The sequence below is a fragment of the Manacus candei genome, unplaced genomic scaffold (genome assembly GCF_025592945.1).
Source record: "Manacus candei isolate 608988 ecotype Guabito, Panama unplaced genomic scaffold, ASM2559294v1 h1tg000057l, whole genome shotgun sequence".
Taxonomy (NCBI): domain Eukaryota; kingdom Metazoa; phylum Chordata; class Aves; order Passeriformes; family Pipridae; genus Manacus; species Manacus candei.
The window spans coordinates 14624165-14908453 of NW_026138105.1; the positions used below are offsets into that span (position 1 = coordinate 14624165).

The window sequence follows — 284289 nt, forward strand, 5'->3', positions numbered from 1 at the left end:
AAGGTTCAACTCTGACCCATTGCCTGGGAGGACTGGTTTTTCTCCCAAAATAGCACTGCTGGCCCACAGGAATACTGGTCCAAAGTCCACTGAAGCCAGAGGAAAAACTGTCCCAGCCTCCTGCATCATGCATGACCCGAGGGGACTGTCGAGCTCCTGGGGAAAATCTAAGCATTAAGGGGTGATAAAGCCCCTCCAGACTGTGCTGATTGAGTGGGGAGGTCAGGACAAGTCTCCTCTGGGAGGTTTTGCTGTTTTTCAACTATCCCTCATCAACAGGAGAAAAGTTCTGGCCAAATCCTCATTCGGAGTCAATCTAAGCATTTCCTGACTCGGTGTTGATTTCACAGATTAAAGCTGGTTAAAAACAACCTGGTCGCAATCCAGACAGCATTAATTTTTGGAAAAAGACCTTGAGGAATTTCATTTGAGTATGTTCCGAGGGTAGGGGCTGCGTTTTTCCCACCCAGAACCTTGTTTGCTTTGGGAATACGTGCAATAAACACGTGAACGCTGAGCCCTGGCTACAAGCAAAGAGGCTGCTTTCTGCTGCAAAGGCACTGTTTTGGTGTAAAGATATGGGATATCTGCCAGTTTGAGGTTATCCTTTAATTCCAGGTCTGCCAATGTGCAGACCCAAAGTACTACAACTTCTCAAACCCAAAGCATTATAACTGCACCCAAGTTTCCATGTTCGCAAGGGCTGGGGTTTGGCACGGGGAAGCAAGGCAGGAGTTTAGGATCAAAACTCCCATTGATCCCAAAATAAAGGGGTGGAAGATGTTAATAAATCCCTCCATATTCCTGCAGCCTGTTGGGGGAGGCTTTCCTTTCTGGTGTTGCTGACCCATTCAGGCAGGGTGCCCTCGCAAAGGCAGGCGTGGAAACCCAAACCACAACACTGCAGCGTGTGCTCTGGAAATATGCACAGTCCGACCAACGCAGATCCCAAGTTTTGGCAGATTCCTAAGATCAGGAAATTCCTTGAGAGTTCGGGAAATTCTCCAAGACTGAACCCAAGCCATTTCACTTGCAGAAGATATCAAGTTCTCCTCCCCCTCCTCTCTTTTTATTTTTTTTTGCATTGGTGATGGGTCAGTGGGACCTTGGCAAGTGCACGTTGCTGTACAGTGAGAAAGAGGATTAGCAAACACTGCTGAAGGCCAAACACAGATGCAGGGCCTGCAGGAACAGCTGCTTGCAAAGGGAAGTGGGTGAAGCCAAATAGCAGCCATGAGGTCCCAGATCCAAGCAGGTCTGGAAGGAGCCCAAGTTGGTATTAGTTACACTTTCTTCTCTGTGCATAAATAACCACCCATTATTTATGGCTGTTCTCATCGTGCCTGCGGGGTCACCTCAGAGGATGGGGCAGAGCTGGCTGCTGGAGGGCATGAAGGGCACCTCTTTGAACCCAAAAATAACTGCCCCTCATCCCCTTGCCTCAAGAGACGTGGGTGATGGCAGGGTTTCAGCCCAGCTGTTCCCACATTTGGTATATCCAGAGTCACCCAGTGCTTGGGGACATGTGGGAGCTGGGCTGCCCATGGCTTGGAACAAGCAGGTCTTGACCACAACCAGAGAAAAACAGGCCTGAGGTGTGGGAAAACTTCCTGCTGTCCCAGCACCCCATCTCCTGGCAAAATGTCCTTGGCTAGGCAAAAATAGGCACAACATAAGTGTGCAGGATAACTTGTCCCAGTTGGGCCTGTAGGGCTGCTTTCCATCATCCACCCCACAAACACACATTTGCCACTGAGACAACCCTCACCCAAGCAGGTGATTGAAGCAGTCAAGAAAGTTCCACGTGACTCTTGCCCCTAAAGTGCAGAGCCCTGCAGCAGCCTCTGCACTGGGCCATCACCCCCTGGGCTCACCACAGGGAAACCTGTACCCACAGCTGCCTCTCATGTCCCTCCAGACCTGGAGTGTCCACCCCTTGCCTGCAGGAACCATGTACCCATGGTCACCCAGCCCTCCTGAGCATCCCAGCACTTCAACCCAGGAAAACTTCTTTGACAGGAGGGTTGAAGACAGGGCACAAAGAAAAGCTCAAAGGTTACAACTAGCTCACTTGTGCTGGGTGACTTCAAAAGAAAAAAAATCACCTAAGAAGTCTGTTTGTATTAATGCCCTTCAATATTCCCCATATTCCAAAGGAAAAGTATTTTCTTTCCACTCCTGTGGTGTTTTTCTTCCGCTGTGTGCAGCAGTGAGGTCACTGAGCAGAGGTTTTGTGGCTAAATCGCTGGGTTGCTGCCATACCCCTGTTCCCAGGAAAGGCAGAAGGTGACTCAGCTGGATATACAGCCAGGGAACGTGGATCTTCCTAATATCCAAAGACACAGCTCTGCAAAGGACCTGGCTGAGCCCTGGAGAAGTGGTCAAACATACCAGTTGTCTTGGGTTGGAAGGGACCAGTACCTTCCCTCACAGGACATGGCTTCAGCCCTGCCCCTGGCACAGCCTCAAGCCCTCACTTAGAAGGCATTTTCCTCTCCTACCGGCTTCCTTTGGCTTCAGGGATACCCTCACAGGTAAGTAGAAGCTGTTGAATTTTTTCCTTGCCACAGAGATCCCTCTGTTCCCTCCAGATCTCTCACACAGATCTGCTCTCTACCCACAGAGTAGTCTTTTCTCTCCCACCCCAACTACAGAATTCCCCCAAACACTACTTACTCCAACCTCTCTAGCCCCAGGCTCCTGCTCAGCTGAGCCATCTGATGGGAACCAGCTGAGGTCAGGGCTGCTCCTCCCTGGGGCTTACAGGGCCAGCCCACCTCCCCACATGTGCCCAGTGCCTCACCATCATTATGCTGGAGTTTACTGGGAGGGTGGCACCTCCTCCTTTCCTCAGTCTGCATCCTCTTCACCCGGACTTGTGCGCTGCTGAATCCAGCTGGGACTGCTCCTGCTCCATCTCCATGGCTGTTGCCTGTTAATGCTCTCATCCCAGGGGTCCTGGCATGGTTGGAAAAGGTTTTTTTAAGCACATCACCTCCTGCCTGCACCTTGCCCTTGCTAAATCTCCCCTGCCAGCCTCCCTGCACCCTTTCCTGGAGGAAAGACACTAATGGATATATAAATAAAGCAACCTGTGTATTCTTCCCCCCGCTCAGAGCTTGTATAACCTGTGGGTGACCCCTCCTAGTCGTCCCCAGACCGCAGCCCCAGTGTGTGCTGCCGCTGCCGCTCTGGCATTTTTATGAATGGCCGTGAGCCCAGGGCAGGGGTGGGAGCGTGGATTTGGAACAGCTCCATCCCTTCCACCGCACGCGCTAATCTTGACAAATGATCAGCGTGTGGCTCTCGGAGCCAGAGATAAGGCTGTCTGACCACTGCAAGGCACTGCACTTTCCCACGAAGAAAGGGACCCTGTTCTCAGCCCCCCCTGCAGCTCCCTCCTCAGCCTGGGCAGACCCAGCTGCCCCCCACCCCACAGCTCGGGGGGACACACACTGCAATCACAGCCCTTGGGAGCGGGCCAGGGACTGGCTCAGAACAAAACCTCAGCAACCTCCACACAAGGCAGATGTTGTGACCTTCCCTGGGTTTCTGATGGACCAGGGATGCCTCCTGCCTGCACACCTGCATCCCCATGGAGGCCAATGATCCACGCCCAGCAAGGAGCTGTGATGGGGTAGAAGCATTGGCTGGGAGCCAAAAAGAGCTTCCAGTTCTGCAGCCAAGCCATGACCATGGTGGACTTCCTTGAGCTCAGTTTTATCTGGGAATCGAAACACCTGGAGAGCTCCTGGCCCCACTGGGATCACTGCTGTCCTTGGACTGGTGTCCCCCCACACTGCTATGGCATTTGGGACACGCATCTTTCCTGCCAGTTTGGGCAAGGCAATGTCCCCGTTCCTCCCCGGGGCTGGGGAAGCAGCGTGGGATTGCTGTGGGATCTTCCCATGGATTCTGACATGGGAGAACAAGCCCTGGGTGGGTCCTGTTGGACATGCACCTGGGAAAGCTGGGCTTTCCAGAAGGCTCCCTCTCTCACACAGACACAGACACAGACACAGACCCGCTGCCAAGGGAAGAGGCCTCTGGGAGTGCCAGTTCAAGGAATGCCTTTGATCCAGTGGGAATCATTAGGGAGAAACTCTGGCTCTAAATTGAGCTGCTCTCTTGCCTTGCCACTTTGGGAAATGAATTTGTATTCGGAAAAACTCAGGCTGGGAGAGCTCTTGGGAAGTCATCCAATGCATTTCCCTACCCCAAATTGGTCCTGACAGGTTTTTTTTTTAATCTAACCTTTCCTTTAAAATCTCCAGATGGCTCAATACAGTCTCCTCCAGGGCTATATTCATTTTACTAGCAGATATTGTTTTATTATTAATATTCAACTTAAATTTCCCTTGCTGCAATCTGCTCCTACCCCATGCCAATAGAGAGGGGAAACTGCCCTCTTATTGCCCAGCATGGCAGGGGCCTTTCCCCAGGGATACCTGTTTAAAGCTTCGGATTAGGATGGACAAGGCTGGTCCTGGCCAAGACCAAGCTGAGTTGCAGAGTTCCTAGAGTGTCCTATCACTTTTGCTGTCCCTGTGCTGCCCGAGGGAGGGTTTGGTGGTACAGGAGTGTACACCCCCTGCACCCTGTGCAGGCACCAAACATCGTACCCAGGTGGGAAGGGGAGGTCAGAGGCTGCTGACCCATGAAGGGAGGCAATTATCCAGCTGATGAGGCCATGCAAGTGTTAATTAAAAAGCATGGGAAGCAGAACAGGTCACTGTTTGGTGTCATCCACTTGTGAAATTAGCCTTGTGGTGGCTCACCCAGCCCTCCCCGGGAGACAGAGCAGGGGAATAGCTGCTCACAGCGCCTCTGCTCTTGCTCTCATCTCCTCTGGCTGACCTCCTATTTCTGGGTACCTCCTGCATCCTGCACAACGTCTTCTGTTGGATCCTTAGTTTGGAAAAACTTACTGTTCATTCCTGAACTGGTCTGGAGCATAGCTGTGCAGGGGTGAGAGCTGTAACCAAAATAATCAGCTCCTGGCAGTCCAGGTGGAGAAAGAAGCTCCCTAGGCACATGCAGGGGGTGCTCACACAGGGGCACTGATGCACTGAGCCCTCCAGGCCAGGCACCCCTGTGAGCAGGGTCTCGGGTTTGCCCAGCGTCCAGATCTGATCATCAGCAGCAGCTCTGATCTGATCCCCCTCGCTCTCCAGCCAAGGCCAGAAGGGAAAACAGACCTTCCCTCTGGGAAACACCAAGGTTTGGTGCTTCCTGACCAGTGAGCAGGTCTGCAGAGCCTTTTGGCAGCAGGTCAGTGTGGCAAAGCCCTGCCATTCTGCTGGGGAGCTCAGTGCTCAGCATGTGCTTTGTAGCTCTGGGAGATGGGGCTTGGCATCTTCTCTGTCAACACAAGGATATGCCCATGTTGGACCTTTCCCTGCTAGGAAAGGTCTCCTGTTTCCTGTCCCCATGAACACCTCTCCAAAGCCAGGATGCTGTGCCAGGATCCTCACGGGCACCCTCCTGTGCCCAGCCAGGGCTCACACTGTGGTTGGGATGGGCAGCAGCACAGCTGAGCATCAAAGAGTCCAACCTGAGCTGCTCCCTGAGAAGTGCAACTTTACCAGTCCCACTTCCCTGCATCTCTGTGTCTCATGGTTGGATTAGCTCATGGCTAATAAGGCACATGAGAGTTTTTCCCGTGGTTTGGAGCACTCATAATGGTTCTCTCCTGAGTGGATCCTTTGATGTCTTATAAAAGAGTCGATGATGAATCCATTTCCTCAGTTGGGACCTAAGTTTGGCACTCTCTTGTCTACTCAGATGTCTTTTTTCATAAACAATTAGACAATAGAACAACAAAATGGGATTTAGTCTCTCTGAGGATCCTGCCTCGCTCTGAAATCTGGCAGAAAGTGATCTGGTGCTTCAAACATGGGGTTGGACAGCAGAGACAGACAGACAGACACACACACACCCCCAAGTGCAGCAGCTCCCACTGCCTTCCCTTTCACAGCCAGGCTAGTGAGAGTACCCTTAGCTCTGCCCTGTCCTGCCCGTCCAGCACAGCACAGGCCCAAAGACCAGGGCCAAGGGCTCTTTCTGAAACTGTGCAACACCAGATGTTTTTTTGCAGAGGCCTCAGACACACACGTGCAGCTTGCTGTTATTAGAACTGGCTCTCACTCCCTGCGCACAGGGGAAAAAAATTAAGGCTGTGCTCCGGGTTCATTCTCCACTTTGGCATCCAGTGCTAAACCAGGCAGGTTCGGTCAGCTTTTGTTTGTTTTTGGGGAGTTGCTTATGGACCGTCCCTCCTGCAGCATCCCAGTGGAGTGGAACAATTCAATGCACCAGCTGGATGAGAGTTGCTTCATGTGCTGCCAAATGTACCACGTACAAACCACCCCTCAGCACCTCTGAGGTGCAGCCTGACAGGCACACGGCGGCTCAGCAACACCCTGCAGCAGCTTGAACCAAGAGGATGCACTGCTTCATTGCTCAGGCTTCCTCTTGGTTTTCCACTTGGTCTGTCCAGCCTTCCTCCCCCAGCACGGCTCTCTGGTGGATTTTTCTTCTCCTGATAATATTTCTGTACTCACCTCAGACTGAGCCAAAGGCTCCTTTTAACTGAAAAAGGCCATTTGTCTCACTATCTTATCATCTCTGTCTCAGTGTCAGCCCAAGCCTTGATGCCTCCTTCCCCCAACAGCAGGTTTCATTCCTTCATTTCGGATTCCACCCAGCCACCCTTTCTCAGCCATTTCTTGTTTTCCTCCAAGAGTTTCAGAGAAGCATGGCACTGCTTGTTGTGATGCTTCCCTAGCTTGGGGCTGATCCCTGCCAGCCAGGACAAGAGTTCATCAAACCCCTGGTGAGGTCTTGGTGAGATGCCGAGGGTGTCCCTGGGACAGCGGGATGCTCAGCTCAGTCTCTGCCTATACGACAAAATCTCCTGCTCCCTGGCATGGCCTCAGCGCTGCAGGGCTTCAAGACAACCTCCACTGGGTAGCACTAGGGATGTTACCCCCTCCCAAAATGCCCAGTGCCCCAGGTGGGGCCCTTTTCCCCCTTGCCCAACAGCAAAGGCTCCCGTTGTGGTCAGCGGTGCAGAGCCCAGGGAATGCTGTCGTGGTGCTCAGCACCCTCTGTGGTAGGTCACCTGTGGGTGGGGGCATCGGGGGGTGGGTTAGCAGGGATGTCTGCAGTGCAGGAGGAGAAGGAGACACAAAACTGCCTCCCAGAGCTACATAGGAGGAAATGAGCTTGGCTGTGGGAGATCCAAGGATCTGTAAGGAAAGACAAGGGAATCCCCCTTCTCTCCTGCAACCTGGATCCAAAGCCAGAATCTACTGGGGAGGGCTCCAAAACAGCACCGCCTGCCTCTTCTCCCTCCTGCAGAACCGCGGTGCTGGGTTCGCTGTGTGATGCTGGATGCACCAGGCTGGTGCCACAAATAATTGACAACTGCCAGTCTCCAGCACCACAGATCGCCTCGACGGGCGGCGTTGAGGTCCCTCCATCCTTTCTCTCGCCCGCGCTCTGGGATGAAGCCGAACAGGGCTGCGGACTAGGGGAGGACCAGGATCCAGGGGGCTCCGGACCCCGCTGCACCTGCTACCCCGAGGGGACAAACGCCCGGTGCGCTTGGGGGGGTGGGCAGCGGGAGAAGGGGCGGGGAGGGGGCCGGGAGGGGATGCGAGCCCCTTCCAGCCCCCGCGGGGGTCGGCAGCGCTCCGCCCGCTCTGCTCCGGGGGCTGCAGCACCGCTGGTGGGGGCTGGACGGGGGGAAAGGGGGGTCGGGGGGCTTCGCTTTGTCTCCCCGCCCGCGGGGCCGGGGTCGGCGGCTGTGAGAGGGCGGGAGGAGGAGCGCGGACCGCCCCCACCGCCGCCGTACAAAAGGGGACGGGCGGGCGGCGGAGCGGCGTGTGCCGCCGGGCAGGGACAGGGACAGGGACAGGGACAGGGACAGGGACAGGGACAGGGACAGGGACAGGGACAGGTAGGGCGCAGCGAGAGGCCCTCCAGTCCCCTCCTCAGCGCCGTTCCGACGGGGATCGCGACCGTCCCGTCCCACCTCATCCCGTCCCGTCCCATCCCATCCCGCTCCGCCGCCGGGCCGGGACCATGCGGCGGGCGCGGGCGCTGCGCCGCCGCGGAGCGCTGCTCGCCTGCCTCTCCCTGGGGACGCTGCTGGCCCTCGCCGACGCCAAGGGCTCCTTCTACCCCCCCGCCGCCCCCCTGCCCTACGGCGGCAGGTACAGCCTCTACACGGCCGGCTCCAGCCCGCAGCTCGGCCCCGGCAAGCCCGTGGGCAAGCACAAGTAAGCGACTCCCTGCGCGACCCCCCAGCCGCGGTAGCGCAACCATCCGGCGGGCACCGGGAGCCGCCGGCCCGGGTCTCCCTCGGGCATCCCTTACCGGGCACAGACCGCGGCCACCGGGGACCGGCCACGCGTCTGGGCTCTGCGGGCACAGCATCCCCGGGGACGGGCTGCCGCGGGCACCCCATGGTGGGCACCCAACCCCCGGGTACCATCTCCCAGGGCTCGCCAGCGGGCAGCCCTGGCTGGGCGGGGGTCCCTGGGTACCAGCCGCGGGCATCCCTTGCCGCACACCATGTGCCGGGTGCTGAGCAGGGGCTGGCGGCAGGGCAGCGGTGTCCGTGTGCCTCGGTGCCCCCTCCGCCTAGAGGAGGGTCCGGGAGCTCTGTTTCCAAGAGGGAGCGGGCTGCGTGCGGTGGGGACGTGCATGCTGAGGTCCCGTGTGGGACGGGGCTGGGGGAGGTGGGGATGGGGATGTCCGTGTGCGGTTTTGGGGTAGGTGCATGTACCTGTTCTGCGTGACATGGGCGCGGGGGGGTGATGTGCGGGAGGGAAGGGTGGTAGTGCACAGAGAGACGTGTGAAAACACATGTTGGTTTGGAGGGAATTTGCCCATTTGCTTGTAAAACACATGCATACTAAAGTTTAAATATGTTTTCAAGAAACCTGGAAAGCTCAGGCAGTGAGGAATGTGGACTTTACACATACTATAGACTTTTTCCATTCAATTGCAGAAAAGCTGTTACATTGGGGGCGGGGAGGGGGTGTCTCTTCCCTCTCTGCTTGTTTGCTAAGAGTGGTTTCTGCCGGGCTCCTTTGAAAAGGGGAGGATGTGGTGTTAGGAACAAGCTGAAATGAATAAAGTAACACTCCAGACAAACAATACTGGCAGTGCCAGTGAGAGCTTTCAAAAACCCGTAACATTTTCCAGCTGCTCACTCTAAAAACATCAGGCTGGAGCTATAAAACTGCTTGCCACAGGTGTGTGAGAGGGGAACGGGGTTCTGAGAGGGAGAGTGAGCCAGAACCACACTAACCCAAGAAGTTGGAGGTGGGCACTCTTTATTAGTAGTGAGTGGTAGATCTGCCTGCTTTGGCTACGAGGTGACTTAGAGACAGCTGGCAGTGTGTTTGTAAGCAGGTCCTGGATTCATGGATAGACTGTGATCCTAAATTTCCACATGAACATGCACACATGATCTCCCTTCCCTCCAGCTAAGAGAAGTGGCTGGCCTTGGCTCTCCTGTGGCCCTGTGCGTGCATGAATGACTCACTTCTAGAGGAGTGGGGAGCAGCACAGGTCCCTGCTCACGCTCTGGCAGCCTCTCAGGTCCGGGCAGGCTGGGATAGCTGTGCTGGTGCTGCTCTTGGGGGAACAAGGGGGATGTGCTGGGCATGTGGGATCAGGGCATCCCTGCTGAGAGGGAGCAGAATCAGAGCCAGGGTGCTGGAGGGAGGATGAGCCTGCTCACACCTTGCTGCTTCACAGAGGGAGCTCCTGCTCCATGCAGGCTGTTGGAGATGGAGGAACCTGCTCAGGGGGCACTGGGACGCAGCTCCCCCTGTGTGAGCTGGGGTTCCTGTGACTCTGGGCTGCCTGGCCACAGGGTGGATGCAGTCTCAGTCCCCTGGCATCCCCATCACATGGCCTGTGGAGAGCAGCCTCGGGGCTGAGCACAGAAATGAGCTGCAGGGTCTCAGCCCAGCTCTCGTGGGCTTGTCATAATGATGGTCCAGATGATGTTGAGACCTCTGGCAGGTGGAGGTGAGGGAAGGGACTGGGACAATCAGGTTGGAGCACAAGGGTTTGGGGAGAAGGACTGTGGTGTCTCCAGTGTGAGGGAGTGCGTGTGCCCAAGTGTGTGTGTGCGTGCTCCCCACCCCCCTGTCACACTCAGGGGACAGAGCAGCAGGCCTCTGGCTCACCCTGAGTGGGGACAGATCAGTGAAGGAGGGACAAGCAGTGATGGCAAACAGGTGAAGACAAAGTACACCCCCTGCCCATCCATACCAAGCCCCCCAGCTCACACAGAGCCACGTCCTGCCGCCTCACTGAGCACCTCCTGCAGCTGCAGCTCACGCTGCCCCATCTGCTCCATCCCACTGACCCTGCCCCTCAGCCCTGCCCCACACTCAGTGCCCGTGCCCTCCTCTCCTCCCGCTCTGCCGTCTGCCACGTCCCCCTGTCCTTAATCCCTGCCTCACCCCACATCCCTGCTGTCTCTGTCCCCATGGACCAAGTCCATCTGCTCCTACCAGCAGCCCTGCCTTCAGCTGGAACAGCCTTGGCCTCCATCTGTCCCACCAGTTCTCCCACATCCTTCCCGTGCAGCCTTCCTCCCACCCAGCTTATCCTAAACTCATGGATTTACTGCTTGGCTCAGGAGAGATCCTATGCTGGAGCTGACTGGTACCTGTGGCACCCCACTGTGGGCACCACGGCAGGGGGGAGGAGTCTCTACTCCTTGTACCAACTGTTCTAGAGGTCTGAAGAGGTTTCCAGCCTGATCCATCACGGATCTGGTCCGTGTCCCTGCCTCCATGGTGGAGGGACCCATGATGCTGCAGCCCTGCAGTGGCCAGTCTGCATCTCCTCTCTGCTGACTGTAGCATCACACCTGCAACAGAACCCACTGCCTGCGGGTACTTTTGAGCTGCTTTTCAGTTGGTCCCTGCCCTGGCAGCACTCCAGGAGCTGCAGCAGGACAGACAACCCCTGCCAGGCACTGCTGGAGCTATTTCTGGGATGCTATTCCCATAACTGCTGCTGCTGGTGGGGTTCTGCTTGTCGTCCCAGGCTGTCTCACCACCCAGACCATCTATGCCCAGCTCTGGTGACACCACGAGCACTGATGACAGTGTGGCTGTGACAGCAACCATGCTCCTGCAGCGTGGTGGTGATGCCCCCCCCAAGCAGGGGGGTCCCTCCAGCTCCTGCCGCCTGAACCTCGCCAGCAGTGCCAGACCTGCCTGGGGACTGGGGGGGAGAGCTGGGGTGCCACTGTGCCGGGCAGGGGGTGACAGTGTCTCGCTGTGCTTCCCCCCAGGAGCTACTGTGCCTACGTGGTGCAGCGCAACGTGACGTGCACGCTGCAGGACGGGGCCGAGAGCTACGTCAAGGCCGAGTACCACAAGTGCAGCTGGGGACCCAAGTGCCCAGGGAAAGTGCTGTGAGTACGGGGGGCACTGGGCACAGCTCCCTTCCCCCCCACTGTCAGCTCCTGAGGCTCCTGTGCCACCTTTCTGACCATAAAACACCACTTTCCACAGGGTAGTGAAACGGGCTGAAAGGCTTTTCCTGGACAAGGCAGTCAATGGCAGAGCAGTGGTGCTGGGAGGAGGCAGGATAGGATCCATCCCTCCTTAGATGTGTCAGGGGAGGTTTAGGTCAGATATTAGGAAAAGGTTTTCATCTAGAGGGTGATTGGGCCCTGGAACAGGCTCCCCAGGGAAGTGGTCACAGCACCAAGCCTGCCAGAGTTCAAGAAGTGTTTGGACAATGCTCTCAGGCACGTGGTGTGATTTTTGGAGGTGTCCTGTGCAGGAGTTGAAACGATGATCCTTGTGGGTCCCTTCCAACTTAGGATATTCTATGATTCTACGATTCAGAAATAAATCAGGAATTCGTGGGAGGTGGGGAGGTGCCTGTGCACGTGTGCAGGGAAGCATTTTGTCACAGACCTGCAATTCGGCAGAGTGATGGCAGCTCACTGAGAACCTGAGTGAGAGGAGGAGGGAACAGAGCCCCTGGCTGGGGATGGCTCAGTGCTTCCTGCCCTAGGAAAATATTTGCAGAACTCTCTGCCACCTTGTCAGTGCTGGAGGGAAACACTCCACTGTGCAAATGCCAGAGCTGCTGCTGGAGCAGTGTGGACACCTGGGCTTTGTGCTTCGCCACCCTTGGCAGCCCTGGCTGGGGATGCTGCTCCGTGTGGAAATGCTGATCTCCTGCATCCTCCCCAGGCCCGAGGAGTGGAGCAGAGCTGAGCATGAAGGAAAACCGGGATGAGAGGGGCTTTTGTTGGAGCCTGGTACCCCTCCTGTGGCAGCCAGCTGGGACTCTCCATGTGCCAGTGGTGCCACAGGCTCTGCATGGAGCCTCTGCCAGCAGAGATGGGCAGTTGGACCCACTTGCTGACTTGTTCTTTCCATCACGACTTTCTGCACAGCCTCAGATGCTGCATCCATAGACCAGAGGGAAACATGGTTTTTCCACGTGCTGGGGCCATCAGCTAATGTTTGTGCAGCTGCAAATAGCACTTCCCCTTGCTGCTGCTTGGAACAGGGGGAGAAAGGTTTGGAGGGTTTGGAGCTCTCTGAGCTCCTCTGCAGAGTCTGGCATGACACAGAGAAGCTGCCCTGCCTTCTGGATGCCATCCTCCTCCTCGCTTCACCCCCTGACAGTGGCTGGGAGCAGCAGTCTCCTGGGGCACATCCAGGCAGGTTTCCACACACCACAAGACAAGGAAAGACTGTAGAAACTCAGCAGCAACTGTGAAAAGGAATACCAAGAAGAGGAGCTTGTTTTGAATCTGTCCCGTGCCTTTGGGAAATTCATGTTGAGAAATCTTGAAGTGAATCAAAGACCAGAGGATTTGGGTTTCCTTTATCCCCTGCCCTGCAGTTCGTATGGAGTTGGCTGTATTGCACTGGGAGTTGTGTGGAAGCAGCACTGCCAGAGGCTGCAGCCTGGGCCAGGACACTGAGGATTCAGGCAGGGCCATGGATGACAGGGAATCCACCCTGTGTGAGCAATGGATAGCTGTGAGTGGCTGCTGCAGCCCCTCTGTGCTGCTGCCTCCTCTGAGACCGTCTGCTGGATGTGCTGGAGAAGAACAAGGGCCTGATTGTGTGTGTTGTTGCAAAACAGCAAACTTCAGGGTTTTCAGGCCCTGGTTAAATTCAGATTGGAAATTTCGAAAAGGCAGGTTCGAAGAGGGGGTGAGAAATGTGCCATCTTCAGCCCTGTGTGGCTCAGCTCGGCTGGTGGGGAGACACAGGGGCTGGGGGGTCCTGTCCTATCCATGTCACCTCACAGCAAATTGCCATGGAGGAGCAGGGAGCAGCTGAGTCCTCCAGATGGGCTGATGGGACCCCATGCAGAGCAAGAGCAGAGAGGGAGGGTGTTGGTGTCCCACTGGGCAAGGAGGTGGGCTCGCACCTTCTGTGCTAGTTATGGGGGAATAGATGTTTTAGTGTCCAAATTGGTGATGGAGAAACTTCCCAGGGCATCCCAGCTGGGGCAGGAGGCAGTGTAAGGAGCCATCCCTCTGTGCACACCCCAGAGCATTGGCCTGGGGACCAGCACCAGGCCAGCCCAAGCCCCTTTAGGCTTCCCAGCAAATTGTTGTCCTCCACACATAGAGAAAACACCTTTCCAAAGGTATTTCAATGCTCACAGAGGCTTCAGGACACAATTACTAGGAAATTCTGCAGGTCAATTCAAAGTGCAAAACACTTCCACAAGCTGTCTGCTTCCCTCTTGGAAATGATCTGAGTTTGCAGGGGTTTTGAAATCACTTCCATCATTTCACCTTGTGGTCTCCTGGGCCAAAGGTTGCCAAACAGTATGGCATCAGTCAGAGTGGCCACCAGCTGGGCCAGGGACTGCAGCAATACACTTACAGCTGCTGTTCTTGACTAACACCAGGTGTCCCAGGTCAAAAACACTCCAGCAAAACCCCACTGTAGTGCTGCACTGAGCTGTGGTGCAGTAAGAGGAGGAGGTGGGCCATGGTCTGCAGATGCAGCACAAGGGTCTCAGCCAGGCTTTCCCCTGTGCACAGATCCCCCACACCCAACAGGACTCAGGACCCCGCTCTGCTTTCCTGCTCGATGTCGAGGTTGTTCTCTAAACTGTCCTCTCTCTCCCCCCTCTCCTGCAAAGGTACCGCACGTTCTTCAGACCCAGATACAAGATCGGATACAAGACAGTGACAGAGCTGTCCTGGAGGTGCTGCCCAGGCTTCATGGGAGAAGGGTGCCACGACAGCCCCACCGACCAGCCTGGCCTGCTGCCCCAGCACCCCAGCCCGAAAATGCCTCCTGGGCAAAATATGTTTCCAATGCCCAGACTTCCACCCTATCCAAAAAGCCACCCTGACCTGTTTCCAGGACCAAAGAAGAATCAGTATGGTGAGATCTCACTCCTGCCTCACATCTATAGGCCACCACACCACCAGCACACACTCAACTGTCCTGGGTCTTTCTGTTCCAGCACAGGGCATGAATTTGGCAAAAAATCAGTGAGTGATGTGCTTTCTGATCAGAGATCTGAGATTTGATTCCTTTGAGGACCACTTGCTTTTTTAATCTTGTCTCCTTCAAAACGTGCAGCTGCAAAATTGCCTTTCCTCATTGCTTTAGAGCATTTTTCTATTAATTTTGGGGTTGATAGAGGGTGTCTCAAGACAAAGCTCCCCTGGGCTATTCTCATCACCTGCTGTTTAACTTGAGAGCAGAGGGCTGGATCCCAAGAGGAAAGAGAGTTTCCTGATCAGCTTAAGGAGACATGGCGAGGGTGGGTGGGCTGAGATTTTGCTGAAATGGCAATAAGAGGAAGATAGCCAAGGAGGGGAGTTAAAGGAGCACTGGTCCTGACTGTGCCCTCTCTGTTTCTTTCCCCTGCAGGCAGGAAGCTGCCGGGCCTCTTTGGGGACCGCCTGGATCGGCTGGAGGAGGAGGTGAGGCGCCTCTCCCAGTCCTACGACAGCCTGCACACCATGGTGAGCGGGCTGGGGGACCGCCTGCGCCTGGCCATCCAGGAGGACACCACCAAGATGATCGGCTCCCTGATGAACAGCCCGGGCACGCCTGACTCCACAGTCGGCTTCGGCATCATTCCCGACGGGCTGGTGGACGTGGCGGACAAAGCCGACATCGCCACGTACCCTCCCGTGGGGGAGATCCTGACCAAAGTGACCGAGGTGAGCGACGTGCTGAAAACCAAGGCAGATCTGCTGCACGAGGTCCGGGGCATGGTCCTGGACCACGACGGGCACATCAAGCACCTGCTGGAGGCTGCCCGGCCCTCGCCCCTCACCTCCATCGACCTGCTGGAGGAGTACGTGGACACGAGGCTGAGCACGCTGCGCGGGGAGCTGCTCGACGGCTTCGAGAAGAAGCTGGGGAAGATCCAGACCACGTGCGACTTCCGGATCCAAGAGGTGCGGCAGCAGTGCGAGGAGGAGAAAGCTGCCAACCTGCGGCTGCAGCAGACGCTGGATGGGAAGGAGCTGGAGATCAAGAAAGAGATCTCCCAGCTGGAGACCCAGATCCAAGGGCTGACCGTGGTGGAAAGCTGCTGCAGCAACCTGGACTACCTCACTGATCGCATGAACATCCTTGAGAAAGGCCTTCACAGCATCTCCGAGTCCCAGAAGAACTTGCACTCACGGCTGGATGGAGAAATCTCCACTGTCACCCTAGGGAACCTCTTTGAAGGGCGCTTTGAGGACCTGGAAGCCAGGCTCAATGCTACAGAGAGGGAAACGGGGAGCTGCTGCTCTGGGATAGAGGACAGCATGAGAGGCACAGTGGTGGCAGAGGTGGATGGCATGAGGACTGCCTTTGAGGACAAAATGCAGACCCTGGAGGACAGGTTCATGACCATCGTGGGGGAGCTGAACAATGTCAGTTCTCCCATGGGAATGGACGGAGCAGTGGTGCCTGTGCTGGAGGGCGAGCTCGCCAGCATGAGGAAACGGACAGACGAGACACTGGAGGTGCTCCAGAATCGCCTTGTCACGCTGGAGAGCACTTGTTCCCTGGGCTGCACCTCTGCCTCCAAAGATGTGGAGACCTTCCGGACGGAGATCGAAGACTGCCAGAGCAAGAACCAGGACCTGCTCCTGCGGATGGACAGCAACTACGACCTCCTGCGCAAGCTGAACGCCACCATCCTGGAGATCCAGCGGCGAATCGAGGAGGAAGCGTCGGGGGCTTTGCAAGGGGAGATCACCTTGCTAAAGATCAACCTGAACACTGTGAGCAAGTCTCTGACCGGGCTCAAGGACTCTGTCTCCCAGTACTCAGATACTGTGACACATGTCAACTCCTCGCTGGACGAGCACGAGCGGAAGATCGAGGATGAGGTGCACTCCATCCAGGAGAAAGTCAACGACCAGGGCTCCCAGCTCTTCTTCAGCAACCGCCGTGTCCTGAACCTCAAGGGAGACCTGGAGCGACTCAAAGCCAGGATTGTCAGTGACCTGAGCTCCTGCAAGAACGTGGCCCACGACCTGCAGCAGGAGATCTCTCACTTCGACGAGCGGGTGGCCCGGGTGGAGAGAGCCTGTGGCAGGCTGGGTGTCCTCACAGGGAGCCTGGACGACATCAGGAGGGAACTGGAGAAACACACGGGCAGTCTGTGGGACTACATGGACCACATGAATGGGACACTGGCTGCCCACTCTCAGGAAATAACAGGACTGAAGGACAACCTGCTGGACTGCCAAGCCAAGGTCTCCGAGCTGGCAGAACAGGTCGGGCACTTGGAAGAGAAGGTGGAGGGGAGGCAGCATTAGCCACACTGCCATGTGTGTCTTCCTTCCCCCCCCCCATGAAGGACAGGATTAACTTATATCACACAGACTCGCTCCAATGTGACAACAGTTCGTGGGATAATTTTTTAAATGAAAAGCTGCTACTTTTTCTTTTTTTTTTCCCCTTCATCTCGTTGGCCCCACTTTTCCATAACTCTGCTGTGCCAGTACTCCCCTCCTGCTCGGCAGCTGTCCTGACCCTGGTGCAGCAGTGTCACTGCCTCCTGGCTGGGGGTGTTGCTTTGGCTCCTGGGCTGATGACCCCAGAAGGACAATTCAGGAGGAAGCTGGAGGCGGGAACATTGATTTTTAATTTTATTTTTTGTGGATTTATAATTTCTGGAAGAATACAACCCTGTAGTTATCAGTTGAGGAAGAGTTTCTCTGACCTAAAGACCACCTGCATCTCAATCCAGGGACTGAGCAAAGCCAGGGCTCCTTACAGGGAACAAAACTCACCACAGGAATTGCAAATTTCAAAGAACACACGTATTCACACGTCCCCTCGGGGAACTGGCTTCCCCTCTCCGAGACAGCAGCTCTCCTTGTGTATGGTAAATCCATTTATACTGCTCCCTCCTCCATGCAGATGCACATGCCTTGTGGAGCAGATGAGGGTATGCATTAGGAAAACACACATATGCATATATATACATATGGTATGTGTGTGTATATTTTTGAAGAATCCACTGTCATGGTGCTCATCTGATTGCAGAGTTTCCCCCTGCTGCCCCATGTCCCTTGCCATATTCCAAAGAGCCACACCGAGCAGCTAAAACCTGCAGCAGCAGTATTTGGGGAGAGCCCCACAGTCCCCAGAGCTGCTGTGCTTTGCAATCCCACTTTGCTGGGCTCTCTGGTTACACCTGGGACTGACTTAATGGGTTATGGAAAACGCGTCTTCCCCAAGGAGACGTGTCCGTAGGTCTCTGCAGAGACCAGTCCTGCCCTCCAGCTCTGGTTCTCTCCTGTTTTACTACTTAAACTGTGAACGTGGTTTCCCTCATCTTGTCCAGGGGCAGGAGAATTCCAGCTGCTCCAGGGTGTGAGTGCAGCAGTGTGGGAACAGGAGCCTCCCCCTCACATTCCTCTAGCCCACTAGCCCTGGGACCTGCACCTGTGAGAAGACCTCTGGAGACCTCTCCTCAGCTCAGCCTGGGAATCAAAATCCCAAGTGACTTACCCAGCTTGACTCTGGTTTCCCACAAGCAGGCAGGCTGGAAAAGGTTGTCCATGTTCCTGAGCAGCCCCAGCCTTGCCTTATGGACCTGTTGCACACAGAACCTGCTTCTCCCCGGGAGCCCCCCACGGGCACCCTCCACTAACCAGCAACAGGGTCTTCATGACTAGGATGAGGAGGAAATTAAAGAGCCTCCATCCAAGCAGGTCTGGCACTTTATAGCAGAGGAACATATTTTTCTATCAGCTCAGCGTTTCAGCTCATGGACTCTTCCAGACCATCCAGCCTTCAGCTCCCACCCAGTGGGAGCCTTCAGCTCCCACCCAGCCCATCACCCTCACCAGACTGCCCCTGTTCTTTTCCACCAAAATTCCCTCCCTGATCCTCCCTGACCAGCACAAAGCAGCAGCAGCTCCCAGTAGAGATGCATCAGGGCACCTTTTCTCCTCCAGAAAAACTGTGTGAGCTCCCTGAAGCATCATTCCAGGCTGGGGAGGACCACAGGGATCCCTGAGTCCAGTTGGCCACATCGTGTTCCCCTGATGCAGTAATAAGCTTGTTCCCCTGCCAGAGGAGCATGGACCATCAGCTGTGGAGAGGGGACCTGGCCCCCCACCACTCACCCAGTCCCACCAGGTGCTCGCAGCACCAGAATCCACTCTTCCTGCTCTGGGCTTTGCTCAGTTGGAGCTATGCTGCAGCTGCTGAGACACTTCTATGGCTGAAGAACAACCCCCGGCTGCTGATCGGCATCCTGCAAAACCTGCTCTTACACAACAAAACCTATGTTTTTCCTCAGCCCAAAGAAGGAGTCTTAAGTCAATCCTCAGTACTCAGGGGAGCCCTCACCCCACACAAGCATCCTGCCAGAGCTCCCTTCCCATACCCTCACACCAGGGAAAAAAAGGGCTGCAGCAACCAAAGAGAAAAAAAGCCAAGGGCCAGGCTCCCCCTTCCCCAGCCAGGGCTGGGTTAGAGTGGCTGAGCAGGAACAGCTTCCCGCGCACATAGGGAGCCAGGATTGGCCTTAATAAAACTAGGACAAGGAAGAAGTCTGACCTTCCAGAAAATGGTGCTATGTTTGGACTATTCCTGACTAGTCACTTGAAGCTATGGACAGTTTATATTTCAGTTCTCAACTATTCATGTTTAAAAAGTGAAAGGAACTTTGTACAAAACTGGGCATTTTTTTTTTTTTATTGCTTGCAGAAGGAGGAAATGGTGCCCATGGGGTTGTCTTTGCATGGGCAGCTTTCCAAGGCAGTTGATAACTGATATCGTCAAAAGGCTGTGTTCTGTTGTTTTTAAAACATTTTACATTTGTTCAGATTTTAAAAGCTGAAAAAGCGTTTGTACTGGAAAGGAAAAAAAATAAAGTATTTCTCACTGAGGTTTCCAGAATCAAAATTACTTGTGTGGCTTCCAGAAATGACAAACTCGGAGATTATTTACACTCACACACGGCAGTCAGGGAAGGACAAGGCAGATGCCAGACTGGAGGCATTATTTATTATTGCTATTAGTCAAAAACACTCAAATACCCAACATCTTCCATCCACCTTAATGATTTGGTGGGCAGTTTCACTCCACCAGCTACCAAACTGCAGGTAGCTGGACTGTCTGGGAACTCTGGTCATACTGGAGGTAGCAATAGCTATGCCAGAGGCTCATCAATAAATAAAACAGTGATCAACCACCACCTCTGAAAAAGAGCCAGGCTTTAGAGGGGTTACAAACATTAGAAGAGACTCAGCTTACAATAGTTTTAGTTTAGCAACTGGAGGTTTTGTAGAGTCAGAGCTCCCTTTTACTCCCTTTAGCCACCTGAAAAGGGGTGTCATGACCTCTATTACAAGTGCAAAATGCCTGAGCAGCAAACAGGGGAAGAGGTGCAGCTGGAGCATTCAGTCCTGGCAAAGGACACAGAGGAGAGCCCTGGGTCAGGCCTCCACAGGGAATGGGGTTAGAAGAAGGCATCCAAGTCAACATCAGGCAGCACAGGTCTCCAGTAGGAAAAGTGGCTGTACTCTGGGCACGCCAGACCAGCTCTCCCCCTCTGTTCCAGGGGAGGGAAGATGAGCTCCACCAGCTCCGACAGCCGCTCGTACCTGTGGGGGTAAGAAAGAGGTTGCACTGGGGCCATTGGGCATTTGTTTGCTTTTCTACACCCCAAGATGCTCCCCTGGGTTACAGCGAAGTTATCCCAAGGATGCTGAGGAATAAGCACATCGCTTACGTTGACTTGTGGTTCTTGGTGAGCTCCTGCATCAGCTCTCCCCTGGGGTTGACCGTGAATATGCGGCTCTCTGGCAGCCCCACTTGCTTGTACGCGTAGACATCCTGCCCAGGAAGGCCAGCATGGCATGAGAGCTGCAGGAAGGCACCACCACCCCCCTGAGCCCTCCCTCTGCCCCAGGAGAGCTGCTCACATTGGGCCTGTTCCCAAAGGCTGCGTGGAAGGGACATCTCGGGGCAAACAGGTTTTGGATGTCCCTCAGGCAGGTGATCTTGAACACCTCTGGCTTCTTCTCAATCACCTCCCTGCAGCACAAGACCCATGGTCAGAGTGGCATCAGCTGGCCAGGAGTGAGGGCAGCGAGGCTGTCCGGGGCTCAGGAAGTGATTTGGAAGGCAAGAGAGGTTTTGCGCATCAGGAGTTGCACCACAAAGCTCCAGGGAGAGCAAGCAGCTCTCCTGCTGCCTCACACAAAAGGTATCGTGTGCCAAGGAGGGCAGAGCAGTCTGAGGCTGGGACATCCCTCAGCACTGAGCTGGGGAAAGGGGTGCTGCCCCCAGGGACGTGGGGGGTGCAGGAGAGGACACAGTACCTGTGGAAGGCAGAGAAGAGGCTGCTGGGGGCGAGCAGGATGGGGCCCCTGGGGAGGGCACAGCCTTGGTCATTGACCCATTCAAGGTAGCCTTTGGTGACGTGGGCCATGCCTATCGCCCTGGCTGAGCAGTAGAGGAACTTGTAGCCATTCCTAGAGAGAGCACAGGGAGCCCCTCTGAGCCGTGTCCAGGGCAGGGCATTCTCCTGCTTCAAGGGGGACAGTACCTGGCCTAAGCCCAAAGCTGTTCACCCCTTCAGCAACCAAGGTGGTTCCACAAACAATGCAAATGCCTTACCCAGAGACCTGGGCTAAGCCCAGTCCCCACCTGCCTCACACTGGGGGTCCCTGCACCACCCTCCAGGCTCTCCCCAGCAGCCACAGCCACCCAGCTGCACAGCAGCCACTGCTGCTCAGCACCCACGCACCCCGACAGGACCCCCAGGCAGCACCTCCATCCCACCGGGCTGCCTGGGCATTAGGGGGGCTGTACCCAGCCCTCACAGGCCTCCAGGGCAGGGCAGCTCAGCCGAGGGGGTACCAGGGTGGCCAGAGGCAGCCGAAATGCCAGTCATGTCCCTGCAGCCTCAGGAGCGTGTCCCTCCCAGGGCCGGGATGAGCCATCCACGGGCCCACAGTGCCTCTCAGTGGCCACAGAGGCCAGGGACTGAGCTGGAGGCTCTGCAGGGACCCACTGCTAGTGTCACCTTTCGGGGGTCTCATCCCCTCGGCTCTGGGAAGCAATCACTGGGCACCCAGAGAAACACCAGCACCGACCCGGGGCTGGCAGTGCTGGGGACTCCCCTGCCACCACTCAGGTGTCACCCTGCGTGGTCTCACCACCACTGCTCAGCTACACCTCCCCAGCAAAGATTCCACCGACACACTCCTGCCAGGGAAGGCAATGCCAGCATCTGCTCCCAGGGGGCCCCCTGCTTTCACCCCCCAGCACCATGTAGGCAGCACAGCAGCCATCACTGACAGCAGGTAACGAGGCCATTCTGGCCAGCATCAGTGAGCCCTGGCTCTCACTCCATCAATTTCCCACTTCCCCTTGGCCTCAGTTGATCCAATACCTACAGGTGGATTTTGTGGAAGAGTTTAACAATCCCATGATGAGTCCAGTCTTTACCCAGATGAGGCAAGATGTGCCCCAGAGCATCCGACCTAGAAGGAAAGGATACAGGGTGTGATCCAACCTGGTGGGTATCCATCCCCAGCACCGTGGGGTTTGTGGTCTCTCCTGCCTGCCTGTGCAAGCCTTTAAAGGACACTTTCCCCCAACAGGGGAAAACACAGATATTGGGGTGGCATAAAGGCCTTTTACTTGGTGATGGTGCCGTCGATGTCCGAGATCACCACCTTGTCATCCCAGTTCCACAGGTAGATGGTGGCCTCGCAGCGACACGTGCCCTGGTACTGAGTTGTCACACTGAATGCCACCTCGTTGGGGCCATCCTGCAGATTCAACCTTTCCTGTGGCAGAGGGGCAGCAAAAGTGTTACAGCAGCACCAATTCACACCAGACCAAGACTTGCCAGAGGCCAGACTGCCACCCAGCCAGGCCAGAGACCCCAAGCCTGTACAGGGTGGCCAACCAGGGCAAGATACTTGGAGGTCAGGAGTAGAGAAATCCCTGTTTAAGGTTGTCTCACCCCTACACACACACAGGCAGTGAAGGCAGAGGAGTAAATACATACGATCTGTTCGGAGGAGAGCCGCAGGGATTTCTTGTAGGTTGGCAGAGGTTTCTGAGCAGGGGCCTCTATTGCCAACATGTGCCCAGAGTGCAGGGTCTCATAATCACTGGATGAGCTTTCTTCCTCCTGCCTACACAAAGAAGGGAAGATCTTGCTGGACTGGGATCAGCCGGAGTCTTAACAGAGCTTTTTGCCCCCTTACATTAGATAAATTTGGGAATAACTGGTCACTTAGGAGAAGAGATAAGGAGCATGCAGACTTGTGAAGGTGACCTGGGAGGGAGGCACTCACCTCTGCTGAGCAGAGTCAGGCTGCGGCATCCCCTCGTTGGCTTCCCCTGGCTTTGGCTGCTTCTGCAGGCAGAGAAGGGTGTGCTGGTTTTGGCTGGGGCAGAGTTAATTTTCTTAACAGTGGCTGGTTTGGGGCTGTGTTCTGGATTTGTGCTGAACAGTGTTGATAACAGAGATGTTTCTGTTATTGCTGAGCAGTGCTTACACAGAGCCAAGGGCAGGAACAGGGGCTGCTTTGCTTTTCTTCCACTTGGAGCAGTGATGCCAGAAGAGAGGAAGCAATGCTCCCCCTGCCTCCACGAGGACACTGCCCATGGCAGAGGAAGCACAGCCTGGTGCTGTGGTGGGGCAGGGAGACCAGCAAGCACACGTGGTACCTGGGGACCTGGCATGAGGGGCACGTGGCAGGATGGATTACAAGGTCTGTGTTACTGCATCACCAGGCCTTGTTCTGCTGCTCAGGTATTAACAGACCCAAGGGGACAGGAGCAACCTTCAGAAGTCACCTTGTCAGGTCCTGGATGTCCTCATATTCAGCCCCAGGCCATCCCCAGGACCCTGCTGCTCCCCTACCCCCACCTCTGCCAGTCAGCAGAATGATGCCTGTCCCCTGGGGACATGGTTGTCACATCCACTGCCACAAACACACCTCCTCTGCTGGGAATTCTTTCCTCCTCCAGAACCACCACCTTCTGCCTTTCTTGGGCATCTTCTCCTTCACCAGGTCGTCAATGATGCTCTGTGAACATGGCAGAACATGGGATAAAGTCAGTTCTCATCCCAGGGAGGCTCAGCCCAGGATTCTCAGGCCCTGCTGAGAATCATGGCCAGAAAATGTGTCATACCACTGACCTCAGGAATGCTCCTGTGGAAAGCCTGCATGGAAAGGACCATGGGACCAGCCACTGCCCAGTTGTAATACCTGGAAAACCAAGAGGGGTGGGCACATCATCACTCCTGGAGCGAGAGCTCTTTACAGATCACCAACCTGCACCACAGCCAGCTCCCCTCTCACAACTACTGCAGTACAATCACACTCTGGGATGGAGTCACACTGCTACAGGAGGGTTTCTGTAGGGGCAAAGGGACCACACTGTCCATCGTGGGATGAAGCAGCAGGAAGAGCAGGCCACTCACTTGTTGTTGATGAGTATGACGAGGTTCGGATCATTGACAAGCATTGGATTCTCAACAAACTGCTGGTAGGAAACCATGTGCTCCAGGAACTTCTCTGGTGGGACAGAGGCTGTGTCATGCCACCGGTGGATATAATGGATTTTGGGGCTGCAGGTTCCCCCTCCCCTCTCACCTACCGTGAGAGATCTGCTTGCTGCCCCTCAGGCCCCCGCACAGCGACAGGGCGACCGCGGGCGCGGGGTCACAGTCTGGGGGGCTGTCAGCAGGCAAGCTGGGTGGCAGCTGGACACACACAGGGTTGCTGGGGTCTGTCACAGGCCTCAAACTCTGCTCTGTGCTTCTTCTTTTGCTGTTAGTGACATCAGACAATAGTTTTAAACATACCTCCATCCTTTGTGCCAAGGGAATTGCTCAAGAAGGTCTGAGCTTGGCCAGCTGGGGCAACTCATACCTCCTGGGGAAACAGAGAGCCACCTGCTTCTCATCCAGGTTGGAGAGGTCTTCCAGGTTAATGTCACTGGGACCCAAGTGAGGACTTCTTTCGATGGATCCTCAATGCACAGACAGGAGAGAGAGAGCTTAGCTGAATCACCTTTCCAACCATCCCAACATCTATGGAGACAGTAACAGTGTTTTCCTCCATCATATCCATGTACCATACAAGCAGGGCAGCCATTTTCCTACTGCAAAAGCTGCCTTAAATCAATAGCAACAAAAGTACCTCAGGACACCTACACTGGCATAATCCTTAAATATACTGTCAAGGGGAGGAATATAAATGCTTCCCTGAGATTTTCCCCTTGACTTGGCATGTTCAGGATAAAGACACAAGTCAGGCCAGGTGGTGCCAGACACTTCAAGTTAAGGTATGGCCTGTATTGCTGAGAAATCTTCTAAGCGAGCACAGGCAGAGACACCCAAGGATGGACTTCAGGGAACATAAGGCAAGAAAGCCTTCCTGGGAGCTGGGTGGTCACTGAAAGCTGGAAACTTGAGGGATGAATCTTCAAAGCAAAGGAGTTGGTTGCACACAGAGAGGGCAAAGCAAAGCAAACAGCACACCTGCAATGCCCAGGGCAGTCATGAGGGAGTTATAGTGAATGAATAACCCAGGCCCTCATCCGAGACAGGCACCTGCAGGCTCAAACACCATTTCCAGCTGCACCAGCCACCCTCTCACCTTGGCTCCTCTGCCTCTCCCGCTGGTGCTCAGGGCCCTCTGAGCCTGCCCGCCTTCGAGCAGTGGCTCCCTCAAAGGGCTCCACAACCGGCTGAGCCTCTGGCACAACACTCCCATCTTCCTCCTGGTTCTCTTGTGGGACTGAGGAGGCCCCCAACAACCTTTCTGCCCCCCCAGCACTGGGGATGCTGTCCCCATCCTGGGGTGCAAGTGTTGTTTCAATAACAGACACAGCTGAGGAACAGGGTATGTCCTGAGGTCCTGCTGGACTTGGATTCCCTTCCAGACTTTCAGAGGTGGCAGCAAGAGGGGTTGCCTCATCCACTGGGACCAGTGTCGCAGAGATGGAGGTTCTTGCAGTAGCAATGGTCTTTGAGGACTCGGCTGGTTCAACTCGTTCCAATTTATTCACCTCAAGGAAAGCAAAAGGACAGGTTTGAGGATGGGAAGTTGCCCAGAGCATTAGGCAGAGGGGGACAACTCCCCGAAGGCTGCCTGGCCACAGACTCCTCCGCTTTCTGCAGCTGCTAGAGAAGATCAAGAGCAGGGACTCACCTGAGGGAGCATTCCCCAGGTCCACTGCACGTGGGATTCAGCCCCTAGAGCAAAACTGTCCTGTGATCTGACCTCCAGTTCAGAATCACTTTTGGGAGAAGATAGATGGCTCAGCATGAAGCTGCAAGAAGAGAAAGTGATATGGGAGCTTACCAATACCACAGCCCCATGCTCTCCTATCAGCACAAGGACATTTAGGACCAAGAACCCCGTAAGGCTGGTTTCCCATAAAGTCAGTTCTGCTCCATAAGACTGTCACTCACAAAGGACCAGGGCCTATGGAAGCTGAGGCCCAAGGAAGCAAAGTGCTGTGCCAGCAGTTGTCCAGAGCAGCTCAGGAGCACAGAGCCCTGGGCATGCAGGTTTCTCACATCTGTGACCACGACCACAAGTGTCCCTCATGGCCTCTGAGCTTTCCTCCAGCCACACCATATCAGGCCAGGAAAACCCTCCTCTCCTGATACCTGCAAGTCCTTTTCCTGTACCACTTTCCTAGCCATGAGGCCTGTCCCCTGCTCTCAGCAGAGCTGAGCAGAACACCTTGCCCCTGTCCATTACCTGTCTGCAGAGCCCAGCTCCCCGTCGGAGTGCGGGTGCATCTCTGGGGACTGCAACAACAGGGTTTCTTCTTCGAGGGCACCAGTGAAGGATGAACACCCTGCACCACTGCAAAGGGGGAAAAGGGTCAGTTGTGCTACTCTCAGGCACCTCTCCAGAAAGCTGGCAATACAGCTTCACCATTCCCACTGGCTTCCTACTCCAGAACAGGCTGGGCTCCCCTTGGAAACACTTTCCTCCTGTTCCAATACTGCTGGGCTTCACCAAGTGAACCCACGGGCTTGACCCACCTTGCCCAGACCAAGCAGCTCACCCTGGGGCTGGCAGCTCGCACAGCTCCTCCATAGGCATCTTGCCTTTGGTCTCATCAGAGCTTTCAGACTCTGAGCCCAACACCTCCTTCCTCTTGGTCTTTCTCCTGCGTCGCCTCCTCTTGCGCTGGGTCACTTCAGCACCGGTGGCCTCCTGCCCGTGGGATGGCTGGACAGAATCCTTCCGGCTCTGCTCCATGGGGATGGGGGACGTGCAGAGGCAGAAGGGGATGCTGTCCTGCAACAGGGATGGGGAAAAGCTCATCAGCTCCCTCCAGCATGCTCCTTTCCAGCCTGGCAGCTCCTTGCTCTCGCCTATGGAACATACTCCACCGGCACAACCACCACCACTGAGCCTGCAGCTCACGAGCCGTTTTGTGGCCTGGCCTAAAAGGAGAGGGTTTGTACATAAAACTTGTAAATAAAAGAAGGCCGATCCAGCCACGAGCTAAAGACATCTCCAACATGGGCAAGGAGAGACAGGCAGGAGATGGCACCACGAGACCAGAATAATAAAGGCTGCAAATGGGACTCAGCCCTCTCCTGCTCCCAAACCCAGCCCAGGCTAGCAGTGATCACGAGTCAGGTTGGGAGAAGAGCTGCCAAGATTTCTGGAAGCCACAACTAGTCTTATCCCACTTCCCAGTGGAGTGGGCAGCCTGCCACAGCATCTGTCTCATTCTCATCCCTGTTATAAGATCCCTCAAAAGGCCAAGCTCCAAGATATCTGCCTGGCTGGCCAGCAGCCATGCCCATTGATGGAGACCAGTCTGGGATGCAGATATGTGGTCTAGTACTCCCTCAGGGTGCTCCACTGCCCTGGCCCTCCACACTGGTTGAAAGGTCCTTTGAATAGGAACCTTTCCAGACACAGAAAACATCAGAAGGGACAATGGAGTCACTCTGTGGAAGAGCAGCATTCCAAACCTGGTCATTCCACCTCAACTCTGTACTTCCACACAGCAGAACACAGACCTGCAGCACCTCTGCATCACCAACCTCATTCTCCTCTGACTCCTGGACAAAGAAGGCCTCTCCATTGTCTCCCAGCTTCATGTGCAGATCCACAGGCTCCCCATTGATTTCAATGTCAACCTAACAAGAGGCAGAAGCAGCCTGTCCATCCAAACCCACTCATCCACGGGAGTGCAGGGGCACTTCCCCAGGGAGGGGCTGGGTTGGAGTTGCTTGCAGGGCTGACAGCCACACAGCCTTTGAGGCAAGGGACCACTCCCAGATTTCCTGGGAAGCATAGTCATTCCTGGAAGAGGATGGGTTCCATTAGGGGGCATCACCTCCAAATCTTGGCAAGCACTCCTCTCAGTAGGGCTCCCGTTCCCCTCAAAGTTTTTCCACAACCCAAGGGTTATAGAAGATACTGGGTATGGAGACAGAAGAGAGGAAGCACAGCCCCATGGAAAGGAACCACTTACCACCTTCTCCCTGGAGCGCAGCACTCCCAGTTTCCCGAAGCGCACATGGAATGGGGAGCACTTGAAGGAGTTATCGGGCTGCCTCACCACCACCACATCAATGCAGCCTGTCAGGGTGGCAGGGTTCAGGTCCTGGTACAGCTCCTTCACCGTGACAAAGACGGACTCAGCCAGGTGCCCCATATAGTTCATGGTCTGAGACTGCAAGGGAGAGACAGGAGTGCACTCAGGGAGGGGAAGAGAACTCCAGCAGTAAACATTTACTCAGTGAGAGTCACGTCATGGCTGCAAACACAGCCCCATCATGGGCACAGGTAAGCCTCTAGGGAAACTAAGGCAAACACCTGAAGGGCCAGGGCCTTCAGCCAGGGCCTCTGTGAGCACCAGAAAACAGGACAGAAGCCAGAGCAGAGCATCCAGCTTGGAGAAGAGATGCCTTTGCCATGGGCTTACACCATCACATCTGCCCCTTGGAAGGGCACATACAGCCTCACAGCAACACTGTGCAATCAAGCTGTCAGCATCCCCCTCAAACAAGAATTTGATTGGCAGGAGACATCCTGTCCTGCACTGTCCTTAAAAATTCCCAAACAACTCAAGGCAGAGAGGTGGGAAGTTCGAGCTGCTGCATACACCACACATTCCCTTTGAACAAAGTCCAAACCTAACATTTCCCACTCGGAAGGGAAGGCATCGTGGAATTGGCCAGACATGACCCTTGTTCAAGCCAGAACTCCCCAGTCTCCACATCTTGGCCCCTGCTACCACCACCCATCTTTCCAGGGAATCCCAGCAAAGGGGCCGTGCCGCCTGGAGGACGCCCGGACAGCTCTGCCACAAGGCTACACTCTGAGGTTGCACAGCTCCTGGTTTTCACTAGCAAGAACACGTGGAAGGAAAGCCTTGCCTGCTTCCTGCTCATCCCCTTGCCCACTCACATCCTCCAGCCACTCACTCCCTGAGTGGAGACAACTCCTCTCCACCATGCTGGAGGCCTGGCTGTAAAGCTGGAGAGCCAAATGGTCCATGCTGGGCTCACAGCACAGCCATGCCTCCAGCCACACAAGGTGGCACGCATGCTCTCATGCAGCGCCTCTTCCTGCACAGTTCCACCACTGGTAGCTGCCTCTGGTCAACACAATGAAGACCCAGGATTGCAGATCTATGTCGGGGTGCTGGGTCTTGTTCCCAGGCCTAGGGCCAGAGGAGCTCCTCGCTCCATTTGCTCAGCACTCAGCATCAGCAGGACAGTGGTTGTGGTGTCAGCACGTCGCACCAGGGACTGGGAACCATGGAGGCCGAGCCCAGGTTCCCCAGCAGCCAGCTCTGCAGCCCACCTTGTCCCAGGCAGAGCAGGAGGGCACAGGATGACCATGGATGAACTAAAGGAAAGCTCTTGTGTTGGCAGCACAGCCAACATGGTGTGGTGTCCCCAGGGGCTCTCAGCACAGCCCGCAGTGCACACTCAACCCAGGGTGGCTGGGGAGAGTTGGTTCCTTACCCAGAGGGATGAGGACAAGCATGTGCCACCCGATGAGCCCTCTGCCCCAGCAGGTACCCAGCCTCTCCGATCTGTTTCGCGCAAGCTCAGCCCTGTTCTGCTCCCAGACATCCCTCTTGGAAGGCCGTCTGTGTGGGCAAATGCGGTTCCTGCTCCATGCTCCGTCCCCCACCTCTCCCTGACAGCTGGGAACATGTCCAAAGCCCAGATCCTCCCCGGGGGATGATGGCAGGGAAGTGCTAGCCAGCTCCCGAAGCTTCGGTGCCTCCATCAGCTCTGCTGTGAGTGGGGCCAGGGTCACGGGGCCACCACCAACCTGCTGAGCCCAGCTTTCCCAGGCATTGCTGCCGGGGCTGGCAGCCCTCCAGCTGCCTTCCCTGTTGTGCTGCAGGGCCTAGCAGCAAACAGGAGAGAGCTCCTCGATGCATGGGGGGGATTTTTGGAGGAGGAAAATCTGGCTCACCCCAGTGCTCCCGGGGCAGCGCTGATGGCCTCCCCGTTGGGATATACACTGACACAGACCTAAAAAGTACACAGAGAAAATCCTGGGCAGGTAAACCTGCATGGCCCATAGGATTTGGGGTGGGGGCTTGGAAATTGGCCCCAGAAACAGCCCCACACTGAGCATCACCATCATGGTGAACACAGGGTGCGAGAGCTCAGCAGCAAAACGTGTCAGAGCCACATCCCCTGTCCCCCCCGGCCTGTCCCCCCCGGCCTCAGTGGGCAGCTGCCCCCTCCCCAGGCATCTCGTTGCTGGGGACCACTCAGTATGGCTCTGGTACAGGTTTCACCGAGCCTGACTCCCTGTGGGCCTCCCCCAGGACGGCTGGAGGAAGGCAGGGGATGGAGAGAAGAGGCTTCTCCCCTGCAGGCCTCAGCTCCCCCATGGATGGAGCAGGCCCGTTAGGGAGGTGAAAGGCAAGTTTTACTCTGGAGAGAGATTAAGAGTTGGACAAGAGCAAGAGAAAGGGTTTTCAAGTCACATTCAATAAGTAACCCCCTAGAGGAACGCGGCAACTCGAGCCCTCAGCCCCCAGACCAGCAGGACCGCAGCCCTTGCGGAGGGGTCAGTCCTGCCCCGTGGAGGCAACACCGCTCAGCTCCACCTCCACCGCTGAACAGCCTCCCAAAACAAGCCGGGTATTTTGCTGACACCAGCCTGCTCTGCTGCTGGGCCACCCTGCCCACATCCACACTGCCATCCATCCAGCCGGGACCTTCCCCGTTACCCCGGCAGCCGCTGCGCCTCGGAACCGCTCGGCCCGGGGCCAGAGCGAGCCCCGGGGGCCGCTCCCTGCCGGCAGCGCTCACCCTCGGCCCTGCTCTCCCCGCCGCTTCCTTCCTCACCTGAGCGCGGGGAGGGCCCGTCTCCGAACTACCGCAGGCCCCAGGGCGTCCCTCCCGCCGAGCCCATGAGGGCTGCTGGGAATGCGGAGCGGGACCGGGGAGGCAGCGGGTACCGGGGTGTGCTCCAGCAGGCGCGTGTGCTCCGGCAGCGCCGGGCACAGCTGCCCATGGAGACCCTCCTGCTCCAGCCCACCGTCCCGCAGGACACGGCCACATCTTAACGGGGCATAAAGGGAGCGCTCCTCTGCCCTGTGTCATCTCCAGCGGGGTGGGAAAGGAGAGCGCACTGAAAGGAAAGCAGCAGCTTGAAGAGAACTGAAGCTCCCTGGATCTCAGTGGGGAAGCGATGCAGTGGGGAAGTGATGCAGGAATGGCCAGGTGGACTCAAGTGAGAAACTGAGGTTGGTGGGGTTTTTTTATGCCCCCCCAAAAGTGTGGTGACTCCCACCACACTGTGACTCTGGCACAGGGGTGTGGCTGGTGCGGGCTCTGCCCTGTGGCCACCCAACCCCTGTGCAGCTGATTCTCCGGCACCCTCTCTGCTGGGTTTTGGAGTGATGGGGATTGAGTGGTGGCAGCTCCTGGTCTGCATAAGACCTGGTGGCACTTTGGGGATGAAGGGCCTTTTGCTGGTGTGTGTGCAGGGCTCTCCCACCCATCAGTTGTGGAGCTGACCTTGCTCCATGAGAGCAGGGAAGCACCAAAGCTGGAGGGTGGCTGCTTAGGACCTCTTTAGTCCCTGAGAAGAAGGGTCCAAACCACCCTCATTGGTCCCAGCCGATGGGCTGATCTGCAGAAATGCCACAGTTCATTCCCAGGCAAGCTCTGTTATCTCCCTGTGCCTCAGTTTCCTCAGCTGTGCCATACTGGTAAGGCTGATGGCAGTGGGAGGGAGGAATGGAGATCCCCCCCCATGCCCATCCAGTGCCAAGAACAGCCTGGACATGAGGTCCCAGACCCAACACGGGAACTTTCCTGAAGGCTGTGACAAATCAGCTGAGGAAGGAAGCCTGTTTTCCAGCAGCTTAGTGTTTCTGAGAGCCCTGCCCCTCGGTGAAATTGGATTGAAAGCAGCTATTGTGGGTGGCCAGGCACGGCTGTGGTCCCCGAGGAGGGTGGGCTGGCACTGCCACCAAACCCCGCAGCCTGTAGCCAGGTCACCAGGCACTCATGCCTAGTGGGGAAGGAGCCTGCTGGAACCTCCATCAAGACACTTTGGGATGTGACGCCTCAGGCACTTTGTCCTTAGACTAGTGCTTGGTGATGCCACCACAGTGGGTCTCACCCAGGGCAATGGGTTACACCCTGAACACCCTGGGGCTGTAACACAAACCCCAGGGCTGGGACACAAAAGCAAGGGCAGATCCCGGCTGCAGATGCCTGGTAACTAGTCAAAAGTGCTGCAGAGGACATTTCAGCACAGGACACCATTTCTTCCTCAGCCAGCTGAGTGCATCACCAGGTAAGCGTGGAGAGGGAAAGCAAAGCCAGCAGGAGCATATGGGCAGCCCAGCCTTGCTGTGGCTCCAAGCCACCACCCTCTGGACACAGGAATGAGCTCCTGGCATTCGGGCACTCTGCAGAAGTACCTTCCCCATCACTTACCTCCAAGGCTCCTTGTCCAGCTGTTTTTTCCCACCAGCCCTTACACCTGGCTCCCGACACACCGATCTTTGCTCGTCCCCCATGCTCCTGCAGCAGATCCCCAGCTGTGCCATGGCTGTGCTGGGTGATGGCTGTTCCTCTCTCCATCCTACCCTTCAATCTGGCCCCAGGGCCTTTTACTTCCCTCTTCTTTCCTTCTTTCTCCTTCAAAAGCTTAAAGCACTTTTAATTGCCATGGTAATTTTTTGCAAAACCATAAAATTATCCTTGGTTCCTGCCAGCTGCTTTTCATACTCCCTCTTACTCCTCCTTACTCTTTTTTGGAAGATGAGCCCTGCAGTTCCATCACTCCCTGGGCTTGTAACCCTGAGCACCCCAATTTCTCTGTGCATTCTCTGCCTCCTCCCACAGGAGCTGCTCCAGTGGGGAGAGGTTTCTTTCTCCTTTTGGGAACTCCACAACATGCAGATGTTTGCAATGACTCTTTGCAAAACAAGACAGATTTTTTCATTAGTCAACTGAGATGCAGTATTTTCAGCGCCTTGGATTCCACAAAGCTCACACACACATCCATCCTGTCAGCTTTTGTCCTGCATCCCTGCATCCCAGTGCTCCCCACCCATCCTGGATCACAGCCTTCACCTCGCATGGGGCAGCACTGCCTTGTGGGCTGTGCCATCACCACAGTGCTGGAAGTCACAACCCCAGTGTTTCCAGGGCCTCTCCAGGAAAACTCCATCCATCCACTTGGCAGCTGGGAGCACCCAAGGCACTGGCTGCGCAGGAGACTCCTAAATTTTCCTCTATCTCAAAAAAACAAGTTGTATCTTCAATCACAGGGTGGGAGAGGACACAAGCCGTGTCAAACATAGGCTTGTTTTTACCCCTCTTTGTATTTCAACAGCTCCTGCAGCCCAGCCAGGCCACAGCCAATTCTCCAGCTGCCTCCAAGGTGGGAGTTGGTGAGGGTTTTGCCTCCTCCCTCAGTCATCACATTATTTCTCTGGGATTTTCCCAGCTTCTTGATCTCATCTTTGAGCAGCCTGGCAGTCCCCTGGGATGCTTCTCCTTGGATCCCCACCTTGCTGTCTGCCTCTTCATGGGCCTGGGGGGAAATGTCTGGAGGGAGAGTGGACAATCCAACCGTGAGAGAGATTCAGGAAGCTGGTCAACCCACCTGTCCTCATGCTGGCTGAGACCTCTGATGGCTTAGCTCATCAGGGATACTGCAGAGGACAGGAGGGGAACTGAGCTGAAAGAAAGGGTCTCGCTTGGCTGTGTAGACAAAAAGCTGGGGCTGGGACAGGAGAAATCCCTCCAGTCACAGTGCTCAGACAGTAGCTGGGGACACCAGCACTGCTTGATGGCTGGAAGCCCATCTGCAACATTCAGATCCTCTTCCCACCCCTGAGCCAATAAGCTGTGTTATCCTGCTCCCTTTTTCACACTGAAGGGATGCCCCAGGACCTCACTGCTCTGTGGCACAATCCTCTGAGGGCCACTAGCCTGGCCCCTTTCTCCCTGGGTCTGCTCTGTCTTTACCTTTGCCAGTGTCCCCCTTACCCAGGGGTTTCCTGAGATGCTGTCACAGTCCTGGCAGCGGCCAGGCAGGCTGAGGCACAGCTGCAGTTGCCTTTTCCTGAATGCTGTGCTCTGAGCAGGATGCTGCAGGCACCAGATGTTTGGTGAGAGATGGCTGGGTGACCCAGATGTGGGATTGACAGCAGTCAATCAACCCATCAGCTCCAAGGTCCCTGTGCCAGGCAACTCCCTGGAGCAGCTCCCTGCTGCTGGCAGGGCTGTCATCCCTCTGCTGTGACCCTCCAGGGAATCCCTGCCAGAGCTTGGGATGTGAAAGGGCTTTCCTGTTATCAGGGCCACGTCTCCCAGCAGGGAGAAACAGCCTTTGAAGAGCAAAGGGATCTCTGGGAAGGCTGGCAGAGCTTCCTGACCCTCAGCTGGCCAGGCTGGGGCTTCCTTCCCTGGATCAACAAAGAGCTCCAGAGGCTTGTGAAAGGGGTGATTCAGCAAAACAGGATGAGAGCAGAGGCAGAAACACCAAGTCAGCACAGCTGGATGGGGTGAAATTCCCATCCTGTGGAAGCCATGGGGAGCATGGCTCAGGTGTCCTACTCCCTCAGGGGTGGGGGCAACTCCTGGAAGTCCGGCTGTTCCGCATGCCAGCCCTGGAGCCAGGAATACAACAGGAAAACAGTGGTGTTGTTTTTTGTTTGTTTGGTTTTTTTTCTTTCCCATTCCCAGAAAGATCAAGTCAGACTGGCCTGGCATGTGATGGAGTGGGTGGGAAAGCCATTTTGCCTAAGAGAAGGAAATGCCATCCTCAGTCACCAATCAAATGCATTGAAAAAGCTGGATTACGGCCGCAGGACTGGTTGAAACCACCCGTTCTGGTTTAAAAACATGCTCTGTTGATTTGGCTCCTAGTTTTTGACCTATTGGAAGTTCACATTTCTTTTGTAAACACAAAGGGTTCAAGCTCACTTAAAAAGAAAAACCAGAAAGTTGTGATTCCCACACAGTCATGTGGCTCCAAGAGCCAGGGTTTGCAGAGAAATCCAGCCACACTCTCAAACTGGGAGAGCTGAGAGCCCCAAGCACAAAATGGTCCTGAAAAATGAAGGCTCTGAACTGAGCCCTCAGCTTTTTTGTCCCAGCTGCCGACAATCCAGCCGGGACCCGCACTATAAAGCCAACAGCTTTAGATAAGTGACATCGTATTTACATCAGTGTAACTGTGAGCAGAGTCTGACCATCAGCCCCGAATCCAGGAAAAGTGGGATGACGTGCACATTTAGGCAGCTGGAAAATCTTTTATCTTTTGTCCAAAAGCCGGTGTCTGATTTCAGGACAAAATCTTTCCAAGCCACGCTTTATTTAAAAAAATAGTCGGTGCTGGGTTCGCTCTCGCAGCAGGCTGTGAGTGATGCTGCCAAAGCCCTGGGGGTGCCGGTCTGGGCTCCGGTTGGGGCACCCCGGGCACCTCCCCAGCCCGGGGGGCCAGAGCCGCTCCCCCCGTGGCCGGACCCCTGAGCCCCCAGCCTCTGTCCTTCCGCGGGTGGGACAGACCCTCCTGCCCAGGCTGGGACTGGGAAGGGGACCATCCCTGCCGCTCCAGCGGGAAGGAAGGGCTGCCCTGCCCGGGCTGTTATGGACAGCGCTGATGGACATCACGGACGGACCGCACTCATCGTCCTTCTCCAGCTCCACAGGGAGCCCTCCGAGCCCCGCCGGGCCGGTTCAGCTCCCTGAGCTCCCCCGGTCCCGGTCCCGATCCCGGTCCCGATCCCGGTCCCGGGGCTGTCCCGACCCTCCCGGTGTCCCCCCCGCGCGCACGCGCGCCCCGGCCCGGGTGACGTCACCCCCCCCGCCCGGCGGTCGAGCCCGGCTGATGCCGGTGTGTGTCGCGCCCGCCCGCCCCGCGCTCCCCCCGCCGATGCCTGGGCTCGGCGGCGCCCGCCCGCCCGCCCCGCCGCGCCGCCCGCCCCGCGCTCGGGGCCGGGGCCTCCGCCGGACCGGACCGGACCGAGCGCAGCCCGGCCGAGCCGCCACCACGGACCTGCCGCGGGTGAGTGCCCGGCGCGGCGGGGAGGGTCCCGCGCCCCGCGCTTCGGTCCCGCCCGCACCCGCTGCCCCCCGGCCCCGCAGCCCCCCGGCAGGTGCGGGGCAGCGGCGCCGAGCCGCCCGCACCCCCTGCCCTGCGCGCGGGGGTCGGGACACGCGTGGAGCCCTCGCCCCGGTGCGCCCTGCCCTGCCCTGCCCGGGCCGGGGGCGCGGGGGCTGAGCTGCCCTTCGCCGCCCTGCCGCGGGCTCCCCAGCCACCGAAATTGGAATAAATGCAATTAAAATCCCGTCCCGCCGCTGCGGGAGCTCTGCGGGACCCGCCCGGCTGCGTGGGGCGGCTCGGCACCCCTCTCCCCGCGGGGTGCTCTGGGCTGCTTTTGCTTTAGTCTGGGATTTTAGAGGAAGAAAAGTGTTTTTTTTCCAGCCCTGGCTGGCTGCTCGCTCCGGGGACGGCGTGGCAGCGGAGCCCACTCGCGTTGCAGTTGCGGGGTGGGAGGGCTGGTCACGGTGGGGGTTTCCGTGGCTCCAGGTGTTGCAGCGATGCCGGGTTTAACGTGCCTGGCCCTGGGACAAACGGGGATGGGAGCAGGCACATCTCCCTCTTCGCACAGGTAGGAAAACCGAGTGGCTGCTGAGCGAGGTGCCCGGGGCCGCTCGGGAAATCCGTGGTGCAGCTGGGGCTAAACCCCAGATTGCCCAGTCGCCGCTTTCCTTGCCTGGCTGCGGACGGTGGTTTAAACCTCACCCCCTTGGGCTGCCGGGGTGAAGTCCTGCCCGGGCCGTGCCGGCTCCCAGCCGGGGCTCCCGCGCTGCCAGCCGGGCGGGTGGCCAGGAGCCAGCAGAGCGAGGCCTCTCCGCTCCAAGCGACGGATTTGGAGAGGTTGTCCCTTTGGATGGGACGTGGATCCAAGGTGGAGAGCGGGTGTGTGCCCCTCGGGTGTCACATTTGCTTGTCCAGCTGGTGTGTGAGAAGTAACCCCGTCTTCCTGCTCAGGGCATGCTTAGTCTGTGCCCTCAAGTCTCAAGCAATAAGGTTTTTCCGAGGAGTTCTCTGCTATTCTGATTATGAGATGGGAAACTTTTGGGGGAGAGGTGGGTGATGTAGGTGATGAGTCTCGTTAGGCCATGTGACGTACCTGGAAAAACTCGCATACGAGCTTGTGTTTTCCCATTTCTGCCCCACTAAAGGCAAGAGCTCTGCCCATCCGTGGGTTTTCCCTCTACCCATTGCCGTAGAGTGGCTCTAGTTGCACAGGGAGGGGTTCCCTGCTCCCTGACCACCTACTCTGGCTGCAGTCCCCAAACAGGGATCACATTGTCCTGAGGAACGTTTCTTCATGGATAGGAAGCCAGAAGTTTTACTTTGTTATCTGGAACAGCTTATTCTAAACTAATCTCTCTTTAAGAGATGAGAAGGAGGGGAAAACCCCTGATGCTCAGAAGCATTTTATTTACCATAGATGAAAACAGCAATTTTATGATAACTTCTATTAACTAGGTTGGGTCTGTGACCTTGATGTATTTTACAACTCGGGATGCGTAGCTGAGAGGAGGGAGCAGACTGTTTCAGTCTGTTTATTGTTCCCTCTTAGTTCATCCCAGTAACTCGCAGCACAGGGATGCCCACACAGTTCTGGAGTCCTGACCCACCTTTGGGGGTAGGAAAGAGGAGGCGTTGAATGGCATTTTGCTTCAGATACAGCTTAATCTGTAGCTGGTGCTAATTGCATTATAGATGGATTGGGGTTTAGCATAGGTTTTTCTGACAGGGCTCAGCCTCCGCAGTTCTTGCTACTGTAGGAAAGCTGTGGTAACTCGAAGCCCCAAAGTCACTCATGGGAGCACATCCCTCTCAATAAAATCCTTGTTGCAAAGCCAAGTGGAACCAGCCCCGTGGGGGCCGCTGGCTTTTGTCAGGGAGGTGCAAGGATGGATGGAGGCAGTGCTGACAGCCTGGAGCAGGGCAGCCTGGAGCAGGTGAGCAGAGCTGTCAGTGAGAGCCAGGGTTGTCAGTGTGGGGAGATTTAAACAGCAGTGTGGCTCAGGTTTCTCCTTTATACAAGTGTGTCCCCTCATTCCGCAGGGTTTTCCTTCTATTTAAACCTCTTCTTCCTCCCCTCCAAAAACATGGTCCCCTTGTGTATGCAGGCTTTATCATCTGCCTTGGTTACTATGGTGTTTCTATGTAAAAGCAGCTCCTCTAATAGCTCCTGGAATTATCTACAACTTGGGTTTGCAGTCCAGCCTGGGGACGTGGGCCTGTGTCTGTCTGTGCCGTGGGACGGGTTTGGAGGCAGCATCGTCTGCAGGGCATGGCAGTGTCTTGGTCCCACAGGACCTCTTCCAGGTTTCCAGGCATGAGGATCCCACTGCTCCGTGCTAGGCTGTTGCACAGGGGCATTGCTGGCTATTCCCAAATGTGGGGCAGTGTCTGGGCAGCAATGAGCCCTGGAAGACCCGCTCACATCCATCCCCTCCAGGGACCGAGCTGCCCACCCCCTGCCGAATGCAGTCAGGTTGTCAGCTCTCCCAGAAAACTGTTGGGGGTGGAGAGAAATAATTGAGGGTCTGTGGAAATCTGTGCAAACAAAAGGCAGAAGGTGGGAGCAGAAGTCTCCCCCCATCCTACCCCCAGCTTGTGCAAGCAAACCTCCATGGGTTGGCTCGTTGCTGCCCACTTTGCCACAGCAGGTCCCTTCCTTCTCCTCCCTTGATATTATTATTCCTTTCTGTCTTTTCCACCAGATTTACATGTAAAAAAAGCACAAGGGAGGTTCACCCTGTGGAGAGGTCCTTGGTTTGCTCATGGTTAACATAAATTATTGTTGCCCTTGTTCTTACAGGGAACTGGTGTGACCCTGGAATAGAGGGATTTGGTTGGGAGAGCAGGAAGGCAAAGCCAGGTCCAGGTTCCCCCCACCCTGCCCATCCTAAGGATGATTTGCCCTGTATAGATTCAGAATCACACTGAGTTGCCTCTCTCTTTGCAGTAACCACATAAGAGCCCAGGATGATTAGGTTTGTAACTTAGACACCTCTTTCAGGTGGAAAGAGCCTAATTCTGCTATGGAGGCTAATTTGGAGAAGATCCTGCTTGCTGGTGCCTGATGGTGTTTGTGGTAAAGGTCGACAGCCTCTCTCCTTCTGGCAGCTGTGATGACTTTTTGGCTTTGTTGAGTAGGAAAGGAGTGATGTTTCTAATTATAAAGGGAAAAAAAAGTCTTGTACTTCTCCCCTTCTTTGTTTGTTTTTTTTTTCTCTTTTTTCCCCTGGACAAATGTTCTAAATAACAACGCTTAAAATGCAAGTGGAGTGAGTTTGTGTGAAGTGACTGAGAAGGCCTGGTTGGAGGAGGACTGGTGGAGCCAGAGGAGCTGGTGATGACACACGGCACAAGAGCAGAGCTGAGGTGGTTGGGTTGTCACCAGAGGCAGTCACAGCCATTGCAGCCATGGCTCATCTCCACGTAGAAGATGTTCTTGTGCCCTTCAAATGCTTCACGGTGTCTCTTTCCTGTCCACAGAGGGACACAGTGTGGAGGTGCCCTCTTTTTGTCCTACAAGCACAATAATGGGACATGTAACTGAAATCCCTTTTATCTATGTGCTCTCCACTCCTTATTCCTACTTTTTTTTTAAATCAGAAGTAGAAAAATTGAAGAATGAGCCTTCTAAACTGTGCGTCCAGTTGCAGTCATGGCTTCTGTAACATTCCTCCTGCTGCAGGCGAGCACTGCCCTTGCTGCTCCAGCCAGGCCCCTCATGTGTGCACTTGCTTGGGGAAAAAAATGAAATAAAATAACATGGTGTTGAGATTGCAAAAGATTCCATTGTAGCTCCACCCAAACACTCCTGCCCGGTAATGCTCAGAAAATTCGGTCTGGGTGATGGGGCTGCCTTGCTGCTGGGCTGCTTGGGGGAAGGGGAAGAGCTTTTGGGTTGACTGTTTTGTTTTTTTTTAATACTGAGTTGCTTGAGAGGGCCATGTCAGGAGTAGGGTGGCTGGTGTTTGGCTTCTTAATAAAGAGCCTGGGAGGGACAGGTTTAAACTGTGAGCACTCAAAAATGAACTGGGCAAGAGGCAGATGGATCAGCTGAAAGGGGCTTCCAGGGAGGGGAGGTTGCTCTTTACCATTTGTGTTCATGTCTTTTATCTCTTCTTCTCCAGACTGAATATCTTGATGTTGTTTTCAGGCTGATTTTGTCCCACTGGTGTAAAGGGCATCCCTTTACTCCTGTGGGAAGGATAAGAAGGGAGCTGGTCGCTCCCGGAGCCTGGCTTGGCGTGCGGGATGCTCGCGCATGCTCCGCTCTCATGCCTCAAGAAATAAAGAGGTTTTCATGGAACTTATGAAAAACTTCTCTCTTGGAAATAGGTCAAGCAAATATTTATTTGCCTAAGGTGTCATGCCAATGTTGCACAAATACTTGAATGGGTAGTCATTTTATTTTTCCCTGCTTTGTTTCTTCTTAAGCACATTCAGTGCTTTTTTCCAGGGGTGTAGAGGCTCACATTAATAATTGTATGTAATCAGTCCTGTATATCTCTCTTTCCATCTGCAAATCTGTGCATCTCCTATGGGCTCGTGCTCTACAATTGCAGTGCTGTAAATTGGAAGTTATGACACTTTTTTTCTTTATATCCACGTGCTTATCAGAAATCTGGGGGAATTTTTTTTTAGTTCTGTGGAGGAGTTTCAGGTCAATGGTGGGTCAGCTGCCTCAATGAATTTAAAAACAAAGCTCCCAGAATACAGCAGATCTCCCCAAAATGGTCATACTGGTGTCTCACTTTCCTGTCCTAAAGCCTCAGCTGTGGTGTTGCTGGTATCCTTCTGGAAATTAAGTCCAATGGTTGGGTTCTCCCACAGATGGAGAGTGCAGTTGCTGCCAAAAGCTTGTGCTCTGCTGGCTGATGGAACTCCTCCTGTCTTCCACAAATAATCAGGGATCAGTCAGTATCTGTTTGTCTTCAAAGAGGGATTGAAACTTCTTGCCTGCTCTTAAAATTGTAAAAATGAAGAGTTTAGTTTAAGAGGACCAAAGTTAGACTTGAGGTCTTGGGTACTTGATCCTGTAGCTTTTCATCTCCAGATCTCAGTGCAGGAGTAGCAAGGGCTGCAGTGTACTGGGGTACTTGGAGTATGCTTTGTGGAAGAGGATGTTTGAGATGGGGTTGTCTTGGATGCTCTTTGATGTGTAGCATATTTAATGAACTGAAGTCTTGGGTCTCTGCCTTCAGGATCCAACTGTATTGCTGGCTCCTCGTGACTGTGCTTAGGAAAGGCTGCAATGGCTGGAGACCTTCCTGGTGGCACCAGGAGCACAAGGACCATTCCAGCTTCCAATAATAGAAAGCACTGGGCTTTTTCTTGCAGCCTCCTGCATCGTGCCTTCAGGCTCTGGTCACCTCCCAGCCAGCACCTCAAGCATGGTGGCTTTGGAGACTTTGGTGAATTGGGTGTGATGTCATTTTCCACAGCCCTGGTAAGGCAGGTGTGTTTGCTCTTTGCATTAAGGTTAATTGGCTCTTACTCTTAATAGTTCCTGGCTGTGGGGTGGTCCTTGGAGACAGGTCACCTCAATGCCTGTGCTGGAGGTTGTTGGGGCCTGGTATGTGTTGTACTTTGGTTTGTTAAGCAGGATGTAAAAGCAGACTCCTCTTCTGAAATGTATCCTGCTTGCTCTTTCTTTGCTAGGAATCAGTTCTATGTCAGAAAATATTTATGTCAAGGGGAGCATCTCTGTTTTATAGAGGCAGAGCTAACTTAAAACCAAAAATCCGGGCACAGAACCCCTCAGCTGTGCTAGCAGGGGACAGCAGGCTGTGGTCTGGGCTGGGAGCAAGCAGGTGAATGTGAATATTTCATTTAGACCATAATCCACCTGTTGGGCTCCGCTCCCCTGGCCCCGCATGCACTGGGAAGTGCAGCAGATGTTTGAAATGGCAGCCAGCACTCCCTGCTCCAGTGTCTGGTGTTTCCATGTTGCTTTAGAGGCAGGAAAGATGGAGACCGAGGGTGATGTCACTGCAGGTTTGCAGGTCCTTTGCTTTGAGGTTTTTTCCCTCCGGTGTTCGTGTCTGTGTGGGTTGTGTGGTGTTGTCCTGCTGTCCCAGCCCAGATTCACGGTGCTGAGCTGTGTGTGCTCTGCCATGTGCCAGCATGATTTCTGCAGGTTGGAAATTTGGCCCTGGGACTCATGGGAGTGCTTACTGGAGCACTAGAAATGAAGGTGCTTTGGAGGAGGCATCTTTGGAGTCGGTGTACTGGGGGTTAGTTGTGCAAAACCCCTCTCCTGTGAATAGTCATTGTGTCTACCTGCTCCTAACTCTTTCCCCAAGTTCCCTTGTTCACTCCATGTTCTCCTAATTTTGCTGGCATCCTTCCCTTGCTTTATTAGTTGTGGTTTTTCAGTCTTATTTTCTGTTCTGAGGTCACCTGTGTGTTTTCTGGGTTGGTATTGGTTCCCTTTGGCATTGCAGGACACTTTTCTTATCACCTTCTGTGAAGGTCTCAGAGCAGCTTGAGGGTACCCAGCAGTGTGTGGGGAGAAGGAGACTGGGGTGTTTAAAGGAATTGTAAAGCCTTCCTGCTTCTACTTTGATCTTCTCTGGCACCTAGGATAGGTTTTGTTTGTTTGTTCTTTTGGCTTTTTGTTTTTTATTGTAGTTTTCAAGTGAATGGTTGGAGCAGAGAGGGTGGGGTAACCACAAATAAACAGCACTGCAAGGCAAACATGACATTCCTTGTGTGCTCAAAGCCTTGCTGTTGACAACACTGGTATATGTGCTTTTCCAGGTGAAATGAGGTGATAAGTAGTATTTGAGCTACACTTAGCAAAATTAGGGACCTCTTTGCCCTGTATCTCTCCACAAAAGGGCCTCCATCAGGGATCAACAGGTAGACCTGATGACAGGATAAAGGGGTCCTTGCTGGTGGAGTTGTGGACTGGTGTTGCTCTGTCCCTGGTGCTCTTCTGGGGTGAGGATGAAGCCACCCCGGTCCAGCAGAGCTGCTGATGGGGCAGGGAACATCCTCCCTACCTCAGTACAATCATTTCAGCGTCGCTGGAGCCTTGGCCTTGGAAATGGGGCCTCGTTTCCCACACGTGGGGAGGTTTTCCTTAATTACAATTGTTGGCCGACTGGAAAAGGGATGGGGTTGGTGTGAGGCAGCAGAGGATGGGGAGGAGCGACAGAGGTGTTGATGAACTTGGAAGGGTTGCAATGCCTTCCCAAAATATCTGCTCTGGGGATTTCATTGCTGCTCTGCCCCTTAATGCTGGGAAGCGCTGCCCTTTGTGTCTGCTCTGCTGGGGCTCAGTTTGTCAGGGCATTGTAGGAGTGAGACTGGGAGGAAAATTGAAAAAAAAAATATGTTGAATATAAAATGTCATTGATTTCTTCTTCCATTTTTTGGTATTTTTCTTCTAATTGAATCAATTCCCTACTGTGTTGTAAATTCCAAATGTGAATGGGAAATAATCCCACCAGTACAATAATTAGCATGTAACCAGCAGATGAAGAAAACCCAAACTGCTGAGCTGATTGGTGAATGCTGACTGTTTTCTGAATTAATTTCAATAATCACATCTCCCATTAAAAAGAAGACAGGGCGGGGAGGAAGTCTTAAATTTTCCTCAAGCTCAATGTAGCGAAAAATGGTATGTGCAGTGTAGCTGTTCTGCATGTGATTAGAAAAAAAGAGCTGAGGGAGGTTTTTGAAACTGAATTGCAGCGACAAAGTATTGCTAATTTTGCAGCCAAGAAGCTCTATTTCACCTGCTTTTTTGGGGGAGAGAAATAGAATTGTAAGTCAAATATCCGTAATTTTATGTAGGTGTGTGACAGTAAATAGTCTACTGGAAGAGGAAAACATTCCCTCACAGTGGTGCTTTGCTGCAGGATGCAAAAACAAGTCCACTGGAGACCAATAACAGTGAAATATGTTTACTACACATCCATCCAGCTCCCAAATATTTTGTTGTTGTGCTTTGGAGGGAGGGATGGAATTTGGCGTTTGGGAAGGGGTGATTTCAGAGCGTCCAGGAGCTGGGCACCCTCTTGGCACAGGGATCTGCAGCCCTGCTTTGCCCTGCCTTGCTCTGCTGCTTTTTTAGGCTGGTTCTGCCCCGACGGTGGGTGATGTTTGGAGGGAGAAATCCTCTCTCAGCCTTGGTGCCTCCATGGTGTCACATCCAGACGGCACCAGGAAAGGTCACCTCTGCAGAGCTGTACCTGGCAGATTGTGTAATTACACACCTGAATTCACATTCAGGATCAGCAAAGATGATTTTATCTCCTAATGATGTTTTCCCCCTCCTGGCTGTGGCCACCTCACCCTCAGGACTTATTTTCCAGCAGCACAGCACAGGTGGTGCTGCTGCCAGGTGTTGGGCCAGAGCATCACTTTAGAGATGGTTTTTTATTCCAGTTTAAACTCAATTTTAGGAACATTTGCTAAGTTGTGATACAGTTTGGTGCTTGTAAGCTTAAAAAATATTTTGTTTAGAAGCGCAGGGGTGATGTGCTGAACCCCTGGCCCTACAAGTGTTGGGTCTGAGTGTACCCCACTGTGCTGTAGGGGTGGGAAATCCCAGTGCATTTATGGAGCAGGCTTGTCATTGATGTGGAGTGGGAGGGAGCCAGTGATCCAATGTGCTCCCTGCTTCCAGCTTGGGGAATGGCTGCTGTCCAGAGCCACCTGTGGTGTGACAGCCAGGAGGGAGAGCAGGTCCCAGAGAGCATCCCTGGTGTGTGGCACTCAGGTCCCCTCCCTCCCCAAGGCTCCAGATATGGTGCCGTATGATATTATTATCATATGTTATTTTAAAAGAAGAATTTTAAAAGAAGAATTTTAAAAGAAGAATTTTAAAAGAAGAATTTTAAAAGAAGAATTTTAAAAGAAGAATTTTAAAAGAAGAATTTTAAAAGAAGAATTTTAAAAGAAGAATTTTAAAAGAAGAATTTTAAAAGAAGAATTTTAAAAGAAGAATTTTAAAAGAAGAATTTTAAAAGAAGAATTTTAAAAGAAGAATTTTAAAAGAAGAATTTTAAAAGAAGAATTTTAAAAGAAGAATTTTAAAAGAAGAATTTTAAAAGAAGAATTTTAAAAGAAGAATTTTAAAAGAAGAATTTTAAAAGAAGAATTTTAAAAGAAGAATTTTAAAAGAAGAATTTTAAAAGAAGAATTTTAAAAGAAGAATTTTAAAAGAAGAATTTTAAAAGAAGAATTTTAAAAGAAGAATTTTAAAAGAAGAATTTTAAAAGAAGAATTTTAAAAGAAGAATTTTAAAAGAAGAATTTTAAAAGAAGAATTTTAAAAGAAGAATTTTAAAAGAAGAATTTTAAAAGAAGAATTTTAAAAGAAGAATTTTAAAAGAAGAATTTTAAAAGAAGAATTTTAAAAGAAGAATTTTAAAAGAAGAATTTTAAAAGAAGAATTTTAAAAGAAGAATTTTAAAAGAAGAATTTTAAAAGAAGAATTTTAAAAGAAGAATTTTAAAAGAAGAATTTTAAAAGAAGAATTTTAAAAGAAGAATTTTAAAAGAAGAATTTTAAAAGAAGAATTTTAAAAGAAGAATTTTAAAAGAAGAATTTTAAAAGAAGAATTTTAAAAGAAGAATTTTAAAAACCAGACCGACCCAAGTGCTTTGAAACAGTATTTGTTATTTTATCAATTCCAGCCTGGTGTGCTGTGGGAAGGGTCACAGCAAGCAGGTCACTCTGGGATTTTCCTTGCCTATTTTTCTGGTGTTAGAGACAGTCCCAAAGAAGTATTGCATTGTTTCGTTTCCCCTCCACACTTGATGTTTTTCTAAAAATAAAAACTAATGTCAACAATCCTACAATAACCAGTGAGTGAATATGCATGTTCTGCACCCGGTATTTTTATTTTTTTTTTTTTAGGGAAAAGCAAGATTTAGCTGGTAATCATGTTATGAGCTATGGATAAAAATGTATAAACCACCTCACTGATGGCTTTTTCTTTTAGCCTTTTTAAAATGCCATTATTCAAGTTAGGGACTGGAAATACACAAAGCAGAGACTGAGAAAAGTCATTTGGGATGAGTAAACAAGTTGGCTTTTTTTTTTATGAAAGCCCAAAAAATGGCCTGCTGCCGCTGCCTGTGTTAAGGGTACCTTAAATACCCAGTGTCCTTCAGTGCTGACAGGCATCCCAAACACCTTTTATAATAAACCTCTAATTATAGCTTAGTGACTCCGTAGGTTCTCCAGATCAACTTGGGAATATTGCACTGAAATATGGGAGAATATTTATATTTTCTGTGACTGATGGGTGACCAGATTTAGAGTTGGACCCGGTGAGTGTGGACAGAGTGATGTATCTATGGCATGTTATAGAGTTGTGCTTGCTGCTGCATGATACAATTTTGGGGTTAAAATCTGCCTTTTAGGAAGTAGTTCCTGAATGCATCAGTGTGCATTCCCAAATCCAGACCCCAGCTGAGCTGGTTGGAAAAGGGTTCAGCTGGTGGCCAGCCCCTGCAGCCCATTGCTATGTCCTGGTTAAAGCCCAGCACTCAGAACCAGGGACTTCTGTGAAAACCTCGGCTCTTTAAAGAAAAAAAAACCCTCCAGAGCTTTGTGGTTATGGAGAAAAGCTGGAAAATGGGCAACTTTTCCATCTGGAAAATGGGCAGAGAGTGGCAGGGAGATGCATTAGCCTGGTTGTTTCCCAGTGTCCCAGACTGGCAGCCGGTGCCGTGGGTTTCAGGGCTTGGCTTATGGTTTTAGAAGCTGGCATGGCAGACACTGGTAAGTTGGCTCTTTTCTCCTTCGTTTATTTATTTCTTCCCTCCTTCATTTTAATACCGTCTCCCAGGAGATTCCAGCTGAAATCTATTCATTGCTGAGATGTTTCTTTTCCCCCGTGTGGTGGATGCCGGGTCTGGGTTGGCTGTGGGTTGTTTCTGGCAGGGAGGGAGGAGCAGCAGGACAGAAGAGCTGTGCCTGTGCTGGGGGTGTGTATGTGTGTATGTCCTGCAAAGGGCCCCTGTAGGTGTTACCCACGTGGGGGTACAGCCCCACTTCCACAGAACAGCAAAGCCACCAGCCCGTGTCACTGGGGCTTGTCCTCCTCCATCGGGGCCTGTGTGTCCCTTGGGCTTTGAGGGATCTTTGATGGACCTCCCTCCTTGAGTCAGCATGGGGTTTGATTTCCATTTATATTCCCCTTGTAAGCTCAAGTTGGAGGTTTGTGAGACAGCTGATCTGATGCTAAGGGATAACCTTGAACAGCTTTCTGCTGGTGCAGAAGCTCTCGGAGGGGTCTGGCATGTGCTAAGGGATAGTCAGAGATTGTGGAGGCAAGGACAGGGAGATGTGGGGGGTGAGGGAGAGCAGAGCAAGACCTTCTGGGGTTTTTTGACAGGATTACAGTGGCTGAATCACAGTCACATACCCTGTGTAGGAAGCAAAGCGTCCCTGCTCAGCTGAGCTCCGAAGCCCGTGTTTGCAGCCGTGCAGGATCTCCACGGCTCTGCTCCCACCCGTGTGGTGGAGCCCTGGCTGAAGGGAGCAGTGGCCCTGGGGACAGCTGTTCTCCCCCTTTGCAAAGCATTTGTTCTGATGGTGCTTCCAGGGCTGAAGTTCACAGCATGGTTTCACCCAAAAATATTCACAAGTCACCAGTGAGACACTAAAATCCTGAGGCTGGATCAAATCATGTGATAATCCATCCAAGGTTCCATCTGCTTGACCATCAGTCCTTGACAGTCTGGATCGTGTTGCCCTCCAGCTTGAGAGTTTTACTCCAGAATTGTGTCTAGACACTTATCTTTTTCTTTTTTCTTTCTATCCTGATCAAATCTGAGGTTCTCACGACCCTAAGAGCCGAAGCTTCTCCTAAGCTGATGCTCCCAACAAGAGCATCTTTTCTGTCTCCAAGTATTTTGGAGCTCGTGCTAAAATTGCGAGGCTTTGGCAGTGCCCGTTTGGGCGCTATTTGTGTGCCAAACCCTGCTGAATACATCTTTTATCACAGATTTGTAACAGTAGCTGTTGGAGGGGAGCTTCACGGGAGAAGCTTTCAGAAGAATGCTTTTGTAAAGGAACACTCCTGCAAAAAAAAAAAAAAAAAAAGGGGGCCTTGCAGGCAAAAAAAAAAAAAAAACACCAGAAAACAAGCCCAACATTTTTCATGTGTTTGTGTTGTAAAATTTGCCCATTAATTTGGATAAATAAGGTTTCGCTTCCATTTCTAGACAATTTTGTTTGTCCTCTTTGTACAAACAAGCACAGTTGTGCTCCAGGCACTTTTTTGGGGGGGAAAAAAAGAAAGATATGTAGGTTCTGCTAAGAAATGCTGAAATCCTAGTTTTGTGTAACTCTCCCCGGGCTGAGCCCCAGCCAGGTCCCTGCAGGAGCTGGGATCGGGACCCAGCTGGCACTTTGCTCAGACTGGGCTCGTCTGTAGTGTGGGGAGCAAACTGGGAAGAGCCAAGATGGGTCTGTTCATCTGTTCCACCTCAGTAGAAGGAGGGTTTAAGGAAAAAAACAGGGCAAGAAGGTTTCTGAGCAGCAAATGTAGTAAGGGAGGATGTGCAGCCCCTCTGGTATGCTCAGCTCTTCTTTCTGCTGTGGATCCCACTGACCTTCCCTTTGTGGCACTGTTGACTTGAGCTGTGTCTGGTCTCTGCAAGAGCCTGGTGTTTCTCAATGGCATAAAGCTTGTCCTCCCACACATTTGCCTCACAATACTAAATGATTTTCCTTGGAAAAAAGGGGATTTTTCATGGAAAAACTCACTTTAAAATGATATTGGTGTCTGAAAGTGTTTTGGGTGCTGTGTTCCACCTAAGCATGCTCTTGGTGAGCATCTCCCCCCCAGGGAGGAGGAAAGCAGTGCTTTGCTCCATTTCCAGCTTTGGTTTGGATTGTCATACATTGTTCTTAAGTGGCCATTTACTCTCCTTCCCATCTCTTTGGCATAGAAGCAAGAGAATGAAACATTAAAAGAGGAATGTGATTATAATCCTGTAAAAACTGTCAGAGGGATTTGGCAGTGGTTACAGCCTCTGAGTGTAATACATAATATTATATTCATTTTTTTAAATGATTAGATTTCAAGCTGACAGCTTAAATGACAAATCACCTTAAAAAGACATTGTGGACAGTGTAAAGACTGTCAGTGTGGTTTTTTTCTTTGCTAACTGTGGAGTTTGCAAGGTCTGTGCACCCAAAAAAATAAGAACCTTTGGCTTTTGCCAAGCTGCATGTGGAAGCTGAGAGCAATGAGGTCTCTCATATTAATAATTTGTATTATAATAGCATTGTCACTTCTGGCTCCCAGGCTTTTTTTATCCCTGAGTTAATGGCAGGGCTGCCTGTCAGAGGGAATTTTTTTTTGGAAAAAACTTATTTTTGCTTTTATTATCTCCTTGCTTCCACAAACTGTGTGTGAATGGGACCAGTAATTGCAGCTGGGAGAGGCTGGAGGTAAGGGCAGAGGAACTGTTCAGCTGTGTTACTGAATGTATTGACTGTTTAAATGTGGTATTCGGCATGGAAAGCAGATCCCGGGGGACTGACAGAGTTCCCCATCCCAGAATATCCCAGCTCACAGCAGGAGCTGGAGCTAAAGATGCCAAAGCCTCCAGGCAGTGCAGGAACGGAGCCGGAGCCGCGGCTTCCCACATCCTGCTGTAGGCTTGGGATTTTTGGATGAAAGGGAAGCCAGTGCTCTTCTGTTTCAGCGAGCTGGATAATCACACGGATGATCAGAGCCCTGTCAGGCCTTGAATAAAACATGGAACAAAGTGATGATTTCTGCTCTCAAATAATAGATAGTAAAATTTAGCCATTTGTGTCCCCCCGTGGTCCTTGGAGCATCCTTTGGGCAGTGACGTGAGAACGAGAGGAGTGGGAATCTGTTGTTTCCTTTTCCTGGATGAGAAGCTGACTGTCCTTTGCTGAGCTTTAATGCTCCATGCCATATATACGTGGTTTTTTTAAAGTCCAACCTGAACAGGATTTGAAATTTTTAAAACTCTGCAATAGGAATTTTTAGCTTAACGAGAATATTCCATAACTCCTTCTCTTTCCAATGGAAAAAATGATTAGTGTAGATGTGGATTGGACAGCATCTCTATCTGCTTGTAAATTCTTGGAGACTGGACATAAAACTCAGCTGAAAATAAACATCAGCATCAGGAGCAGCATAATGCAGAAGGATGGGGGAAGGTGTACTCTTCTGGATCTGGCAGGAGAGAGGAGAAGAGTTTGGCTGGAGGAGACCCAGAGAGTTGTAAGGAGATTGACTGGAGGGCTAGAAAGCCCTGGTCAGAACAAACCTGAGCTGTTTGGCTCTAGATAGGAGAAGAGGGAGGCAGGAAATACATCTTCAGGTGCCTAAAAGGGAAGGTGGTGGTGGTTGCTTTCTGCATTCACAGTAGGTAGAGCAAGAGGTCATCGTCCTAAAATTGTAGGGAAAAAAGCTCAGATTAAATATTGGGCAAAATTGGGGCAATACTTTCCCTAAAAGTAACAGCAGAGTTTGATAGTCTGAAAAGCTTGTTGAGCATCAGTTCTTGGAAGTTAAAATGGCTTGGAAATATCTTTTTAATATTTCTTGTTGGTCATTCTTGCACAGGGAAGGTGCAGTTTATTCTCCCGCAGTGGGAGTTGTCTTGCTGCTGTCCTGTTCTCCCTCCCTACGCTGGTCACTGGTTTCCCTACAGTGCTGCCCTGGAGTGATGAGAGGGTTGTTTTCAGTCTGAAATAAGCAAGAGATGAGAAATTATGTTCTGGGGCTTAAATTTTCAAGCACTTGAAAAGACTGAAGTGACTAAACATACTGTAAGTTTGCATGCCTGTCTACGAAAGCAGATGTTGTCTAGAAATATTTTATGCTCTTTGCTTCTGAAATTGAATGTTATGGATGTTAAATTGTATGACTTGCCTGTCTGGATGGCACAGCTTTTCCTGGACAGAACTGGAAGAGACAGAGAGGGGGATGTCCCTTAATAGTCCTTTAATTGTACTTTGGTAATGGGAACCTTTTAAAATCAGTGTCCCACAGGCAGTGGAGGCTGCAGGCCTGGAGAGTCTTTGCTGGGCAGTGTCAGAAGGTCTCAACATGTCTGAGAAGTTTCTTCCATGTGCATTTTTGCAGGTCAGAACCATGTTCTGCAGCATCCTCTGCACATGTTTTCTTCCCAAGAGTCATTAAAGATGCCAATTTAATGCCAACTTCCTTTTTTTTTTTTCTCTGTAGGGAACAATCATTTTATAGTCAAGAGCAGGGAGTGAATCTGTGCTATTGATTCCCAAAGAGGGTGTGAAATCTCAGGCCATGTTTCAGAGGCTGCCATGTCTGCTTGTGCAGGTCTCAGGTTGAACCAGGCTTTGCTCAGCAAGGAGGCTTTGTTCTGGGACAACCTAGTTCTCTTTTCAGTGACATAAAAAAATAATAAATCCCAAAAGAGAGCTAACATCCGTTAAAAAAAAAAAAATCTGAGGTGGGGTTACCAGGTGAAAGGAAAATAGAATAATCTGTATTTTTGAGCCTTTGCAGTGGATTTGACTCTGAAATGTTCAGCTCCTCAGTGGATCCTGCACAGGAGTGCTGCCCGAGGCTGGTGTTCTTCCCTTTCCATGAGCCCACTGGCCTGGCTGGTTTGGTTGTTACAGGGTTAAACCTCCAGATACAGCAAGATGACTTATTCTGTGTAGAGTCTGGTATTTGGGGAAGATATTCTCCATTCTGGGGCTGTCTGCAGGTTTTGAGCTGCTCAGTAAGCCTGAGGAAGCCGTGAGGGCAGCAGTGGGGTGGTAGCGATGGTCGCTGGCTCCGGCAGACAGTGGAAATAACTGAGACACGAGGACCTGAGTGAATCTTGGCTGGCAGATGCTGGGATTTTAATATCGGAAAGAAGTCAGGGAAAAAAAGCATGCCTTGGTTGTCCTTGCTGCTGCTCCAGTTTCAGTGATAAGCAGCTGAGCTGTCTGCATGTGCTGCTCTGAGGAAACCCCAATCCCTGCTCCCTCGCCCCAGCTCTGTGTTATTCTACTTGAAGCAGCAGTTCCAGGGAATTCAAGGAGGAGCTGCCAGGGTAATCATGGCTCATGGTGCCAAATTTGCAGGGGCTTTACTCCATATTTCAGAACAAGGTTTTGGGAGACTCAGATTTTTCTCTGCCTCCAGCTTAAGTTTCTATTTAAGCCACCTTTAATTTCTAGAAGCGCGAAGCTGCTCAGACTGTTGTGATCGAGGTCACTCTTTAATTTAGGTATTCCAAGGAACACAAAATCTTGTTTGTTAAAGTCTTAGGCATATGTTGAATCCCTAAAGGAACATGTGAAGGATATTAAATCCACCATAGCAGAGGGAGAGGAGCAGCAGTGTTAGAGAAGGAGGAACGGCAGATAAGCAGCGGGGCCATGCTGTTATCGCTCTGTTTAGGAGGTCATTGCATTGTGCAAGTTGATACAGGACATTTACACCAATTGCTGGAATAAAAACCCACTCCATCAGCAGTCTAGTATTTGTTTCTTATTATATGTTAAACTTTTTCTGGCATAGCAAAGGTTGTCACCTGTTGTGTCAAGGTCTCGGCGTTCAATGCTGGGATCTTTCCAAGTGTGCTGAAGCCTAATTGGTGAGGGATAAGCCTTCCCTTCATTTTAGGGGAGGAAAAAAAGAAAAGCGAGGAAAAAAGAAAAAGCTGTGGCATCTAGCAGGCATTTGAAGCATTTTTTCTTGTTCTCTCAACTCTTGTGATTTGCCAGACTTGGAGCTCATTTTTTTCCCCAGTTCTGGGCTCGCTTTGCTTTTGCCGTGAATTAATTTAGGAAAATAATATACAGCAAATAATTTATAGAAAATAACATAGAGCAACCAGCACTGCAGGTCTGGGGGAAGCTTTGTCCAAGTGTGGCTCTGCAGCAGGGAGCATTGGGACACCTGAGTGCTCAGCAAGGGAAAACTTTTGTGTACTTCTACCCCATCCAATTCCTTTGCCTTTTTTTTTTATTATTCTCTTTTCTTTACAAGTCCTGCTGGGTTTGGTCTGTGTGATTACAGCCAGAGTGGAAACTTCTTGTCTGCAGGATTTTGGATGGGTTTGGGGAGCACCTCCCTGAGTTGTGATACATCTGTGCTGGTAATTTGGTGAATCTCTCCATGCCACTTATTTATTTTAGTCCAAGAAGTTCAGCAGTTGTGTGCAAAGTGCCTGGTCAGCAGGATCTACCCTGAGAAGAGGATCACTGGGCTCTGGCAGAGAACTTCAGGGACTGGAGCACACGCTGGCTGAAGCACAGGGACATTTCATAGAATCACAGAATGGTTTGTGTTGGAAGAGACCTTAAAGATCATCTAGTCCCAGTCCCTCTGCTGTGGGCAGGGATGTTTGGGACATTCTACTGGGAGAGGAGAACCTGTCACTGCCCATGCTCAGGCAGGAACAGCAAACAGGCATAAATTTTCCCTTACTTGGGCAATCACAACATAATTTTCCTATTTTTCATCCTTGTTACAAGCACTGGCTTACCTTTTTCCAGGGTGACTGTTTTTCAGTATGCTGTTTTCTTCCCTGGTCTGAACTTAATCCCAGAAATCCACTTGGCTGGTTATCTCTTTAGACAGTAAAGTTTAGAAATTATGAAATACATGGGGCTGGCTCTGCTGCTTCTCCAGGAGTGAGGGAACAGGGACTGGATGGCAGTGGGGGAAAATGAAGGGGAGAAAGGAAGGCCACAGCTGTGAGCAGAGCTGCAGGTTATATATAGCTGCTGGATGTGGCAGTGACAGTCAGGGTGCTGTGAATGCTGCTCTAAATATGTTCTGGCCAGTTGAGGTTTCCAGCCCTGTAGAGGACCAAAGCCATGAGCAGTGACAGACGGACAGTGGTGGTCACTGGTTTCCAGCACACCACAGCTGGGAGGGGGTTACTTTTACTGGGTTGAGAGTAGCATGCTTGAGTGCCTGGTGATTAATTCAGCAGACAGGGTTAACTTCTGATAAATAATGTCTTTGCTAATGGAGTGGGGAAGAATAATCAAAGATGGGTGTTTGGGGTGCTGCAGTGAGGATGTGCCGTGGGAGCACAGCGGGGTGGATGGCATGGGCTGGGAGACACCTTGAAATGATCAGTGTCTTATTTTTACTTTTAGCCTTTGCTAAGCTTCTCCTGTGGAGGTGCAGCAGTAATTCTTAGTTTAATGTCTTCTCTTCCAGCCCTGAATCCCAGCACAGCTGAGGCGACTGCAGGCACTTTAAAGATGCGGGTGAGCGCAGAGGAGGAGCTGGAGAAGGACGGGCTGAGGTCGGGGCCCCTCCTGCAGGTGGGTCACCGTGGGCTCCGTGTGTCGTGGGGACTGTGCACCTTTCTGTCCTGTGCAGCATGGACAGAGAAATGTGGTTATTCCAGTGTATCCCAGGGCTCTCCTGTGTGGGCTGTCGGGACCTGATGGCTGAAGGAAGTGATCATGCAGTGGTTGGCCCTGATACCTTGAGCCTGGCACTGCTCTGATGCTGGAACAGGTCTTGGGTTGTGCTTCCAGGTGTCCCTGAGAAGGGGGCAATTTTTATTTTTGCTTCTGAACATCGCTCCTTAGACAGAACAGGGTTCAGATGTCCTTTGTGTTTGTACTCTTCTCCTGGCTGGGGCTCCTCTATCTGTGTGCTAGTCACTGATTTATTTTATTTCCCCACCCCTCAGAAGCCCTAAGAATAACTTACAGAATGTCCACCTGTCCCATGGTGTGGACGAGGGGTCAGGAGAGCGATGCTTTTTCCCCTTGGCTTCTGTGGATGGAAGAAGTGTGCTTGGAAATAACACTCCAGTTTTCCATTATGCTGTTCCAGACTTTTGAAGAAGAAATTGGGTCTCACAGCAGAGCCAAACCATTTTATTTGTACGAAGCAAAGCTCTAAAGCTGAGCTTTAGTGAGCAGGCTGGTGGGGACTTTGTTCACCCAATTCATGGCTGTGATAAACGACAGTGTCCCTGTGGAAATGGGGGTTTTCAAACCCTGGAGTGATTTCTACCCAGCTTCTGATGTGCCACATCTGGAGACTGCTTGTTTCTAGACTTTATTAAATAATCAGCGTTGGGAATACGGTGACTGGACTGATGCTGTTTGCTGCAGCTTTCCTGACATACTTCCAGTTCTGCAGGCTAAATGCAGCCTGTTCAACTGGTAGGAATAAACTGAGGGACCCTGCTACAGCACGTGGTACGGTGGGATCCACGTGCACCCTCAGCCCCCCGAGGGGTGTCCTCCTTGAAGTTCCCTCAGTTAATTGCATCTGGGTGGGTCCTCAGTGCCTGGTGTCAGTGACTGTGCAAATGCAGTGAACACTGTGGCTCTCTGGGTTGTCTGACTCTTACAGATGGAGAATTCAGCATGAGGAAGAGGGTGAAGCTTTTGTAGCTTCACTCTGCCTTCATAAACAGAATCAGGGTGTCTTGGGAGGGAGAGTAGAGAGGAGGGAATTAAATTTTATATCCCTTGGTATCTGCCACTGAAAGACAGTAATAATGCATGTGGAAGGTCCCTGGTAAGTGGGAAGGATTCCTTTGTATTCCATCTGCAGAAAATCACGTTGTTGGTTGCTGGAGGGCTGGCACTAGGTATGGATCGTGGCCTTGTAGCAAGGCCCCCCTTGCTACCCCTCACGGTCCTGTGCTGGCCCACGTGGCTTTCCAAAACCTTCTGAGGGAGCTTTGAGAACCAAACTGAGGATCTTTGCTTTAGGATTTAGCCTTTTTCTCTCCACTCCTCTTCCCCCCCGCCACCCTCCTCTGGTGTCCTCTCCCTCCCAATTCATTTGTTTTTAAAACGATTGTGCTATTGTGTGCATCAATACACGCATGGCCTGTCTTGTTTTTCCCTTGGACTGAAAGTGCAAAGCAAATCTGTTTATGGTTTTGGTGAGCTAATTCTTCCCCACCCTGGATTTTTAAATAGACTCTTTCTTTACCAAGCTTACAGAGCTCGCAGGATGTATTGAAGTAATGGGAAAAATATGTTGTGTGTTAACCTTCCTATTTTGTAAACTTTATTTACAAGACCCTATTCCTAGCAGTGTATCTGGGAAGTGAATATGTGCATGGTAAAGCAAGTAGGAGACTTTGAATTAGCAAAATTGGTGTTGAATGAATTCGGGGAGAAAATGTTTTGCTTTTTCCACTTTCAGCTCTTGGATGTGGAGCGAGATGTAGCAAGCTCTGATCAGTTGTCCCTTCAATTATTTATCTTCTCTTCCTGCAAATCCCAGTTCTCAGGCTTGGCTGTTCCATGGGCTGCCTGTTACCTTCAGACAGGCTCCCCCAAAGCAGCTGCTGGCCCAGACCTTGCAGCTGAAGGTAAGAGCAATGAGGAATGCTCTTGGCCTGGAAATAGTCCCTTGGATTAAGGGCTCGGTATGTCAGTGGTGTGTTGGAAATGTTATTTTTACCTCTTGATTTCATCCTTCCTACGAATCAATCTCAGACCTGTCTGAATAGGTTAACAACCTTTTCTACATCCTTGTGGGGGTTTGCACAGCTCAGTGTGCAGCATTTTCCTCAGGGTGTTTTGGCTGCTGGAGGCAGATTTTAACTCTGCTGTGGGAGCACTAGAGAAGCCCCAGGATGTCCAAATGGTGTCCAAAATGCCTGACTGCTGGCTTGGTTCCTTGTGCTGGATCTCTGCTGTAACCTGCCCACCTCACTGCTGCCCCTTCTCGCCTCTAAACCTGGCTCTGAGTTATTTCTGTTGAAAACTGCGAGCTGCTTGTGGCTGGTCACAGGGCAGGAGCTCCACGGGGAGATACAGGGCTTTGTGCAACCTGGGCTAGTGGAACATGTCCCTGCCCACAGCAGGGGGGTTGGACTAGATGATCTTTAAGGCCCATTCCAACCCAAAACCATTCTGTGATTCTACGGCCATTCCATGTGCAAATGCACTTCTCCAGCCCCGGCTCTGCAGGGCTTGGCTGAGGCCTCTGGGTACTCCTGTAACATAAATAAGCAGGAGTAGGATTTCAAAGCAAGCAAATTTTTGACATAGTTGATGTCATGCCTCTTCAGCCTTGTGTTTAGGGCCCAAGGATCTGGAGGCCCACAGCTGCTAGTTTGGTCTTGTTGCTAATAACCCTCTGGAGGTGCTTCTGCTGAGCTGGTTCTTGCAGAGGACTGAGGGGTTCATCCTGATCTGGTGGTGACAGGAAAGACAGGACCCATGGTGAGAGAAACATAGTGCTTTCACAAGACTGGGTGCTCGGCATGAAGCCTCTGGTCCCAGCTGCAGCATCGGACGTGCTCCTCGCTGGGGTTTGTGGTCTGGTGGTGTGGAGTGGCAGGAAGGTCTTCTGGTGAGTAGTCTTAAAGCAGACTGGGCTGGGACAGGGCTATCCCACTCATTCAGCTGCCATCACCATTCCACCCACAGCCTCTGCTCTGCCAGTGAAGAGCAGATGGGGGAAAGATAGATTTAATTTCCAGACCCAGAGAGAAATTTTTCTGAGGAGCAAATCTGCAGCAGAGCACAAAGTAAAGAATTCCCAACTCAAAGGGTTTGCAAAGCAGAGTTGTCCTTGAGCCATGTAGTGCTTGGTGTCTTTCTTCTGTAACAGTCTTTGTGGAGGTGAGGTTCTCTCTGTTTTCTTTTCTTCTCTCTTCCTGTTAAGTCTGTGGTGTTGGTGCTCCTTAGGAAGGTGATGGTTGGGGGTTAGCACTGAATAGTGCTCCTCATTGCCCAGGCAGGTGACCATAGCCCTGAGCACAGAACTGTGAAGCCTCTCTTACCTCTCATTTTCCTGTCTCCCTGGTCCGTATGTGTAACTAAAGGTTCCCAACTTGCTGCTCAGGTGCAGTTTTCTGATTGCCTTTGCATCCCTTTCCCTCATCCCTCCCTTGCTACTCCTCTTCCTTACTGACCTGTTTGCTCAGGACATGTATACACTATCAGTGTGACAAATTAAATTGCTTGTACTCAGAAAGATGAGGCCACTGGATGCCTAAATGCTGTATGAACTTCTTGGCTGGACCCACACTAGCAGTTTTGACTCCCCCTGCATTGTATTTCATGAAAGGCAAATTCCATTCTGTGTGGCCCTTTCCAAACCTATTGCCCAACACTTTCACTATTTGTCATCAGCTGAAAATGATCTGAGTGCTGCAGATAGCCACAGATGTGGTTTGATTGTCTGTTGTGTGGTCATCCTGTGTCAGGAGGTTTGGGTTTGCTGTTCCTCTTCTCCCCGTGCCGGAGGTCGGCGGGGTTTGGGATGTGCGGTGGTTCTGCAGCCTGGGCTCTGCTGGTCCTCTGGGCAAGGTGAGCTGTCCTCCTGGAAGGCATCGGGCTATGTGGGGAGGGAGGCTCCCAGGAGCAGCCAGGCTGGATGCTGCCAAGATGCCTCCAACCATCCCTGCCTGGCAAAGGTGCCCTGGGGCGTGGAAGGCTCCAGCAAAGGCTGTGTCTGGCCTCTGAATGGACTGGGGAATGCTGAGAGATGCTTAGACAGGTTTTCTTTAGGAAGGGAAAACAACTGTGCCCGTGGCCTGTGAAAGCCTGGGTAAAGTCCTTTCGGTTGTTTTGTAGCAACACACACTGATGGCCCCATCAGGTTCAAGGAGAGGCTTTTGAATGTCTGGCTCCGTGCTCAGGCTGCAATATTCTGTTTCATCAGAGGTATTTATGAATGAGGATACAAATGCAAGGTGAAATGGTGAGTCCTCACTCACTGGAGGCCACCCTTCAAAACAAAGTGATTCACTGCAGAGGAAAAACACCTTCTTATCTGCCAGCTTGATCTGGAGCCTTGTGAGCACTTTGGTGGTTCAGCTGTCTGCAGCACTGGGGGGTTGTCTGTTCCAGCACACCGAGCATGCTACAGGTTTTATTTTATTTCCAAAACAGCCCTTTGAACATGTTGGGCTGGAAGGGAAACTCATAATGATTCCCTGTGCCAGTATAATTCAGTGTAATCTCTTGGCAGTGCAAAATGGGAGGGTTTCTGATTAAAGGTGACCCATTAAGGGGTGATTTCTGATAACGAACTAGACTGGGGACGCACAAGTGCTGAGTTCAATTACTTGCTTTGCTCTAAGCTTCCTGTGACCTTGGGCGAGTTATTTAAAATTGCTCTGTGCCTCATTTCCCTTTCTGTGACACACTGGTGACAGCATTTCCCTTCCAGCCAGGAGCTGTGTCAGTGGGAAGGTGCTCCCTACCCTTTTCCATAGCTGGTGTGTGAAGAACATGGATGGAGTAGAAAGCATGACCATCTCCTGGGCCTTTTTTCTGTTCTCCTGGGAAAAACAGAACAGGATGATCCATTTAAATGGTTTTACAGGTGCCCAGAAGATATGTGCCATGAGATCCCGGGGCTCCCAGCATAACTGCACTAGCAAGGTGGTTGCTCCTTGTGCTGAGCAGCTTTCCTTAGGATTTCTCTGTCTTTCCCTCTGATCTCATAGCTAGGTTAACTGTCTTGTGCAGGCTGTTGAGAAGCAGCAGAGTGTAAATTGGAGCCAGCTCTTTCATCATTGGTGTTAATATTTTGTATGAATTTTTTATCACCTGTGCAAGAGGCATGGCCCAGCAGTGGGAAAAATCCATCCCTTTTGGACAGAAGCTTTACTTTCACCTCTGTTCTGCTCCTCTCAAAAACCAAAGCCCAAACCCCTTTTTTCTTCAAGGTATCCTGAGTTATTGACTGATCTGCTGGGTGGGATGCTGTGAGCCTTGACAGCTTGGCAGCGTGTGCTCTCCAGGGCAGGGTGACAGGCTGGGGCTGCTTCTGGATCAGGGATTGTAAATCTCAGACTGCGGGTGGGTCTGTTGGCTGTTCCCTCAGACTCTGCCTCTATCTGGGAACCCTCCTGGAGTAAAACTGTCTTGAACAGCAGGCCTGACATTGGTAAAAGGGAAGAAATTGAATTCTCAATGTAAAGGATGTGGTATCTTCAAGCTGTTAACCACCTTCTTTTCCCCTTTCATGGTTTGTGCGATTCTCACGCTGGGACAACACACATTTAAGGTTGTGCATTTTCCCCCAAGTTGGGATGAGGAGAAGATTCCAATGAGAAAGAGGCTGGCAGCAATTTCCTAATGTAGCTGAACCCTGGTGAATGATTTCAGAACACTGATGTGCTCAGGGGGACGGCAAGTGGTGCCTTGCTCAGTGTAACCTGAATATCCCACAAGCAAGGAGCTGCTGTCCCATGGGATCTTGCCTAGGATGTCAGCTTGAGTCATTTAGAAGGTGAGGGTATCTCCTTCACCAGCACCTGCCACGTGGTGATGAGCCTCATGCCCGATTTTAGAAGTGGGGAGAGGATGAAGGGTACGGATGGGAGCAGCTGGCCCTGAATTTTGGGTGCTGCCCCTGCCATTGCTGCTTGCTTTTGATGTGAAAGGGTATGGTGTAGAAGAACCCCAAACCCAGTGGCAGTGTAGCTCCCCAGTGCTTTGAACAGTGCTGCAAACCACTTTCCCAGCTGTCTCTGGGAGGTATGTGCAGTGTTACAGCAGGAATCCATGGAGAGTTCCCTTAGCAGACCCTCCTGCTCGCTGCTCTGCCTGATCCCGGTCACTCTGGAAGCAGCTCCACACAGGGACTCGTGTGACTGATCTGAAGAGTGTTGCCCTTGAGGTGTTTCTCTGCAGAGCTGCCCTGTCTGCTCCTGACATGATGAGGGATGAATCCTGCAGGCTGTGAGTGCTGTGCCCCCCGCTCCTGACACTGGAGGCATCCATTCCCTGCAGCCTTTGCCGGTGGGTGATCACGGGCTCGTGTATGGAGGGAGTTCCCTCTGTCCTGAGCTTTATCCAGCATGACACGCTGTCATCTTGGTGCAGTATCATTAAGATGCTTCCAAGTCTGCTCACTCCCAGCCCAAGGAAGAAAGCAGGTGCCTGGAGGACCATGTTCTCTTAACATGACTGCAAGAAATGAACTGCTGGCCTAGAAATGAAAGGCTCCATCGTGCCATTACCAGTCTGTCATCCCCATTCCTGTGTTTGCAGGCTCCTGCTGACACAGCATAAATGTCATTTTTACCTTACAGTCCCCTGTGCTGACTCCTGCAGTTTAGTTTATCCTGCTGTTTTCTTAGTTCTACGAAACAGAGTTAATAATGTTGCTGTGCCCTTCACCCTAATGATGATGATGAATGTTTTAGACTGGTGTAATGAGACCACCCTTCATTTCTTTCTGAAAAAGGAGGAGGAAGTCTTGATTTCTGTCTCTCTGAGGTTATAACATAGGCTGTGATGCCTTTAGTGGTGTAAACCAGGAATATATTTCTGTTGTTCATGGCATACTTTGCAATGAGAACTTTTCCATGTTCAGTTGAAGGGCTGGGAAATTTTAAATTCCTGACAGATTTTCTCCGAAGGCTTCAGGTTAAATCAGCTCTAATGAAATGACAGTCTTCATGTGGCAAACTGATTTATTTTTTTTAATTGACTCATTCCCTTGTTTCCATGGAAGGATGTTGTTCCCATCCCGCACCCCGTCCCATGTAAGTCACGCAATTTTTTGTGAGGGGTGGGATGGTTTCAAGAGGCAGCAGGCAACTCTCCTGTAAGCAATGTAATGATAGAAAACAGGCACAAATCCTTTCTCTGTTTTCTCCCATCACTCCCCTTTGTCACCTGTCTGCAGGTCTGGATTTGAACAAATAAAGCAGCTATTCGTAAACTCTGCTGCAGGACTGCCCTGAGCAGGCAGTGAGTGGTGAGGTGGTAACAAGTCTCTTTGCTCTTGTATGAACGTAGAAAATATTTAGAAAACTCATCTAATATGGTTATTGAAGATGTACTAGTAGCTTCACACCTGGCTGCACGATTGCCTCGGGTTGTCATTTCTGCGGGTGTATTTTTGAAGCCTGTGGGCAAGACCTGAAGATAGGTTTGATATGGCTTGGCAGTAACAGGCATAATGACAGCAATTTGCATAATGATAGTAATTTCCTTCTTATATCTTAGATTTGGTTTATAAGACCATGCTGCAATGTGACTTACAGTTTTAAGTGTTTGTCTCTGTTGGCAGTTGGCAATGTATTAGCTGTGACTCTTTACAGAAATAAGTGTTCAGTGTTGGAGCTAAATTGAATAATATGGTGGTGGTTGTGTCTTAATCTTCCAAATAGCTCTTTTTAAGTTTGCTACATTGATGTCTGAAAGGCTTAAAAATAATAAACTCCATTGTGCAGAGCTTTGAATACAGAGTGGAGGCTTAGTAATTGCTGGCAGTTCATGGGTAGACTTGCTGAAACATGGCAAGGGGGCAATTCTCCCAGCACGCCTGAATTTTTTGAAAGGATCTCCTTGTATTGAGGCCTCGTGATCCACAAATTGATGAGGACATCAATATTTGGAATTAAGGCTTGCGGGAGACCTCAGTCCAAAACCCCAAACCCTTTAATTGGGCTGTCATATCACTTTAAAACACCTTCTGTCTTCCTCCTCTGTCTGCTGGGAACTGTTTCCATCCCCATCTGCTGGGCAGGGTGAGTGGATTGGGCTCATCTTCCAGCTAGCAAGAGGCTCTGCTGGCTGGTTGTCAGCAGAGAGCTGAGGTCCTGAGCCCTCATCCGCAATAGGAAGGTGACAGCCCAACTCTCAGTCTCCTGCTTCTTATAGGAAGGGGGGGAAACCCCAAATATGTGGTGGTTTGTTAATTTTTTTAATGCATTCCTGGGGAATCGAGTGTCAAAGGGAAAGCTCTGAAAGCAGGGATGTGGCTTTGCTGATTTTTCTCAGATGTCTATGTTCCCCTGCATCCTTGTGAATGAATTTTTAAATGAGGAGTTGCAGAGGGCAGCTAAGGAAAAAGCTGGGTGGACCAGCAGGCATGATTTAAAAAAAAAAAACCAAACAACAAACCCACAAAAAAAAAAAAAGAAAAAGAGAGGGAAAGGAGGAGAATGTGATTTGTTTATCACAACTGAACTTGAAACTAATTTTAAATGTCTGTCTTCCGAGAGTAAGGAAATTCCTTTAGCTTCCAGCAGTAAATAACTGGGATGCTTTCAGCTCACAGCTGACCTACAGAGGATGGTGAGTTTTCAACTAAAAAATAATTGACTCTCCAGTAAGGACAAATCCATACCAAGTGTCACTAAACAGCTGGAGGAAGAGAGGAGTCCTGACTAGCACAGTTCATATCACAAATAACCCTTGAACTTTGTTCTGTGTCTCTGCTTGCTGTCCAGAGTGTCTTGTCAAATGGTTTTGAACACATACAGTTCCAAACCAGAGAGCAAATGACCAGGATTGTGTCTGCTGGCAGGTACCTGAGCCAGATGCCCAGATCTTGCCCACAGAGATCTCAAATCAAGTCCCAGATCCATTTGTGTCTTACTAGCAGTCCTAAAAGACATGATGAGCATTTCAGAGAAAAGGGAGAAGGTTGTCCTGTGGGAGCTCTTGGGGTTCAGTGGAGGAGGATTTGGTGGTAGGGATGATGCTCTTCTTGGCAGCTGACTGCTGGGGGATCTCATGCTGGCTGTGGTGAGGAGGACTTCTCAAACTCAGCTTCTCCTCAGGCACATCTCAGCAAAGGGTTTGACTGGTAGGATGTTGAGCTCTGTTAATGGTCTGCCCTTCTCTATGCCAGCAGGACCTGTCCTGTCCAGTCCTGTCTAGCTGGGACTTCTAGAAGTCTGTCACTTATGTAGGTACTAAAAAGGAACTGAACTCTTGAAAACTGGTGTTCTGGCTGAAGGAGCTGAACACTTGCCAGTCTGACCATATGCCTCTGAAGTCCCTGTGGTTCAACGCTTTAGTCCAGGGTATTGTCTATTTAAGGCAATGGAAGAAAACCATGTACCACTCTTGAAGAGTAGGTATGTGGACTGTAAGCATCAGGACCAAATGGTAGTTCTAGAATTAGATGGTGTCCCTAATTTCCCTCTTCAGTTTTAAGTGGATGCAGCATTCTTCACTTACAGCCTCAACTGTTGGTTGCATTGTTGTATGGGGTTGAGCATCTGCCCCTTCCAGCCACAAACGTGGCTGTGTTCCAGTGGTGGGTGGTTTCTTTCTATTCAGGGATCCTCTGAGGCCTGGAAAAGCTTGAGTATTAGGCATGACATGGTGATAACTGTTAGAGATCCCCTTAGCTCCCTCCTTCCAACATCTGCAAGGCCAGAGTTGGCCATCTTGGTTTGTCCATGTACACAGAGCAGAAAGGCCCAGACCTTACCAGCTGCTGCTGCTGACCAGGGAGTGGGGCCTCACCAAGAACCTGTCCATCCCATGCCAAAAACATTTGTGGTCTCAGCCTGTAGCAGAGGAGAGGGAAGAGCTATCATCAGCTCCCTCAGGAGGGCTGTGTTGCTGGGACCACTGTACCGGGGTCCTTCCCCTCTCAGCACCCTGGCTTGGGATGCTCATGCTCCATCCAGCAGCTCCTCTCTAGCTGTGCTGTCCTGCAGCGTGGCAGGGGATGGAGCAGGCTGTGGCACCAGCAGACCTCGGCAGGAGCACCTTAAAACATTAAAGATGGTTGAGATGCTAGAGCAGAGCCAGAGAGGGGACACAAGGTGCCTGTCTCACACAGGTCTCTCAGCCCAGTGTTTCTTTCCTGCAGCATTGTTCCAGTGATTGACTGGAGTTGGCTTGGCAAAAGCCTTTTGAATATTCATTTGGCTGACGGGAGAGGAGAGTACTGTTGCTCCTTGAAATCAGCTTGGGGAGGGGGAAGCAAATAAGACTGCCTTTTTCTCGCTACTAGTGCTACTTGAACTCTCTCAAATGCCTGCTTCACAGGGATAAATGATTGCAGAGGCCTCAGCCTACCTAACAAGCCTGCTCTTGTAAAGCAAAAATTATAGTGCCTGCATACTTGCCATCCTCATTCAAAAGCCCATTCCTCATTAATATCACTTTATACATATTATTGCAGCTCAAAATGCCATTTCTCTTCTCCCCACCCATTTCCTTGTCTGGCTGTGACATACAGGAACTACACCCAGTGCTTGACTCGCCTCTCCTGACCTTTTGTAACTTGGCTCCAAACTCCTTTTTTTGGGTCTTTTGCAAAACACTGTCAGAAGGGAAAAATCCTTTGTTAAAACACAGCCAACTCCTGCCTCAACGTGGAACAGTTTGTTCTGCTGAAAGAATGAGCCAGTTCAGTGAGCAGAAAAACATTGCCATAAACCAGCGGGCTCAATAAGCTGCAAAAGCCATCGGCTGCGCGCAAGGTCTGAAAGGATGACTCTGAAGCAGGATCCGTGGGGATGGAAAAAAATAATCCACCATCCCAACCTGCCAAACCCCGTTTCTTTGCGTTCAGACCAAGTATTTTGCAGTTGTCTTTTTGGTTATAGCAACTGTACGTGGGGGAATGGGAGCTGATGCCGAGCCAGAACGTAACGCAGCTCTCGGAGCTGCATATTGCAAAAGGGCACGGGGGATGAAGTAATCCAAAAATGCTCAGCTGGGAAGGGGCTGCAGCACTCCTAGTCGTCAGACTGTGCTGCAGATGATCAGTTCCAAGCGCCTCTGGTACTGTTTAGTAGCTTGGTTTAGTCCTTCCCACCCACATCTTGTTTTAAAGCTCTGGACACTCTTTATTTCCCTGGAATCGCTGCGGGTCTGTCCCTTACGTGGCCGCTCGGGTAGCTGGTGACCAGCCTGGCTTCAGCAAGCGTTTCTTCGTTCCACAAGGGACTTGGATGCTCGGTGAGAAACCTGTGTGACAGGCTTTTGGGTTAGTGGCTCTGCAGCGGGATTGTTTTGGTGCTGGTCTAAAAGCTGACACTGGTTTTCTTTTAACAGTAAATGTTGTGCTGGCGTTCAGAGCTATAGTTCCTGAATTTAGGGTGATGGCTCCCAAGTAGGGAGCTGGATGTGCAAACCTGGAGGTGGGGTTGTGAGCAGAAGGGTGGGCTCCGAGGCTTCCCCCAGAATGCCTCCTCAGGACGGGACAGGCTGCAGCAGCACTGGGAGCACGGTGGGTGCTCTGGTGCCATCGAGTGCTCACACCCACGAGCTCCTCACCAGCTCAGCCAAGCGTTCCCTGCTGATTTAAAAGCCTGGAGTATCCTTGTCAGAAATTTGACATGGACTAAGAGCTACCTCTGGTTCTTATTCATTACTCTGAGCTCCCCAATAGATTTTTGGCTTGGAGCCAGTTCAGCAATTTCAGGTAATAAAACCCCGAAGAAGTAGATTTTAGGTGTAACATTCCCCTTTGCGCTCGCATTCCTGAGGCTGCTTCTGCCAAAGCTGGTCTTGCCCTACCGAAGTGGTGATGCTTGGTAATAAGCTCTAAGGGGGGATTGCAGAGCGTGTGGCATGTCCAAAGGTGGTGTGGCAGGATATTGGTGACCTGTGAGGGGCTGTTTGAGAGGCCCGTGATCAAGCTGAAGTGGCAAACAGAGCCCTAGCAATACAAGCAAAGAGAGAACCTCCTAGAGAAAGCACAAGGGACTGAAATGGGACCTCCTGTGTGTTTTAAGCATGACCATGCTGTTCTGTTCAGGCACAAACTGACCCGCTGGCATTCCCTAGCTGAGTGTGAGGTTATGGGAGACCCGGATATGGATGAGCTGAGGGAGTTCTTGAGCTCCATTAATGCTTTGTGGTGAGCTGCTGGTAGTGCTAACCTTGGAGCTGGTTCTGTCGAGACATGATTATCTGTCTGCTGGACCTTTTCCTTTGGGGGAATGCCAGGAATGTTTTGCAACATGGATAAAATGTGAGGATTGAAGCTGTGGAGGTGGGTCCCTGGGATGCTGGGACTGTGAACTCTGCTAAGGTAGTGTAACACAGAGTAAATCTGTAATGAAGCCTCTATGCCAAAAGAGATTATTACTTTTTTGGAAGATGTTAATGGTGTGATTGCATAACGTTTATTTTGTGCTCAATCAAATGGATGAGGGCAGAGGAAAAGGAGTGAATTAGTGTTAGTGATGTTCAAACAGAAGCACGCAAAGCTCCAAGGGCTGATCAGTGGTTTTGTTTGGATGTGTGTCGTGGTGGTTGTTTTTTATTCCTCACATTCTCCTGAAATACAGCACACAGGCTTGTCTCTAAGGGGGGCACATTGCCAATAGTCTAAAGGTTATATTATCCCAGTGACCTATTTTTATACTGTAATCGCGTTCTGTTTCAGCCAGCCCTTTCTAACCTTCCATCTTGCTCAGTTTTGTGCTTGTCTGGGGAAAAAAAAAAGGCAGAGATAACTGCCATTAGTCCCTGAGTGCTGAGGCAGCCTCTGCCCAGGTACCAATACACAGGTGAGGTGCTGCTGTTAGAGGAGCACGAGAGCAATCCGAAATGGGAACTTGAAAATGGGTGACAACCTGAGACGGGAGCTGAGGAGCATTGTGGGGCAGGGGAGAGAGGGCTTCTCTTAAAGGCAGATTTTAAATGGAGAAGTCCAGCAGTTTGGAGAAGGGTGAAATTTTAATGAATAGCTCTGTTTAACTGGCCTAAATGGAAAAGACGCTTTTCTGCTCTAGGCCTGCCAAGGAATGGAGAATGAATTCGATTGTTCGGTCAACCGGCTTCCACTGCATTTAGACTGTACCCGCGGTTTCGAAGCCAGGCTTAAGCTACAAAGCACCCTGACCAGTTGGTATAAAGAGAAATTGTTCCTTAGTACAAATGTTGACTGTGGTGCTGCTTGAAGCTCAAAACTGCTGAAATTTGTGCGTGTGTTTGTACATTTGTGCAGCGCAAAATAATAAGATGTGACGAGGCTTTTCTTGGCTGTGTGGCCCCTTCGGGGTTGTGGTTATTGTATTGCTGGTGGCTCTCCTGGTTCGTGTTGAGATCACCTGGGCTTTGAGTGCCTGCAGGGGTGGTGTGGTACTAGTCTGTTCTGGAGGGGGAAATCTCATTGATGGGAACTTTCAGTCCTGTGTGGGGTTAAACCCCAAAAGAATTAAGTGTGTCATGAATTCGGTCTGGATTATGAACCAGGCTCTGGGTGACAGATGCTACCTCCAGGTGCCAGCCCTGGGTGAGGGCTGCAGATGTGTGCTGGGAGCTGGGGTGATGCTCTGCTGCTGGCATTTTTAGGCTGCTGGAGATGTTCCCATCCTGTGACTTCCTCCCAGCTGCAGGCTTTGCAGAGATATTCAGGGAGGATGCTGGACTCCAGCTAGCAGGGATGCACAGCCACAGACTGGGAACAGAGGAGCTCAGCCCTTCCAAATCTTGCCTTTTGTTCTCTGTCAGAGAGCTGTGCTGGCCCAGCTAAAAGAGAGGTCCCGTCCACACCTTGGAAGTTTCTGTGGAGAGGTGCTCTGTTCCCTCTGTGTCTGTCTGTACTGAATCACGGGGATGGGGCCTGGAGAGGTCTGTGAATTACCAGAGCATGTCTGTCCACACAGTGTGTCCCTGCAGTGGATTGGCAATAGCCCCCACCGGGCGTGTTTTGGCAATAAATTAATCAAACTGGTGAAGCTCCTACATGACTTCTCATGAGCAGACTCCAAATGGAGGATGAATATTAATGCCCAGCCAAAGAGGAAGAGTCCCAGGCCTGCCATGGCTGGCAATAGGGCAACCATGGAGCTGTTTTTCCTTCCCTCCCCAGCACCCTGGTAAATGTACCCAGTGCTGCCCAGGGCAAACTGGGTGTCTGCCGGGCTGGGGACCTGCTGTGACACACAGTGGGATGCTTGGTGCTGGGAAGGGGAAGGCAGCTGGTCTGGGTGCTGCAGAGAGCATCCAGTTGCTGGTGTTGGCCACAGGGATAATTTATTTAATGGCCTTGCTAATTACAGTGGGAGTTGGGAAGTCATCTGTGGAATTCCCAAAGACAACCCTGCATCTTCTGGGCCTGGCTGGAAGTAGAGCCTGAAGGGGAGAGACAAAAACTCAGAAACATCAACTTTTTTTTTCCTCCTTTGATTTTTTTCATCTCCCCCCCCCCCATATGATGCTATCAGCTGGGGCCTGCAGAGTTTCAGCTTGAAAACAAACCGCTTTTATTTAAAGTGCCAATATTGTGCTTGGCTCCATATGAGACAGAAACATCAACTTTGTCTCTGACCTGGGGAGCGTGTCTGCTTGCCTAGCAGGCACTGAAAGTGTTGAGAAAACTGTTATTTTACTTCTATTTTGGTGGTGATTTTTTAAAAATATGATTTTTTATTAATTTCATTTTATTTTAATGGAGCATTCACTCTTCAGCAGAGCACCAGAGCCTGCAGAGCACGGAACCATCTCCTGTGTCTGCATGGAACCTTGTCCCTGCTGTCAGCCTGGGCACACAGGAGCTGCCTGGACTGGGGGCAGAGGAGGGCAGCTGTCCTGGCATCCCTGTGCCCGGGTGGTGGGACTGGATCTGCTGTGTCCTGGCTGGTGATGCTGCCTGGTGGGTTTTCTGGTTGTTGTTTCTAGGCGAGGTTTGCAAAAGGTCACAAAAATTAATCTTCTAACTGGGGACCTTGGCACTGCGAGGAAGGAATGTTTTGCATTAACAACCTAACTCGTTAATTCAGTGAAACATTTAAAACCAAACCAGTTATATCCAGCCAAGCTGGAAAAAGCTGAAAGTTCATACTCAGCAGTGCAGATTTCGAAACCTCCCTTTGTTAATCTCTGCAGAAGTAAATTTTCTGCAATTGCAAAGCTCACTGTGACCAGTCTGGGCATTGTTTCCCTCAGTGGAGGCAAAGCTGCTCTGCAGAGGGTTGGTGGTGTGTACCTGGAGCTGCCCATGAGGACGGGAGGGCTCCTGTGTTGGGAGGAAAGAGGGTTTTTTTGGGGAGCGTTACAGGAGGGGGTTGATCATACCAGTGCTGTAGGTTTAGGACTGTCTCTGGCAGAAGTGCTGTGTTGTTCTCATGGATTGGGATGATGGATTTCACAGCTTCCATCTTCCTCCTCTGGTGTGATTTTCTGCATTGCATGTGGCCAAAATAGCCTTTGGTCCACCTTTCCTTCCAGCATTAGTTTCTCGGTGAGCATCACAGAGAATTGGTTTGACTCTGCTTTAAGTCAGCCTTCCCTCAAATTTCCAACAGCAGTGACAGGTTTAGGTGTGCTGGTCATTTGCTCTGCTTACTCTGCTACCTCACCATGAAATTAGCAGGTATAAATGAAATAAGAACCATGAATTTAAGTACAGTCTTTCTGTCTTCCTGGCTGCCAGGTAGCTAATGGCTCATTGCTCCAGTTAATCATAAAATAATACATAGGAAATGGAGTTCTTCACTCATGGCTGTGCAGATGGGTCTGAGGCATCTGCAGTGGTGGTTTATGTACTGAGATCAGTTGTAGAGATGTTTTTCAACTGATTAATTTTACTCCCATTAATTTATCCTATCCATTAAAACAGTCTCACTTATTTTAATGGTGAAGAAATAGGTGAATTATCAATTCTGTTACGTATTAGCAGTGTATTAAAGTATTAAGTGCATTCCAGAAGGTGAGCAGTGAATAAAACACACTCCCAACATGTGGTTATGCAACTGTTCCATGGAAATGAAATGGACGAACAGTACACTTGATTAATTTTTTTTTTTCTCCAGTAAATTGCCACTGTGATTCACTTCCAGCTAAATTTGCAATCTGTGTTCTCAGGTGGCATTAATATTGGAGCCCCGCAGGAGAGCCGCGGCGGCTGGGGCTGCTTTGATTGCATTTTTAAGGAAAGTTGTTGGAGGGAGCACAGGGCTTGATGCAAATGTGCTGGTAAATGAAATGCAGAGCTTTTAGGTTCTCTGTAGGTGGGTCAGGCCATTCACATTTACTCAAAATAATAGCAGTGGAGTGCTCGGGAGAGGCACTTTGTTAACGGGGCACAATGGGGGTCTTTGTGTATCACTGGTGCCCTGTATCAAATTTACTCTGCTGACAGATAAAAATCATCTTTTTTGATATCTGGTGACTCCATAAACACTGGGTAAGATCGGTCTGGGACTTGATTTGTTTCAGTAATGGAGACTCTGGAACTGGATCTCTATCTGGAGTTTGCTTGAAAGGAAAAAGCTTGCAGAGGGCCCAGCAGCCTCTCCCTGTGTCAAAGCTGCAGGATAAAATGAAATAAGAATTCTCTTTTACCGTGGCTTCCCTGATATGGAACTTCTCTCAACTGTATTTTGTAGCTTTCAGGCTGGTCTTATTGTTTTTTCCTTAATTGACTCGGCTTGGAAAGGTCACTGCACCCTGCTAGACTGTGTAATATTTAACTTAGCATCAAAAATGAGGATCTCAGGATTGGTGTCAAATGGATGCTGTTCCCCTCTGAATAGCACAGTCCATTCATAGTCATCCAAGTATTCCACTTGCTAATGCTAATGGATAACTTTCTGGCCCTCTGCAGAGGGAAGGACTAACCACAGGAAGGTGGGATGAGAGCAGCATAAAGCAGGTATTGAGACGTGCAGTCCTCGCTGTCTAAATCCAGCTCACAGCTTTAATACCTGTTTTATTTATAGATATTTTTTAAAAAGTTGTAATTTCTAGCCCTTCACAAAGCTTTAGCATAGCAAGCAGTCTTTTCTGATGCCAAGTTCAGTGATGACTAACACTATTTACAGGACTGTTTTGTAATCTCAGATCAGCCCACATTGACGGGAAGTTGCGTTTTCCCATCAGTCTTTCAAACGGTGCTGGAGAGTTGCTGAGGCCAGAGCTGGCTATCCAGGCTCTCCCATTTGGAGAAAATGATGCCAGCTTTCAGAACAATTTTTAAAAAAAAAATCCAGTAAAGTTGGGGAGGTCAAATTGTACTTCCTCCGTTTGATTTTTTTTTTTTCATGAGGACCTTTCATTCCTCTGTTCTAAAAACTACTGACAAAACTAAGCACAGGAGGTATTGCATAAGCACCACCAAGTCATTTGCCCGATCTGCATTTCTCAGTGCATGAGATCAGCTCCAAATATCTGATCTGAGAAAGCTACTGGTACACAACTGGTGTAACTGATAGGAGTTACCTCTGTGAGTCATCTCCTAGGATGGTAAGTAATTTTTTTTTTTTTGAGTTCAAGTTTTTATGAGTGTTTTTTTAAAGCTCTGTTACTGTAAATCCCAGAAAAATCTGGCACGGAGTCTTTGTAGTATGAATCAGTGTGTCCATGTGCTTCCAAGTGACCTTGCAGTCTGGAAAAATACTGTTTTATCCCTCTGTTTAAGAGAAAAAAAAAAGCAGAGTTGCTGTAGAAAAGGTTGATAGAGGGGTGTCACCAGGCAAGTGATTCCTGGTGCCAGCTACAGCAGCTTTACTGCCCTTGGGTCATGATCTCAGGCACAGAGCAATCACTGTGCACACGTGGAGGCTACATCAGGCCAGGAGTAAGGTCATGGCTAATGCCCCGGCCAGCCCTGGCCTTCCACAGGCTGGAGCAGTTTGGGATCTGCTTTAGTTAGTTTCAGGGAAAAAAGAACACCAAACAAAAACAAAAGAGAAAATATTATTCCTTTTCTGTTTGTTTGTTTGTTTGTTTGGGGTTTTGTTTGTTTTTTAAATGTATTAAATCTCTGGTCACCCCAAGTGCAGCAAGATGGGCTTGCCTTAACAAGGAATTACACTTTCTTAGGGAATATCCCCAGTGCATTGAGTGGTGTGAGTGCCAAAAGCTGCAGAGGTGGTGGGAGGGGAAGGCTGGGAGCCAGGAACATTGTGATGCTGCCCTTGAGTTTTGGAGCCTCTACCTTCTCTTGCAGCTCCAGATGAAGACTCACAGATGCTGTTGAAACAGTAATGAAGTGTGCACAGGGTGGGCAGGGAATCTCCCAAATGCTTTGTAGGCTTGCTGAGCAGGGAGAGCTAAAAGATGTGTTCCAGTGTGCAGCCCCCTCGCTCCTGCAGCAGAGCTCCAGTGTCTGCAGGCAGAGGCTCTTGGCACAGGCACAGTGCTTTGAGCTGGCGAGAAACTTCCCGACGGGATGGGTGGAAAATGCTGATTTTGAAGAAATTGAAGTGTTCTGTGGGGAATGTGTGGATTTTTCATTAGGTTTTTCTGATGGAAAGCGGGCAGCTTTTCCAGGTGCCCTTGCCTGGTATCACCTCCTGTGTGGGGCTGAGCTGGGACCCCAGGCACACAGGGAGCCCGGGCACTGCTCTCCCTGCCAAAACACCAAAGATGGGTCATGGCAGGGCAGGGTGAGTGGAAAATTCAGTGGTTTTCCTCCTCAAATGAGAATTTGATGCAGGCTGTAAAAGAGGCATGTTTATTTTTAAACAGGTAATTCATAGGCTGTAGGTGTGAAAATACAGTAAATCCAAGGTCAAGTTAAATTTTTCAAGCAAAAGTGGCTGAAAAATGATTTATTGAGGGAAACAGTTAAATACCAGGACAGTTGTGCTTTGTCAAATGCCAGAGGAACTAACCCCTTCTTCTCCTTGTCCTCAGGTTCGGTGGCAAATATGAACATTTGTCAACATTTGACAACAGCTCCTTCTGACATCATGAATCTACTGGAATCCGGACCGCAGAGCACTTACAATAGCGCTTTTTAAATTTGAATTTAATTTAAATGAAAAAAAAGTGATCATCTGGATCAATCATCGTGATGGCTAGCAAAAGGAAATCCACAACTCCCTGCATGATACCAGTGAAAACACTGGTGCTTCAGGAGACCGAGCAGGACGCTGTGGAAGATGATCATGAAGGAACACAGCAAGAGGCTCCCGTGGAAGGGCCGGCGGCGAGCGATGCTGGTGCCAGTAACAGCAGCAGTGGAGCTTTGTCCAACGGGCACCGCGGTGCTGCCGACAGCGACACTTACATCTGCAAGTCTTGCGACTTTGGATCCCAGGACGTTCATCAGTTCTTCGGGCACTTGGACTCCGAGCACTCGGACTTTGGCAAAGACCCCGCGTTCGCGTGTGTGCCGTGCGGCTTCCTGGCCAACAGCCACGAGGGGCTCTCGCACCACAACGCGGAGTCGCACGGCGGCGAGACGGGCTTTGTCTGGAGGGTGGCTAAGCAGGACGGCCGTACCACCGTGGAGCAGAGTCTCTGTGAGGCCACCAGCAGCCATGACCTCCCAGGAGAGGTTCCTGAAGAAGGGGCAGACGGCCAGTCTGAAATCATCATTACCAAAACCCCCATCATGAAGATAATGAAAGGTAAACCCGAGGCCAAAAAAATCCACACGCTGAAGGAGAGTGTGTCAAGTCAGTTGGGCGGTGAGTCAGAGGTGAAGGATGGGGAGCATTCGTTCCCAAACGGGTCCGTGCCAGTCAGTCAGCCCACTGCAAGTTCAGCAAAGTCATCCCACATAGTCAATGGCTCCATCATAGGAAACGTGCCCGTTCTGCAGGCAGGGGTTGCACAACTTGTGTCGCTGCAGCAGCAACCCCCGTTACATCAGCAGCTGCCTACATCCAAGTCCCTTCCCAAGGTGATGATTCCCCTGAGCAGCATTCCAACGTACAATGCCGCCATGGACTCCAACAGCTTCCTGAAAAACTCTTTCCACAAGTTTCCCTATCCCACCAAAGCTGAGCTCTGCTACTTGACTGTGGTGACCAAGTACCCAGAAGAGCAGCTGAAGATCTGGTTCACAGCACAGAGGCTGAAGCAGGGCATCAGCTGGTCACCGGAGGAGATCGAAGATGCCAGGAAGAAGATGTTCAACACTGTTATTCAGTCCGTGCCACAACCCACCATTACAGTTTTGAACACCCCGCTGGTTGCAAATCCCGGGAGTGTCCCCCATCTTATCCAGGCAACGTTACCAGGCCACGTGGTGGGGCAGCCAGAGGGGACGGGGGGGCTGCTGGTCACGCAGCCCATCATGGCAAATGGGTTGAAGGGCACCAGCTCCTCCTTCACCTTGGCAGTGACTTCTGTCCCCAAGCCGCAGCCGGCGGCGCAGCACAGCACCGTGAGCTCCAGCAGCGCCTCGGGGGTGAAGGTGGTCAACAGCGCCCAGTCGCTGCTCACCGCCTGCCCTGCCATCTCCTCGCAGACCTTCCTGGATCCCAATGTCTACAAAAACAAGAAGTCCCACGAGCAGCTCTCAGCCCTTAAAGGCAGCTTCTGCAGAAACCAGTTCCCCGGTCAGGCTGAAGTGGAGCGGCTGACAAAGATCACGGGCTTGTCCACCAAGGAGATCCGAAAATGGTTCAGCGATAGGAGGTACCACTACAGGAACGTGAGAGGCGGCCGGGCCGTCTTCCCTGGAGACAGTGCTCTTGATTCCCTGCCCGAAATCACCTTCGATGTCCCGCCCAGAGGAGCTGAACTGAGCCCCGCGGCGGCAGCGGCCACGCCGGCCCCTCAGCACCCGCCGCGACGGCAGTCGTGGCACCAGGCGCCCGACTTCACCCCAACCAAATACAAGGAGCGGGCACCGGAGCAGCTGAAGGCCCTAGAGAGCAGTTTTGCCCAAAATCCTCTTCCTGCAGAGGAAGAGGTGAACCGCCTGAGGGGGGAAACGAAGATGACACGGAGGGAAATCGACAGCTGGTTCTCGGAGAGGAGGAAGAAGAAGGTGGCGGAGGAAAACAAGAAAGTGGAAGAGGCGACTCAGCAGGAAGAGGAGGAGGCAGAGAATGGCGGCGGGGAAGGGGAGGACTCCTCGGATGAGCAGAGAGCTGCGAGTGAAAACGGCTCAGTCGACGCCTCCGGCAACAACATGAACTCAGCAGAGCGGAAGGTGAGTCCCATCAAAATCAACCTGAAGAACCTGCGAGTGACCGAGTCCAACGGCAAAAACGAGGTACCGGGGACCGGCGCAAACGAGAAGGGGGAAGGCAGCTCCAGCCGGCCGCCCACCCCTCCCAAAACCAAACTGAACTTCAAAAAAACGGCCCAGCAGCGGCATCTGCTGAAGCAAATGTTCGTGCAGACCCAGCGTCCCACGAACCAGGAGTATGACGCCATCGTGTCCCAGACGGGCCTGCCGCGGGCCGAGGTCATTCGCTGGTTCGGGGACAGCCGGTACGGCTACAAGAACGGGCAGCTCAAGTGGTATGAGAACTACCGGCGGGGGGTCTTCCCCCCGGGGCTGGTGGAGGTCAGCCCTGCCAGCAGGGAGGTGCTGGAGGACTACTACGAGAAGCACAAGGGGCTGCGGGAGGAGGACGTGCCCGGCCTGTGCGAGCGCTCCCGCCTCGGCGCCCAGCAGCTCAAGGTGTGGTTTGCCATGAAGGCAGAGGAGGAAGGCAGGGGCTCTGGCTCGGAGGAGGCCTGTGCCGGCAGGGCCGCGGGGAGCCGCAAAGGGCCGAGCGAAGCCGGCGCGGAGGCGTCGGAGAGCAGCGAGGCGTGGGAGCCGGTCGGCCCGGAGGGCAGCGCAGGGACCCCCGACGCCCCCGGCCCGCCGCCCGCCACGCGGCTGGGTAAGGCCCCTGCCTCGGCAGGGCTGGCTCCGTGGGGGAATGGGGTGGCCGTGGGGCACTGGGCCTCTCCCACTGGGGAAACAGGCTTCAGGGAAGGGTTTAGTGTTTGAGATTTAACTGAGGAAGCGGTGAGGAACTCTCCTGTGAAAGAAGGGGGGAAAGGAAGGAGGATGAGGAGGGTCAGGCGGGGTGACATAAGTGCCACTGCCTGCCTGCCCCTTTCTGCCTCGGTCACTGGGTGCTGACACCGCTCAGAAACCAAATCTTGGCTTTATCTCAAGCCTAAGTAAAACAGCAGGAGTGTCTGGTCCTTTTACCTGCCCTGTGGGAAAGTTGCCCATGGATTTATGAAGGGGATAGGTGTTTGGGAAGGAAGGGGCCTGGCTACTTGTCCCATGCCACTAGCTCCTTCCTTATACCCCCCTGGGCTTGGGCAGTAGACAGAACCCCTACTTACCCTTCCCTCTCCCGCTGCCAACTCCTCAGGTGTGAGCATCCTTGTTGGCATGGAGCAAGGCTTGGGTAGTGAAGGTGGAGGGTGCAAGAGGGGAGAGGACATGGAGGGCTGGTGCTCCCAGCTGCTGGCCCTACCCCTTCTCCAGGACTCACTTTTGGAAGGCGTGTGTGTGGAGAAGAGGTGCTTTCCAAGCCCTCTGTGGGCTCTTCCGTAGTGCAGCTGGGGGCCATTTCCTCCCTGGCAAAGTTCTCACCAGATGGGGATGGCCAAGTGCTGGCCCCATCCCACCATGGTCCACACATGCAGCCCCTTGCTGGTCAGCTGGGATCTTGTCTGGCCTCACTGCCTTGCTTTGAGGCTCTGCCATGGCTGCAGGCCTTAGAAAAAAATTTGTAAAAATCAGGTAAAATTCATGGCTTCCCTTCTCCATCTAATTTGGAGGAGGTGGATCGTGGGTTTCGGAGGGCCCTGCTCTTCCTGCAGCTGCTGGGTCTGGCTGTGCATCACCACCCCATGTGCTTTGCTAGGGAGCTGTGGGTTTGGGGACGGGTGGTGGGCCAGCTTTTGTACCTGTGCCAGGGAGGTGCCCCTGCAAGCACCCTCTGGGCATGGCTTTATGCCACCCAGAGTGAGGTGGTCCCGTCATCCCTCATGGCACAGAGGCAGGAGGTGCTCGGCAAGGGTGTGCACAGCTTTGGGCTGCTGCAGGCTGCATCCCTCCTTAGCCCTGCCAGCTCCACTTCCACAGGATTTTGTGTTTCCTGGCCCCTCTGAGTGGGGCTGTCCTTTTCTGCAGCTGACTGTCAAGGCTCCCAATTTTGCCCATCCTGAGGCACTTCTGCCCCCCTTCCTCCCCATCCAGCATCCCACCTGGGTTGCAGGCCCTCACAGCGGGCTGGAGCATCTGACACCTCTGTTCTTTTTCAGAAACAGAGTGAACTGAAACCACCAGCCCTGGAGGATCCGCTCTTACCCTCGAGAAGAAATGTGTGATCTTTAAGCAACCCACGGGCCGGCCTGATCCAAACCTGGGGAGCAGGACGTGGTGACGAAGCACTGCCATAAATGAGACCTTTGGGCACAGCACACGAGACAGCACGTGCACAGACTGGGCCCTCGGTGCCGAGCTCTCGTGGCCCAGCCGGGGACTTGGCCAAGGGCTGCCCGAGGCGGGGGCTCGGCTCGCCCCCGGGAAATAGGATGCTCCTGTTTGCTTTCCAGTGACAGACTTTCAGATTTCATATTCATATACCGATGCCTACAGCTGCCTATACAAGCATAACGAATCTCAGACATTGTGTATACAAGGTCATTGCTTAGATATGGACTATCATGGCATAGTACTTGTTTCTTGTTTCTTTTTTTTTTTTTCATCTGTCCGTTAAGGTGTTTGTTCTCTAAAGGTTGGCATGGCTGCATATATCCTCTCTGCCCCTTCTGGTCCTGGCAGTGAAGGGCTTTGTGGGCAAACAAATGCATGTGTTAGGAGAGGGATCTGAGAAGAAAACTGCCAGTCTTGAATTTAAGTTGAGCAAGATTCTTAATCCCTACAGATGAGGTTAGAGTCAGCCTTGTTCTGATAAATAGTGGGTTCCCAGACCCAGGCAGCCCAGGAGTTTGGTGTCATTTTGTCCCTTGCTGGCTAGAACACTTTCCCCTGTGTTCCTGGAGACTGACTGTAGCAGGCTATTAAATCTCCAAGTCTCTCTTTAATCACTGAGAACTAGCACATAATAATTTTTGCATCCTGACCTGGAATCCTTTTCATTGTTCAGAGAGAACAGGCTGTTCTTCAGAGAACAAACACAGGGAATCGCAGCGTGGCTGTGAGTGGTTCAAGTCATTTTTGTCTCCAAGGGATGGCGAGGCAGCAGCTCTGCTGCAGTCAGGAAGTTTCCTTCTTGCAGCCCTACATGGCAGATCCTCCTGGAGCACTGCTGGTGACTTCAAGTGTTTGTTCCAGTCTTTTTTTTTTTTTTTTTTTTTTTCCCAGGCCATGTGCAATGTTTCTGGCAAAATAGCAAAATAAATTTCCGGGTTAACCTGCCTGCTGCCTGGTACCTGTACATTTTTAATGTGTGTTGTCCTGGGTGGTTGCTGTGTGATGCAACTGCTTGAAGGTGGTTTTTTTTTTAAATATCCTTTGCTAATAGAAAACAAGGCCTAGAAGGGAAACTCTTGAGCTGGATAGTCCAGCCAAATGCTGTGTCAGACCATTCTGTCACAAACTAATCAAATCCCAGCTCCAAATTGGTTCCATGTCTTGCCTTCACTTTTGCTCTTGGAAGGCTCTTCCAGAACTTCACTGCCTTTGAGTGGTTAGAAACTTTATTTAAATTTCTAGTTTGAATTAATTCGTGGCTGGTTCATTGCTGGTTTGTTTTGGAGCCAACATTGTCCTTTAACTTAAATAGTTTCGGTGTTTATCCGCTGATGTATTTATGGAGAGTAGTCATAGCTCCTTATTTTTGCCAAGCCAACTCAGCCAAGCTTTTTCAGTAGAAGTTTTTTATTTAGTGAGAGCTTTTTAATGTGGGAGACTTTATTGTTAGTGGTAAATGATATTTATTAGGAGGGTGGGTAGCAAACCCTGAAGGATCGGATCCAGAGATTTACAAAAAATCTGGTTTAAAAACAAAAAAGCTCTTTCAGAACCTCTTCCAAAGATGGTGTCTGATTTCTACCTTTAATTGCCCTTGCTTTTGCAATTCTTTCTTTGTCCCCTCTTTGAGGCTGCCTTGCTCAGCTGCTGGAAGGGGCTGTATCTGCTCAGTGTTTTGGCAGAGGGGCTTCCCCTCGCCCGGCGGGACATGCTGGGTGCCTGTGCCTGAGTTCGTGGGGCTCCCTGGCACACAGGGATGATCCCTGTGGCCAAGTGTGACCATCTGCTTCAGATGGAGGTGACCTGCACCCCAGAGAGCTGGGGTGATGTTTTGGATGCACCCACTCACACTGTGCCCATCCCATAGCAGTGAGATGGACCATCCCCACCATGCTCTGAGCAGGGGTGGCACCAGAGCACCCTGACCCAGAGCACCCTGCTGTGGCACCAGGCTCCCTAAATGTCTCTTTAGAAGCACTGCTGATGGTCATGGCATGGTTGGAGGTGTGACCAGCAGCCATCCCACCTTGGCTTCGTGTTGGCTCATCCCCACTGCTCCCTTTGGGGGTGGCTGCACTGCCAGAGCCCCAGGGGTTCACCTTCATGGGTGCAATCCTGCACACCCTAAAATATCACAGGTGATGGGAGAATCTGGGTGGGGCTAGAGGTGGAAAGCAGATCTGTGAGTCGTGTGGCCTTAGGGGGTGTATGTGCAGTGCCACCTTCAGAGAACAAATACAGGTAGGTCAATTTACTCTGTAGTGTCTATGTACATGCAGGTTTATTTAAGTACACATATATACAGTTCAGATATGCCATTGATTCTTTATTGCATTAAGATGTACATTAAAAATGTACACTTTTACTAACTACTTGCTATATAAATATGTTGGAAGTGTAGTTTGCCCATTCAAGGTGATTTTCTGTGGGATTTTTGGTGTACACTTAAAGGCCTATGGCTAATTGGAAGAGTGATTCCCCACTCCATCTACAGAAATGCTTAAGGACTATGGTATGAACTGGTCCCTTCAAACCACGTTTCCATGCACTAGCTGAAATATTTTGCACTTGGATTATATTCAGCCAGTTTTCCAGAAAAATTGAAAAGAAATCTTGTGAGCTAGAGGGAGAATTTCCCGGTGTACACAGAAAAAACAGCCTTGAGGGTTGGAAGCTGCTGAGGTTTTTGAGCTTTGTCTCCATGCATTCATACAAGCACAGCAGGAGTTTTCTTTCTTTTGGGTCAAAGGAATTTTAAAAAGTGGTTCCATGCAGACTCCCCTCGGACGTGGCGACGGGGCTGGCAAACGCCACTGCGTGGGGAGGGTGAGATTTAGAGACAAAAAAAAGTCAAAAAGTGATCGAGTTCCCTTTCTACTCCTACATTCCTTGTTATCTGCATTTTTTAGTTGACTTGAAATCTCCATAAAAGTATAAGCTGAAGATTTCTGAGGGTTTAGCTCTGTGGTCCCGTTTCTCTGTTGAGAAGGAGAAGCAGGTGCCATCTCCAGACAGACTCGGGTTTTGGTGCAGGACATTGGAGATGTGTTTGCATCCAGAACTGAAAGGAAAAATTGAGAGGTGGCTTGACAGTCCCAGCAGCAGCTCTTGTGGTGTTAAGAGGAAGTGTCACCACAATTCTACACAGTGTGTGAATATTTATCATCATCTAATCAAAGATGACTATCTTGACTTGAAAGGAGGGGTGTAAGACCGAGGTGATGTAGCCAGCATCAGTAAGGAAGGGAAATTATATTCTCCACCTCCATCAGCTCTGTCTGAGCTCGGGCTTGGCAGGCACAGCAGTAACCATCATTTTTAATCCATGTGAATCTTGTTACTTATGTCTCTGAGACTGCTTAGATTAAGGGCACAATCCAATTGCTTAATAACCCGAAACCCTGATTTGTGCCAGCCTTAGACATGGCTCCGTGTTTCATTTGGGTACCTTATTTTTCAGGTCCTTAATTAGCATCCTGGAAATCATTCTTTTTTTTTTTTTCTTTTTTTTTTTAAAGCAGGACACTAAACCAACCATAATCTACAGGTTCCTATTTCCACTTGCCTGAGAGGTGAGCGCTGATGGACACCAGGCCTGCATCTGGTGGGAGGATGGGCACAGCTGATTGGAGGTATTTTGTGTGGCTTCATGTCCCCTCCCTGCCAGGGATTTGTGTTGGTCACCATGAGAAGCAACCAGCAAAAGCAGCAGCTGCTACAGCTGAAACCCTTTACCTGGCTGGAGCTGCAAGATACCTGCTTGGTTAATTTTTGCTAAGTGTCCCTTGACTGTTCAGGAAAAGAAGGAAACTGTAGAAGGCAGGTTTTACATTCAGGGTTTTGTGTTTTTTGGTTTTTTGTTGTTTTGTTTGTTTTTTTTTTAAATTGAAAAGCAACAGTTTGATCACATGGAGGAGTGTTGTATTCTGTCTTCCCTGCAGCCCCTCTCTCTTAGAGATGTAACAGAGACAGACTGGAAGCTGGATCACTGGGAATCAGAAGAGAGAGATGATTTTCAGCACTTAGGCACAAATTACAGTGTTGACAGTATTTTAAATATTTGTAAACTTTTGTCTCCAGTTACCCTGATAACTTTGGCTTTGCTCTTTTCAAATTGATCAGGGGCCTGATGTGATTCAGCTCACCTGCAACCACTGGTGTCAAGACCCAGCTGATCCCCAAAACAGCAGGGAAGATTAGGCAACACTTCACATGGAGAGGGATGAGGCACTTGCAGGCTCTCCCTTTTTTTTTTTTTTTTTTTAAATTGGGAGGTTTAGTTTCTGCTCTGTTTTACTGGCAGTGGTCCTGCCAGGAGTGCTGGATTGGCATCACAAACTTTAGGGCAGACCAAGGGAGCTCTGTTACCTAAGCAGTGAATTTTTTTTTTTTTTTAATTTTGGGTTTTCTGGTTATTGCCCAAGTGCTCTGTTTGCTGACATTGGCCATATTTTGATGGCACAATTAAAGCCCCTTTTTACCTGCACTGATGGAGGGCAGTGTTAGGAGGACTCTTGCTTACTGGTGCTAGTGAGGGTTGGGCTAGGAATCCATGGCATAGAAAACTTCTAGCTAAAATTGCACTTTCTCTCTGCCCCATCTGGCTCGTGGTGGTGTTATGGGTACGTGGCTGTGATTCCCCTTGCACATACTAACATTGCACTAAAAGAGAGACTTTGGGAACAGCGTGTTGATCACTTTGTTTCTCAGCAGACCACAAAGTCAGCCTAATGGGGTCTCTTTTTTTTTTTTTTTTTTTTTTTAATTATTGTTATTTAGAAATCACGCTGGTGCTGAATGACCTGGAATTTTTGCTTGGATTTATCCAAAGGAAAATGTAATTGTAGCTGCAACGGGACCTTTCATAAGGGTGTCCTTGCAGTGAGGGAGCAGAGCGAGGGCTCTGCTGTGTAAACCGTCTTTGTACTGGGGAGGTGTGGGGGGTTCCAGTGGGGTTGTTACTGTGTTTTTTTTCAAGACCACAATTTTAAATGGCCACTTTGGCAATCGTGTGAAACAGGAAATAGTTTTTACTTTTGGTAAAGGTTTTAAAGAGGGAAAAATTTAAAGTGAAGCTGCCTGTGATTGTGGGCTGTAGCTATTATTAGGGCTAGGGTAGCTTGTACCTGCTATGGACTTTACCTGCTCTTATTCTGAGGGCAAGAACTCCCTGTAGCAACAATGCCACTTCTGAGAAGTGAATGGCAAGTTTCCCTTCCTTTTGTATATGTGGATGTGAGGGTGGGCGAGGGGAAGAGCTTGCTTGTACAGTTTGTTGAAATGAAACCAGACATTTTTGGTTGTTCCTAAATAAAGAGTGTAAAAGACAAGCGTGAGTTGACTGGTGCTTGCACTGGGGTCTGGGGAGGCCCGTGGTGATGCCCTTAAGCCCAGGGCATCACAGCAGGAGCTGCCCCACGTGGAGAGGGCTGGGAATGCTTGATCACAACCTTCCCATTTGTTTTAAGAGTACAATGGGGCAAGGCCATGAGTGAGTGACCCAGCAACATGCTGAGCTCAGACACCTCTGTCCTGGGAGCTCTTCTTCATCCTGGAGTTCTTGTCCCCAGGCTGGCTCAGAACTGCATGGCCAGTGGTAGCACATGACCTTGTTTTACCCTTTTGATGAAAACATTAAACCTGATGCTGCTGCTTATTATTTTTCCCCTCAGCAGCTGCAAACCCCCTAAATCCAGGAGGAAGGAGAGAACAGTGCAAGCTCCCCTCAGGGAGCCCTGTGCAGGGCACAGCCCACCAGACACCTGAGCCAGCACACACATAATACTGACACTTTTATTGTCGTTTAAAGCTAGAGTGGCCCCGTAAACACAGAGTTTCACTACTGGACCCTTAGGCAGTGGCTATACAGGTAGTAGATCCCATGCCAGGACACAGCTATTGCTGCCTTGGTCTCCAAAGTCCCCCCCAGCCCGGAGTGCTGGGAACAGTACAGCAAAGGATGGCTGCACAGAGCCTCTGGCAGCTGCACAGGATCTCTGGAATACAGGCAGAGCAGCGACACAGAGGGCTGGATGGGGGTTTTTTGGGTCTCTCCTTGTGATTATAGGCAGTTTGGTCTCTCACCTCAGCGGCTGGCAGCCTGTCTGCACCGACGCGCTTCATTAAGGGCTTGGTGGTGAAGGTTGGAGGGTGGCTGGAGTGGGGTTTTTTTTCCAATATTTTTTTTTTTTTTTTTTAGTTCTCCACTTGAACACACTTCAGCAGAGAAACTGGAAAAGCTGCCTGAAAGTAGGCCATAGCAGTGCCGTTTCCATAGAAACCAGTTCACAGCGTGCTGTGAGATTCACAAGCACTGGAGGTGCTTTCCCCGCCGGGATGGGCTACAGCCGGTTGTCCCCGTTGACCCGGGTCCTCCGCAGTACCCTGCAGGGGGGCACAGAGAGGGGACAGCTCAGCCTCACCCAGGGGTCACCAAGGGCATTCTCGGGTGTCTAAGGTCACCCCACTGGGGGAAAGCGGGGGCTCAGCCCCATCTCCCATGCCTGAGGAAGGTGGCACCAGCTGCAGGGCGGCAGCTCTTTGTCCCACCCTACTCCCACAGACCCCAAAGCAGCGACTCCCCCAAGCACTGGCACAACTTCCATGCTGAAATTTAGGGTTTCTATGCAGCAGAGTCTGCTGGGAGGAGCTGAAGGAGCACTGCCATTACCTTCGCTCCCGGCTCTCGAAGTGGTCAGCGAGCTGCTCCTGTGACACCCGGAAATCCTCAAAAGGCTGCTGGTACCGCGACTCAAAGGACCCCTCTCTGCCTCTGCTTGACAGCAGCTGACCAGAGGCATCCCCTGCTCGTTCCCGTAGGGCTGAAGCATTGAAGAGGTTTATTTCACCATTCTCCTGCTTGGATCAGAAAGAAAAAAACACAGCAGTCAAGGGGTTGGGATTTCAAAGTATACATCCTGCAGTAAGGGCAGTCCTGGTGCAGCTGCCACGCAGCGCGTCCAGGGCTCACGGGGGCTTGGGGTTTGCAGTATGAAACTGCTCTAACAACCACTGCTGGCTCCCACCAGCATCATTTAAAATGAAGAAATAAAAGAACCATCTGTCTCTGAAGCAGCCCTGCCCTCCACTAATGCCAACACAGACAGCCCCAGGCCAGCCAGCTCCGTGATACGGAGCTGTAACTTCCCTGGAGAGCAGACAAGCACTGGGATGGAGCAAATCCGCCTCCTCCAGCTTTTGCTGAAGCGATTTCCAGGCAGGTCAAAAACGCAGTCCAGGCAGGACCCTGCCTAAAACACCCCGACTGCTGCAGGAGGCAAGCCCAGCACCTGCCCTTCCACCATGCATCACTATGGAGCAGCATTGGGAATTCAGGCCAGGCACAGCTGAGCCTTGTCCTGACTGAAGCAGGAGCGTGGGCAGGGCCAGGCAGGGCTCACTCACTGCCTCTGCTCCTCAGCCCTGTGGCACAGTCACCTTCCCGTGTGCGACCCCAGCCTCACCTTGCTAGGGAAAATGTCTATCTTGACCAGCAGGGAAGCCAGCTCCAAATTCTCACTGTAGTTGTTCTTCAGGGGAACAGCTCGGAAACCTATGGCAGAGACAGCCCTGGTGTCACTCGTGGCACATGTGTCAGAGAGGGGTCCTTCTCCCATAAGACCCTTCTTTGCTTCCACCAGGTTGGATGGGGCTCTGAGCAACCTGGTCCAGTGGAAAGTGTCCCTGCCCATGGCAGGGGGATTGGAACGAGATGGTGTTTTAGGGTCCCTTCCAACCCAAACCATTCTATGATTCCATGACTCTCCAACTCATCCCAGTCAGCCCCAAGGGCTGTTAGCAAATGGCTTCTGCCTTCCTTTACCTCGCTGGGGCTGTGACCTGTCATGGGGACAGGATGGACTGAGCCAGCCTGGGGCATGACAACATCCTCTCGTGGAACTCAGCATCTTCCTGGCTAATGATGTGAACTGGCGAGGACCACCAAGACCACCCTCCCCACTTCCCCAAGCGCTTTACCTGTCTTCAAGCCTTTCACCAGGAAGGTGGCCTGAGCCAGGAAGTTCTCATCGCTGAACATGTCCTCCTCGTACACCACAAAGCGGAGGAAGGCAAAGTCAGGGTTGCTGACCTGGAAGTGGAACTGCTTCGGGGTCCAGAGGGGGTTCAGGCCGTTGTCCGCTGCTCACGAGACACGGCTGTCAGTGGGCAGCCCCCGCTGAGCCCCTTCCCCCACAGCTGATGCTGAGCTTGGGGGCAGCACAAGGGCAGCTCCCAGCCCAGGGCCAGGCTTTCCTGCAGAACCCATGGCCCACAGCAGGATCAGGAGTGCTGGTGCATCCCTCTCCCTTCCCTTCACTAATCCACTCACCCACGATCTCGGTTTTCTGCTTGGCGTTGTCATACTCGGCGCCGGACACCTCCACCTCCACAAAAGGACAAACGATTCCTCTTCCATTTTTGGGAAGGTGCCGAGCCCCCAGGACCTGGGCAGAGAGCAGGAGACACTTGGTAAGAGACAGGACCAAAGGGAAAAAAAATGTCTTTGCATACCAAGACACCTTTCCAAATAAGCCACCCTGGCTCTGCTAATTGGAGAGAGAAGCGACGCTGAGAGCCAGCCCAGCACAGCCTCTCGGAGAGAAACAGCTCCCACCCCTGGAAGCTGCTATCACCAGTCTGACCTGTAAGCCATAAAAAAAACTGCCCCAGGTTCCTGCCTACTGCCTGCACAGCCAGGCCTGGGCCACAGTATCCCTCCCCCAGCCTGCCAAGCTGGAACTGGGCTCCAAGCCGAGCGCCGTTCCCTGCCTGGAGTGCTACGCTGGACACCCTCTTCTTTGCTGAAACTTCTCGGCCCTCCTGCCTCGGTGTAAGCATGAAAAGGAGCTGCTCTCCATCACTGCTCTGCCTCCTAATCATAGCACAGTCTGTGCCCAACTCCAATGACAACCTGCTTCCTCACAGGAGAAAGCCAGCGCAGCTCCCTCTTGCCGGTGGCCATATGTCGCTCCAGCGTGCTGTCGGCACGCTGTTGTTGCAGAGGAAGGACATGCTGCCAACGCTGGATCATGTGCTTTGAGTCATGCTGGGCTTGAGACGGCTTCTCCATCCGTGAAAGCTGGCTTTGGTGGGGACATGGGCAGTTTTGCCGGAGGACAAAAGGCTGAGCCCATCTCTTAAAGGCGACAGTGACTGGCTATGGTACAAGACTCTTGACACCTGCTGATTGCAGCTGCATTCTGAGATGCAGAAAGAGCTGGGAAAACAGGTGGTAAAGGGAAACAGTGCCAGGGGTTTTAGGGAGACAGTGGATATGGCATCAATGGTGCAGATAGGACATGATGGGGTTTCCTCATAGGCCACAAGCCAAGGGGTCATGGACACCTTGAGCCCAGAGGGACTGAGTGACAAGGAGGGGACCAGGCACAGCTCCTGTGTTATCCCGCTGGAGCAGGCCAGGCTCTGGGCACAGGGATGCCACCTCAGCAGCTCATGGATGCCACCTGCTGGCACTGGGCCCTACGCCGGAGGGGTCCCGGGGGAGCATCCAGGGATGCTCCAGATGGTCCTTTCCAGGTACCCTCAGCAACACCCGCGGGTCTCCCTCTTCAGCGAGGGCTCTCCAAGCCTGTGCTGTGGGACAGCTCTAGGGAAGGGCTGAGGGGTTTGGTGAGGAGCAAGCAGCTGCAGGCAGAGCCAGGAACCCAGAAAATACATTCTATGACCCCAAGTCTGGTATAACCACCCGGATGGAATCCCTCCCCACAGCGGGAGCAGGACTGACCTCGATGGAGATGGAGAGTGGCTCGATGCCTCGCAGCGTGCCCTTGTCGAAGGGGTCAAAGATGTCATCTCGCATGTTGGCTGGCTGCAGGACGTACCCACACTGGCCACTGGACATGAACAAGGCCTGATTCATCTGCATGGGCTTGTCTGGAGAGCACAGGCGGGAGATGGAGGAGATGGAAGAGGCCCTGTGCCCTTTTCACAAGCTGGATCACTTGGATTATTGGTCCCTCACAGGAAGCCCTTGGCAAGGGGACCTGGCCCATCCTGTGCTCCATGACCTCAGTGCCCTGTGCACATGTTGGGGACATGGGGTGATCTTCTTATGCAGGATCTGCCCAACTACCCAGTGCTCCATGGGTCACCTCCTCCTTTTCCTCCCTCTCCCTTCAGCTTTCCCTGTGCTGACTCTAGTGTTTGCCAAACCACCCTGTGAGATGCTTGAATTCACAAAAGGAATGAAAAAGCCAGCAGGAAAAAAGAGGCAGGTCGTTTGCTGGTGTGTGGGTGAGCTGAACAGGCTCACAGCAGGGCTTGGCAAGGGCCAGGGAAAGAGGAAGGTTGGACTGCACGGCAGGAGCAGGAATGGAAGCTGGGGAAAGGCAAGAGGAGCAGCCAGCTGGACCCAGACCATGCATCCAGCTGGTGTCTAACCCTGCAACCAGCTGGAGTCCCAAAGCTGGGGCTGCACCATCCCCTTTGGCACCTTCCCTGCCTACCCTCCTTGTCACCAGGGACCTGGGAAAACTCCCTGCCTCCTCTCCATCTCATCTTGCTCTCGTGGCACAACCCTCAGGCTCAGCCCAGCTCCCTGGGTCAATCCAGCCCTCAGGAGCACATTTCCCCTGCAGCAACCACGTGCCTGGACATGAACACTGGGTCTTGTTGCCTGCAGAGCCCCTCCTAGACCCAGAGCCCCTCCTAGACCTGCCATTTGCCAGGAGCAGGTTAGCAGGGGTGCAGGCAGGTGGCTCAGAGGAGACACCGGGCACCCCAGGAACCCACCCACCTCCCCTGCCTGCTGCCCTCACCTGGGGTCTGGAAGTTGAGTGCTACCAGCTGGCTGCCACAGATCCACATGGGCAGGGGGTCGTAGTTGGAGGAGTCGAGGCGCTGGCCCTTGGGGTAGATGCGGGAGAGCTGCAGGCGGTTGTACTGCAGGAACTTCTTGCCTTTGATCTTGTTGACGTACTTTTCCGCCTTGGTCTCGGGGAAGGAGGACATATCTCGGTAACAGGCCCTCTCTGTGCCGATCTCTGGGAGGAGACAGCACTGTGTAAGCCAGAAGAACATTCCCTTTTCAGACATTTCAAGCACCCTGACTGGCTCCTTCCTGACACCATCCTCCCACCCCTGGCTCAGACACCACAGCAGTGCAGACCCTACTCTGACCTGGGGAGTGTTTTCCAGGGGCCTAACACCAATGGCTGAAAGCACTGACACAGCTCTTGGTGATCAGGCACAATGCTCCCCAACCCCACTCCATCAGCAGCTGCTCTGGATGGTGACAGATATGAGCAACAGAGGGATGGGGAACAGAACTTCCACCCTCTGCTAAAGGATGTTTCCAGAGCTCCAAGGCAAACTGGTGCTTTGGACACCTTGGACACCTTGGACACCTGGCCTCTGCTGAGATCTAGCCAAAGCAGCCCCTCGGGGCACACCACGGGGTGGGTGATGCCACAGTGAGTGCCTGTGGTGGCCCCAGCCCGGCAGATGCTCACTCTCTTCATCGAAGGGCACAGGTCGGCAGTAGACCACCAGCTCTGAAAGCTCCAGGGCAATTTTCTTCCTCCTCTCCATCATCTTCCCTTCGGAGAGCTGCCAAGAGAGGGTGACAGAGGTGTCAGGCCAGGTAGGAGCAGTGGTGTTGGACAACCCAGCTCATAAACTGACCCACACTGCTTGGTGTGGCTGTTCCTGCTCGTGCTGTGGGAACCACTAGCAGGTCTGCCAGGTCTGCGTTGGAGGACACCACAAAACCCCCATGGGAAGGGCCCTTGGTGGGTCCTGCCTCCTGCCTGGAGCAGGGCAGGGCAGGGCAGGGCAGCTGTGGCCTTGCCACCCTCCACGGATGGAGATCCCCCACCTCCCAAGGCTGCAGCAGTTTGTCTGATCTTCCCAGTTGTCTGATCTTCCCAGATATCCAGCCTGAACCTCTCAAGCCGTAACACACAGCCACCACCCCTCACCATATTGTCAAAGATTGCTCTGCCTTTGTCATCTCTGTCACTGCTCTGCCATCCATCACACGCTGCACCTCACCACCCCCCCGCCAGCCTCTGCCTACTCCTCAGCTCCTGGAAAACCCAGCACTTGGCAGGGAGAAGTCTCTGCAGGCTCACCCGTGCATCAGCTGTCTGAGCTGCCTCCCGGATCTTCTTCACCCAGTCCAGCAGGTCCTCGTGCGTGTCGGCCGCCACGTCGAGGGACAGGCGCGACACCGAGGACATGCTGATGGAGAACACGAACAGCCGGTTGTTCTTCCCCTCGGGGCGGATGGCTGCGTGGGGACAGGGGCACAGGGCAAGGTCACAGCAGCTGCTGAGCCAAGCCCTTCACAGAGCAGAGGGAGGAAGGGAGAGGACAGACGCAGGGGCTCAGGGCTGACCCAGGACTCTTCAGCTACAAGAAGGTCCCATTTCTGGTCACTGGAGCCCAGGAGGTGACAGGTGAGGATGCAGAGTGTATCCCCAGGGGGCTGAGAAGCCTCAAGGGGCCTTTGTAATGCTCTCTCCCTGGCACTCACCAATCTGGCACGAAGGCACGTCCAGGACACCTCCGAGCAGGTCTCCCAGGGGGCTGTTCTCATCCAGCTGCTGCAGGGAAGGAAGCACAGGCAGGATGGTGCTGGGCATGGTGCTGGGCATGGTGCTGGGCAGAGCAGCCAAGCTCGAGGGGCACCAGCCCTCCTTGCCCCACTCATGGACATACCTCCCGCTCTGGCTCCAGGCTACTGGGACTGGTGATTTCCTCCACATAGTTGGAAGGGAACCACAGCTGCTTCTTGCCACCATAATCTCCTCTCCACCTGGAAGGGAAGGAAGGGGCAGCATCAGCACCTGCCATGGGACCCCAGAGCATCCTGAGTGGGAGTCAGGGGGACAGACAGCTCCTCCATTATCTGCCTTTAGGGTTCCTGAGACTTTGGGACCGTGCAGCTTGTGGGCAATCCCCAGACAGACCCACTCCGGGGAGAGGACACACTTTTGTATAGATGGTGACAGCAAGGTTTGACCACATCCCTGAGGGAAAAGGGAGGCTCGGCCCCCACTCACCAGCCTCCTTCCTGTTTCTCCACATTCTGGATGATGGCATTTTTGGTGAAGGTGAGCTCGTCCTCCCGCTGGGCCTTGTAGTCGAACAGGGCTTTGACTGCACACTGCAAGGAGGAGGGTCCCATGAGGCTGGGCAGGGGAAGGACACACGGACAACAAGCCCACAGGATGAGATCACCTCCCACCACAGATGTGTTTGTTGGGGGGGCTGTGAGGCACCTCGTGTGCAGGCAGCATCCAGCCCTGCTGCCAGCCCCTACTGACACCCTGCAGAACAAATCAAGGCCCCATTTACACCGAAGTAGAGCTCACAAATCTGGTATGGCCCCACACAAGCACTTTCCTTTACCCCACAGCCACTGATGGATTGAATTCAGAGAGCTCAGAATAAGAGGCAGCCCAGCCTGGGAACCTCCAGCATTTCTCCCCTCATAGTCTAAAAATGAGCGTGCAAAATAACCCAGCTCTTGGAAAATGAAACACAGAGACACTTGCCAACCCTCAGGCCTTGCAGGTTGTCCCATCCCAAGCAGTCATAGCATACCTTGAAGGTGGGCATGGGGTTGGCTTCCACATAGAACCCGGGGTGGCGTCCCTCATACAGGGCTCCGTAGTCTGGCTCCTGTGGAAGCAAAGGGACAGTGGTTACAGCAGTGACAGGTCCCCTGCCTTGGGGCAGAGAGGGAGAGCACCCCAGGGAAGCCACAAGACTGAAGATGATGCTGCACATGGCAAACAGCAGCCCAAGCCCACACTCCCTGCCAGCCTGGCTCCGAGTGGCGGTACCAGTAAGCGGCACAAAGCCCCAAGAGGTGAGGGCTGTGGAGCACAGGGATGGCTCACACACCAAGGCACCAGCTCAGAAACGACCTGTCCATCACTGTGTGGCTGAGCTCCCCCAGTGGCTGCCACGCTCACCGCGGTGCCGATCTTCTCCAGCGTCTCCTCGTTGATGGGGTACCGCAGCTTCATCTTGCGGTACAGCGGGTGCTTCTCGTAGTAGCTGATCAAGTCCACCAGGCTCTCGAACTCAGAGTTGCCCAGCAGCACAGTCTGGCCCTCCTGCTGCACCCGGCAGTGCTTGATCTTCCCTTCTGCCCTGGAAGGAGGAAAGAGAGAAGCCACTTGGCACCTGGCACGAGAAAGTCTCTGCCAAAATAAAGACGCCCGAGGAAAAGGTGCCCCTGGGCTGATGGCTGAGCAAAGTCATCTTCCATCGGAGGATGGGAGGAGGAGCAGGGCCCTAAGGGCTCTCAGGGGGCTACAGGGCTTATCCATGGCCACATGGGAACAAGAGGAGCTCTGGGAGGGCTCATGTCCAGCTGATGGCCTCTGTCCAGCTCTCCCACCCACCACAGCATCCCGGTCACACCTCCCGTGCCCGTCACCCCTCCCCAGGGACACACCTGAAGGAGATGGCATAGGAGCTGGGCTCGCTCCTCTTGCGCACCAGGAAGGCTCCGTCGCGGGGCACCCGCATCAGCATGTGCTCGGCCTGGGCCCGGGTGAGGTTGGCGTGGTACCACCTGTCAGGAGAGACACGTCACTCTGCACAAGCCTCCACACATCCCGCTCATCCTACAACTCTGCCATGGAACACGCCTTCCCCTCAGCCCCTAAAAGGCTGCCTGAATCCTCAGGGAGCCTCCTGAAGGAGGACAGGGAGCAGAGAACATCCTATCCATGACACTGGAATGGGGCAGAGCCCTTCGGTGATGCGTGGCATGGGCGAGGGCATCCCAACCAAGCCCAGTACCTCTGCTTTGCACTGAGACTCCACAACAATTAGCTCCATGCACAACAGAGCTGGTCAGCATGGCTGCTGTGACAGAGCTCCACGGGGAGAAAGGCAAGACCAGAAAGTCCCCACAAGAGGGGAATGGCTGAGGAGAGACCTGGGAGGGTTTCCCCCAGGGTCCCAGTAACCCAATGGACACAACCTCCCCTCCCTAAATACACACTTACTCTTTGCTCTCGTGGGCATTGGTCTGTGGCACCGGCTCTGTCAGCCTCATCTCAAACTCGTTGCACCTCAGTGGCACCCCCTGGTAGTGGGTGATGAGGTCGTAGAGGCTGTCGAACACCAGGTTGTCCGTCAGGAAGAACTTGGGGCTGCCGGCATCCTGCCGCGAGTGGATCCGGCAGTGCTGCACCTTCCCGTTGCGCCTGTGCAAGAGGGAGGGGGTAAGCCAGGGCTGTCCACAGAGAGATTCTGCATCTCCCTGAGGCACAGCAACAGCCTGAGACAGAATTCCTGCCCCACAGGAGAGTGATTGCCTAAGGATCCCAAAGGACTTGACCCTTCTGCACCGGGACAGGGAGTTGACGTGGTGCTGGGGCTCAGAAAAAGGGGAGAAACCTGCTCACAGACCACCAGGGAACGGGACCCCACCACTGAACACAGCACTCTGGGGCAGCCAGGGCCTCACCAGAAGGAGAGGGTGTAGTCCCCAACAAAGGTCTCGCTCTCCCTGACGAGGAAGGAGCCGTCGGGGGCCCCCGTCTCGATGCAGTACTCGGTGAGCAGCCGCTCCGCGATGTGCCGCCCGTCACGGCCCGCTCCCAGCTTCCCGTGGAACCACTTCTCTGTGGAGTGAAGCTCGGTGCTGTTGCTCACCTGGAAGGGGGAAAACCCACCACCTTGGGTTACTGAGCTGTGGTGCTGGAGTCTGCTCAGGGGTCTACCAACCAGGACCAGGGAGTTTCTGAAGCAGCTCCCATCGTTCCCAGCACAGGATCTCCCCTGAAGGCAGCTGGCAGTGGTAATGCTCAGCCCCTTGGGCAGTCAGGTCCTTTCCTTACGGGAACAACTCACTGCCACACAGGAGAGCCCTCACCTCCTTCTGCTCTTCCTCATCCTCGTTTCCTTGGTCACTGGTTGTCTCCCCAGAGTAATAGATCTTGCTGCTGGTCAGCACAAAGTAATGAGGGTTCCACTCCTGCAAAGAAACAAACTTTGGCAAAGAGACCCCCAAGGAAGCACTGAGCTGGCCCACCACCCATCCATGGGATTGTCTCTCCCTGACCAGCACAAGCAGGGAGGGGTGATCAGGTTTGTGAAGGACAGTCACCAGCAACACTGATTCCAGTGAGTCACAGGAGCTTCCAAGACATCCCCCAGATCTGAAGCACAGATTTATCAGTAGCAAAAACCCAGCACGTGACAGGTCTTACATACAAAGTGACTGCAGATCACACTGCAAACACCCCAGCACGTATTAAAAGGTGATGACCAAATCAAAAGCAAATCAGTGCAAAAAACCCCCTCTGCATGGACTCAGCACAGCGGCTATCAGAGGTGAGGATGGCTGGGATTTTATGTGGATTTACCGTTGCACTTTCCCCTTTTCCCAAAAAATCTGTTTTGGTAGCAGGTGGCTTTGCATGACAGACCCTCAGCAAAGCAGTGCTGCTGAAGAAGTGGGCTGTGTTAAATAAATGCACACAGTAAATGAGTGATCAGTGCTTTAGAAAGCAGAATGCTTGTTTAGGTGTGTCAGGAGTGCAGGCACTTGGTAGGAGGCAGGGCTGGAAGCACAGCCATCACCAGAACTTCCTGCAGCACAGATCACAGGCTGCAGTACCTTGGCCCAGAGCTCCCTCTAGCTCAGCCTTCTGCCTCTAGCAAGGGCCCACAGGAGATGCCTAGGGAAGAGCACAGGAGAGAGCCAGCACAGAACTCCCCCAGCCTTCAGGGATGCCTGAGAAACCAGAGACACCAAGAGCTTCTTTGGTCATTTGCACCACACCCCTTCCTTCCAGCACACACAGCACACGATGGAGCCATGACACCATTTATGGAGCCCCCAGAGCAGGGACACGGTGACAGCAGCAGAGACATACGTGATTTATGGGGTCTTCCAGGTAGAGGATCCCGTTCTTGATGGAGTTGCTGATGTCATTCTCTGAATACATCACGGACGTGGGCAGCTCCTCATAAGCACTGCCCTCTGCCAGCTTCTTGTGCTGAGGGACAAGAGAGCAGGTCAGGCACCCCGAGGGGAACAAGCATCCAAAAAGCAGCTTGCATTTTCTGGTGAACAGCCCTGCTGCAATGAGTTCCTCCAGACTAAAAGGATCAAGATCTATGCCACAGAGATCATTGAATGGCAGTAAAGTCCTATCCTTTCTTCCCAGAAATGACTCCTGCAGCAGAAATACCAACATCCCCCACACCCTCCAGAAAGGCAGCACCCAGCTGCTCCTCTGAAGCAAGAGAGCTCTGTCTCCAGCTGGTTTGAGCATCAGCTCTCCACTTCCAACCCTGTACTGACAACCACTCCCTTCCAGAGGCAGGTCCCACACCCTCCCCCCATTCTGCCCTCATTCTTTCACTTATGAGCCTTGCTGGGGACAGGGGTTCACCTTGATGAGAATCTTCCTCTTGAGCTGGTTTGGAGAGGGAAGGCCATCAGCAGAAATATCAACTGGTTTGGTCAAGAGCATGTCCCCAAAGACTTTCTTGAAATTCTGAGCCATGTTCCTCTGCTGAGCAATGCTGCAGTGGTCCTCGATGGACAGAATGACAGGGAAACTGGGAGAAGGAGAACAGTCATCAGAGCCACCATGGGCTCTGGATGGAACCAAGGACTTCTGAGCTCTGTTTCAAAACCTGGTCTCTGTGCCCTCCAGGAGCAGCTCTCATCAACAGCGATCTCTGTTGTCTTGAGCACCCAGAGTAACCACCCTTCAGGAATGTGTCCCACCACTGCTGGCAGGGCACAGGGTGGAGAAAGACTGGCAAACTACCCGGGTTTACCCAAAGCCCTCCCTCCCACAAGTTCTTCCAGGAGAAATCTCCCTTTGGCTGGGGGACACGAGATGATTTTTTTCCCACCAAATGCCAGACCTTGTGCTGGATCTCTGGATAAAGGTGGGCTTCCCTTTACTACAACCCTGGCTCTACATTCTCTCTGCTCTGCCAGCTGAGGTCCTGCTGTACTCACTCGGAGGTGACAAAGGCATGCTCCTTGATAGTGACCAAGACGTCGGAGAACTTGATCTTGGTGGTCAAGGTGTGTCCGTGGTAGATGACGGGCATGCCATCGGGACCGTCCCAGCAATCCACTGAAAGAGACCACGGGGGAAACTCAGCCCAAAGGCTGCAATACAGGCAGGACACGGACATGAGATGGACTGAACTAAGCACTGCTGGGAAATGCATTAGGTGGCAATAGAGGAGGTGAAAGGCCAGATCCTCCCTAGGAACCAAAAGCTCAGGCACGCCCCGCAAAGCAAACGACCTCAGCCCTTTCTGCACATCACGGAGATAATGTTGCCAGTGGCACGTCAGCCAGCAGCTCTGCCTTCCGTGCAAAGCCTTTCCCGACCACCACAAGCTGTCCCAAGGATGGAGGCAGGAGGAGGGGCAGCACTCACGCTCGATGCAGCGGCAGCCCATGCGCAGGCAGCGCGCGTACGCCTCCAGCGAGGACTCGCTCGAGAACTGATCCCCCGTCAGGTACCTGCCAGGGGACACAAACACATCAGCACAGCCACACCACTGGGCCATCCTGGACCTGCCTCTGCCCTGCAGGAAGGGCAGAGCAGCACTGCCACAGCTGCCACCTCCCCAGGGCAGGGGCTCGGCTCTGTCCCACCGGCAAGGGCTGCCAGCACTGCTCTGAGCCCAGCCCTACTGCTGTCTCCTGAGATAAACACTGTAGAGAGGTATCAGCATTGGTGCCACAAAGAGCCCAAGAGCAGGGTTAGACCAGCTCTTGCAGGCAGACAGGAGCTCACTGCCTGCCCTCAGGGCTGCTCAGCTGCCTTAGGCTCTTGGTCCTTTACGTGTGGGCTAAGGGGCTGCCACTGCACCCCATGAACAGGGAGCACACACAGAGCCTGTCTGCACAGAAAGCAATTCCTGCAAAATTCTTCCAGCAGCAGAGAAGGAAAATGGCCAAATTCAGCCCGACAGGTTTTACCACATCTGTCCTGAGAGGCTAGGGAAGATGCCATTGCTAATGGTGAGGAACTACCAGAGTGACAGCTCAGGATGTGAAGGCACCTGAAGGTCTGTGCAGATGTGTGCTGTGGACAATGTCTGAGCAAAACATTTATGGTTAAACAACACAGGGAAAATTGAGGCACCAAGAGGAAGGTCTCTAATGTACTGACCACTGTTTGGAAGTCTACTTGACCCATTGCTGGGATCAGGCAAAATCAGGAGAATCTCCCCCTGGCACGGGAAAAGGCTGCTGGGAGCAGCTGGGTGGAGAGAGCCCTCCCCTAGTCCTTACGTGTTGTGTGAGGAGGAGATCCAGTAATGGGAGAGGGGGTTGTTCATGTTCTCCAGACACACCATGTCCAGTTGTGAGTTCCAGATGCTGTTCTCTTTGGAAAACAGGAAGGTGAGAAACTGCTCAGGAAGAAACAGAAGGGTGTTAATGATGTGGAGGGGCCGGTGCTGTGGTTCAGCTTCACACACACCTCCCACCCTGTGCCAGAGGCACAGACTGACCAGGGGCCACCCACACAGCACCCAGGCTATCTGAGCCAGAGTAACCACAGCCTGGGCATGGCCACCTGCCCTCTGAGCTGTGCCAGACATCTGTGTGCCAAATCCTTTGACCCAACTGCAGACGAATGAGCTGCTCTGCATTTATTTCTTACAGCTCACATGGCTGGCAGTAGCTCACTAAGGCCATGTGGGTCAAGGGACCTTGGCTTGGTCCAGAGTGCCAGTGACATTGTCATCTCTAGTTGTTTTTATTATTTTGTTTTCAGCTCTTCTTGCTTTAAAAAAAATCCTGACATGCCCCAAAGCAGCATTAAGCCAAATGCAGCCCCTCTCCTCCCCCAGATGAACTGCATGATGAGTACTCCCAGCTGCACACACTTAGCACAAGAAGAGAGCCCAGAAGTCACTCTCTTTGTCAACCAGCTCTTGTGTAACACAGTGACCCACCACGTCCATCTCACAGGGCCAGGCAGCTCACAGGAGCTGTGATCCTTCCAGCACCACCACTCACAGCACAGACAGCAGAGCTGTCACACCACAGCACACTTTGCACCAGGGATGCCACCCCCTGTGTCACCCCACTCCACACACACCACGTTCAAGGTGTCTTACTTCGTCCAGGGTGAAATAAGGCTCATCAATCTCCCTCAAAGGGTCTCTCAAGAAGTTGAACATGAATTCCTGTACCTGAAGGGTATCTGCAGCCCAGAGCTCCTGCAAACCCCGGGAGAGACATAAAAGAAGCCATTTCAGAAAGTACTATTCAAAACCACGTGCAGCTCATCCAGCAAGAAGCTTTAACCATTAAGGAGGCGGTTTTTGATGCAAGACCATCTCTGCCAGGAACTCAACTGTCAGCACAAATGCTAGAGAGCACAGAGTGAGCAAATCTGCCCTACTTCTGTGGGATTCATTTTCTCAGTGCTGTGCATTTTCCTCTCCGACAGCTCCTTCACACACATCTGCCCTCCCTCCTCCCTCGGCAGCAGAAGCCAACCCGGCTTCCTCTGGCTCCCTCTCCCTGCCTTTCTTTCATCAGCCATGGAAACAGCACATCTCCCCCTGGGTAACTCCCTGCTGGCTGCAGAGAGGCAGCAGTGGGGCACAGAGCAGGAGGCCTCACACTCCCCCACCTGCCCTCCTGGAGGAGACCAGCAGTGAGGTGGGAGCCCAGCAAGAGCCAAGGGGTCTGAGCAGCCCACAAACACACTGCCTGTGTGTCTGTGCATGCTGTGCTGGCTGAACAACCCACAGTCACTTTGAAATGGAAAGGTCAGTGACTGAATCCATCAGCTGCTCCTCAGGAGCTGCTGACAACTTCTGAGCAGCCAGGATGGACAGGACTTTTTGGCTGCTCCAAACCTTCAGTAACCAGCTGAGGTCACAGGGACTGGTAAGTCTCCAGTGACCAGTTCCTTCCTCCCAGGACCTCTGCTCCTCCCAGATCTTTTGGTTCCTTTTCTGACCAGGGTGCCTGGCTGAGGACAGGTTTGCCCTCCCCAGTGCTCCCCCTGCAACACCTCCTGCTCCAGGAAGGACGTGCTCAGGTTGAGGCCATGCCAGGCAGAGCACCCCAGCACCAAATCATCCCAGGTCCACAGCAAGGTTACCCATGGAACACTGGATCCACACCGATACTGGTGCCCACCCCACAGTCCCTCCCCACAGCCTTTGTTGAGCTCACCCTCTGGTACTCCAGCAAGAACTTCTGCAGCTCCAGCAGTGACACTCTGAAGTGCTCAGACCTTTCTCCACCCCTGACAAGCAAAGAGAGAGAAGCTTCAGTCACTCACACAGCACACCACGTGAGATGCCATCTGCCACCTCCACGGCACGTGCAGCCAGATGTGCCCCGAGCAAGCAGGCTGCAGGAGCAGAGCAGGATGGGCAGAGAGTCAAGGAGACCATGACAGCAAACATGGAGCAACTGAGATCATATATCCATATCTCAGAGCCAGGGACTGCTCCAGGAACAGACCAGGATTCACACTGCCAAGGGCACAACAACGTGAAACTCTGGCAAAGGGCAGCAAAAATCATCAGAGGTACAAAAAAAAAATAAAAATTGAGGGTCTGTACACAAGTGAAAAGAACTGAATAGGTGCAGGGCAGTCTAGGGGTGATTGCAGACAGGACAGACATGGAAGCATGGACTCAGGGAGGCAAGGCACAGGGAATTAAGGAGGAATGGTTTGTAGCTGATTATCTCAAAAGACTGGTCCATGACTGCACCAAGCCACAATGGACAGCCAAGGGCCATGCTGGGCACTAACATCACAAAACCCCAAAGTGGACAGGGCAGTGCTGGCTGCCCTGGGCAAAGGGGTGAGCCAGATGGTCTGCTGAGGGTCCTGCCAACTCTTTTCTATGGTTAGAGGAAAAAAAAGGAAGGAAACCATTGAGAATTGCCTGAACAAGTTAATAACTCTGTCACTCTTTAGCTCCTGGGTCTAAATTCAAACTCTCTTTATCACGGCTGAGGTGTGCAGAGGGCACAGCTGGCGATGGCACCAGAGGCACTGCCTGGGGAGCCAGGGCTCTGCAGCCACCACGAGGACAACCCCTGGGAGATGGCTCCAGATCTGATCACATCAATCAACTGACCTGAGCTGCATCTCAGGGGGATGTCTGAGGGGAAGAGCCCTCACTGCCCCGAGCTGAAGTGTCTACAGCAAAGATGCTTGTTCAGAGCACAAACCCACAGGCAGCGTGGTGGCAGGAGGAGTGCAGCATGTCTCATCCCAACACACTGCTGCAAGCACCAAAGCATGATATGGAGAAAAAACCCCAGCCCCTTCCCCAGCAAATACAAAGAATTATCCACCTTTCCAGGAATGGGACATCCATCTGCAAAAGAAAGAGCACAAACATTAGGTTTGCACTCAGTAACTTCTTTACTCCCCAGACACAAGAGCTCACCCCAACAGCAGCAGGGTTAAAAAGACAATTAAGAGGGAATGCCCAGTAACAAATAAGGTGTTTCCTTCCCCTTTTCACCCTTGGGGAATTCAGCTCTCACCGTTTTCTGGGCGCTGAACATCAGGCTGCGGTAGAGCTGTGCAAACTGCCCATATGTGATGTCCCCATTCCTTTGCTCCACATCCTGAGGCAAAAAAAAACCACAACAGTTTTTACAAGAGCCACAGGCAACTCTGCATGGCCTGAGGAGTGTCTCATTCCACCAGGATTCATGCAGAAAAAAGGAGGAGGTGGTCAGGCATTGGAACAGGCTGCCCAGGGCAATGGTGGAGTCACCATCTCTCGAAGGGTTCAACAAGCATGTGGATGCAGCACTTGTGGACATGGTTTAGTGGTGGACCTGGCAGTGCTGGGTAATGGTTGGACTCAATATAAGAGGTCTTTTCCAACCTTAACAATTCTGATTCCATGACCTCTGCTGGGGCCAGCAGGACACGGCAGTGCCCAGGACACGGGTACATCCTAAAACGAGTGCCACAGTTCCCCAAGCTCAGCCATACAAAGGCATCACCATGCTGAGAAAAGCATCACCACTTACTTGAATGGTTTCCAAAGGATAATTTAACCTTCTGTTTGCCAAGAGCACCTGAAGTGTCTGAAAACTGCATGACCCAGAGCGTGTGCTCTCCTTTGGATACACCACTCTTTGGCCTCAGAGTTCCATGCTGGTGGGAAGAGCTGGTCATGGTGAGATGACCCTCCAACCCTGGGCCTGCAGTGATGCTGGCAGAACATCACTCCCTGGCAGTGGGTTGCAAGACCCAGGATGCAGGACCCAGTAGCTGGTCTCCTGTGCTTTACCCCACCAGCACCAAGCCCACAACCAGGGCCAGGAGCAATGTGGGGAGTGTGGGAGGCAGGGTGGGGTAAGGAGAGGGTGCTGGCCACAAATGGGCCAGGGTGCGGCACCCAGTGAGAGCTGGCACCTCTTCAGTCACCACCGTGGGTGGGGGCCCTCCCAGGAAAGGCTGGGAGGCTCTGCAATATGCAAACATGCCCTGGGAGTTTAACCACCACCAGGGTTTGCACAAAGGTGGGTAACAGGCTGCTGGGGGTCCCCAGAGCTGAGGGGTCACACACTCACCGTGAGTCTCTCCCGCAGGAACCTCATGTTGGGCACCCGGTAGTTGACCTGAGACAGCATGTTCTTCAGATCCTTGGCAGAGATCCTGGCTCAGCAGGGAAAAGAGGAGAAACGTGTTCAGGAGGTCTGGGATGGAGGGGTCTCATCCTGGAGCTGGGACACCACACAAACAGAGCAGCCATGCCCAAAGGGGCACTGGCTGTGACACACAAGAATGGATGTGTGACCCCAGAAGGATGCCGAGGTTGGGACCAAAGGCAGAACAGTGGGGAGCACACAGGGAAGCAGAGAGAGATGTCTGCATGACAGTGGAAACAGCAAATACCACTCCTACAAGCTCCTGACCCTGCAGGGTGAGTCCCAGCGCCCTCAGCCCACTCGAGCCATGGTGACACACAGCAGCACTGCTTTAGGAGAACCAGGAAGAAGCATTTTTCAAGTATCTGCCCCCAGTGTGGATGCTGAGTGACCAATTCCCTTCCAAAACCCAATCCCTGGCCTGCTGGAGGAGCGCAGGCTCTGTAAGTGGTTTGGATTCAGCTAATTTTATCCTAAGAGGAAAAGGGCCATTTCCAGTGCACAGCCACAGGCACAGCACTGCCACGTCGTGCCCAGCTGTGTTCTCCCAGCCACACATGCTGCTGGCACGGAGCAGCCAGCGTGGCTGTCCTCCCCCTGAGGCCCTTCACACCAAATGTGCCAGTTCCTGGACCAGGGAGAGCTCCAGTGCCAGCCCTGAGCAGGATCCTGCACCCAGGTGGGCAGAGACAGGCAGCAAACAGCCCTAGGCTGCCCCTGCCTGCTCTGGAGCTGTTCTCCAGATGGGGCAATGGCCCTGCAGCGAGAAAAAATGCAGATGCCTTCCATCTGCAGGATTTAAGAAGTTGAGAGGTCTGTGTGCAATCATTTTCTGGCAACCTCTGCCTTAAAAGTAAGTCCTGGGAGTCCACCCCTGCAATTGCAGATGCTGCTTTTGCCCCCCACAGAGTGTGTGGGAGCCCAGGATTCTAAAGGATGCTCCCCCATCCTGCAAAACATACGGCAGGTCTGACCCTGGAAATCCTTATGGTTTGGGCTTCCCTGGCTGTACCAGAGGAGATGTCCTTCACCCCGTGAACCACATCTCTTTCACACTCTTCCCAGGAAATGGGGTGATCTCCAACGGCACAGGAAGGAGGAGGGATGGAGGGAGCCCCACGGAGAGGGAGAAACCGGCTGGTGTCAGGCGCTGCAGAGCCCAGGGCCCGGCAGCCAGCGGGACACAGAGAGCCCTTGTTCCTGGGCTCTGAGCTGGGGACCAGGACACACACACGGCCAGGGCAGGACCTGGCCCGGCTCCCGTGCGTGCCCACGGCCGGTGCTGGCCGGCCGAGGAGCGGGCAGTGACCTGCCACTCACTGGCAGGACAGGGAAAGAAAGAGGAAAAAAAAAAAAGCTGACACATGGCCCCAGCCTCTCCTTCTGACCCAGCTGTACAGCTGCACAGCCAGTGACACACACTCAGCATGGGCAGCAGCTCTGCTCTCTCCCCTGCACCTCCCCCTGCCCCAGCAGGTGAAGTTACCCCGGGGGCTCAGGGGGAGTGTCCTGGGGAGGGGAGTCTGCCCTTGCCCCCTCCAGCACACCCAGCATCCATGGCCATGTGCAGGGTGCTGTGTGATCCCAAGGGCAGGGGGTCCCAGGTGACAGGGAACTGAGCCAGGAGTGCAGTGAGAGATGCCCTCTCATGTCAAGGACCACAGCATGTAACAGCTGCCATGGGACCCCTGACAGGACACCCAGAGTCCCCATGGCCATCCAACAGCAATCCCTCCTCGGTGAGAGCCTGGCACTGCAAAAAAGCTCATGGAAAAAGAGCAGGAGGGGCTGGAACAGCAGGACCAGCAGTAGGAATCGGGCTGGAGACCCGCTGGAGCCAGCACTCAGGCTCTGGTGATGCTGAGCTGCCTCACAGCATATGCTGGACCAAGGTACTGCTCGTTGATGTGACAAGAGCAAGCCCTGTCAAAGCTGTGACCAACATTTTCCTCTCAGCTTCGGAAGGAGGACAGGGTACGGAAGGATTTTATTTACCGTGTGTTATTAATCATGTTAAAGTGCTGGAGACCTCGGATAAACAGCTCGGTAGTATTTTCAGACTAGAAAGTAAAAACCAAATAAACAAACTAATTTTTTCTACGGAAGTTTTCTAAGGTTTCATGACAAACAGGCCAAAGGACCGATTCAGTCCTCTCACAGGGGATGGAAACATTCCCCTGCCAGCCCCTAGTGCTATAACACTGCTCCCAGCCATGGGCAGCTCTCCTGGCCAGAGGTGAAACAGCCTCTTTGGCAGCAGTTAGGAAAAAAACCCCAGCATCCTGTTATCCTCCTCTTTCCACCTAACCTCCCTTGGAAAAACAAATACCCAAAGGCCCAGCAGCCAGTGAAAACAGCCGACATCTGCCGGCGTGCTGGATGGGATGTCCTGGCACCAGCCAGGGAGGGCGGAAAGGAGAGGGAAAGGCTCCGGCACAGGGGGCTGGGGCACGGGGCACACCAGGGCTGGGAACGATTTCTTCAGCTGCCAAAAATCTGCCTGTTCCAGAAAGGATCAAGGATGGTTTGCAAAAGAAGTGTTTTTTTGTAAATAAAAACGAGCAAACAAACAAACAAAAAAAACCAACAAAAAAACCTCCCCCCACATCTCAGTGTTCCCTTTGAAAACCCATTTCCAGGTTGAGAAGCAAAAGCAAAATGCTCAGCAACACTAAATTTAATGCTGAAATGCCTCATAAGGGCAAAGATTTAATCCAAGAGACATGTACGTTCCATAACTGCTGCCTTTACCTTGCAGAAAACACATGGATGCTTGTAGAATGTTTGTAATATGGGAAGACCCCAAATCTTTCTGCATTCCCCCTGTGTTGCTGTTTTGCTCCTCTTGCTGCCTGGGCTGGAGCAGCAGCTCTCCTAATTAACCGTTTTGCACTGAAAGCTCTCCCCATGGTTGACAGGTAAGGAATATATTGGATTTTGCTGCCTTAATTCTAAATTCCAATAGAAAGATGATATTCTGAAAAACAAGAGAGATGCAACAGGCTGGCTGTCAGCTCTGCCTCGGGCAGACGGATCTGGACACGCAATCTCTGTTTGTCCTGTTGGGATGCCATTTCATCAGTTTTACTGCATAAACAGAGGAGAAGGAGGTCTGAGTACTTCCATTTTTCCTGTTCTCATCCTCCAAACCCCCCATGCAGACACCCCTGCACCTGCCCCAGTGCTCTCCATAGCTGGATTAGGAAATACCCTGCCCTGTCACCACTGAAATAGAGTGCACTGCGTGTACAACCCCAGCCTGGACTGGAAAGGTGTGTGGCATATGCAGAGCAGCTGCAACAGATTAAAGCTCCTCTCCTTCCCTTTCTGCCTCTGCAAGGATTTATCCCTCCTCCACTAAATCCCTGTGCACCCAGCGGTGCTCTCGTCACGCCACAGGATAAATCACTGCAAAGGCAAAAATGTCCAGTGCAGTGGGATTTTCCCCAGGCAACACACTCCTGCTCTGCTCCTGGACAGGCTGGATTTAACCCCTGGTAGCCTGGCAGCAGGGCTGTCTGGTTGTCCTGGAAGGGACACAGCAAGGACAAAGCAGAGGATGCTCCAGAGCCCAGGGATCTGCCCGATGCCCAGGGCATGGAAAGAGGGCAGGTGGGACCCACGTGCTCCACCACAGCCCGGGGCAGGAGCTATGTGTGAGTGATGTCTCCAGCACTGCCCTCTCTGGGGCAGGACTGGAGGAATCTCCCTGCCCCAGGGGAGCACATTAACACGGAAATCAATGCTGAAAGGTTAATGTGCTCAGTAAACATCACAGGGGAAAAGCCTGTCCCAGGGATGAAAGGAGGCAAATAACAGCACCTTGGGAAGAGGAGGCTGGCAGCCAGCATGTGGACAGGAAAACTGGCATGGAACTCACCTCCCTGACAGGGAAATGTCCCTTCCCTTATCTCCTCATGATGAATCATGACCCAATTCTCCTCCCTTATCTCCTCATGGCAGGTTCAAGCATGACATTTTACCTGCTAGGACATCACCAAGCATTCACCCAAGAACCCCCCAAGCAGTGGCCCTGCTGCAGCCCACCAGCCTAGCAGTGGGATGATCCGTGGTCTCATGGACCTCAGAGAAGGAGAATAAAACAAACAGGTTGTAGGGTAATAAGCCCAACCCAGTTCAATCCTCATGGGGTGCCCCAAACTGCCTCTTGGCTCTTTGATGTCTGCTTCCTTGGGAAGCTGGGGGGAAGGCATTTCACAGCTCTGGGCTCTCAAGGTGTTACTGAGTCTAAACAGCTGGGAAATAGGTCAGGGAAACAAGACAGCTCTTTTATGCTTTTTTAATTCAGTGAAGGTCAGCCGGGGAAGTAATGGGACTTGGATTAAGGTTCCTTGGATATGAATATTAAAAGCCTAAAGAACCCAACAAAAAATCCAACCAAAGGCTGGGGTTTTAAGTCAAACTCTTCCAGCTTAAACCCTCCCACGAAGGTGATTACAAGTTCCTCTCTCCTTACCTGTCTTCCCGGTTGCGATCCAGCGAGTAGAACTGCTTCCGGAGCCACCTGAGCAGGAAGGCACAAACAGGCACACACTGAGCCACAGCTCCCCAACAACCAGCCTGGGTGGTTTGCTGCTGTCTCTGGAAGGTGCTCAATGCCACACCATCCATTCCCTTCCTTCCCACCAGAGAACCTGGCTCCACTCCCTTCCAGAGGCAGCCAACCCTGTTTCCGTGCGAGCAACCTGCCCCCCTTTAAAAATGTCTCTGCCTGAAAGTGAGTCCACGGATAAGACAAAAACCAAAGGGGTTCTGTTCCACGTGCCTCTGCACTGAACTGCTACAGATAATACAGGCTGCTCACACCAAACATCAGTTTCATGGTAAAGCTCCTTTTCCCTGACAAACGTGAGATCAAACTCTGGGATCAACAGGATGAAGCCTCTCGAGTGCAGAGGCAGAAGCGTCAGGTCAGCGTGGCTCAGAGAGGGAATGAGATGTCACCGTGCTCACCTTTCTCTGTCAAAACAGACAGAAAAGGGAAAAAAGAAAACAAGAGCAGGACAAGGACAAGCTTTCCTCACCTTTCAATCTGTAGGGGGGTGGGTGCCCTCAGAGTGTCTGCCACCAGCCAGTTCAGCCCCTTGATCCACATATTGACCTCATCCTCAGAAGTAGCTGTAGAAAGTGCAAAGGAGAAGTGGGAGGAAGGGACACAGAGGTTGATCACCAACACAAACCTCTTGGGAATATCCTCAGCACCTTATATTCCCTATTCCTTCCTTTATCCCCTTTCTGATAACATTTCCCTGCCATGCAGATGCTCTGGCCAGCTCCAATCCCTGCCAAGTTCCTGCTCCCCTCCCATGGGATGTACATGGCTGGTTGGACCTCTTGCCCCTGCACATCACGCTCCATCCTCCTTCAGTTCCCAAGGATGGGTTATCTCTGTCCCCAGGCACTAAAGCTGTTGGGTCTGGTGGTGCTGAGGCGCCCGACCAACCCTGTCCTGGCACAACCCTGGGGCCACAAGTGCTTTACCTTGGAGGCTGAGGGTCTTCAGCCGGAATTCTGTGCCATAGAGGACCACGAAGCAGTGAGACTGGTCTGGTCGGAAACACGGATCCTCCTGGTACCGGTCAAAATCACGCGAGTTTTTTCCTGGACGAATCTCTTTGATTTCACGAATATCCACTGTGAGAAAGGGAAAACAAAAGGGAAGTTCAGCAAACAGCTTGAAATTCCCATGAAAGATAAAAGTGGTCTTCAGGAGCCCCAGCTTGCTCCTCAACCTTCCAAAGCAGCACAGAGATCTTCCCACTCACCTTGCACATCTCCCTTGCTGCTCATGGGTAAGCACAGCCCCTTCCTACCGCTTCCCAAGGAAGTTTCCCCAGCCACCACCCCCCTATTTACCTCTGTGTTCCCCAAAAATGGCTGCACATCTCCCTCACGGGGATCCCCAGCAAGGGGCAGCTGTTAATGCCTGGAGCGCTAAAGCCAAGCAAGGAGAAGGAGCTGAAGAGACACTGGTAAGGGAGCATTTCACAGCCTCCCTCCCCAGAGGAAATTCTGGGAAAGGACTCACATTGCCAGAGAACAAAGAGAAAACAACAGCAGCAAGGAGGCAAAAAAAAACCAAAAAAAAAAACCCAAACCCAATCCAAACCCAAAAACCTTTGCTTCCTGGAAAAATAGTTTCTTAAATGCTCATGGGAATCAAATAACAACATTTCTGAGTCACGTTTCCAAAGCAGATGATGCTTCTGAGCAATGTGAGACGGAGATTACTGCAAACCTGGCATGTAATTCATCCCAATTAAACTCCACTTACTGCACTCACTGTGGATCGACTCGCCTTTCATTTCAATTTCCTGCAGTTTAAAACTAGGCAGAAATGTGACCAGCTCATCACCCACAGCAGCCACGACAGCACTAAACTGCATCATGAGAGATGATGCTCTCTCCAAACCCCACAGCAAGGCAGACACAGGGATTGACTCTGGGAGGACTTATAAGGCACGAGGAACATGGGATCCTCTCTTGGCAGGAGTGCACAGCAGTGTGGGTGTGCATCTGGAGATGATGGCAGCCTGCTCATGGCCTGACACAGGACATATCTAGACTGAACACTGATAGATTTTGGGGGTGTCCTGTGCAGACCCAGGAGCTGAACTTGATCCTTGTGGGTCCCTTCCAACTCAGGATATTCTATGAATCTAACAACCCTCCAAAGCTCGCCAGCTCATGACAAGAGCAGTTCCTTGGGGCTGCAAATGGAGGACAGACAAGCTTCCTAAAATAAGCAAGGGTGGAACTTTTTAAGGAATCACCTACCCTTTGGAGAGGAGCAGGCTGAAAGCTCAAACATTAGCATGCCCTGCCATAACCTGCCTCTGTTCACGTCCTTATACTCCCAGCAGGTTATTTCAGCCCTTAAAAACCCCTATCGCTGTCCAGGTCTTTGTATCCAGGACATGCACAGTGGGACTGAAGGCTAATCCTATCTTTAGAGGATACAGGGCTTGACCAATGCACAGGGAAGGAACTGGCAGATGGGTTTTCATGGTAGTTTACCAGGGAATAACTCAAATGGAGGAAGGTGCCATGCTCTGTGCTCACCTCAGTGCACGGAGCACCGGCGGGTTAGTAAGTAAGACAAAGCTGTTATTACAAAGTGCATACCTAAAATCCACCCAATGGAGAGAGCCCTGGAGCAAGTGAGGTGCTTATCAAGGACAGAAGCACGCAGGGAATTCCTGGGGCGAAGGGCAGCCTCCGCAGGGATCATGCACTCGGAGGGAGCGGGGCAGAAACCTGCAGCCCACGCACGCCTGCAGCTGCTTGTTCATCTCTCTCGTCCTACCAGACATGCCTGTGTGTGCTGGGGGAAGGTGGTTCAGGTTTGGTTTGTGCAGCCCTCTTCTCACCACAGAGCAGCACTGACTCAAACACCTTCCCGGCCCCCTGGCAGTGTGGAAGGAAGTGACTGAGCAGGAAGCACAGCAAGCACAAACGCCACCATCCCCAACAAGCACATGCTGAAATGATGCTTCCCTGCACTGGTCCCAGCCTCCATCCTGCTGCAGGTCCTCCCTCTGCCAGCACAGGACCGGGAGCCCCTGTGCAGAGGGGAAGGAGGGCTGGAGGCACTCTCCATAGCCCAGGTCTCAGAGGTGCACCCTCAGCACCACGAGCTCCCCAGTGAGGGGTGGGTGGGTTCCGTGACACGGCCCACGTGTCCCACCATGGCTCTGCACCCCGGGTCCTTGCTGGGAAAGGCCCACTAAGGATGTAGTCAAAGACATGGGGATGAGCATCAGATGGGGTTCCAGCCCCACAGGCCACACAATGCCTGGGAAGGGGAACAAGGGCAGGTAATCCGGGATGATCCACATGAAGACAAGTCCCTTGTCACCAAGGTCAGCAACATCTCCTCCTCCCCAAGCTGCTCTCTCCCAGAGCATGCTGTGGGAGACAGAAGATACTAACATGTCTTCATCCCATACAGGACATGGCAAGAGAGGAAGAACCTGGTCCCACAGCAATGGCAGTGGCAGAGGGAAGCTCTGAGGGAATATGAACCTGCTGCAGCCTGGCAGGGCTGGATGTCCCAGAGTAGGAACCAGCAGCAAGCAGGGACAGAGGAGCAGCTGATGAGATGGGAGGGCTGGAGCAAGCTGGCTGTCCTCCAGCCCTCCCAGGTTGGAGGCAGGAGCAGCTCCAGGAAGGAGGCAGCAGAACCCACGAGATGGCCTGAGCTCCTCACACGGTTCCACACTGCACACTGAGCTGTGCTGTGGCTCTACAACCAGGCTCTGTACAACAGCCTCCCAAACGTCCTCCCAGCCCACTGCCAGCAGAAACAGCCTGGCCCTCCCCTTGCCTCCAGCACTAAAAAAAAAGGGACACAGTCACATTTCTGGGCAAAGAGCCTTCCTTTTAGTGGGAGAGGGTTGCATCAGAAAGAAAAAGCTGACCCCAGATCCACCTCCCTCGCCATGTAAGAAAAAAACCCCACCAAATTACCCTCTGGTTACATGAAAACCAGATCCACCCTTTAAGTCATTTAAAACTGAAACTGCATCCAAGCCTCATTTACCCGCTGATGGATAGGGTGTTGTAACATGTAAGGATAAGGACACCCTGGAACAGGCTCTGAGGGTTGCAAAATCACCACCTCCAGAGGATTTTTGGAAAGATGTAAAACTGATTAAATAAAAACATTTAAAGAAAAAGCTGTCAAAAAGGAAACTTAGCCAGATTACCTTCCAGGAGGGGTTTACTGGGGACAGCCTCCAAGCAAACACCCATCCCCTCAACAGGTATTGCTGGGTGTATGTGACAGCCACATGGTCACTGCCAGCCCAGCCTGACCTCAGCTGGCTGACATGGTCTGATCCTGCCCCCGGGCAGCGGAAAAGCCTCCAGCCTACTCATTCTGGCAAAGAAAAAGAGGTTAAAAAAAGAGTCTTCCTGCTATTTAACATTGTGGATCCCACTGAGCACAACCAGGGCTTCCCATCACTGGAAGGGGCACTGGGAGGTCAGGCCCCCGGGGAGAAAGAGGAAAAAGACACATATGTGCATGTGAGTAAAAAATAAGAAAAACGTATTATGCAAAAGCATGAAGAATAAAGTAGCACCTTATCCCTCTTAATATTGCAGTGGAAGTCCCCCCGAAACGCACATTCAGGCAGCAGTGGGTATTAGGAGCTGCGGGAGCCTGGAGCAGGATCCCCGTCCCCTTCTCCAGGCAGCCCTGCCCGCTGTGCTCGGCTCCCACCCGGCTCTGCAACCCAACACCGCTCGGCAAGAACAGCCCGACCAGAACTCCCGGGTGAGGGGGAGCGAGCACTAAGTGCTTCTCTGGACGGGGGCCAGAGCCCTCAGCACCTCCCAGCCTGGAGCCCTCGCCTGCCCTTCGCTGCTCAGCGAGCCCCTTCCGCCTGCCCCAAGCTGCGGGCGAGCCCCGGGTTCGTCCCTGCACAGCCCCAGCCCCGCACAGACCACCCCTGCACAGACCACCCCTGCACAGCCCCAGCCCCGCACAGACCAGCCCCGCACAGACCAGCCCCGCACAGCCCCAGCCCCGCACAGCCCCAGCCCCGCACAGACCCTCCCTGCACAGACCAGCCCTGCACAGACCAGCCCTGCACAGCCCCAGCCCCGCACAGACCAGCCCCGCACAGACCAGCCCCGCACAGACCAGCCCCGCACAGACCAGCCCTGCACAGACCAGCCCTGCACAGCCCCAGCCCTGCACAGCCCCAGCCCCGCACAGACCAGCCCTGCACAGCCCCAGCCCTGCACAGCCCCAGCCCCGCACAGACCAGCCCTGCACAGCCCCAGCCCCGCACAGACCAGCCCCGCACAGACCACCCCTGCACAGCCCCAGCCCCGCACAGCCCCAGCCCCGCACAGACCACCCCTGCACAGCCCCAGCCCCGCACAGACCAGCCCTGCACAGACCAGCCCCGCACAGACCAGCCCCGCACAGACCCTCCCTGCACAGACCAGCCCTGCACAGACCAGCCCTGCACAAACCATCCCTGCATCCTGGGGGGCTGGGGCAGGAATGGGGCACACGGTACCACCCGAGCTGGGACTGGTTGGACTGTAGAAATCACGGTGGCTCTTAGGACGTGTGTGCTGCCCCCATAACGACACGAACCGTGGCGTCCTGCCCTTTGTATCCCCTCCACGAGAAGCCAAGCGGTCACCCCAAGTGATGAGGAACAGATTCCAGAGGGAATAGCTGTGTGTCTCACATTAGCATTGGTTCTCAGAGTGATGACAGCTCAACCTCTCAACCCCACGAGCTTTCCCTTAATCGACAGGACTAAAGCAGACAGAGGAGCAGGAATTGAACGTCTGCTAGAGATGCAGCACTGAGGTCACTGCATCCCCCTCGCCTGCCATCAGCGCTGCTCAGCAGCAGCTATCAGGTTTCCAGAGGACAAGCCCATGCCATTAGCAGATGGCTTATCCAGACAGGACAACGAGAAACCAGCTGAGGCCTCTCATTTGACCTTAACTGGTTTTTCAGAGGGCAGGAAGCCTGGTTGAGGCATCCAAACACCAAACCAGCAGTGCCCTGAGCCCCAGCACATCCCTCACCCCCTATGAACTAAAAAAGGCCATGCTGTCCTTTCAGTGAGATGCCAAAACCCCTGTAAAGAGCTCGCTCACTCCCACTGCTGTACCAGGGAGGTACACAGCCACCCTGGTGTCCAGGGGACCATTGGGTCCCACTGCTCTTGTTGCTGCAACACCCAGGAATTTCTCCTGCCTTGGGAGAAGATGCAGGTAAAAATGTTTTCCCCTGCAGACTCAGCAATGTCCCAGGTTGCTCCAGCAAAGTGCTTCACCTCACCTGCATCAGCAAACAGCAGTTTTTCCTCCGAGCCAGTGGACTTTGCTATGAAGCAACTGTTGCAGGAGTTCTACCCCAGAAGGAGCAACATCCATGCAGAGCGCACCCTGGGAGAGGAGATGCTGGGGAAAAATATAGCTTGATGGGCTGGAGATGGGACAACAGGGAGCTCCTGATGAGCCAGCATGACTGGGACCAGCCTGGATCCCGACTCAGGTCCTGGCTCACCTCTCAGACATCCCTGTCACTCAGAGTGGAGCAGGAGGATTTGGCAGAGAGCTGGCACACCACCCTGGGAGCTGGCACCTGGGCAGATGTGCTGGCAGAGTGCACTGGGCAGCCCACACAGGGCACACAGGGACCCGCCAGCTGCTCTGCGGGCACCAGCACTTCCTGCCCATCGCCTCCCCTGTGCCCCTGGGTCACATGTTCTGTGGCTTCTGAGCTCCTCTTCCTCCCTCCCCTGTTGCCCCCCTCCAATCCTTATCGACTGCAGAGGAAGCCAGAGGAGATGTGCAGGGAGATTAGGAGATGCTGCTGCACTGCTGTGCGGGTCAGAGGAGAGGATGTGAGGAGCCACCCTTCCCTCCTCCATCCCACACACATCCATGCCAGGGGCTGGAGCAGGGAGGCAGAGTCCTGCCCACACATCACTCAGCTTCTACAGGGCACAGCAGAGCTCTCCCCAGGCTGCCCCAGGCCCGGCTGCTTTGCCAGCATCAGCCTCATGCAGGTGGCCTTCAAGAGCTCTCAAACATCCTCCCAGCACAAGAAGCAAAGGCAGCTGTGGGCTGGCAGCTGCCTGTCTGTGTCATCAGCACATCTCTCTGGCTGAAAGAAAAACACAAGTGAGAAAACCAAGGCTGATCCCCCAGGTGAGTGAGGCAGGACACTGCTCTCACAGCACCAGTGCAGAGCTCATGGAGACAGGCAGCCAGATGGCAAACATCAGGCCAGGGCCCAGCAATCCCCCTCCTGGGATGCTTTGAGGCTCCCTCTTGTCCTCCACAGAAATTTTGTCTGTGTCAAGCTGTGGGGTTTTGTACCAAATCCCAAGCTGGGCATCCAGGGTTGCTGGTTGTACCCACTCCCACATGCAAGGTTGCACCCATGAGAGCCCTGGACTTGTTGCACCTTCATCACACAGGGCATGGGAACACATTTCCATCCCAAACAGAAGCAGAGCTGCTCCAGCTGGGGTAAAACACCAGCTTTTGCTTGCACAGATGCTGCTCTGAAGATGTGAGTGTCCCTGGCCCAGATGAAAACAGGCTGGCAGCAGGCACTGGAGCGACCCTTCAGTCATCAGCCCAGTCTGTTTGAGAGGCACAAGCTTCCAGTGACTCAACTGGAAAGGGGAAGCTTGGCACTGGTGCTCTGGACAGTCTGGCTAGGCAAGGCTCCACAAGCTATCCCCAAGGTGACCTTTTTCTGGCATGGCATTGTGGGTTCCATCCCCCTCAGTCCTGCCTGGGTGAGAATGCAAAGACTACAGAGCAGCACAATAAACTGGAAGGAGGACGGGATGAAGACCTGCAGCACAGCTCCTCCATCCTGCCTCTGCCACCTCCCTGCCTCCAGGGTGGGCACAGAGCTGTGAGGAGAGCAGAGGTACTGCAGTGGGCAGTGACAGATCCATGGGGCACTGACACAGAGCTGTGTCTCACTATGGAGAGGGTGAGAGGCTCAAGAAAGCTGCTCCCCAGGCAGCTGTGCCCCATGGAAGGGCCCAGCAGGAAGCCCTCCTGTGAAACACCTCTGCATCCCTCTCCTGGACCTTAGAGGGTCACTGATGATCTCAGGCTGTCAGACAGGTGGAGTGCTCCTCCCCACTGCCAGCAAGGGGAAGGGGATTGGATCAAGCAGACCAGCAAAAAACAAGCAGGACAGAAGGGCAGACAGGGAATCCAGCAGTTCCTGAGTGCACAGCTCACAGCCTGGCAGCCAGGAGCTTGGCAGGGCCAATGAGGAAGCCCTGGCAGATGTGGATTTGGGGACCTGAGTGTCCAAGAGCAGCAAGCTCTCCTTGGAGCATTTTGGGGATTTTTGCACTCAACAAAGGCGCCTTCTTGACTCTTTCATGCCCAGGGAGTCATGCCCTGTCACAAAACACATGGAGACAAGAGTGACCACACACTGTCCCCAGGACAGGGCACAGAGGCGAGGAGTGAAAACTGAAGGACAGAAAAGATTTGTCACACGGGCAGCAAATGCCAGCGGTGTTCAGATGCCGTGACTCAGTTCTCACCCACCCCACCAGACACGCAGTCAAGTTTCCGTGACAGCAATTTAACAACAGAGATGACTGCTGGCCAGGACACTCGGTGGCAGCAGGGAAAGGGCTTGTTCCCATCCTACCAGGGCTTGAGTGCCTCAGTGTCAGGGTAATGCTGGGAAGAGAAGGAGAGGATAAAGATCCCATTTGCTGCCGAGCCGGCCGAGGTCACCCCAACAGCCTGACCTCTTCCTGCCCCACGCTCCACTCAAACACTCTTCTGACACAGCAAGGGCCGAGTACTTGCCAGATGTGATTTCCAGATGTGTGCCCTGCCCCTGATCTGCCTGTGTGCCACTGTCTGCAGGAGAGGTCCTGAGGACTGGACCTTCTCCAATAACACAGGGAGGCACCTCCTCGTGTCACCTCCTCGTGTCACCTCCTCCTCGGGCTCTCCATGTGAGTTCCTTCCACCCACCACAACACGAACCAGAGCCAGAGTTACCAGAGGGGTTGCTGGTGAAATCAAACCTGCTCTTGTCACAAAGGGGCTCTTCCCTTTCCATCAGATCTGCTCTATCTGCACTAACTAAGGCTTCGCCTTCCACTGTCAAGGTTTTGGGGCTAACCAGCCAACAGCACCTCCTGACAGCCCCATCCAACTGCCAGTGTCCAGGCACTGAGCAGACACCACCCAAGCCATGCAGCATCATTTTCAGTTTATGTGGGAGAAGCAGGAGCACGTGTTGATGGAATGAAACCACTTGGGATTGTTTCTTAATGACCTCACTTAGGATTTATTTGGTCCCCAGAACTGGAGACCTACTGCTGCTTGCACACCAACCTCCTGCATGGTTCATACCAAACCTCATGTACCAATGCTCCAAAATTTCACACTCTCATCTCTAGATCTCTTCATAACATGTCCCAGAGCCTGAGTTGCTGGGGGGTTATGGGGACCACACTCCAACCAGCACCAAGACCTTGAGAACAGGCTGACACAAGGCATTACAGGATATGTGAGACATAGAAGAAGGAAAAAAAAACCCAAAACAACAAAACCCAATTTCTGCTGCTTTGTTGGGGGACAGAGCCAACTCCCCACTGCCCTGTAAGCCTGGCACAGCTCTGAGGCAGCAGGCTCTGTGTTCTGGTCTGAGGGACCCAGGAGCACGAGAGCCTCACGAGAGAAGGACCATGACAGGCAGTGCCCAAATGCTCAGCAAACAAACGGGGCCAGTCCCCACCCCCTGCCAGCTGGGAAGCAGATTTATGGGGCACAGGCTTCCAGGGCAGGGAGCCAAGGGGGAGAAAGTCCTCTCGGACATCCTGTGCTCCCAACATGGCCAAGCTCCCACCTGCAGCCACCCCATTGTCTGAGCTGGGCTGAGGTCTGCACCCTCAGAGGGTGAGGAGGAGGAGGAGGGATGAAGGACACACCAGCACATGCAGGAGGGATGTCCTTTAATCACCACACCATCAGCACTTCTGGGAGCAAGTAAACAGGAAAAAGGCTCTCAAGCAGCTGCTCTACCCAGTGTCCCTGTGGAGCACAGCCTGCAGTGACAGCCTTCCCTGACATCCCCTCCTGATTTCCAACCCCGGCCGGTCTGGCCACAGCACGGGGAGATGCTCAAAGGGAGCAGGATGGGGCTCTGCACGGGGCAGTCCCAGAAGAGGAGTACAGCACACTTCAGATCAAATCAGAGGAGCTCCAGCAGAGATGGGGAGCAGGACAGTGCCATGTTGGAGCAGCTCCTGGTGACAGGAGGCAAGGGAGCAGGCACAGCATCCCTCTGTGTGCTATCCAGAGCACAGAGAGCCTCCACACTCCACCCAGGAGTCTGCACACACCCCCAGATAGATAAAGGCTGAGGGTGAGATGAGAGGCTGAACTACAAACACGAGGCAGCACAGCCCCAGACCTGATGATTCCATGTGCAGGGGGGAAAAAAAAAAAGTCATATTCCAAGAAAAAGCAAATAAATGTGTTTGTAATGAGTTGGGGAGCAAACATGACCTGTAAGGCACAGTCCTGCCCCTTCTGCCAGGGCTGTTGGCCATTATATCCTTAAGGCCAGCAGGCTAAGTCAGCTCAGGACAGCATCCCACAGCACAGGAGCTCAAGTGCTGGACCACGACCTTCCCTGGGACAATTTCAAACCAGTGCCAGGGGCAGCCAGATGTGCTCTGGGGCACCCTATTGACAGTGCCAGAAAACAGTGACCAGAACCACAGAACCACAAATGTTTGCAAACAGAAGGGAGGAGTTGCAGAGGAATACAAGGAGAAGTCCATGCCAGACTCTGGAAGGCTTTCCACAGCTCCCCAGACAGGCCAGGTCAGGGCCCCCAGTTCCAAATCAGGCTGAAGAGCAGCACAGAGGCAGCAGAGATGGAGCTGAAAAGCAGTTTGAAAATCACTGAGTCTTTCAGAGTTCAGGTTGGTAGCATCCTAAAGCTCTGCTGACTTCTACAGATTTAGAGTGGCCAGCTTCTCCTAGAGACACCAGCCTGTGGCCCTTTGGGTGCTCAGGGTGCTCCACAACCCCAAGTCTTCCCATTGTCCAGTATATCAAGGTGTCTGATATGTGACAGGGATGTATCAAGAGGCAAAGGACACCTGGGACAGGAAGGATGAGCCTGGCAGAGCCAGAAGCAGACAGCCCTGCCTGCAGTTCCAATTGCTGGGGGATCTTCAGAAAGGTCAAAAATTCTCAGAAATTAGGAAATTTCTCAGTTGAATCAATGTCCAAAAGTTTTTTCCATGTAAAACAGCTCTTCGTGCAATGTAAGAATACTCAAAACCTAAAGATTAAAACTATTTCAAAGGACAGCCTTCTCCAGCACTGCAGAGTCCCTTTGGGAATGGCTGCTGTCACTGTGTCCCTTCCTAAGGGCTCTCCCCAGCCTGGGAGACACCCTCCTGATGTAACACCTCCGGCAGAGAACCCGCTCGGAACAGATGAGCAGGGACAGCAGAGCACAGGAAAAGCCATGAGATCACCCACCCCCTGCGTGGCAGGACACAGCCACTGGCAGAGGATGTGCTGGATGTTAAACTGATCTCATGTGTGACACCAGCAGCACACACTGCAACCCACTGAGCTCACGAGCCCCAGGTTTGCTGGGACAGCCCCAGGTTCCTGTGGGCATCTCTGCATGTCAGACACCACATCACCTTCTCCACACAGCCCCAAGCATCTGCTGAACACACAGACCTTTCTCCCTTTATCCTTCTCTAACAAGGTATCCCTCTGGTTGCTCCACTTCAGCATCATCTTCCACCATCCAGTCTCCGAGCCTTTCTGACCAAGGGAAGAGGGGAGGATGTGTGGGGGGGTAACTTTTCAAAAACATTGTAAGGACTTGAAAATCTTCTGATTTCTATTGCCCTTAAACCTCAGGGCACAATAGAAAAGTAAAAAGTCTTCTCCAGTGACTTCTGACATTTCCTTTTTCTGCGTGATAAGGTTCAACCAATGGTTTAAAGTCAGAGCTGCTCGGGTTTTCTGTGCTCAAAGCCCCACACCTCCTCACCACATGCTGCAAGCTCTTCCTGGGCTCCCCACACCCTCCTTCACTGCGAGCTCTACATCAGGTCCTACCAAACCTGCAACAGCTCGGGAACAGGGACACAGCAGGGGCTGACTGCAGCCAGGACACCCAGAGGCACCACCACACCCCCTGAGCCCAAACCACCAGCCCAGTTCTTGGCTGACCCAGCCTTAAGCCCAGACTGCCATTGTTGGCCCCTTCACCTCACAAACCACAGCCCACACACAGTGTGGTCCTGGGTGTTCCTACAGCCCTGCAGGACAGCAATCACTGTGCCCAACAACAGGCTGATCTGGAAGGGGTCTCACAGCTCCTGCCAGCCAGTTCCATGGCCTGGATGAAATGCTCAGCACAAAACTGTCACACCAGCCCCAGCAGCATCCCACTTTGGCAGAGACAGAGGAGTTGGACACACTGTCAAGTGTGCTCCACTTCCAGCAGCTTCTGAAGCTCCCATCCACAGGTCGAGCTGCTGCAGCTTGTACGGGCAGAACTCAAGCAGAAGTTTGTGTGATGTAGCCAAAACTGTCAGGCAGTCACAACTGAGCCCCTGTTCTGAGAGCTCCTGCTCCACCCCAAGTGCTGGCAAGTCCAACATCCTGGACAGGTTGCCCATCATGGTGCAGTAGTTTCACCTGGGTCTGTCCCCACGGGTCACAACAGTCCCACTGCACTCTGGAGGGGAAGGTCCCAGCCAAAAAACAGTGCTTGAGTTCCCAGGAACACAAAAATTACATGAAGGTTGCACCACTGGGCAACTCAGAGGTCAAACCTGCTGTGCCACACACAGACCTTGGGGGCAGAGACCTGAGCACTGCTCAGGGACAGGGACCTTAGCACTGATTCCCACCAAGGTGGCAGACGGGCCTGTCCTCCTGTGCCTGCAAGCTGTAAGATATGCAGGAGGTCACAGCCTGCTCACACAGGCCACTGGGTGACAGTCATGGTGTCCTGGGGACGTCTGCAGTGCAGCCACTGCGATCAGATAAGGAGCTGAGCAAAGGCTCTGAGATAAGGATGACCATCCCTGCTGTGCAGGCAAGGGAGCTAAAACAAAGAGCAGTAAAGGGATCACAGATTGGTCTGGGCAACTCCTGGCTCAGTTGTGACTGAGATGGGACACATTAAAAGTCTTGTAAGAAATCCCACCACAAAACTGCCCCCGGGGATGGGAGGTGATGGAGCCCAGCACTGTCACCTCTTTGCATGGACTCTGCCAAGCCAGATGTTCAGATCCAGCTTACTCAGGTGCTCCTTTGGCCACACATGGTGTCCAGCCAACAGGCAGGGAGAAAGCCAAGCCCTGAAAAACTTGGAGTGCTCAGGCCCTTGATGTAGGTGAGAAGCAATCTGTCCAAGAACACCCAAAACCTCTCCAGCACATTTTAATTAGCAGGCTTGAACCCCACGAGCCAATTCCTTCCACGCGGCAGATGAAGGAACCAGAGAGATGGACAACATGGGTGCAGGTACCACAGGGCAGCACTCATCTCCTAGCTGGCCAAGCTCCAGCTGCTCTCCAGAGAAGCTTTCCTTTGTTGCAGAGAAGCTTTGGAGATGCCAAGGGAGGAGGTAATTTTTGATGTGTCTTACTACTGCATGAGTAGGGGGTCTTCTAACCTGTTCTTCCTGGAAGATGCTACCAAGAAGAAAAAGGGGCTGACAGAGGGCTGTGAAGTGAGGGGAGAGACTGTTTCAGTCTGGAGAAGGCACAGCAGAGCTCACTTTGATTTCCCCTGTGTAACACAAATACCCTCGTAAGCAGGAAGGGGACTGGTAACGACACAAAAAACCCACACTCAAGAAACTCCCACAGCAGAGCATCAGCAGGGGAAGCTTTAACCATCCCAACAGCCACAGCCACGCTCTCCCCCTCCCACCCCAACCATTCTGCAGCCCCCTGCTCAAGGCACCTCCGAGAGAGCTCCCTCCTCCCAGCTGCAGGGGCTGCATCCTTGGTGGTGGGGCAGGGGGGACCCACCAGTGCAGGACCCATCCTGCACCCCTCGAGGAGCTGCTCCGAAGTTAGTTTATCCTTGAAAGCCATTTCTGGCTTGCTCACTTCTCAAGAGCCCCAAGCCCCTCAGTTTAAGCAGATGGCCTCAGAAAAATATAAGTAAAAAAGAAAAAGCTGCGCCTTGGTGGACTAATGAAAGAGGCAGGTACTTGGAATGGCTGAGGCAGGTACGAGTCACACTTCACAGCCACTTTGCATTAATATTTTACAGCCTCTTTCTTTTCTTTTACACAAGCAAGGGCTTTTCTGCACCTCCACGGGACTGAGCTCATTTCACGGAAAGCAAGAATGCAACCAGGGCTTTTTCTGAGGTAGTTTTTTTCCTCCTCTCTCTCCTCTATAAAACAAACATCTGCTCCAAATTTTCAGCTCGCTCTCTGAGCAAACTCTCTGAATTTTCTGACGTGTTTCAAGGCAAACAGATCAATTAGAAGCTGGCCTATAGCCCCCCAGCACACGAAGGTAAGAACACGAGACCCTTTTATATTAAAAAAAATAGTTAACACAGGAAGCTAAAAAAAAAATATAAATGCATAAAAGACAACTGACTAAAGGGATTAGCTCTACTTTGCTTTGGGTGATTAACAAAAAGAATAGAAAATTATTAGCACTCTTCCCATCACTGCAGACAGGCCCTCTGCAGAGTTGATTAGCAAGAAAGCAATGCATTGGTAATTAGAGCCGGCTAGAACCCTTTGGATAAAAACAAATATTAATTGAAAAAAATGCCCTTTTTTGGCACAAACGAGGACTGCATTTTTCAGTTTCAGTTTTGAAAAAGCACAGGGGAAGGAGGCGACCGCTTTCCAAAGGGAAAGGCTTCCCACACGGGGAAGCTTCCCCCCTCCTCCCCAGCCCTCAGCTCCTGGAGAGCCCCAGCGCCCTGGAGCAGGATGAAGAGCTTAACGAAGAGCAGGCACGGGTCCTGTCCAAGAGAAGAGGCTCTTCATCAGGAGCCCAGCTGGCTGCGGGCCCCGCGCCGCCCCCGCCGCGCTCACGGAGGGGAGATGTGGGGGACACACACGCCGACCATCCACACACAAAGGTCACTCTTTATGCAGCGCTCACAAAGCCCTACACAAGGGTCACAGAGCAGGGCACCACGACAGGGCTGTCACACCAGCACGGGCTCCCCCCTCCCGGCACCCCAGCACCTCCCAGCTCACGGGCAGCAGAGGCCGGGCAGGGTGGTGGCCAGCAAGGCTGCTTGGCTGCCTGAACATCTACAGGCACGTGTGGTGATGTCACCCAAGACCTTTAAGACCATCAAGTCCAACCATTTACCCAGCACTGCCAGGTCCACCACTAAACCATATCCCCAAGAGACACATTTACACAACCTCCTCCCCAGTCAGCATCCCCCTGGTCCAACCTCCCTGCTGTTAGGAGATGATGATGCACATGAAGGGCTTTGTCCTTAAGTGCCAAAAGTTCCTTCCAGAGGATGGCTCAGCCCTTGCTTGCTTCAATAAATAACTTGAAATAAAGGATGGCCCATCACCTCAGGGCAAAGCAGTGTGGCCAGTGGAGAGATGAGAAGTACTGACAGACCAGCACGTGCAGATCCTGGGGTGATAACTGCTCTTGACATCTCCCACAGTGATGAGCCCTTCCCGGGCTGCAGCCAAAGGGGCTGTGCTCTTCCCAACAGGGTCAGTCATGGAGCCAAGTCCCCCAGCACTGCCCACCCCAGACAAACACTCATCTGCTTTCTGCACAGCCCACCAGGCACAGAGAAAGGAGCACAGATCCTCTATGCTTGGTGTTCACAGAGACAGACACCTCTCCAGTACATGGCCCATCACACAATGTGCCCGAGTCCAAGACCTCTGTATGTGATACACTGTGGATACTCACTCGTTCTGAAATGGATAAAAACCCAGGATCACTCCTACTTAGACAACTAACTTGTGTGCAGGGTGGTCTGAAGCTCCCTGGTGGTCTCCACGTCTCAAGAAACACATAAACATCCGTTACAGACCCATGAACATCACACACACAGTTTTTGACCTGAAAACCCTCAGACTTTGTCCAGTAGAGATGCTGTTCCAAGGGGATGAGCCATGAGGGGAATACATCAGTGTATCTGCCACGTGAAGTGGAGCTGTCACACACCTGGCTTTTCCCAGGCATCCTTTTTCTGCCCAGAAAGCACATCCAGATAAAAATAGGGAAGTTGGCCAAGAACCTAGTATTGCTGGCCATCGATCCCATGGCTTTGCCTTGCCTGCCTAGATACACAGTCACTATTTGTGTACACAAGTTGATATTTCCACCTAGAGCTCCCACACTTCTGTCCAGGAAGTGTTAAAGCAAAGCTCTGCCCTCAGCCCTGTGAGGAAAGAGGGGCAAGGGGATGGGTGCTGCTCAGGGTGTTGGGTGACACCTGAAGAGGGGACTGAGGACAGGGTGAGATGCTCAGGTGCAGAGAGGAGGCCATGGAGAAAGCATCCAGCATCAGAGAGATGGGGCTGAAGGCATGGCAGCTCCTCAGGCTGATGTTGCCTGTCTCCAGTGTGGCCCACCTTCCCCCTCGAGAGGGTCACACACACTGTGGGAACACCACATGTGTTGGGAGGCACACAGAGGGAACCCAGAGCCCATGGGCACCACGTGGTCTGTAGACTCTGCAAGAAACTCCCTAGCACAAGCATCATTTACTGTGCCTTAGTTTGAGAACACCTTAAGCCCAGGGTCAATAGACTGCCACTCTCTCCTCCTTCTCCCACTGCCTCACTGCTCCCAGAGGCCATTCTGGGAAAGGGATGGGGGAGCTTCACATCCTGGTGATGCTAAAGGAGCCCAAGGCTCCCTCCAGATCTGCCTGGAGACACCACTGGGCAAAAGGTAGAGGACTCCAAGGGTCTAAGGGCAAACAAAAGCCCCAAACTGGAAGCACCAGCATTTTGTGGTTCTGCCACAGAGACATGGCCATCATCTCCACATCCTTGCCTCACTGGAGTCCCCGGTACTAACAGCATCCCACCTTCCCACCTGGGCCAGCAGCACTTGCCAGGAGAGACAACAGCCCCTCCTTGGCCTCGCTGTGCCCCAGTCACACCCCCTCAGCACAGGGAAGGCCAGCACCAGCACTTACATCACGTTTCCTTCATTCACATCCCCTCTTCCTCACCTCCAGCACCAAACAGAGCCCTCGTCCTGTCCTTGCGCTAGTGCATGTGGGGGTGGGAAGGGCCGTTTAAAAGAAAGAGCAGTAACCTGGGAAACCAACACCGGCGTTAAAAGTTTCCCAGTGTGGGGCACCGCTGCTCTCGCCCCCTTTCCCACCCGTCTTTGTGGTTTGACACTCAGGTTTCTTACGCACCCTTTCCCGTGCCCTCCTCATTCCAGAGGTGCCCATCCTGCGCGGGAACCCGGAGGCACCGCGGGGCTGCCGCACCAGCACCCACTGCGAGGAGAGGGTGCGGGACCGGCCCCACGCTCAGCTCGCCCCGTGCCATCACCCCCGCGCAGATGTGCGGAGGGGAACGCGGAAGAGGACGGAACTACAATATTTTGGGTTGGTTTTCCTACTTTTTGCCTTTTCCGTTCCATCTCATCTGTTGCTCCGAGGTGCAACCGCAAAAGGGCTCACACCAGCCCTGCCTCCTTCCGAGGCTCCCTACGCCTTTCAGGTGCTGTTAGCCAAGGCACCACCTGGGAAAACACCTCGTTTATCCCAGGGGAAGTTCGGTGCCGAAGAAGGATGCGGAAAGTTGGGAGGCGGCGCTGGGCGGGGGCAGTGGCGGTACCGGCCGCGCATCCCCCGCACACCGCGCGGCCGGGGCCGGCCCCGGGCTGGGAGCCGGACCCCCCTGCGCCCCCCGGGCTGCCCGCGGGCAGATGCTGAGCGCGGAGAGCCCGGGAGTTAATTGTTTTTCGTTTCCCCCTTCCTCCTCAGCCCCCCAGCCCCCGCCGCCCCCCGAACGGCGGCTCCAGCCCCGCACCCATCGCCCCGAGGGACCGCGGCCCCTCTCGCCCCGCTCCCCGCCGCGCTCGCCCCCAGCCCCGCACTCACCGGCCCCCTCGACCTTCTCGGAGCCGCGGCTCCAGGTGACCTGCCGCGTCTCCAGCTTCACCTGGAAAGTTTTCCGCTCGGGTCGCTGCGACTTTTTGGAGTAGAAGAGGGTCATGACGGTGCCCACCTCCAGGCTGCGGCAGAGCTGCACCGCCTCCGCCTCGCTGGGCGCGCCGGGGCCGCCGCCCGGCCCGGCCGCCATCGGAGCGGCGAACAAAGGGGAGCGGGAGCGCCCGAGCCCCGCCGCGCCCCGCGCCGCTGCCGCCCGGAGGAGCGGGGAGAGCAGGGGGAGGAGGAGCGAGGAGGGAGGAGGGAGGAGGCAGGGAAGGGGCGGGGGTGCGGGCGGGGCGGTCCCTGCGCCGGGGCGGGCGGGACGCGCAGTGCGGGGGGTCCGCGGGGGGCACGGAGCGGGGTGATACCGACTGGGGGTCTCGGCTGACAGAGCACCCCCGCGGGGTGGCCCGCCTGGGCAGCGGGCAGTGTGGACCCCGCTTGCCGGTGCTACAGACCCCCCAGCATGCCTGGGGTACCAGGGTACCCTGCACCCCATGGCACGCCCAGGTACCGGGGTACCCTGCTCCCCCGAGCACGCCCAGGTACCGGGGTACCCTGCTCCCCATGGCACATCCAGGTACCGGGGTACCCTGCTCCCCCGAGCACACCCAGGTACCGGGGTACCCTGCTCCCCCGAGCACGCCCAGGTACCGGGGTACCCTGCTTCCCTGAGCACACCCAAGTACCGGGGTACCCTGCTATCCCGAGCACGCCTGGGTGCCACCCTGCACCCCCCAAGGAGGGCTCCCAGGTCCCCGGGGTGCCGCTCACCCCAGGACACCGCGGGGTCCCAGCACCCACCGCAGGGTTTGGTGGCACGTGCGGGGTCCCGGCGCTGCATCCCGGTGGCTTTTCCTGCGGACAGAGCCCTCGCTGTGGCTGCCGCTGGCGCCATGGGGCGGCTTCCCGGTGGAGCCCCGTCTGCGTTTGCAGTTTCCTCCGCACAGATCCCGGCTGGATGTGTGTTGACATGGAAAGCGGGATGGGGCTTGCGGGGCAGCCTGTGGCATCCTGGCCCTGGGGGACCTGTAGGGAGCCGCGGGGCTCTGGACGGTCTTCAGCCCCTCTTTGGCCCCGGCTGGAGACCACACAAAAGCAGGGTTAGTGAGGGGATAAGTGGTTGAATTGGGAAGCGTTTCAGAGCAGTTTGCTCCATTCATGTGGTTAAAGCCTGCGATTTCCCTTTCTGTGTGCCACTGGCCTTCCTCCCTGTGCCCTCCACCCCATCAGGACACCCCAGGACACGCTGGGCACCCAGGTGTCCCAGGCTGGGGATAGAGTCCAGTGGCATATCTGACCCTGAGAGGTGATGACTGCTAAGGGCAAGCAGAGCCCTGCTGCAGGTGAGGTTGGAGGGGTTGTACTCCACATAGAAATGCACAGGTATGTGATATATACACACATACACACGTGTGTGTCCACAGGGCCAGGGCAAGGCAGCCTGTGCTGAGCAGCCCTTATCTCACAGCCCAGCTCATGGGTGGGCCTGGAAGGGGCATCACGTTCTAAGAGAGGGGCCCCCATCCCCATGTGCACCCCACAAACGAGCAGCTCCCTCTGTCCCTGCTGCTCCACTCGCCTCCAAAGGGACACGCTGGACACACACACGCACACACACATGCACACACATGTGCACACACATGTGCACACTCACGAGGAGCCCTACAGGGTTGTTTAGGATCCCACCTAGTGTCTGGGCAGCAAAAAGGCAAGGACAGACCAGGGGAAGAACCTAAACCTGCCCTGATAGGAACAAGCAGTGTATGACAGCGCTGTAAGGGCTGACAGGACGCTGGGGACGTGCTCAGCTGAGCCAGAGCCACTGGAGTCTGTGCTTGGTGTTGGCACAGGACTCTCAGCACATTCTCTCCGGGGTGAGCTGCTGTGGAAGTTGCTCCTGGCTTGTGGAATGGCCTCGCTCGGGACCGGCAGGAAGCAGCCGGCTCCCAGTGGTCTTAAAATAGCTGAGCATTATGGGCACACCCTTGTTTTTGAGGGCAAAACCTGAGAAGGGAGCGCGGCCGTCGAAGAAACAGAAGAGGTAACTCCCTCCCTCCCAAATCCTGCCTGTTGTGCTGAAGGAGAGCACCCAGCCCGGCGTGTCCCCAGCTCCGGAGCACTGCCTGGCTGGGGCTGCTGCCTGCAGGATGTGGTTTGCAATGGGGTGTCTGCAATGGATATTTTTTCTTCTGCAGGTTTGACTAATCACCTTTTAGCCTTGCATTAGCTCTCCATGTCTGAGATGCACACAAAGGTGGTTTCATGTGCTGTCAAATTAAATGTCAGCACATGAAACCACCTTTGTGTGCTTGCTGCCTGCCAGCTCTGTTTAGTGGTCCCAGCTCCTGTATCTGCCAGGCCATGGGCAATCATGCTCCACCCCTCAGGGCAGCAAAAACTTCCACTACGTTCCTGTTTTTAATTCCCTGGATTGTGTTCATCCTGTGGCTGTGAAGGGCTGGGGGTTCTGCAATCTGCCCTTGCAAACACCTTTGGGGAAAAGGGGATTTCCCCCCTCTGAGTGGCCCCAGCACCTTCCCCCATCACAGTTCCAAATCACGGGATGCCATCCCCCATATCCTGCAGGATTCATGGAGCAGCTGCATCCTCCCACCAGGAACAGGCTAACAGCCAGGTGACCTCTGGCTTAAGGACAGCCCCCGGCCATGCTCAAGGGCTGGGGGCCAAAATCCAGGGCAAGAGCACTCTGAGGCCACCCCACAGACAAGTGTGGGAGTCCCTGCAGCCCAGTATCCCTCTGACACCAATGTCTGGGAATGGACACGTCTCTCTCCTGCCCTGGGGACCATTCATTGAGAGAAGGTGCCCGATCCTCATCCGAGCAAGGGGTGCTTGGCACCTTACAACCCCTGGGAGAGGTGCCCCACTCCAGGTTATTTATTCATTCCTGCCTGCTCCGCATTGCCTGGGGTGGGTGAACGTGACACCAGCCCGTGAGCTGAGAAAACCACCATCAGGGAAGAGCTTCCCTGGTGCTGCAGGCAGCAGGATCTGGAAAACCAGCAGGGAAGGCGGTGCGCAGTCCCCTCCTGGCCGGGCTGGTGTTGGCAGACGCAGAGCAGTGTTTTGCCGGGGATGGAAAGCAGACCCGCCTGGGGCTGTGGAGCTGCTGCGGATGCTGGCGCGGAGCCCGCCCCGTGCACGCTCTCCGAGGAGCTGCTGGGCAAAGCTGTGCCCGCAGGCAGGGCTGCCTCCCCACACACCCTCCTGCCCCTCACAGGCCTTGCAAGATCCCTCTGGATTACAACTGGCACCTGATGGGAAACCCACTGCAGCTCCAGGTTCCCTGTCCCCGCTCCCTCACGCTGCATGGGGAGCACAGGCTTTTTTAATATCCCGAATTCACCTGGTTTCAATTTCCAACCCTGGAATCCTGTAAGACTTCAAGGGGGATGGGGCTGCATCCTGCAGGGTTTGCAGCCTCCCCTTGGCTGTCAGGGCCTGTCCATGGGCTCACAATGCACAAGATCCAGTTTCAACCTACATTTTGCCCCCTCCTCTGGCCACATCACCACTGCCTCAGCTTCCCTGGCTGCCAGACACAAGCCTTGTCGTGGGGCAGGAAAGCAGGACTGGTGTGGTGACACTGGGGCAGGCAAGGACGGGCACTGCAGTGCTGGAATAAAAAACTGCATGCTGGGATGTGGCATGTCCGTGGCCATTTCCCTGTTTGCATAGTGAGTCAATGGGGTCTGGGAATTGTCCATGGAAAGTGTGGGGTGTGTGGTCCTCACCCTGCTGTGCCACAGGCAAAACCACAGATTAAACCCTGCTGGGGTCCCTGCCCCGGACAGAGGCAGCAGGGGATGAGTGCCTGTGCTCCCGGTGTCCACAGGGAGCCGGGCACATTTCCAAGGGCCGCTTTTGCACCAACACACTTTTCCTTGCTGACAGGGAGAGGCACAGCACACCCCAGCCTGGGACATCAGGCTGGCCTCACACCTCCAGGCCCGGCCAGGGCACTCTGCCATGCCCAGGGAGAAAGCGGATCTGCCAGCAGCGAGGCTGGGGTGGAAGATCCCTTCTGTGGGAGCACATCCCTGCCCATTCCATTCAACATTTCCCTGCTCAGCGGTGCACGGTATGGGAATTTAATTCGGCCAGGTCTGACTGAGGCTGTATAAATAGAAAGGATATTTTTACAGGCTGCATTGTTCCAGGCACGGGCAGGTCGGGAGCACAATGAGCCCCTTTCCCTCTCCGCTGGCATTTTCTCGGCTGCACCTTGGAAAGGCCCCAGAGAGTAAACGGCGCTGCTGCCAAACGCGAGTTTGTGCAGCCACAACAAAGCGCCTCAAAGATCGCAGCGGGCAGCAGGAAGCCCGGCTCGGGGCTGGCTGCCCAGAGGCTCCTCAGCTGGCTCAGCCACACTCGGGGCTTTGGGAGCCCACCCCCAGCACTGGGGTCACAGGGAGGTCCTTGTGGAGGAGCCAGGGATCTGCTCCAGGATCCTAAAGGACACCAGGCCTGGGCTGCTCTCAATGCCAAGGAGATGGAATCATCCCTCAGCCTCGCTGTCCATGTCCTTGCCCAGCCTCCTGCCCTTCCCAGCCACGTGCCTCACTGAGGATCTGGCTACAGGACCACACAACCGACCACAGAGCCCCTGTGACACCACACAGGCAGCAGTGAGAGCTACTTGAGAAACAAGGGCAGCTTTGGCAGCCGTGGAAAGCATCATCCCTTCCCAGAGCCACGGCCAGGTGATGCCTTTCAGATCCCTGGCATCATAAACCCACACTGCTCTCAACAAAACCCTGATGAAGACACAACTCCTGGGTCACTGCCAACCCACCTGGCCCTTGCCCTGGCCTCAGCATCCTCTGCTGCACCATCACCTCCTCCAGCACAGCAGCCACGGGGACCTCACAGCCCAGGGCCGGAGGTGAAAGAACACACAGACACCAACACTCAGTTAAGTTGTAGGAATTTATTTTAAATAACCTACAGTTGATTAAAAGGGAATTCATGATAAAAATAGAAGATACTTGTTGAGGAAAGGCTGCAGGAAATGGTCTTGCACACACACTAAGCTAACAATGCCTCTAAGACTAATGATTATAGCAAAAAAAGGTTTCACATTAAAATTCTGCCTTTTTAAATTTTTTAAAATTTTTTTACACAATTACAAAAGAAAAAAATAAAAGCCCTAAAATCTTGATTATTTTCCTTTTTGGACCAATGCTCATTTCCCTCGAAATTCATTGACCTGTGAAACTTCTTTTTACACAATAAAATCTTTCAAGTAAAAGAGGGGAGTGGGGCTTAGAAAAAAAGGGGGGAAAAAGGTAAAACAGTCTGACAAACCTAAAAAGTAGATAATTCTGGAAGTGTACAGAGCATGTTCAGAACAAAGGGTGATGGGAATGTCATTTGTTTCCAATTTCACTTGTCCTCAAATTCCACACACATCTCCCCATCACACGGCCCCCTCCCCCCACCCACTCCCCAAATCTACACGATCTTTAAGATCAAGAAAGAAAGAAAACTGTTTAAATATTTTAAAATAATTAAAAGAAATAAAAATTCACATTTAAAAAAAGGAACACTCAAGTCAGGAGGCCGATTTCCCATCACAATTTGCTCTGAACAAATGCGGTGGATATTTGTAATTCATGTTCCAATGCCACGACTGTTTCAAGTGACAAATTGAAAAAGATCTGGGTATTTCCATGACTATAGTGACAGCTGTAACAGGTGCGTTGGGTTCCTTAAATTTTGTTTATTTGTTAAAGTCTGAAATGGGGCGGGAGGGGGAGGGGAAGGGCAGGGGTTAAGGAGTCCATTTTCTATTAAAATATAGAAGTTATTGCAAAACCCTAACTGTAAAAACGCACCAATATAATTGGATTTTGTATACAGTAGCTAAAGATTCCCACGCTCTCAGTGTGATGGTGAATTTGCCTGGCGGAAGGTTGACAAATCCCCCATCCACTTGCCCTGCCTCAAGAGAAAAACCACACAAACCAGACAGCTAGAATTTGGATCTCTGAAACATTTTTAAATAAGTTGTCCATAGGACAACTGGCTCAGCTCCTTTAGGATATTTCCAGGTTATGCTTTCTGCAAGATGTTGGCTGTGTTATCTGATGCTCACTTGCCCCTTTCCTCCCCCTTCCCCAGCATCCAAGGACAAGTAAGGCTCACAGTTTATCAATCTCCCTAAAAACCAGGCTACTCCCTTTTCCCATAAAATTCAGCTCAATAAAAACAGGTTAAAACTCATAGTCTTCCTCTGCCATGTCGATAGCCCAGGCAAATTTCTCTCGTTGGGTTTTGTTATAAATCTTCTCTATAGGAATTCCCCACTTCTTACACCTGCAGGAGAGGAGATGCTGTCAGAGCTGGAGATGGAAGGGAAGGCCAGAGACACTGCCCTTGGCCACAGCCCTCCCCTGCCACGTGGGGGGACACGACAGAGGTGAAGGGGTGGAGGGGATCACCCCAGCACAGCCCAGGCAGGTGCTTACCAAGCAACAGAGATCCTGGGGTCCAGATAGTTGAGTTTGGAGGTGCCCAAAGCGATCTGCTTGTTCTCCTCCCTATCTGTAGCCTGAACCTCCAGCTTCATCAGTTGCTCCTCAATCCTCTGCACTGCTTTCTTCTTGCTCTCCACTGACCTGGGGTGGGAAAGAACAAATCATTGAATTCCTAATGCCCTGCCAGCCAGCACTGTGGGAACCCAAAGGGACTCTGCTCAATGCCACCAGCCACACAGGGCAGCTGTGTCAGCACAGATGGTGACATAAAACACTCAGCACATGCAATTAAGAACTGACATTTTCGAAGAGGTAGAGCAGGAATCTTAAGCAGCAGTTTTGTTTTAAAAGGTTGGAAGCAACAGCCTGAACTGTTCTGATGCTACACCCACTCCCAAAGCAGCCCATCTATCCCTCAGGAACAGTCACGCTGTGATCCTGCTTTCAGAGCTCCCATAACTCAGCACCCCTGGGGCTGCTCTGCAGAGCCCACACGGAGCCCGAGCACATCATCTGCTCCGTGGGCTTCCCACGGGGAGGTGCCTGTGCATTAACTGTGTAACTCCTGGCTCTCCAGCCAGGCAGCAGCACTGCACAGGGGTCACTGGGCAGCTCTGGGGTGGGTGAGCTCTGCTGAGGCTCAGTTCAGAGGGCTGGGCACGAGTGACCACGGTAGGACCCGCAGCGTCAGACTAGCCCTTGGGTGGTCATTTCTTCATGCACAGAAGAAAGAGGGGAAAAGATGGCCTTCCCAAATCACAGGCCAGGAAAATGGATGCAGGGAGAAGGACCCCTTCTGGGAGCATTGCAAAGCCCGGGAACACCAGCCTTACTTTTTAGATTTCTCATCCCTCCGGACCTTGGCATCAGCTTTGGCGCTTTTCAGTTCCCTCCTGGCATCAGCTAATTGCTCCTTCTTGGCATCAATCTAGGAGAGGCAAAACCAGACAGCAGCACTGTGAACAAGCTGCTGACAGCTGTGGCAGACACCCCTGGGCAGCATGACCAGGGAGTGAGTTTGTGACTGTGTTCAGAATGTACCAGGAGTCAGACCCAGCCCTGCAGAACAGCGAGGCCGTGGGCCCTTCACTGCTGCACAGCCCACTCACTGCCCAAGACAAGGTGGTGCTGGGAGTTTTCTAACACAGCTACAACCAAGCAGGCAAAGGAATTGGCTTGGTCTGGCCTGGCCAACAGCCCCTCCAGGCAGCTTGTCTGCCTTCACTGTATCCTGCCAGTACCTCTCATGGAAACACAGAAGGACAATCCCTGTTCCCTCAGCAGGAATCAGCCCCAAATCCTACACACTGAAAGGTGTTAAGGTTTCAGGCAGTTCTTCCCCAGTAAGTTTAGGATTCAGGAAGATTTAGCATTTTGCAGCCCCTGTTCAACCATTCCCCAAGCTCTGGGATCTAGGGGGGAGGCAGCCAGGTTAGGTGTTATGGAAGCAGGGGACACTGCAGTGCCAAACCAGAACTCCTTATTGTGAAGGTTATTCTAAAGCCAGACCAGGAACAGACCTAACCCCTTTGGACCTCATGGCCTTCACCAGAAACAATCTGCAAAGGAAGAGGTCAAGTCAGAGGGGCATAATGTACTATGTGCACACTGACAGCGGCCTGAGATTCACACAACAGGGGTGGATGCCCACAGCAGGTTCTTTAGTGGACACAGATCAGAGCTAGAGCTGCTGCTTTGGAGTTTCAATGGCAGCAGAACACACAGCTATGGGATGAAGGGCAGAAAAAGGGTCTGGTCTTGTTCTTTACAAATAAAAGACAACTCACACAGTCCCTTCCAGCTCACTGCTCCTCTCCAAGCAGGCCCATCTCTGATGCAGCACTACCCAAATCCTGATAGGGAAAAGCAGGCTCTGCTTCCATTTCACCCCAAGTGAAAGGAATCCTAACTCCCAAGACACAGGACTTGGAGCCCTGCCCCGAGCCCAGAGCTGGGCAGGGGGAGGTACCTTGCTCTGCAGGTTCATCATGGACTTCTCGAAGGTTTTGGGCGGAGCTCTCTGGTGGTTGCACAGGATGGCCACCGCTCTGTTGGCACGGTTATAGGAGAGGATCTTCGCTGGGATGTTGTCGTCCGCTGGCAAGGACAGCAAAGAGGTGAATGTGGGGGCTCTGCAGGGTGTGCAGCCCCAGCCCCTGCCCCACTGCCTGCAGAACCACCCGACCCTCCCCTGCCACGGGCCAGGCTCAACATCATGCTCCAATTACATCCCTGGAGCCTGACCACATCCATCCCAGGCCCAAACTCCTTCTGGCAGGTTCTTTATTCATCACCATTGACACCATCTGTCAGCTCAAGAGAGGGGAAGCACAGCCATGCTCAGAGCAGGGGACAGCAGGCCCATACTGCGCAGGACACCACTGGGCTTGACAATCTGCTTTGGTAAGGGACAGGCATAACCTAGCAGGAACACCCTGGTGTGCTCACAAGTCAGCTCTTCCCTGCCCCAGTGACGGGCTGCTCAGCTACCCCAAAAGACTATGTGGTAGCAGATTTTTGATCAGACCTCAGCTGGGTCCCAGCTGCACTGGGAGAAATGCAATGAGGAAGTGGTGAACAGATATATGACTTGTGGCCCAGGCAAGGAAGCCAGGTCTGTATTGCAGGGTAAGATCTGTTCCCCTCGCAGTTTCAGGGACAAGACTTACGGTTAGTGAGCTCCTTGAGCTGCTGCTGTAGCGTGATGGAGGCGTTGTAAGTACGGAATACCTTGGCTGTCAGTCCCTCCATAAGGTCTTGAAGGTGTTTATTTAAGATACTGGTCTAAAGAAGCAGAAAAGAGATGACAGTCAGCACCAGAATTGACCACAGCCTTTGTAAAATCTCTGGACCCACAGCTCACGACTGGAGGCTGCTGTGCTCAGACCTGACCACAACAGAATAGCCACAACATTTCTGAAACCACAGGAAAAGTGAACAAAGAACCAACAAGTATTAGATTGGTAACAAGTACCACAAGAGGCCAAAAAAGATTTCTTTGGTGTGGAAGCCTTGGTTTCCAGTAACTCTAAATGTGCCCAAACCACCACACTGCTCCCAGAGAGCCAAGTGTGCAGATGGGGATGGCATCTGAAAATCTGTCACCTCACACATTCATCATCTCTGAACCCTGAAAAACCTCCCCGGGTCAGAGCCAGGCTCGCCAGGACCAAGGCCCATTGCTTTGGGAACCTGTGGGCAATAGAGACACCAGAGTGAGACAGTCTCTCACTGCTTTTAGGCTGCTCTGGAAGAAAACTTCCACCGAACCCACTGCTGGAACAGAGCAGCTGTTACTGCCTGGGGCAGAGCGAGCCTGTTCATGGTGCTCCAGCCCCCTCCCCATGAACTGTGTGCTTACATTGAGGCGGTCAAAGAGGTCGTCCTCAGGCTGCTTGTTCTCCATGAACAGCTGAAGATTCTTAAACACCTGCAGGAAAAGAAAACCAGGAACTTCAGGCACACACAGCAGACAGTGCTGGGTAGCAGTAAGATGTATGGAAGCAATACTGCCAGGGAGCCAGTCAAACTGTTTTCAGGGCACAGTGATGATACTGGATGTTACTTCCCAGCAGGCAAACCCCACCTCTCAGTGCAATGGTTGTGTCACAGGTTCCTCCCCAGCACAGGAGTCCTGAGCATTCAATGCCCTTATCCTCCTCCTTTAGATCAAAACTGCAGGAGACCTGACTCTGCTCTGGTTGAGCTGCCTAACAGAGAGAGAGACCCCCAGAGAAAGAAAAGTTACTGCCCTTTCCTTACTCTCCATCTTTACTCCAGCCAAAGAGACCCCATGGCTATTTCCCATGGAGTCCAGCTATCAGAAACCAACCCCTCTCATTGCTGCATTGTCTCACAGTTTCATCCCAAACAAGTCTCACTGGGGTAGGGAGAATAATCAAAGCATCTTCAGTTATAAAACAGACCACAAATCCCTGCTCTGCATGCTCCAAATCCCCAGCTTCTCAACAACACACGTTCTTCTACAGACACCCAATATACAAAGATTTCTAGTTCCACAATAATCAATTCCCCATTGTAAGCACTGAGGAGACATCGAGAGATGCCAACACCAATAAATTTAAACAGAAAAAATTGTTTTTTCTTTAAACAAGGAAGTAAGAATTCCAGCACGTTAATTTCTAGAGGAGCCATAGTTTGATTTCTTTCAGTTGTTTTGCTCCTCAAGAGCCAAACACTTACTGCTGACTGTTGTTAAAATTACCACAGCATTACACATGGGGCACCTAATACATTGTGCTCACTGCAGAGCTGTGGGCTAGATGCAGAGCTGTTACACCCACAAAAATAAAAGTCTTTTTGGATAGTTATCTCCAGGTTCACACTGCTGGATGGGGATTTACTCTGGAATGAGGCCAAGCTCACAGCAAATATGAAACTGGTGGATGACAAAGAGATGAAAGAATGGACATGGTATAAGAAGTAAGTCCTGGCTGGCAGATATCCAGGTTCAGAGGCCAGAGGTACCAGTGCACCCACTCCATAGGCTCTGGAGCACCCAAGATCAAGACCTACCTCCCTGAGGGCTCAGCTCCAACATGAACCCAACCACTGAGACAGAGAAATGTGTATCATCGAGGCCCAAGGCAAACTGCTGCTCTAAGAGTGCTGGCACATGGTATTTCAGAACCTGTTATGCTGCTATTACATTATACATTATATATATATTATATATATTTTATATTATATGGGCCTACAACTCTACCATCTCCAGGTGACAAAACTAACTCTGCTGACCAGAATGGGACCCAAGAAACTCTTCTAACAGGGCTGGCACGGTCATGTTATGCCAACTCTTTACACTGAGACCAGAAGGAAGAGCAGTAAGACATTCAAACATCTTGGTTGCTGGGCTATGTCACCTTCCACAGCCCTGACAATAAAGAGGTGGAACACTAATGGACTTATTTTCTGGCTGGGTATCTGACCAGGGACAAAGCGACCTGTTACTGGCATCAAAACTGTGCTGGCCACACTTGTGTGCAGCTGAGGCTGTGGAGGTGCTTGTGGAGGTGCCTCACCCTCTTCTCCACAGGGACTTTGTTGTAGTATCGGATGGAGTCTTTTCCGAGGAAGTCGAACTCAACCACGTATTCCTGCCCATCCAGCTCAGGATGCAGCTTGATGTGTTCTACTCTCAAAGAGCAGCAGCCCACGGTGTCAGCTGTCTCTCCTTCTTCTTTTTCATTACCAGCTCTCAGGGCAAGCTACATTGATGTCAAGACAAAAGAGGTTAAAGAACTCAAACCATCCCCAGAACACAGATGCTGCAAACTTTCAGACTCTGGCCTAGAATCAGCAGTGTCCAGAGGAGAAGATCTCCTTTCTTAAAGAGTTCAAGCCAAGATGTTTTACCAACTTTTGCTCATTAAGGAATTCAAACTGTGAGACAGTTCTGACTAATGGAAATTCATTTCAGAACGTATGGTATTTTTTAAAAATCAAATTGACTTCCATGTGAACTCTGCTTGAGACAAGTCATACAGTTCAGTTCTTCATCTTCTGTGAGCCTACGTATTCACTGCACACTAAATATACTTCAAATAGCATAAAGGTTATGTAAATTATCAAGGCTACACTTGGCTGTGTAAAAACATGTATTTTAACAGGACTGGCTAAAGCCATTTCTAATTTTTGGAAAAAAAAATCTTCAGTGTTCGTATGAAACCACAATTATTCACATCAGAGCTCCCCGGTTTACATCAAACCATTTTGAACAAAACCTGTTAATTTAGTTGGTCAAGACACCATATGCTACCAGGGAACAGCTCTCTGGGAACTGGTTGTATGTTGCTTTAAATGCATCAACACAACTGCAGTTTTCTTTACTCTGTGGTGAAAAACTCAGCATAATTACAAACCCTCACAACTGCAACCTCCTACTAAAGAGGTGACAAACCAGCAGAAATTCCCAGCAGGAAAACTGAAACAGCTGGAGACAAAAGGCCCACACAAACTTCCCAGTAATCCAACTGGGCGATTCTGGAACCGGGCCGTGAATTTGGCCTGAACTAAACAATGCTGCCTGAAATAGCCCCGTCCAGCACAATGGGTTATTGCTCTGGATTCCAGGTACTGGGAAGGAAAAGGAGACAGGAGCCTGCCCTCCAGGAAGTCTCAGGATACCTTAGTAACTGGGCTCAATCCTGCCTTGGAGACAAGCACACAGCATCCCCAAGCAGCCTGGGCAGGAGAGGAAAGGCCGGGCTGTGCTGGGGAACAGCCTCACCTTGTCGATGAAGTACAGTGCCACCGCCCGCTGCCGCACTTTCATCTCTTTGGACTTCCAGTCTTCTCGGTACTGATTTCGGATTTTATCTACACACTTCTTCAACCTCCGGGCTGTCTCGTACTTCTGCCAGTCCTTCTCACCCTGCAGGGAGCGTTGGAGCAGAGTCAGCTCGGGAGAGCAGGCAAAGCACCAGTCCCAGTCTGCACCTCCAGGCTCTGCAAGCCCGTGTGTGCAAACGGTCTCACTGCACAGAGCAGGGAGCTGGTGCTGCTGAGCAGCTCAGCTTCACACTGGGCTGCCACACAGCTGTAGGTCATTCAGACTGCCAGGATATTAAATGCTTCCACGGAAGCAACTGCAGACACACAAAAGATATGTCTTCCCTGCCTCTCAACATATAAATGGTTTCCTCTGCTTTATTCAGATGACACTTATGTTCTTTCAGCTGTGTAATTAAACACCCATAGAAGGTAAAAGCAACATCAACAGTTCAGCATCGTTATTATATATTCAAGCCATGGCAAAAAGAGGGCAGGAATTCACAAGGAACAGAGATTCTTCCCCCTCCTCCCCCCACCCTCTACTTGTAGGACAAACTCCTTGTTTCCAATTCAGGAAAAAATCTCTTGAAAAAGACTTGATGAGAAGAGCTGAAATCCTTGCTTTTATGGACTTGTTATTTGTTATGGGCTGGTTATTTGCTCTCACAGCAGGTTTTGTTTTCCTTCAGTCAGGAGCTCCTTACCAGCCTTCTCAGCCAGGAGCCTGGCCAGGTTTTTAATTTTACAACCAACCAATTAACAACCCATGGTTATAACTTCACTACATGAACAGGCAGGGGAAGTTAAGGCCAAAAGTAGGTAAAATATCCACCAGAGCAAGTCTGTTCTTGAATAAATTTCTTCCTTTTAGGTTTACACTGGTTAAAGCATTCCTTCTAGGAATGACACAATGATGCTTTGCAAGAGACATTTTCCAGATTTCACCTGCTCTGTTGGGCAGTAACTGTATTTCTCTTTGTGAGAAGGAACAGAAGCACAGAAGCTTCCCTTATGTATTTCCATCACTGTAGGATGACACAGCAAGGCAGCTTTACCTCCTATGTCTCTCCTAACCCAGAGCCACATTTGCTTCTTGGAGACATGACCGAGAAGATTGTTTTGGCTTTTTATTTTTAACTAGATCTTTACCTTAATTCTTGAGCTAGGGTTCAACATGATGTATTTGATAGAGCCTTGGATGTTCTCAGTCCATGACACCAGCCAGGTAACCTTGTTATCATGCCGGACCTCCTTCCATTTGTGTCCTGGTGGAGGGGCAGGGATCTTGGAATCCCTACACAGAATTAGAAAACAGAAAATAAAAACTTTTTAAAGCAACTCCCACCAGCACCAAAACAGAAAAAGAATAGCATCACACAAAGAAAGTGCAGGGAAAGAAACCGAGGCAACGTAAGTACATATTTCCACCACCAGGAAACCAAGTGAATCAAAATGAACAATCAAAGATCAGGAATGTAACTGCTACCAACATGTACCTGCTGAAGAATTATACTAGAGGTGGGACCCACTTTGCTAGGACCAGCTTTGATTTGTGCACACATCGTGTGGACACTTATCAGGACTAGAGACTGAAGAGAAGCCCACCAAACCTTAGCCTCCAACATCAAGGAAGACAAAGTAGGACAACCTATCTAGAAGAAAATTAATTTCTGGAAATACTAGCAGGAAAGACAGCTTAAGCAGATGTAGGCTGTGGGCGTGAGGAAGAAAATATGTTGACAAAGTTCTACGTGAAACCCATGATTGCCTTGCTCAGTCTTTGCTTGTATCACTCCGTTTCTTATCCATATAAGAAGAAATAAGCAGCATCCCTATTTCTGCCTGCTTGAGTATCAGCCTACATAGGGTTTTAAACATAAGCTCTCCTATCTAGGAAGCAAAGCTGAGGTGTGAAGCCCCCAGTGCCCACTTGCTGCAGTTGATGATGATGTCCTCTGGCATGATGCGTCTCTTCAACATGCCCATCTTGGGGTGGTTCCCACGACCTCGGAAGAGACCTGGGGGTTCGATCTTGAAGTTGGCAATCCTCTCCTTGTGGTTGTCCATCACACAGTAACCATATTCCTTCAGTAGCCGCTCGTTCTCCTCTTTGATTTTCTGGAAAAAGCCAAAAGCAAAGGTAAGGCACACACAGCACCACACGCACTTTTAAATGCCAGAACTTAAAGGATTTCTACAGTTGCACTGCAGTAATGGTGGAGCCCCGACCCAAAACCAGATCCCCATCATGGCAAGTGTACCAGACTGGCCACAGAGCAGCAGATTGGCCAGAAAAGCATTAATAAAATGCAAGCAATACAAACAAATGAAAAACAGAAAGAACATGTGAAAACTCACTGAAAACTCGTATTTAAGGGAAACAGATGAGTGCTGGTGAAGGCAACTAGAATTCTGCCACAACAGAGGCATGCACCTCTACCCACATAGCACAGCTACAGGGGCAGCCCCAGCACAGTACTGTTGCTTTATATTCTATATTGAGCATTTGGCATCCACCAGACTTCACATCTTGCTGTTTATGTATAAAAACTGTGTGTATAAAAGACTTCTGTGTTTGAACTGTGCATCGGAAAGCAGGCAAAGGAATGTCTCCAGGCTGCTGCATGTCAAGCCTGTGTCAGCAAATGGTCTCATAAGCAGAACACAGTCTCCTAAGAAAGAATGTGCTGAGATTTCACTGCATACTTCTGTGCCTGAACTCTAATTATACAGAAGGAAAAATAAAAACATTACAGCTCAAAATAAAACATCTGACCCATAGACAGCACTGCTGCGCCAGCTAAGAAACCAACAGAAAAAGCCACTTCTGCTTCATTGTAAGAGGGTTAACCCACATTTCTCAAATGGAAAAAGCAGTAAGACATGGGTTCTCTATTCTGGTGGGACCCCTCCAACCCCAAAGGCCATAATTCCAAGCTACCAGGGCTCTCATTCAAAGGAAAATTACTAGAGTGTCACAAAAGATAATAATTCTCTCCCTACAAGCCACTGTAGCCATGCTGGATAACAAAGTTCATTTGTTATTAAAAAAACCCCAGCATTAACTGATGTTTAAGATTTCTTCTCTCATTTTATTCCCTACTGGCATTACTGCATTTCTTCCACCATCCTTATCTATCCTTAACTGAGTATCCACTGCTCATTATTGTCCAGGGACCAATGAACCCACGGAGGCAGCAGCTCTGCTTCTCATTATTTACTTAAGCAGTTACTTAACTTTACTTAAGCAGTTACTTACTTAACTTTATTTACCTAAGCAGGATCAGCCCTATCAGTATATCATTTCAAATCAGGATGAGGATTCAGCTGTAAACACAGTGCTCTGCTCCACCTGAGGTGCACAGCACAGACTCCTACAGTCAACACAAAAGCAATAATCTGAAAGCAAGTGAGAACACTGAGGTATGAAAGCAAGGCAGGCAGAGGAATGATTACACCAAGATGTTTACAAGCCAGCTAAGGATCACGAAGTCTCCTAGAATTCCCTCTGGTACCTGTTTCTCCTCCTTGGACATCTGTTTCCTAGCTTCTGTCTGAGCTTTGAAATACTGGCTCATGTGGGTGAAATCACACTTGCTGAGGCTGGTGATAGTGCTCTTCTCTTCAGAGGTCATTTCCTTGCAGAAAGAAAGCAGTGCTGTAAGTTTTCATACACAGTGAGTTCTGCACAGCTCACCCTGCCCCAGGCAGCTCAAACAGGACCAGCAGACAGGTTCTCACAGTAACCCCTAGAGAACCCCCAAATTCTTGCACAGGCTCACTCCAGCTGAGGTCAAAGAGGAAAGGGCAAGAAGCAGAGCCTATGGAGTCTCTGGAAGTGCTGGGCAATGCTGGACCATTTTCCAAATCTCTCTTACATCCAGCAGGCTGGGACTGCTGAGGGAGAAAAATCCAGAAACCCAGCCAGGAAAATGGCATCAAACTGATCCACAGGTTTGCTCTTATGGCAGATGACTGAGCTGAAGTCTTGAGTTTTAGGTCTTTGGAAGGTGTTTCCTTCTAATATTAAGCTGGCTCTTCCACAAGGCACATAGCAGCCAGATCAGCTACCCCCCATCATGCTACAACAGACATATTTGGTTGGGAGAAGTTGACTTTGTTGGTTTAGGAAGGTATTTATGATAGGTGAAACTACAGGATAAACAGGAAACTTCACAGCTAAGATCTGAAGCAGCTTTTAGTTGCCTCAAGACAACTTTTGTGTGCATGGAACAGCAGCCCCTTTTCACAGCCCAGTGCTGAGGAGACACTGGCCATGCCCACAGCCACTGCAGCCAGGAACATGCATACCTTCCTCCAGTCCTTGAAAAAGTTTTTCCTGAAGATCTCCTTTGTAGTGTACTCATGATCAAGCATTTTTGCAAAGAATGTGGCAACTTCTTCTGCTTTGGTACTCAGCTTCATGACTTTACCTACAAAGAAAGGTTTTCTTTTTAAAGAAAATGGTAAACAGGAATCAAAGCCAGAAAGAGGCCACAGTAACTAACTTAAAGGATTATATTTTTACCACGGAGAAGTTTTTCTTAAAAATGTTACATAATACAGCAAATTGAATGGATGAAGGAAACAGAAGAGCACAACTGCTTGACTTTCATCACAAACATTTTGAAAAAAGTTTCCTCTGGAATCTAAACATTAAAAAAAGCAACAGCAGTCTGATGTGAGACAGGTCTGAGGTGCAGGGCAGGAAAGGGAAAAGGCCTTGCTGCAGGAAACCCTCCACTGAGCCACCCCCATGCTGGGTACACTCCTGGGGAGACACTGCTGTTTGAAGTCAAACAGGCAAGGGGATTTTATTAAATCTCCTGTTCCAGCACTCAGACATATGGGAAATACAGTCCCTGTATTCCTTTTCAACCCACGGAGAGTCTCTGCCTTGGAACACCCCTTCCAGCCTTCAGCTATTTCTAGGCAGGAAGAGCCCTTCCTATGGATACACTACAAACAGGTTGGAAAGCAATGCCAAATATTGAACTCTCCTCCATGGCAGGGAAATGTCTCAGGATGCTGCTAATTGTTCCCTCAGCTGTGGGAATGCACTCCTGCACCTCCACATCAGGCTCAAAGAGCCAGTCATTTTTAAGAAAGGCTGAGCTGTCGGGGAATGGAGGGGTCACATTCCAGCTCCTCTGCACGACTGCAGCACAAAATGAAACTGCTGCAAGGGAAGAGCAAAACACAGGGGAAAAGAGGCTGCTGCAACATCCAGGCTGTGGCTCCGACACCCAACGTTCCCACTGAGCATCTTTTTGTCCAGATTTCATTCCTGATGAAACATGGGGTGCCAGGGATCCCTGTGAAGGGTTTTGCATGCAGCTCACATCTCCAGCTAGTTGCAAGAAATATTCAAAGTTCCAATGGGCTGGCAGGCAGTCAATACCTGGGGATTTTTTAACAACTGTTTTACTGCATAAAAGTGAGCACAAGAAAATGTTCAGTCTGTGCTCCTGGAAAAAAACCACCACGCTTTTGATTTACTACATATTTTCAAGAGTTGCATCATCTCCAAAATTAAAGCATGGGAGTCAGCTAGAAAGCCTTAAGATCTATAAACCCTCGTAAAACAGGACTTAGCAAAAGGTCCTCCCAATGATCTGAGAATATTCCACAATTAAATTAAACCAACAGTAACTCTGCCAATTTTTAAGCTGTAACCTAAAATACCGCATTTGTTTGCTTATAACAGGAAATGGGGGAAGGGACAGACAGCAAGGGAAGCTGTTTTTCCAGGCTGAAATTTTAGCTTGAAAGAGGCTATCGAGTTAGTAACATGTTATGGGGCTAAAATGAATGGTATTTTTCCCAAATAGCTGAAGGCTCAGTCACCTTTATCTAATCACTTCAGAATATATTTCACTGGACTCAATTGCCTCCTTTTTACAAAGGTTTGAAAAGACTCTCAGTAACACAGCTGGACATTTGAAGGAAAAAGGGATTTATTCCAGAGGCATGAATATTTAAAAAACTGCAAACCAGAGAGCAATCAGGGGTCATAAGGAGCAGGAGAGACCAAATGGCCATGACTGAAATGCAACTGCCACCACCTACACTCTTGTCTTGCCTCATCTACAGAAAAATATGCAAGTTTGAGCCACCTCTGGGCTACGAGCTTGTTAACTCACAGTACCAAAAAAAGATGGCTTTAGCATTTCAAGCTCCTTCCCCTTATCACAGGCACTAACAACAGCCCCAGCAGTCCTTATGAGAGACAAAACCAGGCAGTGTCTCCCAGGCCAGGGACAGATTCCTCCAGTGTGAGCCCACAGCCACAGCCTCATTACTGGGCTCTACAAATCATCCTGGGATCATCCTGAAATTAGACAATGCCTTGTGAGCACAGACAGCAGCTCTCAGCAGCTGCTCTGCAAATCTAACTTCTGATTTCTCGCCTAGTTTCTCAAGGAAGACTTATGTGATGTCTTTATTTGCCAGACATCCCCTGCCCACCCCACGACCGTTGAGCTTATTGATGAATTTCTGCGATGACAAGAGGCAGAGGTTCCAAAAATCCCTGCAGAGGTTCCATGAAATAGATGGCTGGAGAGACGAGGAGCTTATTGCTGCCTGCACCAAGGGAGAGCTACAGTGCAATCTGCCCCTCCCCTTCTCTAGACAGCAGGAGAGATCATGCATTTTTCAACAGAGCAGAACAATTTCCATCTTCTTGTTAAGTTCTTATCAAACCCCAAGAAAGAAGTGTGCAGACTTCCTTGATCGCTGTGCTACTTGCTTGGAGCTGGTCTTTAATAGGCTGCAGTATGTTTATCTCCCTACAATGATGTCACCTATTCCTCTGTATTTAAAAACACTGTGTCACCTCACATGAAAACAGCACGTTGCTCCTGGAAGAGTTCCATGTGCAGATGTCCCCTTCACCAAAAATTACATTTTCATCCATTTAAATACCTCCCACTTAATTCAATCCTGGGTTGATTTGATCCTTCATTTAACATGATCACAGGACTAAAAGGAAACACACGGGTCATCAAGTCCAGGCTCCAGCAGGCATCACATCATATAATCCCTTCCACATGAGCCTCTAACAACCAGTCAGCCCAGGATATTAGAATCCCACATCAATTAGTTCTACCACACGCAGTGGTCAGGGAGTGGGACCATGACTTACACCAGAGGGCTGTGTCCTTGAGGCCAGGGTCATCCCATTCACTCCTACAAGATCCTAATCATCTGTATCAAAATTCAGTTGTCTTCTATTCTGCTCATGTCACCAAACGATCATGAATTTCATCACAGATGATGGAAGTTGCAATTCTTAAGGTTAAAGAAAACAGAGCAAGCCTAAAGGTGAGCAGTGATGAGGCAGCTACAATTACATACTCCACTGGTCAGACACTGCTGCTCTGAGGCATCAGACACTCACTCTGGAGAGTACCCTGAGAGATTCACCACCACAAGGGAGTGAGAACAAGTTCATCCCTGTGTCACCTCGGTGAGCAGAATTCAGCAGGCTCACTTTACTTCCACAGACTGTTCCTGTACTTTGCTGCTGAGGAGCTGCTTTTAAGCAAACCACTAAAACAAAACCACCTCCTCAGCACTCCAGTCCCCGGAAGAATGCCACGATACCCTGAGATGTTTATTTCTCTTCCTAGCAAGTGGAAACACAGATTAACTCACCATCATAATAAAACTTGACATTTTCAGGCAGAGGTTCATATGGTGGAGCAAATACAGGACCTTTGTGCTCTAGGAACTTCCATTTAATGCCTTCAGGGTAGCGCTCTTCTTCCCACCTTCAAGAGAGAAATATGAACCAATACAATTTTAAGCTCCTAATCTTCATTTTATTACTGTGTGGGTATGAGAGTATGCTAAAGAAAATCAGCAGGCAATCAGTGCTTTGCCAGGTACAGGCAAGAACAAATACTCAATGCAATGTCACTATTTAATTCCTTTTTTTTTCCCTCCCGTTTTTTTTCAAAAAGCACAATCATGTCCATGAACAGAACACCTTGGGTCACAGGTTATCTGATGACACCATATTCCTCACCTCCCACTTGCTCCTCTTCTTGCAAAATCACAGAGCTGAAAATGCTTAGATCTTAAGAAAATGAAGAATTTGGCCCTGTAAAGCAGCTGGGATCGTGCCAAATTAAAGTCAGCTGTGATCTAACATCAGGTCCAGGATGCCTGCTCAGCAAAGTCAAACAATTGTGGTATATTGTGCAGCTGCTTTCAGATGTGGACAATATGCCATTAAGGGCAGAGATAAAGAAACAGATGTTCATTTATGACCTAAATGAGAACAAAGCTGCTTGGACAAGAAAGACTAAAACCTGCTCTGATATTTTAAAATCACTCCAATTCTCTGGGTAAGAAAAGCACACTTGAAGAAGAACAGAGCAGCACAGAAAACTGCACATTTGCCTTAAAGGATCCCTGTAAAAACACTTTGCAAATGATACTTTTGGTATCATAACACAGCAAGGTGGGCACCACCAATCCCACATTCCAGCTGGACAGGGTCAGCAATTCACCTGCAGAGAAAAGGGTCCCACCAGTATTGTCTGGCTCCCAGTTCCCTGTGCCTGAGCCACTGCCTCCACACTCCTCCCCTCCCTGCTCCTTCCACGATTACCTCAACGTTACTGCCACATGCTGCTGGCATAGGATTCCCTGCTGGGAAAGGCTATTTCACCTTAGTGATCAATCAACTGGAAGACCATTAACCTGTCACAGCTTTCAGTCTCTGAATTGCCCAGACAACTTTGTTGAGCAGCCATGACAATAATAATAATAAAAAAAAAGAGTTTAAAGCTTCCATCTAATGTCAGCCCTATGGAGCAGCAGCCCCATTTCAGGTGCCACAGCAGAAGAGGAAGGATGTGCATGTACCACGTGTCTCTCAGGAGCTGTGATGCACAAATACAGATTGCTTCATCCCTACTGAGATAAAAGTCACTGCACAGAAGATAAACACTGCACGGGGACAAGAGTTTCTGCCAGAAGACACTCAAAATGCTTCTCTGGTGTTTGTACATCAGTAATTTAGGAACAGCATTGTGTGGCACACAGCAGTTGGTTACAGTTAGAAAGGTACCATCTTTGACCACAGCACTGGACATGATGTTTTCTGACGAGAAGCACAGAAACATCTTTAACAGCAAAGTGCCCCATCCCAGCTCTCAGCACTGAATTGCATGTCAGACTTCACTCCCCGGCTGGAAAGAAGGCCTGAGTAAACTATGTTGATATAAGAAACCGATATTGACCCAGATTCCAAATATTTACATTCCTAATGATTGTTGTGTTTGGGGTTTTTATGTTATTATTTTTATTAATGAGAAGCTACAAATCCAAATGTTTTGTCAAACAAAGACTTAGGTTCTCCCACTCAGCAGCTCCTTTCAGCAAAATAAATCTAAAGCATCCACCTCTCTTCCCAGTCAGCATAAGTTTATTCTCTCTGACAATGAGTAATTTTATTCCAGTAAGAACAGAGTAAGGGGACCATTCACAGTAGTTACTACTTCTCAGGTCAGGTTTGTCATTCTTGCTTTTTAAAATTTATTCCTCTGGTAGTTACTTGATGAGAAATTCTGTACCTCTATCCCTTCCTGTTCTTTTATGAAGGACATGTGTAAATGGAGTACTAGACAGGCAGCAGTTTAAACAGACAGTTGAAGCACACTGTGCCTTTTGGGAAGTCTACAAATGGGGTGGCTTCTAAGCCCCAAACTCCCAAAAAGTGTGCCACAAAAAGACCACAAACCATTGCCATTCCCAAGGTCACCTCCCTAAACCTCATATATAAGCATTAAGACAAAAGGTAAAAGTGAGCCTCTGGAGTTCAGCCAATTTTTCATCCTCATTTAGTATCAAACAGAAAAAGTGTAACAGCACCACTGCCCTTGTCAGCTTCTGGTTCTAAAGCAACATTCCACAAATGATTTTGTGGGAGCAAGAAGAATGCTGCTTATTAAGAAAGCTGCCTTACTGCTGAATTCAGCAACAACTGTGCTCATCACTCATAGAGGTTCCCTGATTCAATCCCATATTCCCATATCAAACCTGCCTAAAAATGCCAGGGTGGCTCAGGAAGGTAGAGCTGGGGAAGATTTTTCAAGTGGAATGAAAAGAGAGAAGATTCATAGGAAAGGACAGAATATACCTCAGGGATATGTTATTTCAAGGAAATGTACTTGCTGTAGCACAAGGGGGGAGAAGTGCTCCCGAGGGGCACTCCTGGATCTCACACTCCTCACTCCTGGATCTCACACTCCTCACTCCTGGATCTCACACTCCTCACTCCTGGATCTCACACTCCTCACTCCTGGATGGGGCGTGAGAAGGAGCTGAAGGAGCTGCACACGGTGAGGAACGAGGGCAAGGCCTTGGGCATCAAGGATGCACAGAAGGGGGGAGGAGAGTGCTCCAGGCAGCAAGCACTTGAGGAAGCAGCCAAAAAAAGGTATCAGGCATTCAGAAAATTGACTCAGATGGAACATAAAATGCCCTTAAGAGACACAAGTGAAGTGCAGATGAAACCCTGTCCAGAGAAGACACGCTATACAAAGCTGCAGATGGATGACAGGAGCATCAGCAGAAGGATGCAGCTTCCTAGTGCCAAATTTTGCAAAACATGCTTTCCAAGGCAGTTTTCCTCAGCAGAAAGCACAAACTGCAGAGCTTAACACAGCTCCCAGGCAGGTGAGGGGGGAACAGCACAGCTCTCAGTAAAGGTTTGCTGCTCAAGGATACAGAGCTGGGATAACAGAATATTAAGTTAGACAGAACCAGCAAGGGCAGCTGAGACAAAGCCAAAAAGACAACAGATCATTAAGGCTTAAAGAGACCTTCTGTAGCTTCCCACTGCTTCACGTTCCTGTCGTTTGTTAATGTTAAAGCACATTAAAAATATGCTGTCAAAGGGACCAAGAAAAAAATGGGATTGCTCAGGAAAAAAACAAACAAACAGGGAACTTCTGGGAGGGCTTGAACCCCAAATTTCTAACAGAGCATACAAATATGAAAAAGATGCAAGGACTGATGTTCTGAGGAAGCTGTGACAATAAAAGAGAAATATGCAAAACTAGACACCACAGAAGATTCTTTTCTTTTTAAAGATGAAGCGATAAGAGTGACAAGAAAGGGGTAAAAGACTGAACCTGAAAGGATTGAAGAAAATTGTAAAGACATTTCCCAGCACCATAGATCTGTTAAAAACAGCCCAATGATCTGAGAAAAGAAAATGCTCAAGGAAACATCATCCCCAAAAGGTCATAAAAATACAATACAGGAGTGCAGAAAACACACATGCTTTTGGGAACTACATATGCATTCAACTGAGGGAAGTACTAAAGCTGAAACTTCAAAACACACAAGTAATAGCTCCTCAAATCCAGCTATAACAGCTTAAATGACTATGGAGAGCTAAAAAAATCCAGCAGGTTTCTTACACAGAGCACTACTGATGCAGCACAGGTCTGTCTTCCCAATGAACCACAAAGTTTAGATTTATTTTACATAGTTTCTAAAAAATAAATTTAAAAGTGGGCGAAAGCACAACTTCAGTGATGTTACTTTAGGATACTGGGCAAGACAGGGAGTGTTTTCCACTGAAAACTTATTTTCAGGATTCATTTGCCAAACAGCCTGAGCTTAACTGGTCACTTGACTGACTTTCATTTGTGTGCCAGCAGCAGGAGCAGTTTTGAGGGGCACAGTTGACACCAGGCTAGAACAAAAAGGTGGACACCCACTCATGCTGTACCCTTTATAAAACACAGACAAATTCTACCAGAATACTAGTTAATATATTTGCACCTATTAATATATTCCTGCTGACATCCCCAAGCCTACAAACTTTCATACTGCCCTGAAGAGTGTCAGCACGGAGCAGGTTCTGGGCACAAGAATATTGGTATCTGATCATTATAGGCAACCTCTACATGACACAGACAGGGAAAAAAACCCATGAACAACCCCACAGAAAACTGACTTCCTCTTTTAGGGATATCAAAAAAGGTATTTCACTTCTACTTCAGAGGATGAACATAGTGAATGAGATATTTATTTAGAGCTTACCAGAACGTAAGCCAATTATTCAGAACAAATCCCCATGAATCAACAGAAGAGAAAGCCAGATGTGCTTACTCAGCCAGCATGGGAGGTACAGGGAGGTGCAGGGAGGTGCAGGTGCAGGGGGAGCCTACAGCACTGACATATAGTTACCATTTCCATTTCTGCTCCTCTTCTTTTTTCGGCTTCTTTCTCTTGTCCGCATCAGGGACTTTCTTATCTTTGCTTTTAATTTTCTTTGCTTTGCTGTCCTGCAAAACACATAAGAATCTGTTAGTACGAGCTACTGTCTTTCCCCACTCCCTGAAAAGATGTGTTAAAACTAAAAGACTGTCTCTTGGGCTACATAAGTACTGAATTCCTGTGGCTCCACTGCATAAATGTGCTCTTAGATCACCCCATTAAGTCAGTGTGCTGATGTCCCACTTCAGCTTTAAGCCAAATTCTTTTACTTTACACTTGGGACATGCTAAGTGCACACAGCCAGTTTTTCTTTCCCACCTGATAAGGGGCAAGTCTGGGCCATGGTAACAGGATTGCTTAGTTACAGAACCTCCCTCCCTGGCCTGCACTGGTGTGTCTGGTCTGGCAAATGCCAGGCACACTGTGAGGTGGCTTCTGGGATTATACTGGTGTCTGCTCAGTGTAGAGACACCTCCTTTGAGGGGAAGGGAAGGTACCAGGAGTGCCTGTACCATGTGCCTCCAAGGGTGTCTTTGCTAGACGTGGAGTGCAGTTTTTAGTCTCAAATCATTGCTAACCTGTCTTTTGCAAGTCCCTCTCCAAAGAAATTTCTTTATGCATCCTTCTAATCTCTGTTTCATCTCCTCTGCCTCTGAACTGTGCCACATCACCAGTGCAATCACCACGTTGTTAGTGAGGTTCCTCTGTCCTCTGACAGCTGCTTAACAGAAGGACTGTGAATTGCCTGGAACAGGCTGGAAGTTCATATCCAGGAGGCATCTTCTCCAGCTCTTGTTTTAAGAGTAGGAAAGAAAGTTTCCCTGACTTTTTGTACATTTTGTACATTATGGTTCATCTGCCCCATAGGTGGGGATCTACCACATGCAGCTGTCCCAAATGAAATTCCCCCTGCTCTGTATAATTCTACACCAAATAGCCTTGCTTTTCTTGATCATAAACTCATCTTTCATATTACCTCTTCTTCCTCTTGTTTCCTTTTCTTTGCTTTCTTGATGTCTTCTGTTTTGATTTTCTTGGGTTTGTAGTCAGCACTAAGAACAAAAAGACTTGCTGATAAAAGCAATCCATTTCCCAGTACAAATAATAAAGAGAAGTCATACATATACAAAGTTTGTGTGCACAAGTTCTCAGTATTTCTGGCATGCATAATTTCTAAAGAAAATCATTTCATGTCCCACTCTCTCAGAAGACTCAATAATCCCCATCCAGTACAACAGCCTACAAAACCTAAATCCATAAGCTGTTACTGTCAATACCTCTCCATAAATTTCAGATGCTGAAGCAAACACTGTCCTTGATAAAGAATCAACTCAAAAGCATTATCAGCCACCCAGTGATTACATGGGATGGGATAAATGGGTAAAACCTTAGTGGCATGATCTATCCCAATTCTTTTTCCAGTCATCAGTGTGGGATCTACCCACAAGGCTCACCTTTTGCATCCCCCACTAGTTCAAACACTAGCAAAACTGACTACTGGCAAATTACATCATCACAGAAACACAACCTAATTTCCAATTACATTGGAAAAGACTTCTGAGATCACTGAGTCCAACCCATGACCAAACACCACCTTGTCAACCAGGCTTGGCTGTTGCTTGGGAGAAGAGCCTGACCCCTACCTGGCTCCACCCTCCTGTCAGAGAGCTGTAGAGGGGGACAAGGTCACCCTGGAGCCTCCTCTTCTCCAGGCTAAACAACCCCAGCTCCCTCAGCCATTCCTCACAGGACTCGTGCTCCAGGTCCAGCTTCCTTACCAGCTGCAACAGGAAGTTCTCTTCCTCACACTCCAGGAACCTCCTAGACTGGCTCCTCTCTGCTGTCTTGTGTTTCCAGCAGATACCCAGCAGCTTAAAGTCTTCCACAAGAACAAAGGCTGATGAAACATCAGCCAGCTGCTTATGGAATAGTCCATCCACCTCTTCATCCTCGTTGGGAGGTCTATAACAGACTCCCCCCAGGATATCTGCCTTACAAGCCTTCCCCCTGGTTCTCACCCATAGGCACTCGACCATATTGTCACTGTCCATGAGCTCTATACACTGAAATCTCTCCCTAATGCACAGAGCCACCCCAAAGCTTAATCTTTCCATTGCAGACATGAGATGGGAGGACACACAAAACTAAACAGAAGGCATCAAATGATTACACATAAGAAAAGATGTCCCACCCATCTCTCTTGGAAACTGAGACACACCACATAGGGACAGAATGCCACCATGGTTAAACCCTTCCCACCCTTTAATCCCTCACTGCTAATAAAGTCAAACTATCTGAAGAGCTGGCTGGACACAGTGACAGATCACAGCAAGATGTAAATGGGCCTGTATTTCACTGGGTAGGTTCCTGTATCAGGTAAACATCATGTGTGCTTTTCTTTTGATTTAGAGACAACAATTCTCACTATAACCCATGACACATTCAGACTCCAGGCAAACCATGCCAAGAAGTGCAGGCAAAGCTCCCCCCACCTCCAAACAGGCTGACAGTGCATTTTCTGCCTCTTGTGCAGTTATTTCCTTGCCCAACAGAAACCACTGCAGCCACTTAGCTACACTAACACCTCACTTGCCCACATTTCTGCTTTACAATCTTCATCGCTGTCCTTATCTGCCTTCTGGGTTTCTTCTTTTTTATTTACTAGTTCTGCAACATTTCCCAGCACCATCTGCAGAAGCAGGTAATGGCTTTTTGCCTTGCACACCACGAATACCATCCCTGCCCTGCTCAGATAACCTGTAACAGTATAAGGAGTCTGGTCTCAGACCTGCAGTCACCCAACTGAACAAGTTTGTGCTGCTGACCTGAAATCCCACCTGCTGCCTCAGTCTTCTCTTTTTGAAACTAAACAAACATCCAAGTCACCATCACCCATGACTTACTCATCATCTTCTCGAGGTCTCTTCAGGGGTTTGGAGTCCTCTTTAGGAGATGCATAAAACCCATCATCATCTGGTTCATCTTTAATACGTGGTGGACTACAGGGAGAAACAAACAAACAAACATGGTTCTAACTTCAAAGAGGATGTTTCTTGGAAACCAGCAACAACTCAGTTTTTAAGAAATAATCTTCTGCAAAATGGGTATGTCTTCCATGGAATGTGCTGCCATCTTAAGACCCCAAGGACCTGGGAGGTGTCATTCTCTGAATACTCACAGGCACTGTAAAGTGTCATTCAATACCTATTGAACTGCCATTTCTCAAGCAACATCAATTTCCACAGCTCAGAGTTCAGTTTGTTTCTTTGAGGTTTTCAGTAAAAGCAACTGTAGCTTCCAGCACTTTCAAATACACTTCAAACCAAAATGCATGTGTGCAGTCAAATATAGGATGTTACTTAGTTTCAACTCAGTATCTTTACTGAGCCTTCTAAGAGAGAAAAATACTACTGCCTAAACAAAGGCTTGAAAGCTATTCCCTGGGATATTTTCGCAACTAAATATTGAGGCATGTGAAAACCAGAAAAGGAAACAAAGATTTGGCAAAGTTCAATTGATCAGCCTCTCTTTACTGTCCAAACTGTGGGAAGCAAACAATCCTGTCCCTTTCAACAGAACACAAAGTTAGGCTCAATGTTTTCAGCCATAAGGTCCCAAGACATTAGTAAAACAAGAAAAAAACCCAGAGTATGAGTGCAAGAGAGACTACTCCCTTAGACAAACTCATTATTTCTAAATTTCACAGAAGCATTGCACTGATCTTCATAAAGAAAAAGATGTCTCAAAGAGTCCAAAATTACATCTTGAAGCACTTAGTGCCATGTTGGGCTCCCTTACTCATGTTCCATCAGCAATTTCTATATCAAATGGACTCTGCTTCCAAGTCAACATGCGGATTTTGCAACTGGATGGAGTGGGAGAAAAAAGCAGCAGCATTTTCAGCTTCACAGACCACAGGCAGCAAGAGGCATTCTGGAGTTTCATGTCAGCTGGCAACGTGTCCACGAAGCAGAACAAGGCAGTTTGCTCCTGCAGAGCTCTAAAGCCTCTGCAGTGCTGGAAGCTGCAGCCCAGGGGAGAGAGATACAAACTGCTCTCAGAAACCATTTCTGTTGCATCGCCTGTAATTAGCTAAGACACGAGTCTGCAGCATGGAGACAGTTGCAAAACATTGTCCCATTTAATGTATTCTCCCTTCCAGGCAGAAATGTAGAACTACTGTGTGTAAAGTTGCCAGGAATTTTATCTAGTCTATTTTAACACTGAAATACTTTGCAACATTTTGTAATGGGGGAAAATAAAATGCTGTGAAAAGAAAGGAGATGTATGACCGAGCTGAACCTTGCCTTGCATTGTTTCCAAGGCTGTAACATTGCTCATCATACCAAGTCCTAAGGAAGAAAATCAAAACCATGTGAGTGAGGACATTTTCTTTTCTGGAGAACTTGTAAAAGAACATTTGGGCAGGAAAAAAAAAAGAAAACAAATACTTTAATCTTAGCCAGCATTTGGCCCTGAAGAAGGCACAATTGTGATGGTTCCTCCAGGCTTTTCTCAAACACATGAAGAATTGCTCTGGGACCTAAAGAGGAATCAGTTACCTTGATAAGGGAACATCCAATGTCCCCAGTGATATTGGCACAATTGTGCAATTCTGCTGAACAGCAAAGGCTAGAAAGCCATTAACTGTCTGCTACACCATGAAACACCTAAATGTCATCACATGCACTTCCAGAGTATCCCCCCAAGGGCCTGGAGATGGCGCCTCTTCCCTGTGCCAAGCCCAACTCCTTCCTTTGCATTTTTAAATAGGAGCAGGGAAACGAAACAGATGGAGGAACTCATGTCAAAAGGGCACGTTCAAAACACAAAGAATAACTAACAGGCTTGGACCAGACAGGTGTCTTCTCCCCACCTCTCTGCATCCACAGAACATGCTAAGACTGGAAGGATTTTGTTTGTTTTGAAATTTTTTAAGTGATTAATAAAACTAGACACGTGACTGAAAGCTTTTCCTGACTAGCAAATCTGGATGTCTGCACCCACCATACCAGTGACATTCAGCAAGTCAGTGGACTGGATACAGCACCTTAAAAATTACCCGTGGCTGCATTTAAACAAGTCACAAAGATCTTGGTCAACTATTAAGAAAAAAGTACTCTTCTATCAATTACTTACTTCAGTTTTTTAATAATACTACTTAGTAATGACTGATAGAACACTGAAGTCCAGGAGACTATTGCAGGAATTTAGTACTAGAGTAGGACACCTGTGCATTTCCTGAGGTACTTCTGATTTTACACATCAGTCCTTCCTCCTCACCCCTTGCAAAGGCTTTACAAGGCAGTCCTGTGCAGCAGAGGCAGTCTGGACTGGCTGTGCTGGGCCCTGTCTCCAGCAGACTGCCTGCAGGGTCAAGTCCAAATTTCACCAGAAGTTCTTTCAAATCCAGCTACCAATATTCCCACAGTTCAGTCTGTCCTTGGCTGAGAATTCAGCTCCTTAACACTCAGACAAACCCAGCATGTGTGGGCAGACACCAGGTACCCCACAGCTCCCACCTCCAGGTACTGGGTGAGCAGATCTACCAAGTCCCATAATTGAGAAGAACATACATATCTTCTGAAGGGGTTAAAAGTGTTCCAATTTTTTCCCAGGACCAAGTGAGAGGAGTCAAACACTGAGCATCTAAGAAAAGTCAAACTGCAGCTTTCTGCAGATCATAGACCTGATTTCTTACCTGGAGAAACCATTTTCCTTTTCCTTCTTTATTTTTATATCACCTGAAGATGATTTCATCTGAAAAACATAAAAAGTAGAAGCTGATTAGCATTGCCCAGAGCACTTTATGTTTTTCCAACATACAACACAGGCAGGGTATTTAATCTGCAGAAGGAACCAAAGGGCACTGTGACCGTGTTCATCCCCTGTAGTCCGTAGTGACCTACATGGACAGACCAAAAAGGCAACATTTTCTGCAAGTTTTAGTCAATTCAGTATATTTTGGCCCTCCAGTTTCTACAGCAGATTGGAGTTAAGTATATAGTTTGTCCTTGCATGGACTGAATGTGATCTAAGATTTTTCTCCCTTGTTTCTGATCCAAAGCTTGGCAAAGTGAAAAGTAAGAGGGGAAAAAATGTGGAGCCAGCAGACACAGCTCCACTGTGGAACTGTTTCCACTCACAATACCTGCAGTAAAGCCCTTATGAGTTCATATCTAGCACTCCACAAAACAAGGGTCTGGGTAAGCGCTGGGATAATTCTCTCCAGGTTGATAAAAACTTGGAAGTATAAGCTACATCTAACCCACCGAGTTTGTACCACTCAGCAGCTTAAGCCAGACCCATCCTCTTGTCTCTCCCACAGGAGACACCCACCTTCTCTTCCTTTCTCTTCTCCTTGTCTTTATCTTTGTGTTTGTCTTTGTGTTTCTCTGAGCTGCCATCTTTGTGTTTGGTTTTCTCCTTGTCTTTGTGTTTCTTTTCCGAGGAATCTTTGTGCTCACTGCAAGACAAGAGAGCATGTTTGCAGAGGGGAACACAAGGAGATTTGACTAATACAGGCAATTTCCAGCGGTAAAGAGTCACGGGTTTTGATGATTACAAACCCTAGAAAACAAGGGATTGCCTTAACAGGAAGATCCACCAGTCACCAGTCTCCTGTCACCCATCATCCACTCTCCTTGGGAGAAGGGGAACAGGAGAGGAACATACCACAAAACCACAGCTGCCAAGCCTCTGCTCGGGAAAACCCCCATCAGCCTGGACTGCTGAGGAAATCCACAGCTGCAACACTTAAAGCTCAACACTTTAGGATGAATTCCCACTGCCTCTGCTTTCCCCCTTTCTCCTGCTCCATGTAAAAGGTCACTGGAACAGAGCCGCCAGTCCCGGCAGTGCCCGTGTCAGCTTTTGCTCAGACAACAGTTTGTCATTGTAGCAGCTCTCATCTCTGGAACTTGAAGAGAAAACCGCTGATCTCTATTATTCCCAAACAGATGGGAAAACCAGAGCAAACAGGATATGTGATGTCCTTGTGTTTATGCAAAGTCAAACAGAAAAGGCAGGAATAATGCTGCAGTCCTCAGCCGGAGCTCTTCCATCAGCTGTGCTCAACACCACGGCCAGCCCAGCTCTGCCTGGCTGAGACAGCCCTATCCTCGTGGCAAGAGCCCAGCAAAGGTGTTTCCAACTGAGAACTGGTCTGCTGCTACTCTGGTGTTATGGATAACAGCACTGAGAGTTTAAATGCCTCAATTTTTTAGTCAGAATAGAGGAAAAAACGCCCCCAAGGAGAAGAAAATCAACCTTTACTATTTTGCTTCTACCCCCTTCTGATTTTTGAGACATGGGGGTAAATTTGCATCACATTTCCAAGCTTTTCTTATCAACCAGAAAGACACATACATGGCTGTTTTCAAACAAAAGTGAGGTTTCTCACAGGATGACTTTGACCCTTGAAGCCAGAAAATGAGGAAACGCTCTCAGGAGACTCTGGATAGAGACGTCAAGAACTGGCCACAGGGATTAGCAGCAGTGGTGTGGATGCCAAGCAGCAAGCCTGGCACTTCTACAGGCCTTGAACACACACTTATAAGGTTGTGTGGACTTGTGAGGTCACTCTGGGCTTTAGCAAGCCAAAGGCATGGTGTGAATCAGCATGGACAGGCACCAAGTAAGCTGCCTTCCTCACGTGGGCTGCTCACAGTCTCCCTCCTCAGCACCTGACTCCCATCACTACTGTTCCCTGGGACTCCCTGCTTCTCCTCTGGACCACACAGAGCTGTACAAAGCTTTGCTAGAAAAAGGCAGTTTCCTTGTTTCAGTTATTTCAATGCTCAAGTGCAAATCCAAACCAATCTGGGTGAGCACAGCCCTGAAAAACAGCAGGCCTGGAACACCGAGTAAGAGCATGATTTTTAAAAATTATACAGTCTTTGAGACTTCGTTCTCTCATAAAAAACAGACTGCAAAGGGTTGGACGTTCAAGGGCTACAGAGAACAAGTAGCACATTACCCTGCTCTTGTAAAGCCTGAGTGTGATTAAGAGCAAGGGAATCACAGTCACAAACACACCGACCCACACCCAGCTGTGCAGCTGCAGAGTGAAGTCCTATGTGGATGAATGGACCTGCCAAAGGTTTAAATAATTCAAGCTCAGAGTAGCTTGAATAATAACACTCCAATAAATATACACTGAATAAATTGATAAACCCACTCCAATAAATACACACAAGCCTTCCAAGGCCTTCGTGCAGTGAAAGCACGAAAATCCATCTCCAAAGGAAATCAGTACATTCACATACTGTATCACATTAAGAGATCATCAGGAGGAGAAACCAGCTTCATTTTAACTCTCTAGCACTCTCTTCATACAAGACCGTGAAAAAATATCTAAACATCAACTGACACTCCAGAAATTCTTGCAGACAGACACACAGCACCACATGTTGCCTGTGAGCAAAGACTCAACAACTGCAGACTATTCTTGCCCAGCAGATCGTGTTGGGCACAGTGTGCTCAGGACATGTGGGGACATACACAGAACATCCTGACACTGAGCTGGGAAATCCACCCTGTGCCTGCTCAGATTTGTCATCCCGGTTTCTGTATCCTGTTAATTCATCAGTATGTCAAGCTCAAGACACCTATTTAATTTTCTTTTGCTCCAGCTAGATTCATTGACTGTCTGAAAGCACAAACCTCACAGGCTACTAATAATTTTTAAACTCAGGAAGGTCTGGAAATGCTGAGCTGGTATCTCTGTATTAGGTACCTCATTTGCCAAAGATTTCAGTTTAACTACTGAAGAGGTACCTCAACCTTCACATATATCAATCAATATTCATAATAATAATATTCAATGCCAATAATCATCCAGCCTTCGTGTATCAATCCAAGGTGTAGCTGCCCCATCCCTGGGAGTGTCCAAGGCCAGGTTGGACAGGGTTTTGAGCAACCTGGTCTACTGAATGTATCCCTGCTTATGGCAGGGGGTGGAACAAGATGAACTTTAAGTCCCTTCCAGCCCAAACTGTTTTATGGTTCTGACATACGTGAAAAATCATAGCAAACACACACACTCAAGGCTCAGGCCCATTTTGTTCTTTGTAAGTCTGCTTGTGTTTATTTTCTGACTCTTTCTTGTTCTTTTTTGATATTTAAATCCTACCTGAAATAACATGTTTAACTCAGACACTAATTTGCATCTTCAAAGCACGGTACAGGTACACACTGCAATCACTGGAGTTGGTGCTTTAGGGTAAAGTTCATGGCAGTGGCTGTTGCTTGGAAGTTCAGAAGAGTAAAAAAAAAAAAAAAAAGACAGACAAACGTTTAGCTTTTCCAAAGAACTGTACTCATTCTCAAAAGCAGTCAAAAGCTCTGCCTTTCAGTATGTGAGCCCTGGGATGTACAGAAAGCATGATTAAAAGCAAATTAATAGATGGCAATCTACATCTGCAAAGCTAAGATTGAAACAAAAAGACAATTGCATTGGCCTACAGAAGCAGAGACACTTTTTGTGTGTGCTGAATGCTTACAGACTACAGCTGGAATAAAAAAGTGCTAAAACCTTCAAAACCTCAGGGTTGCTTAAGCAGATGCTCAAATAACATCCCTCTTGAGAGCGAGTAAGTGGCCACCATTGAAAAACTGTCATGTAATCTAATCTAAAGCTCAGATTTTTCAGCATCAGAGCCAGAATCAAGAAGTCTGGATTCCTGACTCAGTCTTGGTTTTTGGTTTTATTTTGGTTTTATTTTTTAATCACAAGACTATCTTTCCCCTTTGCTCTGCAGTGAGCAGTAAATTTCTGACCCAAGCAATGTGGGCTCAGATAACCCAAGGAAACTCTGTCTCCAGTTTCACTCTGCAGCTTCGTTTTCCAAAGATCAGCACTGGCCTGGCCCTGAGGTCCTGCTGCTGCTGCTCCTGGTGCCTGGAAGAAATTTCCTAGATAAAAATCTGATTTTGTGTACTACTAGCTACAATGTTAAGACAGAGCACAATTTTCTCTCCCTTATTTTGAGACACTGGACCACAGCTCTGACTTCAACAGCTCAGTCCCAAACTTGGACGTTGTGCATCAAGGCTTGTGCTCCTCCTCCCTTGGGCTGGAAATCTGCATCTCCCAGAAAAGCTCACTTGGAAATGAGCTGATAAAGGCCTGGAGCAACAATCCTGAGAAGAGAAATTTCTTTTCTCTCCTGCAGCAAGTTGCTCAGATATTGACTTCAGTCAAGCTGAGCTGCTTTGGTCTTTCATTTGGCTCAGATACATATGTGAGCCTCCAGGAACACAATTTAACCACCACACTAATCTCAAAAGAAAAGGGAAGGCAACAGCATGCCAACCTTACCCTGAAGAAGGAGTTTCAGCCTTCTATCAGAAAGCTATTTCCAGAAACCCCAAAGCTATTATTAGGAGGGACTGGGAACAATTTAAAGATCACAAGTCTGTCTTCCTGGTCAATTCGAAGTCGAGGGAAAAAAATCACTTTTCTTTAAAGAAACCAAGCAAAATGGTCTTAAGACTACATGCACACTGCTAATTTCATCTTCATTCATTTTTCAGGGCACTGTGGATCCTTTGTTACCTTTCCTGCACATACCTCTCTGCCAACAAACCAGCTTGGAGTCATGGAAGTAGGACAGCAAAACCCCCATAAGATAGAGGGAAGCTTCAAGGGGAGTTAGCCTGAAAAGAGGACAACTGGATCATAGCAATTGCTCATTCCCAGCCCTGCTGACAAAATATCTTCCTTGTCCCCCAGACCATTGCAGTTGAACCACTGCAACAGCACTCAAGAGTTTTGTACCTCTTGAAGGTGTTTAATGCTGACAAACCTGCACTGTTTGGGTTTTTTTAAGGTAACAAAGTATAGCAGGAGATCATATTAACACAGGCAGAACCAGGGATTACATCATCTACAGAGGTACTGTAGTAATGGTTTAGTTCAGACAAAGGGCAGGTGAGTAGAAACCATCTCCTGAAGCACTCCATCCTTTCTGCCAGCTTGCTTACTGCCTTCCATTTCGAGGTTTAGTGTGAGCAGGGACACCCAAAGGCTGTGAGGAGCTCAGGCTGAAGCGCATGAAGCAGTAACAAATCAGAAGCAGCTATTTCCCTCGTAAGCATGGATCTATTTTCCACTGAGGGAGCCTGCAGGAGGGAGGAGAGGGAGAGGAAGGGAGCCCAGGCACCTGGCAGCAGCTGCTCAGGCCGCGGTCACATGGGAAAGTCACAAGTGGAAAGTGTTTCCAAGGAATGGCAGATGTGCAGATCACAGCTTCCTCCTCCAAGCTGCAACAGCTTTGCAGTAATTTAACACTGCATTCTTCAGGTGCCATTTATGCACGTTAATAATCCCTTCCCAGGCCCTTTCCATTCCAGCTTCAAAACCACAAGCTGGGAAGGATGCTTTATCTGAAGTGTCTCTTATTTCCTCTCTCGGCTGTAATTAGCTCGTGACTGGGAATCTGCTACAAGCCAGCGCCGGCTGTGAGCGGCACTGAGCCCACTCGGGGGCTGCTGCAGCACAACTGAGGCGTAAAATAAGGGAGCTGTGATTTCAGTGAAACCCAAAAACACAATGGGGACAGAGCACGGGCTACGCAGCCCATGCCTCGTTTGACGTAACGCAGCATTAATGGAAACCCGGGATCGCGGCCAGGCCAACGCGCACCAAGGGAGGGCTGCCCGCACAGGGAGCACTTCCCGGGCAGAAGCATCCCAGGAAAGGACATGTTTTCAGCTGGCTTGCAGGATTTGATGTTGTTAGAGGGTTATCAGCTGGTATTACAGGGAACCAAGATGTGAGCGCCAATGGTTCTGCCGGGATTCCGGCAACACAACAGAACAACCTGAAACCATCGCTCCCCGCTGCGCAGAGGAGGCTTGGCACCAGTTTTCACAGATCAAGCCTTCAGCAAGAGGAACAAGATAAAAAGCTGGACTAATCAACAGATAAAAATTTTAGAAAGCAGAACAATCTTTGTACATTGAGACAAGGATCATGCTTAGCACATGCTCTCTATGGCCGTGTGATAATCAAGTACACTACTAAATAAAAATTCTTACTACTGGAAAGCAGTGTCACATTAGAAAGCTGATCAGGATGAACTGCGCACTCAAATGGGGTATAAAAACAAACCCACCCACGCTAGGGAACAGCAGGTGCTCAAGTCTTTTTATAAAATTGCCTTTTCTCCTACGTCAGGTATCCCTGCCTCTTCCTGCCCCCAACACACATCATTCCAAGCAGTTCAGCATCACATAATAAACCAGAGGAGGTGTACAAGAAGTCTGAGTGGAAATTTATCTTTATCCATGACTAGCAAATGCCTGAAATCTGTGTTTTTCCTAGCAAAACCATAAATCCTACAAGATGCCAGTGACGATCGAGTCTGTGAATCCCTTATGTGCTCCATGCCTCGGTTCATCTCAAGCTGTGATCACAAGAGATTTAGTAAATGGAGGAAATATGCAACGTGACAGAAGATTTTCTTCCTGCAGCTCGGTTGCCTGTCCTGCTGACAGCACGGATCAGCTCCCATTCCCTGTCACAGCCATCCCTGCTCTCCTCAGGCTCCTGGCAGCCCACGCTCCCTGCTCGGAGCCCAGGACACCTGGCAGACAGACACCTGTTCCTGCCAACACTCCTGACCCCATCCCTAACAAGTCTTGCCTTCAAAGGACCCATTATTTCATCATCTTACATGGTCTACTTGTCTGAAATGCTCAGCTCTCACTGATCACAAACCTATTGCCACACGGGATTTGTTTCATTTTATTTTTTTAACCACTGACATTTATATTTAATGGATGTGTGTTAGATTTGTTAGGAGATTGGGAAGCACAGGGCTGAGAAAAGGAGCAAAACCACCCACTTTGCTATCAAGCAATCTCAATCAAGCAAAGGGGGATTATTCTTTGATACGGATTTTTCTCAAATGGTCTTTGCATTTTCTTTCCTTGAGGGGTGACAGGGAAGATCTGAGGCACACAAATGTTCTCTCCCAGTTTACTACAGCTGTAAATGAGTGGTTAAGACACAGAAATGTCATCTTGTGAGTGGGAGAAGAGGAAAGAAAGAACCAAAATTAAGAAGTTCTACATACCACTCCACACACTTCTGTCATATGAAATCAAAATTGTCTATTTTAGGTATTTTGGAGACTTATCTTGGCAGTTTAGATCCTTCAAAGACTGGATACAGGAAACATTTATTCTCCTGCATTGGAGTGGTTCTGCCTTCTTGATGCAGGTTTTATTTTAAAAGCCTTTTTAAAGTACAGGACAGGAAATGAAACTGTCAAAGTATTACAGACAGATACAAAAATGATCTGCTTCAAACACAACCACACACTGCTCTTCACTGTGCACAGGGTGCACTGTGCTTCTCAGAATGCAATCAGGGACTCTTCACACATAGAAAATGTCACAGAGGTACAAATTCAAGTCTCCCAGAAAACAATGGCTTGGATTTCTGCTAAAGCACCACTCAATCTCTTTGAGAACCACTAAAGATACAGCACAGCTTTTGAGGTAACACAGTAGCTTTTCTGAAATACAGAATGGATTTTCTGAAGATTTACATGCAATTCTATAAATCCAAGATAAACTTTTCTAAAGGATTAATTCACAGCCTTTTATCAGGTGCTTTCAAAATTTCCCATACAGGTAAAAACCATTGCAAAAACCCACATTCTTGTTACCTTGAGAATTTTTTCTTCAATTTCTAACAGATTAATGGCTATTTTTCCACTTGTTTTTCACTGCCAAAGGAGAAACTTCAGTACAAACAGGCAGGTTTTTTCCCTCCACACAGTGGTCTCTTAAAATCTGATCCTTAGAAATTACTTACATTTATGGAATTACAGAATGACATTACAGGACGAATCAAGGGATTTAGTGAAGAAATGTTTACATTTTAATTATTTCTATGAAGTTTGTGTTAAAAGTCAGCTGGTTTTACACAGCAAGCAGCTGGGTATGACCTGTGCACGACTGAGCATGAAGGAGGCAGTGAAGACTTTGGAGCACTGCTGAAGGAGTGATCCAAACAGAGGACCTGTGTGTCCACGTATGCTATCTTCCCTGAGAACCACCTCGAGATCTAATGATTCAGCACTGTAATACACTCATTTTTAAGGTGGCAGTTTTGAAAGGCAGAAACACTACAAAAAACCATGGCAAGGGCGTGCTCAGTGGGGGGGGTGAAGTCCTACCTTGTGTAGGGGCCTGAGGGGCAAAGCATTATTAGGTGATCTCTCCCCAAAAACACGCCTTGAACAAAACCCCTGCACAGGAAGGCACCTAGTCACCCCACCTCTGAGGGGGACCTGCTTTGGGACCCAAGGAGGCAGCATATGCTGTGCTCACAGGACAAATGAACACTCAATGGAGGCATGAAAACAACCTGGAGCATCAGGCACAGTGCCCAGAAGACATGAAGTCCTTCTCACAGGGACTGCAAGACAACACTGCAGGGAGGAAGAAAGGACTTCAAGATAAAGCACGTTTGTATATCACCTCCTAAGCTACACCTCACAAAACATCACAGCCATTCCATCTTCTTTCCACTGTGTTGGTATCTACCCTTTACAAAATCAGCTTCATGTTATGACCCATAAGTAGTTCTTCCAGTTAAAAACACACTGACTGCTTTCAACTCCTACACAAATGAAGTCAAATCATTAACGAGTTTGGAAATTTAAAGACAGTGCTTACATTACTCCTTACAAAAGAATGCACTCTGCTAAGACTGCAGGGGAATGGTTTTTCAGTGAAGCAATGAACTCATGGAAATACCAGGCAGTTAGTTTTGGGGTGCATGCCTGATGATCACGAAAATGAAACCCAGAAATCAATGTAATATAGATGTGTGAGCAAAGAAGAGAGCAAAGAATGTGTCCAAACATTTCATCCTTCTTGTGTAAGCCAGGAAATGCAAGTTATTTGGCCTAGATTTTTCCCCCATCAATCATTTACTTTAAAAAAGAAAAAAAAAAAAAGAAGACACATTAAGGAACAGTAGGTTTGTGTAACTTCTCAAAAGGTCACAGAAAATTCAAATCAAGTGCGACCCCAATAAAACAAACCCACTGCTCAGCACAGACTCTCTCTCCTCCTTTCCAAGTTTCTCTTTAATAGAAACCATTGTTAACACAAGCTTTTTTTTCCTTTTTGGATGGTGTTATCACAGTTGCACAGCAATTGGTTAATACACTTGCTTGCCCACAGCATAAACACTCCCTGTCATTCACCAAGTGTCACACCAGACACTCACCCTCTGGGGACAGTTTTTCCAAGTTTTGGTCAGAATGGAGGCTCTGTGGCACTTGTGTGTCAGGACTTACAAGGAGGAAAACTCCTCTGAGTAACATCCTGTTTGTGACAGACTTGCCTTGTGCTCCACCACACCAAACCATCCCAGACAGACCTGCACATCCTGGTTCCTGCAGCTCACAGCCCAGGCCAGGACAGCAGCTGGACCATGGAATTCACCAACTCCAGAGCCATGGGCCACCCCAGAGTAACTCATGTTTATGTTCAGTGTGGGTGCCATGGTGAGGGACTGGCATCAAACACCCTCCCCACACAGTGGCAGGGCAGTGTATAAACCACACAGGACAGCACAGCACACCATCCTTTAAAATTCACCTGTGACCCAGCACAAGTTCACAGCACTCCCTCACTGAGTGCAGACAATCAGCCACTGTGGTGGCAGGCCAGGACATCACCACCCTTCTGGGGGATCATCTTTCCACACAATTCTAATTATAAGAAGACTTAGTAGCCAGCTGGGGTTCGCTGTGCTACAGCAGTGGGTTTTATACCTACTTGTAAAGACCTGCACACTTCCGACAAACAACTGGAACCACACACAGAACTGATCACTCTGCAGGAAGGTGGGGTTTAACTAGTTTTCACCACCTTTGACAACACTAAGCTACAATAATCTTTCATATATTAGTATTGGCTCACATTTACAGATACACTGCTTCAGTCACCCATATAAAAATGCAGGCAATGACAAAAATCAGGCTTAAAGCCTACATAAACCTACACTCACATAAACCCCACTCGAAAGGTAACAATTCTGTACACATTATTGGAATTCTTCTGCACATGCAAGACTGCATGTGCAATGCTGTTATTTAGCCTATGAGGACTTCATCAACTTTTTCCTTACCTGTTACTGTGCTTGGACTTTTCCCGGTCTTTTTCCTTGTCCTTCTTGTGCTCTTTGTGCCGGTGTTCTCGGTCTTTGTGTTTATCTTTGTGTTTGTGAGAATCTGTAAGCAGAGAAGAAGTCAATAAAAGAAATTAAATTGGGGGAAAACTCCACACCTCCCCTGTGAATATCTAGATTTTTCCTCACCCTATACTAGTACTGCTGTGATTCAAAATTTGCAACAAAAATCTCAGTTTCAGAGGCCCTAAATGGATTCATTGTTCCTGCAACACAAGTTAATTCATCTTGGCAACAGCTGCATTTGCATGGTCTTTAGTTCAACGACCCTTAAATGCTTTACAGACCTGAAGAAATGCAACCCTTCCATTCACTAGGTACGTGTGGCTACAGCAAATTCAACCTTATTTGGCAGATGGGCAGCCTGGCCTCCTATGCCTCTAAGTATTTCATCCCAAATACATGATAAGGACACTAGAACAGAGCATAAAGCTGAAGTGTTAGGCCTGCTCAATCCCAGAATTTAGCTGTTACTTCCACAAGTATTTAGTCTAGACAAAGCATCCCTCCCCTCTCCCCACTCGGAATAAAAACCATTTTATTCTTATCCCCAAGAGCACATGACACGACAGGAAAGCATGCAGACAGCAAGGAAAGCAGGGAGTAAAGGAGGAAGATGAAAAGAAAGGGTGGAAAGAAAAGAGGACTAGGAATTCTCTCTTCCTCTTCTGCAGGAGACACCTCCCCCTGAAAACATCCCCAGCCTGACAGCAGTAATGAGCTGAGTTGGTGGGCACCCACCTACACAGGTTAGGGCTGGTCCCCACTGTGTGACAGGTCAGAAATGGGAGTTGGCACTCAAGTGAATCTGCCTGAACACAGTAATTTTATTGCTACCAGTTTCTACTCTGAGTGACATTTCCCATCCTCAGTGACAAACACACTGTTCAATAAAGGCCTTTAAAGCACCAAGGAAACGGATTCAGGACAGAAAGAGCAACGCAACTGAATTGTAAATAAACCAATTTACAGGCATTTTTAGGCCCTTAAATGTTCTTCATAAGCAGATTAAAAAGCAGATGAGGCTAAACTAGCACTTCAAACCCACCTCAAGAGGCACTGCCATTTACAGTCAAGGTCAGTGTGATATTTGGGGTAATGTGTGCACACCCAAAGACTCACTCCAAGTTTTGTTTTGAACATGCTTCTCAAAGCAACCAAAATTAAGCAAGCCCCTCAGAAACACTGTGTTGGCTTTGCCATCTGTTTTGAGACACTACACCAGAATTTCCACCAGACACCTTGGATGTAAGGCAGTAATGCTTAATTAATTGTAAAGATGTCATGCCTCTGAAAAAGCTCCTATGCCTGCACTAAGAATAGGAAACTGCAACAAAAGGATTTTGTGACTTTCACGGGCACATGGGAAATGCACCACGGAGCCAGGAACAAGCCTCATCCTCCTGCCTCCAAGTCTTTCGCCACAAATTCATTTTTCTCCTTATCTGACAGCAGCTCTTGTAACTCTGAACATTCACATGGATTTAGTGGAAACAGACCCACAGTCACATTTCCACAGAACATGCTTTTAGCCTTTGGCTTTCTGTAACTTCAGGTATTGCTTTCAGACACCTGCAGTAAGACAACACAAACCCCCATGGGAGTGCTGACACTGCAGCCTCCAAGTTGCTTTCTGCACCTTCCCTCCACCCTCCCGAACTCGGAGACACTTCCAAGAGCTTTGGTGCCCACAGTGCACACACTTAAAGCACAAGATTTAGTTTGCTGTATTTTGATATACAGGCACATGGCAGGTTATGTGAAACATTTGGTGTTCCAGCAGACAGCACCTGAGAGTTTTCAAGCCCCTAAAGAGCAAAATCTCTTCCACGGCAGGCAGGGTTTGCTGGCATCTCTGGCAAACTGTGTGGGGACCCGACACCCACCTGCTCTGAACTGCTAAGCAGCAATTTCTCCAAACCCTTCTTCCCACCAGGACAACACACATTTCACTGGCAAAAATGTTTCTGCAGTGCATTTCACACTTGTGATTCTTCAGTTCAGCCAGGAGCTGGAAGCCCTGGCTGTTTGCAAACTGCCTGGGGTTTATTCCACAGAGAGTTTACTCACTGATTCCTGCAGCGAACAGCCAGCTATTTACACTTGATGAATAGGTAAATTGCGAGAGAAATCATCCTGATGCTATACATAGAACTGGGTACAGGCACTGTATAACACACTGGCTTTTGAGGGAGGCACATACCAACACAGAATCAATTTTTTTTCTACCAACCAATCAATGGAAAACGTGTGTGACTGTGCTCAATGCTGTTCTCTTTAGAGCTTAGAGCCACATGATGACTTGTCACAAAAAAAAAAAAAGAGCAGAAAACAGCACAGTTTACCTTGATCACCATATTCCCTTCCAGCTGAGTTGTGCTTTACAGCTGAAATTAATATTTGCTCTTGCAAAGCAGCTCCAGGACTATACGCTGGAAGTGCTGGAGTCAGACATTTATTTCCTCAATCCTTGGCTCTGCTTACAATGATTTCGTATTTTCAGGAAAACGAAGCAGCAAAAAAAGTGCCTGACCAGTTAAACTAGCTCTGCATGCTGGGATTTGTCATGGGACAGCTTGCCTACCACAGGATTTCTAGCAGGAAAGTGTTTTTAGCACAGAGGTGTTCTGGCTCAAAGACGGCCACAGTGCCTGGGGAACAGGAGGTCGTGCACCTGGTCTCAAAAGAAGGGAAAAGACGTCAAGGTAGGGGTATTTGGTGTCTCTCACACTGGACAACGCTTTAAATTTAGTACTTCCATAGAAGTCTACCTCCCAGGCATGTCTCCTAAGGGTTAAATTAGTCTGAAATATTTGCCTAGAATTCAGACTCCACAATGTTGCTTTCTGACACAATGCCATGAGGTAGGTTAAGAATGAAGACTTCAAAAGACCTTATTAAATAGTCTTGAACTGACATATGTATGTCCTCAGAAGGCATTACAGCTCTTGGTCTTTTTTTGCTGAGGGTGGAGCTGGATAAAGTTCAGGAGACAGGTTCATTAAAAAGGACAGAATTCCTTTTTTTTTTTTTGGCATTCTACACAAAAAGCTTTGTCAGACTGGCTTTATCTAGGAGTGGAAGCTGATGGTTACTTGGTGGCTGACATGAAACAAGCTTAGCCAGTTCACTCCCGTTTGTGTATCCACTTCCCAGGAACCGATGCAGCATCACCTCCGACTGAACTCCAACAGCGCCTGCATTGGGAACGGGGCCACGTCCCGCCAAGCCTCATCAGCACAGCAGCAATCAACGGGAAGTGCTCCTGTCTGTAATGTATCTTCCTCGATATATTTAGCGTATTGATTCCTAGAAGAATCTTCCAGCCTCCAGTAACTCTCTCCCAGCTTGCAGCTGATTAGCAGTTGACTACGTCCAGCCTCACATCAGCTACAGAAAGAGCTCTGACATTATCACACATCCAGACTTGTTTCCTGCCTTTTATGTCTTCCATTAAGCATGTCTGTTCCCTTTAACACCAAACAAGTAGATAAATACTACTCCTTCTCCAAGAACGTTAGCAAAATCCACTGCCTACTGTGAGCAAAGTTCAACCCCTCAGAAGCTCGTGTGACATTTAAACATTTCAGAAAATGCAAAGTCTCTCTTCAGCACCAAGGTTACAGCGGGGACAGGGGTTATGCTCACTGGGCGAGGATCCATTACCCCTGAGGCTTTCCCTTCAGTATCCTCTAACCCAAACAGAGCTTTTGGCATCTCTGCTGTTCTAGAAAGCTTGATGTCTCTGGCACTGGATGTCTGTCTGCTAATGCTGAGCCTGGTACATCTCCAAAAGATTACCGCAGTCCCTGTACTATTCCTGCCATTCCCCTGCACCTCCAACCATCACGAGCAGCTCTGCATTTTTGTACGTTGATTCATCCTTTAGCTCTGCTAGATGAGAAGGACGCTGATTTAAGGATGGGAAATTGTAAGCACTGCTGGTCTGTGGCTCTGCTGTTCCCCCGCCCTCGCTCCAGCGCTGAGCCCCCGGGGAGAGCTGAGTCATAACCCTATTTGCAATACTTGTGTGTACGGAGGACTGAGCAGGGCAGGTTTACTCTTTATCCAGGAACGGAGCTCCAAAAGGTCAGGCAGCTCTAACTGCAGCATGGCAAGAACAGGGAGGAAATCAAAGCAAGCCTTTTCCAGCAGGGAGTTGTCACCTGGAGAGGAAGAGTCCCAAGGGACAGCAAAGGTGAGCGGGTCCCCTTTCATAAGGAGAACAACCCCTGGTTTAATTAGTCTGGTGACAAAACAATTATGTGGGATTGTGCTGTTTTATTCATGAGCCAAATTCATTTGCTTTAAAAACATTTTGAACACCCGTCTCTGCCCACCTCCCAAAATACTATTTACATGTCACAGTCGAGGGAAGTCGGGCTACTTCCTACATTAATATTTCAGTTTTGACAGCAACTTTTCTAACAAAATACTGAAATCAGAGAGGGGTTTAAGTTCTATTATGCCCAATCAGTACAGCTGTCAAGAGAGTATTGCTGGCACATGATAAAGGATGCTACAGATGCCATTTTATCCCACTCCATCATTTTGTATTGGGGGAAAAAAAGGATGTGAGCACAATCTGGTTCCTTCTCATTTCTCCAAAATTAAGCGAGATAGCTGTCAAATTAACACCTGGTAACCTCAATTTCTGGTCAACAGTAGCTTTTCCAGACAAATATTAGCCTTCCAGATTTGCTGCCTTTTGGTTCACCCTTTAAGTTTTTGTGGGCACAATTTGAATAGCTCATTAATCTGCTTAGAGAGAGGTTTATTTGTTCTTTTGAAATGTTTTACTACATTCTGGGGACAAGTACTTTTTGTATTTTCCTTCTGGTTTCAGCAACATCCCAATTTCTTTTCCTCTCATTAGATAGCCTAGAAATGCCTTACTGCTGTGTATGCTGGTATTTTATCTGTTTGAAGCTTCATCTCAATACTTCTCTACACTGATGTCCAGAAAGGCTATTTAAGCTTTCTGGATTCTTGGGAACAAAATCTGTGCCCAAATCTGAGGGCACAGCATGAAAAATTCATCACATTACCAACTAAGGAAAAAATTTTTAACTTCTTGTTGCTGCAGTAATGCTTCTGCTTCAGGTGAGGGGCTGAAATTTCTGCCCTAAGTCCAACGCCTCAATGTTAGTTATGTGTTACATGAGAAACAAAGCAGCTCTCAAGGCTCTCAGGCTCACTGGTGTGTACGAGTATTGTGCTCTCCCTCCTACTCGACTGGAAGCACGAGCAAGAAAGCCCTTTGCTATCAGCACAGGGGACATGAAGGATGAAACCAGCAGGGTCTTTTCAGCCTCCCCTCTGGAAAGGAGAAGACAGTCTTAAAAAAGACTTCTCCAGTTCCACTGCTAAATTATGCAGCTGAAAGGGAGGTAATTCTGTACTGCTGGATTAGGTTCAAAAGCTGGCCAAGTTCAAAAACTCCTGTCCCTGGAGGAATGGTCAGTCCCTTCTCTGCTGAAACAGCGTCCCCTTCTTACACCATGTACTCCACAACAGCCTTTTTACTATTTAGGCTGATTTCCTTCTCACCAGTTGCAATGCAAGAGTAAGCAATGGAAAAAGTCACTGTATGGCCTAAATGAAACAATTTTAGTGATTTTTTTCTTCCTCCCCCACAGGCTCTCCTCGTAAGCAGTCATCTTAAAATTCAGATTATCAGAAAAAGGCTTCTTACTTTCAAGTTACTTAAATCTTATAATTTCTTTACCATTTTGCCAAATCATATTAGAGTTTTAACTTCTTATATGTTGGATATAAAGACTACTATTAAAATTATCAAAGTTCAGTTGCTGAAATGATGCCAGGAAGGGCTACAAATGTTCAAACAAGTGACTGTAGTCCAAGGTGTCTAAAATATTATTCATATTCCTGGCAAAGAACATGTACTTTTGCCCTTGGCATCTGATCAGAATGGTTTAGTGCTGTGCTAACTTCTACAATTCACAGATCCCAGCAAGTAGAAGGAGCGTAACATTCAGTCCTTATCCAAGATCTTTAACACAGATAGTGACAGGGTTACAGCAGATTACCTAAACAGGCAACAGTAATCCCATGTGAAAAGGTCACTCTATGAGTTCTGGTCGATTTATAAATCTCACCTGAGAAAGCAACCGCTGTGCTGAGATAAAAAAGCCCCTTTGCAGACCCCACATGGCTCGGAACAAGCCCCATGTGGAGAACGTGGCGTGGTCTGAGGCACAGGGGATCAGGACCCTCACTGTCAGACAGGTGATAACTCTGCATGAGTCACCTGACTTTACACGTTTTGATTTAACAATTTTAAAAGGATGTACAATAAATCCCACCTAACTAGTCTGGAAGAGGTTTAAACCTTTCTAAAATACTTGTATTCCAGTTAAAGGAAGTCACGTTATGATCGTGGTGCTCCAGCAATTGATTACACAACATTTCTGGAATTTATTTAAACATTTTATTTATTTAAAGACTGACATTGCTGTAGGCCAGAGAAGAGGGAGGAAAAGCTACTGGAGAGAAAACAGAGCTGCATCCAGGTATAGGTGACAAGCCCTCTCCCTATACAGCAGGGTAGACAAAGAAAACAGAACTGTATGTATGAAAGCTACACAAACTGAAAAACCTCTGTAGGCAGCTACAAGTGTCAAAAGCAGAAAACCATAGCCAGAAGGCATTGTTAGGAGAGATGATGGTATTGTGGATGATACACTGGAGCAGAAAACCATAATCTAAAATAAACTTCCCATGTGACAAGGGATGTGTCACTTACTGGCCCTATTTACACAACTACAGAATACACATAAAACATTTACCCTGGGAAGGGATTGCAGGTCTGTTTGCTGTGCTGGTTTATTTCCACAATAACTCACTGCAAAACATTTGGATTCCTGAAATGAGAGAGACTGAAACAGCGAGGCCATGATTTGAGTGCCCCATAACCTAAGCCTGAAATTCAATAGCAGAAGAAGGATCTTGGTTTTCAGTCAAGAAGGGAAAGAAAGTACAATGAAACTGGAGCAAGACTGTCTGGCTTCTGCTTCCTCATTTAATAATGCCACATTTAATGCACACATATACATTTCAAAAGCAACTTGACACAAACCCCTTTATCAGTGTTTCTTAAGACAGCTCCACAATCAACACTGCTACAGAAATCTAAATCCTTAAAATCCTTCTTGAACTCAAAGTCAAATGAAAGAAATTACTGTGCTATCACAAGCTTATTTCACTTCAGGTGCCTTGCTGGGTCAGATGCAGCAGTTCAGACACTTCAGCAGAGCCCACTGTTTCTGTCCATAAAGCAGATAAAATCTGAGTTTTATATTTAATGAAAAACAGCTAAACTAACTTTGCCTGAAAACAAGGGGAAGGAATACTCTTGTTTGTGAAGTAGCTCTTGGTTGTGAAGCTTAGATCTGCAGTCATTCATTTTCTAATTATCCAAGGGAAGAAATGGGGGGGAAAAAAGGCGTGAATGTTCAAAAAAGGAGCCTGGGGAAGTACAGCAGAGCAATCAAACAGTTTTTCCTTTCTAAGGCAGGAACTTTATTACTAAAAGTAAAACTCCACCAGAGTGCATTCTTCCTTTTTCTAAGAGCTCAAATGAAGAAATATAGCATCACTGAATAGATTTGAGTCCATTTATTTTCCATATTTACTCTGAGAGAAAACCTGTTCTGGGTTGAGCCAGAATCGACCACACCACACGGTAACCAATTGTGCCAAAGCTTGAAAACCCAGTACTTTTGATAGAAACAGAGTAAAACCAATGACCTCACAGCCCCTCTCCACACTTCAGCAGTTACTTTAGGCAAAAGATACTACAGGGCCAGACATATTATGTCTTTTTCCTTAAAAGGACTGTTCTGGGAAACTTGGCTACAGAACAAAACAGACCCCTTAGTTACTGCATTCTTCATTAATTTTGTAATTTGAAGGCCCAGTATTCTTTGCTTTTGAACACAGAGGAACCTGTGGAATGACTTGGTGATGAATCCTGACAGGAGAATAGATGGATAGAGAACAGGACTGTCTCCAGCCATGCTCTGTCCTTTAGAACAGCTCCACCAACTCTTCAAGGAGTTCCACTTATGCTCCAGTAAAGTTTTAGTATGCAAGCAAGGATATTACACTGCTTTTTAAAAACATGAAGTTTGCAAAACCAGCTCAATGCACCTTTTGCTCCCCTGAAAGCCCGGGGCACCTGCAATCTGAGGAGGAGGTGACACAGTGGGACAGCTCTGCCAGCAGGGAGAGAGCGCAGCGGGCACAGCACCAAGGCAAGCTGGGCCACAGCTGCTTCACCCACCCCAGTGGGTAAAAACTTACCATGGAGAGGTTTGGGAGACCAGAAAAAACCCTGACTGATCACTCCTATCTTGTGTGACCGAAGCCTTTGGGATATGAAGTTAACCTGAAGCAAATGTCACTGCTGGCATTTCATCCATCTCACCCAGCCTGCAGAGGCTGGGGGGGTAAATCAAGACGTGCTGCAACAGCCTCTTCAGGAAGAGGACAGACACTCTTAGCCCTTCTTTGAATTTTTTTCAGCCACACTGGATTAATTGTTTATTTTCTGTGCACCTCATTTTTTCACCTGATGGGGAAGTAGCTAAAACTCTGTGGGTAATTAATGCTCAAGTAATTGAGATAGCTGGGTGGTACAAAGGGATGCTGACCTAAAGAAACTGCTACACTCCAAGCATTTTGCAGCAAAACAACGAATGGTGTAGACAGCAGCAGCAAGTTTAATGACTTGTCAGCACCTTTTAACAGCCTCTTCTCAAAGAGGTGGCACGTTCACATATGCCCGTTCCACAGCAGATCTTATTTGCTGTGTAACAAATGCATAAAATCACTGCAAGTAAAATTGCAGTAGACAATATTACACAAATGACAAGTCCAAGGAAGCCTTATAAAGCATGAAAATACATGTTTGATCAGCAAAGAAAGGCTAAATTAATAGCTGCTTCTTACACATGCCAAAGGGCTCCCAACCGAGAGGCAACAATGAAGTTTCAATCCATTATTTGCATTCAAAACCAAAAAAGTTCCATGTGAACAAAAACATGTGTTTCCAGGGATTCCCAAGATGTAAAACATTCTCCTGTAATTGTATAAATAAGAGTCAGAGACTGAAACCCATTAGTATGTTTCCACTAACAAAGCAGAATAAAACAGAACAGCAAATTAAAACTTCAGGGAAATGACCGGCGTCAGTGAACAGCTTAAAATGCTGCTGTGCTGGCATGAGAGAGGAGAGGCCAGAGTAGCCTCCTAAGGAAACAAGAGCAAACCCACTCCTGTCCCAAGTGATATTTATTCTTATAAGGCTACACTTGCATGAGCAGAAGTACTAATTTTCCATCGCCTCCACCATTCAGAAATTGAATTCCTTGCCTTCCCTTACTGGGGTAGAAATAGTTTCAACGATTTTTTCCTATTGCTTTATGAGTCTACATCCACAAGAATAAACAGAGGTCTGAGCTGCATGTCCATTTTTAAAGAAGCAGCAAAACTGAAGATACACTTTTACCTCCAGTTTTAACAGCCATGGCCCATCACTTCTGCACATCAGGAGGCCAGGACGAGGCAGAGAGCAGGATCCAGGGAAAACGAGCTTGCTCATAGTTACCTCTTAGGTTTCAAAAGCCTTACACTTATTGCAGCTCCAGTTGCACTTCCATTTGTTAATAAACATGTACAGAGGACTGAGATCCTGGAGGACTAACAGGGATGTGTAAGGACCTGCAGTGAACAGGGTTGAGGAGAAACGGCTGTTACAAATCAACTCACAGAAAAGAGTTTTGATAATGAAGTAGTTACAGGCAGGTTCCTTGTGGATTTTAGATCTACTAATACTAAAAAACTTCTACTACACCATCTCACTTCAGGCTTTTCCAAATTCCCACCCGTTTCTTCCCTATTGCGCAAAAGGCAGTGAACCCAACCAGCACGGACGGACTTGCTGGGAAGGCTGGACAGTTGTTCACAAACCAGCCTGGCATCCGGGGGTGTAAAACTAGTTTAAAATGATGAAAGAAGGTAAAACTTCAGAGCATTCAAATAGATAATGCAAGAGGGACTAATCCTATTTTCAGAGTCAGAAAGGAACCAACCTTTAGCACAGATCCACAGTTTAGCGCAGAAACCGTCACGCGGTGCTGTCACACAAAACCTTTTCTCGGGAAGAGACAAAGGGAGGGATGTACCCACTGCACTGAGGGGTGTATGTGCTGGAGACAGAGACAAAAAGAACTGCTCAGGGTCACCCACGAGTCGCTCAGCAGAAAGAACCAGGGCAGGAGGGGAGCAAACAGGGCAACCCCAGCATTTACAGCCCTGTTTAGACTTCGGAGCTATCAGGGACTGCAAGAGATAACCTATCCTTTACTTCAACGTTATCTAAAGTAAAATGGTTCACTTAACCCTTACTTTTCTGGTCTGCAGGACTCCTTTTCCTTCTGGCTAACAGATGGGCCCCAGGATTTTGGGGACAACACACTGCTCTTCATCAATCCCCTCTCACGAAGGATGTGCAAGCCAGGGTGGACTGAAACATCAAGTGAATGGACACCAGAGACACCTTTGCTCTTTGGCTGCTTCTGAGCTCTGAGAACCCCAGCCTGTGCTCAGCTGCAGCACAAGAATCAAGCCCAGTTCTCAGGCGAGCCTTGCAGTGGCTGTTGCCGACACAGGCAGGTTCTGAATCACCTCCGGGAGATTTGCCCCAGGAACAGCTCAGAGTTACTTCAGCAGAGTGGGTCAAGAGCAAAGAAAATCTTTTGGTGCAATCTGTCACAACTTCACACTGCAGAGAACTTCATGTTCCGTGCTCCATCCTCAGACTGAGTCAGTGCCCCCAGCGCAAGCTCCTTCCGCCTCCAAATGCTCTTTATACCATCATTAGAAAGGTGCAAACAGCACAATTTGTCATGTAAAGTCAACAGCTGATTACTGAATGCAAACTTACAAGGTGAACCAGGAGAAAATAGAGACAAACAACTGTAATTCTTAGTCCTTAGGGAGGATAAGAGAAACTTCAGCCATGTTAAAAAATAGGTTGATATTTTGGGGCGTGAGATTTTAAATTGTAATGATTTTAAAACCTGCACTAAACAGGAAAACTGCTGTGCTGTCAGGAGTAATTACACTGCGATGATGTCAACTATAAAAACATTTTCCCTTGCTGGCTGCATAAGTCACCACTGCTCTTGGATTCACTGAAAAGAAGGTTTTTGTAATGACTACCTGAAATCCTGACAATTCCTCAGCACAGGAGTGATGAGCCAACAGAGACTCACACAGAGCCTGTATTCACACCAACATCACACGAGGACAGGGCTGTTGTGTTTGACTGTCCTGGGTTCGACCCACAACAAGGCTCCCCCCAGGCAAAAATTTCACACAAGATCAAAAAAAAGGCAGTTGCACTGAAGTGCCTCTCTCGCAGCAGTGGATGCCCAGGCTCTGTCAGCAGCCAGGCTCACTCAGTTTATACACATGGGAGTGGTGCTCAGCTTCCTCAGGGGAGAGGCCCTAATGGCATTTGCTCAAAGCCTTTTATTAACCATCCCTTGACACCACAGTGTGGCTTTGGCCAGAGCTGGTCTCCTGCTTGTTGTAGGGAGGAAAGGTTTAAGAGGCAGCACCCTTGAGAACCCTCTGCAATGGGTTCAGAGTGTAAATAAATTGAATGTGCAAGACAAAAAAGTGGTTGGTAGAAGCTTTAAATCACCTCTGCCAAGCTTTACACGCTGCAATCAGATAATTCTCCTACTCCTCGTTTAATATAATTTCTATGAAGTTGAACTGATGGGGTAATCGTGGCCAAAGTCCTAGAAAAAGTTTGTTTCAGAAGACCAAGCACCTATTTTTAAACACACTCAAGCTGGTTCCTCACTGTAGGAGCAACTCCCACACTGATCCCAGCTGGGTTTTGTTTGTTTATTTTTTTCCTAATTACAATGATTTCTTTCAAGTATAGGGCTGCACTGGATGGACACAGCCCGATTTCACCTCTGTCCCCATTGTGGGTGAGTTAAATGATCCCTCACCCACAACAGGCCGATCCCAACAGTGTCTGCAAACACCTCATCACCAGGGCCTGCCCTGCCACAAGCACCATCCAGGGAGGGGATGCAATAACCCTGCCTGAAGGGGACATTGCTGTGATTAGCACGCAGGAAGAAACCTGACTCCAGCTAAAACACTACAGAAAGTAAACACAAGGTAAATGTTTAAGGACAGTTGAGATTTTTGCACTTGCAACTGTACTCACAACTGTGTCTTCTGAAAGGAAGGGAAAGAGGACTAGGAAGAAGCATCAGCACAGCAGTGTAGGACATTAGCTTTAAAATAAGACTATGATTGTTATACTTTAGTAAGTACAGCTCCTAGCTATGGTGCACTAAATTCCACTGAAGTATTCAATTTACACCAGCAGACACAAAATGTTACTTCCAGTCACTGATTTTAATCTCTTCATGCGGCTGTAATCTGTTTATTTTGTTAAATCCAGGCCAAATCTCACTGGCTGGCAACTGTTAAATCACACCAATAGGTACCTGAATACAAAATGTAACCTATTGACAGAGGATAAAAGGCTATGGTTACATTATTATGCATAATACACTCCCGATTTCTTCAATTAAAAAGCTCCATGCAATATATTACCAGTTTGGTGAGGCTCTTTGTTGGGTTCTGTTTGTTTGTGTGGGTTTGTTTTTTGTTTGTTTGTTTTTTAAACTAGTGGCTGGAATCCTTGGATGGAACGCAGAGCCAACATTTTCAGATTCCACCTTACACAAAAATCAAATCTGTCTCGAACGCGACATGAAGGGGAGAAAACAGTTCTGTAATTTATTTCACATCTAAAGTCTATCAAGAGAAAGCAAGCACAGTCCTTAAAAATGGAACTGAATCAATTGCTTCTGGTTACCTTGTTCCTCCATTTTAAGAATACTCCTTTCTTTACCTATACAGAAATAAGTATGTGTGAAAACAGCTTTCCCTCTTCAGCTTTCAAATGTCCTCCCCTGCCCCAGTCACTAAAAGAGCTGTTTGAACCAAAGGAAATGTGCAGAGTGTCATCAAAGGTTCATTTATCACTGCACTTCAAGTGCTTCACTAATGACTCCCATCATATCAGAGGTTCTGCTTTACAACTACTGCAACGTGATCACATTCTCTACTTTTCAAGTTTCTGAACATGAAACCTAATATTATTTAAATAATTTTAGCAGGTTGATTGGTGAGAGGGTTAGAAACATGCTCAAAAAACTATTAGAGCTACAGAAGCAACCATAGAGATTCAAGACTGTTATTCCTCTTTAATATAACCCAAAGTAAGAAAACCCAGTTATAAAGCTTGTTTTCAGGGGTATTCCAATGGAAAAATTAAGAAATACTTATTGTTTCCTCTTGATTATTTGACAGCAGAAATAGGCAAAGGAAACAAGATGAACATCTAAGACTATTTACAATCTCATCATTTATTCCTGAATGATTCAGCTATAAGGCTGGAAAATATTTTTAAGTTTCTTGGCTGCCAGTTTTATATACATCAAGACAAAATTAAATCAATGCATCTGTTAAAATTTATTATCAATTTTACATGAAGGACTAACACCACCCTGAAAGCTGCAGCCACTCCAGCTGATTTAGCAGTTTGCTGCTCCACAAAGAGCCCAGAGCAGCAGCTGCACAGTTCCCTCCTATCCTCCTCTTCCAAGTGTTTCAAGCCTGTGCCTGACAAAACCACTTCTGGGAGTGAAAGCACCATCCACGTACCCAGCAGAGCAAGCTCAGCTTTAACCAGGAGTTCACAGCAGCCCCAGCAGTTTCCAAAACTGCAATAACTCAAACAGCTTAAATGTATTTGGGTTTCATGCACCTCAGTGACATTGTTTTGCAAGTTTTAAAGTGTACCAAGTTATTTTTGAACTAGCAATTACTTTACTTCCTGTACTCCAGTCCCTAGCAGACCAGGAAAAACTCCCTCTTTCTCCTGTGGTCACAACTGTGACCTGTGATCACCTTTTAACTTGATCCTGCCAGATGCAAAAAGGCACCAACAGTGAAACCCCAGAGCCCTAAGCTTTCATTAATGATTGTGGTAGCACTAAGCAAAGCCTGTAAGTGAGAAAACTACATGAGGAGTAGCCCTAATACCATCAGAAAAAGTTAATATGAATAACCTACTCTGAAAATCAGCAAATTATATGATATACTTAATTTCAAATGCTCCTCCCAAAACTAAGCAGCCCCATGGACAGATCAAGATACTCCTGGAGAAAGAGGTTTAATAAAATTGAAAACTAAGCAACAGCTTGTAACAGGAATACTTTTATTCTAATGATGGTGCACTAAATACTTTGTCTCCAGCAAATTTGGAGTAAGTTCAGCCTGGTTTCCTAAGGACATCTGTTTGCCTCTCAGAGATGAAGCAGTTCAGTAGTCTCTGCTCAAGGAAGGATCTATGACCAGAGAAAGAGTTCAGCACAGGTTTTCACAACAAGAGACTGAGTATGAGTTACTTGAGATTAAAATATAAAACAAGACACTTTCTGTCACTACAGTCTCTGAGACAAGTACTGGAACCCTGTCTGCCAGCACTTCACAGTGAGACAGCTACCCTGAGACAGAAACTAAAATTTCCTTTTTTAAGTGAAAGCCATAAGCACAGACAAGTAAAACAAGGAGACAATTTGCTAATACCGAGCATCATATGTTAAAAAATAAAAATCTAACTTCCCTACAGTGAGAAGTGTGCAGTTAAGGTCAAGTGCAGCATTTGTTCCATCAGAAGGTGCTTTATGAACTACGTGCACGTCTGATGTACAAGGGTAATTCTGGCTGGATTAAGCACGAGGGAAAACTGCAGTGACCTACAGGGAGGAAACATCATCTGACTCTGGGAGTACAAAGACACCTGACAACATTAAGTCTGAGGCCTTTTTGGAGCACCAATCTCCTCCAGCAATTTGATCTGAATCTAAAGCTGCATGTAAATAAAGCCACCGGGATGACAGGATTTGGGAAATCACATCCTGCAGTTAGCAAAGCACTAACCACACCAGGCAGCAGAACAGGTACTGTGTGGGCACCTGGTAGTGATGGGCAGGAGACAGCCAAGATTTAAGCAAGAGCTCATGGGGTGAGGAACTGAGCAAGTGTCAGTGACACTTCCTGACCAAATGACACCAACTTCAGAACATGGAAATAACAAACCAGCGAGAAACTCAGAAACTACACAAATCTGCACGAAGTTTTAAGCCTTCAAATGCTTCACGGATGCTTAGAAGAAAGCCCTTCAACATCAGATCTTTCCAGAACTGAAAACTGGTGGAAAACTTACCTTTCCAGCCTCTCAAGCTACTATGATAAAAATTACCATTATACTTGTTTGTAGGCCACATACTACAATATTTTTTAAATACTTCTTCAAGTACTGAGGAAAAACAACTAAAGAGAGGGTTTGTTTGACTCTGGCCACCTATAGAGCTAATTGTCAATGAATAATTCCAGAGCTCTGCTGAGATTAAACTGTTAACATACAGAAAAAGACAGTATATAAACTCACCTTAGAAAAAAAAAAAGAAAAATCACACAGTAACAAATTCAAGTTTTCTTATTCTGGGTTAGAGTCTGAGCATGAGGCTTCTGTGCCTGGGTGAATGGATGGGGTATTTACACAAATGGAGAAAAAAAACACAAAAAGCTTAAATTAAAACCAAACTAATTCTGCCGTTAATAAGTGAGGTTCACATCTGTTTTGAACACTGTTTCATGTTATTGTGAAATACAGCTACAGGGGATTCATTTCACAAAACAATGCTCCACAGCTTCATTCCCCACAAAGGAAAGCATTTAAAAATATACACTAAGTTCAGCACACAAAGACTCAGCAAACCTCCCGATCCCTCTGAAACATGGCCATGGTGTCAGCACCGTTCCCCCTCCTCACCCAGGGCACTGAGCAGTGATGGGCAAAGCCCAAGCACAGAGTAGCTCCCAGGAGATCCCAAGAGATCCAGCCCCCCTCCTGAACTCCCTGTCCCTGCTGGCAGCACCAGTGCACCCAGCTTGCTCATGTGCACGTTCAGTTGGTGTGCAAAGACAACACTGTCACTTTGAAGGAAACTTCTATCAGATTCCCCAAAGAGGTAAATACAGGGCTGCAAGAGAGGCCCACGGGCACAGAGAGGGAATATTTTAACTCAGGCTATGGTTCAATAGTAAAATCACCTTCTCCTGTACACAAGCAGCTCACGCTTTGACAGTGATGCAGAGCAAAGCCATAACTGAGTATCCTGCATCAGGGCACAGGAGCCTCAACAACAGGGCTGGGCAGGAGGGAAGGGGCAAACGTGTCAGACACAAGGCAATGCTTCAAGAACAACAGCTTTACACCTTCATTTGGGAAACAAAAAAAAAAAACCAGACTCACAAATTCAACTGCTTCTGTCTTTTGCCCATTGATGCAATTTAAGAATTAAATTACTGGGATAGCCAGTTTATTGCCAGCTGCAGCCCCCATCCTCTGCAAGACAAGCTACAGACTGGGGCAAACAAAACTCCACCGTGCTGGGCTCTCCCAAGACCACGTGCTGACAACTAAAGCTGCCAAGTATAGAGCATCAAGGGCTAAGCTGTACTTTATTTAAAAAGTACAGTCTTTTATATAAAAAGAACAGTCTAAAACCCAGAAAGCAGCTTCCTTTAGACACAGGTGATGCTGAATAAGCCTACTTGATGATAAAAGAAAAACACTGTTTATGACAGCTACCAAACTCCAGAGAGCAGCATATTTTAAATTAGAAGACTGTATCGACTCATAAAAACAGGTATTTCAAGGACAGCTTGCCTGTGTTCCCTAATGAAGTGCAGGTGACATACACAGCTATGACAACATGACTCAGACAAGATGCTGGCTCTTCTGGGAGTCTTCTTGATTTTGGAGTAGGAAGAAGACAGGAGGACATAAGAAAGCAAAAGTGTAAAAAGTTTTTGAAAAAACACATGTTCTCCACATTCACTTCCAAAGGTATCCTGGACAGATGGAGAGATGTTCCATGTGATGGAGTAAGACAAAGTAACCCAAACACCTACACAGCTCCAGGATGACAACTTGCAAGTATCAGAGTTCTCAGCACTGACACTCAGACTCTGATTTGTGCCAGTGTTTGCTTACGAACAAGATGGATGGAAAGGACACCTATGACAGGATGGGGCAACACTGCCCAAGTTAATCAAGGTGACTGTTGTTATGAGTTCATCTCTTGCCCTGCACTCGAGTTCACATGAACCTCCTGCCTCTGGATCTGGCCATTCCCACCGTGCACTGGAACACAACTTGCACTGTGGTTTTTCTACTGCAGAAAGCACTTCACCCCTGAGGTGCACTGTGACCACACTGAAGGAATCTCATCCTCAGCTAAAACCCAGGCTAAAAGCCAAGTGTTGAGGGGAAACGCCAGTAAGGAAAGCTAACTCTGATCCACATATCAAGGGTTTTGCTGTGCACAAGCAGCATTGCCACAGATACAGCACATTTTAACGGCCTCAGTGACATTCCTGGTCCTCAAAAGAAAAGCAGGCGGCCCTTTATTCCCCATCTGGTGGTCATTAACTCTAGAGAACAAACCTCAGAGTACGTCACTAGTGCTACTCCATCCCTCCATTTTGTACATGCTGCTTGTGTTGCAATGAATCATCCCCTCACATGGATCTCCAAAGAGTTCCAGTTTCCCAAACGGCTACATTAAACTGGAGAGTGCTCGTCTAACTTGTAAGGTGCCTTCCTAAGGCAAGTTTAAACCAGTTCCTGCCCATCCCAGCTATTTTATCTCTCCAAAAACTGATCTTACTCACACATTTGCCAGCATTCACAAACTGGCAGAAGGCGTAATTTGCTCTTCCTATTGCTCCAGGCTCATTTAGGAGACACTCATACCAAGGTATGGTGCAAGAGAGACTGAACTACCTGATACCAGAACCCTGCACACAGACCAGGAAACCACTGTCTCCCTACTGTAAATCCAGTGATTTCATAAATTGCAAAACCCAGCACACAACATTTGTAATTCGTATGGTATCATATGTACTCATAAAGTAATGCACACCTTAGCTCTGAGATGAGATCTGCATATGAGAAAAAATGACAACGTATGTTAAAACTGCAGAAGCTCCTTTTTTTTGTGCTGCCCTTTGCTAAGCACCTCAGTCTTCAGCTGGAGCGGGAATTAAAAATCAGAAACAAATGTCCAAGATGGAACTGAATCTCAGTCCTAGTCAGACAGCTTTGTATCTATTTCTGTGCTGGAAGAAATCATTCCCACCACGTTCTGGTTTCTCCAGCTCCGAGAAGAACACAGTACTCCCTCTTCCCCCACTGTGCTGCCTATTTAAACAATATGGCCTTAGGACAGGATAACAATGTATAGCACAAAGGACCTTAATCCCAGACACAGCATCCATGAGTAACAGAATGTCCCTCCCCAATGCTTCCTGCCCTCAGCTTCAAAAGTCTCTCTTCACATTCAACCCTTCATCCCCACATGTCCTGAGCAGAGCACCAGGCACTACAAATGATGCTGACAAGGCAGCACTGCACAAAACCAGAAGCCAGAATAGGAATTGCCATCTTACCAGCTACTAACCTCCCCAAGGACAGAACAAACTCCATCCACCTGCACCCACTGCAGAGCAGGTGAAGGAAGAGAGCCCTCCCACTTGGCTATCAAGTCTCCAAACCACCTCATGTCACAAGCTCTGTAACAGGGTGTCTGCCCCCTGCCACCACCTGTACTTCCCCAATCCTAAAACTCTGCTTACAGCCCACAAAAAGACAAGTGTTTTAGTTGTGCTACCCAACTCCAGAAACCTCTGCATTTCAGCTCCAGCTACTGAAAAATCTGCAACAGACACTTAGTGTAGTTCAAATGGAAAAACCCACAGAAGTCAAAGAGCCTTCTCTCCTGAAAGGTCTTTATAGGCCACCTCTCCAAAACAAGAAAGTGCAGCCTCAGAGGAAGAGGAGCAGCTGTTTTGACAAGTCTGGCCTCTGTTCAAGGACTGAAATAAGACTTGAGTAGTAATACATTGCCATCAATAAGAAGTTCAACTGAAGTACACTGCCCTGGCCCTAAAACCCAGGTCATCTATTCCACATTACACACGCAGGAAAAACTACCAGGATGCCACTCCATTGGGAATGTGTCCAGAAGAGAAGTGACCAATCAAAGAAAAAGTGTTCTGGAGAACACAAGTTCATGCTCTCATGTGTCAGAAGCAGTGTTAGGCAATAGAGCAGAGCAAGTGACGATTGCCAGGAAAAAATTAAAAAGCTATCTGTACTTGGGGATTGCTCCATCCCCAGGAATTATTTTCTTGGCTTTTTAACCATGAAGCTCCGTCTCTGGTCAATGCCTAAAAAAATTATTCTTAAAAATTCTTAAGATTATTCTATTTAGATACTGCCACACATCATCTAGATGCAGCAAGCTGACAAGACATTTAGATGGAAACAAGACAACTTCCCATCCTCTGCACTATACACTGAGTAGTGGAATGAGCCAAACACTTTGAAAATTACAAAGCACTTGGTAAAACTCATTCCAGAGCAGCCATGCAAACAGTGCTCAAACAGTGGGTTTCAGACAGGACAAGATGTATGTAGCCCTATCCATGTTCAACATGAGACCTCATATTTCATTTGTTCTTATCATTTATTCCCAAGCACAGCAAAACAGTCATTACTGAGATCCTAGATGCTTGCTGCAAAAATTAATAGGATTGTGCAAATCAATGACTGGGATTACAAAATGAGCACCAAGTAGTAAAAGTCACCAGGGCCTTATTTTTAGAAAATCAATGAAAAATAGCATTATGGGAGAAAAATGGACATTTTGAAGAATCAGAACTATGCCTTCATTGAGAATCTAGGAGTGTTTCTTCCCTAAATAAAGCTGCACTATCTGCTGAATACTCCGTGTGTGTAAGAGACTGTCAGCTGTACAGTGCAGCTGATGAGACCTAACAGGCACTTAGCTAGTTGTCTAAACAACTAAAACATCAGTGTCTTACCAACATTATTCTCGTACTAAGTCCAAAACACAGCACTGTACCAGCTACTACAAAGACACTTAACTCTACTCCAGCCGAAACCAAGACACCAGCACAGAGCACGTGTTTAATGGACACTGCCAAACATGGGTCACACAGACTGATCAAAACATTTCAGGGAAGCTACAAGTACACTGCAAGCTTTCCTGAGGCAGAGATCAGTCTTTTTCCAGTCATGGAAAGACACAGCCAGCTGCAGAATTACTCTGCTGCAGCACTGAATTCCATGAATGTCCATCTGTCTCTAACACAGAACGGTCTATGCTGGGCAGAACCACGAAGAAAAACCTTCATCTTTTGGTGGGCACCATGAAGCTCTGCAATCCTGAGACAGAAGGGAGCCATTGTCTTGATAACATTCCCTAAAAAGCTCCTTCGCTGACGAAGGTATGAGATAAAAATACATACAGGGACACCCACACAGCTCACAACTGCACAAAGCTTATGGCAAGGTTGTGAACACGAACAAATAACTCACGTCAAAGATATCGATAAGGAATCCAAAAAGATCTACTCATCGGAAGCTTTGTGGGAAGCAACTTTTGTCTCTTTAAGACTGACAGAAGCCTCTTAATAAAACCATTTCCTAGCAGCCTGATGCTGCCCCTCTTTACTCTGCTCTCATCCTAATCTCAGAAGTCACCGCCTTCAAACTTATAAAGGAGTTTAAGGGATTTAAGTGCTTCGGGTGGAGGCACAGGCTGTTTTTTTGAGGAGGCACTGTCTGCCGAGGCTTAATGACAAGCACCTACACTAACCTTCCTGCTGTGCCTCCCGTGAGCCTGCACTGCCCCCATCCCATCGAGATAAGCACTTCAGACTTTTTCCAGCCCCTGCCTCCAAAGCTTCCCAAGACAGGAGTAAGGAATGATCGACGCTGTCTGTCCTTGTGACCCCTTCACTTTGGAAACTGGTACATTCAAAAAGAGCAGCTGCCAGTGCAAGTCAATCGTCCAGACTGACCCTCTACTGTGACCACCTTCAGGAGAAACTGCTGGGATTCAAACAGCCACGAACAGAGGGACTTTTCCCAGGGTGAAGCAACAGCATCAAATGTTGTATTCAGCAGGGCTGCCTGGTCATGCCTTCTTTTTTTGAGCTGAGTATTTATTCTAGAGGAGAAACAGCCCCTGAGATGATGGAAAACATCACCAGAACTCTGCGATAACACCAGCAAATTTGTGAGGCAATTCTTGTTTGAACCGCTGTCTCTCTTCTACTCATCCTTCCTCATTACAGGACTCCATCTCTATTAATAGGGAACTAATTGCCAAGGTCTCCCAGTTCCCCACAAGCATCAAGTCTGATCTCCACCAGTTGTGCTGGAGGATCTCCCAGAACACTGTTTGTTGCAAGGACTGCCACAAAACTGTATTTCCTATCACCGCTCCTGCTGACACAGGCTGAGGTTTAACAAAATCCTGCTTTTAATATCAACAATTCTCAGACTTCTCTGAGATAAGTACATGTTACAAAAGAACAGGTTCCAGGAAGACTGCCTGCAGCTCCATATTCTCCTCTTTCATTCCCACGTCTGGAGCGCTCGCTTGTTCATCAGCTGAGTGGCTACAGAAGTCAAAATTAGAAACCGAATTTCAACTTGAAAATACACACGTATGCTCATCTTTCTAAAGCCAGCAGCAATTTTCTACCACTCTTTATACCTTGCAGGTCACAAGAATCCAAAATTAACTTCGCCCTTTCTTTTCATGTCACCTTCCAAATGTCCTAACTCTCTCGCTGTGACACCAGCAGGTATCACTGCAGCTGACTAAGATCATTAGTTTAAAAAGCAAACATTCAAGGCAAAAATATTTCTAACTATAAACCTCATTAAATCCACAGGAGCTATTTAGTATTTATGTCAGCCAGGACATTTTGAACAAATGCTGTGCTAAAAATACTGTAGTGTCGTACACACCGGGAAACCACCACTACAGTGTGTTGAGCTGAGCTAGGAAATAGCAGGAGCCTGCAGCAGAAAAGGCTCTCTCTGCTCTGCCCAGAACAAACAGCACTTCCACACCGTAGTAATTCCAGCGTTCAGCCAGTGAGGGACAGTGGGAACCAGAGCACACGTGGTGGGAGCTCCCTGGATCGGACACAATGGCAGAGTAAGGACAGCAGAACTGGGAATGCTGTTCAAACAGAATGATCCCACTGTAGCCACAAATGGGGGTTTGAATTGATTTTGTTTGGTTGGTTTTTTTTCAGAAGACCAGCAGCACACTCACTGCTGAAACGACAGCAAGCCCATACCCTTCTCCTGTTCTCTTACCAGGAGGAACCACTCTGGAATCCAATGATATCCACATTTTGATGATCTGTATTTAAACACTGGCAGTGCTAAACGGCTCAGAACGAGAGTCCTGCAGGGAGAAGGTACAGCCAGGCAGATCTGTCACCTGCTCTGTCAGAAGGGACAGTCCCAGGAAAGCAAGCTGATAAACACTGATTTCTGCATCAAATATCCTCTCTCAGATTTGCAAAGCTAAGACACAGTCCTTCAGGACCCCAGGCAGGACAGAACACACAACACTAAATAGATTTTGCTCCCATGTTTCAGTGTGTGAGGTTTTCTGTAAAATGTGGGGCAGTTTCTATAAAACTGGCAGCTGCAAAGCCAATTCAATTTAATAAGCCAATAAATATTCGTGAATGACTGCATGTCTTACAAGGAATTGAGAAATTACATCAGCATAACCAGCTCGAGCAGACTCGAAAGAGAAACTGCCCCATCTTGAAAAGCCATAGGAAAAAAAAATCTGCACTGATTTCCTAGGTTAAATTGTATTTTTCTTAAATAGTCACTGTGACATTAAAGCTCATCCCTGAAGTCCAGTAACAAAAAAGATACACTGTCAGCGCTCCGCTGATTTTAGCAGAACTACAGCAACTTAAAACACCAGGAACAATCTGAGCTGGAGCCTCCCTCTAACAGGGCAGTGGCTTGTGCTATTTCAGCAGGTATTACTTTAACAGGAATCCAGTGAAATCATTAACAGAGGAATTTGAGTCAATGAGATGTTAAGTACTTGCTATAATTACATATTATTGCAGTTTCTGCTGACAGTTGCAGAAACCTTCAGGAGGTTGGAATTCAATGAACTATCTAACTAATATCTGAAGTCACACTTGTAAATGAAATTAAATCTGAATTGTGCTCAATCTCATTTATGAGCTGTGTGTCTAATTTATGTGAAGCCATGCAAAAAAAGCACACTTCCACGTTGGTCCCCAGTTAAAAAATGTCATGTTTTACAAAGTAAACAAAGTAGTCCTGACAGCACTCTAATAACAGCAGAGTGATTAACACTATAGCAAAAGGAAAAACATCTTAAGAAAACTTGCTAGAAGAAGGAAGCACACGGGCCATTAACCCCCAAAACACATCTTCCAGCACATTTAAGTAATTCTGCTGAGTTTTAACAAAAACACAAGTTGGCCGCAGCTCACAGAAGGGCACTCAACTCCCCACTCCCACAAGACACCCATTAAGTTTTAACCTGAATGCTGAATGTGTCAGAACAATTAACACAACAGACCTCAAGGTCTCTAGCAAAGCCCTTCTGAGGCTTCTGCTGGGAAAACAGAGGCAACCAACTCATGTAGCACATGACAGTTAAGAGCAGTTTACCAACAGTGCGTCTATTTACATTCTGAGAAGCGTCAGGAATGATCGATTTGTCAGAGTATTCTCACTTATAACAATCTGAAGATTATCCGTTATGTCCTACAAGCCCTGCGAGGGATTGCTGTGAACATATTGAAAATCATTGCAAAAAAACAAAACTAAGAAATTTTGTAGAGATTGGCGTCTGACGTGAAACACTTCTAAAATAAATAAAAAAAAAAAAGCTAAGTGGTTACAGACTTAAAACTACCCAAGCATTGTTCTGGGGCTGTGGGCAGCACTTCCCACAATGCAGGCTCATCACCAGAGCTGCAGTCTGGAGCAAAGGCAGGGAGCAAAGCAAGGAAGGAACAGGCTCCATTCTTCAGGATTCACATCTCCAAGTACCACAGAAAAGGCAAAGGACATTTTCAGCAGAGATATCCATCTGCACCTAAACACCATTAACTACCTTTTGTATTTGGGACCTCTTGCCAAGCACTTGACATTTAAAGCACTGGTGAGACGTGCTCCCAAGGAACTTCAGACAGACCTCCCTGACGTGTGACACACAGAACGAGCACAGGCAGTGCCTTCAAGCTTCCTAAATCCGTGCAGTTTGTTTAGTACAGGGGCTCTAACAGCAGCGCTAAGGTACACACAGCCCTGTGCCAGAAGTGGCCCTGCTCTCCTTCAAAAAACGCACACCCACGCAGAAGGCACCAGCAAAGCAGCAGCAAGGAAGCACAGATCTGGTCCTCAACAGACTGTTTCACAAGCACTGAGAAATCCTAAGGATCTCAGTTATGTTCCTTTTCAGTTTGTTAGCATTTAAATCACCCACACCTCTTACTGCACAGCTCTGGCACACGTGAAACATGAACTTAATGCAAAACACAAAACGTGCTGAAATTCCTTAACTTGTAAGGCATCTGGTTGGGTACTCTTGTTGTTTAATTTAATTTCCCTCCTGTGCGTTCCCCTCCATGTTGTCACCCTGATAAACACAGAGGTGCCACATGAGCGCTCAGGCCAACATAAAAAACCTGCCAGCTCCTGATAAGATGCTGCAGCTGCAAGGGCTTCTTTTTTCCCCAAAAAAATAGTCAGTGTTAAAGAAGGCCCTCCTTCAAGCATGTTTGAATTCTAGAAGCCACCTCTGTGACGTATGACAAATTCACACTCGACTCCTGTTAATACACTGTAATGGTTCCTACAGTGATGCTGACCTCAAATTGCATCTTAACATCATTGGTCAAATCAACCAGATGCAAAAAGTATTGCTTGGGGTGATGTCCTCAGCTTCCACCCAGAGCAATTCTGGATTCTACACAAGTTCTGAACACAGGCTGCTGAACAGCCAAGACACTAATAGCTGTTAGTGGAATTTAGTAGCTTTGGAATGCAATTTGATTATTTTGCAAACAAAAGTCATTTTTATCTACTGAGCTCTGCAAACACAATGGGAGAGCTGAAAGTCAAGATAAATTGCTTTTAGTCTCAACATTGTCCTCAGTAGTAAAAGGTTGTTACATCCAACGTTAATAACAAAGCTCTTAAAGGCAAAACTCAACAGAATCCAAATCTGTGGAGAAAGGGTCATTTTCAATGTCCAAGCTGTACTTGGAAATGACAGCTTTGGACTCCATTTCCCTTCTACAACGGTGAAGACTCTGAGAATGCCACTTGTAGAAAAGGTTCTCTTTTTCAGCACAGTATTGTTCTCAGGATGGTCTGAAAACAGGCACTGCTGGGACTGAACACGGGGAATTCTTTGAAAAGCGTACGGATACTAAAAATACAGCTAAGGTGAAAAAAATACCCACTACAGCCAAACAGGAGGGGGAACCTGGATATCGACACAGAATGCAATTACCCAAGTTGGAATTTGCCCAGGACACTCTTGCTTAGAGTGATCTGGCTACTTAATGACAAGAAATAGCCAGGAACACATATTTCCTGCTGGCACCCTCTCTCACACCTAACGCTACCCTGCCATCAATGAAACGGGCGTGTAACCAGATCCAAGCTCCCAGTTACAACCAGGGTGCTCCCTGGTGACCTGCCATGGGCAGATCCACCCACCTTACTGCAGCTGCAACAACTTGTGTGACCACAACCCAAGGTAGTGTGTCCACTGACCCAGATAGGAACATTAATAACAACAGGAAGCTTCAAAGTGCTTAAACTGCTCTAAGACTGATACACTATCCAGGAGTCACCTAAAACATTCTTTATTAACAAAAATGTTTACTGTTGGTACACTCAATATTTAGAATGAGTCAGTACCAGCCCCCAGAAAAGCTTCTCTTCCCCAAATGTAAAGCACAGGAGGCCCAAGAGAACACTTTGGCTCCACTGTGGAGTGCTGCCTGACAATAATCAAAGTACAAACCAATTCTAAACATCTGGAAGGGGGGTAAAAAAAGTACTTGAGATTCCTACAACCCACTCCTAATCTTTGCCACCAAATAGGATCAAAACAAGAAAATAAGAGCTGGAGCCTCACTGCTCTGCCAAACGAGAACCGCTGATCTCGGATCCGCGCGACAATTCCCGACACACGAGTGCACAGAACTCCTGCGTGGAGGAAACAAGACTGGGAGCAAGCAGAGCTGACAGGTTTTCAGGGAGATCAGTGGTGGTCACAAGGTCAGAGTGGACACTGTCTATTCAGCATTATTCCCTGAACAAGACTAACAGGGTTACATGCACCTCTCAGCGCCGAAAAGGATTTCGAGTTTTAGGGGCCTCTGATCAGTCACAATGATGTTACGTGACTGCCATCAGTAATGACAACAGGAGGGAAAGGTGCTGATACCTACACTGGTATGGAGCTGTTGGGTGTGCTTGATTTACCAGGAATTCAGTTTGTCCATCAAGGTGTCTTTGAATTTCTGTATTGAATTCCTCCAACACATGGTAGAAATAAAAACCACAGGAGTCTTTAAGTGCTGTATGTCTAAAACTCTTAAAAGAACAAAACAGCACATGGTCACAATAGAGGAGAAAAATCCCTCTAAAAGGCTCATTGGAAGCTGGAGTGGAAAGGTCAAATATACATCACTTCCCCTATGTAAATCACTATATAACTAAAGCTGACCTGAGAGTGCTTTTCCCCCAAAAAAGATGATCCTTAAGGAAGTATTTCCCAGCATAAGAAGGCTACAAGTATTCAACTATATGCTTATATTTATGTCGTTTTGAGAGTTACTCCTGTACTTCTTGGGAAATCCACTGCATCCTTTCTTTTAAGAATTATTCATAGAGCCCTGCTATAGATTCAGAATGGAAATGAAAGTTCAAAAACTGCGTATTTGCTACTGCCTGCTCCTCCTGAACACACACAATCACATTCCAATGAACTCACAGAAAGAAAGGTGCTCACAAATGTAGATCTGTAAATATTTACATGCAGTAGCTTACAAAGCACCCAGGCACGTGGACATCACGCAGAAAAGCATTCTAAAAATCAGTGTAACTAAGTCAAGCAGATATTTTCAACCACTTTTTTTGTCCTCTACCACCTCAGCAGTCAGAGGACAGCTCAGAGCTCCTCACACATCCCAAACAGTGACAGGAACACACACACACACAAAGGTTGGTTGTATGTCCTCAACTCCCCTTCACCCTGCTTAAGCCCTTCAATTTGACACCTATCAGGTGAGAGGGGGCTTGCAATTAGCTTGTTACCTAGAAAAATGAATAAACAATCCGAAAAAGTTAGCAGCCATCAGGCTGACTAGAAAAGATAATAATGTATGTATATATACAAATATAAATATAAATAGACATGTAAGCGTATTCATACATAAATATATACACATAAAATTAATATATAAAATATATACATATATGAAATTACAGGACTGCAATAAATATTTCTGAATAAAATGAAGTTAGCTTGTAAACTCCCTGAAGTGATGCTGTCTACCTTTCTGGAATTGTCTATGCAATGGTGCGTTGTTTATTTTTAAAGTGGATTTTCATTCTAATTAAAAAGAACCCACCCAACAAGATAAAGTCACATCAATTAAACAGCAAGACAAGCAACGAGGCTGATCTTAAAAGGGATACAACAGACTCTTTTAAAGAGCAACATGTTGCAATCACCCTTCATTTTAGGGGGAGGGATTCCCTGAAAGGAACAGAGCCGGGGAGCAGTGTGGGGGGAGGGAGGCTGGCGATTTAAAAAAAAAAAAAAAAAAAAAAAGACTTGGGGGATTTTGAATTTTCTTTTTTTTTTTAGCTAAAAACTTTGTTTTCCCCTGGGCTGGAAGGGGCTGGTGCCGGGGATGGCGGCCCCGGCGCCTCTGCAGAGGCGGCTCGGCGGCTGCTCGGGGAGGAGGAGAAGGAGAGAAAAGCCACAGAGAGAGGAGAGAAAAAGAAAATGGCGCAGAGACTAAGTCCCGACCGTCGACAAGGCGACTTTCCAGGGAGGAATCGGGGCCCAAAGGCGACCCGGGCAGGCCGGCAGCGCTCGGATCGGGGGCCTGCGGTGCCCCCACTCGGGGCGGCGGGGGCCGGGGGGGCCCGATCCCGGCGGGAAAGGGGCGCTCGGGGCGGCTCGATGGGAACAATGGGGCCGGTGAGCGCGGAGCCGGGACTTAGTCTCTGGGACGCCATGTCTGGTGCGAGGGGCGCGCCGGGGCCGCACTCACCGTTCGCTCGGAAATCCGCCTCGATCTGCGGGGAGAGCAACACAGGGACACACGGTCAGCACGGCCGGCCCCGCGGGGCTGGGGCCCGCCGCACCCCCCGCCCGCCCAGCCCCGCTTTTACGGGAATTAAATACCGAATGGGAACAGCCCGGCGCGATGCGGAAGGTGATGGGGGGTGGGGGAATCGCTCCCCCGGCGCCCGCACGGCCCACGGGGGGACCCCCCGAAGGGGAGCGAGCCCGGGGAGCGCGGCAGCCGCCCCCTCCCTGTGTCCGCCCGGGCAGGGGTCACACCGCTCCCCGCTCCCACCGCCCCCGCCGCGGCGGGGGGACACCGCGCTGGCAGGGCTGTCCGCAGGGACACGCCGGGCAGGGCACGGCGCCCTCGCCGGGGTTACGGGGGTGTCCGGCCGGCGCGGCCGGGGCCGGCGCGGGGGGATGCGAGCACGGCGGCGGGGGTCCCGCGGGAGCGCGCCCCGCGGGCGGGCTCGCAGCGCTCACCTGGGAATCGTTGTGCAGCTGGTCGCCGCTCATGCCGGAGGCACGGGAGCCGGGCGGGGCGGCGGGAGCGGGCAGAGCGGCGGGCAGAGGGGCGCCGGGCGCAGCGGGACCGGGAGCGCGGCGCGCTTGTGTAACAGACTAAGTCCCGTTTTCGGCGCTGTGCGCAGGCGCGCCGCATTTTATACCGGCGGGGCGGGGCCGGCCGGCGGGAGGGCGGGAAACGGTCGCGCATGGATTTGCATCCGAGCCACGCCCCCCGCGGAGCCGGCAATATTTGCATACGAGCCACGCCCCTCCCGCGTGCTCGCTCCCACCGCCACCCCGGCTCGCTGCTTTACATATCCGGTCACGCCCCTTCCTCCCGTTCCTCCAATGGCGCGGCAGAACCCGGCCCGTATTTACATGCGTGGCCCCGCCCCCTCCGCCCGCCGCCGGGCCCGGTGCATTGTGTAAGACCCGTGCCCCGCTGCGCGCGCAGCGCGCATGAGCCGCCGACTATTTGCATACAGGCCCCGCCCCCGCGGCGCAGGCCCCGCCCCCCGGGCCGCATGGCGGCGGGGAGGGGGCGGCTGTGCGGGAGGTGGTCCCGGTCCATCCCCGGGACAACCCGCACGGCCGCACCGCCCGCACCCCGCCAGGCCCCCCAGCCCCTGGGCGGGACCTCTCAAGGCAAGCCCTGAAGGCCCGCTCCTCCAGACCCCCACAGGCGCCAGCTGGTGGGCAGTTTCCAAGGGAGGCAGGATGCTCCTGTGGCAGGAGAGGAGCCGGGCGGGGTGTGCGACCTGTGCCACAGACCCCTCCTTATCAGTCTGTTACGTGTGTGGCTGAGCCCTCGTTATAGCCCCTGCACTCCACTGCACCCGGCGGGAGCACAGAGCCCACGGGAACCACGTGGAGATGCCACTGCCCTGCAGCCAGCTGAACGTGATGCTCGGGGGGGATGCAGATCCGGCAGCTTCGGGCTCACTCGGCTTGTTAAAGTCAAGGACAGCAGTGGTGCATTGCATAAAAGAGCTTCAAAAAGGGGATCAGACAGCAAGGTTTTTCTTCTGGCATAAACAGGGCCTTTAATTTCTTTCACAAGGAAATGGAGGGTAAAAAGGAACAAAAGGTTTATTTTCTTTTAGCAAATGTGATAATGAATCACATAGCCCACCGGATAAACACATCCCTGCCCCAACTGAAATCTGGAGACATTTATGTCTGTTCTGCAGCAGCTCTTATAAACGGGTTTTCTTCCCGTTGTGCTAAATGGCAGGTTTAGTATGCATGGCTGGTACATGTCTCACAGGACTGCCTCCAGTCTTCTTGGAGCTTCCATCCTCTGCTGCAACACAGACTGTACCTTTCCTCAGCTTCTTTACACAACCAGAGCTTTGATTTGACACTAAAATAACCTGGCGCTGCCAGGCTATCTGAAGAGATACATCAAAATGTAAGCAGCGACAGCAGCCACCTATTTGCACTGCATATTTATATCCTGCAAAGGGAAAACTCTGTCACTTGCTTACAGTCTTCAGAAGAGGATCTGAGGACTTCCTTTTTTTACCAAGAGCAGGCAAATATTTCTGGCTCTAGAGCTGTTTATTATGCAAACTGCTTTAGTCACTGTTAGATTTTTAAATATAAACATAATGAAAAGGCTGTTTCAGACACCAGGAAGAGGTGTGTGCCCCTGGCTCACAAGAATGACATGAAAAGGGGCTTTGCTCTGGGTTTGAGCCCCTCCTTGCTGCCATCCAGGGATGTGGAGGCCGTGCCTGTTGTGGGACAGCCTGGAAGTGGTCTGGCACCTCCAGCTTCCAACATTAGAAATTCCTGTGAGCGCTTTATTCGAAACAGCATTTTCACTTTAAACCTCACACCTCTGTGTCCCCAGGAAGCCCTGCTCAGGTGACTCTGCCACAAGGAAGGGACCTGACACTCCCCCCCACCACGCTGCATCTGCAGCCAGCCCTGCCCCGGGTAAGGGAGGGCGGCCTCTGCCAGGCCCTGCCATCCTCACAGGCGTCTGCAAACGCGTCTGGTGGCAAAACAGAGCCCCCAGAACTGGCACAGGAGAGCTCAGTGCTGTGCTGCCTGCAGGAGCCTGCTGACAGCCGTCTGGGAGAGCTCTGGAGGAACAGGGAGCCTGGTTTGGTATCTCAGGGCTAATGATGACCACTCCCATGGCAGCAGTGCCAGGTCCATCAGTGACAAGGAAAACCTTGTGCCACTGCTGTCAAACACCACTGGCACCAGGAAGGAAACATCCAGCTGAGACAGCTGAGCTGGAGCCAGGGTGAGCTGTCTCCCGGGAATCAGTTCCCATCTGCTACAGGGAGTCTCTGGAGATATTCAAAACCCACCTGGACACAAACCTGTGCAATCTGCTGTAGGTGAACCTGCTTCAGCAGGGGGCTGGACTGGATAGTCTCCAGAGGTCCCTCCCAAACCCAGCCATTCTGTGTGATCCGTTTGGTCTCCAGTCTCCATAGGGCTATCCTGGGGCCTGCAGGGAGCCTCTGCTCTGCTGTTAGAAGCAAAGGGGCAGGGAAAAACACAACTTGTTCAAAAGCACATTAGACGGTTGTTACGACCCGCCCCAGAAAAAGGGAGGGGGGGATAACCCAGGTTTTTATCAATAATTCCCTTGTGGTGGATTAGAGTGAAACGACACTGAATAATCGGTGTTTGAAAACGTATACTGACAGGGTTTATTGTAACACTTCTGTATCAACAAGCATGCTAGCAGTTTGGGTGTTGTCATAAAACAATGCAACATAGAGATCACTTTTGGGGGGGGGAGAAACTGTTTAGGGGACAGGAAAACCAGGATGAGAGTAAGGGAAAAGAGAAGCTGAGAGTATAAAAGAAATGGACATAGTCACCGGCCACTGGATCCAGCGATGCTTGAGAGCGATGGTCTTGATTCGCAGGCGGTGGGGGAGAAGGAGAACCCAAATTCTCAAAGTCACCAGTCAGTTTACATACCCTCAGCATGCTTTTGCACCTCCCTGGCATGAGGGGTTGTTTGCCTTTTAGGGCTTAGCACTGGAGGGAGGGATGGGCCCGGTTGGCTACCTGAGGTATCTTCTTGCCTTTTTAGGGCTTAGTCCACCTGAGGCATCTTCTTGCCTTTTTAGGGCACACCCCAGCAAGACAAATGGGTGGAATTCACACCTCTGAGTGCTGAGCGCTCTCTCCGGGGCTCCCCGGGACTGCAGTCTGTCACCATCGTTAATGTAGCCGAGGTGATTGCTTCCAAAAAGAAACGGCTGGAAACGACGTGTTTAAATTAAATCATAAATCGTCCGGGATATAAAACCAGTAGAAAACCCTCCAGTTCTTGATCCTGGTGAATTGTGAGATTTGATTTATCTGGTGCAATCGAGGCTTCTTGCTGTGCTCAGGATGCCTGTTTTGGGAGAGGGAGGGGGGTGCTGTATTCCTGACCAGCTTTGCAGTGCTGTGTCAGGATGGGATCCCACACACCTTGCTCCAGCCGGAGTTCCCACTCTGTGCATGGACCAACACAAGGTAGGAAACTTCTACACCCAAACCCCAATTGCCCCCTAGCTCTCTTTCCAAGCCACTGCCTTGTTTTTAGCCTCAGGCAAAGCCATCCACATCCACATGTTCCTCCAGTTAATTCTCTTCTATATTTAACTTTATTATATGATGCATTTCAAGTTTGAAAATGAAACAGATTTGGTAATTAAATACACACATATCTTGATATTTTGGATTACAATGTCAAAAGTTCAGGCCTTAGACCCTCTTTCAGAGTGCAGGAGGAAGAACAGAACATTGCAAACTCATTAAATTTTATTAGCAGTCCCACAGATTCAAGTTCACTTGTTTTGTTTTCCTTTATATCATTTTGTAAGAACCTACTTTTGTCAGAGGCAGCAACCAGTTTCTAATACTTATGTTTTAGGAGAAAAAAACCCCAAACCAACAAAAGCCCCCATCTGAATATAACACAAGTGCATTCTGCTAGTGAAGAGGTAACAAAGGACCAGCTACAAACCAGACTTAAATCCAAAAATCTAATTTTTAAAAGCCTGTCATGATTTTTGAGTCTCAGCTCATTTGTAAGAGCTATGGTTTGGATACTCCTATCACTAGTCTACATTTCTTTCCACAGCCAGAGACCTGCCTGATGTGCAGGATTCCCAGCTGGTGTAATCCTGTAAACCTGCTGTCGCCAGAACAAAGTAACACTGGTACAAAATAGGAACAGTCAGATACACGACTCCCCACTCATTTTTCATTAGCACGACCTGCTCAAAACACTCATACCTATTACGTACTGTCGGATATATTGAAACTAAATGATCTCAGTGCTTTGAAAGCTCTTTATTTTCCACTTTAATAAACTGCAGCAATTATTCACAGCTTTATATGTAAGACAGGGGAGCACATTAAGCAGAACCAGTAGATACCCTTGTAAGTGGGAGCTTTCAAAGGTCAGTCTTAATTACTGAGTTTCACCTGGGATGGGAGACGCTTGCAGAAGTCCTGGGAAATTATTAGTCAGAAAACAATAGCTGATATCACTTGAACTTTATGATGTCCTCATTTGCCGTGGTTAAGGGAGCCATCGGGGGTAGCGAGGTTGGTGTAATGGGAAGAACATTTGGGTCATGATCTAAAGAGCACATAGCTGCATTTTCTCGTGGAGCCACCCAACATCCACAAGCCCATCTACATCTGCTGCGATGGTGTGTGGCCATTGCACAGCACTGAACACAGCCAGGGACATAAATCCCACTGTTCCACAGTGCCTCCCTGCTCCCGGCACTTAAAAGCGACTGTCCTGCTTGGGAAAGCAAGGAGGGATCACAAACAGCACCTTGCTTCAGCCTGGCCTCCTAATTGTCCTGTGCAGAGCAGTCAGGCCCTGTGTTTGGAGATTGCCCCATCCTGGGGCTCCAGCAGCAGTGTGGGCGCCTCGGGAGCCCCGGAGCACGTGAGAACAGCCACCCTTGCATAACGTGGCAGGCGTAGGAGGCAATAGGATGGCTCTTTCTGAGCATTCACATGTTGCAAATACAGCTGAGATAAGGAGCCATTTCATATAATCTGTGCCCCTGCTATGAATTTCTCATGGATTTAGGCTATTTGGTTTCTTTTTTTTTTCCCCTCCTGTAGTTGATTTCAGTTGCTGTTTCTCACAAAGTGACATAATTCTGTGAAGCAGATTCCTGACATTGCAAGGAAAGGGTCCAAACATTTCTCTTCACATCAGAACTGCTATTAAAAAAATACCCAGAGTTAAATTTGGTACCCATAGTTAATAAATGGCTCTCCTTCACAGTACAATGAGATAATATTTCCCCTGTCTCTAGTGTTTTCCATCAAAAGGAGAGAAGAATCCCCATTTTGGGAAAGAAACTGCTCACTTGGAATGTTTCCATTTCTGGAGTTGGACCACGTGAAGAATGCTGGGCCCAACTCCAGGAGATCTGAGGAGCCTAAACCCATCCAAAATCCATGGGAGCTCTGATACTTGTCACTCCAAATGCCAGTCCAGACGTATTCCAGAGACTGTCCCTGCTGAACCCAAGAGCCCTTCAGAAACAGAGCCTTTAAAAACTCTGCTCAAGTCAGTGGCAAGCAGTGAAAATTCAGCAGAGACTCCTGGCACAGTTTCCATCCTCATGCCAGTCTGCCACCCCGCTGCTGCCCCACACCAAAACCCATTTCAGCCCGAGGGCTTTGAGACAGCCTAAGCTCAGCCTAGCCTGGAAAACTCAGGGGAAATGAGCCCCCAAACCGTGGGGAACTGACCTTTAGCTGGCTTGCCTTGCAGGCTGGAGGGGAGCCTGGCCAAATTTGGGTGCATTCCGCCTGGAGAGCCTGAGTGAGGTGTGAGTTGCTCACTCCTTAGTCAGGAGGTGACATGTGGCCCCATTAATGGCTTTATTAGCTTTGGTGGCCCCATGCTGCTGGGAGGGCACTTCCCAGTGGGAAGGAAAGCCCCGTGCTCCCAGGGCTTTGAGGGCTGCTTGGTCCCTGCTCTGGCACAGGCTTTCCTTGGTGTCTGTGCTCACTGAACTGCTGAACAGCAGGGATGGCCACAACAGTGCTGCACCCTGCTCGGAGAACAGCCTGTCTGGGGCATCCCATCCTGCACCCCTTCCAGCACAGTCCTTCGATAGCCATCCTGGCACGGGCAGCTCTTACCAGGTGCCTCAGCTCTCAGCAGGGACTCCAAGGATTCCTGCCAGGCAGGTACAGCCTCTTCTCTGGCTCTTCCCAGGCTCTGGGTAGACCTGGTTCCTTCTCAGCACAAGAAGAAAATAAAATAGGTGGTCTGTTGCAAGTTGACACTTGGTAAAGTTGAGATAGAGACCAAGCCTACTTTTGGGGCTGCAAACCCCCAACACTGAGAAGGGTGTGCTAGAGGTTATCCTGTTTTTCAGGTCTCTGTGCATCAACACATCACCTGGCAAATGAGGCTCGTGGCCCCTCCCTCCAGCACGGGCGATGGGCTGTGAAATGCGGGCGGGGGTCCTCTGCTGATCAGGTGAGAGCCACTCACAGGAGAGGCGGCATTTTCAGATCTAAGCTCATCAGGGTGATTAATGCCCTTACTGAGCAGGAGTAGCTTAAGGCAGGGTCTTCTAAGGGCCACCCTCTCCCTGGAGGTGGGTTAGACTGTAACACCCCCTCCCAGTCCATCAGACCGTGTCTGAGTCCAGCCTGGGTGCAAACCCTTGGCTTAATATCAAGGTGCAGCAAACCATTGGCAGAGGCAGGTGCAGAACATTTTGGGGCTGTTCATTCGGGGCAGGACTGCCGTGGGTCACCCAGCAGAGCAAACCCACGAGCCAGCACGTGCACCCGTGGGTGCCACCCACAAATGTGATGTCACAGTGTCCCCTCAGGCACATCACCCCAGGCTGGAGAGGTTTTGGGGGGATGCTTGTGTCTAAGCCTCATGCTGGCTTGCTGTCAGGCTAAGGCTGCTGGCTCTGAAAATCCAATGATCAAATTTGTACATTGGATAGCTCTGTATAAAAATGTCCATATCACTGGTTTAAAATTTATTTATTATGGTTTCTGCTGGAACATAAATCTTTCCTAAAATAACTCGTAATGTTGGTATTGTAACAGAGCTACAAAAGCCAGAGCATGAACCCTTGATCAGGAAATCCACCAAAACCTCAAGTGGAAATAACTACTTTAAAGTAATTTTGTCAGGGAGGAAGTAATGAAAGATACTTCATAGAGAAACAATAATCAATCTCAAATAATGCATAAAAATTACCATGAAACTGATTTTTAAAATAATGAGGTTCTTTTTGGCTTGCCTTTTTTTTCTTTACTTTTAAAAGAGAGTTGTCATCTTCAATGGGCTTCAGATTTTTAAACTCCCTAAACCCTTCTGGAACATTAATAAATATTTGCATGTCCTATAGAGGTCTGCATAAAATGTGAGATGAATAGTGTCAATGCCAAGGATTTCATATCCCCCTTCAAAACTCCCCATCCCAGAATTAATGAGATGGAATTTAAAATAATAAATGTAACTTTCTGTTCGAATTCTTAGCACTGATGTCTTGAAGGTGCTTTTTATTACCATTTTTTATGATGAGGTGGAATAGAAACTTAGGCCTGATCTGCTCAATATAGCTGCACTGATTTAACACAGTAGCAAATCAGTTTAATTAGATCAGTGATTAGACCCTATGTGAGCACTCCTCCATGCTAAGGGAGGCTGGCACTGCTGGGGAATTACATCTTTGAGCCAGAGAAACAAACTGCTGGCTTTAAATTAACAATAATAAAAAGGTTTTTCCTTTAATACAGATATTCTTCTGCATGAAGCCAGAGAATGGAGCAGGTAAGCAGTGAGAAGGGAAGGTGCAGTTAGCCCCTGTGTCAAGGTGGCCAAGAAAAGGTGATGGGATAAACTTCTTATGGTGGTAACCTCTAGACCCTGATCAACAACATGTCCAAGTCTGGTTGGGCAAGATGGAGCAGAGCAAATCATGTAAAACATAACTAGCAAAAGGACTCTCCAACAGATCTAGTCTTGGGTCTGTATCATTTATATCTACATCAACATCTGTGTCTGTAGAGAGATAAATCATCACAGCTTTAGAGAGCTCAGATGATGTGGAGACAGCACAGAAATGTGGGTAACAAGCTCTCTAAAGGAATACTTAACTTAATCCAAGGCCTGCTGATGAGGATGCTTGTGTTTTACTCCTGTTCCCATGGCTTGCAGAAGCTCTGTGCAAGCAGCCCCTGGTGCCTGCTTGGAAAAGGGGGTGCAGCTGGTCTGGGCACACACACAGGCAGCGGGGAGCAGGATCAGCCCTTCTGCTCTCAAGTCAGAGATCCTCTTGTGGTGTGTCTGAGGGTTTCTCCCATGTAGCCCTGAGATCTCCTGGCAGCAGCCTGTGACACACAAAACAGATTACTCCCTAAGGCCTTTATCAGGATTGTGCACCTCTGAATCCATCACGGAGATGTGTGAATATTAACTCTAGGTAATAACGTAAGGCTGTGCAGATGCAGTTACAGAGAGAGGCTTAGCCAGCCCTGAGTAGGTGGTTTGAAATATAGGTTTAAATATCTTTCCATACAGTGAACATAAACAGGGTGTTTATAGGAAAGCAGCCTGGTGGTAAAGCAAAGCAAAGCATAGCTCATATCACAGCCCAACCACGAGGATGTGAAGCAGCCTTAAAAAAATATATCTGTAAGTAACAAGGAGCTCATGGGAAAGTGTCTCTGGAGCCCAGAGCTGGTGTGGGAGGACAGCAAAAGGGTTTTTGTCCAGCTCTGGGTCTCCCTGAGTTTCTGCTGCCATGGACTGGGGCTCATATTTCCCTCCAGGGACATGGGAGAGGCCCCATGAGCCCATTGCAGCAGCTGCAGTGGGGAGCAGCCTGCAGGGAGATTGTAGGGGAGATAAAAGAAGGAAAAAAGGTGTAGGAGAGGATGGAGATGCATGGCAACTGCTGTCTGCTTTGAGGCACCAGTGAGAACCCATCCAAGTGGGACCAGCTCCTTCCCCACCTCCCAGCTGAGCCTCATCTCCAGTTGCTGCCTGCCCCCTTCCATTTGCCAAGACCTGCCAGAGGCAGCAGAAGGATCAGAGCTGGGGATGGGGCTGCACAGCCATGAAGTGCCAGAGAGCAGCAATTTCCCTTCCTGCTGCCCCTGCAGACCACAGCCCCTGCAGTGCTGGGAACTGGCTTTTGATGATCATACTTAGAGCAATCAAGATGCAGAAGAAATAAATGCAAACACCCTGGGCCAGCCTCTGGCACAGTGCTGATCCAAAGCCACTCAAAATCAGCAGGAAAGGTCTGTTATGGTTTACAGGGCTCCAGGAAGGGTCCCAAGCCAGGCACACAGAGGGGAGGGGACACATGAGACCAGAGTGGCTGCTCAGCTGAAAGGAACAGTGTGGCCTGGGAGCACAGGGTGAAATCCTGGCTCCTGGGAGGCTATGGGTGCCAGGCATCAACTCCAACAGAAAATGTTTGAGATATGAGAGCTCAGTGCCTGGATGATTGGATGCTGATGAGCCCTGGCCTGGCTCAGAGGTGCTGGAAGGGTTTTCCAGGAGTAGAGGCAGAGCTCTTGGGCACACAAGCTGTTGGACAAGCAAGCAGGCTGTCACTGGCACATTTACATGATTTACCTTGAGCATATGATGCTGCCAAGTGCTTCCCCAGCTCCCTATCTTCGTTTTGCATGAAGTGTGTTGAAATCAGCCCCCCTTCATCTGTGCCGTGCTAACTCAGGGTACAAACACGAAGGGCTGAGCGTGCCCATGCAGAAGGGCTGCAGGCAGCTGCTTGCATTGCCTGCCTGCCCTAGCTCCCAGTGCTGCACTGGGGATGCCTTTCTCCAGGAAATCCCTGCCATGGCCAGAGTTTCCAGCCCAGAGCAGCAAAAGGAAGCGACGCCAACACGGGCTCTGCTGCTGCACCAGGATGGGAGGGCTCAGCACTGTTTCCCCTGCAGTGGTGCCAGCTGGCAACCTGGCACAGGCAGCTCACAAGTTATAATCCCAAACAGTGCCCAGCAAGTGGGCATGGGGCCAGGCTGGGGCTGTGAGGGGCACAGCACTGTGCCCTCCACAGGGTGTGCACCCCAAAGCTGGGCCATCCCTGCCATGGGCTGCTCCGACGTCAGTGAGATCCTGCTGTGCCTCCTCCCTGAGGGAGCCACCCAGGCTGGCAGGGCCTGCTGCCACCAGGGCAGGGCACTCATTCATAAATCCAGCACTGGCTGGGATGGGGCTTGGGGAGGAGCTGGGAATGCAGCAGGGAACAGGGACTGCTTTGTTGGGATGGAGCTGGCGTGGAGAGCATGTGTGCAAGGATGGAGCCGGGGCAAGAGCATCCCTGGCTTTGTGCTTGAAAGCTCACAGTCAGCTGCTCCTTGCACAGCTCGTGCACAGCTCAGCCCACTCGTGGCTCCCAGCAGCCCCAGAGCCCCTGCCTGGGGTCAGCACACCCCAACAGCCCCTCTGCCCCATCCCTCCCAGAGCAGCCCTGGCAGAAGGGCTCACAGCAAGGAATGGTGCTGGGAAAACTTCCTTCTGCCAGTGCACAGGACAAACCCCAGACACTGCAGGCTCTTCTGGCTGCTCACTTGAGATTGCTCCTCTGGGCCTCAGTTTCCCTGTCTGAAAATGGAAGGGGTGATGCTGTCTCCTTTAACTGCTTCAGAGGGAAAAGCCTGCAGGAAAAGCTGGCACAGGACTGGAGCTGCCATCAGCATCACTAGAGCAGGCTGGAGGTGGGTGCTGAACAAGGTGAGAGGGTCCCAGGTGGTAGAGGGAGGCATCCCTGAGCTTGGCAGTGGCTCGTGGCTGTTTATGGGAGCCAGGCAGACAGTGGGGCAAGAGCTGCCAGTGCCCATGGCCATCAGGCAGTGCCCACAGTGCCTCAAAGGACCTGTTCAGGCATCCCACAATGGTGGTGTGAAACCCACAGGATGTGAATGGAGAGACTGGGGCAGGTACCACTCCTGGGTGCTCCTGGAGCAGCACCAGGCCCAGGCATTTCCATATCATGCCCTTCCTCACTGAGATGGGCCAGGTAACTGCATCAAGGATGGACTCTGTGACCCTTCCCAAACCCCATCACATTGCCAGCACTCATTGAACTCTGCCTCTCCACCTCACTCTGCTCTGCCCACCCTGCACCAGCAGCTCTGGAGTTACTCCTGATTTACACCTCATCTGGCCTCGTTTTTTTTCCTCCTTTGTACCAAATTGCCAGTGTGTGTCTAAGATCCAATTATTTTCATGGCTGTTATAAAAGCTAATAAACTTCAGCAAAGCCTCTGGAAGCCCCAGTGCCCTGTTTGCTTGTCTGTATGGTCACCAGGGCAGGAAGCATTAGTACTGTCAGCACATCCAGCCCATACAGCACCCCCGGGACACTTGGATGGGGTGAGGCTGCTTAAGGCCACGTACTGCAATTGCCTGACAGGTAAGTCAAGTATAATGCAGCTGAACAGCATCAAATTGCCATGAACAGGAGACCAGAAGGGCAGGGCTCCAGGAAGGGTTTTCTGCTTCAGCCAGAAAAGGATCTCTGCTGGCTCTGAGCATGAACCCAAATCTGTGGGTGAGAAGGTGCTTTTGCCCTTTTCTGTTCATTCTATTCCTGTTTCATGTACCAGTGTCAGCAGGACTGTCCCATCACACCCCTGTCCTTAGGCAGGGATGGAGACCTGGCCCTGGGAGCAGCTGATGGTCACAGTCACTGTCAAAGGCAGGAGATGCCCCAAATACAAGTGCAGCAGCTTGGAAATCTCCTCAGCCCTCAGTTCCATGACCCCTGGGGCCCCCAGTCTCTGATTAGCATGGGCTTTGTGCTGGAAGGGGCTTTGCTGGGTCCTAGTGCTGCTGCCCAAGGGAGGTCCCTGAGCCTGGCTGTCTCCACTGCCCTTCCATCCCCGGTGCTGGAGCAGCTCCTTCTGGCCATGGATGCCACCACCAGCTGGCTCAGCCACGAGGATGGAGCATCCAGCCCTCTCAGGTCCTGCCCTCTGTCCTCCACCCACCCACACACATCTCATGCTGGCACCACACACTAGAAAGTGAGTTTTTAGGGCAACCCCTTGAAATGGGCAGCTCAGATTTGTTTCCAAATTACTGTGCATGGCTTCCTCTCTTGAGCTGGGGTGGAAGGGCCATGAGAGGGGGCAGTGGTTCTGCAGAGTAGAAATCTCAAGGTTTTGTGACACTGGTGAGGCTGATTGTCCTCAGAGCCCTCGTCCTGAACAGTCACAGCACAGTGAGGGGCTGGGGGACTGTGTGAGGTGGTGCTGTGGGTGGGGGCACAGGGCTGAGCTGCCCTTGCCTTCTCCCACTTGGTGCTTTAACTCCTGTTCTGCTGGTCTCTGCTGCAGCCTTCTGTGACAGGATTGCAGGTCAGATCTGCCCTCACAGCAGCTGCATCAGCAGCCTTAGAAGCCAGGAATAAAGAGCAAAAGCAAAGCAGGTAACATGTTGCAGGTCTCCCCTGATAATTAAAGAGCCCCACAGATGAGCAGGTTTGTGTTGCACCATGTGTGTCTGCTGAAATTTTCCACTACTTGCCAGCAGAAGAGCCTGCCTTGTCAGTACTTGCAGCTGACAGCACCTGCTTGGATTTTCATGTTTTCAGATTGGTCCTTTTTAGATTTCAAAACTTGCAACCTATTTTATTTTTTTATGTTTCATTCATCTTGGGCACTGAAAATAGCCTGCACAGTTTCAATTCCTTTTTTTGTTCTTCTTTGTTTTTTAAACCATCGGTTTCATCCTCAGGCAATCTCTCTGTTGAAAAGAAAAAGGTGTCTTCAGATAAAGAGCTCTGTCTTGGTTTAAAAACTGCTCTGCTGGGAGAATGGCCCGAGTAAGTGCTACCCCCATGCACCCTGTGACCATAAATCCTGCCTGTGCTCCCTGGCTGCCAAGGTCTCCCACAGGTGGACAAATTCATCCTGAGTGATCGATATCAGAGGGCGTATTTTTACAATTAATAAATGGATTAGCAGTTGTGCTTCTGAATTTCCAGAAAACTATCCCTGGGAGCAGGGAGTGGAGCTGTGCACAGGGGATTGTGTTATGTGCAGGATGAAGGCAGCCCAGGGACTGTGGGCTCAAACCACTGCACCCAGTCCCTGCCTCTTCCAAGGACATGCACAGACTGCACAAAGTGTCTGACTAGAAAAATTAAAACTGAATGGTATGTGATTTCAGATGAAAATGTATATACCTGTGTGCATTTATGCAGAGGCCACAAACCACACCCCAAACAGGCAGCACTGTGGTGTCCTGGGAGGGAAAGTGATGCGGCTGTGTCGGGTGACGCAGGGAGGGAAGGGATGCAGTGGGATACTGGAGGTGAACAGCAACAGTCAGGACTGACTGGAATCCAAACTGTAAGAAATCTTCCCTGCTGGGCCCACTCCACACACATTTCCCACCCCAGAGTTGGAGTGCATTGTGCCTGGAGAGCCAAAGCCCCCAGTCCCCTCCAGGGCAGGCTCAGGGCTCACTGCAGGGCTGTGCTGAGCTCTCAGGGTGCTGGGTTAGTTATTACTCACACCACACAGAGCTGCTGCCACCCTTCACTTTGCATGCTTGAGACAGGATTAACATCTGGCAAGTGCCACCATGAGACTCTCCTGAGCCCCAGCTCCTCACCCTGTTCCTCAGCTCGTCCACTCGGGCTGGGAATGGAAATAGAGAACCACAGCTCTGCTGCCAGTCAGAGAGAGGGGATGGCTTCAAGCCTCACTTGGATTTGGTTACAGCAGCAACAAAGTCATAGCAGGAACTGATATTTTGATTCTTTTCATTTGCATTTGAAATGTCACTCTAGGGACATTACTATTATTGTTATTGCAAATGTGTGCCTTGATCTTTTCCAGTCCTGCCCACGTTGCACACACGGACACTGAGAGTGATCTCTTGCCCTGCAGAGACCAGCCATCCAAATTTCACCGCCCGACAGGAACTAACTGGGGTGGGAGGGAAGCAAACACTTTTCACCTGAGGAGCAGGTTACAGATCCACTTCTGCACTCGTGTACACTTTGGCAAGCTCTTAAAATCAGCTTTGCAACACTAAGGTTCCTCCCGAGTGTTATGATTTATTAGTGATTAATTCCTACATAGCCCAGAGCAGAGGTTTCTATTTTAAAGAAATTCTTGTTGCTAGTAATTTTGGAGTAACATCCATGGGAGGGCTGTCACAGCTGGGACTCTCTCATTAGGTGCTCTACAAACATGGGATGGGAGGATAATTGCAGCTAAAGTCTGGTTTTCTTGGAGACCTCACGAGCCCCCCTGCACCCAAAAATCTTATTGCAGCAGGCAGAGGGTCTCACATGAGCAGTGCGTGTGGCCAGAGTAGGTGCAGTTGTTATTTCACATGAAAAGAGTCTGGGTCCTGGAAATGAACCCTTGGATTTTTTCCCAGGACAATGTGCTTGTAGGAGAATAACAAACAGAAGATCACAGGGGGCTTTATCAGGTCATGCACCATCTGGCCTCTCATTCTTGGCTCCAGCAAGAGCGAAGGGCTTGTCTCAGCCCACCATCACTCTTGGAAATGGTTAGCATATGTGAGGGCTCCTGGCAGGCCCCGGCGCTGGGCAGGGACAACAGGGCTTTGGGAGGAAACTGAGGCACGTGGAGGTGATCTGGTGTCCTCTGATCTGTGCTCAGCTCACCAAACTGAGCTGCTGTCCATCTCACTGTCTTGGATGGTGCTGTGATGTGGAAAGACGTGGGCTGGTGGGTCTGCAGCAGAGAAGAACCCGTTGCACCAAGAGGTTGTGACCACCAGACAAGGAGCTGCTCTTTCTACTCTCCTTCCCAGGCCTTGCCAAGCATCACTGCTCTGCATCCAGCTGGTGATGGCTGGTACCATGTGTCTCCCCATGCCAGCAGGGTTGTCCTCTCCTGGGCAAACCCACGGGTTTCCCTCGGGTTTTGCCGCTGCCAGAACTCTCCCAGCTGTGCTGGGACAAGCACCAGAGACCCGCTGCTGCACAGGGCTGGGATCTGCAGTGGTGCTTTTATTTCAGATATTCACATTCCTTCTTCCTTGAAAACACTCCAGTTCTTCCTCCTCAGCAGGAGAAAAGAAAAAAGGCTGCAGGAAGGGATCTGGAACATGCTAATGAGCGCACCCGCCTCTCGGGGCACATATCAATCTTCCCACAACGTTCCCATGGAAATGACCCAATCTGCCAGTTCTCCCCTCCTTCTCTTCCAGAGCTCTTTAACCTGCTGCACAGGCAGGCAAAGTTTATGACAATAAATCTCTGCAAATCCAACTTGCAAAAGTTCTTTTGGGAAGGGAGATGCAGGGGTCAGGCTGCAGCAGGGCTGCTCTCTGCTTTGCCACAGAGGGGGAAAGCAGTGCCCTGGAGGGAATTCAGCCCCTTGGAAGGAAGGGAAAGGCTCATCTACTGCTTGAGGTGTCCCAGGGCAGCCACGGGGTGACCTCCATCCGTGTTTTCCCTGACACATGTCACTGCCTGTCCCAGCTGCTTCCCTGCAGGCTCTGGAGTGAAAAGGAATGATCCCAGAGGGCTCCCTACCTTGGCCTCATGGCTACATCTGCTGAGGGGCTGATAACTAGGGACCAATCCCTCTCATGGTTAGAATAGGCCAGATGCTGGGACATGAGGACAAAATACGAAAGGAATGAGAAAAAACATGTATTTTGAACCTTTACTCAATGAATTCCTCAGTTTTTCAAGTCAGTTTGGAAACTCTGGGGAAGGAAAGGCTTGGACTCTGTTGGCACAAGGACTCCTTGGATCTATATGTGGGACCTGACATCTCCAGGGGCCAGATCTGCCATGGCTTTCCCATGGGAGCCTCTTCCCTCACATTCTGTGTTCCCTGCCCCCTGCTTTGGTCTCTGCTTCCTCCCCTGACTCTGCCAGAACTCCCCTGCACAGGCTGAAACTCTTCTGGGTTAAAAAAATAAATAAATAAATGAATAAATGCCCTTTGTATCACCCCAAGCCCCTGACAACACCATCATTCTCCTCAAGTGTGTGTTAAATATTCTATAGAAAAATAAAATGTATCTTTTCTGATGACACAGAATCCTAGTCTTAAATGTAATTTATGAGGGAAGTGTAAATTGCCAGTAGCCAGCATTGCTTCTGCTAACTCATGAGAAAAAGCCTTTGTTCTGAAATCCTGCCTCTGGTGTTATTGGTGGTGATGATTCTTCCAAAAACCTCACCAGCTCGATCTGACCCTGCTTGCAGACAGCCCTGGAGTCCCCATGTTGCAGAGGGCCCTGCCTGCTGCCACGCACTGTTTGGGTAATCGGGGTTTGGGCCACCACTGGACTGAGTTGGGCAGATGCCTTTTCCCCTTTTCTCCAGCAGAGAAGAACAGGGATTCATTCTGGTTTCACTCCAAACCCACCTGAAGTTCAGCTGCCTGGATCAAAACTCATCAGGGATCCAGATGCAGTTAGCAGGATTTTTTTCCCGTGCTTCTCCCTCACCCCAGCAAAGAGCTGCGTGTTAAGAGGGGGTGAGGTTCAGCTTTAAAAATAGTGAATTTTCATCACATAAGAGTTTAATGAAATCAGATATTGAAACCTGATGCGAGGGGCTCTGAGTATCTGACTCTTGCTTTGTCCTTTGAAACCCCTCCCCTAAGATCTGCCCTGCTCTGTTGCAGCGCTAACAGAATCCCCCAGCCCCTGCAGCCACATCATTACACACACATCCCTCTGAAATACAGCACAGTCCAGGCTGGAATGGCCCATGTGCAGGGCAGAGCCACTCAGCTCTGACTGCACACACTTGGTTTGACAAACACAGCTAAATCAGGAGGCAGCAGGAGCTCAAGCTTTCTGCCTCCAGCCCCTTTCAGTACCAGAGCTCAACACTGACTGACTCTCTGACAAGGAAAACTCTCTACTTCAGGAAAAACCCCCAAACCCTGGGCTGTAACTTTCCACATACTCTTTGGATGGTGCTCCTGAGCATCCTTAGTGTGGGGCTCCACCACTCCCCATCTCCACCTCTCACTGTTCAGCTGCCTGCCCTCTTACTCCAACACTACAGCCTGATGAATCCACACAGTCCAAAGATTTATGTTACTGATAAAGCCAGAGGAGTGACAGAACTGATGTTGAGGGGGCCTGGGCAGTAGCACTGCTGTGGGGACTTCACTGTCAAGTGGATAATGACTTGGTCTGCACTCTGCACAGAGGGATGATCCTGCAGGGGTGGATGAGCATCACAACCTCCAGAGAACATCTCCAGCCTTGTTTTCACCCGGATTCCTTTGAACCCACTGGATTCATGCTTGGAGCAAGGTGATGAATAGAGCTCTGTCCCTGTCACAGCCACAGAATGAAGGGATGCAGATGCTGTATGAAGGTGTGGGGATCCCCCCCAGCTTGTAGTAGAACAGCTGGCAACAGAAGAGTCCCCAGCTAGAGAATGGTAGAATCATAGAATGGTGTGGAAGGGACTTAAAGCTCATCTTTGTTCCCTGGGGCAAGGACACCTTTCAACGAGATCACACTGCCCAAAGCTCCATCCAACCTGGCCTTATGCACTTCCAGGGATGGGGCATCCTCAGCTTCTCTGGGCAGCCTGTGCCAGGGCCTCATCCCCCTCACAGGGCAGGATTTTTTTCTCATATCTAATCTAACCCTGCTCAGTGTGATTGCACAAGGGCCATGCCAGTCTGCAGAGGTTGGTCCCTGTGACTGCATCTCCCCAGACAGCATCCAGCCCAACGGGTGGCAGAGCTGGGACGTGCTGGATGGGTGTCATTATGGAGTGGGTTGCACCAGAGGCTGTCACCCTGCAGACCAGCACACTCCCTGTGCCTCGGGCAAAGGTGTCACCCTTCCCTGAGCCACGGCGAAAACCATCGGCAGGGAGAACCAGCCAGAGAGCGAGAAGGAAGCCGCGCCACGGCCAGGACTCTCCTCTCTGCTGGCCCAGGCGAGACAGGGGAAATCCCTGAGCAGGCAGAGAGAGCCCCGACAGCGCGGGCTGGTGGGGAAAGAGGAGCGAGAGCTCGGAGCACCATCGTGTGGCACTGACCGTGCCGGTGTGTGCTCCGCGCATCACACACGTGTCGGGGCTGCCCACACATCACACACGTGTCCCTGCTGCCCACACATCACACACGTGTCCCTGCTGCCCACACATCACACACGTGTCGGGGCTGCCCACACATCACACACGTGTCCCTGCTGCCCACACATCACACACGTGTCCCTGCTGCCCACACCCTGCTGCACATCCTGCACGGGGCTGTAGGGACTGGGCACTGCAGGGCAAACCAGCCTCTGTGCTGCTGGACATTCTGTGTCCTGCCCTAAGCACTGCCCAGACCGCCCTGCACCTTGTGGTACCTGCACACTGTGCAGTGTGTGCTGTATGGACTGCACAAGGAGCTGCTGGATGGACTGCAGTTCACCCCACAGCCTGAACCTGTGCTGCTGCAGGGGTGCAGTGGCCAGGGGGGGTGTCTTTTGACACCCCCTCACTCACACCCATCCACTCTTCCACACAGCAGTGCCAGGCACCAGGGAGGTGTTTGCCCCACCTTTACCCACGGCAGTCACTGTGCAGGAGCCAAACAGACCCACACGTGCTGGAAAGGGCAGTTCTTTGGGCTCTCACAGGCACGGGGGCTCTGAGCCAGCCTGGCAGCACCCCCTCTGCCACCACCACTGCTGGCTTTGGCAGACCTGGCACAGGCACCTGGTCCCTTCCACTGCCACAGATCAGACCTCAGCAAAATGCTCTGGTGAGCTTTACAGAAAAAGAAACTAAAGCCTTTGTAAAGTCTGCAAGAGGGGCACTGTCCCCACGGTACGGCCTCTACCTCCAGCTCAGGAAATTTGTTTTGAGTAAACAGTTTCATTCCAGTTTGCCCTCCACTGGGATTTGTCTAGGTGTTGGTGATACTCCAGGTGCATCTTCAAGTGCACAGTTCTGGAGTTAAATATTTGTGCCAAAAGAAAATTATTTATCCTTAATAGAAAAATTAGCACAGAAAAGACAAGGAAGGTTCCTGTTCATTACTTGATCCTAGAAAAGACCACAGATTGAGAGCAAGCCTGGGGCACAACTGCTCCTGCTGATTCTGAGCCTCTTGGGTGTTTCAGAGGCCACTGAACATCCCAGATCCCCCTGTGCATCCCAGGGCATGCAGAAAGGCTGCTTTAGTTCGTGCCTCTGCCTCAGCTTCCCCCAGGACAGGGGCTACCCCTCTGCCTGGGGGTGCTTTGGTACCCAGCGGTGGGAAGCCAAGGGTGAGGCTCAGCGTAGTGAAACTTCTTCCCGTGGATTCGAGATTTACGGCCCAGCTCCGGGATGCTGCGGAGAATGGGATGCGGCTGCGGGCTCCCAGAAGATGGCACTCGTGGTCTGCAGATCGAGCCCCAATCTCTGAAGATGGCTCCGGCGAGGGAACCCATAAATAGCCCTGGACAGGCTGTCAGGATGCCTGATTTAAGCACCAGAAATAGTGAAACTGTGGAGGTTTCTCAAAAATTAATTTTTCTAAAATGGGAGAAAGATGAAGCCAAGCCATTTTTTTCCTGCTTCCCTTGCAAGCCTCTTCCCCACGAGGAAATCAGATTTAACTCATTTGCTGCTGCCCCAGCAGGGTCCAGGTGGCCCTTGGTGGGGATAGATCCTGCCTGTCCTGCCCCTGTGCATGGGATGCTGTCACACTGCTGGGGGATGTGCCCAGAGGGACACGGGGTGCTGAGCCCGGAGCACCCACCCCTGCCCCTCCCTGCTGCTGTCGCAGGGCACAGCTGGGTGACACTGCAGCCGTGCTGCTCCACGGGATGGGGCAGCAGCAAAGCTGCCATCCCTGTCACCCTGCACACTGGATGTTAGGAAAAACTTCCCCACTGAAAGGGTGACCAGGTGGAACAGATTGCCCAGGGAAGTAGTGGAATCATCGTCCCTGAAAGTGTTCAAAAAACACCTGGGGATGTGGTTTAGTGTTGGACCTGGCAGTGCTGGGTTCATGTCTGGACTTGATCTTAGGGATCTTTTCCAACCTTAATGATTCTACAATTAGGACAGGGCTAATTTAGGAAGGAAGAGGTGATTACCATCCCCCTCCCCTCTCCCTTTTAGATCTGCAGGTCCTCAGTCTGGTTTACACGTCTAGAGACACACTTTAGCTTTAAGTTTAAGCATAAATACTGGCCTCCTGTTCTTCCTCACCCTGATAGCTTAGGCACAGATTGACTGAGAAGGCCACAGGGTGATCTCCCTCCTCCTACACATCAGGGAGGCACCTAACCCAAAACTACAAGAATTCTTTAGCTCCTGTTGTATTAAGACATTTTTCTCTTTAGATCTCATCCATTATAATTCCCACTGCTCCAGGCCTCGAGGATGATGACAGGTATGAGGTGCCAAGTCTCTCCCAGGGCACAGATGTGCTCAAGCCAGTGGGACAGGCTGTTACAATGCATGAGCTGGGTTGGAGTACAGGCTTGGAGGATGCTTGGAGCTTCTGGTGTAGGAGGGATGATGTGGATTAATCATCAAGAGGGGAAGAGCTGTGCCAAGGATCAGAGCAGAAAAATCTGAACTCTCTATCTGAAAGAATCTGCAAAATGGTCATTATAAGCTTGTGCCTTTAAGGGGGAGATGGGAGGGATGTGCCCAGCCCTGCCATGGTGGGTCAGGGCAGCTCTGCCTGCAGGAGCATCCTCTGAGCTCTGGGACAGACACTCAGGAAAGGAACAGGGAACAAGGAACAAACAGAACTGCCTCTCTCCTCCCACCACCAAAACCCACTCAGTGTAAATTATGCTCTAATTATTGAGCACTGACTGCCCCCTATAAATTACAGATCTGTCACTGTGTGTTCCCTCAGGAGGTGCTGGGTAATTTTTGTGGTGTCTCTGCAGCTGCACTCCTCACACAGCAGTGCCTGTGCCCATCAGCCCTGCAAAAGCATTCTCTGAAGGGGATTTTCTTTTTTTTTTTTTTCATTATTCCTGCTTTGCTTTTAAACAACTCTTAATTGTGTAATAATTTAACAATTATTTGCTGCTGGTTTGAGTGTTCCCTCTTGGTTATGGATCCTGTTGTTGATGTGCTAATCACATCTACATCCCCTCGCTTCCTTCCACTCTTGTAATCCAGGATGGTGTTGCTGTTTTGCCTCCTGTACTCCAGCATGGTGCTGCCACGTGGTGCTCAGCCACTGGCACTATGTGCCAAAGTGCAAGATGGAGTCACAAAGCAGACAAGTATTATTGGGGTGCAAAAAGAGAGGTTTGGTTTGAGCTCTCACAGACTGTGTGAGACAGAAGATGATACTGTCCCAAAGAACATTTGTGCTACACCTAATGTTTTTAGAGTAGTAGAGCAATGAGACTTGGACAGGTCAGCAAAGTCAATAAGAGGGCTGGGAGCAAAGTACCAGCTTGATGGGAAAATAGCCATTATATACTGCATTTACATGAGGTTCTTAATTACAGAGAGCAATCAATATAAAAAATAAAATTCCATATGATCTATACCTATGTAAAAGCAAAAGACAAGGCAGTCCAGACCTAGAACGTTCACTGACCTAGTCTAGTGATGGAAAAAGATGAGGAAAGCTTCTACAAGGCAATGGAACATTGTTCTTGCTAAGATAAATCATATTTTTAGTAAAAGATCATAAGAAAGAATGGACTCTCTAAATGCATTTGTGGGCAGACATCAAGGTGAAGAAGTTGAGGATGATTCTATTCCAAGCCCAGAAGGCTGGAAACTGGATTATGAGTATATTTGAGTCTGCTGCACAGTGACAGAGGGACCACCTGCACCCAGAGCCACTCCAGCTTTGCCCAGGTTGTCCTGTGGTGCCCTCAGCCCTCCTGCTGTGGGAGGCAATTGGCACTTCACCCCATCCTCTCAGATACTAAAGCAAAAAACTGGAACAGCCTCTGCCTGAAGTGAGGCTCAGCAGAGCTGCAGTCTGTCTGGGTAGATCCGATGCCCAGGAGAAAAATAAGGACATACAAGAGAAAAATGGAAACCAGGAATTCCTGCTGAACCCCTACTATCCAGCCCAGGAAGCACCAGGTTCAGCTGTGATGCTTTGGAGAGTCTCTGCCTTTTTTGTAGCTGTTTTCCAAGCAGAATCACAGGGAGTTTCAGGTGGGAATTTGCAGAATGCTTCCCAACTGATTTTAATAAGAGAAAAACGACATTGAAACAGAGCAGCTCTGGGCACTTGGTGTCTTTTATGGCTCCCTAATGTGAAAATGCAAGTGGGCTCTGCAGGGTTTCTTAGGGAGAGACCCCAAAACACACAGCCAGTCCAGTCACTGCAGAGCTGCTCTGGCAACACCATCACTTCAGTGACACATTTCACAGCATCTCCTCCCTGGAGGGAGAGGGGATCACACAGACCTGCACAGCCTGGCACGACAGCACAGAGCTGTCCAATGTGTCATTTGAGACTCTGCTTTCTCCTTGAGATTACACAATTACCAGGTATAATTGTTTAATAGAGTCACATCATTGTCCTCTCGTGCGAGGCAAGGGGACTGACCACATCTCTTTGTCAAGACAGAAATCCTGGGAGTCTCTATTAGCCAATTACCACAACCTACAGGCGTTGGAAAAGGCACTTTTGATGGATGACACTGATTTAGAGGCCTGATAACTTGTCATTTAAAAACAAACAACCAAAATTTTCCCTTTTATGATGGCTGGAAAGGTTCTGATTTTTGTCAGCTCCCCACCTCTGTTACAAACCACAGCGAAGCCCCTTTTTGCTGCATTTGTGGCTGCTTCTTATTCTGCAGACCCTGAACATGCTGCTGTGAGGTCTACTGAGGGCTTGCAAATGCCTGTAAAAACAGCCAAGCTGGGAGTGTTTCACCTGATCTGCGTTACATGGTTGAGACATTTGTGTGATGTCCAGTGCTGGAAACATGAGAGATGGACTCGTTTCCTCTGTGTGCAATTCCAGGACCATTCCTGACAAACGAAGCCATCTGCTTACCTTAATCAAGGCATCTTGTTATGGGCTGGTCCTGAGAGCAAGTATTAAACATACTGTACTGTGGCATTATTTATGACTCACACTGACACCGCATCACTCTGTTATCCATACTTATAGAAAAAGACCCACTGTAAGTATAATTAGTTAATAAATCACCATGAGTGATAAACAGAATGATGGATGCAGGTTTCAGTTGATCACTTTTTTATTAAGGAGAGATAAATCAGCATCATATTGTTGCTGTAAACCTTTCAAATTGGTCAAAAATCTTGCCATGCTGAAATGCAGCAGGGAGGTGATTAACGTGTCAATTGTGGAGCAACAAATTGTACCTGATAATTGATATCAATCAATCCTTTTAATTTCTCTCCAATGTAATGGGTGTTATACATCATCCTGCTCTCCTGCCTCTTCAGCATGGCTTCTGCAACCTTTCCTTCACACCCAGACACCTCTTCAGGCATCTCCCCTCCAGCCTCAGCCCATCTCCCTGTGCCTGGCTGCTGCAGCTCCTGCAAAGCTTTTCAGCCTTCAACTAACTCTGCACTGCTCTTGGGTTTTTGGGCTCTGGGCCCACCTGATATTAAAAAAAGGACAACACAGCCACCACACAACCTTCTGGTTTTATTTTTGCTAATAACATCACTGCGTCAGAGCTACAAGGCTCACTAATAAAGGTTGGTTAAATCTTCAAAGGGCAGAGGCTGGGGAGCAGCAGATGTGAGCAGATTAAGGCGGGTCCTGCCATCCATCCAGACAATCACTGCAGGTTGACTCAAAGTCTAGAAGCTTTGATCTGTGTTCTGTAATAAGGGGGGAAATTGGTAATAAGGGAGCAGCAGCCCTTCCTCCCAAGGAACAGGCAGGGCAGGCACAGAGGGGAAGCACTGCAGCTGTCTCAGAGGAAGGAGCTGAATCAGAGATGCAGTGAGACCCTTGGCTTTGTACCAGCAGCTCTTTGGTCTCTTGGTGATCAGCCACTAAACCCAAGTTAATCACTATTTCCTTAAGGCAGGGCTCACAACTCTGTTCAGTGTTTTCATGATACCAAAGGAAAAAGAAACAGAATTTAACCCCACTCCCTGCACATAATGCCCAGGCAGGAATATCTACAGAGATCCAGACCCCACTGCAGTTATTTTACACAGTGGTTGTACTGAATGTGAGCCGTCAGCTGGATCCCTGATCCACAGCCTCTGGATTCCTCATGGACCATGAGCCCAGCAGTAACCCAAACCCTGCCTGGTGGGCAGGAGCAGGCACACCCAGCCATGCATCCCTGGTGCCAGGGAGAAGTGCCTTCCCTGCATCCCTTCCTGCAGTCCTTGGCCACACCAGTACCTCACATGCCCTGTGCTCAGACACAGGCAGGGGGACCAGAGACCCTCCCTGGACTCAGACACCACAGGGTCAGGGCTTGCACCAGGGACGCTGCTTTAACCCACATCTCCAGTTTGGAAGGGGTTTGACCTCTGTCACCGAGTCAAACAGTTTCTAGTGCAAAATCCTGCCTGCAGCCAAACGCAGAGGGGGAAAAAGTGCTTAGGAATTGCTTTCAGCTACAATTTTGCCAAACTAAACCATGGAAGCTTCCTTGGAGCAGCTGAGAGCTTGGCCTGTGCTGCAGGTTGCGAGGAGTCAGATGTGCAGCAGACAGGAGCAGTGTGCTGTGCCAGCTGGAGCAGCTCTGCCAGCACCCAGCTATATTTAGCCAAGTGATGTACGTGCCTTTCTGCCCTGCTCCTGAGAGAGTCTCTTACTTCCTCCGTGAGACCACAGCACCTTTTACAGCCCATGTGCTTGCATGGCAGGGTCCAGCCCTTAGGCAGGATATTACTGGAAGAAATCATTTTTCTCTTTGCAACATGGCCACACATTCACAGCTCACGGTGGTTGAAAACCTCGATGCCACTTGTACAACAACCCACCAGAATTACCAGGCACATTAGTGCCCTGGATTTCACTTGTCCACTGAACAAAGACAAAAGCTGAGCAGCTCTCACAATGAGCTGGTGGGGAGTGGGGCTTGCCCTTGAGCCACAAGTGGATCTCCAGGGCTGTGATCACCAGATCATGTCCTCAGCTGGTGGGTATCCATGTGGCTCCATGGAAGTGGTGGAGCAACTTCAGCTTCCACAGGTAGAGGACACAGGTGGCATCTCCCACTCTCACAGTAGCCCCTTCTCCTGCCCAATCCACATTCAGCCTGTGAGTGGCTATTCCTGCCTTTTTCTGCTTCCTCGTGGTCTCCCCTCAGTGTACACTGTATCTGTCAGGTCTCATATCCCCATGACATAGCATCCTCTCATATTATACTTGCCATAATACAGGGAAGATGAATATTGCCCCATAAATGCCTCTTAAGTTAATGTAAAACCACATCTCGCTACATCATGTATTCAACAAGCCATCATTTTCCTCATAAATTTTGAGGAGCATTTTACCTTCTAGAAACGATTGGCTTGTGCGTCCGGCCGGGAAATAATCCCAGTCCCTGGCCTGGGCTGGCTGCAGGGGCTGTAAATCATCCCAGGGCTGAGCAGCCCTCCTGCCCTCCCCTCCCCAGCACCCCTGTTCTCTGCTGACTGGCTCTGTGGGTCAGCTCAGGGGGAGTGACCCTGTTCCACAGCCAGCCCTTCGATCAGCACCAGGCAGCTGCCACTCCACAAGGAGAAGAGCCTCACTTTTTTCTTGGCATGGAAAAAGAAGATTTTTCTGATGATGTAGCCTTGATCCACTAACAAAAATCAGCACTCAGGCACACATTAGACACTAACTTGCCTTCTGTTTCACTGGGATATTTCTGACACTTCCACTTCTGCAGTGGTGAGTACACAGCACTGAAGGCATTCAACTTCTGAATACTCCCCAGGTTTTCCATTTTGTCACGGGACCACTGAGCCCAGAGACCTTCCTGCAGCCAAGAGTCACACTCCAAGGTGAAAACTGCGCTATCCCTTTTCACTGGGCATGGACCAAAAGGGAGGAGCTCTTACTTGGGATGCTCAGCTTGAAGAAGGACTTTCATTTACTCATCAGACAGGGACCACTGAGCATTTTAACTGCACTTGCTTCAAACTGCAGTAAGAAGCACCACAAGCTGTAGAGATGCCCAACCACTGGGATGGACTCACCTCCTAGAATTAAGATGATCTGCTCTCTCCCATATTCTCCAGGGCTGAATAGAGACCAGGGAAGCAAAAGCAGCCCCTTCCCCCCCAGCACACACCAGACCCTTCCTCTGGTAACCACCATGACCTTTAAACCACAGCAGTGGGCTGAACCCTTCAGCAAACGAGTTTCCAGGCCTCCCTTGGCAGCCATTCCCCTTGACAAAATCCATCATGTGCTTTGGCACGAGCAGCCAGTTTCAGCATTTGGTTTAGGGGAGGCTTGTCAGGAATGACCCCGGATAATGGACACTGTATATGCCTGAAGTACACTTAGATGCATCTTGGGATTAAATCCTTTATTTTTCCATATGCAGCTTTTGCTGCCAGAGGCAGCCCAGCTAAAGCCAAGTGATAGCAGACTAAATGCTCTTTTCATCACATTTTTCCTCCCTGACAAGAAATCCCCTCTCCCCAAGCAGGGTCAGCCTTGCCCTGGAGCTGGACGTGCCCGTGGTCCTCAGGCAGCAGCTCCCAGTGAAACCAGTCCTGACCATGCCATGTTTTCCCTGGGCAGCTGAACTGCCTGGAGCCTCCCTTGGAAAAGGAAATGAATTTCCTCCTGGCCACCACTTCTGTGCAGAATTGCCTTTTGGGAAGCTTCAATAACACCAATTCCCTTCTGCATTCAAGTACCCCTGAACGAATGACCCTGCTAGTGGTGCAGTTTTTCCCTTCACCCGTCCCCCCCCTTCTCTCTCTCCCCCAACTTTGATTTGATCAGGCCAAATCTGAAATGATGTGTGAAAGTAATGATATTTTGTAATTAAATCTCTGGTGATGGCGCCTCTAATTTGTGGTACATGCATTGTTCATAAGGAAAAAGGCATCAATTCATTTTCTGACTGGCTACTCCAGGGACTCGTAATTAGACCCAGTTCATCTCTTGCTGCCTTGCATATTAAAGAGCTACTGAAACGCAAAGGGAATTTGGGAAAGGTTCTTCTTTTTTTTTTTTAAACCTTCTAATAATGTTAGCTCAATTAGAAACACTCAGGAATTTAAAAAAAAAAAAAAAGAAATTTCTGGATCATACAAAAAAAAAAATAGATGCAGAATTTTGAGCAAGTGAACCAGGACAGGGCCTTCAGTGACCTGCTGCCAAGACCAGGGACCAATTTTACCTGTTCTCTGAGAAGTTGTGATGCTCTCAGTATTTTTTTTGTAAAATGAAAACATGTGGCAATACATGTCACAGAATCCTGTCTTGAGACATTACCCTTCTGCTCTGCCTCCAGAACAAAAGGGAGAAAACTTTGGTTTTCTACAGTTTGAAGAGAAACATCAAGGAAACACATGAAACAGCACAACGTTGTGGAAAGGGAAACAAGGCAGAGACAAAGGTTATTTTACAGGGTCAACGCTATAAATGTGCATTTACACACCACATTATGCTACATGGGGAACATTTTAAAGAAGTCTCAGGTATAGAATATGCCCAGTTCTGTCATAGTTACCAAATAATATAATAAAAGCAAATTCAGCTGGTACTGGCAGTAATGAGCAACAGCCCCCAAAGATTCCCTGAGCTTCCCACTTGCAGCAGCATGAGAAACTACATTCCCATCCCACAAGGATTTTAAGAGAACAAATTCCCTCCCTCAACCAGTATAAAGTCAAAGTCTCAAAAGCACTTATGTCCTGGTTATCCAGCAAAAAAAGTCACTTGGGTCAGAAGTGTTTGGGTTTGATCTCTTTAACACTTTAAAGAAATCAACTTAGCCTTTGCTTCCCAATGGGAAGTTGCTTCAGTATGAGAATCAAACACTAACAACGATGCTGAAAACAAACATTGACGTTTTCAAAACTTTTTTTCTGCCTTCACATTCACATCTCAAGAAAAAAAAAGACTCCAGGAAAAGACTCACAGCTGGGGAATCTGTGTTTCCTGACAAAGCAGCAGCTTTTGAGATCCCTTCCCAGCTCCTGGGTCCTATAGCAATGGTGGTAATTCCTTGCCCACTGTGGTGGTGTCTGTTTTGGCAGCACCAGCTAAAACAGGTCCTGGCCATTTGATCCATGCAAATGAAGCATTTTAACAATTATTTTAGGCACCAAACATCCCTGTCACCCCAGTTGCCACCCCTCTGGGTCTCCTGATGCACCCAGACACCCCCCATTCCTCAGAGCAGCACTCCCTGCCCAGCACAGGAGAGCAAACCCAGAGCTCCTGCTCATGGTGGGGGATCTGTGCTCACCCTCAGGGACACCCTCAGTGTCACAGGGGGCACTTACCCTGCTCTGACACCTGCAAAGCCTTGACTGGAGGGAGGGGAAGAGGCATCTGGAGGCTTTGAGGGACAAGGGCAGCACCTGAGTGGGGTTTTCCCTGCACACCCAGCTCTGAAATGCTCCTGACAAAGGGAGCAGAGGGAAAGGAGCAAGTGATGGAGGAGCAGATGAGAAACCTCCAGGAGTTAGGATCCTCTCTGTCAAGAGCAGCCAGGCTGGTACATACCCAGAGCACAAACACCAGCTGGAATGCTAGTGCTGGATATTTACTGAGGGACCTTTTTGGGTACAGTTAAAGTGCTGCACTTTCTGCTCGTGGGAAAAAAGCAACAGAAGAGCAGTGACCAGGCTTCACCTGGGAATGCACCCTGACCTTTCAGCTAACTGGGTGCTGCAGAGGTGAGCAAATATCTTGACAAAATCCCTTACTCAAACCCACACTTCTAAAGAGAGCTGTTTTCAATCAATTCCTCTGCTTTTATGGGGAGTCCCAGCATCTGTCAGAGCCTCCCAAGCCCCTGCCACGCTGAGCTCAGCTCCTCTGGCTGGGCAATCCTGCTTTGGCAAGAGAAGCTGCAAAGACCCTGCTCCATGGAAGCAGCATCAGGGTGGGAACCCTCCTCCCCTGCTCACCCAAACCCCACAGCTACGCCCAGCCAGGGCCATGCTGAGGGTTTGCTCTGTGCCAGGCCATTTCTAACAGGGGAAGGGATCAACATCTCAAAACAGTTTAATTATTCTGAGAATGCTTAGCTATTAGCAAAGACAAGAGAGCTCAGGGCTATTTTTCAGCATTAATTTTCCATTTGAAATGAATTCCTTTTGGTTACACTTTTTAAATGTTTCTTTTAATTAGACGCAATTACTTCAGAAGAATTGCTTTTATTTCTAAGCCTGAGATCTCAATGATAAAGCTGTTAACTGGCTGAGCTGAATGCTGTGTATGGCTCATTTAGCTGGTACACTAAAGTATATTGAACTAGGAAATTATACAGTGAATCAGCTATTAATTCATTTTATGATCCTTTCACTCTAACATCGTGAATGAGATCTTCAGGGGGAAATTTAGTCACAATACATATAATTGTTCAACTATATATATGCCACTGGTTTACTGCTCTAAGGTTACGGGCACTGCAGAGCTGATGGGAGTGGGCTGTGCAAACAGCACTGACTCCTGGCTCTGGAGCTGCAGGGACCATCACTGCAGATGGCCAGGCAGGGGGACAGGGAGGTCCTGCCCTGGGAGAGGCAAGGGAGAAGCCATGGATGTGTCCTCTGTCCAGAGCTGGGAAAAAACAAACCTGCAGCTTTACTGTTCGAGGGTGCCAGGTATCAGTTTCCAGGTACACCCCCACCCCCCAGTGCTGTCAAATAAAACCTGTGCCTTCCTTTCTGGGCCCACCTGTATGACCACAGTGCCTGGGGCAGGCAGGAGCTGCTGGGGAGAACCAAGGATGGGTCATGTGGTGCTGGCTGAGCATCAAACTGCTGCAATCCACCTGAGAACTGCAAATCAATACATTTCTTCAGACCTTGTAGTACCTGAATCACAACTTGTACCCTTCATACTAGTGGTTCATTAAGCAGTTTCTGGGGCAGCAGCTGATCCTGTGTGGGCAGGACCAGCCCTGGTACGAAAAAGTGTGGCCAATACTGCACCTTGCAACACAAGGATACCCCTCCTGTGTCCAGTTCTGTGTCCTGGCAGCACCTCATCCTGCAGTTCTGCCCCTCATCTGGGTGCCTGCAAGGCTGATCCTGCTGCAGGGGTGCTGGGGCAAAGCAGATGTCACAGTGGGAACACACGTGTGCCACCAGGCAGCAGGAGATGGGCTCTGACCCTTCACCAGCTCCTTGGAGCCTGCCTGGGAATTCCACACCCTTTTGTCTTAGTCTAAAATCCTGCTCATGTCACTGCTGCTTTTGAAGCCCCTGATGGGCTCCAATGCTGATTTAAACTCATCCCCACAGCTCAAGAGGCTGTTAACAAAGTCTGGTGGCCTAAAAGAACACAAGGATTTGGGCTTCAACTCCCGACAATTTGCCTGCAGGGAACACCTGACTGCCATCCCCACCCCACAACCAGTGTGGGAACCCAGCAACCCCATAACCAGAAAGGGATTTTGCAGCATGTCCAAGCCCGGCATTGCAGCAGGGCTTGGATGCATGTTAAGCAGTTGTACATACTGCAGACTCACCATATGGATATCTTTGTAATTGAAAATGTAATGTAAACCTTGGCATTCAGGCCCTTCTTCTGGAGAAATCATTGTGGAAATGTCATATAATTAATGAATTGCATCAGCTAGCAGGGAAAAAGACATTTTAACCATGGGATCGTGGGACTTTATTACTGTAGATAGACTAAATCTGTATCTTCCAGCATAGATCAGTCCTGACAAAAGTCTGAGGTTGCCAACTGGCCAGGTTTGTTTTCACTAACTTAGCTCTCTTATTATTTTAATGAAGTCCAACTGATGCAGCACAGAATTTCTCTAAATCCTGCCAATAAATTTAAATAAAGATGTTGTGTATGAAGATTGGCAGGTGTCTCCCTGCAGATTTTATCAAGGTTCCAAGCAGAGCCCCTGCTTCAGCAAAAAGCCATGGCCAAACATTGCCTGTGGAAAGCAGCAAGGCAGTGGAACTCGGAACAATTAGCAAAATTGTAATTAGTGCCAGCTCAGAACCCTGCAGCAGGGATGTGCACAGAGAGGGTCCCTTGGGACCATTGGGATGCAGCTCTAGGGCTTGTAGTGAGGGCTTTGGGATGCTGTTACAGCCTCTGTGGGAACATGGGATGGGTTCTCCTGCCCCAGGGCTTCAGTCACATCAGCTGGAATTTCACCATATTCCAACTTGCAGTGTGACCACTGACAGGTCTGGTACAAAAGGCAGAATTCAGCAAAACCCCCCTCCCTTAGGGACTGAGCCCCTCCTGCCCACGAGCCCAGCGGTGCCCGTGAGGAGGGCAGAGCAGGGCTCTGGGGCTGGCAGAGAGCTCAGCCTGCAGCACTGCAGCTCCTCCTCTGGCAGGAGGGGAATCAGCCGAGGCTTTCCTGGCCTGGGAATTCAGTGGCAAAGTGCCCCTGTCACGGGGGAGGGAGTTGTTGGGTGAGTGCTCCATTGTTGCTGCAGTCTGGGCTTCCCCAAGCACAGAGCTCTTGTTCTTCAGAGCACTCACCCATCCTCTGCTGGAGAAGGCTGCTGGATGCAGAGCAGAGTGGACATCCCACCCTGCCCTTGGCACGTGACAGCCCAGACCCCCAGAGAGGGAGCCTTGGGCTCTGTTGTCCTGCCCAAAGGGCTGTGACACCCCGGTGTCCCCAAACCCTCCTTGCTGACATGCCTTGCACGCATTCAGTTTCAAGAGACTTGGTACTTTGGTGTTCAAAAGTGTTTGCTTAATCCACAGAGTGTTAGTATCCAAAAATGTGCTGCCCAGGAAGCAGAACTGCTGGGGTTATGGCAAAAGTATGCATTAGTATAAATTGCTCCAGCTAATTAGCCATATAAATGAATACTAATGTGGTACTCTTAATTATATTTATCAATTAACAAAGCAGCTTTTCAGTATCACCATTTCCCACACTTCCATACATTTAGCTTGTGATAAGTTTCAGTAAAATTTTTTGAAAATTCAGAAAGACAACTGTGCTCAAGCCCTTCTGCCACCTCCAGGAATCCATCCCAGCTGGGATAGCTGTGCCAGAGCTTTTTGCTTTGCGCTTTTGTTTCACTTACACCTAGGAATTCAAGCTTATTTTGGCAACTGAAGCCACCTGAAAAGATTTTCCTATATAAAAAAAATTAAGCTACCTGAACTATGCACAACTTTGCAGCTGACTGAACAGGCCCCATCCATCTCTAGTGTGACAAAGTCTGTGGCTACTGAATCCCACACCTGTTATCACAGGCATCTCCATCTTATCACCCTTTTCATAAGACAGAAGTGGGGAAGTTTTCACAGGTTCAGTTGGAAGCTCAGCCTGCCCTGCAGAATCTGCCCAAGCCCTGCCTGGTCTGTACCCACCAAGAACACTCCTCCTGATTCATGGTGCTGCTTGACTTCACATCAAGCAGAGGATGGATAACTTTTTATCAAGAGAAATAAAACATCCCCTCTCTGCAAAGGGGCAGGTGAACAGCCTATTGAAGCACACAGGTCTGCTCTCCCTTCTTGTGTTCCTGTTACCCAGAAACATACAGCAGCAAAAGATATGATTCAGTAAAGTTATTGAGTGCCAGGCCTTCACATTTGTCTTCCAGTGACTCTTAAGTCTTCCTTTTCTCTATTGAGTTCCATCTCATTGACTTCCTATAAACACTAATACAGAGGCACAGACCTGCAGACATGCCTGGAATACAACCCACACCTCCCCGACACTGCCAGGGGCTGGGCTGGGCTCAGAAAGCCCAGGCTAGTGCAACACAACTAGTACAGTATTCAAAACCACGACTCTCCTCACTACCTCAAACACCCCAAGCCTCTTATCAATTCCTCTCCTGTTCATCTCTGAAACCCAGGAGCTTGTTCTGCTTTTTGGGATTTTTCTTTTCCTTATTTTTCCCCCCTCAAACGAAAGCTGAGATTTGCACATATTCTCTCGATTCCAGAAGATTTTTTTTTTGAGGAAACCCTCCCTGTGCTCCACATAAGCCCAGACAATGAAATCACCAAGAGGGAAGCCTCCCTGCACGACACAGAAACTGTTAATGCTGAACCAGGTGCAGGATTCAAAGCGTGCCTCTAATTAATCACGGGTTAACCAGCTCCGCCGGGCACCGTCTTCCATCTTGTTCCTGACACAATGGGCTTCCTCCCCTTTTGTAGCCACACACGTTCCTCTTCCTCTGGGCTTGACAACTGCCAACCTCCTCACCCTCTGCTGCCATCCCACCCCCTCCAAGGGCCGCGGTGGAACATTAACCCTCGGTGCTGAATGGCTTTGCTGACTGGGACACAAACAACTGCCACGGAGCCCCCTCTGCCCCAGCACCAGCCCCCTCCCCAGCCCAGGGTTATCCCCCCTCAGCCACTGCTGGCACAGCAGGAGGATGGATGGACAGAGCTGCCGAGGAAGATGAGCAAGATAAAGAGCAGGAGCAGAAACAAAGCTGAGGAGAGGGAATTGCTGTGGGAGGGAATTGCTGTGGGCAGCCTGTCTCCAGCAGCACACCCTGCTACTGCTCTTGCTGCTCCGTCCCTTTTGCTGGATGAACCTCGTTACTGGCTCATCTTCCCGTGTGTCCTGCAAACCACTGCCCCCCTGAGCACATCACTTGGGGGATATTATACTTCAGTATTCACTCTAATCACTATTGCTGCTGCTGACCTCTGGTACAGATCCTTTGCAGAAAGGACATTAAAACCTGCCCTGTTGGACTGGTGTGCTCTTTGGGTTTGTGTGGTGAGATGCTGAGAAAATAAACCCTCTGCCTCCTTTGGACCCCAGACTCAGCCCTTGTGCAGCTCATAAGTTTTCATAAACCTCAAGTACTAGCCCAGAAAAATCAAGAGCCACTCAATGGGCTCAGAACTCCCACATGCTGAAGTTGGACCCTTCAGCACATTTTACCACAGGTCTCAACCTTCTTTGGGAAATGATTAGGAAGTGGTGTCCAGGCTGGTCGTGGCAGAGGTGAATGTAGGGATTTGCCTGTGATCCAGGCAGCTCATCTTAACCTGCCTGGAGGTTTGCAGTGGATCCTGATCCCTGGCTGGCAGCAGGGACAGCCAGCCTGCTCTGAAGCCTTGAGCTTCCCAAACGCAGTGTTGCAGTCTGAAGCACAGCTGGGCACAGACCTGCTCTTCAGCACAGGCACTTTCTGAACCCAGTGCTGAGTGAAGCAGCAGCCTGGCAGGGAAGCAATGCTGCTACCTGTGATTTTTCACACCTTCACAACCTACACCAGCTCCCACGCTCTCCTCTGCTTCCCAGCCACTCTTTGTGGGATATAACAGAGAATGTGATAAAACATCTGATGATGCAGGTGGCACCATCTGCTCCCTCACCAGCTGCTGCTGCCACTTAACCATCTTTCTCTATGAAATATTAGAAAACCAAGGTGACCACACATGAAGCAGCTTTCAGATGGTCCCAGCACAGGAGAGAGCATTTCTCTTGTTAGCAAGCCCTGAACCTACAGCCACCAACTGTCATTCCTTTCCTATAAGCCAAGTTCTGGGTGTGATATAAAACTTGTCACCAGTGAAATTTAACCAGTTCCCAGAGTGTCCATTGTGCCTCTACCCACAGATTTATTGCAGAGCTGAACATCAGACCCTCCACATAAATCATGAGACTGTGCAGTGCAGGGGCTGGAGTGACCACACTGAGGAGCACTTCAGCCTCTGTTCCCCTGAGGAGAGAGAATTAGGCCTGTTCTACACTCTGGATCTGTCAGATTGATGCGTGGTCTCTGGGCATACAGCCTGCTCAGACTTCAAAAAGCATCCTTAGCTGTTGCAATGATTCCACATGAAGTTCTTGCTGATGTTGTCCTTCTGCAGAAACATGTGTGAAGCGAGACATACCTTACCCACCACCTGAACTTGTCATTCCCATGGAATCTAGTTTTGATCTCAGATTCTACTGTGAAAGATCAAGGAATTGAAAGCTGAAAGAAGGTAGCAAAAAAGCTGCTAAAATGAAGAGTAAACCAAAGCCCTAAAATTTAGGGGTGACGTAATTGCGTAGTTTTTAAACATAAAAACAGTGTTGGCACTGTGGTATCCAAGGTATCCTCAAGGGCAGAAACTGGAATGGGTCTTGGGCTTTTCCTGCTGCCTGTATATCCAGGATATTTCGTATCGAGGCAGGAATGGTTGAAATGGTGATTAGTCATTATTCAGATAAGACACTGATGATATCATGCAACATTTCACAGTTATTTCAAATATGTCTGGTCTTAAGGGCAGATACAGTAATTTCTCAATAGTACAGCAGTGGCTAGACCCTGACAGCCCATCAGGACAGAGTCATCTGCTTTCCTCTATTAAAAGGAAGTTGGTATGTAGCTTCACCTCTTTATTTGCAATTTTTCTTCCCTTAAGAAAGCCTGGCTTTCATCCCTGCCAGCATCTCCCTTTTGCTGACTCCTCTCCAGGTGTGCTGGAAAGGGAGGCTGAACTGCAGAGAGCTCTTGCAGTTAAGTTTGAGCAAGCTTGTCAGCCAGATTTCAACCACACGAGCATCTACCAAATCCAAACTGCACTCTGTGAATGCAGCTCACTCAAAACCAGAATGAAATTATTTCTCTCAGTCTATCTGAGTAAGTCTGGATGTGGTTTATGACAATTTACAGAGCATTGTACCATTTGATTATTGGTTACCAACACCAGTGCTTCGAAGTCTGCTGTGAGAGGACACAAACACAAGTTAAACCAATTCCCACCTCACCAACACCCCTTTTCCAACAGTGGCAAGCAGAAGTTGCTCATAGAATATAAAGTTAACAGTCCTTCCAGACTCCAGCTCTGCAGCCCAGGGACTCCCTGAGCCAGAAAGGATCATTCTGTTTAATGGACATGGCTCTGGATAGTTCTCCCATGCATTTGTGTAATTGCATTGGAAGCTCCTTAAGTTGCCACTGTGGTTAAGGAGCTGAGCTGGGATGAGCTCCACCAGCCTCAGCTCAGTCCCTGTGGGAGGGCAGCACCCACATGCCACCACCTCACCATGCAGGGTCTGGGGACACTGCTGGGACCTTCAGTTCAGTGACTGGAGTTCAGTGGGATACCAGAGCTGCCAGGTCTGGCACCTGAACTGCTTTGCAAGAGCAGTGTGTGCCTACAAAAGAATATTACATGTGCTGGGATCAGAAGTGCTGCTCTCCAACAGTTAATCTTGCCCTCCTCACTAACTGCAATTCAGGGTGAGGACAGATCAATGGACAGCATGTTTTATCTTTCCTTTAACAAACAGCCCAACCAAAGGTAAAAGATCAGTTACATCCCTGGGCTAGAAAAAATTGCCTCCATTTTAAAACAAAGCCAGAAAATTGTAAGACACTGCTGAATTTTATGTTCAAAGGCTTTTCTTTGAGAGGTAGAGTGTAACCAGACAAAAGTGAATAACTAGACAAATGCCTCTCCCTCTCTGCCAGACTGACTCACTGGAGCTCTGCCTGGCTGGATACCACTACACCAGCTTTTGGGGGACAACTTGGAATGATCCTTTTTAAGAGCTCCTATTCCACTCAAACAGGGGGCACAGGATGTACCCTGAGTCCACGTGCTCAGGGAGATGAAGGCTCAGCCCACCCCCTGTCCTGGCAGTGCCCAGAGCCCCAGCTCTGAGCCAGCACATGCAGAGCACTGGGAGGAGCACAGGGCTGAGCTGCTGCAGCCCCAAAGCCCCCATCCTGCTCCCCCAGTGCCAGGGCAGGCTCAGAGCCCCCCACACCAGCCATCCTTGCCCAGGACACTGCTCCAGCCTCCTGGATTTCTCATGCAGAGCTTTATTGCCCCTCAGCACCCAGCTGAGCCTCCCCAGAGGAGGATGAGGAGGCACCAAACACCCCACAGACAGGGCCAATTGAGACAGGAAAGTCCTGTCTCCCCAGCTACAGTGTCTTCCTGCAGACCAGCATGACCCTGAAGCTCAGTCACATCTGAAAGTTGCACCTTTGGCACCAGCACACCTCATAACCCTTTTCCATAAGGAAAACTTATTTATGTGGAAGACTTATCCCACAGGGGTGCTAATCCCATCCCCAGGAGGAGAGCAGAGGAAGGATAGTACCTGGGTTTGCCACCTTTTGTAAACAGCTGCCAAACTCATCACTCAGGAGTTTACTTGTGATGTATTATTTAATAATATCTAGAAAATACATTATAGATACAGGGTCTTTTCTTTGCCAGCTGATTTTTATGCTATTGATTATTCTCAAAATCACTTATTGTGATTTTGCTCTGAAGCATTTAGTCTTTGGGCAAAGGTACCAAAAGCAGCTTCCCAATTTATAGTCACAATTTTTGCTTCAGCAGCTCATAGCCTGAATAAACCTTGCCTTTTGTCTACACCAGGAAAAGCAATTTTTTTATATGCAAAAATGCCAGGAGATTTGAAATGCTTTTAGAAATCATCCTCTATGTGAATGTGGGCATGTACACAGACACTTGATTAATCCATCCCTCTTTCGGAGTTTGATTTTGAATTCACCTTATGTGAAAAGATGTTGGAGGAACCTTGTGAACACTGGGCTTTCCTTCTGTTTTGAAATATTAGCAAGTTATCTAATGGCTTATTGTATTTCCCCTGTTATTAGTAGAACACTATTGAATTTTCCAGTGCCAGCACCTGAGTCCTGAGAGCTGCACAGAACGAGCCTCGTGTCTTCTCCTGGAAGACACTTTTGGCAGGTTACCCTAAAGTAACAAACTGCTTCCATCAAAGGCCTGATGATAAAGCAAATTAGTACCTCTGAAGGACTAGGGCAAACCAAATACTTAAAGCCAACAAAAACTTGATATAACATATAGCCAGGCTGTGGAGCTGCCCATTACAGGGCTACAGAAGTGACTAGTTTTGAGTAAATGATCCCTCTCTTCCCATCTTCCTGACTTTCCCAATCTTTATGGTATTTGCAGCCTTTTTCTGGCTGTTCTGAAGGGTTTTAGCTCCAAAAGGGCTGAAGGAAAAGGAGCTTTAAGCTTAAAAGCACTTCTAGTTCATACTCCAAGGAGGAGATCTGTGTTCTGGGTGCCTCTGCATTTGCTTCCCATGCTGAAGAAGGCAAATATCCCCAGGCTGTGGTAGTGCAAGGGTAGCCCAGAGCATCTTTGCTCTGTACTGAAGGTTCTCTGAAGCCCTTTGGAGATCTGCACCCCAAAAAGCAGCACTGAAATACCACCTTATCCAGGCCACCACACTGGTGTGCCCAAGTCACACCAACAGCTCAGGAGGCTCTGGCATTGCCAGCAGCCTCTCTCAGCTGCTTTGCTCTGTCAGAAGCTCCTTCCTTTCCCTCCCCTCCCTTTGCACAGGGATCAGCCCGTGCAGAGCTGTGGTTTGCTGACACTGCACTGGGAATTTCCTCACTTGCAGCTTTGGGCAGCTCTTTGCAGAAGTTACCAATGTGTGGCTGCTCCAGTGGCTTCCTCAGAGCCTTGCTTTTCCCATCCCCATCTCCTGGCTGGAAAGCCTCAGTCAGCTGCCTGAACAGACAACTTTAGGCTCCTTGCTCCTGCTGGTCACAGCCACCCCACTCCCCAAGCCGAGCTGCACATCCCTGTGCACACCAAGAGGTGCCCACAGTGAGTGGCACCAGCCAGGTGATTTTCCAGCCATGGTAAGAGGAGGAAGCAGGCTGTTGGGGTCAAAGCAGAGGGAGGTGGGTCCAACCCCTGTTCTTTTCAGCTGTAGCTATTGGAATGCCAGACTAATAAGCAATCCTAGGAATGCTCCTTTCATGAAATGCACCCCATCCTTGCTCTCTCCATTAAGAGTGGTGATACCAGGGGGAAATGAGCTTCACCCATGACCCACAGGGCTGAGGGCCTTTTCCCCGTGGCTCTTGCTGTGTCAGGCTGAGCTGGCACAGCCAGACCCGAGCAGGTAACAGCACTGTACACACATCTCAGGATGGTCTCTGCTAGACTGAGCCTTGGTGATCCCTGCTGTGATATCCCCTCCTAGTATCCTCTCCTGACTGAGCACAAAGCCTCATGGCTCATCTGTTTTGTCTGGGCAGTCAAACTGCAAGGCCAGCACTGATGCAACAGCCCCACCATTGTCCAGACACCTCCCCCCCTCCCCAGAGCACCCCCTGCCCACTCCCTGCCCACACAGAGCCTCTGGCCTGTTGTTCTGTACACCCCCCCAGCATCTCCATCCTGCCTGTTCAATGATTAACCTCTGGAGGTGCAGTTGTGAGAGCTGAGAGTTGCCACTGTCCCACAGTGAATAACAGGAGGGGATGAAGGTGCTTTTACCCATCAGCTTCAGAGAAATGCTCATAGCTCAAGACTGAATAAAACACTATCAATTTAAAAAACAAAAGACTGAGGGATATTTCCCTAAGATTAACAAGGTCCAGGAATCAAACTCAGCACTGGAAAAGCCCTGTTATGGCCAGTCATTCACAACTCCAGTTTGTCAGGAGCTAACACCACCTACACTGAGCATCATGCCCTTGGTACATGCCCTCGAGGTCTGAAAGTCCCATGAGAACCAATTCCCAGCACTGGGAGGCTAAGTGGCACCTTCTGCTGGTGCTGATTAGCCAGATTTCTGGCAAGGGTAGGCTCTTAAAAGTATATTGCACTGCCAGCATCATTTATTCACAGTGGTGGGGATGAATGGGGGCTTGAACACCCCTCCAGTACCCCTGTGCCACAGGATCTGCTGCAGGGAACCCTCCAGCTCCCCCAGCAGGAACCTCAGCCAACTTCTCCCAGGTACAAATCATGTCCTGACACTTCATGCACCCTCCCCAACCCCAGGACTTTGTTCTGGACCTGGGAAACGCTGAAAAGCAATGAAACAAACATTTCAGAGTCAGAGAAGGTGTCTGCAGAGGATGTAAATCTGCAGAGTTGCTGGAGCTCTCTTGCTTCATAAGAACCAGCTCGCCCATCTTGAGCTGATTCACTCTCCCACTCCTCTGGAGCTATTGCCTCTCTAAGCCTTCAGAGAAAAGTTAGACAAGACTTCAGATTTGTCCCCAGAGATAACCTCTAGAAACATTTTTAATCCCTGGAGCACTTTGCAAAACAGTATGAGTGTTGTACTGTGATTACACTGGAGGTACAGGAATGAAAGAATAAGGAGGTTTGGGTACTTGGAAAGGTCTAAATATTGTTTCAGTCTCATGCCTGGGGTGCTGAGCCAGCTCTGGTGAAGGCAGTGCATTCAGAGGGCACAGAGCAGTGCCACACAACACCTCAGTCCCAGGGCAGAGCAGTTCTTCAGCCATTATCTGATATGTGTGCTCAGCATCTCTTCTGCCAGGAGTAAGTGGACCTGTTACCTACTGCAGGTTGTCTCTGGAGCCACCACCAATCCCTTTCCACAGCACCACACAGTGGGGACACACTTGAACAGCCCAGGGACACAGACTCCCTGTCTCCTGGGCCAGAAACCACAGACCTGAGTGCTGGGGAAGAACCTCCTCCCCCCAGTAAAAATCTCTGCCAGCTAAATTGCCGTGTGCTCCTCTCCTTTGTGTCCTGGTGCCTGTGTCTGCCTCCAGACAGCAGCTGCCTTGGGAAGGCTCCCAGCACTGGGGCAGAGCAGGCAGTGTGTTCCACTGGCATGGTGTGTACAGTCCAGGGCACTGCTGGAATCACAGGTCAGTGGGAGCTGCAGGAATCCTCTGCCTCTGGGAAAATATATGCAGGCTGAAAGCAACTTCAAAAAACACATGTTTAACCTGAACTCTTATCTTTTATCCCTTTAAATATCCAAGCAGCCACTTTTGCAAGCCTGAAGCCTGGACTCCAGCTACATTTATTTCCCTCTTTCATCCCAGCTGCAGCTCCTCAGAATTTATCTCTATGGTTAACTTCCCCTTTCATAATATTAGCACAGTTGAAGCACTTGCTTTCCTGTTGCAGGCAGTGATTATATAGCAAATTAACCACAAGCTGTTCAGTCCAAGTCCAGCAGTTGGAAAGATGCTCCTCTGAGTAATGGTTTGTGTAGCTGATGTTTTCATCTGTAATTTGCATTTGTAATAAATGCAGAAATAAAAAATGGGATCTATATTTTAAAGAATAGCCTGGGATGGCGGGGACAGGCAGATGAGCTGATGGGGAGGGAGAGGCCTCAGGGGTTTGGAGGACTGTGTTCCAGAGCACCACAGGGAGGGGGATTACACAAACATGCTTCTGCAACACAAATCATGGGCTTCCTGCCCACCCTGATTTTACACAAGGAGAAAGGGCACAAAAAATTACAGCAGAAGTCCTTGCATGGCTTGTACTGACAGTGACACAGCAGCAGTTCCCACATGGGGCAGATGGGCTGTGTGCCCCCACCCAGGGCTGCAGGGACACAGCAGGCAGCCCAGCTGAGTCCTGCACACCCTGTGTCCTCCCTGCTGGTGATGGGGCAGCACAGCCCCTCTGCAGGAGCCAGGCAGGCTGTGTCTGTGCTGCTGAGCACTGGTCCTGTCTGTCTCTCACCTGCCCTCAATAACTGTTTATCACTGCTTTGATCCCAGTTTCTCCAGTGTAAAACAGGCCATGGTTCTCAGCCAGCACTGAGGAGCACACCAGGGCATGAACAAACACCTGTGCTAGTGATTCCTGCCATCACAACAGTCACAAAGGCTGGCAAAGCCTTAGGCAACACCAGCTCCTTGCACCCCTTCATCCCTCCTTCCCTTGCAGGTCTGCAGTGAGCAGCTGCCCTCTCCCAGGTTATCCCACACACTGGCTTGGTGTTCACCACTCAACACAGGACACCCCCAGTACCTGTGCCCTGCCCCAGGGAACTGCACTCTACCAGCTGGGGAAGGGGGTCCCTGTTGGGTGAAGATGGTCACAGCCCCCCTTGGATAACTCCTGGGAGATGCTCCCATTTACCCATAAATCCCAGGTTTTGGGGCACAGACCCACAGTCTCCCAGCTAAGGAGAGAAGGGAGAGCAGCAAACACCAGATTCCCTCCTCCTCCCCAGGGACAGCAGCAGACAGGCAGCCACAGGCAGCTCCCCAGCCCAGGCTGCAGCTGTGCCAGCCCATGCAGGGAACTCCAGCTCTGGGGCTGTTCCCATGTCCAGGACCTGCAGCCCCTGCTCATTCACTGATGTGGCACAAGGCAAGTGGCTCTGCTTCCTAGAGAAGACCCCAGAGTGAAGGGAAGGTGCCTGCCTCTGACTCTTCTTCCACAAAAAAAAAAAAAAAAAAAAAAGACCAGGTCACTGTTTATTAAATAAGAAGGAAAGTCCAGGAGAACCACTTTCTTAATAAGATCTTGGAACATAATTATTTGCTACAATTAGGAACCAAATGAAAATGTTCCCTTCTCACACATTGGAGAAGGCCAGCATTTTAAAGCTGATTTCTCTGATGTCAGGGACCAACTTTATCTTTGCTTCTGTGCAGCAGTGAGCACATTTTTCAGCACTGTACTGAAGCTGTTACTTAAAAATCACCACATATCTACATGTTATGGAGCTACTGAAAAAATATATTAGCCTTCCTAGATGGGTAACCCCAGACCACACTGCACAGGGCTTGAGCCTCCCTGCAAACCAAAATTCTCCTCCTGCAGTGATGCTGAAGTCCACACAGCACTGGGACATGCTCCACTCTCCCTTCACCTGGCTGCAAGAGGGTAGCTTGCAATGCTGGAATAGCTCATGTTTCTGGGCCCCTCCCCTGCCAAACACACAAACCCCCAGGCTCAAAAGGTACTGCAGTTTTAAGGACTTTCATCTGAGTTGATATCAGCTGAGCAGAGCCCTCCAGCTGCAGGAAGTCCAGGCAGAGCAAAGCAGATACATGTGGGATGTGCCTCCTGCACTGGGAAACAGGGGTTCTTCATCCAGACACCACCCTTGGTGGTCCCACATCTCAGTTCTACATGAAGTTATCCCAGATAATGCTCCTTCCTCCTGCTCTGCAGCTTTTAGAGGCCTCATGCTGGGGAGCTCCTGCTTTGTGGCCTCAACAAGTCAGAGGGCAATAAGTAACAAGGAGGTACCTGTGCAGGGGGACAGAAGGGACATGGGAAGGGAACTGTCCTAAGAGGCCTCTGGGGGCACCCCTAAAGGAATAAAGGTAAGAGATGGATGAACAGCATATGCACAGGAGGGAAGTTACACACATTGCACAGAGGGGAGAGGGGGAAAAAGAAGATTGAATCTTCCTGGAGACCAGTGAGATTCTATAAACATAATCAAAATGTAATAGAAACTTTTTGGAAATGCTGTTAGAAGGAGAAAGCATCAATCTTCATGGAACTCCACTCAACAGGCTTTCTCCAGCTAATCAATCATGGTCAGGACATGGGCCGTCCCATCTGTCTGTGCAGGGGACCAGGAGGAGATTGCAGAGTGCCTGGGCTGGAGCTACCATCTCAGTACCAGGCCATTCATCATGCAGGGAGGGGAGGGGGAGAAGGGAGAGAAGGAAAATAATGTATAACACTAATAAAGTTTCTCCCCCCTCCTTCATTCCCAACCAATTTTTAGTAGAGGAGCCCAATCCAGAGGGGTTGTCAGCAGGGGGGTGGGAAGGGGGATATGCACTGGGAAGGACTCTGGTTACGAGATGCACTCCAGCAAACAGAGACAAAGCCGTCATCTGCATTCCAGCCCCTCAGCACAGCCCACACTGCCACCCCAGCTGTGGGCAGCTGCACAGGACACCCCACAGGGCTGGTGTCCCTCTGCTCTGGAGCTGGGGAGGACAGGCAGGGACAGCACGGCTGGGGACAGGCAGAGGAGAGCCCAGGGACCCTCCCCAGCTCCTGCTGGGTGGGGAGGCCAAGGCTCTGCATGCAGAGAGCATGCACCTCTCCCTGCCATGCCAACAGCATGCACCTCTCCCTGCCATGCCATTGTAGGGGGGCCCTGAAAACGGGATAGAGGAGTCCAAGGACCTGCAGCACCCAGCCTGTTCCACCTGCAGCACAGAGTTCTTCATGGCCTGTCATACCAACATGTATGTGCACAGGTGCAGACTGGCACTGCCAAGAGGGAGTCCTGCTGGCTCTGAGCTGTTGTCCCAGTCCTCCCTGTGCAGAAGTCCCTTCCTTCCCCAGCTGCTCACTCTCCCTTGTGCTCACTCACCCTTTTTGGAGCCCCAGCATGTGCCTTACACAAAAAGCCCAAATCCCAGGTGCCATCTCCCCTGCACACCCTGGCAATGATGCAATGCAGCATCACCCCCTTTCTGTCCACCCTCCTCCTTCTAAACATTGAGGGTTTCTCCCTTCCCCCAGGTTTTTGAGGACAGTGAGCACCTGAGAACATCCTTTGCCAGAGCCAGTGCTGGTGATTTTAGGTACCACTGAAAGCTCTACATACAGCCAGGTTTGATGTGTTGTGTGCTGCTCTTCTCATCAGACCTCAGGGACTTGTCAAAACTCCCCTCACATTTACAAACAAGTAGAAAACCACCACAAGCTTTCTTCAAGGACTCCTTTGACCTCAGCGCAGACTCAGTACTCGCTGCCATTTCCAGTCCTTCCCCTGACATGCATCTGAACACAGTACTGATTCCTCTATAAAGAACTTTTTGGGCCTCGTTTTAACTACACAACTATTTTTCCTATTAGTGTTTCAGCCAACTTTTGAAGAGATTCTTGTGTATTCAGCACCAGGTGAATGTGGAACCAGCACAAATATTCCCACATCAATTCCTTAGAATAAAAGGCCATTTGAAATAGAAAACAAACAGAAATTTACGCCCTAAACATTTTTTGTTGCCCTAAATTTAATCTCGTGGATTGCTTGGGCTCTACAGGTGAAATTCAAAAAGTGGCAGTAAGTAGGTAAGAGATTTATTTTTTTCAGAATATTTCTTCTTCCAGAGCTATGACAACCCCACACCTTCCAGTAAATGTCAAAATTCTTCTCTTCCTCCATGGATAAAAATAGATGCCACTTAAACATGCAGCAACACAAGATTTTAGCCTCTACCGTAAGTGTAAATATAGAAACAAATTAAGTAGAAACATCTAGTGAATAATGTTGACATCCCTGAAGGTGAAGTTGCTTCAGGTTTAACTCTTGCAGGCTGGTCTGTGACCAGGTGGCAGGAGGACTTGGTTTAACCATTCTAAAGGATTTCCTCCAGGTTGCTGGTCCCACCTTGTGATGCTGTTTTTCCTCCTCCCTTCCAGCTCCCCACAACAAAGATGCCAGACTGAAATTTTCCTGGGGTTCATCACCATGAAAACACAACTCTGCTCAGGCTACAGACACAGCAACAGAGAAATCATAAACAGCTCAAAAACATGGAGTTGCTTAAAATTTACCAATTCATCAGTTGTCAGGAACTTAAAGCACTAACACGTGCCTCACAGCCACTTCACCTGCTCCTGGATGTGCACAGACTTTTTCCTCGTGTCCCAAGGTGCTTTTAACTATAGGGAGCAGTTCATCAACCCTGTACTGCCACAGCCTGAATAAAAGACACAGCTCAGCAAAAACCAAGCTAGAGAGACCACCAGCCCTGCAGGAGGTCCACTATTCTCTGCTGAACTCAGGTCATATTCTCCCCAGCTCTCACAATATAGTTTTAGAAGAGCTGCCACCATCAAGCCCTGCATAAACCCAAGCCAGGGATCATTGTTCGAGCCAGACCTTCCAGTTGTCCCTCAGAGCCTTATTTGAGAAGGCACACAACCCTGGACACTTCCTTCTCTGACCCCAAAAGCCAAGCACAAGTCTATGGGGTAGCAAACAGCCAACATGACCACGGCTCTTACTCAGAGACACATTTTCTTCTTCCAGGCAATAAGAGAACCCACCTCACCCCAGAGAAACCAGAGAGGACACCCAGCACAGGTTCAGCCTTTCAGAGCACAGCATTCCCCAAACACTGTACCTCTCCTGAAGATCTGTCCTTCCTGCAGCTCCTCTCCAAGGCAAACCAGCCCTCTGTGCTCCAGTAACTCCTTTATATGTCATCCCACTCCTTCCTCCACCTGGGAGGGTCAGGGACCAGCTGAGGTGGCCCCAGAGCTGCCCTCCTGGGGGACTGGGAGCAGCTGCTGCGGGGTGTGTGTCTGCAGAGCCTCTGCATCCCAGCTGAGCACGATTCCAGTTTGCCAGCCTGGCATGGCCAATTTAGGCAGCAGTGTTAGGGACAGGTTTCCTGCAATAAACCCCTTCTTTAGTTGCTATGCCCTTTTCTCAAACCATAACCTTCCTCCCTAATTGCCATGAACATAAATGACCTCTGGTGTAAAGTTTATTATAATGGTAATTGAGCTGCAGAGTTTTAATAATAACCTCCTGGATTTTCCACTTGATTTCCTGATTTGCTTTATATTTCCAGGAACACATATAAGGGTCTGAGAGTTCATCAGATTGTTTATATCAAGTCTGACCATGACCCTCACTGGTTCTCCAGGCCAGTGTCTCTCAAATGGTCAGGTGCATCCAAGCTTTTGGGTTTCCAAAGGGTTCCAGGAATTGTGGCAGTGTGATATGGCTTTCACATACTTACTGTGGGATAGGGATAGCTGACTCCTCTTGGCAAACTCAGCATTTCACTTTCCATCTCAACACAGGCAGCTGAAGTGCAGATCCCATCCTGGTGGAAGGAGGGGACACATCCAAACAGTGACATGGTGTAACTGGGAAGGAGCTCAGTATTGAAAAGTCAGGCAACTTATTGCCCTGCAGAAAGCTGAGAGAAGAAAACACATTATGTAAACTGCTGGAGGAATTTAAATACTTAAAGCACTGGAGAGAGAGTGGATCTCCAGGCTCTGTTGGACTTGGGTCCAAAAGGAAATTTTCAAGGCAAGAGAGGGAGATCCTCTCTCCAGCCCAGTCCAAGCCATCCCCATGCAGAGATCTCCATCTCAGGTGAAGACTTGTCCTGTTTTTTCAGGAAGCTAAACAGCCAAAAAAATCCCATCTTTTTTAAAGATTATTTATTTTAAATGGAAGACTGTGTTTTTACATTATTGCTAATAAAGAACACCAGTAATTAATAAATGGTAATTTTGCCCCAAAGCTTTCCCTTTTCCATGTGTTTATTTCTGTGTTATAAATGACATCCATTTCCACAACTCACTAAATTGGTGGATGAGGAAAAGAGTCCAAGAAGAGCCATAATCCTCAAGGGGAAGAGCAAGCTGTTGTTCCAATCAAGATGTATCCTGACAAGTCAAGTTGGTGAAACCCATTAATTAGCACTTTTGGAAACAGTTGCAAAGTTAATTATTCTTCTTTGAGATGAAAGAAAGCTAATTTCTGGCATTTGCTTTGACAGTGACACGCGCTAACATTTTTAGAGCTGACATGCCTCAAGATAAATGATGCTCTGAAGTGTGCGTGCAAACATTTTGACTGGGAGCTACTGTGGGGAGCTGACAGCACTGGCACCTCTTACTGCAAATATTTTGCATCTGCTGGGATTGTGATCAAAGTTTGGAGGCTGAGAGGAGGGTGGGGAAACTTCCTTTTCAACTTCAGGGAGGGTGTGGGTGACTGGCTTTGCTTGGGAGGCGATAACATTGCGCAGGCAACACAATCTATTCTATCTAGGTAACACCAACGGGGAATGCAAAGCTTTCTAGCTAACTGTGCTGGCAAGAACAAATCCATTTTTATACTACTGGAATTGCTCTGCTCAAGGATCATCTCCTCTTCGTGGGTTGGTAGCAGCAGATGAAGCAGAAGATCTCCAAAAGGAAGTTCTCTCCTGGTGTGATCAGGTGTCAGGATCAGCTCGTGTGTATTTGAAAAGGCAAGATTTGGGATGTGGAAACTCAGTAAAACTCTTATGCCAAACCTCAGTGTCCTCAGTGGGAAGAACATCAGTGTGGTTTGGGATTTAGTCCCAAAAGCCCTTTTGCAATTTTGGAAGCTGCCTTGATCACGTCCTGCATGTACAAGGGCAGTGAGGGGAAGGGTTTATCTGCAACTGAAGTCATTTAGGCCTCCTTTTAAGAATGCATTTTGATCCAGGATTGCACCAGAACTCCCACTCTGCTAAAACTCCAATATATGCCTGAAACCTGGCCTTCCCTTTGCAATTTTTAGGGAGTTACAGATCCTCCTTTTTTTCACTCCAGCTCTTTCTATCACTGGTGTGACTCCATGACTGATCCAGGCTGAATTCTGGGACTCTGGTTTTTCAGTTTCAGTTCTCATCTCTGAAAGTCTGAGGGATGGATATGAGGTGAGTGAGGACAACGTGCCTGAAACGCAGGAACTGTTTTCCCAGGAGCTTCATTGCTGGAAGAACACACTGCACCAGAGCTGCTATCTGGAGAATCCCAGCGTGGCAAGCACAAGAGCTAAATAACTAACCTGAGAAGGTCAAAGTTTTTCTGATGGGTTACAGAACATCCTGCTCCTCCGAGCCATGCCCGGGTTGGGTTCGCCGTGGGCTGGGCTGGTAGGGGAGGATGCTCTCCATTACACCCCCTCAAGTGTGCTCAGCAAAAAGCACTTTGGAGCAATCTTGCCCTAACAGACAACCCTTAACAAATTCTCAGCCCAGTTCATCATCTGGGGGCCAAACCACCACTTCAGGAACCTGTTGCTCCTTTGACAAGATTCTTCAGAAATAATAAGTGCAGGCGGGTACATGAAGAAAGGAAATTGGTGGTAGAAAAAGTATTTCATTTGCTTTTCAATCAGCATGTGGGGGGGACAAAATAGAGCTGGGAAGGTGATCTAAAGGACTCCTTAGTTGGTATGTCATTCACAGGCTACAGGGCAACCAAGGATGTGGAGGCACCGGGTTCAGAGGGCTCGGTCCGACCTGGGAGGCAAACACTACCTTTTCCTCCAGGGAGCCAAAAAAAATGACAGGAGCTGGCGCGGGAGTCCCTGCAGACGAGGCGTGCTGTGCTGAGGCGGTTTAGAGAGGACAAGGCACGAGGAAAGAGAAAACAATGAAGCCGATGAACAATCGCTGCTCCGGCGCTGCTCCGGGCAGGGAGGTGGCACTCCTGAGCCGAGGCTCAGCCCTGCCGCGCTCCCTTCGCCCGCTCCTCGGCGTGCAGAACACTCATCGCCCCGCACATTGCAGGGATTATTTTCTCTTGACTGCTAATGGTTTTAGAGACTGTAATTGGGGGTAGTGCCTGGTAATTTAGTGCCAGAGGGGGAAGGTACCCGGACGGGAGAGGAACTTTCTCTGTGGGCACGCAGAGTTATGGCAGGGATGTTGGCAAAGGGGGAGACCACTTACCAGTTCCTTTTCTGTGCTGTACTGGAAGGTTTAAGAGCTTTAGAGCATTTTTTAGTCAATGTAAGCAAGAAAAGATTTGTTCATTTATCAACAAATCTACCCTACTCTGTCTCCTTTTGCAGCATTTGTGATAAAACCAGAGTTCACTTAATAGCTGCAGGAGGAAAGCTTTCACTCTATATAGTGAAAAAAAAAATCAAAGATTAAAACAATTTACTTATTATGACTGCTGCTGCGTTGAGTTATTCCCTGAAATTATTACTTTTAAACCCACTGTCTGATAATTTGCCCCATTTATCTAAGTATGATTTAAGTCAGAATATTTATCAGCCTTGGATTAGGGTATTAGCGGTTGATTTATTTAGCAATGCATATATTTATTTACATTTTAGCTTCCAAGTGAGTCATTCTTCTGCCTTTGCAGTCAAAGGTTAAACAGTTTGATCCATCCTGGGGCGGACACAAAATGTGGAATAAACAAGTACAGGGAAAGTGCAGGCCATGAAAAGCAGGATTGACTCTAACAGACAACACTCATTCTGTGTTGCAAAACCAGTCTGTACAGTAACACAATTTTTGTACCTCCAGATAAGCAAATTACATATTGTAATTCTTGTGGTGGGGTGAGAAAAGAAAATACGTATGAAATTCAAGGGGAAAAGAAAGGTAGGAGGAAGAAATAGATGTTGCTGTGGTTGGAAACCCTTGGAAATGTGAAGCTGGGTCCAGAATATGGAAGGAAAATAAAGCCACCCCCAGATATGTTGTGATTATTTATTTTTTCAGGCCTCTCAAGTCCTTGTCCTGGTGTGTGGAGAACATTCTTGTGATTTTTTCACATGTTTTGGGCTGTGAGGACCAGCACTGGATCAGGAGAGTGAGTGCTGACAGGCAGCACGTGTTGGGCCACCTCTGTCCCCACCACGACGCAGGCACGGGGGTGGCTCCCACCTATATGAGCACATCTCAAACTGCTGTCCAGCTTCATGCTGTCTGCTTCCCTCCTCTGCCCAGAATTCTGTTTAAAAGATGACAGAGCCCAATTAACCTTCCCTGTTCAAGTGGGGCAGCTGGAGGGGGACAAACAGCCGAGTGTGACACAGGGAAGTGGCTCCACACTGTGACCAGCCCTACTCTGCTCCTGCAGGGACCACTTCAAAGGACAGAGCAGGGAGAGGGCAGTGGGCATCCAAGGAACTATGTTCCCACCATTTTCTCCTTCATTTGGTGCTGTCCTGGGCAGCCTGGCTGTGCCTGGATGCTCAGAGCTGGGGGACACCAAAGGGCAGAGGCCACGAGTCCAGGTACTAAGTATTAACTCTGCTGAACAGCTTGAAGCCAGCCCAGATGAACCCAATGCTCTTAGAGTTCTTTTCCAACCCAAATGATGCTATAACTCTATGGTAGCACTGCTGTCCCCAACCTGGCTCCTACAGCTTTTGACTGCAGACTAGAGGTTTGGGAAAGTGGATGAGTGCTCTCCAGAAGAGGAGTGGGAATCAAACTGGAGCTGTTCAGGCAGGAATGGAGAATGGGACTTCTGAGCTCCTGCCTGGCACTGCTATGTCATGATGATAATGGTTCCCTTTGGGAATACATCAAGGTCTATTTATCAGTGTTTGCTGAGAGCTTTGGGATCCTTGAACAAGGTGCTCTGAGGGTTGTGATAAATGGCCTCCCTCACACTGGGCTGTGATGGCAAACACATTTCTCTTCTGCAGTTCTAGAAATAAACCTCAAAATTTTGTCAATCTGGAATCTATTTTATGCTTTATATATACATATATTCCTCGATATAGTTCCAGTAATTAACCATTAGATATTTTATATATCTTTTTCTCTCTGTCTAATTTATTTCTAATTAACACAGATTCAGGATTGTATTCATTACTAGTGCAGAGGGTTACTTATTTCTACTTGTATAATTGCAGTCATGTCCTGGCTCTGACCTGGACCCTTCTCTGTTGGATAAAAGGTAAAGCACAGAGAAACCTAAGTCCCTCTCACTGATCTCTTGTGCACAGAATTCAGTGCTTTGGAGGGATAGTTCTTCTGTTAAAATCATCTTATTGGGTTGTGCATGACTGAGCAGAACCTGCCTTTTTTGCATACACAGAATCCCAGAATGGTTTGGGTTGGAAGGGACCTTAATGCTCATCCAGTTCCAGCTCCTTGCCACGGACAGGAACACCCTCCCCTAGCCCAGACGTGATGACTGCAGACTGTCCTCTCTGCTCACTGGGGATGTTGAAACCAGCCTGTATGTGCCAGGGAAATAAGGATTCCCTGGGGCTGGCCCCTCCAGGTGTGTATCAGCCCAGCTGAGCAGGTACAAGGATCAAGTCTGGCCCAGGAGGGATTACAAATCTTTCTCCTAGGAAGGCTGTTTCTATCCCTTTAGGAGCCAGGCCAATTGTCCACGCTGAGGCACAAGCCCACCTGCAGGGATGAGCTCTGGGTGCTGGTGGGGGCAGCCAGGCAGCCCCAGGTCCTGCTCCCACCCTCAGGACTGCCTGTGCCAGGGGGAGCAGCCACGACTGGCAGAGTGTGAAAAAATTCCAAACAGGCAAAATGACCCAAGGAATCTGGAGTGAGGAGGAGGTGGCCACATGCACAGTGCTGGGCTGGGAACCCGATAGCAGCATCAACAGGGGCTGATTTCAGCAGGCACAATGGATGCACCGGGGTGTAAATCAGGAATAATCTCACCAGGATGAAAGGGAAATCAGTACCAGGCAACATCAGAATTGGCCTGCTGACTGACAGGCATCCCTTGCTTTTGGTCCTCTGTTAAAAGATCAGTTTGTATTATATTGCAACTCCTTTCACAAGGGAAAAAAGAAAAGGCCGCTCTGGTTTTCTTGAAGGGCCTCAGAGATAAAGACTGATCACATTTCGCAGTAATTGGACCTTCATATCTATAATTGCATTGATTTCTCCTAAGTTTCAGGCATTGACTCTGGTGAGTGAGAGCATTGCAGCAGGGTATGGCTGCCAAGAATCCTTCTGCATCTGGGAGGTGTCAGGCTGGGAGGCTCACTGTAGTTTGGTAACTGGCATTGAAAATTGCTTTATGAACAGTTTAATGCATTTAAGAGGGTAATAATTTCAGATCCTACCACACGATTTGTTGCAGTGGTGCAGAAGCGTATCTAAAAACTTCCAGGGTGAAGGGAGGTAGGGGAAGGAGGGAGGAGAAGAAGGGAAAGAGAAGGGAGGGAGGCATTGCAAGGGGGTGGAAAACCTAATTGTTTTAATCATGCTTGATATTACACTGTGAAATTATAATTAACTTAAGAAGTCAGTCAAAACCAGTTAATAACTGCGGTGCAATGTGGCTGATTTGAAGTGGTACACGGAGGGGAGAGGAGACGATGGCAGCAAAGCTGCTGGGCTTGACCCTCGCAGGCTGAAGCAGTGCAAGGGCCCCCCAGGCAGTTTGGAGGCTCTGCTCGAGCAGGGACCAGCACACACATCACCAGCTAAGCTGGTGTCACGAGTACTTATTCCCTCTAACACTCCTGATGGTGGATTGGGAAGCACTTTCCAAAGGAGGATCACCAGCAAGCTTCCCAGCAGATGGATAGGGGAAACTGAGGCACAGAGAGAGAAAATGGTTTGTGAAATGCCAGCAGACCACTTCTGGAGCCAGGGAAATGGATGGCAGCTGATGGCAGGAAGGATCAGGCCTGACCTTCAGCCTGTGCTTATGTGGCTCTTAAACGGGAGCCTCTGGAGATTACTCAGTTTGTTCTTTAAACATCCCTTTTCTTTTCCTCATCAGAGGGTAAATATTTTCCAGTGGCTCCGTTGCAGTCAGAAGAAATGCAGGCCTTAAAATGAGAGTGCACATGTGGGCAAATTCCAGACTTCTTCACCCATGCAGCTGTACTAAAATATCTGGGAATACAGACAAGTGGGAGCAGTTAGAGCCGTGCAGTCTTCATTCCCCATATACTGTGTGCACGTGGGTATAACAAGGGTTAATGAGCAAGCAGGCTGGGATAACAAGAGTGTCTTGGTGGTATTAATATCCCAAAATACATATATAGATATGGGTAGTGCTGAACCCTATGGGTGGCTGACAGTGATAAGGGCAGTGACACTGCGACTGTTTACGAGGACTGGAGCAGAAATATTTGTCACAGGGAAGATGCACCCAGGGGAACTGTGTGTGTGCCAGATATTCCTGTCACTGACTGCTGTAGCAGGGCAGCAGCACAGATATTTACAGTCTGGAGGATATATTGGGAGTGCTGGGTGGTGGCTAGATATCAGCATGGACAGAAAAACAGGAGAGGAAGGAATTAGAGAGGAGTGTGGGAACAGGTCTGAAATCTCTCCTTAGGAGATGTGTGCTGGAAGCCTGCAGTTGATTTGTGGGTAGCTTTTACCACGTAGGTGCTGTGGAGGAGGGAGAGATGCTCTGAAATGGTAGCAGCACTCCAGGGTTTGGGTGTTTCCCACAGCCAGTGAAACCCAGTGCCCAGGGAGCTGAGTGTGCTGGGAGTGCCACCTTCCCCTCGGGCCGTGGGCAGGGCTGGGCACCAGAGCAGCACAGCTGGGGACACTGTCCTGTGTCCTGTGAGCCCTGCTCCTGACAGCAAGCTTACAGGGAGGACAAGGGGAGCTCATGGCTATAATGTGCAAATATGTTCAGGTCAACTTCCCTTACACTGGACTGTAACGCCTCTCTGTGAGGGGAGACAGTTTTGGATGAAGCAGGGACAATTCCATGGCCAAGGCATCTGCCCCTGATGGCAGCAGCTGTGACTCCTGCTCTGGGGCACCCATGGAGCAAAGGCATCTGCTGACATGGGGGGAAGGATCTTTGGACTGTGTTAAGAGCTGTGCAGGCTCTGCCTCCCTGGAACATCTACAACATGCTTTGGCCTTGCTGCTCAACTGCTGGAGAGGAGGTGGAGTGGATTGTTTTGTTTTATGCATTCTTTATCACCTTTGGAAAATATTACAAACTATAGCTAATCTATTAACTTAGAACATATCAACAATTGGAAACTTCCTTGGAAGACATCTGTCTGTCCACCTCCATCCTACAATTGCTTTGGTTAGGGACTACTGGTAGGAGAACCCAACTGAAACCAAAAGTCTTAAAAACATTAAAGGGTTTCTTCTTCATCCTGTCTTTTTTTTTTTTTAATATATTTTATTCACCATCAGTATTTCTGTGACAACTCAGCCCCAGCAGCCCCAGGGGACAGGACAGAGAGACGAGGAGTGGAAGTGCCCTTTGACTAAGCGGGCATTAAATGCTGGCTAACAACCGAGAGACGCCGTGAGACTGGAGAGGGGGGAAAGTTAAAAAGAAAGAAAGAAGAGCTTTTCAATATGAGCATTCATGTAGTTTTGACAGGAGCAATTTATCATGGCTAGGAAAGGCGGCTCTGCCTCCAGCACTGAAAGACAGCCTGGTTAAACTTTTACCTGCCCCTCTGAAAAGGGAGCTGGGCCCAGCCGGGAGGGGACTGCTCCCTGCTCCGGGATGCATCTGTCCCGGCTCTGGGGGAGGGAGGGGAGGTGGTTCCCAAACAGCTTGTGCCCATCTGTTCTGCACAGAAAGAAACCCTGACAGGGAAGGGGGAGGGAGCGTGTGAGCCAGCGAGACGGGGCCTTTCCGGATGCCCGCACCAGGTTGGGAATGCGGCGGTGGAATGGGGACAAGGCTGGGAGCTGCCCCCCAGGAGATGCTGCAGATTAGCCCTGAGGATCTCACCCCCCCTTGGCTGCCTTAGAAGTCCAAAAGTTTGTGGAGTGATGCTCCCAGGCTGGGCAGTGAGGTGACCTGGTGTTTTGGGGCGTGCAGGGCGGGTGGGCAGCAGTGGAGGGGGGCAAGGGGAGAGCCCAGTGCTGGGGTGCAGGACACACAGGGAGGCTGTTGGCAGCCCTGGGAACTGTTTAGAAGGAACAGGAGAGATTGTGCTGAGGAAAAAACCATAAAACCATACCCCAACAATGTTCAGCTGAGATATTCTTTTCTCCCAGGGTTTGTGCTGGGGAAAGGTGTTGGTTCCACAGCAGCTCATGGCAGGTGGGAGCCCAGGCTGGCTGGGATCCTGTGCACAAGCTGCTTTTTGCCATACTCTTGTGGGGATGGAAAATGTCCTGGAAAAATAATTTTCTGCTAAGAGTAATGATCCATCTAAATTAAAGCATTCCACTGCAGAGTGGATTTCATTTAAATTTTCAATGGAATGGTTAACAACTTCCATAGACATGTTGTTTTTCCAATAACCAACTGGTTTTAGGCCACGGTGTACTGTATTTTCAATATTTTACATACTAAAATTATGCTAGTTAAATGATTATATTTTGCACTGTGTGAAAGAAGATGACTAATAGCAGAATAAAACTTTTCATCTTGAGCAAAATGAAACTTTTCTTACTCTTCAAAACTTCAAGATTTCCTATTACTTCCCCCTTCCTCAATGTTCCTCTGACATTTGCCTGCATGTGCATCCATCAGCACCTGCCCCTGTTGAAGCACAAGTGGGACAATTTGCATTGTTAAAAAGAGGAATGTGCTAAAATATTTCCCACGTTTCAGGACAAAATTCAGCAGTGCTGTTTCACCAGAATAAAACCCAGCCGCCCCTGTTTGACAGCTAAACATCTCCCCAAGTGTGACATGACACACCGAGTCCTCAGGGATGTGTAGTCTCACCAAAGAGCTGAACTCACGTGTCTTTAACCATCTCAAATTTAGGCTTCTTTTTCAAGCCAGTAATCTGGTTTCTCTCTAGACATAGGAGAGGGAAAGGGGGAGATACAACTGCAAAAGACACTTCCTTCCCCTCTTAAATGCAATGTCTAAGACATGGCTGAATCCATCTGAGAGTGAAATTCATCTTATTTCTTACCCTCTGTATGTTCAAGTCCTGTCCTAACTCTGTAGGACATTTGATCACATTGAGACAGCTCACAGAAACACAAGTTGTTCTAAGGACTATTCTGAGAGCCCTCAGGCCATGGACTACGACTGCACAGAGCTGGAAGCAGAAGGGGCATTAAGTGTACAGATATTCCCACTAGGCTTTTCATGTCATTAATTGGTGATCTTCCGACTCTGAAATAACATTTTTTCCCCCTCACATTTCTTATTTCATTATCCCCAGTTCAATACACATCAGTGCAGGATGAGGCAAACTAGTTAGATATATTGGGAATTATTTAAATTAGAGAGAGATGTATGGGTAGTTAAATACTCAGTCTTCTATTCTACCCTAATTACGTATCAAATTACACTCAAATTATACCCAAATATAGACGTAGGGAGGTAGTCCTGAAACCTCCAGGAGATATCAGCAGGAGAAAGGTGAAATGAAGCAGGTGCTGCAAGAAGATCTGAACTAATGCAATATGAAAACTGTGCAGGACCATCATTTTCCATTGTGTCCTGTTATTACCAACATTTGCTTAAAATTTCTTTGCAAACAAGACCCAGTAATGAATGAGGGTTCTCTGGAGGAATTTTAGTCTTGATTTTAATGTCATCCTGGTTCTCACCTGTCTTTGTGACAGTGAGAGTGTTCCCATAATGAGGCAGGTTTGTCTCACTGCCCAGCCCCCAGGGAGGTGGGGGGATGATGCCCCTTGAGCTGTAAGGAGTGTCACTCAGTCTGCTTTTGTGGAAGTGGATGGTGCTTTCATGGCAATGCTGTAAGTCTGCACTGTCCCTGGCACACCACATGGGTTAAGCTGAGCTGTTGCTACACCCATGCCCTGATTTACTTGGTAAAATGGATTTCCTACTCTTACACTGCTTCCCAGGGGATTACAAAACAAACTGAGCTTGGAAAAGTGTTGCCTTGCCTGGAATGTCTTATTTGAAATCCTCTTTTCCTGGTGGACAAAAGCAGCAGATCTGCATGGCAGCACAGTGCCAGCCTGGTTTGGAGGGTCTCCAGAACCTGTGGTCATACCTTCATTCCCCAGAAGGGTTGACTGTCCTCAGTTCTCTGGGAAAGGACACAGTGCTGTTGCAGCCAAAGATGCCACTGCACCCAACAGTTGTACCTGGTCCATGTCCTGACTCTTTACCTGCAGGCTGAGTTGAGACATCCACCTGCTACTCAGCTGGAGAGATATTTCTGCCATCAGCTTTGGAAAAAGCAGCAGATGGTCCCTGGAACCAGGTGTCCATCCAGGAGAAACAAGCAGCAAACTCTACAGCTAAGGGAAACATCATCATTCTGTTCCTCTTGCAAGAGGAAAAACCTCCTGCAACCTGAAATAAAAACCCAAACAAACCACCAAACCTGCCAGCATGGTATTTATGGTCTTTGAGGAGCTCAGGATCCAACATCCACACTGTTATGATGTTAAGAATATCTCTCTGTCACAGAGTGGCAATAGCAGGTCTGAGTGAGAGGAGCAGATTGTCACCTCCCATCTGAGGTGTCCCTCCCCATCAGCTGCTGCTGCAAAGACACAGGAAAATCCATTGTAAACAGGGGGATGGTCTCTACCTCTTTATTGCTCCAATATCCAGCCCTGGGAGGAAGCAGAGAGTGGCCTGTAAAGAACAGCTGCTTTTCCCTTGGATGAGGCTGCAGCAAGACAGGCCTGGGCACAGCGTGGAGCATGTCACAGGCACTGCTGCCCACCCTGACAGCAGCACAGACTGGCTGCTGGGTGTTGATAGAGCCCCCAGGATTGTCTGTGGGCTGCAGGGCACTCTTCTGCACCATTAACAGATGCAGCATTAGTGTCAGACTGGACAAATGTCTGCTGAGAATAACAGAGGCAGAACTGAGGGTCTGGTGCAGAGGGAAGGACTGCAGGAGCTTTGGTGAGCCCTCCCAGGTTATTTCCTGTGACTCTGTGAGTCTGTTCTGTATGCATTTATTAATGAGGTTCAGTGTCAAAGTCTGAGGAATAAATGGTGAGAGACCAGCCCAGGGACTGATTGCAAAGCTGCACACCAGAGTGAGGACAGAGGGCAGGGAGGATGGCTGGGGAGCATCTCCAGCATGCCATTCACTAATGCAGATTTTAAAAGAAGACCTTTTCCCATGAAGAAGCCAAAATCCCATTTATGAAGCTGTGTAGTCAGCAAGGTTCAAGTCCTCCAGGGCATCAGACTAGACCAGTGAATGATAACCAAAACAAAGGCAGCTGGTTACTCAGGACTCAGAAATATTCAGGAAGGAAAGCTGAAGGCATTGCTGAGGCTGATTCAGGGCTGAAAGCTCATCTGGGCACTCTGGGTCTCTCTAAATCTGTTTTTCCTTTAATTGTGTAAGGACTCACGGAGATCAGCCCTTTTGGTGATGGACCATGACCTGACCTCCCTGGAAGCTCCACATGGGAACCAGAGAGGAGGTCACAGTGAGCTGGAGAGGTCCTCCAGCCCACATTGCCCCTGAAAAGAGAGCAGCAGAGAGGACACTGATGCTTAAGGCAATCTAGAAAACCCATGCTCTATTTCCAGCGTCTCTTTCATAGGATAATTGCCACTAATCAGAAGTAAACACGCATACATATATTTATACATCCCTGTGCAAATTATATATTTACATGGAACTGACAGACTTAGACATCACAATTTCTCATGTCCTTATGGAACAACTCGGTTAGCAAATACTAATAAATATTTGGCTTTTGCAAATGAAACATTTTTTATGTGCTGCACCAACAGGCAGGGTAAGAAACGCCTGCTGGCAGGAAACAGGCCTTGTCTTGGCTTTTTCATCCAGCTCCCCTTGGGCTGTGCTGCCAGTGGGGATGTGCTGTGGTGGGGTGGGACAAGCAGCAGTGGTGGAGTGCAGATCTTCTGATCCAAGCCAGGTCTGCTGGTGGCTCCAGTCTGCACTGACATGAGAAGGATCACAGTTGCATGAACTTATTGATGGGCAGAGCAGCACTCTTGGGCACTTTGGCATATAGAAATATGACCCTGAAAGTGAGTTGGACTGATCAGCTGTGTCAGTGTTCTGTTGTTGGGGAGGTCTGGAAGGAGCAGAGTGGGCTCGTGTTTCGCTCTGTGTTGTAGAGCCTTTTTGTTTGTTTATTTTGTACAGTGCTCTTGGTCCGCCTGCAGCAGCCTGTGGTTTGACATTTGAAATTCAACCTCTAAGTGGCGATGGATGGGTTGATTGGATACTTAGGTCACTTATTACAGCTTTATTTTCTTGTTGGACACACACACTTGGCTTCTAGAATTAGAGGCTTGCTTGCTCCGCATAGTTCCATTTTTATTTTTAGCATTTACCACTAAAATTTTAAGATGTGAGCTCTACTTTCTGTGTTTGCACAGTGTCCAGCAAAGAGTCCTAATAGGGCTGGCACTGATTTTTTGTGCTATAACACTGAAAATAAACAACTAATATATTGGTTTCCTATATATTACTTTAAAATACCTGGTTAGGAAGAAATGGGATCTGAATTCAAGTTAAAGCAAATTTGTTTAAAATATGAATTTTTAACAGAAACACCTTTTCTTTCCTAATAAAGTGTTTTTCTGCTATTGGTCTTTCTGCTGTGCCTGTCTCTCTCATACCAAGCAGCAGCAGGATTTGGACACATCCACAGCATCCTAACATGCCAGGCCTGACTTTCCACACTGATGTCCCTTTGCACACCACAGAGGCACTGCTCCAGAGGGGAAGAAAAAATCTATTTGCATCCAATCGACTGAGCACTTTAAGTGCTGAAACTAGTAGACCAAATGAGTTTATTAGATTATCATTGCGGAAGTTAATAAAGAATTAATTTCTCTTCATGTGACATCCAAAGGCAGTTATTTCAGTGGCCTGTCCATTTACACAAAGCCAAGTATTTGTCAAGTGTCAAACTCAATTCCCATGACCCAGGCCTCCTCAATAATTCTGGATTAGGAATACCCTTAAATGACATTACAAAAATTTTATTCCAAGATGCATTGAGCTCCTGGGACTGCTCAGGAATTTCAGGTTAGTGAAGGTTATGTAGTCAGCAAAAGCTCGTTGGATATAAGGTCTGGAATGGAAGGATGCACTGTTTTTGTGAGTGGAAAGCATCATGTAGGAAAGAAGCAGCTGATTTCCAAAAGGGGATCTTCTATTCTCTTTCTCTCCCCTGGAAATAATGCAAAGAGGGTTTATCTGCATTGCAAAACAACTGGCCAGGGTGATCTCCAGCACAGGAAATGCTCTGGTGTTGCTGTAGGAAGAACAGCATGGGTGCTGGGAGGAGGAGGAGGAGGGGGCAGGACAAAGCCATCCCTTGCTGCTGTGGGAATTCAGTGCTAGAAAATGTCTTCATTCAGAGGAGTTGAGAGTTTTGCACATTCCCAACTACCAAGTCAGATATAAAATCAAAGGAAGAGGAATCTCTTTTATGTTTTCCTGTACTCAGTAGATTTAGACTAGAGATAAACTAGATAGAGACTAGATATAGGATGGACTAGATATAAGGATAATCAGAAGGTGGAGTGGAAGATATTTGGACAGACTGGATAGAAAGAAAGTAATTTTTTACAGGAAGCTTCGTGGAACACTGGAACAGATTTCCCAGAGAGGTGGTGGATGCCCCATCCTGGGCACATTCAAGGTCAGGTTGGATGGGGATCTGAGCAGCCTGGTCTGGTTGAAGATGTTGCTGATCACTGCAGGTGTGTTGGAATAGATGACCCTTAAATGCCCCTTCCAATCCAAACTGTTCTATGACCTTATGATTTACCTCTGACAACCAGATACACAAAGCAGGCAGGGTGGACACAGAGCCTCCTCTCTTTTCCTCTAAAAGGATATGCTGTAGGATGGGGCTTTGACACAGATTCCAGGTAAAGGATGATAAAAAGAAAAAAAAATCACTTGAGCCATTAGAAAAAGAGAATCCTTGTGCATACATTGACTTTATTGTATTTCAAGGTTATATGAAAATGGAAAGCTAGATGGTAATCAGTAGGAAGAGGTGCTGAGCACTGGACCCCCTTGGTTGGGATAACACACCTTTAAAATGTAAACGGACAGTCTCAAGCGTTGTTTTAATCATTAGTAATTTTTTGTTTGAAGGAGTCACTCCATCATCTCAACAAATGAATTTCCTTCCCTCCCCTCCATCTCCTCCACTTCTTCTTATTGCCAGGACATTGCAAGTGCTTCCATCCCACCTTCTGATTAGCACTGGAATAAATATCCCCGAAAGCTGGGGGACAGGACCTACAGCTGGGAATCTGTCCCTGCAAGTCTCTGCATGTGTGGAATACAATGACCTGCCTGTGTGTTTCTGACTCCAGAGCTGTGCCTTGAATGATGTGGAGGTGGCTGGGAGCAGAGCTTGGGAACAAGAGTGGGCATTTCCCAGCTTTGCTCTCGAGAAATAACTCACTAATAACTCACTGCACAGCAAGGCTTGTGTGACTCTGAGAGTGAGACCTGCATTCATCTCACCCGACCTCATGAGCCGAAAAATGTTGAGGGTGCAATGTTTTTGCTGCTGAGAAATCAAGTGACTAATCCAAGCTTACAGTCTAGACTTCCTTGGCTGCCCTGGAAAAAAGGCAAGGATGTCCACAAAGTGATTCATCTGCCCTAAAATGCAGACAGAAAGGATGAATCCTTCTTCAAAGGTGCCCAACTCCTCTCCTGATTGCAGAAGAAACTGGGGCTATCAACTTAGACAAGGTGCCCAGTCTGGACATGCCACGTGGGGTGAGTTTATCCTTCCCAAGGGAGCTTGGCCATGTGAGTAAGACTGACCTGAACCTTCCTTGGCAAAAACTCGTGGTTGGTATCACACAACAGTCTTAAGTGAAACAAAAAAGGAAAGAAAAGAAAAAGCAGGCTCGATGCACATGAACATTTGGAATATTTCAGTGGCCACTTAAATCTCACTATTCATTAGTGCTTTGCTTTAACCAGGTGTAAGTTTGTGATTAAAACTAAGCATGTGCTTGATTTCTTTGATGAGCTGGGATGGACAGGAACGTTTCTGACCAGCTTCAAAGTTGCACATAGCTCTGTGAGTACCTGAGACCCATGAGTTGCCTTTTCCCCAGTGGAGAGGACTTGTGCCAACTGCTATGGGTTGTTTAAGACCTCTTGAAAAAGTCAATGTTAGGAGCTTTAATGCAATCTGTAATTAAAAAAAAAAATATTCAAAATCTGAATAGACTGATATTCTCAAGATTTTCTATATGAAATATCTACTTAACTTCTGTGCACAGGAATTGTGATGGCCACAGTTTCTCTGAAAACAAATCTGGACAAGGGTGTTCAGCTGCTTATTTGAATGAGGAACTCCTGTCCCTGTGCTTGCAGTGGGGCCAATTACCCACAGAGGCTGAGGCACATGGTCCTGACTGCAGTGTGTCCTGCCTGTCACAGTTCTAAGGGACTAAGGAAGCAGCAAACTTTGAGCTGTGCTGAGGATCTTCACCACCTCTTCCCCCCTCTTCTGCCCGGATTAGCCTGACTGGCCCCCATGGCATCACAGCACACACGCTCCTTGCAGTGAAAGGCAGAGCAGAGCTATTTTTCCCCTAAATGTTTCCCATTCAAGTCTCTTGGAAGTGAAAAAGTGGACGACAAAAAATGGGACAGGGGTGAAATGAACTGCTGTGACACTTTATAAATCCTCTTGTCGGGGTGGCTGCACCTTCAAAGTTTAACCCATTTGTGTGATGTTATACACCTCCAGCTGCCCTCCCCCAGGGAAATCCCAGGCCAGGAGCCCTGAACTCCCCCCAGGCTTCAGCCTCGGTGCCTGTGACCCGTTGCATGGACAGTGCTCCACGGCCAGGGAGGCAGATGGGTGCCCAAGGAGTGTCTCTGCCATGACTGTTGTCCTTGGCAGCAGCCCCTTGGCCGGGTGCTGAAAGGTTTGCACGGCAGCTGGACTTGGGTCAAGCTGAGCTCAGCTCGGCCTGGCTGGGACCTGCAGTGACCCACAGGGCAGGCTGAGGACACACATGTGGTACAGAAACAAGGGCTGTGCGGGAGGAAAAGGGTTTGTAGCAGCAATGCTTTCCTTTCTGTGGCTGATTGTCACTGGAAGTGCAACTATTCTGGAGGCACGTATTTCCGAGACAGAAATAAGGATTCGAGGGATAACCTTTTCCTTTCTCTCCGGAGAATCTCAAGAGGTGACTTTGATTTAGAGCTTGGCCAGCCTCCTCCTATTGAAACTCTTTAAATAATCTATATTTCCTTCTTTTATTAGGGGAAAACCTTCTTGTCTTAACACCCAACAAAGGTGTGCAGGCAGGGCAAATTCTGAAATTCCTCCCAGCCAGGAACCTCCAGGATGAAAACATGGGTTAGAGCCTCAGGGCTGGAAACAAGCCTCAGGGTTTGCTTTGTTGCCTTGGGCTACTAAAGCCCAGAGCCCGGGCAATAACTCTGGGCAGTGTTTGTGAGGGCATTTACATTGCCTGATAATGGTGAGAGGGAGGGTCTGGAGCAGAGCTTTGTTGTTGGGCATCTAAAATACCTCTCTGGATAACCAGAGACGAAACTGCTTCCACAGGAGTCCAGTTTTTGCTTCGTTTTTCCTTTTCATGGTGCCTGCTGCTCCATCTGAGCACAGTGTCCCTCGTCCCCCTTCCCCATCTGCCTGGGAGTGAAGCGGGGAGGGGGTGAGCTGGGAGCCATCGGGAGAGTGATGCACGTGGGAGAAGGAGGGGCAGCTCATGCTCCCAAGTCACTGTGGTGGCTGACAGGGCCCTCACAGCCAGGGAAAGGTTAAACTTTAACCAGATGGACTCAAACCCTTTCCTGGTCCAGGGAGTGCCTGCGGTGCCAAAGCGGAGCCTGAGCAAGGAAGACACTGAGCTGCTGGATGGCCTATGAGTGAGAACAAGGAGGAGATGCTTTTCCATCTCTCTCCCTCTATCCTGCTGGGATATGGCCTGGCAGGACAGCAGGAGCCTCCAGGAGGGTTCCTGCCCCATCCTGGCTGCCTGGGTGCATCCTGGTGCAGAGCTTCCCTGAGAATGGCTTTGTCCCTGGGTCGTTTCTCCCTCCTGTCTCTGGAAGCTGCAGGACCCTGATGAATGACTCCCATATCCTGATCAAAAAGTCTCCCTAACAGTTTTAGTGTGTTTGTGTCCCCCTAGTTAAGATAAATTAGACAGGCTAATGAGACTGATTAGTCTTTAGCTGTGACCCTTGGCCTCTAGGATGTACTTTGAGCTAATAGAGAGAATGGGGATTATAGGCTGTGATAATGTGCTTGTGTTGGCCTTTTAAAGGAAAACACATTTATTGCTACTTAGAAGGAATTGATCTAACTGTGCTGGAAGCATTTCTATGGACTGAATATGGAATTTTTATTAAGTAGGTGACTCGGGTTCAGCCAAGATTGCCAGATTGGAACTGGGCAGGAGATATTTTAGGGAGATTCCACCTGGAAAAGCCGCTGGCCACGTCTCCAACTGATAACAAGCTTCACTCATTCCGACTCTGAACTGCTGCTCTGCATGTCATCTGTGGAGCTCCAGGAACTTGGACTGCAATCCCCGGGTCTCCTGGCTCAGGTCCAAGCTAACAAATCATCAAAGACAACCAGTTGTGTTTGCATGTTTACTAAGGGTTCAACTATTTGATTCCCCTCTCAATCTGCAAAACAAAACGGTTCCCTTAGTTACTGGGATCCCCGGGGGGCAAACGATGGAACAACATCACAGCCAGTTCAGAGCACAGCAGGGTGCTCAGGGGCCCAATCCTGCCCTGAGCACAGGGTTTGATTCCATAGCCCAAAGCCTCACATTCTCTGCTCCCTGCACAAAAGAAGCAGTTGCACTCCTGGAAGTTTTCTCCAATAATATCAGTTTCATTTATAAAAGGCACTGGTTCTTCCTGTAAACCTCACCCTTATGGGCTCGTGCTCTGAGTGGGTTTGTATATTTGGAGTGTTCAATGGCTTCCTGCAAGCTTTGAGCAAGTACTGCTCCCACATCCCCAGTTCGGGTCTGGGTGAGTGAAATTGTAAAACATTTTGTGTGTCCTCAGCTGAGAGGATGCAAAATGCTGCTGCACCCCCCCAGTGGTGTTCTGCCTCCCCAGTGGGAAGAGCAGGGAAGCCAAGGCAAGGTCAATCCCAACATCACATCTCACTGGAAGCAGGTTTGCAAATCTTCTTAACAGAGAAAGTGCCCAACTGAGCTGCCCTGCAGTCAGGGCCAGCCTGGGCTCCCAGCAGGAACACCCCACTTGCTTTGCATCTGGACCAAAGCTGATTTTTGTAAATGCTGTTTGACTTTACTCACATCTCATATCCACCCTCTATTTGCTGAGCTAGTTGCCTAGTTTCCCAAAATTTCATCTCTTAGTCACTGGAAGATGTTCTCTGTCCATCTGACTCTGGAGGGAATCAGAGGGGATTAGTTGTGCAAACCCCTCCTGCCACGCCTGATGTCCTCATATTTTTGCTCCATTTTGATGTAGCAATGTTACCTGCTCAGTAAAATTCAGTAGCTCAGGCTGCACTTCCATTCACAGGAAATCGAAAAAGACTCTGGTCAAGATGCAGTTTGTAACCCAAGTGAACCCACATGGAAAAACCTGGTTTATTATATGCAGTGATATCCCCTCTGTTATCACCTCGTCGTTAATCAGGGTGATCCTTGACACTTTCCATATCCAAGCATCCTGCAGTAAATAGTTTTATCACTCTTTTACAGCCATCACAATGGGGTCTGACTCAGACAAGGCCAAAGTGGCCCCGTGGGGTTGGGAGCCCAGGACCTGCCACCTTCCCCCCCTCTGCACCAGTCCCTCTTTTCTGAGAAGTGATACAGCTGAGCAAAGGTTTCAGCCACAGCCCTGAGGATCTGGAAGGGCTCCTCAGCAGCCACAAATCACTTTATAACACAGTATCACATGTGATAAGTCCTGTACTTTGCCACCCTTCCATGCAGTGCTTCAGGATTCTGAGAAACCAGAGAGCAGAAGCAGGAGCAGATCCTCAGCCAGCATAGCACCAGCTGAGGTTTGGAGTGGAGCTCTGGCCATTAACACCAGCTGTCCTGCTGTTGTCCAAGGGGGATAGAACAGAGAACACACACTCCTGCACAGCTCTGCTGCTGTGGCTCTCTGCAGCCTCTGGACCCTTGGCAGATGTTCCTGGTTTCAGCAGCCACAATCCAATTGCCATGGACCTGCTACAGGACTCCTCTAATGGGACATAACTTAATGGGATGTTCAAAAGGTCCCCTACAGTAGCTGCTCTCACCATCCTGATGCAGCAGAATTTTCTCAGCTCCCAAGTTATTTACTGTGATGCAGCCCATGGTAAATGTGCCTGGTGTCCCTACTCCTTAAATTCAAGGGGAGCTTTCCGGATTCTTCCTCCCTTGTGACTCGCTCTTGTGTCTAAAGGTCTCTACTACCTTTATTTTAACCTGAGATTTGTCGAGGCAGGAACAGGACCCTCACAGCACCTGCCACTCAGCGTGATGGCCAGTGAGGAACAGCCTCCAGCTGCCAGTAAATCAAATGGAGTTACATCAGGGTTGATGTGGCTTGAAATTCTTGCATCAGTGCTCAAGAGCCAGAGAGGAAAGAAAAGGTAGAAAAGGAGCTGGGGAGAGAGTGGATAAAAGATGTGCTGCAGATCTGAATGAGAACAGTTCACTTCCCTGCCAGTCACTGCCAGGACTGATCTATTTTGGGGTGAAATGAAGAAAAGGAGAATAGTTATTTTTTATAGAATCACAGAATGGTTTAGGTTGGAAGAGACCCTAATATCATCTTGTTCCACCCCCTGCCACAGGCAGGGACACCTTCCACTATCCCAGGTTGCTCCAAGCCCCGTCCAACCTGGCCTTGGACTCTTCCAGGGATGGGGCAGCCACAGCTTCTCTGGGCAGCCTGTGCCAGGGCCTGCCCACCCTCACAGGGAAGGATTCCTCCTGTATATATAATCTAACCCTGCACTCTGTCAGTGTGAAGCCATTCCCCCTTATCCTGTAACTCCAGGCCCTTATCCCAAGTCCCTCTCCAGTTCTCTTGGAGCCCCTTTAGGCCCTGGAAGGGGCTCTACGATCTCCCTAGAACCTCCAGGCTGAACAATCCCAACTCTCTCATCGTGTTTCCATAAGATGAGAAGCTTTTTCACTGCTTTTTCTCTCCAAGCACTGGGTGAAAGGCACTGGAAGCCCAGCAGCTGCTCCACAAGCACAAGGCTCCCTTTAGGAGCCATTTTCAGTAGTTCATGTTCAGATTCACTGCACGTTACTAATGACTGCAAAAAGAAATGGCCAAATGCACATAAATAAATAAACTGAATGGCTGCCATAACATACACTATTTTGGGGTGGTTCTGTGGTGTTGTCTCTCTGTATACAGTCACTGGAGTGAAAAGGAGATGTTTTAAGTCAAAACCTGAGTATGTATGGCAGACAATTTGGGTACAGGGAAGAGCAAAGCTCTCTGCTAAGGGGCTGGGGGAGAAAAAGGCATCATCTGAAAAGATGAATATTTGAAAATGCCAACTGCTACAGCTACTCCAGGCTTATTTACTGACACTCTGCTGGGCTGGAATCGATCTGTGGGGAGGGGTTTGTGGAAAGGAAACAAAAACAAATGGGGCTTCTGCTTCTGGGATCACACTGCTCAGAGTGAACAACTGGCTGTGTCCTTCCTTGGCCAGGGGCAGCAGGAGATGCTGTTGAACACCGACCCAGAGCCCAGCCTGTGTCTGTAAGAAGTGAAATGCCTGTGTGGCACAAGGGCTTATGAGAAAATGTGTGGCATTTCACTGGGATTCCTGGTGCAGGAACTAAAAGAATTTTAATTGTGGAGGACTGATTTATTCAGCATAAAGCCACACAGGGAATTTGTGTTCTGGGGGGGCTGAGAACAGAAAGCGTTTACAAGAAAGTTCAGAAATAAACTTTCTAAATTTCCTTTGCTCTTCTATGGACCTGTCATTTGTGACTTCAGGTACAAAGCTGTACTCTCTCCTTGTCACCATTAAATAGATGGGGAGACTATACAGAGAAGAGCAATGCCTCTGCAGAAGGACTGTGCACTTGTCCAAGTTTTCATTGACACAACTGCCCTCGTGGATGCAGAACAAGAGCAGCCTAGAGGTGGTTTTACTGACACACCTGTTCCTCCCCAGATTTGTCTTACTCTTCGAAACAGCCCCAGTTTTGAGGCAGAATGGTCAGGAACCAGAGCTAAGGCCCCTCTGTGACTGAGTTTGTTGTACTGACGTGCTGGTACCACCACACAGAGCAGCCCTTCCCAAGGGATGAATCCCCAGTGCAAGGGATACACGGGGTTGTACTGGGGTAACTCTGCTCATACTGGGCACAGCAAACAGGAAAAAAAAAAAAGAATTAAAAATAACACTTCTAAAAGCTCATTAGTAAAGAGATCCAGGCTGAACCCAGGATCTGAACCTGGAATGAAGACTGGGTGACATGGAAAGGTCACTGAGCAAGCCCCAGCCACACGACTGAGCTGAGCGTGGGCTGAGCTCTCAGGGAGGATGTACCTTGGAGTACTTTGGGCATCTCAGGGCCTCAACCAATTCCCACTTGTGTTTGCTTGTGTGTTTACTGGCTGTCTTTTCCACTTCTGCCTCTCACATTACCAGGACTGGTGACAAGGAAATATGGGAAGAGCCACCCAATCAAATTACAAAACATTAGAAAGGTCAAGCACATACAGGTTGCTTTTGCACCACGAGTGGGAATCAGATTTCCTGGTATCTCAGTAAAAGTGCCAGATAGTGTTAAGCAGATAAGCAAATGGGAGCTTGTAAGTCTAAAACCAGGAGTAATTTGCCAGGGGATCTTTTTTCAAGGAAAAATGTATGACAGTTAGTTTTCCTGGAAATTTCCTCCCTGTGGGTGAAAATGGTCTGACTGTAATTTCGTATCTTTCTCTGCTCAGTGTGGTCCTGGTACCACAGGCATGAGAGTTTCTGCAGATCTGCTGATGCTGTAGGAAGATGGAAAAGGAGCAGTAAATAAAGGCAGTGATTGCCCCGGAAAAATATTGCTTGTAAATACCTTCATGTGGCAGGGAATCCAAATGCTGAAGCCTCAGCTGTCAGGTGAAACCCTGACAGAGGCCACCTGGGTGGTCCCTCCCACACACTAACCATAACTCCATGTAGACATCAATCACATCTGCATAGTTTTGTACTTAGATTTTCCCTTTTTGGGCAGAAGGGTGGTGATAAGAAGTTCTAGGTTCTGTAACCTCCAGAACTATCTGGTGAAAGCTTCACAGAGGAGCATGTCCTTAGCAGACAGACCTTCTCCTCTTGAAGCACCACCTAACCAAATGTTATGACAGGGAGTTTGGGAGGCAGAATTAGAAGTTTAGACATTCAGGTTGACTTTTAAATGCATAGACATCCCGGGAGAGTTCAGCTACCAGGCAGGACCAACTTTGTCTTTGCTTGACCAGATGGGCAGCAACCACCACATTGTGGGAAACATCCTGCTCTGCTTTTCTTGGAGATGTCTCTTAGATTTGTAATGACCAGGGCTGTGAGCTGTTTCTCAAAGGTCTTGCTCTCACTTTACCACAGGATCAATAGTTCATTCAGGATTTTGAAGACTGTCATGTTGCAAAGGAACAACCTTCATTTTTGGAGATAGCAGCTCCAGAAATAATGAGTAAATAAACCCTGTCACCTTGACAGGCTAACATTTCCATCTCCCCCTTCATTATTTATTTATGTATGGTTCCTGAAACCTATTTCCCAAATTCTCCACCTTCACCCTCCTCCCCCTACTTTGTTTTAATGAATTGAGGATTGAATTCTAGAGCACATGCATGAGTCAGAGATGATAAAGCACCCAGTCTTTTGGCACTCCTGTAAATGCTACAGTGGCTTCCAAAGAGTTAATTCATTATGGTCCATTGTCCAGTCGACTTTATAGCTAGCAGCAGATTGGAGCCAACTTGAAATGCTGAAGTGGGAATGAAAAATGAGCAGAGCCTTGGTGTGCATTAAATATTTAATATTCTCTCAGTGGGAGGTGTCAGGAAAAGGACCATATAATAAATACTACAAGAGACAATTCCATCACTGAACTCGTCTGTTAATGACCTCATTTGCTTTGACAGAAACATTACAGATGCAGCCTCTTCACTTCTGTGGCCCTATTAAGCAGCCACATTCCAGTTGGAGAGCAAATTCCTGCTTCTGCACCGCGGAGGAGTGGGTCGGAGCTGTGATTGTCTCCATCTCCCTGTCTCCCCAACTCTGCAGATCTGGAGCATTTAGAAAGAATTTTGTGTGGCATGAAAAGTATTTGTGGTAGCTGTGTGATTCTGGCAGGAAAACCAACAATTTTATCCAAGTACCTGGAATACCTGAACTCAAGCAAATGCTCCCTTCCCTTGGAGGAGACGAGAGCCTCCCACCTCCTGCCTCAGCAGCAGCTGGCCAGCTCTGGGAGCTTGCAGATGGTGTTCGTGGATGTGGTGGTGACCACCTCCAGTTTAATTCCCTGAAGACCTCTTGTGCCAGGGAACAACAGGATCCTCAGGAGGATCCACTCAGATGCCTGCTGGTGAGAGCTTCCCACTTCAGCAGGGGTGGAGACCTTGAATCCCACTGCATTCCCAGAGCTGGTGTTGGCAAAGCTCAGGATCTTCTCTCCAGTGCTGTGATCTGCAGCACTGCTGCTCCCACAGAGGCTGATGTTCTGCCTGAGCACCAGGATTACAGGGTCTTTGGCTCCAAATTAAGTGTAAGCAGCATGTTTACTCTCTTCCACTATTTATGCCTGAAAGGTCCTCAAAAGTATTCCTGCTCCACTGGCTGGAAGCCAGCTCTACATGTATTCCTGTCCAGTTCCTATGAAGTTGATCTTTGCCAGGTTTTCCCTTCAACTTAATTAACTTTTTTCCTGTCTAGGCAGATAAACCCTGGGCTGTTTTTACCACTTCTCAGTCTCTTTTTTTTTTTTTTGTCCCAGTTAAGTAAATCAACCTCTTTATGCTTGCCTAGAAAAGTTCCTGATGGCCCTCAGCATCCCAGCAAACTTCTCTTCTTGTGTCCCAGCTTCTGTGGCTCTTCATGAACAGCAGTGACTGATGAGGTTTGAAATGCTCCATAAGATGATATTCATTCCTGCTTTTCACTGATGGGAATTCCTCCCAGTCAGTCTGTGCCTTACACTGCAGGGCCAGCTTGAGAGTCCAGTTCCCTCCTCCATGGGCAACTGCTGGGTTAAATATGAAGCTCTCTCTATTAGTAGCCCTGGAATTCATCCAGATTTTAACACATTTCCTCTCCTTCTTACTGCAGCATAAAATCATGTTGAATTTCTCTGAACTTCTCATTTAACTTCTTATTCTTTCTTATTCTTTCCTCCAAACATTCTTCTCAGGCCTTGCACATGACTGCAAAATTTCTGCAATATTCCTGTATTTGTCTGTATTCCTGTATTTTTCCTTCTATTTGAAACAAAAGTACTCCATTTGCTCAGAGAACTACAGTAGGTTTTGTAGGACATTATACATAGTAAACAAAAACTCAGATTGTAAAACTGAAGAGAAACAATAGCTTCTCTTCAGGCCGAGTGCATATGGAGAGGCTCAGACTCTCTGCTTTGAACATCTGGGGCTGACAATGCTGTTTCCCTCTGTTTTAAACCAGCAGTTTCCTGCCTCAAAGTGAAACTTCAATATAAGCGTGTTAAAAATTTTAAAGATGATGATAATATGACACCTTAGAGACACCTTATAGTGCCAGAGGCCTGGACATCTGAGCTGCTGGGGTAGGACTCCAGAGTCCAAGCTCAAGTGTCAGCATCTTTGATTAGCATCTGTTTTTTGGGATGGATTATATCCTTGACGCCTTCCCCCTTCCCCAGCGCTGCCTGAACTGAGGCCAGTGATGGGGTAATAGATGTCTGTTCTGCTGCCTGCATGCCCCTGCTCCTGCCTGCTGGGATCAGGGGTGGAAAAGGCTGTTTGCCATGCATGGCATGGGACAGGAGGAGGTTTGGCAGAGTGAAAGATGAGGCTCCTTCCTCTGCTGCCCACACGGTCCGTGGGGCCGCGGTTCGGCAGGGTGCAGGGGGAGGATTCTGAAAGCAAAGCAGCTCCAGGAGGAAGAGAGAGGGGGAACAATAATAAAAAAAAGCTGGTCAGAAATTGTCAGGGAATGTGGCTCCCGCTCCCGGCTGGCTCCGTGTGGGCTGCTCAGATGCCTCACATTCTGTGCATCACAACAAGGCGGTTGTTGGGGCGCTGGAGCCGTGCTGCAGGGAGATAAGGTTCTGCCTTTGTATCAGAAGCAGCTGCAAAGGGGAGAAAAGGTCTTAGAACAAGAAATTAGTTTATTTGAATTCTCTCTCTCTTCTCCTTCTTCCAGCCAGGCAGCAGCAGCAGCACGCTCCCTGCTCTCGCAGCGTGCGGGTGGGTTTGCACTGGGCTGTGGTGCCAGCAGGAATTTGTATCTCTGCCTCTGGACACTGTGAGGGGTGGGTGTGTGGCTGGGGTGCTCTCTGAGGGGACCTTGGCCCCAGGCTGGGCTGGCAGGGCAGGTGGTGATGTTGCTTATGGTGGGAGCTCCTGGTGAAGGTGCGGAGCAGCACAAACCAGTTGGGATTGGAGGTGCTGCTGCCAGGCTGTGGCTGAACAAGCCCATGGCTACAGCAATAAGACAATAACAGGCTAGGAAAACCTCTAAGATGTCACAATTCATCCATCCCATGTCCAGTGTGGGGAGAAGGAGAAAATACCTGGACATATATTCTTAGTCCGTGTCACACATTTATAGGCTGGAGGGATTCAGATGAACCCAGGCAGGCAGCCTTGGGCATGACATAGCTACTGTCTGAGTGCTTGGCTCTGCAACCTTAATGATGTTCTTTTAATGTAGCTTTTAAAAGTGCATAATATAATATACATCGTCTGTCCTGTCTGCCTTTTATGGCTTTAAAAAATGAATCAGGTGTATGCCCTGACATATGGATCCATTCCACCCCGATGCACAGACACTCTGCCACCTTCCAGCACTTGCTGAAACACACTGCAAGCTTTAGGTTTGCTCTTAAATAATTATCACCTGCTCAGTAAAGAAATAACCCTTCTTGCCTTTAAAACTTTGCAGTAATAATTTTTTGGTCTTTGTTTCCCGGGAGTTTGGCAGTTCCCTTGCCCTCAGCTCACGGCTGTTTCTCTGGAGCTCATTGCTGGTCACACAGGCTGGAAACCTGTAAATCTGGACAGGGCTGCAGAAAATACTCAGTGCTGCTCCTGCCTGTGTGTGAGGGGTGTAGAAGGATGAAGCTCACGGTGCAGATGGAAGGAGAAGGAGGATACACGGCAGAGAGGGAATGAAAGAACCCTCAGAGCCCAGCCTGGGACTCCAGGGAGGTGTCCCCTCTCCCCCAGCCTGGTCTGCCCATGAGTTACAGCCCTGGAGCTGGCGATGCTGCTGCACAGGGTGTGTGGAGGCTCCAGCCCTCCTGGCAGTCCCAAGCCTCCCCAGGGCTGATTTAGAGAGGTCACCTGTCACTTGTGTAAAGGTCACCAGAGGTCTGTGCTGTGGACAGTCCCCACGTTCCTGGGATGTCACATAATCATTTTATTTTACATCTCCTCAGTCCTGCCAGGGGAGGGGAGGAGGAGGGACGAGACTGCGAGGTCAGCAGCATCTTTATGGATGGTGGAGTGAATGTGAGGTGAAAGGGATCGTTGCTTTTGCCTCCCCAATAAACCCCTTTTCTCTGCCTGAACGGAAGCGGCGAGGAGCTGTTCGGCTAATTTATATTAATTCAACTCCATTAATGATGAGATATCATCTCTTCTCTCAGCAGGAGAACCATCAAAAGGATTTAATACTGAGCTGCTCTTCTAACAACCCCACATTAGAGCCTGCAGCCCCTCCATGGCTGGACTGAACCTTTCCCCAGCCACCAGCTTTTCCTGGGGCCTCATTACGAAGGGCAATCCCCTGCTGTTGGGATTATTTTGGGGTGAGTCCTCACACACGTCTCAGCATTGCTCATGTGTGGAGGAAAGGAAAGCTCTGCAGGGATAAAGGGACAGGGCACATTTGCCATGCCAGGCTGCTGAGTAACAGGGGACATTTCAAGCTGTAGGAAGCCACAACCAGTATGAGTTACCATCTGCTCTCCTGGGCAGCTGCAGAGTAGAAAATGCCTTTTCTTGGAGCCAGGAGGGACTGATGGCCGTGGGGGTCTCCTGCCCTGCTCCTGGGCAGGATGGCAGCAGAGCTCTGTGATGCAGAGCTCTGTGATGCAGAGCAATCCTGCCAGCTCCCCTTGGAGGCAGCCAGTCCCCTGCCCTCAGCAGGGACACACCAGAGGGACAAGCACCTGCACCATCAGCAAATTGTGTTTCCTGAAGCACCACGTCACTGAGCTGGGGGTTCCTGGGGCATGCTGAAGGATGGGCAGTGTGGCATCAGGGGGCTGTAGATCAGGGTGGTGTGTTGGGAGGGATGAGCTTCCCCGTGGGCTCAGGGGTGTGGGCTGATGCAGAGCAGGGACAGCACTGGGGTCCCTGCAGAGGGGGGGAACTGAGGCAGGGCTGGGGGAGGCTCAGAACCCATCCCTGTGGGGCAGCTCTGCACCAGCCCTGGGGCTGCTGGGGAGTGAACCCTGAGCCAGAGCAAGGACCAGGGTCAGTGATTCCCGTGGAGGGCCCAGCAGTGCCACAGGGATGGCCATGGAATGCTTTTCCCATGGCCAGATCCAGCAGGGCTGCAGAGGACTCTCTTGTTCCCTCACCCATGTCCTGGCAGCAGGAGACAAGACTTCATGCTAGTCATGTAATTTAATTTCTCTCTTTGCTTCTGGCTGATAGTATTAAACTCCTGGGCTCCGAAACACACATACAAATCTTTTTTTTTTCCCTCTTTTAAAAAAAATATTTTTGTATTAACATATTTCCTTTTGAAACTGTGTGAGGCTTTTCTCAAAACTAATGGATTTTTTTTCTTCCCCTTGTCTGGGCCAAATGTATTCAAATCTTAACTCAGTTAAGTCAGAAGATTCCTATCGTCTCAGCAGGGATTCCCACCCTTTATTCCACAAATCAGCATCCTTTTTATTTGACTTTCTGATCTCCAAAGGAAAAGGGATGCTTTTTTTTTAGAGCTTTTTTTTTTTTTTAGTTTAACTCTGACGTTGATGTTGCAATGCTCTTTGATAGCCAAGAACACAAGGACTGACTTCAGGACCAGTTGAAACTTCATCAGGAGCTAAAATATAAGAAGAAGGGATGCGGAGTGGGGAATGGTAGAAAGTGATACTGTTGAAACAACCCTTTGAAATTTCCCAAATGATGTTTGATCTGTGAGTCCCTTAAAGCTGCTGCAATACCTTTAGTATCAAAATGATCTCTTTTTTTCTTTTCTTTTTTTTTTTTTTTTTGAGGTGGGGAGGCAGGAAGGATGGGTATTTTAATATTTTTTGGTGACACTCAGAAGAAATAAGTTTCATTTTAACCTTTAATGATCCTACCTGGAATTATTTTTTTTTTACATATGTTTATCTGGGATTTAGTAGGATTCTTTAATAATTTTCTTTTTCCTTCTCTTTTGCTGGAATATTTCAAAGGACCAGCAAAAGAGACACGAGGGACTAAATGCTGAGGAATAGATTACTTCTGAAACATGCTTTAGTCTCCCCTTATCCACCCCCAAAATGCCAAGCCACTGGAAATGGAAGCCTGAAATAGAAACTCTTAGAGGTGAAGGAAGGAAGGGCCCAGTCCTTCCCTGAGGAGGACTCAGTGCTGTGCCTGGAGCTGCTGGCAGGACCCTCTGAGCCCCAGGGCGCTGCCCCAGCCCTCCAGTGGTGCACCCTGGAGCCCAAACTGGGCTGATCCCTCAGCAGCAGGAATTGGGAGACAAACTGGTAAAAATCCCTAAGGAGTGAGCATTGGACTCGAAGATCCTCGTGGGTCCCTTCCAACTCAGAATATTCTGTGATTCTGTGAAATAGGTCTTGAGGGAATGACACAGGGTGTGCTCAGGTTGCAGAGAAAACAAGCCTGGAGGGCAAAGGGGCTGCCTTGGTCGGCAGGATAAACCTGGGAGACGTTTATCTTTTAGTTTTTCCCTCATGAAGGTTTGGGTGGTCAGAAAACATATAAAATAACTCATTAATGTCAATCCTCTACATAGCAAGGGCAACAAACCATCTGTGCCATGATCTTCCCTGGTTTGTCATTTCCCCACATTAATTTTGGACATGTACTTGGGAATTGTTCTGTGAAGTGTCTGTGTGACTCCAGGTCATGCTGAGGAAAAGACACACGCTTTTCTGATGCAGTAGGAAAAGCTGCTGTCTATGGTGAGCCAAAAAGCAGGGCACTGGGTGCAATTAGCATTGTATCATTTCAAAAAGCAACAATCTGAGCAGGTCACCTCCTCTGCAGGTTGCTGAGGGAACAGGTTGTTTTCACACTGTTCATCCCAGCTCCTCACCCTCGCAGGAAAACAGCCCAGAAAAGCCCGTGTGGGTTAGATGGCAAGGAGCATGCCTGCTCCTTCTGCAATTAATGTCATATGCAAATGAAATGAAATGAAAGTTTGCAAGAAGGGAATGCTGCCACTTACCACCATCTCTGCTGAGCTAAAAGGTTTTGTGCAGATAACATTTTTCATGCCGTGCTGGTGCTTTACAGTTATTGAGCCCTGGCAAAACGTCTGTAAATCACCACTGTATGGATCCAGTGTACATCCAGTGTGCAGGAACCAGCAAGTCACAAGGATTGATATCATAGAATGGAACCTGTTTGACTGACAGCACTGGAGAGATGGATGCAGGCTCTGCTCTCCCTGCAGCTCCCACTCAGTGTAATGGTTTTTCTCCCTCCATTTGGTGTCTTCAGAAATATCAGGCTGCTGCTCTGAGCTGCTGAAGCACTGCTGGGCTCCTGCAGAGAAGGGCACCTTTTATGGGAGGTGGAGAATTGCCTTTTGTGCTCGGGGTGGCCACAGCATCCCTGAACTCCAGATCAGCTGCTCACACAAGTTTGAGGCTCTTCACCTGTGGGATGCTGTTAGAATTTGGTGAAGGTCCTGGGGGCCAGTTCTCCTTACACTGTTTTTGCAACTCCAGAGGGACAGTAAACCCCAGGATGGTGAAACTCTCAGTCTGTGACACAGGGGTTCCTCTCCAGAAGTTGGCAGCTTGCCTAGTGCATTAACAATGTGCTAAAAGAGCCCAAGGAGGAATGGGCAAAGCTGTCCTCTGCCTGTCTCCTGCGAGATGTCACCCTCCAGCACCACACACACGCTGCAAGCAACTTCTCATGGCACTGGAGAAGAATAAAAATGATTGTTTGAAACCATCTGCCGTCTCCAGCAGTGGGGTCTTGCACACAGGTTGCTCTCTATTAGACTTTACCAGGAGAGAATTTTAACCAGAGCACTTAGAATTAATATTGAAATAGAAATCTGCATTTCTAAACTAGGACCTCATGCCCTTCTTTGAAAGGACAGTAATGTACCCTCTCAAGTTCCCATTTCTAAGCTGAATCTTTGCTAATTTTGATTTTTCTAGTGAGTACCAGATATTTCAGAAAACCTCCTTGTGAACAGCCCATTGAGAGTGCAGTAGGGAAAATGGGTAACTCTCCTAAGCACAGTGATGTGCAAGAAGCAGAAAACTACTCAAGAACCAATTCTAGCTGAGAGTCAAAAAGCATGGCATCCATGGATAGATGGAATGTTGCTGGGGTCAGCCTGAAGCTACAGTGATATTAGGAAGATGATTTAATATCTTAAATCAGTGCCAGGGAAGGCAAATATTTAAACTGGCCATTTCCTAAAGAAGAGCCACAATGAAGAGCCATTGCATAACCCCCCACAGTGTCAGAACGGGGCCTTTCTCGGTGCACAGGGCTTGTGAGAGGACCCTCACACAGTTATGGTGGTCCCAGGGTGGTCTGAGGGTGGGAATCAGCCTTGCTGGAAGTTTGGACAGAGATCTCTTTGTTCAAGATGGGAAAGTCAGTGCTATGAGAAGTTTAATTTCAGCCACTCTGGTTTTGCCAATGGTGGCCACGACAGTTGTCTGCAATGTTGATAAACCAGTCCAGGATGTGCCATCCTGAGCTCAGACCCATCCATTCCTCTCTCAACAAGGATTCACCCCAGAAGCCCATGTCCTTCTTGTCCACCAAAACCTTGGGCAATAGTATCAGAGAGAGAGAGAGATTATGATAAAAAAATAAATAAAGAAGTCTAATTTATGAAGCAAACCTTTCAAAGCGCTAAAGCATTCATAGCTTTATGACTACATATTAATCTGCTCTCATTTATTGCTTTGTAAGGCTATTTTGACAAAAGTTCATTATCAAGACTGCTAAATGCTTTTAAAGCATTGATTGGGAGAATTATTACATCACAGTGATAGACACAGTGTGTTAAGATGGATTGTAGGGCTCGGACCATCTGAAATTTCCCCCCTTTTAATTGGATCGATCCCCAGAATAAACGAAGTTTAATTGAATTTTCAGGAAAATTGAGCAGTTGTTTTCAAGTCTCTGTCAATACACATTATTTCAATTACATGATGATAAGCACAGAGAGAGTTTGCAAACAGCCTGGACGGGGGTGGAGGCTGCACACCAGAGAGGCTCCCTGCACATGCTTGGCTTTTACTTTCTTTTTCCAGGATGAGCTGTATTTCCCAAAAGCACATCAGCAAGGGCAGGGGCCCTGCTCCTGCAATCCAGTTTTCAGGGGAAGATTACCCCTTGTCCCTCCATTTTCCCAGCTGTCCTTGTCTCCTGTCTAGCACTCCTTCCCCAGGGTTCCCATACAATCCAGACAATTTTTCATACAAAACCCAGGCTTTTTGCTCCAAGACTTCAAAATTACTTGGAAACATTGACCAAAATGTGCTGGCTCAGGAAGCTTTGCTGCAGAGAGGTTAAGAAGCAGCTGCCCGTTGGTGTTTATCCTGCTCAGCTCCCAAGCAACAGACACTTGTTTCCCAGTCTCTGCAGCTTCACTGCAAACGGAAAGTGGAAGGTGCTGGTGAAGGTGTGCTGAAGGCAGTGTCAGGGATATGTTCCCTTTTGAGGAGAGAAACCATTATTTAGGGAGTGGGGCAGAAAGCTGGAGGCAAGAACAAGAGCTCACCTGCCTGGTTTCATCCCCTCCAGAGCCCAGAGGGGCAGTGAGGCTGAGCACCCTTCTGCTTGTGCTGGGACAGGATCCCCATGCAGTAGAGCACCCATTTTAAATTAAGCTCAAGCTATTAGCTTGAGACCTTTTGCAAGTTTCTGGGCTCCTTGGAAATCTTTCCTCAACTCAGAAATATTCCCTCCTCCTTCACAAGCACCGTGTCTGTGCAAAAAAATATGGGAACCTTGACCAGAGGAAGAAGAATTTGGCATTCCTTGGGAATGAACAGCATTGATGTAGCAATGCTGAATGAATCATTCCCCTGGTTCTCCATGTGTTTCTTTGAACATCCAATTAGCAGAAATACTTTATTACAGTGTTTTCCTCTTGTTGGTAGAAACCTGGTGATGGTTTGGTATCAGCCACTGTGTCCTGAGATACTCCCTGGCAGGGTGGTCTTCATGCCCTCCTGCTCCAAGGCTCCCTTCCCTGACACAGCTGCACTGGTTTGAGAGGCAACGTAGCTGAGTCATTGTCTTTTGTATTTTCTTTCATTGAATATCCACCCAAAAATTTAGATCCTCTGCTAAGGAAGACAATACCATACAAAATCTCTCCATAGTAATAAAAACCTCTTTCCACCCCTCCTGTGGCAGTTTAGACTCATGAAGCTTGTGTGAGTTATGGTGAGTCCCACCAGAGGAACACAAGGTGCAAACTCCTTGCAGATGAAGCTGTTTCTCTTCTTTTTTTCCTCCTTTAACAACACCTTTCTGTGTGCACCAGGGACACCATGGACAGAAGACCCTGGCAGTCCAAGGACACTTGCAGCCCCTGGGATGGATCAGAGTGCATGTGCTGAGCTTGCTGCACCAGTTCTGGGTGACAAGGGGTGGTTTTCAGTCCGTCTCAGGCCTGATAATGCCAGAGGAAGGCAGGACTCAACAGCAGCAGTGCTGGGATGTCCTGGAATGAGTAGCAGGATGTGGCTTAAGCTGCATCTCTGGGGCCATGGAGTCCAGGCAGCACATTCCAAAGCTCAGCAGGTGGTGGTTGTGCCCTGCTCCTGAAATTCCCCCGGAACACCCTGTTTGATGCTCTTCATCCGCCTGCACCCTTCCCTCACCCTGAGCAGTCCGGGTGCCACCCAGCTGCCCTTGGAGCTGCAGCTGGGGCATTACAGTGGGCACAGCCTGGGCCAGCCAGGGTCAGGGTGGTCCCTCCGGGGCTCCTCTGCAGCCCACAGGAGGCAGAGAGGATCCAGCCGTTGTTATGGATTCGTTAGTTATTCATTGTAACAGCCTTGATCCTAATGAATTCATTTGGTATTCATTGGCTGTCACACATAGTTTTGTAAGTCTTCAGCTCTAATTTAGGACAATTAAAATGAAGTGTTAGCAAGCAATGTTTCCCCTGCATTGCACAATCTATAATATTTTCTTTTCAGGGGAGGGATGCAGACTAACCCGGCTAACGCTGCTGATGTTATCAGGGAGTGAGATCTTACAGCTTGATCCTGCAATGCTTAATGAATTAATACAGCAGATATAATTTTCATGGGTCAGTGTGTTGTGCTGGCCTGCAGATCTGTCTAGATTAGGCCTAGGGAAAGACTAATTGAAAAATACATGTCTTGGTTTGCTTAAAAACAATAAGCAGATATCTACCAGGGAAAAACGTACAAACAAGATGCATAAAAGCAAGGCAGTGATTTGTCATATGCTTCATAGTTCATGTTGTAAATTAGACAATCTTTCATAATCACAGGGCTGGGGGAGGGGGAGAACCGAATCAATTTGCCTGTAGAATTCTAAGTCCTTTTGAAAACACAATTGAAATATAATTCCTCTGTGTTTCCCAGTTAATTATCATTTACAATATTTCTGGCATCAAAGCTTTACTAGCATGGAGGGATCATTTCTTCATCACAATACCACTTTCAGGATTCATTTATCTTGTCTTTTAGACTAATTATCCCCAAATTCACCAATAGACTGTCACACTTACATGCTCCAATAAATGTAGTTTTAAATCAGCAGCTTACTTTGCTGCAGTGGTACAAGCTTTCCTGAATTGTGTCTAACTAGAGTCATTCATCTGTGATCACAACACTAAAGGGAGAACAACAACATTAAGGTTTGTATGAATGATCATGCTTATTTATATGCAAATACGTCTGACAAATCAATAATGTATGATTTAGCTGTTCACTGTGCATTAGTAGAAGTGCCTGCAGTCCCAGGTGGCAGCCTCAAAAGGATCCTCAGCTCTTCCCCTCCCCGTTTCGGGCCGATTCAACCAACGGCTCCGGTCAAGTGGCTGCAAAATCAGCTGCTGCCTCCTCCCTGTGTGCTGGTGGGACTGGAGCCACCCGCCCCTCCGGAGGGGATGGAGGTGGGAGAGGCTGATGCCAGCCTGCAGCCATGGGGATGGGGGAGAGCCACCCTGGGCAGGGCTGTAGGGACCCCCGGATGGGATGGAGTGGGAATGGGAATGGGAATGGCTGCGTCCAACTGCTCACAGGCTGGGGCTGTCATAGGCTTGTTCCTCCAGATTTCAAGCTGATATGAAGCATAAGAACACCCCAGGTGGGGTTAGCCCATCCCCTCAGCCCCTCAGCTCTCCTCTGTCCTACTCCCTTCTCCTATCCAGAAAGCAGCTGCCCACATGACCTGCCTCCATTCCATTCCCTGCAGGGGCTCTGCCACCCTCCTCTTGCAATGTCTGTGTGCTCCAGCCTGGCTGCACAGCCCTGCCCAGCTCTGCTCTGCAGCGAGGGCCCAGCACTCACCCCAACCTCAGCCCCTCTGCTGCCCGTGGCTTCTCCCAGAACCACAGAATATGCTGAGCTGGAAGGGACCCACAAGGATCATCGAGTCCAACTGTTAGCCCAGCACAGCACATCCCAAGAGTCACATCATGTGCCTGAGAGTATCATCTAAACTTCTGCCCTGACACTCCCTTCAACACCTCCTTGTCACACCCTGGCATCCATCACCTGGTGTCCATCTCAGTTTTCCCTCTGCTCTGGGTAAGGATACCTACACTTGATGCAGAAAAGCACAGGCAGTCTGTCCCAGAGCTCTCATTGGCCATGACAGGTGAAGAGAAGAGCAACTTGAACAAATGCTGTGCAGTACACTCTGTCCCAGGGATAAATTGCTCAGTTGTTGCCAGCTTTGGAAGAACTACTCAGAAAGCTGTGAAAGCAAGCAAGAAATCCCAGCGTACACAATGCTGGGGGGATGAGGGGAGGAGTAAGTTTAATGGCCTGCATGAATTGTCAAGCAAACCCTCTGCAGACTTCAGCATCTTCAGTGGCACACTCTCATTCTGACACAGAAGCGACATTTATAGGTTGTAACTCTTAGGAGCAGTTGGTCTCTCTGGCACTATTACACTTAAATGTGAAGGGCTTCATCTGCTGACTATCACAGTGGAAAAGGCAAGTTGAGCAGTTAAAGTAACAGTTCAGGAAGATCCCCCAGGGATGGAGTGAGCAAAAGAGAATAATCAGGCATTTCCACAACTTGCCCCTGTAGTGTATTAGTTTCTGGCGACTAAGCTGCTTTTAGCTTTCCCAGTTTATTTTTAATCGTGTCTATACAACACAGTGCTCGTATTCCCATTGCATTTATAATTATAATTGGCTATCTAACTAAACAGCCCATGGGTCTGTGTGCTGGGAAACGTGCTGTGCAGATGTGTTGGTCTGTGTGCAGGCACACACCAACCTGCACATCCACACACCCCTGCCCTCACACAAGCCACCTTCAAACACCAGCCAGAGATTGAATTAGCTTAGAAATGGAGCATCTGCACAACCAGTAATTTCATTACGGGGGAAAGCAGGAAACTGTGTTTCTCAATGAAGCTCAGATTATGAATCCGGTCATTTGCATTGGAATTTTAATAGGTTTGTACAAAAAAGGGCTGGTGCACATCAGCTCCTCTTTGAATGAGGTGTAATGTGAGGGACACGCTGCACACTCTCGACAGATGCTGGACAGAGGAAGAGGTTGTGGTGGGCAGACACATCCCCACCAGTCCTGCAGGACAGCAGGTGAAGAATCTGTGCCTGTGCTCTGCTGGGCTGTTGTTCCAATGGAGGGGGCAGATTGTTGCTTCAAACAATTTAATATCTGTGCCATGTTTGGTGACTGGGAGTCTTTGCTATGTGGGGACAATAATGATGCCAACACTCCTGGGCTTGGACCAGTCCACTGGGCAGGGCCTTGCTGGGGTGGGATCTGAGGGGCTTTCATGAATGAGGAAGGAGGATTTTATGAGATGGTCAAGTCTGAATGCTTGGATAATCCCTTTCAGAGAGGGGATCCACACCCTGAGATCCAATCCCATACAGACTATGATGTGCAAGCCCACTATTCATAGGGAAGAAGTAGTAGTTCTTTTTTTTTATGTATTATTTTCCCCTTCAACTCAGACTCATTGACATAGGAAGCATCACCAGCTATTGCAAAAGTTCTGCATTTTTGATGATGCTTTTCCTCTGAGACCTGGGCCTCCTTGCAGCCCAAGCCGGTTAATGGGGTTTTGTGGGTGGCCTCCCTATGAATTGAAATACTCTGCAACTCCCTCCAGAGTGATAGAGAGGAAGACTACAACTCCCAGCAGCCCCAAGAAGGATCAGGATGAGATTTTAAGGGTGGGTTTGATTCTCTTCCCAAACAAATGGCACCTGGAAAGTCAATCTCTGATTAGCAGGTTATGCTTTTTGTTTTCAGTAGTGCTGAAGAAGTTCACAAGAATGGGAAAAGGCATTTGTTGGATCAGTTTTGCAAGAGATTTTCTCAGAGAGGCACATACACACAGAGGAATCAGGCAGATTAACTCTCCTCTCACTTTGCTGAGGCTTTTCCTGCAGGGTGCTTGCTAATATGAAATATTAAAAGTGCTGTGTTCTTTCCTTCACATATTTCTTCATATTCAGTCTGGCCACTCACTTGATATGTAAATAAAGTGTACCACCACTCTGTAAAATGCAGATACTCTGCATTATTTAAGCTGTGAAGGTGATGCATCATCCGTTATGTGGCTCATTGGGGGAGCCCCGCTGTGTATTTGGCAATAAAGCCTCAGAGCGCCTCATCAGAAACAGCAGTTGGTCCAGGAGAAGTTCATTTATGCATGAAATATTCACAGAGCAACAATGCAAACCTTAAACATCAGTAATTGTTAGATTTCTATTGCCTCTAACTAGTGTCTCTAAATTATTGCAAAAGACCAGCCAATTTGCAAATTACATATATTTGTCATGCTCTTGTACCTTTAGTGAAGAGCCCATAATGGTGATAGCATTTTTAATGTACACAGTCACTGTGCCTCCTTGGGAGAGCCAGCCAAAGACCAGCTCCTTAATGGGACGAGCTGGCCAGCTTTCTGGAGGAAGTCTCTGCTATATTAACTGACTTAATGCCTGCAATTTCTTTTTTCCCAAATATTTACCTTCAACTTTAAGACTAAGAAGAAACTTCATCCAAGATGGTCCTTCCACAGTCCGTGTGCCTTGGAGAAATGTTGTCTGGTCACAGCAGGAACACGCAGGGCCACGACACGAAGGAGCCCAGCTCAGGCTTTGCTGGGTTCTGCCTTTCAGTCCCTGCCACTTGTCCATGGCCCAGTGGTCTCATGGTTTTGGAGAAGAACGTCTGGAAAACACAGCCTGAGGTTTCAAGTAGAAAACAAGGCAAAAGGAACGGCTGGTGTGACCCTCTCACAGGGTACAGAGCTGCTTTAGGCATGACCAGGACCTGGGGAGACGTGACCTGGCCTGTTTGTGCCACCCTCCTGCTGGGCTCTGAAAGGGGAAAGGGGACAGACAGATCCCCTTGCCCTGAGCTGTGCTGGGATTAGCAGTGACACTGGTCCAGGAGTTTGGGGAATGCTCTTGATTTCAAGTTGGAGATTTTCTCAACTCCCTTTAGCCACGTAGAGCATGAAGATTGTCCAGTAAGTGCAGCTGGGTGCTCTCATCCTGCCTGTCATGCAGTACCTGCCTCTGTGCCTCCATCCCTTCGAGAACTCCAGCCAGAGCAGGGCCAATCCAAAGGGATGCTCTCTCTGCTGGGAGCCAAATGCTGCCACAGCAAGTGAGGAATTCATTTAATAACTTCAGACTCATTAATATCCCTCCCTGAAAGACCCAAAATAACAACTGGGAGATCAAAGGGTCAATTAACACTCACAGTCTCTAATCTATCAGCAGATTAATTTCTGAGCTCCTTTATGACTGAGCGTTCCCTACAAAAGTTGTAGAAGGAAAATGCTCTGTCCCCGTCTTTCCTCTTCCTGGCTAATATTTAACAGAAGTCTTTTAATGTGCTCTTCCATTCAATACACTAATAAAATACAGCATCACCTTTGACAAATCTCTTCCTTTTCACAGAGGAAAGGGTGTATTTCCCCAGCTGGCACCGTGCTGCTTTATCTTTCACACTGTGTCTGTGTGGGAATGGAGGATGCTCCGTCAGGTTGATAAAACACAACCTCCTTTCCCCAGGCATATTGGTCCCTCGGGAGGAGTCATTAGATTTGCAGAGGATGGGGGCAAGAGCATCTTTTCCAACTGTGAGCAGTGGGCAGTGCTGATGTTCTGTGTGCCTCGTTATCCCAGAAGAGGTTAATGGCTGAGCTGGCATCTCCTCCTCTCCCGTGGATCTCAGTGTAATCTCCATGTGGGATTTGATCCCTTCTGCATATAAGTCGTTGTTTGCTGACAACTATTAGATGGGAGGTAAGGAGAGCTTTTTGCACCTTTAAATAACCTAACAGTCATCCCAGACATGCAGAGGGCAGAGAGGGGATGAAGCTCTCGATGTGCTGTTGGAGTCAGGGCAGGTCCCCCACTGCGAGGTTCACTTTGGCTGCAGAGACGTGAGCTCTGTGCCAATTTTGCAAGTGTCAGTTCTAAGTTTGCCCTGTCCCTGTGGCCTCGTCTTTGTGAGGGCACAAAGGGGAGTGTTGTGAGTGTATGTGAGCTCAGAGAGCAGCCCTTTCTCTGTCCCCACCACTCACAGCAAGCCTGGCTCTGTCTCAGACCCTGGAAGAACAGAGCTTGGGACATCAGCTGTGGGCTGGGCTGGGACTCTTGGCTTTGTCTGCCCCAGGGTGCAAGACTGAGACCTTCCCTTTGCACCAAGGTCCTCAGCATCCTCCCTGCTCCCCCTCAGAGCTTGGGCTGAGGGACCTGTGCACAGCTGGCTTTCAAAAGTGGAGTTAGTTAAAATGCATGTGCTGAACATGAAATTTAAACTGTCTCAGCCCCCCAACTCTGAGCTGGGACAACGGCATGTCTGTACCTCCTGGGGGGTAAAGACACATACCCCAGAAATTTTGCAGTTCACAAATATTGCAGCAAAAGGGTCCTGGAGTGTGAGAGATGCCTGGCTTCATCTTGGCTCTGTTTGTAGGAAGGAATTACACCCTCATCAATCTGAGCAAGGAGACAACTCAGGACCAGAACCTGAGCAGCAAAATGGCACCTTTTGGTCACCCAGCCAGAGGTGACAATAAAAGTTAATTTAAAAAAAAAAAAAAAGGCACTGGAGTTTTTAGTCACTTAACGAAATGAATTTCTGTGCAAGTTCTGAAGCTGAACTCTCTCAAAGGCGATCACTCCTGACTCCAGGTTTCTCTTTGACTTGTTTTATGATGTTTGCTGAAAGTTCAGAAAATTAAATCTTTTGCAGTTTCAGAAATGCACATGATGGATGTGTTTTGGGATTCAAATCAAGGGAGGGAGAATGCTTCTTTAAATTATTAGTTTGGCTTCCCTCCACCGTGCTGCCGCTCTCTTAATTAAACAGCGGACATATGTTAAGGCTGTTTTACAAGCATCTGGAAAGAAAAATTAACATTTTTTATCACTGTCACAGTAATTTCTTAACTGTATGTATATGTGGACAATATGAAAATCAGTTTCATTTGAAAGTTAGAGTGGTTTGCTTTGATTAGAAGACAAGCAGGGGGATGAAAGGGAAGTGTGATAACTGAAGGGGAATCTGGCCTGGAGAAAGGGAGACAAAACATGATGCTCCATGAGCCTGCTCAGTCTGGGGGGAAATCTAAGGGTGTGTATGTGTATTAAAACACTCTGCTGTGCATTTCTGTTGGCCTTTTCATGGCTCTGGAGGTAAGTTACAAGCCCAACAGCCCTCTGTGGAGCAGCTTTTGGATGGTCATGTTGGACTCTGTGCTGTTGTCCAGGCTGGTTGGCTTCCCTAACCCCGGCACTTCAGTACAATTGTTACAACTTGGAACTGACAGAGGGCAGGTTTAGATTGCATATTAGGAAGAAATTCTTTGCTGTGAAGGTGGTCAGACACCGGCACAGGTTGCCCAGAGAAGTGGATATCCCACCCCTGGAAGGGATCAAGGCCAAGCTGGACGAGGGGAAGGTGCTCCTGCCCATGGTGGGGGTGTTGGAACAAGATGGCCTTTAGTGTCCCTTCCAACCCAAACCATTCTGTGATTCTGTAATTTGGGCTGTACTGTTTCTCTCACAACATTTCTTGCACAAAGTGTCCCCTTTTGGAAGACTTTCCTTTTGGAAAACAGGGAATCTCAGGGTTTAGTTGTGAAATACAGCTTGGGGGTGGTTGCACAGGAACTGTTCATGGCCTCTTTCAGCCACCCATGTTCGCTTTCAACCTAGAGAAGGAGGTCAAGAGGAACAAGAAGAGTGTAAAACTCACTGTCTGAAGCTGATAGCTGCTTTTCTAAGCTGGAGGCAGCAGCAAGCCCTGCTCCAGCCTGGGCTGGGGGAGCCTTCTCAGGTTGCACAATGCTCTGCACTGTGTAAATTAAACAATATGTTCCTGAATTGACAGATTGGACTGACTCCATTTCCAGGATTCCCAGTCCACACGTGCTAATTATAGCAGTATGTTGTTTATCAGTGAAGAATTGTCCAAATCCAAATTTCCCTGAGTAATGAGTACACTTAGCTCCAGCTGGATGGGATAGACTGTACAGCAGAACATGACAGGGATTTCTGCCTTTTACTGGGGCTGGGAAAGTCACAGACTCGGGGCCAAATTGGGGCCAATTTACTCACATAAACAGGCCATATGAAATTAATGGGGCCATCCCTAAGAAGGAGGACCACATCCAATAGCCATTAAAATCAATGTCCCTTTCATGGGGTTTCAGAGGCCCTCAGCATGAGGAAAGCAGGATTTGGTCACAAGCTTGCAAGAAAAATGGGCAGTGAGATATCTGAAGAGGAAATGGAGAGCACATAAGGTTATTTGGAGTTCCCAGCACCTGACTGACTTACATGAACTCATTTTTCTTTTCCTTGCAAACCAACAATTATGTTTCTTAAAACTTTTATTTTAAGCTGGAGAAAATTCAAAGGCAGAAACCATGGAGAAAGCAGGCTGGGAGCAGAGTGCTGTTCATTTATCCGCTCACATTCCCCTTGAAGCCCTAATGAAATCATTAACACATCTTCATCAGGGCAGCACTGAGCCTTGCAGGAGTGGCAGAGTCGGGTGTGTGCCCGGCCAGCGTGACCAGCAGTGGGGCTGAGCCACAACTGCCAGTTGTGTTTCCATCTCCCCACAATTCCCCTCCTCTCTCAGCTCCCTTACAGCAGTGAAAAGCATAATCCACTCACGGATCCTGCTGACAAGTCAGCTGGGATTTGGGCTTTCCCCCGGTGCTTGCAGGGGCTCTGGGTGAGGGTGCCTGGGCTGCCTGGTTAACATGTGTACCCTGGGCCCGTGTGCTTGTTGTTAAAATAATGAATGCAGGAGACTGGACTGTCAAACGAATTAATCTTGTGCTCCTGATGATATCACAAACCACCAGGGCTTCACTCTCACAGGTTGCAGTTTCATCAACCCCCCTCGCCTATTGATTTATACCTGCAGAATCCATCCTTCCCCCTATCCATTATCCTAAATGCAACGCTAACGTACCAGAGAAAATCTATTTGAGTTCATTTGAATTTTTTTTTTTTTTAGCTCCTGAATTAATGTTTTCTAAAAGGCTATTTTAATCAGGCACTTTTTTTATTAAAAGAAATATTGCAAGAATAAAACACCAGCCCCCAAGGTTTAGTCAGTTATGGCAAAATAGCATATTTGGCTCCTGCTATCTCGGTGTGCTTTTTTCCCCTTTGCAAAATTAGCAATGTGAATTATATCCGGGAATTTTAACCCTATTTGACCAGCGAAAGTTAACTGATGAACACAGTTAATTTATTTGATGAATCAGTGTCAGGGGGATTGGTGAGGGTTTTTTTCATTCCTTCTAATAATATAGAACTGCAAAATTGCAGGTTATGTTATTAGTTTGAGTTATCCTGTTACAGTGATTAGGGAGATTTGCCTTTTTTTCTGCTTTTATTTTCAGAGTGTTTCTGAAAATAAACCTTTGCATTTCTGCATGAGATAAAACGTAATTTTTTGCAGGTGCCTGGCATCATTGTCAAAGCAAGTGGACAAAAGTCAGCTCAGGGTTATGAGTTTGTTCGTTGCTCCATATAAACTTTTAAATCCTGTCTGGTTTGCAAGACTCTTCCTTCCACTTAAATCCCATTTTTAGATTTCCCATACACAGAAATTCTACATACCTCTTTATCTTTCTTTTCATTTTGAAAGCTAAGGTTTCTAGACAGTCATTTGTTTCCAGAAATTAGGGCTTAAAGAAAATCACTATCTATCCATCTCTCACAAT

General features: G+C 49.6%; 5 protein-coding genes and 1 long non-coding RNA gene across 12 annotated transcripts; 2 read left to right on the plus strand and 4 right to left on the minus strand.

Annotated features, from left to right (window-relative positions):
• The first annotated feature begins 8088 nt into the window (after nt 1–8088).
• On the plus strand, nt 8089–16925 carry EMILIN3 (elastin microfibril interfacer 3). The gene is made up of 4 exons (XM_051803012.1): nt 8089–8285; nt 11333–11455; nt 14173–14420; nt 14916–16925. Exons 1-4 carry the CDS (start codon nt 8089–8091, stop codon nt 16808–16810), a joined length of 2463 nt encoding a protein of 820 aa, XP_051658972.1. The 3' UTR covers nt 16811–16925.
• A 2713-nt stretch (nt 16926–19638) lies between these two features.
• Nucleotides 19639–31062, minus strand: LPIN3 (lipin 3). 2 transcript variants are annotated; one of them, XM_051803008.1, is made up of 20 exons: nt 30853–31062; nt 28002–28202; nt 27568–27663; nt 26571–26806; nt 26258–26365; nt 25700–25820; nt 25145–25556; nt 24416–24515; nt 24141–24313; nt 23965–24058; nt 23680–23749; nt 23477–23566; nt 22829–22890; nt 22537–22666; nt 22164–22312; nt 21917–22003; nt 20837–20956; nt 20438–20549; nt 20245–20348; nt 19639–20116 (listed from the first exon to the last, which is right to left on the minus strand). In XM_051803008.1, the coding sequence occupies exons 2-20, from the start codon at nt 28191–28193 to the stop codon at nt 19972–19974; spliced, it is 2601 nt and encodes an 866-aa protein (XP_051658968.1). In that variant the 5' UTR covers nt 28194–28202; nt 30853–31062; the 3' UTR covers nt 19639–19971. The 2 variants fall into 2 exon arrangements, with proteins under 2 accessions (XP_051658968.1, XP_051658967.1); XM_051803007.1 differs by having other exon boundaries at nt 20837–20989; nt 30853–31060.
• Nucleotides 31063–35886: 4824 nt separating this feature from the next.
• On the plus strand, nt 35887–82884 carry ZHX3 (zinc fingers and homeoboxes 3). Of its 4 annotated transcripts, XR_007907070.1 has the most exons (5): nt 35887–36043; nt 54242–54348; nt 73327–76262; nt 77647–79690; nt 81343–82884. XR_007907070.1 is itself a non-coding variant. In XM_051803009.1 (4 exons), the coding sequence occupies exons 3-4, from the start codon at nt 73487–73489 to the stop codon at nt 77655–77657; spliced, it is 2787 nt and encodes a 928-aa protein (XP_051658969.1). In that variant the 5' UTR covers nt 35887–36043; nt 54242–54348; nt 73327–73486; the 3' UTR covers nt 77658–82884. The 4 variants fall into 4 exon arrangements, 3 of the variants coding, with proteins under 3 accessions (XP_051658969.1, XP_051658970.1, XP_051658971.1); XM_051803009.1 differs by having other exon boundaries at nt 77647–82884; XM_051803010.1 differs by lacking the exons at nt 35887–36043; nt 54242–54348 and adding an exon at nt 58843–65691 and having other exon boundaries at nt 77647–82884.
• On the minus strand, nt 82562–124396 carry PLCG1 (phospholipase C gamma 1). 2 transcript variants are annotated; one of them, XM_051803006.1, is made up of 32 exons: nt 124095–124396; nt 106953–107105; nt 106496–106589; nt 105928–105975; nt 101373–101457; nt 100329–100412; nt 100134–100156; nt 98994–99066; nt 97922–98023; nt 97089–97207; nt 96226–96311; nt 95793–95913; nt 95212–95380; nt 94690–94812; nt 93684–93785; nt 93276–93463; nt 92812–93012; nt 92253–92372; nt 91765–91945; nt 91391–91468; nt 90847–90950; nt 90503–90599; nt 90318–90387; nt 89914–90071; nt 89293–89389; nt 88600–88824; nt 87567–87715; nt 86151–86265; nt 85799–85960; nt 85285–85373; nt 84492–84676; nt 82562–84205 (listed from the first exon to the last, which is right to left on the minus strand). In XM_051803006.1, the coding sequence occupies exons 1-32, from the start codon at nt 124294–124296 to the stop codon at nt 84163–84165; spliced, it is 3846 nt and encodes a 1281-aa protein (XP_051658966.1). In that variant the 5' UTR covers nt 124297–124396; the 3' UTR covers nt 82562–84162. The 2 variants fall into 2 exon arrangements, with proteins under 2 accessions (XP_051658966.1, XP_051658965.1); XM_051803005.1 differs by having other exon boundaries at nt 84492–84679.
• Nucleotides 124397–129079: 4683 nt separating this feature from the next.
• On the minus strand, nt 129080–194468 carry TOP1 (DNA topoisomerase I). The gene is made up of 21 exons (XM_051803013.1): nt 194306–194468; nt 193806–193830; nt 165348–165450; nt 155528–155654; nt 154890–154948; nt 152092–152187; nt 150165–150240; nt 149159–149256; nt 144602–144717; nt 141254–141375; nt 140458–140580; nt 138873–139060; nt 138092–138236; nt 136899–137042; nt 135691–135876; nt 134010–134078; nt 133318–133432; nt 132618–132745; nt 131482–131576; nt 130640–130789; nt 129080–130487 (listed from the first exon to the last, which is right to left on the minus strand). The coding sequence occupies exons 1-21, from the start codon at nt 194336–194338 to the stop codon at nt 130385–130387; spliced, it is 2301 nt and encodes a 766-aa protein (XP_051658973.1). The 5' UTR covers nt 194339–194468; the 3' UTR covers nt 129080–130384.
• An 814-nt stretch (nt 194469–195282) lies between these two features.
• On the minus strand, nt 195283–240612 carry LOC127477978 (uncharacterized). 2 transcript variants are annotated; one of them, XR_007907082.1, is made up of 4 exons: nt 240220–240612; nt 200477–202699; nt 197176–197702; nt 195283–196817 (listed from the first exon to the last, which is right to left on the minus strand). It is a non-coding gene; the product is annotated as an uncharacterized LOC127477978 (long non-coding RNA). The 2 variants fall into 2 exon arrangements; XR_007907081.1 differs by lacking the exon at nt 195283–196817 and having other exon boundaries at nt 196830–197702.
• Between the last annotated feature and the right edge of the window lie 43677 nt (nt 240613–284289).

Bases quoted from the DNA above. Each gene is read 5' to 3' on its own strand.
- EMILIN3 (XM_051803012.1), top strand. From the start codon at position 8,089: ATGCGGCGGGCGCGGGCGCTGCGCCGCCGCGGAGCGCTGCTCGCCTGC. The intron at 8,286-11,332 runs GTAAGCGACTCC...GCTTCCCCCCAG, and splicing joins AAGCCCGTGGGCAAGCACAA to GAGCTACTGTGCCTACGTGG. The intron at 11,456-14,172 runs GTGAGTACGGGG...TCTCCTGCAAAG, and splicing joins AAGTGCCCAGGGAAAGTGCT to GTACCGCACGTTCTTCAGAC.
- LPIN3 (XM_051803007.1), bottom strand. From the start codon at position 28,193: ATGAACTATATGGGGCACCTGGCTGAGTCCGTCTTTGTCACGGTGAAG. The intron at 24,516-25,144 runs GTGAGAGGGTGG...CTGTGCATTGAG, and splicing joins GGAGAGGCAGAGGAGCCAAG to GATCCATCGAAAGAAGTCCT. The intron at 23,750-23,964 runs GTGAGTGGCCTG...TTGGTTTTCCAG, and splicing joins GTCATACTCATCAACAACAA to GTATTACAACTGGGCAGTGG.
- PLCG1 (XM_051803005.1), bottom strand. From the start codon at position 124,296: ATGGCGGCCGGGCCGGGCGGCGGCCCCGGCGCGCCCAGCGAGGCGGAG. The intron at 94,813-95,211 runs GTGAACCCCTGT...CTTGTCCCTCAG, and splicing joins AGAGGAAGATTCTCATCAAG to CACAAGAAGCTGGCAGAGGG. The intron at 90,951-91,390 runs GTATGCTATGAC...TCCTCCTTGCAG, and splicing joins ACCCCATGCCCACCTTCAAG to TGTGCAGTCAAAGCCCTGTT.
- ZHX3 (XM_051803009.1), top strand. From the start codon at position 73,487: ATGGCTAGCAAAAGGAAATCCACAACTCCCTGCATGATACCAGTGAAA.
- TOP1 (XM_051803013.1), bottom strand. From the start codon at position 194,338: ATGAGCGGCGACCAGCTGCACAACGATTCCCAG. The intron at 193,831-194,305 runs GTGAGCGCTGCG...CTCTCCCCGCAG, and splicing joins AGCTGCACAACGATTCCCAG to ATCGAGGCGGATTTCCGAGC. The intron at 140,581-141,253 runs GTATGCATGTTC...TCTTTCTGCAAG, and splicing joins TTTTCAAGGACTGGAGGAAG to GAAATGACCTCTGAAGAGAA.